We start from the raw sequence: 250,876 nt of genomic DNA, 5'->3' as shown, positions 1-250,876 counted from the left end.
GCATAATTAGTATTTTTGAACATTCTGTAACAATTTAGTTCATACAAAAGCTAGTTTGAATACTGTTATGATTAAGTGATAACTAAACAAGTCAGATACAAGTAATATGAAGTTAGCCTAGACAAGGCGAGCAGCATTAGAGTAAAAAGAACTGTTGGTAATTATGTGTATGCCCTGATTCTGAATGTTTTCTGTTAACAAAAGAATATTGTTATGCATATTTGCCCATGTAATAATGCCATAGGTGATATGACTGTTTATGAAAGCAGGACAACAATTAGGCATCAGGGAAGATAAATAAAGATTAAATGAGGTCTTGTACACCGAAGGCAGTTTTTTGATTAGCATAAGCAATAAGATGGGTAAACTTCACGTTAGGCTGAAGTTTTTGGCCTATAAAACACACTAAATCGCGAAAAATAAATTTTGATAGTCAATTAAAAGAGAGCGTTGTTTTAGAAACTGTATAAATTATGAACTTTTAATTGGGATTAAAATTAAGTTGTGTAAATAACACCGTGTAGAACATTGATCAGTTGGTTGTGCAGCTCAGCGATTGGGCTCTTAACAATTTATGGAGCATGAGTTGAAAAACCAATAGGGATAAAAGCTTTACCAGCTGCTATTGGTCTGAACAAAGCAAAAATTAGGGTTGATAGTAATGTTGTGTCTGAAAATTAAGAAAAAAAAGTTTTGGAAATAATGCTTACCTTTCATACCTTGAAGCCATGCTGGCATATGTGTGCCTAGTTTTTTTTTTTTTTTGCTCATCGACTTTTTCTTTTGTTGTGCCTTTTAGTTTTGGGTGCCAGTGATAAACTGCCGCTGTTTTTCCTGGTGAACAATCAAGTAAGTAGCTTTACAGTACCTTGATAATTAGGGCTAGTTGGTATTGGTTCATCTTTTAACTGAATAAAGGCACGCACAGACTCTTGAACACTGCTTATGTTGTGTGCATTTGCTTCTAGTGTCCGTGTCTGTGTGCATGCCCTTGTTCAGGTGAACAATGAAGTAGCTTTACTTTTTGTAAATTTATGTTTATTCTGTGCAATATTATCACTACTGGGTTGAATGCATAGTTATGCAACTTGCGTTGCACTTGCACTTCTGTGTATGTTTATGCTTAGTTTATTCAAATATTACGGATACTTTGTAAATTATGAACTGGTGACTTTAGAGATTAAGACGTTACTTCACAAATTACCAGTGCCATCTTCTCCATTACCCTTTTTTGGAATGTCACGGCATTCAGTACAAGCTTCATAAATATTTTTGTGACAAGTCCTAATGTCAGAAAGAAGGGAAATGAATTGAGGCTCTCTCTTTTTGATTCCTGAGTGCCTCCTATTATTGTACTTGACAAAAGAAATTTTCATCTGCAATATACAAGAGCACTTGTTGTCAGTGGCAGCTCTAAGTACCTTTTAGGGTGTCTGGTGGTCTCTTATGTTTTAGTAGAATATTATGGAATCAACATAACTAACAACTGTACCATAGCTGTAAGATATGTTACACAGTTGCTAATTTAACTTTCACACATGAGCCGCCGTGATAGCTCAGTCGTTAGAACATCGAAGGCGTTATTCTAACTTCCACACATATCTAGAGCACTCGAAATTGTAAATATGCTTATTTCCAAAATATCTTGCAGCTTCTCACAAACTGTTCAGGTGAGACATAAAGACAGCAATAATATATGTGATTTGCTTTTCATTGATCATTGGAAGAAATGCTTTTTTGTTTTGCTGGAGCCATATTAGTGTAAAATTAACAAATAAGGATTAAGTTGGTGTTTTTCTTACTTACTATTCCACCCCTATTTTTGCCCAGTCTTATATAACTAAAATACAACGATTCTCCTGGTGAGGGCTTGGGTAGTATTGCCAATATTGAGCACTATATGCACCTGTAGACTTACATTCTGTGAACTGTACTTGCTTTAGAAAAAGAATATTTGGATAAGTTTTAGTATGCAAATGTTATATAAGATAACATCCCGTTGCAGAAGTGAAGTGTAAGATTCATCAGAACTATTTCAATACATATGAGCAAAACTATACTCGCACGACCGAAGAGCGCAACTAACATCTTCAAGAACAAGATATGTCCTGAGTCTTTTATTATGATTCAACGTTTTTCTTGCGCAGATTCACCTAGCAAATGGCATATTCATGCAGCAGGAGAAGTGGGCATGGCTGCTTTTGCGTCCGAGAGACAGCTTGTTCTGCAAGGAGGCGACGAAGCTTCTGTGGGGTGTGAGTGCCCTCCACAACAGCAGCATCACGGGAGCCTCTTGTTGGGGCTACGTGCGTTCCGAAAACCAGGCACCATCCAGGAGGGCACTCACGCCTAAAAAATTGAAGGCAGTCGGAAATAAGTGATTCATGCTTAGTATATTTTGCTGAATTTAGGGACAATCAACTTTATCAACTATATGAACCAGTAAGTCCCTAATTGCTACACAATCCTGCTCATTTTTACAGATACTTTGAGCAAGTACATTGCTGCGAAACCAAATGAAGCGGCAGAAATTGACAGGCAAAGGAAGATGAACCGCTTCATTGGTGAAATGTTGAACGACATAAATAAATGAGTCGTCAAAGCATTACTCTAGCCTGACCGTGTTTATTTGATATCTTTACAGCATACCTACATCACAGTGTTTATTTTACTGTGTGCTTCATGAACTGGCATGCCTTTCTCAATACATTCTTTTGCTTCATGCCAATTTTGACTCAAATAGCTAATCCAACCCATATCACCTGCATTTCCTGTTATACCCATACATTCGTTACACTAATACCACCTATGTAAGCCGTACCACCGATATGAGCCATACCACCTGTATGAGCCGTGCCACCTCTATGACCCGTAGCACCTGTATGACCCGTAACACCTATACGAGCCATACCACATATATGCCCCGTATCCAATAACTCGTATGTGCAGGTCCTGTACATGTAGAAACTTTCAGTAGGGATGTCAAGGAGACCGCCGCAAGAGCAGCAAGACCATGAATTGCAAATCATGACATTCATGACATAGGTTTCATGATTTTCATGTTACGACTAGTCAAAAATGTTCTTCATTCAGTCATGTTATGCCATGCCAAGTTTGGTATCGATACCATTATCGAAACGGCCAGGAGAGCTTAAAGTCGTAGTCGGCTAGATAGATAGATACATAGATAGATAGATAGAAAGATAGACAGATAGACAGATAGACAGATAGATAGATAGATAGATAGATAGATAGATAGATAGATAGATAGATAGATAGATAGATAGATAGATAGATAGATAGATAGATACGCTGAAATTCACCGAAGTTCGCTAAGAAGTGCTTCGCATTTAAAAAAATAGCAGATCCCACGTATAGTGGGAACCGATGATATGAGAAACACGAATGAGGAAGGTTTATAGGTCACTTCAAAATCAGCACAACGTGACTAGACGAAGGTAAATTATGCCGTACATGACTTCCATGTCATGATTATGTGTTTCGACGTTTCATTTACTTTCATGATCCATTAACGTCAATTGATACCAACTTTGGTACATATGAAACTAGCGAAACGGCCGTGAGCATGCTATCAGCGTAGCGTGTATAATCGTGTTTCACATAACATACATTTCATGGTTATCATGTTTGGACTTCTCATTTACATTTGTCGTCCATTCACGTCACGTAAAACCAAACTTCGTATATGTGAAACTAGTGAAACGGCTGCGAGAACGCTATGAGCGTAGCATGTAGTCATGTTTTACATGAAACACTTTTTATGATTACCAGGTTTGGACGTGTCATTTACCTTCGTCGTCTATACACTTCCCGGGATACGAAATTTGGTATATGTGGAGCTAGTAAAACGGCGTCGAGCGCGTCATGGGGGGCCCAATAGACTCCGACGCAACATAGACGCACGCGCAGGCTGGGTGCAGCGACGCCACGTTAGCGAAACATGACCGGCGTGACCAGCGTTCGTCAGCGTGGCTCGCGGCAACCGGCGCGATATGCGACATGCTGCATTTCACGCCGATGACGTCCCTTACACGGCACAGCGTGTGCCTCTCAGTGACGAAGAGACACCGTGTTCGCTGAAACGCGCAAGCGTCAAAGCAATGCGGCACGCACCTGCGAGTGTATGGCAGGCAGATCCACAATGAAGGTCAGTGGGCAGATCCACACATCTCTACTAGAAGGATATCGGCGCCTCGCGTGGCATTGCCGGTGTGATATAATGAAACAAATGCAGGCGCGCTTGCGCACCGGGTCATGTTTAAGTGTATAGGCGCCTTGTGAGTGGCACGTAGTCATGTTCTTACATGACAAGCATCTCATGATTATCATGTTTGCGAGAGTCACATAGATTTGTCATCCATTCGTGTGATGTGATACCAAGTTTGGCATATGTGAAGGTAGCCAATCGGCCACAAACGCATTATGAGTGCGGCATGTAGTCGTGTTGTTACATCACACGCATTTCATGATTATCATGTTTGGATGTGTGATTGACCTATGTCGTCCGTTCGCGTCACGTAATACCGAATTTGGTACATGTGAAGCTAGCGAAATGGACGCGAGCGCATCATGAGCGTGACATATAGTCATGTTGTTACATGACACGCATTCCACAATTATCATGTTTGCACCACTCGCATAGCTTCGACATCCATTCACGTGCCATCATACCAAATTTGGTATAAGAAAAGCTAGCGAAACAGCCGCGAGCACATCATGACTGTGGCATGTAGTCATGTTGTTACACGACACGCAATCCATGATTTTCATATTAAGGTGTGCCACTTGTGTTCACGATGCAGTGAATGCAGTCATGCCATACCTTACTATTTTTGCAATATGTCATGTGAATAAAACCACCGCAAGAGCAGAGAGATCACAAAATGTAAATCACGACTATAATGACATACATGTCCTGATTTTCATGTTATGACTGGGCAGTTATGTTCGTCATTTAATCATGTTATGTCACACCAAGCTTGGTATTGATGCCATTATCCAAATGGCCAGGACAGCTAAAAGTCATAAGTGGCTAGATTAGACAGATAGATAGATAGATAGATAGATAGATAGATAGATAGATAGATAGATAGATAGATAGATAGATAGATAGATAGATAGATAGATACGCTCAAAGTCGCCGAAGTTCACCAAAAAATGCTTCGCATTTAAAAGCACAGCTTTGCTCCAAGGCGAATCAATGAACACGATAGCAACAATTCGGAAGTCCACTTGCAAAATTGCATGCTGGTCGAAACGTGCCCCGCGTTTCTCACGCACAAAGGACGTGAAAAAACGTCCTCACAGGTGCAGATTAACGTGAATAGGCATCTCAGTTGTTACTTCGCTGTGTCTGAAAACCATAACCTTTGTGCAAACGGAGGCTGTGCTACAATTGCTGTGACCTTTGCACTCCCGATGACTATAACAGCATCGTTCCGACGAAACCCAAAGGATAGCCAAGATGTACGATTCTCCCCACTGCAAAATAAGGGCGTGCGATCGAGCGTATACCCTCCCCCCCCCCCCCCCCAATTCTCTACGTGGGCCAAAGTGTGCGCGTGACAGATGAGAGCCGCCGTGCACTCAGTGTGCCATCTTGTTGATAATGCTGAAAACATGATATAGTTCCACCCCCACCCCCCCTGAAATGCCTGCCAATAGCAGTAAGTGGTAGATATGAGTAGCTTGCCGTTTGAAATTTGAAGGAGGTAGCTCTCGGTGGCTCGGTGGTTAACGCCTCGGATTGACGACGCGCCGGTCCTACATTCAGTTCCGTGCGCTGGAGTCTTTTTTTCCGGGATTTTTAGCTTTCTGGCGCTTTTGTATAAATAGATACGTATACATATCGGTCCATGACATCAACGCCGGCGGCGCAATCCAGCCGACAGTGTCCACATAATTGCTATCGCAATGAAAGTACTAGGTAACACTCCTTGTGCATGCTTCGCATTACATTGATCGGAATGTTGCTTCAGATTTGTCACTTAAGATGACGAAAATTCCCTCCTGTCTATGGGATCGGAACGTATGTTAATCTGTAGGGCTTCTTTGGAGAGGCCAAAATATTGCATTCCAGTAAACATATAATTTTGTGTTTTATCTCAGCCATGTGTTGTTGCGGTATCAACTGTATGAACACTATCGGTAGGTTATCGCCGAAGTCGTTAACATCGCCATCGTGTTCCACAAAAAGCCGCAATCGGCGTGATTGCCCCGTGTTTCGTATGATCCACGCGCGGGCAAAAGTGCGTGAATGAAGGGGACGAACATGGCGGATCAAACGTATCGGCCCATCTCCATCAATTAGAGATCGCATGTGCTAAGAATAATTCGTGGCTGAAGCATGCTGTCAAATGCTACTGAAGCAAGACGTAAACGCCCTGTTTTCTTTGAAGGCGCATGAAAAGACGCCAAAGGAAGGAAGGAAAATAGGAGGAAAACAACGGCAGAGAGGTTAACCAGCCTATAGACAGCCGGTTTGCTACCCTGCGCATGAGAGGGGGAGGGGGGAGGTGAAAGATAGAGAGCAGAGAGGGAAGAGAGATAAACACAGTACATTTGGTAGCACAAGCGCGCGCACTCAGTCATTGCCCAGGCTTGCCTTTCGCGGTGTGTGACATTGCTGTTACAGCCGCTTGTTCAAGTCCGTGTTGCGTAGGAGTTTCAACAGAGCTTTTGTCACCTTCTGTTGCAATGTCTTCTCTCGGGCACTTGACAGAATAGTGTCCACAGACATTTGGCTGTTGTCGATGCGCGCAAGAACGGATGCCAGTGACTGTCTCTTGATGTCATACAACGCACAGTCGCACAGGATGTAGTGTAGTGCCGCTTCGCAATGACAGGTATCGCAGAGAGCGTTGTCCGCCATTCCTATGACAAAGGAATAAGATTTTGTAAATGCCACTCCTAGCCATAAGCAATGAATAAGCGTGGCTTCTCTTCGGTCAAGCCCAGAGGGCATGCCGAGAGCTTTAAAGAGGACACGTGGCGTTGACGACTCATCTCGTCTTGGTGAAAACCAAAGGGAAAACGGGACTTTACTCGCAAGCAGTCGAAGATTACTGCCTGCATCGGTCCGCGAAAGTGGTATGGCTTCTTCTCGTGTTCTTTCAAGAGCTGCCCACACGGCAGTATCGGCATGTTCGTTCCCTATGACGCCACAGTGACGCGTAGGTGAAGGTGGGGACGGGGGAGGAGTGTTCGTGCAGCGACTGTGACCGTTGACAGTACGGACGTGGTGGCGAATGTTATATACACAAATATCATTGACGGCTTGTATACCCTTCTACGTTCTTCGCTCTCAACGAGAAGCGACTGTGTGGATTTTCCTTTTCTAGCGGGAGCGGCTTTGTTATATTGCAGCAGCGTTATGTTGAGTTACGCAACACCGGATGTAAAAATTTAGCTTTACTTAATTTGTCACTACCGCACTCATCACATCATCCTTGCGATGAAACGGGGTATTTTTAAAGATCTTTCTTGGGGATGTCCGACGCAAAAATTTTGGTCTGTCTGTACATTTGTCTGGTTGTCCACTCTTAACGGCACTGGGTACTTGAAACAGCCGACCCCATCAGCAGCGCCCATGAATTTCGCTCAAGGTTTAGCATTCATATTTATGCAATTTTCAAAAAAAAAGAAATAATTGCGCATGTCTGGGGCACCATGAAAACACGTATTCATTCTGCATGTGCGTCGTTTACCAGAAAAGGCATACATAAGTAACTTTAAGGAGCGTAGCACTTATCACGCTGCACTGACCATGCAACGCTTGCCCGAAAAGGCGAGTTTCCAACGCTTTGCCAAGACGAGACACCGGTGGCACCCACCCGTCGCCTTACGTTCTACACCTGCCCCGCCGCGGTGGTCTAGTGGCTAAGGTACTCGGGTGCAAACCCGCAGGTCGCGCGATCAAATCCCGTCTGTGGCGGCTGCATTTCTGATGGAGGTGGACATGTTGTAGGCCGGTGTACTCAGCTTTGGGTGCACGTTAGAGAACCCCAGGTGGTCAGAATTTTCGGAGCCCCCCACTACGGCGTCTCTCATAATCAAATGATGGTTTTGGGACGTTAAACCCCATACATAAATCAATCATGCGTTCTACACCTTATCACCTTTTAGACGGGCATGCACACCCATCTCAGAGCCACGCACTTTGTTTTCCATTAAAACTGTCAGATAGCGCTCATGTCTCACTAGTGACGTGACTTGATGCGCTGGGTCACTTCCGCTGCACGCTCGAGGCACTCTAACGTAGCGCCTCCAGGATATCCTTCACCAACTTTCTTGCGCAGAACATGAAATAAATGTTTTGTTCGTTCTCTCCACACGCAAGACCATCGTCTTTCAACGACATTTGCAGAATAATATGCAGATACCGGGCCAACTTGGTCATTTGTCATATATTAAGTGCTGCGTAAGCCAAAATCGACCAGCATACCTTCCTTCTTGACCATCATAAAGCTTTGTGCACTGCATCAAATAGGTATGAGTGATATGATGGGTGTAGATCAAATTTTTACAGAAAGTTTCGGGGACTGGTGCTGTCACTGAAAACAACAAACCGTCATCAATAGAACATATTTCAAGATCACGATTAGTCTCTTTTGTGGCTCTAAAGAGCAAGGCAACCTGCGCTCATGCTCTTTTATCAAGTTTCAAAATTTTTCAGGGATTTGTATGATTAGTTCTACAATTTTTGTACGTTTAATTTCTTCCATTCTTTCTTTTCTTTCTTGGTTAAAAGTGCCTATACATATATTTATGCTCGAAAGTAGAGGAAGTTTTTCTACGCTTTCTGCATTGAGATGGCTGATACTGCAGCCTGTGACCACTGTGACAAAGAAGAAACCAGTTCATGCATCTTCGGTGCCTGCTGACAGCATAATTAACAGCAACTGTGTCTTTGCAATGAGCTAAACAAATCTGCTAATGCACGTCTGTCGAAGGCAAAAAATTACAAAGTCACGACTGGGTGAAGGTTCAACTGATGAGAGCGGCTCCAACTCCGAGCTACCCGGTATTGAGGCACCCCCAAATAGAATAACGGCTTTTAGTGAATGAGAAAAGCTCTTATGAGAGCTACCAAAATATCGCTTTTAGGAGTGCATCTTTTCCTAATATAGGTTCTTTAATGTGCTTACTTCTTAAAATTAGCGTGGTGTTTTTGGTAGTTCAATATTACTTTTTCGGAGAAATTGAACATTTTATCGCAGTTTATATTTTACTAATCCGCAATTTGGCGAGAAATTGGCATCTGCTTTCGTCTGATTTTACGAGGTTCTCTTGACAACCTTGTAAAATCACCACCTGAAAAAGGTGCGTTTCCATCACAGCACTCCTTTTGAGTGGTCATTCCTGGTCTCTAAAGAAGGGGTGTATCAACATACCAAGTGATATTTTGCTGTCCCGCTGAACCACTTATCAGGATATCCTAGTGGTCCTACGCCTAGGGAGCTCCTCGTCACATATGGTTGCAAAAATTGTCACTGTCTGTCATCCGCGAAGGTTGGGCGACTTGTCGATGGTGACGAAAATGGCACAGTTTTTATAGGAGGCTCTGTCGATGCGATGCCTTTGGCATTATCTTCATATAGTTATTTATATATTGAGGAGAATGTACGAAGCGTAGACACGCTTGCACTAAAGAAATTAGTTGTGTTATAGCCTTGAGGAAGACACAATCCCTGTTCAAGTTTTGTTCATCGCAAACTTCAATCTTGCTTTTTTGCGCTTCTTTATATTTATGATATGGTTATTCCGTCACTTGGCCTCGTGCGTACCACTGGACACTTCTATTAAAAGAGTTACAAGAGATCCATCAGCCACATTATGTAAAATCACAACAAAACTAATGTGCAGTTTATATTAACCAAGCTGATCTACCCAAGGCGTAGCCAGGTCGTGGCAACACGCCAGGTCCATGCCCTCCCCCCCCCCCTTCCCTATTTTTTTCGCTTTGGCATACTTGACGAAAAAGGCCCATATTGAAGATGTATAACTCCCTCCCTCCCCAAAAAAATCTGCCTAGGCCCTTGCGGCTGACGTGTCAATGACGACTTAGATAATGCTAATTTGATAAAGGTGGAACAAAGTTTATATTGGTTGTTAAAAATTGGGGGACCCTGAAGCTCCACATTTAGAAGCTGAACGCGATAGCGAGCTTCTGTTTCTAGTGCGTGCTTCAAACACTTTTTACATGAAGCCTTTTTGAGCCAGCTATGCGCCTTTTACATAGCCTCAAGAAAACAGGCGCCATTGCGTGTGTGTGTGTTTTGTAGTGGGTTACCAGGTTTAAACCACGAAGTCATTGTGATAATCATATGTTGTGCCACCTTATTTCCATGGGCGCTTGTATCACACGTTATTACTGATAAATTTTATGTTACAATGTGAAGCATGCATACAGGACGCGTCTCTTTGTATAGCATGTGTCACTTTCACTGCATATCTAAGCAGAGGAAGTTATTTTCCATGTATTCACAAGCAGGCGCTTGGCTGTGTGGTATAACATCCGCTTGACACTGAAACGACGCGGGTTCCATTTCCGTTCGGAGTCAAATTACCCATGTTCTATCCGCACTCTGAATTAGGAGTTTTCGATAGTTATTATATTTACATCGTTATACATTATTGGTTACGCATATGCTGATTTTTCGCTCACATCCAATGACGTAAAAGCCGAGACCACTGCCGGAATTATTGCTAAACGAGTATTTACACGCTATCTTGTTAAAATGGGAGTTGATCAATAAAAAGAATGGTGAAATATTTCACAGGCGTGAGGCGTTTATTTATCCGAAAGCACGGAATCCTGCTTATAACATAGGACACATCGAGGACGAACGCTGTTGTCCTCGGTATTCTAGCCTCAATATGGACCGGTAAGAAAAAGTCACAATTTATATTCATAAATGTCTATGCCACGCTTCTGTGTTGTGCGACTGAATATGGTCTCACTGCAGTGTCAACATATCTTTTCACACCGTGGCAGAAGCGGGGTAAAAAACGTGCGCCATAAATGAATTACCAAAAATTCTTCGCCCTTGCGATCACTCTGGAAGAAGTTACACTAATAGTTTTATTTGCCTGTATCCACGCCTATGATGGAATTGAAAAAAAAAATACTTGCTGGTATAAAAGCAGAATTTCTGCAAAGTAGATCCTAGTTACAGACAATTCGTAAGAATAATGGATGTGAAGCAGGGTGTTCAGGATCACTGCGATACCCTCTGCCTCGGCAAACAGGCTTACTTCGCTTCAACCTTTCGTGTACTCAGCGAGGGAATCAAAAGAGGCAATTTTGTATGCGAGCGATGCACTGAAAACACATCATAACGTTAATAGAAAAAAACGAACAACCTACGGCGACTACGACTGTTAGAAAACGATGGCAGTAACGCTGTACTTACACGTAGAATTGCCATTTTGAGGCGTCTATAGATGGTGTGCTGCTGTGATGTACATCCTCACTAGCCAAAGTATACGTAGGCGGAGGAGGGGGTGTTTGCACTCCTTTCGAAATCTTAAAACTTTGTGTAGACACGCACATATACAAATGAACGCACGAGCGTAAATATGCACAAATACCCTCACCCTTTCCCACTCTGACTGGCGTACGTCAGCCTCGACGGCGGCGCGGACCGATGTGCGCGGAACAGTCGGCGAAACGGTATGCAAGAAGACGCGGAAACGCGACAAAGTGTGCCTGCGCGTAGTTGCCATAGTAACTAGAGAGATATATTACATCGGCTTCTTTGCTGCTGGATTGCGTTTCTTTCCTTCAATTTTCGGCGCTCGTCACTTCTATATAAAAGAATATACCGTTGATAACATACTTGCTATTCTCGAGTGCAAGTGTTGGAAGCACGGCGATAATACAATTTAGAGGCAGCAATATTTCAGGACTAATAGGGGCGACGCTCCTTAAAGCGGCCCCCGTTCATCCCTCGTAGTAGTGCGTAAGATGTCATATGCTTTGACCTACAAGGTGGTGCCAGTGGGTGACTTCTCCTATGCGTTCTTGAACAATATAAAATTTGCAGCGTGTGCGTTTACTAAAAGCCGAAGTATTCTGTCTCTCATTCCCCATTAGCAGCCATTGGCATGTACACTGAGCACTATCCGACAAGAAAGGGTTGCTACGTTATACTCGCTGGGTGTAACCTCCTTGATTTTAGAAAGATCTAGCGAGGGTTGGGCCACAGTGCCAGAATACAGTGAGCTAGTATATACCATGAACTCGAGGTGGTTAGAGGTGGAAAGTAGACATGAAGCATAAGCCGTAAGAAAGTGTGCGTTGATTGCTTGATTGAAAACTTTATTGGACTACTGACAATGTGATCTCGCTTGTTAGCTTCAGAACTATTTGTGCTGGTCTCGCAGCTCGCCTTTGACGGGTCAAAGCGTCCGCTATCCAGCCCGTTAACGGTCGAACACTCGTGAACATTTAAACAAAAGTAACTTTAATTAACAGGAATTGGGGTCACATTTCAACAAACATTCACAAGCACTCAGTAAGTCCCCCCTTAAAAAAGCGGTGCTGTTGCTCGGGCTGGTAGGGTGAGTCTGCCCGCCGCTTGACATTTCTTCTTCCGTCGACGACCGGTGTTTTCACTCTCTCCGTGAGCCGACAGAGAAGATGACAATTGACGCTCTGAAGGTCGTTTGCGGCGCCCGTTTAAAGTGGCCATAACAAAGGAAAAAGGATTTTCAAAACGTAGAAGTAGCCCCTATTAAGGGCTTAAGCGTCCCCCCGACTTCCTTTGGCGGCACTTGAAAGGCAAACACGGCTCCCGGCCGCTCTCTTCGAGAGGGGACGGCACACTCCCCGTCTGGTGTCTGCTTGTTAGACGCCACAGTTTTTTGATGGCGAAAACAAGGGCACCACTTCCGATATCGGTCGGCAGAGGTTCCTTATTGCACCATTCCTTGCAATCTTCACCTCCACCTTGCGCACCATTCCGTCCGCACTGGGCAGGCTTTGGGTGACAACGCCGATGGGCCAATCGTTGCGATTTGCTTCTTTGTCCCTGATGAGCACGACGTCGCCTTCTTTTATATCCTTTCATGAAGTGCACGAAGCGCTCTTTTGTCTCAGCGTTTTTTCGCAACGTGCGTCGCAGCGAATACAGGCGAGAGAGAGCCTGTTCTCGGTTATTCGGAAGTTGTCTCCTTGGTGAGCGGAAAGGTAGAGGGGCAACCCAGTTGTTTGACCTGTCTTTGTATATTTCCCTATCCATGATATTGAGGAAGGCTCTATCTTCTATAGACAGGGAACGCTCGTTTTCTCCTCGCGTTGTCTCGAACAGGTTAGGTGCCAAGGTGTTATCTGATGCTGTTATTGATGAGCAATCATTCTTGACCTGATGCATATCCGCAGTGTAGAGAACCGGCGCTTCCATCACCATGAAATTTTTTGTACATGGGGTGAAAAGGGATGGTCTTTCGTTGCCCAGAATGTGTGTTTTTAACACATTTATGGTGCCTGTTTTACCCGTACGACCCAGGCAGACGTTTCCGACAATGACCCATCCGAGATCGAGCCTCTGTGCATAAGGAGCGTCAAGCGGCCCGTTCATGGTCTGGCGAACTTTGTGGACTCTGAGAACGTCTCGACCGAGGAGGAGCAGTATTCTTGCCTCTTCGAGAGGTGGAATGTGAGCGGCAATGGCCTTCAAGTGCGGGTAGTTCCGTGCTACGTCTGGCGTTGGAATTTATTCCCTGTTGTCCGGAATCTCATCACACCCAAGAAGAGGCGGAAGGGAGAGCTTCATATTGCCCGATACGCTCCGCACAAGGAAGCCATTTGCGACCCTGCTAACAACCTCAGTACTGCCAGAACAAGTGCGTAATGTGTACTGGGTAGGTGTGCCCTCCACACTGAACTCTTCGAGAAGTTCTGGCCGAACCAACGAACGATTACTCTGTTCATCGAGTATCGCATATGCTCTCAATATCTTGTCAGGCTGAGATTGATGAGTCACATCCACGAGGCAGATTTTAGCGCACGATCTGTAGTTGTCGTTCACGTTTGCCACCTCGGTACGCGTAGATGTGACTCTTTCATCCAAATTCTGAGCAGAGTTGTTATCGCGTTCAATAGGCTTCGGTGATTCTGAGCACGTAGTTGATGGGTGAAGCGCTGTCGCATGATTACCGCTGCTGCATATGTAGCATTTTACGACCGCCTTGCATTGCCACTGCGTGTGATTTGAGGATAAACAACATCGTAGACATATTCCGTGCGCTTTAAGAAAGGTCATCCGCTCTTCCAGTGTTTTTTCACGGAAAACGCGACACCGTGCAAGAGGATGAGGCTTCTTGTGCTGCGGGCACCATTTTCGAAGCTCTTCGATTCAAGTAGCTGCTTTGGAGTGGTTTCTTGAACCTGCTCGAAGGCGTGATCTACGTTTGTTTTCCTTGCTGACACAGATGACTTGTGCAGCGGGGTCTTGGTGGTCGTTTCTTCTTTTCGCTGTGTGATCGAAGGTGAGACATATGGTGGTTGCAGGATGAAGCTAGGATCGTTCCTCATGCTTGCCTGGTCTTGAACGAACTTTGAAAAAACCACAAAGAGTGGGAACGCAGTGTTGTTCTGTTTTTTGTATTTAGTCCCCACTGACATCCAATTTTCTTGAAGTCCAGATGGTAACTTGGAAACAATTTTGTTTACTCCTCTTGCGCTATCCAAATAGTTAAGACCGGCGAGGTAGGGATCGGATTTGGCAGCTTCGAGTTCCAGCAGGAGGTCTCCAAGCTCTTGCAATTTGGCATTATCCCGGTACGATATTCTTGAGACTCACCCTACCTGCCCGAGCAACAGCACCGCTTTTTACTGTGCTGGTCTCGCAGCTCGCCTTTGACGGGTCAAAGCGTCCGCTATCCAGCCATGTAACGGTCGAACACTCGTGAACATTTAAACAAAAGTAACTTTAATTAACAGGAATTGGGGTCACACTTCAACAAACATTCACAAGCACTCAGTAAGTCCCTCCTTAAAAAAGCGGTGCTGTTGCTCGGGCTGGTAGAGTGAGTCTGCCCGCCGCTTGCCATTTCTTCTTCCGTTGACGACCGGTGTTTTCACTCTCTTCATGAGCCGACAGAGAAGATGACAAATGACGCTCTGAAGGTCGTTTGCGGCGCCCGTTTAAAGTGGCCATAACAAAGGAAAAAGGATTTTCAAAACGTAGAAGTAGCCCCTATTAAGGGCTTAAGCGTCCCCCCGACTTCCTTTGGCGGCACTTGAAAGGCAAACATGGCTCCCGGCCGCTCTCTTCGAGAGGGGACGGCACACTATGAATAAAAAACTCGTGTGACCTCAAACTGGTCAGCTTGTTGCTGCAGAGCAGGGAATGGCGATCGTGTGCAATGCAGCACACCACAGGTTCAGCCTGACTCTGACGAGTGTGTCTTCAAGTATCCAGTTGGTGGTCCCTTTTATGTCTTGCTGTAGCTGGGGCAAGGTATGTCGGGATTTTTTCATAAAAGCGGCAGGGCTTGACTCGTGAACGGGCCATTCCCAGAGAATATGCTTTGTCGTTGCTGGCTCGTGGCAGTAGTCACAGTTAGGGTCGCAGTAATTTGTCGGGTGTATCTTGTGAAGGACCGATATTGTCGTGAAACTTCGTGTTTGCAATCTTCCGAGTGTGACCTCGTAGAGGCGGGTGGATGTTGGGGGAGGGGCATATTGTTTTGCAGCTTCTTCTAACTTAGACCTTAATTGCCGCCAGCATTGAACTTTCGCTCGGTAGTTGCCTTCATGGATTTTATTTTGCGTCATTGTTGCAGCCTGCTTCGAGCTCGCATCCCCGAGTCATTCCTTGCTATGATGCCGCAGGGCTCGCTGATGAACTAGCTCGTGTCCGGGTTTATTTGTGTGTTCAGGAATCCATTGAACTTGTACCCGGACTGATCGTTCTTGAAGTTGGGTGGCAAAGTGCTGGATGTGCCAGGTTTACGCTGGTAGCATCGTCTAGTTTGGAGTGCTTGAAGCACTTGCTGGGAATCCGTGAAGATGTGAATAGCTTTTGGCGATGATCCTGTTTGATTGTAACGGGCTAAACGTCCAAAATAGCGTACCCTCCAGCTGCTTCTGGTAGTAAGCAGGGTTGAGTAATGAAATATTGAATGCTTCTCCTGTTGTCAGGTTGAAAAATGTCCCTGTGTTGGAGCCTTCTAGATTGCTTGAGGCATCCGTGTGGATCATATCTTCTTCGTTAGGTATACTTTTAAGATGTTGAATATGCCACAGAGCGTAGTATGCCCTTCGCTGATTGTCCGAGGCTTGACTCTTATGTTTTGGAAGCGGCTGATTTCCTGTCATCGTAATATCGTTCCATGGAACAGTGGTGGGTATAATTTATAGCAGGTCTTGGTTGCTTGGACCTAGCTCGTTTCTGATGGCTCTTCCAGAATGGGTTAACCCTAGGCGCTAATTTTGAGCTTGCAGTGCAGGCTCTACATAGTCACCTAATTGAAGAAGTAGACCTGTTTCGAACAGGTTTTCGACTTTGGTGTATTTCGGTAGCCCTGTGGTGATGCGAATGCATGCTTTGCTGATGCATTCAAGTTTTTCAAGCTGGATCGGCGTGATTGGCAGTAAGGGTGGTCCCTATAGGAGCCTTGAGTAGACGAGCGTTTGTGCGAGCCTTTTATTTTGACCATCGGATAGGCCCCAGGCGCAATTCGCCAGTTTTTGAAGCACTCTTGTTGTCTGTTTCGTAGTGCACAGCGCTTTTTCTACCCATTGAGTAGACTTGGCGTTTTGTTGGTATATAATGCCTAGTACTTTAATGTGCTCTTCGCGCTGTATGCTTGTGTTGCGTACAGTCAGTTGGATTTTATCTCGAATAAATCGCTCCTTGCTGTGGTTTGTAGGTTTCAGACAACTATCAATTTTGTCTTTTCCGGTAAAATTTGGAGACCTTGCTTGTCAAGGAAAGTGGTGATAACATCAGTTGCCTTCTGGAGTTGCTGCTGTTGTGTAGAGACGTCTCGCGTGTTCCACCAAATTGTAACGTCGTCGGCACAGATTCCCGTCGAGATGGACTGGACTTCATTTAGAACAAAGGCAAGTGGGCGCATTGTTATGCTAAAAAGTGATGAAAAGATAACGGCTCCCTGCGGAACTCCGATTTTGTTGAAGTGTGATTGACTGGTGAAAGAGCCTCTTTTTATAGAAAAGGTCCTGTCCTGGAGAAAACTCCGGACGTTTTTATACAGCCTTCTACCAACGGGCAGTTCTGACAGCTCTCGTAGTATAGTATCATGAGGCACTGAATCGAAAGCCTTCTTCACGTTAATATCTACAACAGTGCTCGGCCAATAAGGTGAGGGGTTCTTTAGTACGTCCTCGTATAGGCACCAGAGTGTGTCTTGAGTAGACAGGTGGGGTCTAAAGCCAGTTTGGGTTCAGTGATAGTGCTCCCCATTTTCTAGCATCCATGTGAGGCGCTTGTTTATCACTTCACTTCACTTCACTTTATTACCTGAAAGACCCCCTAGAGGGGGTCTTTCAGGTAATAAAGTGAAGTGGGAAACATAAGGAGTGGGAAACATACAACAAATGTAATACATATGCAGGATGGGTATATGTATGAACAGGGGTAACCAATACAGAAACAAAATTATTCATGTGCACGATGAGTATGCATATTAACAGGCGTAACACCTTGCAAAAAAAGAAGAAAAAATGAGAACCAGTGGCACAAAAAGGAACAATGTAAATTATTCAAATTGGAAAGAAATGAGTGACATTTTGTGTAAATGTTGAGTGGCACATTATTGTGGCGAGATCAGTGGAAAGGCCATTCCAGTCGGAAGCTGCACGAAAAAAGAAGGTGGCGGAAAATGTCGTGGTACGGGCACGTGGCCGGCCGACATGAAAGGAATGAGTGGTGCGGTGAGATGTGCGGGCCTAAGGTTTGAAAGATTAGGTTCTTGTTTAAGAGATGAAACACTCACGTTATACGAAAATGACAAATGAATGAATCTAGCTGCTCGATTCTGGAGTCATTCTAGTGCGTCGGTTAAGTACGCTTGATGAGGGCTCTAGATAGGCGACGCGTATTCAAGTTGGGTGCGAATTAACGATTTGTAAGCTTGCAGTTTTACAGGAGGGGGAGCCTGACGTAAGTGCCGCATTAAAATCCAAGCGATCTGTTAGCTGATGGTATGATATTTATTTATTTATTTATTATACCTCAAAAACCCCAGGGAGGGGTGTTACATGAGGGGTGGGCAATACAGGGTTTCTTCCATGTGCGCTTTGAAAAGAATGGGGCTGGAGTGGCGCACGACATGGGACGGAAGGTGATTCCAATCCTTCGCTGTCTGAACGAAGAATGACCGAAGGTGAGCAGGTGAGCAGTACGGGCATGCGCAGGGTAAACTGGGTTGTTGTGGTTAGTGCGGGAAGATATGCGAAGCGCGGGCATGATAACAGATGCGTCGGACAGTGAGTGAAAAAATTTATGAAAAAGAGCTAATCTAGCGACTTTGAGTCGCAGTTCAAGGTTGGGAAGATGGGCTTTAATCTTTAAGTTAGTAACGCTGGTGTGGCGCGAGTAATCGGAATATATAAACCTAGATGCTCTATTTTGGACAGATTCTAATGTTTTGGATAGATTAGGTTGGTGGGGATCCCAGACGGCGCAAGCGTATTCAAGCTTTGGACGGACTAGTGTTTGATATGCTAAAAGTTTAACAGAAGAGGGTGCAAGTCGTAAATTTCTTCTTAGGTAACCAAGGACTTTGTTTGCTTCATTAGAAATGTTTGTTATGTGGGAGGACCAAGTAAGATCTGGCGTAATGTTTATACCTAAATATCTGTAGGAATTCACCAGGTATATTTCGCAACCAGAAAAAAAGTATGAAGTAGCCGGGTGAGATTTCCTGCAATGAAAAGAGATGACGGAGGTTTTCCTAATGTTCAAAGTCATGAGCCATTTTTTGCACCAGGTTTCTATAGTTATTAGATCATTTTGAAGGATCTGGGAGTCATTAGGGCAGTTAATAGGGCGATAAATCACGCAATCGTCAGCGAATAGACAGATTTGGGACGAAATATGCGTGCATCTGTAGATATATGCGTGCATCTGATATATGCGTGCATCTGAGTGTATTGGTACACTCTAAGGCAAAACGGTGTTAAAGGGTGTGTGGTTCGTCCTTTTGGGGACTAATAGGACTGCCACAACCATTAATCCTTTTAGGAACTGAAGGCATCAGGTCTAACAGTTTGTCCCCACAGATGAGCTCAAGAGACTAACATTTAGTCCTCAAACTTACACCTTAGTGAGCAACCGTTAGCCTCACAATTCATCTCAAATGCCTAACATTTAGTCCTCACGTTCGCACCTTATAGAGCAACTGTTAATCTCTACATTTACACCTTACCGGGCTGCCGCCTCACAGTTTCACCTTGCCGGACGAACGGTTGATCCACTCAAATACTGCAATCAGATGAACTTTTTGTCCCCAGTTGAAACATTGTTTTTTGTTCATTTTCCGCCAGGCCTAATATTTGTTTGCCTGTTTTTCTGCGCAGTGAGCAACAAATTGCGCAGAAAAGAACACGCGAAAAAGTAGTTAGCAACCTATGTGTAGCTGCTTTTGCAGTCACGGCAACAACGAACGAAAAAAGTGAGACGTCTCAATCTTTTATTTTTTTACATACACATAAAGTTTCTCCATTCTTTTAAGTGAATTCATGGTGAAGTGTACAAACCCAGTCTCGTTGTCAAATCTTGTTCACTCCTTGGGGAGCTCCTTCGATGGAAGCGATAGATGACAGGCATTGCAGGCGCCAGCGCACGCAGCCTTCCGCCTGTTGTGTTCGCACGGCTGCACCTACAACATTACAGTAATATATTTAGACACACGTGAGAGCAGATGAAGATGCACGCATATGACAAGGACGTGCACGTTAATATAAAAACAAGCGTTAAAATACGACACACAAATACCTTTACCTACACATCTCGCACAGTCCTTCTGAAGCTGCTCTGACGAAAGAGATGGATGACGGGCATCGCAGACGCCAGCGCACACAGTCTTCAGCACGCTGTGTGCCCACGGTTGCACAATAAGTATTTAAAATAATGAGTCACACGTGGCAGAGGATGAATACAAATGCATATGAGAAATACGTGCAAGGTGAGATGAAAACATACGTGGTATATGACATGCTAATCATTTCACCGTGATGTCACACATCGTCAAAGAATAATTTCGATCCCCGTAGCGCAACAGCTTAGGAGCGGCGGCTGCAGCCACAACTACGCGAAACAAGTGGATTGTTAGCGCATGTTGGAACGCTGATTGTATGAGGGGGTATAGAAAACGAAAAGCGGCGTGGAAACAACTTATCCACAAGCAATGCCCAGAAAACTGGGGTGACTATATATACGTGGCAGCAGATTTTAAACGTACAGTACGCAAAGCGAAACATGACTTTGACACTAACAAATTTAGCTATCTCTCAAAGTCAAACGACAGAAAAGCACTTTTTAGATTTTTGCGTTCCAGAAAAATGATACCGCCATCAGACAACATTGATTCTTCAATTTTATCACCTCGCGAACTCACTTTATTATTAGAAAACGTTGCTAAAGGATTAGAAGAAAGATTCAGATCAATAATGCCAAAACACATAGTAAAGCCATTTGCAGGGGAGGAGTTCAGTGAGGTGACATTAGTGGAACTAGTGGATGTAGTGAGGCACTTACCTCCTACAGCACCTGGACCAGATGTCGTAAACTCAGCAATGATAAAAGTACTATACGACATTTCCCCGCATGAACACTGTAATATCGTTAATTACTTTGAAAAATTCTTGGATACCGGCAGATTGGAAACTTTCCAAAATAATTCCCATACCAAAACAACAGGGACTTGGCACTTGACAATTTGAGGCCAATTTCTCTTACATCTAATTTGATTAAACTAACTGAAAGAGTTTTAAATGCATGTGTAATAAAATACATTGAGGAGAAATTACTGCTGAACCCTAGTCAAATTGGCTTTAAATCAGGGTGTTCCATATGATGTGCGCACATGGGTTTGGAGAGTCGTATACAGTTGGCTAAGCGTAGAAGAGAGTATTGGGCATTAGTTACTCTGGATTTGGCCAAAGCGTATGACGAAGTGGAGCATAAAATATTAATAAAGCAGATGAAAATGTATCGCTTACCAAACTACATGACAGCATGGGTAGCAGAGGTTTTAAGGGAGATAGAGTTTTTTGCTTTCAAAGAAGTTGTGTTTGTAACAAATATCGACAATACCGTGGCGTACCACAGGGGGAAGTGCTCTCACCGGTGTTGTTTAACATCTTCCTCAGTTCGATTCCAACACAAAGCGATATTCATTTATAAGTGTATGCCGATGACATTGCTTTCTTTGCGACAAAAGTCATCTGCGATAACTTTATCAAACATTACAGAACTAGCTAAACATGATAGAGAAATGGCTTGAAAAAATTCGAATGTCTCTACACGTAAACAAAAGCACGCTTCTAGCGTTCTCGTTCAAAGATAGTGTCAACATCTCCTTGATGTATGGCACAGAGCAGATTCCCCCGATGGATTCACTTGAATACTTAGGCATCATATAGGACAGCTCGTTAAATTGGAAAAGTCAAATTGATCACATTGGGTCCAAAGCGACACAAGCCATGGGGTGGTTACGCAAGCTGAGCAACAGAAAAACGGGGTTGCGAAGAATTACATTGGTAATGGTCTATAAATTGTACATGCGTCGTATCATGGAAATCCGGCTGTGTCTTATTTTCGGGCAGAGCGACTTATAAAATGAGACCGCTAATACTAATAGAAAAGGAAGCTTTACGACTCTGCCTTGGATTGCTTAAGTTTGTTGCTAACAATGTGCTGTACATAGAAGCGCGTCTACCGTCATTGTTGAATAGATTAAAAATGCTTATATCCAAACACTTCTAAAACTATACACTTTGCCCCAGAGAGAATCCTTTTATGCTTTTATTGAAGAGCCAAGCTTACTTTTTGGAACTTGGTGGTCGTAATACCACTGCACACAGATCATGTTCGTTCAATCACTCCTAAAGCCACTGAATGTCAAAACCAAACATATTTTCTCAACAATAACGTTACTTTAGATCTTCAGATAGAATTTGAGAATATTTATCCCTCTAATGCAAAGCAAATGCCATTTCAATAATTAAATGATCGGATTCAGGATCAATTGGCACACGTGAACGAGAACAACAAAATTGCGACTGATGCATCCGTATCAAATGAAAAGGCTGGGGCAGGTATCTTTTCATGTTCCCTTGACTGGCCCTCTCTACTTAGACTTCCAGATTACACACCAATATTCATAGCATAATTATTTGCTATTGGACTGGCTCTACGGAAACTTCCTTTGGGCGAATCAGAAGCAGTCGTAATTACAGATTCTGTTTCACTATGTGCTGCTCTGTCTTCAGGAGTTAACTTAACTCTTATGCACGTGTTTCGACAACACATACCGACAAACTTGCGAAAACTGCAGCTCTTATGGGTACCAGGCCATCATGGCATATATCTCAATGAGATGATGGATGCACTAGCCAACGTATCTCTTAGCGGTCCCCTTATCTCGATTTCGCCTGATACGGCTTACGCGACAGCAATAAGGTTAGAAACCTCTGTTTGCATGAATCCTACTGCTACTAATTGGATAAATTTCGAGATTTCGCACATATTGGATACTGCTGGATTAGACAGTGGTGCGCAACACGTCAATCGGAAGTTACTTATACAAGATTGCGTTGCAGAATTCCGCAACTAAATTATTATTTGCATAAAGTTGGTATAAAGGCGTCACTTTATGTCTCATTTGCGAGGAAATGGAAACGATAGATAATTTATTTTAGTTCTGTCAACGATACTCTTACCAGCGGAAAAGATACCTGGTAGCTCCACTTGAAAAATTAGGATTAGAGTGAAATGTGGCAGTAATTTTATTGTTTGGCAGCATTAAGTTTGGTTTTAGCCACAGGGACGTCCGCTCTGTGGTATTTGACTACATAATTGAAACAAAGCGATTGCCATGTTAAACTGCCTATACATATATATATATATATATATATATATATATATATATATATATATATATATATATATATATATATATATATATATATATATATATATATATATACTATTCGTTTTAGACCCATCATTACCTCTGTCTCAACTCGCATCTGATAGCCTGCATCGATCCCTGCTCAGATATACTCCTTTTTCAATTTTTCGCTTTTCTTTTTAGATAATTTTTTTAGTCCAACATTACTTTGTGTTTAAAAAACCATAAGCCTTTTACTTAAGATCCTGCCACCTGGTTCTTGGCCGATCCCCCTTTGTGGGTGTGCGCCAGAGTAACAAGGACCATCATCATCATCTAATTCCATCCAGTGCCGCTCACGCTCCCGCTGACGGCGATGGCATCGGCGACGCAACCTCGCCACGGGAAGGTTGCCAAGTGCACGGGAGCTCACGAGCAGACCATCAGTTGCTCGTGCTGGACCAGGCAGCCCCACGCTGCGGCCGACGCAACAGCGAGGTCGCTCCTTCAATTGGCGGTTGTGCCGGACCGGTTCCGACTTGGCACCGTGGCCATGATCTTGGTGACTGGTTGTGCCGGACCCGCGTCTGGACCGGATAAGCCGCTCGTACTTGGCCGCACGCTCGCCCACCACAGGAATAGCGTATCAGGCCGGGCCTGGAATCGCCACTCCCCTCAGGAACACGCCACGCTCCTCCCGGTTAGGTTTGTGACAACAGCTCGTCCAATCGGTCCCCCGAGGCCAAACGCCTAGCGTTCTTGCTAGCTGGCCGCGTTCTTCCTCTGCTGTTGTTGTTGTTGTTGTTCACCTATTGACAGTGGCGCATACCCACTATGGGGGACTGGCCAAGAATCTAGTGGTCTTAAAAAGTAATGTTCAGACTTGAAATAATGGAGGTATAACAGAAAGATTACCGATATCCCAGGTAAATGTGGTGCCTAATGTAATGCACACCAATATATATACAAATGAATTTATTCTTAGAGCAATACTTTGATTTTTATACTTATAAAATTTTGTGGACATATTAGGATAATGAAACAGGTTGATTAATCAACCTATTAGTTTAATCAGTATAGTCCCGGACAGACGCGCATACTATCGCATTATTGTAGTTTTTAAAAAACAAGCTTAGCAAAGCTCCGGTGAGTACAATGCTTTTGGCATACAACGCAACTGTGCGCTCAAAACTTGAATATGCAGCGGTTGTATGGGATCCTCACACCAAAAAAGACATCATGAATTTGGAGCGTGTGCAGAGGAAGGCAGTTAAATTTCTTTTTGGAAAATACAAGAAAGAACATTCCCTTTACTTCTAATGCTTACTAATAAAATAAGTTCACTAGAACATCGCCGTAAACTTACTCGCCTACAGTTCTTGCACAACATAATAAATGGGATAACTGGCCTTCAGAAGCCTGCTTTTTAGTGCCCCTAAACACATGGTCGACTAGACACAGACACAGCTTTTCTCTCACGCCTATATTTGCCAAAACCAAATCTCACATGAACATTTTTTTCCGCGCACCTATAAAGAATGGAACTCTTTACCTGTTCACGTCATACAATTGGAGACACTTGCAAAAGAATCCTAAAACCACTTCTCTTAATATTTAGTGCATCTCTTGCAATTGCGTCGTGAATCCCATGCGTCTTGCACTGTAAGTTTTTTTTCTTGCAATTTTAGTCTTTTTGTGAATGCTTTGTCACTGTATTATTGTATTTGCTCCTCTTGCATGAGCCAGCATGTTGGCCTGCAGTATCGATAAATAAATAAATAAATGTATAAGAAATAAATAAATAAATAAATTAGAGAAACCAGAAATGGAAGCTCAAAAAGACCAAATGAAGGGCACAGATAAGTCCTTATCAATGCCACGTAAAAGTATTTCTAAAAGGGTTTTTCATAATGTGTTAAACCGCCTGCAGGTCAAAAGGAAATGATCTATTGTTTCCAGTTCATGAAAGAACGAGCACAGTGGCGAAGGTGCTTGAGCAGACTTGTGTTTACAGAAATTAGATTTGTTACGCGGCAACGCAGCCTTGTGATAGCTACTTCTTGTTTGCGAATGCTGCAAAAGCCTCTTCACCAGGGATAAAATAAATGGCAATATTCTGTAGAGTTTGTTAGTGCTGTACCTCTAAACACTTCCATAAGCGTACGTCTGCGGAATTGAGCAGCTGTCACATAACCGGATGATAGACAGTGCGGTAGAATCGGTTCGCTGATTGACGACTTAGCTAAGGAATCAGCTATTTCGTTTAGAAATAAGCTTTTATGTGCAATCACCCCAAGTAATCGGACATTTCTCAAATGCGCAGGCACTAGTGCACGGAACGCCTTTGTTACTTGATTATATGCACCAACAGTAAGTGCCACACAGAGAGATGGAGAATCTGTTATTATGACACCTGATGTAATTTCTGTATCTAATTTGCGTAAGGCGAGCACTACTGCCAGAAATTCAGCCACAAAAACGGGTATCAAATCAGGTAGTCGAAGGAAATAAATCTTATCTATATTCGGGCTGAAAATACCAACCCCTGACTTTTTGTCATAATGCTATGCGTCTGTAGCAATAATAGCGTTCGTTGTAATACTGCGCAGGTGATCTTGTAGTAAACCATCAAAACTATTACGGGGAAGTAATTTGGCGTCATCAGGAAAAATGTTGTCAAAGTGAATTTCCATAGGGTATGAATTATCACGACTCGGCATGATGTCGCATATACTTTCGTTTAGAGGCTCCAGTAAATTTTGCACAAATATAATTTGTGGGGTGTCAAATTGTGGCCATATAGCACCAAATAATATTTCCGGGGTGGAAATAAAGGCTGTTTCTTAATGTCGTAATGGTGATTCATAAATTCTTAAGAATGTCTGAACAGTCGGATGACGAATTTCACAAGAAAGCGGAGGGACCCTCGATTCAATATACAACACATTGTTAGCAACTGTTTTGGGAAGGCCAAAGCATAAGCGCGAAGCTTCTCTTTCTAGAAGAACTAGAGGCCCCAACTTGTAAGCTGGAACTCCAGAGAAAAGCACACAACCAAATTCCAAAATTGGACGAACGTACATGAGATATATCATTACCAATGTGTCTCTTCTCATACCTATGCGGTAGTTGCTTAGCCTACGTAATATGCCAATGGCCCGCACACCTTTTCCGGCGATATATTCGATATGAGGTCGCCAGTTAAGCGATGTGTGATAAATTACTCCAAGGTATTTAACAGACTCCACCTATGGTATATAATCATGATGGTAAGACAGAGAGATGTTCACAGGGTATTGCAGCGTGAAAACAAGGAGGGCACATTTACACGCATTTAGTAAAAAGCTGTTGCCATCGAGCCAGCTCGCCAATATATTAAGGTAAATCTGCAGCCGTTCATATAAGGTCAGAATGTTATGTGCCATTGCAAAAAACGTGATATTGTCTGCATAAACATAAGTTATTATACCCCGTTTGGTGCTTGTTAGTAAATAAATAGCACCGGGTAAAGCACAGAGCCTAACGGTACTCTTTTCGTTTGGGTATGAGTTGATGATGAAAACCCATCTTTGAAACAATAAAACTTCCTGTCTGCAAGAAAATTGTGAACCCACGCTACTATGTATGATGGAAAATCAAGGTATTATAGTCGATTTATCAAAATGCAGTGCTGCATGGTATCATATGCTTTAGTGATGTGTAAGGTTAACTAAAGCTGCATATTTTTGTTTAGCCGAGCTAATTGAAGCCGACGTTCTAAATCAACGTGGGCATCCCCTATTGAAAAACTAGCCCTGAACCCGATTTGACAGGGGCTTAGAAGTGACCTCATGGTAATAAGTTCATTAATTCGTATATTGATGGTTCTCTCAACCAATTTCACTAAGTTTGATGTCGGTGCAATCGGCCTTATGTTATCCAACATGTATGCTTCATTTTCATTTTTGAGCAACAATATGATTTGGCAAGTTTCCATTCTGGAGGTATCTATGCGTTTTATAACTAATAATTTACTAGTTCTAACAAAAAATTAGGCGATTCCTGGAGTAAACATTCTAACATAGAGTTCGTAATTTCATCTGGTCCGGGAGCTGTCCTCGGTAAGCATAATAATGTCTGACTCAATTCAGCTAAAGAAATTTCTGAAAATTCATGCAAATTTACCAGCATGGGCTGAATAGCCGAAAGATTAGCAGTGAAGCGGCGTTCTAAACTTTGCGCTATACCTTATAGAGAGGTGTTTATTTCTTGCGGCGTCAAGACACATGACTACAACGGTAAAAGTGGTGGCAGTACTTTTCTTGTCCGAATATAAGCGAAGAAACCACGCTTTTATTTTTTATTTAGAAAGATAATGAAAATGTCTACTATCGTATTCTTCTTTCGCGTGGTTCACTGTACGCTTAAATACGCCTGCAAGGAATTGATAGTCCTTCCAGTTTGTTCGGCTCTGATTAAGAAGAAGATTTTCCAAGCGGCTTTTCGTCTTCTATATTCGCGTGTACACTCATCGTTCCGCAAACGAGAGGAGGATCGTTTATTCGATAGAATAGAACATATGAAATTTTCTTAGATCCTTCAAGCATTGAACCAATCGTAAATCTAGTCTCTTTAGTACTTGAATTTGCAAGCTTGAAACTGGCACAACGGAGGCTGACTTGAAGTTTGCTATGGTTGATGTATGCGCGTTTTGGCTGATCTAAAGTTATTGTTGGACAAGTAATATCAAAATCTACAGGAAGATGGTTGCTGTTTGTTACAAGCTGCCACTCTAGCGTCACCAGCGCGAAGTTGGCGACGGGAATGACAGCAGGTTGGTTCGTTCTGTACGCAAGCAGAGACAGTGAAGAGATCAGAGACGTGAGAAAACAAAACAAACTTTACTCTAGCGATATTGCAGCACACGAGATCTAATACAACACTTCAATACAACTAATAAAATACATCAACACTTGATACAACTAAAAAATACATACAAAAACAATAAATCAGCTTACGCGAGAGGACTATTACAAACTACACAATCTAACAACAATAGAACTACGCAGGAGAAAGTTCGAAGCTATAAACAGGTGAAGGCATACGTGTGATGACCGGCAGCGTTGTGTCCCCGACGATCGGATGCGAGAAGTCGAAGAGAGTTCTGGCACGACTGCGATGTCGGCGGTGTTGCAACGCTGGTGGCTCCGGGAGGCTAGTGCTTGCAGGTGACTTCGAGCAGGTTGAGCTAACTCGAGGCGAAGTCCCGATGTCTACGTTGCAGACGTTAATATCGCGTCACAAGTAGACGAACGGCCAAGTTTAGGTGGCCAGTCGATACAGAGCCACACTGAAAATTTCTAGAAGAGATGCTTGTTGATCTGTTTCTACACCATGTTGGTCAGCGACTAGTCTGCCTAGTAGGGCAAAATCCTGCGCTTAAATCCCCCTCGTGCCTCCTTGCTCTCTTCCTTGGGGACAAGAGACCTCTACATGGGTCCAATCATGTGCGTTTAATTGATGGAAACTCCGCCCCAAAAATATTTTGACCCCACCCCTTTTTAATTGGGAGAGGGCCCGCAACTAGCGAGAGTGACAACCTGTCGGGTTGTTGTCATACGGCTTAGCCACCAGAGCGTTTCCCATGCTTTTCCCCTTGGGAACGGTCAAACGTTTGGCTCTCGGCCGATGCGTCTTGTAGTCTAATCCTTGTTCGGGGTATACCGCGGCCTTCTACGACCTTGCAGACGTCGCCACAGTTACAAAAGGATTAACCGTCGGCGGCGACGTTCTAAGAAGAGCACCCCATTCTGCCCTTCTCGGCTCCCTTTCATGCGCCGCCGTTCTCATGCATGGTCAGTCGGGGAGTACGGCGCCCGTTAATTGCCGTGACGCGGTGTCGCCAAAAATAGCCGTCCGTGACATTGCCCCCCACTTTCAGAATGTTATTCATAACATTTGTTCACACGGAGGGGAATTTTTTCGACAACAAGGAACAAAACACCACCCACAGGGGAGGCATGAGGACTGTCCCTCTCATACTCAACATAAATAGGCAGAGTGCATCAAAGTAAAAACAAAAGGGAAAAAAACAATTGTTAGAGTACCAGCTTCAGTTACACGCAACATTATCAATGCGCCATACAACCAAGAAGAGGAAATAGCCGTGTACGACATCCATCAATACAGAATACACTGCACGAATGTATACTACAAAACAAAACGGAACAGGTGCGCTCCTCTACTGTAGTGCAATCCTTCAATGTGCATTACAACAAGTAAAAACAACCAATGCACCAAGCAAAAAGAAAATAACTCAAAATACACTTCTTATAAAATGAAATACGCACATGCAAACAGAAAGCAACCGACGACAGGAAAAGAAATAACATGCTCGTAGACCTCAATTCTCAATGCGCGCAACGACAACTGTACCGGGTCATGCCAATCTTAATCAATTTACGGAATCTTTCGGTTTATGCTAACATCTTCCTCAAATGCTCATTCATGCCACATCCCCATGGCAGTGGAGGCATACGATGCCACACCAAACCTTTGAAAAAACTAGAAAAATGACACTTTTTCTCGGTTTTTACCTTCTGCGAATTTTCGCACTCCTGATTAAACTAATTCGATGCTAACTTTCCGCCTTTGGCTCGGCGGTTTCTCTTCTGAACAATTTACACCGCATCACGTAACTTGCGAAAATTATGACTGAAGTCTGCATCTGCAAAGCCACACTAAGTAACCATACTTAGCACACACGTGCAACAATTCTTCAAACTGACCACCCCCCCTTTTCTCAATTATATTTGCTTGAATCGCACACGATAAGTCGCGTTCCCGGCGGCTTTCGAGCATGCCAGAGGTTACAAAAAGCACGAACGCCAGGCTGTGTCCTGCTGTCACGCCTCATTCTGCATTTCGGCTGGCTCCCCTCAGGAATGTGCAAGGGACACCAGAAACAGGGGGGAAGCCTGGGTAATAGTGTCTTTGTGGTCGCCCCCACGCAGTACCTAGCCGTTGTGCCTTTTCGACTTTGAACCTTCGGGCAAGGCCACTTTCCCGAAGTCGTCGAAATCAACCGCGCGTTTCGTTCGGGTGACTCACCTCTCTTTCCCCCTCCACACATGGCTCGCCGCTTGTGCCTCCATGAACGCCACCATTGACGTTTCTTGAAACGGATTAACGGCCTAGCCTTTCGTCTCTGTCGGGACGGAGTGGGACCAGCCCTAGGCTCACGCAGTGTGGTACGCTTCCTCTTCTTTCTTTTTCGGCGATGTTTGCGTACCTCCTTTCCCTCGATGTCATCATTATGTCGCTTCGGGACCTCAAAAGTTGGGAAGCTCGTTGGAGCTGGTGCTAGGTCTTCCCTCCCGATGACGCTTTTTGAACTCTGCATCATGACGGACTGTCGGGCCACGTTTGCTTTGTCAACATTGATGAAGCCATTAACTGGGCCCTCTCCAACGGCATCGCTGCATTCCTGAACCGTCGCGTCCTCACTCTGATTCGCCACTGTGCTAATCATGCCTACATCTGACGATGTCGAATCGTACTCTTGAGGCACGAAGGAGGTTTCCAGCCTCTTACTGGGCCCATTAGGGCTGAAGTCACTCTCCTCGTCCACGCAAGGAGCGTCTTTCGACATCGTGTCTACCTCCAGGCCGGCCAAGGCCTCGTTCTCAGCATACTCTACCTTGATGCCTTCTAGAATACGCGGGCCCCTTTCTGGCGCGATCTCTGGTTCTAGCACTTCCTGCCGCACTTTAACGTCCATCGCTTTCCGACGCCCCTCACTTTCAAACTGTTGTCTTTCTGTTTCGCGCTTTCTTCCAGACTCTTGTCTGAGCTGCTCTTCCTTTGTCCAGACAGACGTTCCGAATATCTGGAGCATCTCTGCCTTAACTACCTCGTTGTTCGCGATCTGCTGACTGAGTCCCGCAACAGCTTCATTTGCCTCGCAAGGCAGAACCGTGAGTAGCCCTTGACACCATGTGTCTCGCTAAAATGACAGTTTCTCGCTGGCATCGCCGTGCTCACTGCTGGACCGGCTCACCCTGCTACCCTCACTGAGGCGAATCTTTAATTGCAGTAACTGCACTTCCCGTTCTCCGGCTTCCCTTGCCGCTTCCCTTGCCGCTTCTCGTTCTTTTGCCCTTTCTTTGCGTTCTCTCTTCCTTTCTTTTTCCTCCCGGGCCAGTGCCCGCACTTCTCTGGCTAACGCCTGTTCCTGCTGCTCCTTAACCCATTGTCTCAGTTCGGCGCCCTCGAGGCCTAACTGTTTACCGTGCGCGATCCACTTATCCAAATTCATACACTCCATACTGCAAACTGGCACTATAACGCCACTATAAAACCAGCGCAATATTATACAGGCTGCAACCGCTTCAACTGTTCGGCTCTATCACCACGCTGTCCGCACGGTTCTCGTTCACCCCTCACTGTCTTACTTTTGTACGGAACGTCCTGTCTCACGGACGCCTGTTTTGCTACAAGCCGCCAATCTAGCGTCGCCAGCGCGAAGTCGGCAACGGGAATGACAGCAGGTTGGTTCGTTCCGTGCGCAAGCAGAGACAGTGAAGAGATCAGAGACGTGAAAAAACAAAACAAACTTTACTCTAGTGTTATTGCAGCACACGGGATCTAATACAACACTTCAATACAACTAACAAAATACATCAACACTTGATACAACTAAAAAATACATACAAAAACAATAAATCAGCTTACGCGAGAGAACTATTACAAACTACACAATCTAACAACAATAGAACTACGCAGCAGAAAGTTCGAAAATATAAACAGGTGAAGGCATACGTGTGATGACCGGCAGCGTTGTGTCCCCGACGATCGGATGCGAGAAGTCGAAGAGAGTTCTGGCACGACTGCGATGTCGGCGGTGTTGCAACGCTGGTGGCTCCGGGAGGCTAGTGCTTGCAGGTCACTTCGAGCAGGTTGAGCTAACTCGAGGCGAAGTCCCGATGTCTACGTTGCAGACGTTAATATCGCGTCACAACTAGACGAACGGCCAAGTTTAGGTGGCCAGCCGATACAGAACCACACTAAAAACTTCTAGAAGAGATGCTTGTTGATCTGTTTCTACACCATGTTGGTCAGCGACTAGTCTGCCTAGCAGGGCAAAATCCTGCGCTTAAATCCCCCTCGTGTCTCCTCGCTCTCTTCCTTGGGGACAAGAGACCTCTACATGGGTCCAATCATGTGCGTTTAATTGATGGAAACTCTGCCCCAAAAATATTTTGACCCCACCCCTTTTTATTTGGGAGAGGGCCCGCAACTAGCGAGAGTGACAACCTGTCGAGTGGTTGTCATACGACTTGGCCACCAGAGCGTTTCCCATGCTTTTCCCCGTGGGAACGGTCAAACGTTTGACTCTCAGCCGGTGCGTCTTGTAGTCTAATCCTTGTTCGGGGTATACCGCGGCCTTCTACGACCTTGCAGACGTCGCCACAGTTACAAAAGGATTAACCGTCGGCGGCGACGTTCTAAGAAGAGCACCCCATTCTGCCCTTCTCGGCTCCCTTTCATGCGCCGCTGTTCTCATGCATGGTCAGTCGGGGAGTACGGCGCCCGTCAATTGCCGTGACGCGGTGTCGCCAAAAATAGCCGTCCGTGACACTGTTAGTTGCCGAATACAGAACAGCCCATGACAAAACCTCGATTGCATTGAAGCGAAACGTTAAATCCAATACTGGGCAAGTCCGACAACGGACAAATGTTACATGACCTTTATTCAGACATGAGAGGTTGTGATCAATAGTCCATTACCACAGACGCCTACCACAAGAATCTGTCCTTATACCCCAAGACAAACGATGTGAATTAAAATCTCGTGTAAGTACAATTTCATTTCTACATGCTACCAAAACACTGTTAAGATAACGCGTACTTTGCACACCAGAGGGGAAGTAACTATTTATAATTGAAAATGGGTGTTGTCCAAAGATACACAAGTCTAATGCTAGTACTTCACAATCCGAGTCTAACATTTTGAAAGAAATTTTCCCCATATGGCATAATTTACTTGATACAAGAATCATTACACCACCACCACTTGATGGGCGATCTAATTGAAAGGAACGAAAACCTGCAAGATGGAAACTTTTATGTGGGGTAAACCAAGATTCTCGAAGAATGATATTACCAAGAATAAAATTATTGCAAAAGTAATGTAAGTCAGTTTAGGCTGAAAATATAGAACGGCAGTTCCACTGTAGTACCCTCAATTGACCTATGGTGTTGGGCGCACCGCCGAGGCGCATGTCGCACCCTTGTTAGCATCCTCAAGCGAAATAGCTGATTCATTCCGTTTAGATTTGGACTTGAGATCGGTGAAGATAGGGGATCTGGTACGTTTATTAGTTCGTATATTGGGTTTCATATGTGTAGCAGCACTTGTGCTCAGCTGAGGCGTATGTCCGTCCAAGTGCACCTGTGTTCCTTACTGCTAAGCCCTGCCTGCAGATGCAGAAAGTTCGTCCAACACTGCATTGCGTAGCTGAGTGGCATCGCTGGTAATGTCCGCTACTGCAGGTTCTGTACTTCTCTGTACTCTTTGCCCAATCTGACTTGAAGAAATTTGCACCAAACAGTCGGAAAGGTTAGATGTGAGTTTATCTAATGCCTTCCTCACTGCCTTTTCTACAGCAGTTTCAATAGCCTGCGATAGATTTGAGTCCATACTGGAAGTGTAGCGCGCTGTAATGCCAGAGTATCCAAAAGCCCTGTCTCTAACTATGCCAATGGCTTCCCTTCGAGAACAGCGGCAGCGGTCAATAACTTCTAGGATTTGAACCTCCTAGGAACGAGCGGAACAGTCAGAGTTCTCGGTGCAGTGACTCCCCCCCCCCCCCCCCCGAGAAAACCCTGTTCCGCTGTTGCAGTACACTTGCTCGAAGGATGGCTCTCTCCACAGGTGCTACAACGAACGTTGGATTTACATCCTTTTTGCACTGAATCGGACGAGAAGCGAGGGGCTCTACTCGAAAGATCAATGGCCATAATTTTGTTTCTGACGGGCATTTTGTGCCCACAAATGTCGCGATGACAGATTCAGTTGGTACCCTCTCTTTGTCGACCAGGCGATTAAATCGGTAAATAGCAATTACGCCTGCGCCAGAGAGTCTGTCTAGGGTCTCAGCTGGACTCAGCTTGGAGTCGACTCCCCGTACAAGGCTTTTTGTACATGCAAGGTGAGGCGGAATTAAAACACTCACCAGGGTAGGAGCAAACGAGGTGCTTTTGAGAAGATTTTGCAGGCCGGTCTGATCCAGCGACCTACACACGATACCTCCTCGCCCAAATGGGCGCACATCTGTGATAGTCTGGAAATGGTTTGAAGTTGTTTTAAGTTCCTTCTGGACTGCCTGAGGGTTTGTAAGCGTGATGAAGCCTCTATTTGTATGTACCAGTTCCACGGGAATGCTGTCGATACCACTGCGGAAAAAAGGAGTCTGGCGGCAATTCATTAGATGGCATGGACGTTGACTAGGTGGATTGCGCCTGGCCAGGAGAAGTAGTCGACATGAGCACTAGAGATAGGGTTAGACCCGAAAAAAGATAAACTAGAGAATCGAACTATAAGACAGCAAAATTAAAACCACTGAATCCTCAGCCAAGAACACCCCAGCAGGTTTAGCACGGGCAAGCTTTAAGGCGAGACTAAAACGGTCTTGCGAAGGATCTTGCCTCTTCTTCTGTTTTTCTGCTAAAACGTAAGATTCGCCAACCTGATAACATGGCGCAGCTTATTGACATTCACTTCTTCAGCCAGCTCTACTAAGTGGCCACAACAGCGAATGGAAGCAGTATGTAACGATGAGGCGGCGTAACCTTCCTTCTTTTTCTCCTTACAATGCCCCCCTCTCTTTCTTGCTCCGTCTTTATATTTTCAAATTTATTTTCTCAGTCTCCATTTCTTCCACGCTTTGTCTATGTCTTTCTATTGTTTTCTTTTTGTTTATATATAATTTTCAATGCTCCTTTTCTATTTTTTGTTAATCCCTACTTTATTTTTTTCTTTCTTGGTGTTTTCCCATCTCCATTTGAGTCATCCTCTTTTTATCTTTTTATTTCTTTGTACTTTTTCCGCCTGTTGCTATCTTGTTTGAAGTCTTTTTGGGATACTTGAATGCAGAAATCTTGGAGTGTCTGTCTGCCGTAAGATTCAGGCCACGCGGCCAAAGATTTTTCACTTGCTGAGAGCCAAGCTGTCTTGAACTAGTACCTTATTTGATACATGTGAACATCATCGTTCAAAAATCAAGTATAACGCAAACTGGAGGTGCATCATCAATACGAAAGTATACCGTCGTGTTTTACTGTACTAGAAAAGACACAAATACGTAATTCTAAAGACCTTGGTGCTCTGCGCTGCGATTCTAACACGATGGAAGCGAAATCGCAGTATATCTACAGAGTGAATGGTGGTGAGGGGTTGAAGTTCTGGAAGATCTTTAACCCCCATACATTGTCAAATTCATCATGCAAAGATGTGGCCACATGTGTGTACAGTATATAAAAAGCTGTTTATTTATTTATCAATTATAATGCGGATATGTTGTTGAGACGTGGACAACGTTTTTTTTCATTATGGCCATTTTACGATCGGTGAAATGTAAAGCTAAGGGCTCTTGTATGGGTAGAGTCGAGTAGAATTTCGGACTGTAGCACACACCAACGCTGGAGCATTGGCCAAGTACCTTGTTGTTTTCAAAAAAAAGTTCCTAATTATGAGATTTAATGTCATCTAGTTGAAGATGAAACAAGTCGTAATGTAACTAAATTTAAAATACTACCAATAAATGAGTAAAAGCAAAGGCAGTTACGTTGAGCTGCGTAATTGAGAAAATAGTACATATGAATTAAAACGCAATTCATTAAATCGGAGTATGAGTTGGTTCTACAATCTAAATCTCTTTGAATGTTTAAGGAACTCCTCCGAGGCATCGGAAACCGTACCGTTACTGTGCCATAGGCACAAAGCCCGAAATGAAAGAACATTTGGTACATTTACGTCTGGTCTGAGTAGTAAGCAAACAGTACCTAAGTATATTCCGCAACACAAATTATCTGTTGCAGGGAGATAACTTTTTTTCTCTCATTCACTCCGCAAAAATAACAGTCAGTGACGCAGCCAGACCAGCGCTGTGAAAGTAAAACCGAAAATATAAGTATTAGGATATGGGATCCGAACTGAAATTTGAAAAGACGACGTTTCCCTGCGTTTAAGCTTTGTGAGCCCGCAAGTATGAATCTGCTTGTCTGCGCTACCATGCTGCAGCTTCTCTACGAGCCCAAAACTATAAACTGCGTTGCCACGCATCCACGCTGCGAGCCTTCATGTCTTGATGGATAACCAAGTGCACTCCATGACATTGAGAGAGAGGGAGAGAGCCAGCAGCGAGTGTGTTTGACGCCATAGCGTAAATAACGTGCTTCACATATATTGAGGTGTCGTCGGTGTCGTTGGTTGTTAGCGAGAACGTGTGACAGAAATATACATAACCAAAAAAACGAGAAAAAAATAAAATAAAAGTGAATGATAAAAATCCACACTCAGATTGGGAAACAAACGAGAATGTTCCAGGTCTCAGTGAGGATCGAACCCGTGTCGTCTGCGAGGCAAGCGGATGTTCTGTCACATAGCCACACGTCTGCTTGTCAATACAGCGACAAGAACTTCTTCTTGGAAATGCAGTGAAAGTAGCTTTCTTGCTTTACAAACACATGCATTCTGTATACACGCTTCACAATGTAACATGAAATATCGTAGTAATATTGTGTAGTACAAGCGCCCATTGTCTGCAGGCATCAAAACATGCGATTATTATGATGGCTCCGTAGTTGAAAGACCGTACCCTAGTACAAAAGGCACACACGCTACTGCGCCTATTTCTTTAAGGCCACCTAGTGTGTGTATACCAAGTTATAAAAGGTTTTATTCATAAAACATTTGAAGTACGCACTAGGCATAGAATATTAGGGAGTCTTAGGATAGCACACCGCGAGCTGTTGCGGGGTGGTCACTGCTAATTCGCATGCGTCTTAATGCTAGCTACAGGTCGTGTGCGCTGCCCATCCACAGAAAATTTGAAATAGCAGCCACGTGCGCTGCCCGAAAGCGCTGGTTTCGAGACTAAGGTTTCGCTGCGAATTTGTGTTGTGGTTTGCAGGAGAGCAAACGCTAATCTAAAACTCATATGGCGCCCGCAAGTCCAGCGATGCCCACAGGGCCAGTGAACGTCATTCTAAAACTCCATATTGATATCGTGTTCCACTCTTCAAGGCTAAGCCATAAAGTCCTCTACTTTTAGAGCTCTTGGGACAGCACAGCGAAAGAAACAGTATGCCAGCAGTGCACCTGCCATCATCGCTGCCATCTTCTACCGAAATTGGTGAACTCGCGGCTGACACTTTCAGCACGTGCAAGACAGGATTTGGGACATCGGAGAGACAAGACTCGATCCTAAGATGCTTCGCCCACAAAAGCGGGTGTTTTTGTCGTTGCGCTGAAAATGAAACACTGTGGACAAAAAAGCGCTCTGCTGACGATATTGTGCAGCCGCCTGACCATGCTGTCACCTGAGATCACCCTGAATTTTTCTGACGGCTTTATTAGATGACATCTATATTTCTCGCAGTACCTTCTGAAATTCTCCAATACCTAAGACTAGAAAAACAGAAATTACCCCCTCTCCTCTCCGGGCAAAACCTCTATAAAGAAGCACAGGTAGTAGCGGGGCCTCACCTACATACTCTGTTCTACCCCAATCCATGATTGTATTGTTAAAGATAGATTCCAACACAAGCACACCACAGTGCAGGCTCTGAACTAATTAAGAGCCACCCTGTACCGCATGGTGTGGTAATGTCCACACAATCCCCTTTTGCAACCCAGGTCGCACCACAACATGGAAGGGTGGGAGGCAGCTCTGTCAAGCTCGGATCCGAATACCCAATAGGCCCTCATCAAACGTGCGAGGACAGGTCTCGTTACAATGGGATACCAAGCTAAGGATTTTACTCGCAGATCTACTCCCACAGAAAACCTAATAAATGTTTTGTTTTGTTCTCGCTCCTATATTTTACCAATGCCAGCCAGATAGGGCTGATTCAGCATAAATAAGGAATTTTCTGATCAAACGAAGAACGGAAATGACCGCTTGGTGGGCAAAAGATTTACATTGTTTGACGATGTTTGCAAAAAGCCCGTAAATGTGAGGCATTTTTTTCCCTTTTAGACCTTTATTTCTCGCTAGTTCGGTCATTGCTGGTGCTGCTGTGTTTTTCTTTTATTCTATCTCCTTTCTTTGATTTTCTCTTTCGCTACCATTTTTCTCGCTCATTACTGTTATTGGAGTAGGCGCAGTGGAAGAGCGTACGCCGGGCGCACACCTGCATGTGAAGAACGAAGCAGAACATGAAAATGATGGCATAGCGGCCGCTTGCAGAATAATTGCGCTGCACGCACCAGAAGAGAACCAGAAGATCATTTATGATGATCGTGATGATGACAGCTTTTTGCGAATGCATTAACAGCAGAACAAAAATAACAACTGCTCTGCTGCAAAAAATAAGAAAAATAACAAAAAGCAGGCGTAAAAAACAAAAATTAAAAGAAAAACAAAGAAAAACAAAGAGAGAAAAGCAAACATTTTCCACCTACATTCTTGAAGCTCTGGGAAAGAAATGGAGTTTTCGTTCGAGAAGAGGATAAGGTACAGTACAGTGGTCCATAGTTCCAGTCTTACCCCAATCACAGTTGTTCTGCTCCCTTTTAAATGCGAAGCATTTCTTAGCAAACTTCAGCGACATTGAGGGTATCTATCTATCTATCTATCTATCTATCTATCTATCTATCTATCTATCTATCTATCTATCTATCTATCTATCTATCTATCTATCTATCTATCTATCTATCTATCTATCCATCTATCTATCTATCTATTTATATATCTATCTATCTATCTATTTATCTATCTATCTATCTATCTATCTATCTATCTGTCTATCTATCTAGCTGCCTACGACTTTTAGCTGTCCTGGCCATTTGGATAATGGTATGCGAACATGATAATCATGACACGAAAGTTATGTGCGGCATTATATACCTCTGTCTTGTAACGTTGTGGTGATTTGAAAGGGGCATATCAACCAGCTTCATTCGTGCTTTGCATATCATAGATTCCCACTGTACGTTGGATATGCCAATTTTATGTACTTCATGAAGAATGGCAAGACACTCAAGAAGACTGTGTAGGTCATCCAACAGCATTGTAGTCACGGAAAGAACATGACTCCAGTTCACTGCATGTCTTGTTAAGCGACGTTCAAGATAAAAAAAAGGCATATTTTCAAGTTCATCTATGGTCTAAGAAGTATAGAGCCCTTCGTATTGGTTGGTTGGATGGGATCAGCAAGCGCCTGAAGTTGCTGCTTCAGATTGGAGCTAAGAAACATAGAATCGGAACGTTCGTGAAGACAGTCGCTGATTGTGAATGTGTCACTGTTATTTTGTATTACGCTTCAAACGTTTTGCACGCTATGCTCTGAATTGGTTTTAAAGCCACTTTTGAATTTCTTTGAATGTGTCCCCACAGCCATAGTTCACCCAAATTTCACAGCTACATTTGTACTGCTCAAAATGGCATATTATTAGCCAGTTGGCAATTAATCTTAGGGTGGTGTTCCTCAAAACACTTTTAGAAGAAAAGGAGGGGCCGCGGCCATGGCGCAAATTGTTCCGAATTTGCAACGCAGCCAGTGAGCCCGTTTATTCCCGCGCATCTTGCATGTTTGAAAGGCATAGTCCGCGGTGTAGATACGAGCCTGACCCCTACAGAAATTCTTGAGTTATTTTCGGTAGCAGGTGCAGTGTCAGTATACAGGTGCACGCGTCTGGTTGACAATAAAATATCACCTACCAAATCGGTGATAGTAACCTTTGCGGGAACGATAAGACCATCTGAAATTAAATCTTGGCCTCTTATCTATAAGGTAGAGCCTCTATCCTCTAAGCCCCTGCAGTGATTGAATTGTTGGAGATATGGCCACAGCGCGAAAGGGTGCAGATGAACTGCCATATGTCGACTATGCGGAGAAAATCACGACAGTCGTAAGTGCAACTCGACGGAAGAGAAGTGCTGTTTATGTCATGAAGCGCATCCTGCAGACTCTTTAGATTGTGAGGCAAAAGAACGAGAAGATGAGCTGCTGAAAAATGTGGAATGTAGGCGTTGCTCACGGAGGTTAGCTGCGACTGAATTACAAGAACGCTCGAAAGGTTACGCAAGTGTAACAGCATGACATACCACTGCTACGGATGCATCGTTAGCAAAATATATAGCAGAGACTATAGAGAAGGCAACGGTAAAGGTGATGTAGTGTCTTGCCAGCAGTATTATTGGAGTCGTGGCTGAAGTGTTAACATCTCAGTTGACCCAAATCATTGCTTCAGTGCCTATGAAAAATCAGACTTCACAGGATTTGGAGGTTTCAAAGTGTGCAGGGACAGAAAGTCCGATAGTTCCTACACGATGCGCACCTCAAGCAGGACCCTCCAATAAGATACTGCGGGCAGATCCAGAACCTGTATCAGATCACTCTAATGAATTCACAGATATGGATGCGGAATCTCATAATTTCTTGAAGCGCGCCAGATCTCCCCTATCGAAAAAGTCTTCACAGAAATCAAAATCGAAAAAAGTACGAAAGAAAGAAATACTTTTTGGAGAACATCTCCAAAAAAGACTTTTTGAAGAAAGATCTTTTGGATAACGCAGTCTCTGCGGCGGGTTTATAGTGTCAAAATAGGCTCCTTAAAAGTATTACAGTAGAATTGTCGATCAATAGGGTCGGCTACCACAGATTTATCGTGTATTTCTTCGCAAATTTCCCGAAATATTATTAATTTACAAGAAACTTGGCTTACAAATGGACAAAAGTTTTACCTAAAAATTATCGTTTATTTCGTTTAGACAGACCTAGCAGAGGTTTTTGACTTGCCATTTTTATATCAAATAAATTTAGTCATAGAGCGAAGATTAACTACCTGCGCATGGATTCTAACTATGAAATTCTGGTATTAGACATCACTCTGCCAGGCTGTTCTTCTTTTTCTTTTGTTAACGCATACTTTCCGTTAGAAGTACAGGACACAAGATGCTTAGATGCAATGTTAGCTTCCTGCAGGAAGGATGTAATATTAACTGGTGACTTTAATTCACACCACGTGTCTTGGAGTTTCAAGACAGATGTAAATGGAAGGCGCTTGTGGGAATGGACTGTTGATAATAACTTATCTTGTGTAAATTTCTCCACTGTTGCGTTTATTAGGTAACAATCAACGTCGGCGATACATCTGACCTTTTCCAGCTCCTCACTAAAGATTGCGTCGTGGAAAACATTAGATTGCGCAACAAACAGTGACCACCTTCCTATTAGCTTCGATATTAACTTTCCCGGGATATTTCTAACTGATAATATTGGCTCGTTTGTAAATAATGAGCATTTACAAAAAGACTTATTGTCTACTTTGGTTCTTCGCAAGGACATGCAGGAAGACATTCGGGCTATGAGTATTTGTGCGGTATTGAGAAGAGCAATAAAAAAGTCAACTTTTTCAATCACTTCAGGCACAGGCGGGTCGTTTAGCCCATGGTGGAACGCTGATTGTATGAGGCGGTATAGAAAACGTAAAGCGGCGTGGAAACATTTTATCCGCAACTAATGCCCAAAAAACTGGTGTGACTATAAATACGTGGCAGCAGATTTTAAACTTACAGTACGCAAAGCAAAAGATGACTAGGACACTAACAAAAACAGCTTTCTTTCAACACCATACAACAGAAAAGCGCTACTTAGAATTTTGCGTTCCAGAAAAATGATACCACCATCAGAAAATATTGATTCGTCAATTCTATCGCCTAGCAAACTCACCTAAATATTAGAAAACGTTGCTAAAGGATTAGAAGAAATATTCAAATCAACAATGCCAAGACACATAGAAAAGTCAATTGCAGGGGAGGAGTTCAATCAGGTGACATTAACGGAACTAGCGGGTGTAGTTAGGCCCTTACCTCGTACAGCAAATGGTCCACATGGAGTAACCTCAGCAATGATAAAAGTACAATATGACATTTCCCCACATGATCTCTGCAATATGGTTAATTAATCTTTAAAAAATTCTTGGATACTGGTGGATTGAAAACTTTCCAAAATAATTCCGATACTTAAAAAACAGGGACTTGGGTATACACTTGACGATGTGAGGCCAATTTCTCTTAGATCTAATTTGGTTAAACAAACTGAAAGAGTTTTAAATGCACGTGTAATAAAATACATTGAGCAGAAATTTATACTAAACCCCAGTCAAGTTGCATTTTAATCGGGATGCTCCATATGGTGTGCGCACGCGGATTTGGAGAGTCATATACAGTTGGCTAGGCGTAGAAGACAGTACTGTGCATTAGTTGCTCTGGATTTGGCCAAGGCGTATGACAAAGTGGAGCATGAAATACTAATGGAGCAGATAGAAATGTCACACTTACCAAGCTACACGACAGCATGGGTACCAGAGTTTTTAAGGGAGAGAGAGTTTGATTGCTTTTAAAGGGGTTGTTTTTCTAGCAGATATCTACAATACCGTGGCGTACCACAGGGGGCAGTGCTCTCACCGGTGTTGTTTAACATCTTCCTCAATTCGATTCCAACACATAGCGATATTCATTTATATCTGTATGCAGATGACATTGCTTTCTTTGCGACAAAAGTCATCTGCAATAACTTTATCAGACATTACAGAATTACCTGAACATGATAGTGGAATGGCTTGAAAAAATTGGAATGTCTGTAAACGTAAACAAAAGCGCGCTTCTAGCGTTTTCGTTCAGGGATCCTGTCAACATCTCCTTGATGTATGGCACAGAGCAGATTCCCCAGGTGGATTCACTCAAATAGTAAGGCATCAAATATAACAGCTTGTTAAATTGGAAAAGCCACATCGATCACATTGCGTCCAACGCAACACGAGCCATGGGGTGCTAACGCAAGCTCAGCAACATATAAAGGGTGTTGCGAAGAAATACATTGGTATTGGACTATGAAATGTACATTCGTCTTATCATGGAATTCGGCTGTGTCTTATTTTCGGGCAGAGCGACTTATAAAATGAGACCGCTAATACTATTAGAAAGGGAAGCTTTACGACTCTGCCTTGGATTGCTTAAGTTTGTTGCTAACAATGTGCTGTACATGGAAGCGCGTCTACCGTCATTGCTGAATAGATTAAAAATGCATACTATTCAAACACTTTTAAAACTATACACTTTGCCCCAGAGAGAATCGTTTTATGCTTTTATTGAAGAGCCAAGCTTATTTTTTGAAACTTAGTGGTCGCAATACCACTGCCCACAGATCATGTTCGTTCAATCGCTGCTAGAACCACTGAATGACAAAATCAAACATACTTTCTCAACAATAACGTTACTTTAGATATTCAGATAGAATTTCACAATATTTATCCCTCTAATGCAAAGCAAATGCCATTTCAATATTTAAATGATTGGCTGCAGGATTATTTGGCACACGTGAACATGAACAACATAATTGCGACTGATGCATGCGTATAAAATAAAAAAGCTGGGGCAGGTATCTGCTCACGTTCCCATGACTGGTCCTTTTCGGTTAGACTCCCACATTACACACCAGTATTCATAGCAGAATTATTTACTATTGTACTGGCACTACGGAAACTTCTTTTGGGTGAATCGGAAGCAGTCGTAATTACAGATTCTTTTTCAGTATGTGCTGCTCTGTCTTCAGGAGCCAACTTAACACTTATGCACATGTTTCGACAACTCATACCGACAAAATTGAAAAAACTGCAGCGCTTATGGATACCAGGCCATCGTGGCATATATCTCAACGAGATGACGGATGCACTAGCCACAGTATCTTTTAGCGGTCCTTATCCCGATTTCGCCTGATACGGCTTACGCGACAGCAATAAGGTTTAGAAACCTCTGTTTGCATGCATACGACTGCTACTCATTGGATAAATATCGAGATTTCGCACATCTAAGATGTCGCTGGAATAGACAGTGGTGTGCAACACGGCACTTGGAAGTTACTTTTACAAGATTGCGTTGCAGAACTCCGCAACTGAATTATTATTTTCATAAAGTTGGTCTTTAGGCGTCACCTTTATGTCAGACTTGCGAAGAAATGGAAACAATAGATCATTTTTTTGTTCTGTCGCCGATATTCTCATCAGCGGTGAAGATACCTGGTAGGTCCACTTGAAAAATAGGGTTTAGAATTGAATGTGGCAGTAATTTTGTCGTTTGGCAGCATTAAATTCGGTTATAGCGACAGCGACGTCTGCTCTGTGGTGTTTGAATACATAATTGAAACAAAGTGATTGCCATGTTACTCTGCCTGTACACATATATATATATATATATATATATATATATATATATATATATATATATATATATATATATATATATATATTTATATATATATATATATATATATATCATGTTAGACCCACCATTACCCCTGTGTCAAATGGCATCTGATTGCCTGCATCGCTCCCTGCTCAGATATACTCCTTTTATGCTTTTGGGCTTTTCTTTCTATATATTTTTTTCAGCCCAAAATTACGTTATGGTTGAACAGCCATAAGCCTTTTAGTCAAGATCCTGCCACCCGGTTCTTGGCCGATCCCCCTTTGTGGGTGTGCGCCAGAGTATCCAGGATCATCATCATCATCATGTCTTTCCATGGGATGGAGACACTGCGAACAATTTTATGGGTGTTTGTACTTCGGATGCCTAGCCAACGCCAACTTTTTTTCGTTTATTTTTCTCACGCTTTCTGTCATAGCATTGTCTCGTTTTGAATGACAATTAGGCGGTGCGTGTATGGGCGTTGAAGAAAGATGTTACGGTGTGCTCATTTGTTACTCTTTTCAAAATGTGAACATTCTCCAGGGCTATCTTCACCTGAAGTAGTGGTCTAATAATGATCATCAATGGCTGCTGAGACAAAGGTAACGGGATTAAATTCTGTTAGCGGTGGTCACACTTCGAGGAAGGCGAAATACTAAAGGTTCATGTACTAACATTTACTTGCACGTCAAGGCACATCACATGCTTGAAATTTCAATAGCGCTCCTCAACAGTGGCTTTCATACACATATTGATGTTTTTAGCCGTCTAACTCACGCAATGAATAATAGGCTTATTCCCCTATTACCCCTTTTTACCAAGAAGAAATCATTGCCAGCACCATTATTATCAATATCATCGGTTCTCGAGCATAATTTCGGCATTTCGTAGCGAATCAAACCGGTTGTATTTAAACCATTTCCTGTCCTGCGGAAGCTTATCTGTGCGTTGAGCAGGTGAGTGCGTTACCTGTGTGGTATTTTAGATGTGAGTGGTGTATGGGATTGAAAAAGAGAGACGGACCGACCACTAGTGAGATATCTTCCATCGTTTAGCCTCTAGCGTTAACACATCGTCGATTTCCTTTTTTTTTTTCTCTAGTCAGACACAGCCTTCCGCTATAGTCAGAGAAACATGGCTAGTAGGGTTGTTTAGGCAAATCGACTCGATTTGAGAAAGCTAAAAACGTTTTGTTTAGATCTTGGCAAGCACTGCTGTTTTTCAAGCTAGTCGCCGAGTGGTCATAACTAAGCGTTTGCTTCCGCCACCGTCCACTGGAGCCTCTTTTAATGCTGTGACCACGAAGTATGTTTGCGTCGTTAGACTTTATGAGAACATGATAGACATTTTGCGTTTGCTGCTTCCTTTCCCTGCAATTTAAACGTTTGTTTTCCGATACCTTCGCATCACTATGCCCGGCATGAGCATGCGTTCGCGTAATGTCAGAGTTTGTCGGCGTCTTTAGCATTGTCGATTGCAGAGAGAGAGAGGAAACTTTATTAGAACTTGGCCGGCAGCCTGGTCTTGGTGTCCTCAGATGGCGGCGCTGAGTCCCTGAACTCGGGCGGCATCTTCGGCCTGCCGGACAGCCCAGAGCTGGTCGTTGAGCTCCGAGCTTCTGAGCGCCGCCTCCCAGCGGCGGCGTCGCCGACGGAGAAGGTGCCCCGCGGCTCCCGCAGACGGGACGGCGGCGGGAACGAGTGAGCTCGAGGCTTCCTGTTGCCTGGTATTGGCAGCCGCCATAGGCGCATCGCGAACGGCGGCCGTTTCTCGACCATTGTTACCGGCGCATTCCCAGAGCATGTGGCGCAGCGTTGCTCTGCGCCCGCATGCTTTACATAGATCGGTAATGTGTAAGTGCGGGTAGCAGTGGCGTAAGACGACCGGGCTGGGGTAAGAGTGGGTTTGTAGTAAGCGATAGCTTACGGCATCGTGTCTGTTTAATTTGTCATGCGGTGGCGGGAACTTTCGCCTTTCCAGTATGTAGTGTTGCGTAATATCTCGGAACGTGATGAGACGATCACCCCACGACCATTGTGGTCTGTGTTGTCGCTGCGTGTCTGTCGAAGTGTCTCGATCCGGCAGATCAGAAGCCCCGTTCTCGGGAGCGGAGGCGGCGGCCACGGAATGTGCCGCGGCTCGGCGAGTGTTGTCGATTGCACTGAAAGTTTTTGCTAACGCATATTCATTGAAATCTTCACTCAGTACAGACTGTCGCCTGAGTGGAGACTTCACTCAGTAGATATTGTCGTCTCTTACATTGAAATAGAATCACACTTGTCTAAAGCAGTAGAGTGTGTGGCTGTAGACGCTGTTGTTTACCGCGGCTTCTATACGTCATGTTAGTTACAAGCTCACGCTTAAGCCTAAATTATAGCACAAAAGCCTATAGCACGCAGTATTACTATGTTTGTTATCTCAACGGTGTCAGTCATTGGATATTTCGGCCGGAAACATTGGCTGGAGTTTCACGCTGCACACTCGTGCGATTTTATCTGTACAGGTCTCTTCATCAGTGCCACCACCATCATGTACCCCTATACATCGGACCAAACTCCAGAGATGTACACATCAGCGTACCTACCGGAAAACACCACCCAAATGATGCTTACGTCGGACGAGTCAACGAGTTTGGCTTCAGGTACAAAGCTGCCGCTACCGTTCACGGTTAACAGTTGCTCCTACTGAGATACAGGCAATAGTGCATGAATCTGGACCATATTTTTGTCTTCATCTTTTTTCATGATATGCTGAGCACACTCACAATAAAACTTGCACAATGGGACTACTAGCTCATGATCAGAAAATATGCGTATTTCTTGTTTTCTTCGTTCTTGTTTACCTTTACAGATGGAAGCAAAGACGATGTGATGTAAGTATTTCTTTGGAGTTGTAGTGTTAAGAAAGACCATGGTGCCTAATATCGCAGGACCTTGAATACTCCGAAAGACAGATCAATATTGAGGAAGCGTACTTTGGCATCAGATTACTCCGAAAGAAAAGGTACTAGTTAGGGCACGTAATTTAGAACACAGAAAAAAATGGCATAGGCCACTGCAAAGTGAGAATATTACATATTTTTGGTGGGAAAACATAGCACTTACTCACGCTAGCCTTCAAGAGTGGCGTGCGATTTATTCAGAACACTCAGCTTCATCATTTGCTTATTTCAGTTTATATTTAACACATCAAACGCTACTTTCATATATCTTGATGTTCAACTCAGTCAATATATCAACACCATCAGCACTTTGCTATTTTACAGACTATTTGTACGAACAAAAGAATAACGTATACTAATTTTGTGTTATGCTACTTTCATATATCTTAATGTTCAACTCAGTCAATATATCAACACCATCAGCACTTTGCTATTTTACGAAGTATTTGTAAAAACAAAGTAATAACGTATACTAATTTTGTGTTATTAATATGTGCTGTGTCGTTCAGTTGATGCCTCACATCACAATTTGTGCAGGAGAGATACTTCGAGGTTCACCGCAGTGGTGCTTGGTGTCATAATTGCCCTCGGAGTCCTCGTCCTCGCGATGACGGTGATCATGCTATCAAGCGGTAAGAACCACTTGACATTCTGAGAATCACTCGTTTAGTTTTGCGGAACTGCACTTTACTTTACGAGAGTAATATAAACTCTGGCAAAATTCTTTTTTGTTTCTGCCTCTCAATTTTTTTCATGTCATTGCACTAATACTTACGCGTAGCAGCCTGGCTGCTTTGGCACTTCTGACGTTACCGAACTATTCCAATTGTACGTCTGAAACATTCTGTCGAGCCCGCTCCTCCACATCGCCCAAAAAGATTCTATCATCTTCGTGAATTGGCATGCGGTTTCGTCGTGACAATCTTCAATCTTTTTTATTCTTTGGAGTCCACTCAGCAGATCGACTGCAATTACACTTTGTGCTACCTTGTGCAAGCTGCGCTATTGCTTACAGCCTGTGTTTGCATATATACACGCTCACACGTAAGCGCACCCGAACATACGTGAACGATACTTGACCTCCTCCCATCGCCCCCCATCTGCTACATGCTACGCCAATGCCCAAGGCTATCACACGCAGTAGCACTTTCAGTTCGTGAGTAAGACCTTTGCGTTGAGGTACTTGCGGGCTCCATGCGAAGATATTTCCTGCACACTTTTGGTACTTTTTCCAAGTTGTCATTTGGTTGGCAGACAAGTGCTAATTTTAAATTAAATAGCTAATCACTCGGCCTGCCTATCTACGCAAAAGAATCAAACACTTTGATCGCTATTGTTCTTCACACTTCTGGAAAAACTTTGACCCCTTTTTCTGTTCTACCTGCTTGGACGTTAAATAGGAACCACCGAGGCAGGGCTCTCGCTAAGGTTGTACGGTGTGCTTGTCGGTTATTCCTAGTATCTCAGGTATAGCACGTGTAGGAGGGCATAGAAGAGGATAATCAACATAGCGCCGTCTATCTAGCTGTTATGTGTCTCTTCTCTGTCTCTTTCTGGATGAACTGCACCTCCGGCTCTCGTCAAATTACATTTTTAAAGTTCAATTGGATACTTGTATTCTTAAGTTCAGCCTGAAGCCTAATTATGTTGAAGAAGCCATAACATATTTTTCTAAGACCTGGCGCATTCAGAAACGCTAGTTTCTTAGGTATTCATGGTGACTCAAGAGTGACTCAACTCATCGATTTTCATTCACAGGGTCAAAATTCCACGAGAAGACATTTGGTACAGAAACACAGCCTGGCATCACTGAGAATTGGAGGTATACCGCCATTGGCGCAACCGGGACGACTCCTCAGCCCTGGTTTAAAAGTACGGTGACATCCCTCACAAGCCAGTTGACAACAACTACGACAAAAGAGAGCTATGGGCATTTGACCAAGGAGCCATTTACGTCAACCGAGAAATCTATAATCACTGTATCTTTATCGACAGCCCGAACGCCCGAGCGTGAGTCCACCAAACTACAAGTGCATTTTTGCATTACCTCTGCGCTAACTGCGAGTTCGCGTAGTTGTAAAGAACACGAGCCAGTGAGCGATATTATCTTGCAATTACATGCCAGTCGCATAAAGAAATGCTCTTTTTGCAATGTTTTGAAATAAGCCTCATTCAGAAGAAGTTGTGGCACTATAAGCGTTGTAGGAAAGTATAACTCACAGAAAATACACCACAGAATTAAGGATTGCCCCCTCTCCCCCGAGGGGCATCGTGAGGAAATGCATAGGCATTTCTTGTGCCAAGAGAGAGTAGCGTTGTCATCAGACATTCGCCTTAACCAACTTTTGCCATCACCAGCGAACGATCGAAAGTGAGGAGCGAGCAGACGGCAAAGTGGGCACCAGCGTTCTCGGCTCAGCGTTGGCGTTTCATAGCAGCGTCTCGAGTACACATTTCCGGATGTTCGTGAGAACCGCACTCCCAGCGAACGGTCAAGAGTACTTTGCGAGCGAACTGGAAAATGGGGCGCAGGGAGGAGCGAAAGCCAGCGGCGGGGTGAAGGAGTGCCGAAGCACTGCACCTGCTCCCTCCTACGCTTTCTCGCACAACGTTTTCTGGTTGCAAGGGGTGAGGGTAAGCTCGTGCGCCCACTGCTGTTGCTATGAAAGAGGGAGTGAGAGTGGAGAGACAACAGATGCCATCACACGGACACCTCGGCGGGAAACGCCTGACGCTTGATATAGACCGACTAAAAAATGCATTCGCGTTTCAAAAAACGCTTCAGGCCGGCCTCCAGCACCCCAGGCAGTCATGGCTGCTCCTGGAGGGCGGTTTTTGATAAAAGCTCGTTGTAAACTCCCTTAAGCTTACCGAATTACATTCATTGCACTCTTTGAAAAAGGGAATATTTATCGAATGTTTTCTGATCCCAAAAATACGTTGCGAAGTACCCATTAAGCCATATTTCATCATGACTAAGCAAAGTACCAAATGGTTGTGTTTTAGGCAAGATGTGCACCTAAGGATCTGCAGGGTTTATTAATACTACTGGTTGTTTATGGCTGCTGCACAATGCGGGTGCTACATCAAGTGTTATGAAGCAGCAGTAAATATCAAATATTTGGTTCTTAACTAAACTCTAAACTATTGTGGTAAATTTATATAATGATTTGGTTAGCGTGATTGACAAAACCTAATGAAACAAAGTGACCATTAAGCCATTAAGACACACCATTGGCAATCAGCCCAATAATTCACATAAGCAGAAGTGCCAGCTAAAGAATATATATATATATATATATATATATATATATATATATATATATATATATATATATATTCAGCTACAATTTACAGGCCGAGCATTTCGACCGCCTGTGCGACCAGTCGACGCTCTTCTTCCCTTTCGGCGTCGATTCAGTCAAGCTAGGAGTTGATGGAAAGGGATGGGGGAAGGTATTAGCTGGATTGCTGAGCAGTCCGGCATTAAAACAGGCAGTGTGACAGGTCGGCATATAGGGAGGGGCAATTAGGATAGCAGGGGTTAAACCTGCAGTAACGAGAAAGGAAGCGATAAGGTTCAGGCCACGTTGCAAATGATCCTGAACGTGGCCGGGACATCCAGACGTACACCAGAGAGTGATGTCGTCTGCATAAAAAATATGGTGGAGGTCAGGTATTTGGGACAGTTGGGAAGCAAGGGGGCTATAGCCATATTAAATAATGTAGGAGATAGTACGACACCTTGAGGAGTGCCGCGGGTGAGGGAGTGTGGGTTAGACAAATGAGTATCGACTCCAAAGCGAGCAACTCAATAGGAAAGAAAAGATTGGATGTAAGAATACATGCGGGAGCGACATGGCAGAGAGGAGAACTCTAGTATGTGGTCATTACTGATGCCATCGAATACCCTCCGCATATCGACGGTTACAAGAGCATGGGTGCGACTACGAGAGGGTGAAAGAAAACTGTGCTGAACAAGGAACATGTCCTGCGCACATACATTGGTCGGAAGCCGAAAACAGACGAAGGGATAAACTCTTTCACCTCAATAAAATCAGACCGTCAAGTTAAGGCCATTCGCTCCAGAGTCTTGTCCACGCATGACGTCGAAGAGATATGACGAAGGTTAGAGAGAGATGGAGGCTTGTCCGGCTTCGGAATCATGCAAATTGGAGAGGATGTCCAAGAGCTTGGAAGAAAGCCGCTGTTCCATGCTTCGTTGAATGTGTGTAAGAAAAGTTCCTTCACGTTGTCGGGGAGATAACGTAGTGTAGTATACGTTATCTCAACCTCACCGGGAGCCGAGCGGGTAGATTGTCAAAAACCTCAGATGGAGTCCCTTGAGCGAGAGCTTTAGCTAGGGTGGAAGCATTGTCAGGCTTGGTACCTAAGAGAGACCTAAACAGAGACAATGTAGAGCTCTAGTGCAGTGCGGAGTCAAGGCCGTCACACAGCGTGTTCCAACGAGAGTGCTCGAGAGAAGTGCCGTAAGCCATAATTTCAGCCCGCAGAGCATCACTGCGGGAGGAAAGATGGACGTTGTGTGGCTGGGAGTGGAGGGAGCGTTTCAAACGTTGATGACGTCGACATAAACGGAGGAAGTGAGGATCAGGGTCAGAAATGAAAAATTGAAAACGAGCGCGGCGACTACAGGACGCCATTGTTGCGGAGACCCGGGACGTCCAGTTGTCGTAAGTTTTAAAGGAGTCAAACAACAGGTTATTGCGCAATGGTTCCCAGTTAATGTGACTAGTTGTTTCCGCCTGTTGTGGGATATATATATATATATATATATATAAATATATATATATATATATATATATATATATATATATATATATATATATATATATATATATATATATATATATATATATATTTGCTTGTTTAGTTATTTATTTTTGATATCTTGGCATTATTGTCTCTTAGATCTCACTAAATTTTGTCAAAACGCGGAAAAACGAGCCTTTAGGTACACACTTCTTTCCCTTATTCATTAACGAGGATCTCGCAGTGGCAGACTTGGTGCTGTTAGGTTGTATACGAGAGACTATTGGTCGGCTGCGAGCTCGTAATAAGTTCACGTGCTACGTGGCGCCATACACGCTCTTAAAAGTGTGTACCACACTCGCTGCCATCGCTACAGGTGGCGCTGACTGACAATCTCACGTTTAAATTCACATATAAACCCAATAAAGTGGCCGGTGGAATAGGCACCATGATAGCTCAGCGGTTAGAGCATCGAACGCGTTATTTGAAGGGCGTACGTTTGTTTCCTGCTTACGGCAAGTTATTTTTTCACACACTTTTCTTTCTGCCTATTTACTTTACATTGGTTCTAACAACACCCCCTATACATTCTTTGGTATTATTGTTTGTTAGAGCTGTTTAAAATGTCTCAGAACACGGAAAACGAGCCCTTAGGTATACACTTCATTCTCCTATATATGTATGTATATATATATATATATATATATATATATATATATATATATATATATATATATTCGTATAGAGAAGAAGACGCACGTACGAAGTGATTTCATTTACGTTTCGGCCGTGGGTCCGGCCTTCATCAGCTTCTGATGAAGGCCGGACCCACGGCCGAAACGTAAATAAAATCACTCCGTACGTGCGTCTTCTTCCCTATACGAATAATCTTTCCCGGACTCAGCTCACCATCACTTTTGTTTTCGGTATATATATATATATATATATATATATATATATATATATGAGATCTAGCAGACAATAATGCCAAGGAAAGTATAAGGGAAGATATAAGACTGAATTTTATTGAAAATATGAAGAAAAGTGGGTGAAAAGATACCTTGCCGTGGGCATCCAACGCGTCATTCGAAGGTTGCAGTTTCAGATCCTGCCCACGGCTAGTTATCTTTTCACCCACTTTTCTTCATATTTACAATAAAATTCGATCTAATATCTTCCCCTATACTTTCGTTGGCAATAATTTCTGTTAGATCTTATTAATATTGTGTAAAACACAGAAAAACGAGCCCTTAAGTATACACTTTTTTCTCGAATTCATTACCTAGGGTCTCGTACTGGCAGACTTAGTGCCTTTAGGTTGTATACAAGGTACTATTGGTCAGCTGCCCACTCGTATTGAGTTCACGTGCTACGTGACACCAAATAGGCTCAAAAGAGTGTGCTACACCCGCCGCCATGGCTACTGGTGGCGCTGACTGACACTCCAACGTTTAATTCACATATAAGCCCAATAAAGTGGCTGGGGGGATAGCTGTCGTGGTAGCTCAGTGGTAGAGCATCGAACGCGTCATTCGAAGGTCGCAGGTTCGGATCCTGCCCAAAGCCAGTTATCTTTTCACCCACTTTTCTTCACATTTACATTAAAATTCTGTCTAATATCTTCCCCTATACTTTCCTAAGCATTATTGTCTGTTAGATGTCATTAATATTGTGTAAAACACAGAAAAACGAGCCCTTAAGTATACACTTCTTTCCACATATATATATATATATATATATATATATATATATATATATATATATATATATATATATATATATATATATGTATTGTAAGAATTTATTGAACGTCATCTTCCTCATCTGTCAATAACCATCATCAGTCTTCGCCCCGTTCCTCTTCATCATCAGCGCCATCTTGCTGTTGCTTAAATAAAGCGTCAGCTGAACCATTGTAATTCAAGAGGTGGAAGGTGCTTTCCGATCTCTTCGACCTCCCTCCATCTAAAGCCTGCTCCTGGAACTCTATTCGGGACGTCGCTTACTCCTGCAGAGCACCATGGCACAAGATCATGCCTAACCGAACCACCCGCCAGCGCAACCACCAGCCGCCAACCCTAGCCTGGTCAACAACCACCCTAGGGAGCCTCAAATCTTCTACGGTCTGCCAGGCGAAGATGTCGAAGACTGGCTCGACAACTATAACTGGGTAGGTGTCGACAACAACTGGAACGAGGCATCGAAATTAGCACGTGTCCAGTTTTACGTTTCTCAGGTTGCCGAGATGTGGTTCCTGAATCATGAGAGCGACTTCCGCGATTGTTCTTCCTTGAAAGACCAGCTCCGACGCATTTTCGGCACACCGACCGTGCGTTCAGAAGTTGCTCGCAAGAAACTGGCAGAACGCGTTTAACATTCCGGTGAGTCCTACACTTCCTATATTGAGGATGTGCTTGCACTTTGCCGCCGTATCGGCGACACCATGCCAGAAGGTTATCGTGTCCGGCCCTTTCTGAAGGGTATCGGTCCTACCGCTTTCAACGCCCTCGTCGCGCACAGCCCTTCGACGATTTCCGAAGTCGTCTCTGTATGCCAGCGTCTTGATACCTTGCAGTTATTATGCCTGCGACCCGAATTGTTTGAGAATCCCCTGGCAAACAGTATGGAGCTCCGATCCATACTGTTTACCTCCTACAGTTTACCTCCTTCTAACAACTCTCCTGCTTAACCCGCCTCTAGCGATCTGCGTGCCATTATTAGAGAAGAAATGTCAGCGTTTCAAAGCACCCACCGTGCTCCACCATGCCCCCAACCCGCTTCGTATGCACAGATCGCTTCAATGCAGCCCTCGCCGTCTCAAGTACCACCACCTGTGCCTGATCATGAACATCTCGCAGCTCTAGTCGCCCGTTCACCAAACCCAACCTACCGTTTTTTCTGGCGGGCCCCACGGCCTATTTGCTTCTACTTTGGAATTTGAGGACACATTTTTCGGGTCTGTCGACGTCGGCAACAAGATGAACGTCGTGGTTATGCCGCTGTTGTACGAGACGATACATGTGCACGAGGTTACTACCGTTATGCCGACAGCCGTTCCAACCACCAATCACCGTCTCCTGTGCGCATTCCCAACACGACCAACAATACACGTGCATCCCGACCACGCTCCCCTTCGCCACTCCGACGCTCTGTCTCACCACTTCGGCCTGTCTCTGAACTGGCTGCCCAGCGATCGGAAAACTAAACAGGGCAGTTTTTGGAGGGAAAACTGCATCGCGGCGAAATGACCCAAGTCCTCCTAAACAACCGTCAAACATGTTATTGCTAACTGTGCAAGGTGTGCGGTTGTTGGCTTTGGTGGACACGGGAGCAACTATTTCAGTTATGCGTGCCGACTTGTGTTCTTTATTGCGGAAAGTGAAGACACCCTACCTTGGATCATCTTTGATTAGAGCCAATGGAGCAATAATTCGACCATCGGCCCAATGTACAGCGCGTGTCTTCATTGATGGTATTCATCATCACATCACCTTCGCTGTCTTAATTTCTTGTGCTCATCAACTAATTTTAGGTTGGGACTTTCTCTCATCAGCATCTGCATTAATTTCTTGCCGTCAACGTTTAGTCGAAATGACCGAGACCGATCACCGCAGCGAACGCGCCGACAAAAAACCATCGCGTTTTTCGCAGCTTCCGAATCCATGCTGCTCCCGGGTCAGGAGCAACTCGTCACCATCACTTCTCCGAATATTGCCAATGGTGACGTCTTTATCACACCTTCCAGCAGCTGTCTAGCTCACGGCGTTGTAGTCCCCTCCAGCCTGGTGCGGTTCATAGACAGTGCTGCGATAATCCTTGGCTTGAACACTACCCCAGAGCCCGTCCTCCTACCCCAAGTTTCTGCAGTGTCATATTATGTGGATACCCAACCGATATCTTTGGTCTCTCTTGACACCTTGACAGCTCAGCCACAACAGGCCCAGTCTGTTGCTTCCTCCTCTTTTGCTCCCGGGAAAAATCCTAACCTTTCTGCTTCTCAACGTGAGGCGTTGCTAAATTTGCTAACGAAACACCAGGCCTTCTTCGACGCCAATGCTTCGGCACTAGGACAGACCACAGTTGCGCATCATCGCATCGACACTGACAGTCAGACTGTTGTACGCCGTCGTCCCTACCGAGTCTCCTTGGCTGAGCGCAAAATCATCGAGGAGAACGTGACCGATATGCTAAAAAAACATCATACGACACTCTACCCATCTTGGTCATCACCCGTTGTGTTCGTATAAAAGAAGGATGGATCGGTACAATTTTATGTTGATTACCGTGCACTCAACAAGATTACCCGAAAGAATGTATATCCGATGCCCCGTATAGATGATGCACTTGACTCATTGCAAGGCGCCCAATACTTCTCCACCCTTGACCTTCGGTCCGGGTATTGGTAAATACTAATGCACGAAGCAGACAAAGAAAAGACCGCATTTTCTACGCCGGACGGTCTTTACGAGTTTAACGTAATGCCATTAGGCCTATGTAATGCGCCCGCCACATTTGAAAGGATGATCGACACTGTTCTTCGTGGCCTTCAGTGGAAAACTTGTCTATGCTACCTCGATGATATCGTCGTGTTTTCTTTCACTTTTGCTGATCATCTGCAACGCCTAAATCAAGGGCTCACATGTCTCTCGAATGCTGGACTTCAACTAAACACAAAGAAGTGCCATTTCGGCAACACAGCTGTAAAAGTTCTAGGACATCTCGTTAGTAAAGATGGCATCCAGCCCGATCCTGACAAAATTTCCGCTGTCCTCAACTTTCCGTGACCCTCTCGCTCCAAAGAACTACGCAGTTTCCTTGGACTCGCATCGTACCTTTGCCGCTTCATTCGCAACTTTGCCACTATTGCCGCTCCTCTCCACAAGCTCTTTGCCAGCACCGGTTCCTTCGATTGGAATGATCAATGCAAAGCCTCATTTCAAGAACTCAAGCAGGCACTGGCATCCCCACCGGTGCTTGGTTATTTCGATGACAGGGCACCTACGATATTACACACTGACACTAGCGGACAGAGAATTGGCACCGTACTCCTCCAGCGCGACCATGCCTTTCGCCAGAAAGTTGTCGAGTGTGCAAGCCGCACCCTGACCTCTGCAGAGAAGAGGTACTCGATAACCGAACAAGAGTGCTTGGCTGTTGTCTGGTCCATCCAAAAATTTTGTCCGTACCTACATGATCAACATTTTACTGTTGTGACAGACCCCCATGCTCTTTGCTGGTTGTCCACAATCAAAAACTTGTCGGGACGACTTGTCCGCTTGATTCTCCGTTTACAATCTTATGACTTTGACGTCATCTACAAGACTGGAAGACAACATCAAGATGCCGACGCTTTGTCACGATGCCCTTTGCCGCAGTTTTTGGCGCACGTCACATCCCCTTGTCAAATTGGCTAAACGGAGGACGCCTCGTCGATATAAGCCATTTCTTCTCTACCTTCACCCACCCGTCCGTCAGTACTTATTACTCACCAGCGAGCCGATTCTTATTGCACCGACATCATCGGTTGGCTTACCGGCGCTTGATCTTCCTCTAATGCCAGGCTCCGGAAACAACTCCGACTAATCAAGTTGGAGGACGATGTGCTATATTGATACATTTTTCACCCGGAAGGCCACCGATGGGTTCCCGTCGTTCCACGCGCACAACGCACTGAAGTTCTGCGCGCTTCCCACGACGACCTAACGTCAGGACACTTGGGTTGCTACAAAACATACGAGCGCATCCGCAGTCAATTCTTCTGGCCAGGTCCCTTCACGACGGTAGCTAAATATATTGCTTCCCACGACGACCTAACGTCAGGACACTTGGGTTGCTACAAAACATACGAGCGCATGCGCAGTCAATTCTTCTGGCCAGGTCCCTTCACGACGGTAGCTAAATATATTGCCTCTTGCACACTTTGGCAACACCGCAAGCGGCCCACAACTGCTCCAGTCGGCACCCTACAACCAATTCCTTGTCCATCAGAGCCGTTCTCTGTCGTCGGAATCGGCCTCTTTGGGCCCCTTCCAACTACATCAGATGGCAAGAGATGGATCATCACCACCGTTGATCACTTGACTCTGTACGCTGAGACGGCCTCGATCACTTCAGGAACTGCTTCGGAAGTAGCAACTTTCTTCTTGAATGCTATTTACCTAAGTCACGGAGCCCCTCGTGTTCTTTCGAGCGACCGGGGCAAGGCATTTCTTTCAAGCACGCTCAGTGAAGTTCTTCAAGCATCAAAAACAGTTCACAAAACAACATCTAGCTATCACCCACAAATCAATGGCTTAACGGAAAGATTTCATCGCACGATGTGTGACATGCTGTCCATGTATATCCTACCGGACCATCGCAATTGGGATGCCATACTTCCCTTTGTCTTGTATGCATATAATACGTCACTTCAACGAACCACATGCTATTCTTCAATTTTCCTAGTATACGGACGCCAACCGACATCACCACTGGACGTTTCATTCTTTTCTGGCCCCGTCAACTCTTCACCATTCGTTTACGACCAGTTTCTGTGCCGTGTTTCTCAATGCCGTCGTCTTGCCTGTGTAAACACCGAAGCTAGCCAAGATCACAAACATCGTTACGATGCCACTCACCGCGTCGTTCTCTACCGCCCTGGCGACAATGTAGTTCTGTGGACTCCTGCGCGAACGCCTGGCTTATGCGAGAAGCTTGGGTCACGCTATCTTGGCCCCTACAAAGTTGTCGAACAGACCTCACCAGTGAACTACCTTGTCACACCTGTTCATGTCCCCACTGACCAACGCTGCCGCGGGACAGAGATTGTGCACGTTTCGCGTCTCACGTCCTATCGTATGCGTTCCCCAGCGTAATTCGCGGCCAGGCTGGCCGCTTCCGTCCACGGGGAAAATTAGTGTAAGAATTCATTGGACGTCATCTTTCTCATCTGTCAATAACTATCATCAGTCTTCGCCCCGTTCTTCTTCATCATCGGCGCCATCTCGCTGTTGCTTGAATAAAGCGTCAGCTGAACCGTTGTTTTTCAATATATATATGTGTGAAAATGAAGCGTTTTAGAGCTGCACTCTTTTATAAAACAGGAGAGTGGTCACGACAAGTCAAGTTGTAATTGTGGAACCAGCCTGTGTACCCAGCCAACCAAACGGCGTCTTCTTTACAGATTGAGTGACCGAATTGAGTGACCCTGCCTATCTGGGTAGCACTCATCTTCTTCACTACATTTGCCTCCCTCCGGAAAGAGCCAACCTGGCGACTCAAAGGCAGGAGACAATAGAGGGATTGTATAACGGTTTTAAGCGGTCTATGTGGGTGGTCTCTCGTCCACGGCGTCGTTGATCATGGGGCTGCTCAAGCGGCTCCACAATGTAATTGACGGGTAAAGTTTGTTTAACCACAGGGTAAGGGCCGTTATACTTGTACACAAGTTTAGGTGAGAGACCAGGGCTCTTTGATGGGATGCGAAGCCAGACAAGGTCATCCGATGCATATGAAGCCGGAGGCGTCGGGCTATAGCGGTGCTGTTTTTGGCGTTGCTGTTGAGCACTTGTGAGGGAGTGGGCAAGCTGGCGACACTCTTCCGCGTATTCGACTCAGCATCATCCGGGCGGTAAGGAAGAAAGGTGTGTAGCGTACAAGAGGGCTCACGACAATAAAGGAGGAAGTATGAAGAGAAACCTGTGGTTGTCGTGACAGCAGTATTAAGCGCGTATCTCACAAAAGGGAGAATACTGTCCCAGTTGGAGCGATCGGTTGCGACGTACATTGACAGCATATCTCCTAATGTACGGTTGAATTGTCTGTAATGCCATCAGTTTGAGGATGATACGCTGAGGTGGTGCAATGAATGACTTGGCATTCCTTGAGAAGTGATTCGACGGCATCCGATAAAAACACACGCCCTCGGTCATTCAGGAGCACACGTGATGCCCCGTGACGTAAATGGATCTGATGAAATATGACCGACGTCACTCGCTGACGCAAAAGAGATTGGTGACGTTTCTGCGTAGCGCACAAGGTGATCAATAGCGACGAGAACCCAGCGATTTCCAGCCGGTGTAATCGGAAGAGGTCCGTACAGATCAATACTAACGCGGTCAAACGATCGGAAAGGACAAGATATGGGTTGTAGTGGAGCTGGAAAACTTGGAGTGGGATTCTTTCGGCGCTGGCAAGCGAAATAGGAACGTACGTAGCGATGAACGAAGCGATACATTCCACGCCAGAAGTAGCGGTGTGACGGACGGGTGTAGGTTTTAACACTCCAGCTTGGGTGCATTGTGGGTCGGCATGAAAGGAGGCGCATACGTCTGAGCGGAGACGTCTGGGAATAACTAGGAGCCATTGGCGTCCTTTCGACAGATAATTCCGTCTGTATAGCAAACCCTCTCTGATAACGAAGTGCTGTACTTGACGACACGTACCTCTAGGGTTATTTCGCGAGAGAGTTCGACTCCACAAGTTTATAAGGGAAGCAATCCAAGGATCTTTTTGTGGCTCCTGTAGCATGTCGCTGACACTAAGTGCAGATATGTCGAATGCAGGCGAAGGCGGCGACTTATCACTACATCGTAGAGGTGATCGAGACAAAGCGTCAGCGTCGGAATGTTTTCGCCCAGACCGGTAAACGGCGTGAATGTCGTACTCTTGTAGCCGAAGCGCCCAACGGGCGAGCCGGCTGGTGGGATCTTTTAAGGAGGAGAGCCAACATAATGCACGATGATCTGAAACCACCCTGACTGGGCGCCCGTAAAGATAAGGTCGATACTTTCCTATGGCCCATTGGATGGCTAGGCACTCTTTTTCGGTGACTGAATAGTTGGCTTTTCTGCTTTTGTGAGTGTACGACTGGCGTAGAAGACGACGTACTCATCCAATCTGGGTTCACGCTGGGCGAGCGCAGCACCGAGACCAACTCCGCTAGCATCTGTGTTTATTTCCGTTGGGGCAATACGATCAAAATGTCGCAGTATAGGAGATGACGTAAGAAGGTGGCGGTGTGTGGCAAATCACAAGCTGACGACCAACTAGAAAGGTCGCTGTTGCAGACAAGAAGGTCAGTCAAGGGCGATCTGATGGAGGCTAAGTTGCGAATAAAACGACGAAAATATGAACATAAAATAAGGAATCTGCGAAGTTCTTTTAAGGTGTTTGGCTTAGGATATTTGGCAACGGCACGGAGTTTCGTCGGATCTGGAAAAATGCCATCTCTAGGTACAACATGGCCCAAATAGGAGTTTTCGAGCACCGAAGCAGCACTTCTTCAAGTTGAGCTGTAGACCGGCGGAGGTGAGGCAAGTAAGCACTGTCTCGAGGCACCGAAGATGCGTTGAAATGTCGCTTGAAAATATCACGACATCGTCTAAATAACAGAGACATGTCTGCCATTTAGGGCCAAGGAGGATGTTGTCGATCATGCGCTCGAAAGTGGCGGGCGCACTGCAGAGCCTGAATGGCATGACGTTAAATTCGTATAACCCATCGGGGGTAACGAAATCCGTCTTGGGGCGATCAGCCCCAGCCATGGCTACCTGCTAATAATCTGAGCGCAAATCTAGTGACGAGAAGAACTCTGCGCGTTGTAAACAGTCAAGGGCATAATCTATGCGAGTTAGCGGGTAAACATATTTGCGCGTGATCTTATTCAATCCGTGGTAGTCGACGCATAATCTTAGTGAGCCATTCTTTTTCTTGACTAGAACAACTGGGGAGGCCCACGGTCTGTTAGAGGGCTCAATAACGCCGCGCTTCAACATGTCGTGAACTTGTTCCGCGATTATACGACGCTCAGATTCCGATACCCGATTCGGACGCTGACGTAAAGGAGTGTGAAGGATAGTGTGAATTTGGTGAGATACTGTGGAAGCATGGCCCACAGTCAGTTGCTGGTGATCGAAGCTGGCGCGGAAGCGCTTGAGGAGGGCGATGATGTCGGCGCGCTGCTCGGTCGTAAGGTTGGTGTCGATGCAGCGCGAAATTGCGTCGGTGAATGATGAGAAAGAGGGTGACGCGACGCAATCAACAGTGTCAATAGGTAGCGTAGTCGAGTGGCCAGAAACTAAAGGTGCACTCGAGGGGTCAATGTCATCGGCAAAGCCCAAGCACTCTCCATACAGTAACTTGGAAGGCGAGGGAAACGGATTTGAAACATAAATTGCACTTGATCCATTGTGAATATTCAGAACGGCGAAAAGAATCAGGCAGCACTTGCGGCAAACAGCGATTTCAGACGGCGTAAAAAGAACAGTTGAGCCACTGCAGACGTCACAGAAAAGCGGAGCTAGGGGGGATGAAATCGGGGGTATCGAAGTGTCGGCGGAAACAAAAACTTTTGCAGGTGAAAGGGATGAGTCGAGTGAAGCAGCGTCGCATAACGGCATGAACTCCACTTCGCCGCCAGCACAGTCGATGAGGCCATGATGAGTGCAGAGAAAATCTCAGCCTAATATAATGTCATGGCAACACTGCGGAAGCACTACAAACTCGAAGACAAATATTGTCAACAATAACGACACGTGCTCTGCATGCAGCAAAAGGGCGAATTCGTTGCTCGCTCGAAGTGCTCAGAACGAAGTCCTGAAGAGGCATTGTGACTTTTTTAGTCGACGTCAAAGTTTTTCAGTCATTAAAGACACAGCGGCGCCAGTACCGACCAATACAAAAACAGGTACACCTTCAACGGAGACAGCAACGACGTTGAATGACGAAAAACAAAGTCTTGTGGAGTTTGAAAGATCCGCAGTTCTTGCCCCCGAAACTGTGGCTTCTAGTTTTCTTCATGGGCAGGGCGAGGTCGACGTAGCATAGGGGAAAGGGAACGGCGTTGAGGTGAAGGTGAGCGGTGTCTGTTAAAGTTCCGGTGAGGTGACAATGTGTCCACGGTGGCAGGCTCGCCTTATATATATTTATATAAAGAGAGAGATATAGAAGTGTGCACTTAAGAGGCTGTTTTTCCGTGTTTTCACACAATAATATTGAGATCCAAAAAATAATGCCAACAATAGTATTAAGGAAGGTTATTAGACCGAATCGAAATGTAAATATTGTTGCGACTGGCCCTTGGGGCACCGGAGATCCGGGATGAAGACGCCGAGGCAGGAGAAAGGAACACTTGAAGAGAGTTTATTTACATGGCATACATATTGAGAGCCTCCTCGAAGGCGCTGGGGGGAGGGGGAGCTATTAGATGGAGTACTTTCTCCCCAGATCCCTAGATCGGGGAATGGGTCCGGACTGTGCTGTCCAATAACAGGTCTTAGAGCCCTTCCTAGCATCATCATGCCGGCACCGCCCTCAACATACATACATACAACACAAACACGCATATGAACCCGATGATACTGCCTCCTCCCGTGAAGCTTACTTCGAACGAGCGTGGTGCTTACTTCGAACGAGCGGTTGAGGGCTCGGCGTCTTTGAAGGTTATTGCCTAGACATCTGGTGTTGATTTGTGCGTCGTCCTATCAGTGAGAGACACACAGTGTGGTGGTCTAACTTCAGTTTTCGGTGGAAACGTGGTGTCATGGCCTTGCCTCTCAGTAGATGGAAAACCAGCACGGCGTCTTCGCGTTCTTTTTTAGCTTCACAAAGGAAAGCGACTGTTTTTCTTTGACCCAGGAGCCCGCGTAAAGGGGGTCGGCTCGTCGAACGCAACACGGTGAAGAAGAAAAAGTGGCTGAAAAGAAAGCTTTCCGTGGGTAGGAATAAAACCTCCGATTTTCGCATAATGCGTTCGATTCTCTACCACTGAAATACCACGGCGGCTATCCCCCAGCCACTTTATTGGGTATAAATATGTGGCATGTTATCGACAAAACATGTGAAGATTCGAAGATGGGATAGATGTGAAGAGGCTGCTGACCGAGAAACGTTTGTTATCAACGGGTAGCCCTGATTTTCGTCCGCACGAAAGCAGCAATATGACAGCACAGTCCAGGTAAGTCGGGAGAAAGTCGCTTGAAATTAGCAAAGTATGTGAGGCACACGCGAGTGGGGCTTGACTTGTCGGCGCCACCTAGCGGCTGCTCAACGAGTGGTGGGACATAGATGTTGGATTGTGGCCACATCTGGTTTAAGGTGCTGTTGCTTTCATTGCACCTACTGGAGTAAAGGAAAGCGTAAAGCCAAGCGAAAGCCCAGAAAAGACGCCCTTGGCTGAATTTCAAATGCGTGATCTAGTGGCCAGTGAACGTTTGTGCACCACGAGCAGTGGTTTTAGGGGCGAAGCTTCTAGTGGCACCCGTTCGTCTCTCATAGTCGTAGTGATAGCCGTAGTCGTAGTGTGTAACCAGTCTTACATTTTGACCAACAAGGTGGTGCCGGTGGGAGATTTCTTCTGTGCGTTGTTGAACAATAGAAAAAATCGGAGCGTGCGCATTAACTAAAAGCTGAATTCTCCTGTCCCTCATTCCCCATCAGCAACCGTTGACATGTACATTGAGCACTATCTGAAAAGAAAAGGTTGCACGTTATACTCGCTGGGCGGAACCTCCTTGGTTTTTAGAAAAATTTACCGAGCGTTGAGCCGAGGTGCCATGAATAGAATGAACTAATATGTACCATGAACTCGAGGTAGTTAAAGGTGGGAAATAGACCTGAAGCGCAAGCCTTAAAAAATATGCGTGTGTCACCTCTCGTTTAGTCCTTGGAATGTCCATTGGATGGCGGTGCTTCTATATGGAGAATATATGATGAAAAGATGCGATATGGTGGTACTTGGAGTGTTGAGTAGATGGACGAACAGACACACAGAGAGATGCATGGATGGATTAATGAACGGACGCAGGGGCGGATGCATGGATGAACACAGGGACGGACGCACGCACAGACGTACGAACGGACGGGCGGACGGACGCATGGACGGTCACACAGACGGACGCATGGACGGACGGAAGTAAGAATGAATGAACGGACGGATGCTTCGCCCCACTCTCCATCATTCACGCCGTCGATATTGTCACGAGGTTGTGAAACACGCAGCACTTGAGAGGAAGCACGCAGGAGTCAGGGCGGTGTCAGGCGAACTGTTTATTGGGCGAACTTGTGCCCAGCAAAACGGGGCCAAACACAACTCATAGCAACAGCGGCGTGAACAGTCGTCGGCCGACGGAAAAAAAAAAGAAAAGACCCCCAGTGGCGCACTGCGCCGGCTTTTTATACACGCGTCGTAACGCGTTCCAAAGTGGCATACAAGATAAACGCGGCCTGCGTTGCGCTTAACAGAAAGTGATAGCGTCTTCCTTCGCAAACGAAAAGAACCGCACGTGTCAGTTTTTTATACACGCGTCGTAACGCGTTCCAGAGTGGCATACAAGATAAACGCGGCCTGAGTTGCGCTTAACAGAAAGTGATAGCGTCTTCCTTCGTAAACCAAAAGAACCGCACGTGTCAATATGCTGCCATTTGTTTCTAGCAGACGCTGCCTACGAAGACATTGCGAGGCGAAAGAGGTAGGGGAGAGCACAGTTGGCACGGGACACGAGCATGCAACATGATGCGCGACATACGAGCATGCCCAGTGGGGACGTGGACGGTGCCGCCGACTCCAAATCCGCGACATTGTGCGACTAAAAATTGCTCTGCATTTGATAACTTGCAGCCAAGACATGCGAGGTGTGCCTTCTTTTCGGATGACTTCATTTGGGTCACAGGCTTTCTTCTGCGACATATATTTATATATATAGTGTGTCTATGGGGCCGTTTTTTTATTACACCAGTTTGCGAGACTCCTGGTGTGCTGGTACACTTCATAATCTGAAGCAAACAGAAGCAATGTCGAACCTAGGTTAATACAAAAAAATGTTTTCTCTAGAATTATCTTGTTTTAACATCAACATCTGCGATTTCTATGCGACAGCACACGAGTTACAAAGCCTGATGCTGATGAAATCTTCACGCGTGCAATTCGGATATTATCGATTGAGCACTTTCCGAACTGCATGGCAGAAAGGGCCACATGACTTGAGTGTTCTCTCAGTGATGAACGTCGGTGTAGCATTTTTAAAGATGCTATTCTTCCTTAGTATCCTGCGCCGCAACTATCTTGGTCTATCTGACTAGTTTGTTTGTCACCCGAAACAAATAAAATATAACTGCATCCGCAGCATCTTCCAAAATTGATCTGCTTTCAACGTTCATAATTGTGCGTATTTTCAATTAAAAGGAAATATAGTGTGCATGTTAGGCGCAACGCGAGCACATCTATGACGTGTTTCTTTTTACTATAAAAACATACACGCGTCCATCTAAGGAACGCAGTGCTTATTCCACTTTCCTGGCAATGCAACGTTATGCACCAAAATGAGGGTGTTTCGCGCGGTTTGACGATACGGTAATGGGACCTACCCGTCACCTTACAGTCGTCAAACCATGCCCTCCGGGTTTCAGCGCACGTGCCGGGTACTCGTTGTATTGAAAGTCATCGATCCGTTTTCCAGCATTACTGCCAGCTGGCGCTCATGTCTCACGTGGCCTTCCAAGAATCCCATTCATCGACTTTCTCGTGCAGAACAACAAATAAACGTTTTATTCACTCACTCCAGATCCAAGACTATATCCTCTTTATATGAGATTTGCAATAAAACATGCCGGTATGAGGCTAACGTTTTCGACTCCCCAACATGATTCGACTTGTCGAACTCGCAACAATAACTGTAACAGCTTTATTAGATAACGTGGTTGCTTGGCCGAGTTGGTACGACATGATTCACATAAAAAACAGCGCCAAAAACGAGAGACAAGAAAAAGAAGGAGACAGACAGCGGCACTGAACTTACAACAAGATTTATTTGCCAGAACCACACAATATATACTTGGGCAGCTTCTAACAAAAAAAGAAAATACAAAACAAACAATACAGAATCCACCTAACAACCACATAGTCATCTTCACAACGCACCATGAGCAGCACGTGTGCTAACGTGCCGAAGGAAATCTATTTCTTTTAATGATAGCGCAATCGAAGGCCTGCTGACACATGCACTGCCCAGCCTTTCTATTGCTTTGATACGTGAGCAAATAATATTGCTATTGCTGCGTGCTTCCTCTCAAGTGCTGCGTGTTTCACAACCTCGTGACATCTGGTGGAGGTGCTTCTCGGTCCATGTACCGTACGCCCCCTTCCAGCCATGAGCCAAGCCCAAGCCGGCAAGAGTACGACGCCGACCCGGTCGTTCGAGTGAGCCGAAGGCGACAGAAAAGGAATGCCTTGCCATCATCTGGGCTACATCAAAGTTCCGCCCCTACCTGTACGGCAGGCCTTTCAAAGTCGTGAGTGACCACCACGCCTTGTGTTGGCTAGCTAACTTGAAGGATCCATCAGGGCGCCTCGCACGGTGGAGTCTCAGACTACAAGAATTTGACATCACCGTCGTCTACAAGAGCGGACGAAAGCACTCCGACGCCGACTGCTTGTCTCGCGCCCCTGTCGATCCGCCGCCCCAAGATGACCAGGACGACGACTCTTTCCTGGGACCCATAAGTACCGACGACTACGCGGAACGCCAACGAGCTGACCCGGAGCTCAACATCCTCATGGACTACCTGCAAGGCGAGACCGCCGACGTGCCGAAAGTATTCCGCCGAGGACTGGCTTCGTTTTTCCTGCGAAACAACGTCCTCCTGAAGAAAAACTTCTCGCCGCTCCGCGCCGACCACCTCCTCGTGGTACCTTCAGCGTTACGTTCAGAGGTTCTGGAAGCATTACACGACGACCCGACAGCCGGACATCTTGGTGTTTCCCGCACACTGTCACGAATACAAGAGAAGTACTATTGGCCTCGCCTCGCTGCCGACGTCGCCCACTACGTAAAAACATGCAGAGACTGTCAGCGACGCAAGACGCCGACAACTAGGCCAGCCGGACTTCTGCAACCCGTCGAACCACCTACACGGCCATTCCAACAAATCGGCATGGACTTACTGGGGCCGTTCCCGACGTCAACTTCTGGCAACAAATGGATTGTCGTAGCGACTGACTACCTCACCCGCTATGCCGAAACAAGGGCCTTGCCCAAGGGCACTGCCGCCGAGGTCGCCATGTTCTTCATTGAGAACATCGTCCTCCGCCACGGAGCCCCCGAGGTCCTTATCACCGACAGAGGTACGGCCTTTACGGCTGACCTAACGCTAGCGACCTTGAGGTACTGTCAGACAAGCCACCGCCGAACCACCGCGTACCACCCACAGACGAATGGCCTCACCGAGCGTCTAAATAAGACCATCGCCGACATGCTGGCCATGTACGTGGACGTCGAGCACAAGACGTGGGACGCCATACTCCCGTATGTAACCGTCGCGTACAACACGGCCGTGCAGGAAACGACGCAGTTTGCTCCATACAAGCTCGTCTACGGACGGAGCCCAACAACGACGCTTGACGCCATGCTACCGGTCGGCACCGACGAAGAAGACCTCGACGTCGCCAGCTACCTGGATCGCGCTGAAGAAGCTCGACAGCTAGCCCGCCTGCGTATCAAGAGCCAACAGACGGTCGACAGGCGCCACTACAACCTTCGACGACACCACACCGAATACCAACCAGGTGACCTTGTCTGGGTCTGGACGCCGATACGACGACGGGGATTGTCTGAGAAGCTCCTGCGACGCTACTTTGGACCCTACAAGGTAGTCTGACGTCGTGGTGAACTGGACTATGAGGTCGTGCCCGATGGCTTAACGTCATCCCAACGACGCCGTGCACGACCCGAAGTCGTACACGTGGTGCGACTTAAACCTTATTACGCGCGCTGATTAGCTGTGACGCATTGTTAATGTAATTTATTGCATGTACTCTCTCTTATGTTCTGTCTTTAGCATCGGGACGATGCTTTTTCAGAGGGGGGTAGTGACACGTGCGGTTCTTTTGGTTTACGAAGGAAGACGCTATCACTTTCTGTTAAGCGCAACGCAGGCCGCGTTTATCTTGTATGCCACTCTGGAACGCGTTACGACGCGTGTATAAAAAACTGACACGTGCGGTTCTTTTCGTTTGCGAAGGAAGACGCTATCACTTTCTGTTAAGCGCAACGCAGGCCGCGTTTATCTTGTATGCCACTTTGAAACGCGTTACGACGCGTGTATAAAAAGCCGGCGCAGTGCGCCACTGGGGGTCTTTTCTTTTTTTTTTTCCGTCGGCCGACGACTGTTCACGCCGCTGTTGCTATGAGTTGTGTTTGGCCCCGTTTTGCTGGGCACAAGTTCGCCCAATAAACAGTTCGCCTGACACCGCCCTGACTCCTGCGTGCTTCCTCTCAAGTGCTGCGTGTTTCACAACCTCGTGACAATATCGACGGCGTGAATGATGGAGAGTGGGGCGAAGCATCCGTCCGTTCATTCATTCTTACTTCCGTCCGTCCATGCGTCCGTCTGTGTGACCGTCCATGCGTCCGTCCGCCCGTCCGTTCGTACGTCTGTGCGTGCGTCCGTCCCTGTGTTCATCCATGCATCCGCCCCTGCGTCCGTTCATTAATCCATCCATGCATCTCTCTGTGTGTCTGTTCGTCCATCTACTCAACACTCCAAGTACCACCATATCGCATCTTTTCATCATATATTCTCCGTATAGAAGCACCGCCATCCAATGGACATTCCAAGGACAAAACGAGAGGTGACACACGCATATTTTTTAAGGCTTGCGCTTCAGGTCTATTTCCCACCTTTAACTACCTCGAGTTCATGGTACATATTAGTTCATTCTATTCATGGCACCTCGGCTCAACGCTCGGTAAATTTTTCTAAAAACCAAGGAGGTTCCGCCCAGCGAGTATAACGTGCAACCTTTTCTTTTCAGATAGTGCTCAATGTACATGTCAACGGTTGCTGATGGGGAATGAGGGACAGGAGAATTCAGCTTTTAGTTAATGCGCACGCTCCGATTTTTTCTATTGTTCAACAACGCACAGAAGAAATCTCCCACCGGCACCACCTTGTTGGTCAAAATGTAAGACTGGTTACACACTACGACTACGGCTATGACTACGACTATGAGAGACGAACGGGTGCCACTAGAAGCTTCGCCCCTAAAACCACTGCTCGTGGTGCACAAACGTTCACTGGCCACTAGATCACGCATTTGAAATTCAGTCAAGGGCGTCTTTTCTGGGCTTTCGCTTGGCTTTACGCTTTCCTTTACTCCAGTAGGTGCAATGAAAGCAACAGCACCTTAAACCAGATGTGGCCACAATCCAACATCAATGTCCCACCACTCGTTGAGCAGCCGCTAGGTGGCGCCGACAAGTCAAGCCCCACTCGCGTGTGCCTCACATACTTTGCTAATTTCAAGCGACTTTCTCCCGACTTACCTGGACTGTGCTGTCATATTGCTGCTTTCGTGCGGACGAAAATCAGGGCTACCCGTTGATAACAAACGTTTCTCGGTCAGCAGCCTCTTCACATCTATCCCATCTTCGAATCTTCACTTGTTTTGTCGATAACATGCCACATATTTATACCCAATAAAGTGGCTGGGGGATAGCCGCCGTGGTATTTCAGTGGTAGAGAATCGAACGCATTATGCGAAAATCGGAGGTTTTATTCCCACCCACGGAAAGCTTTCTTTTCAGCCACTTTTTCTTCTTCACCGTGTTGCGTTCGACGAGCCGTCCCCCTTTACGCGGGATCCTGGGTCAAAGAAAAGCAGTCGCTTTCCTTTGTGAAGCTAAAAAAGAACGCGAAGACGCCGTGCTGGTTTTCCATCTACTGAGAGGCAAGGCCATGACACCACGTTTCCACCGAAAACTGAAGTTAGACCACCACACTGTGTGTCTCTCACTGATAGGACGACGCACAAATCAACACCAGATGTCTAGGCAATAACCTTCAAAGACGCCGAGCCCTCAACCGCTCGTTCGAAGTAAGCACCACGCTCGTTCGAAGTAAGCTTCACGGGAGGAGGCAGTATCATCGGGTTCATATGCGTGTTTGTGTTGTATGTATGTATGTTGAGGGCGGTGCCGGCATGATGATGCTAGGAAGGGCTCTAAGACCTGTTATTGGACAGCACAGTCCGGACCCATTCCCCGATCTAGGGATCTGGGGAGAAAGTACTCCATCTAATAGCTCCCCCTCCCCCCAGCGCCTTCGAGGAGGCTCTCAATATGTATGCCATGTAAATAAACTCTCTTGAAGTGTTCCTTTCTCCTGCCTCGGCGTCTTCATCCCGGATCTCCGGTGCCCCAAGGGCCAGTCGCAACAATATTTACATTTCGATTCGGTCTAATAACCTTCCTTAATACTATTGTTGGCATTATTTTTTGGATCTCAATATTATTGTGTGAAAACACGGAAAAACAGCCTCTTAAGTGCACACTTCTATATCTCTCTTTATATAAATATATATAAGGCGAGCCTGCCACCGTGGACACATTGTCACCTCACCGGAACTTTAACAGACACCGCTCACCTTCACCTCAACGCCGTTCCCTTTCCCCTATGCTACGTCGACCTCGCCCTGCCCATGAAGAAAACTAGAAGCCACAGTTTCGGGGGCAAGAACTGCGGATCTTTCAAACTCCACAAGACTTTGTTTTTCGTCATTCAACGTCGTTGCTGTCTCCGTTGAAGGTGTACCTGTTTTTGTATTGGTCGGTACTGGCGCCGCTGTGTCTTTAATGACTGAAAAACTTTGACGTCGACTAAAAAAGTCACAATGCCTCTTCAGGACTTCGTTCTGAGCACTTCGAGCGAGCAACGAATTCGCCCTTTTGCTGCATGCAGAGCACGTGTCGTTATTGTTGACAATATTTGTCTTCGAGTTTGTAGTGCTTCCGCAGTGTTGCCATGACATTATATTAGGCTGAGATTTTCTCTGCACTCATCATGGCCTCATCGACTGTGCTGGCGGCGAAGTGGAGTTCATGCCGTTATGCGACGCTGCTTCACTCGACTCATCCCTTTCACCTGCAAAAGTTTTTGTTTCCGCCGACACTTCGATACCCCCGTTTTCATCCCCCCTAGCTCCGCTTTTCTGTGACGTCTGCAGTGGCTCAACTGTTCTTTTTACGCCGTCTGAAATCGCTGTTTGCCGCAAGTGCTGCCTGATTCTTTTCGCCGTTCTGAATATTCACGATGGATCAAGTGCAATTTATGTTTCAAATCCGTTTCCCTCGCCTTCCAAGTTACTGTATGGAGAGTGCTTGGGCTTTGCCGATGACATTGACCCCTCGAGTGCACCTTTAGTTTCTGGCCACTCGACTACGCTACCTATTGACACTGTTGATTGCGTCGCGTCACCCTCTTTCTCATCATTCACCGACGCAATTTCGCGCTGCATCGACACCAACCTTACGACCGAGCAGCGCGCCGACATCATCGCCCTCCTCAAGCGCTTCCGCGCCAGCTTCGATCACCAGCAACTGACTGTGGGCCATGCTTCCACAGTATCTCACCAAATTCACACTATCCTTCACACTCCTTTACGTCAGCGTCCGAATCGGGTATCGGAATCTGAGCGTCGTATAATCGCGGAACAAGTTCACGACATGTTGAAGCGCGGCGTTATTGAGCCCTCTAACAGACCGTGGGCCTCCCCAGTTGTTCTAGTCAAGAAAAAGAATGGCTCACTAAGATTATGCGTCGACTACCACGGATTGAATAAGATCACGCGCAAATATGTTTACCCGCTAACTCGCATAGATTATGCCCTTGACTGTTTACAACGCGCAGAGTTCTTCTCGTCACTAGATTTGCGCTCAGATTATTAGCAGGTAGCCATGGCTGGGGCTGATCGCCCCAAGACGGATTTCGTTACCCCCGATGGGTTATACGAATTTAACGTCATGCCATTCAGGCTCTGCAGTGCGCCCGCCACTTTCGAGCGCATGATCGACAACATCCTCCTTGGCCCTAAATGGCAGACATGTCTCTGTTATTTAGACGATGTCGTGATATTTTCAAGCGACATTTCAACGCATCTTCGGTGCCTCGAGACAGTGCTTACTTGCCTCACCTCCGTCGGTCTACAGCTCAACTTGAAGAAGTGCTGCTTCGGTGCTCGAAAACTCCTAATTTGGGCCATGTTGTACCTAGAGATGGCATTTTTCCAGATCCGACGAAACTCCGTGCCGTTGCCAAATATCCTAAGCCAAACACCTTAAAAGAACTTCGCAGATTCCTTATTTTATGTTCATATTTTCGTCGTTTTATTCGCAACTTAGCCTCCATCAGATCGCCCTTGACTGACCTTCTTGTCTGCAACAGCGACCTTTCTAGTTGGTCGTCAGCTTGTGATTTGCCACACACCGCCACCTTCTTACGTCACCTCCTATACTGCGACATTTTGATCGTATTGCCCCAACGGAAATAAACACAGATGCTAGCGGAGTTGGTCTTGGTGCTGTGCTCGCCCAGCGTGAACCCAGATTGGATGAGTACGTCGTCTTCTACGCCAGTCGTGCACTCACAAAAGCAGAAAAGCCAACTATTCAGTCACCGAAAAAGAGTGCCTAGCCATCCAATGGGCCATAGGAAAGTATCGACCTTATCTTTACGGGCGCCCAGTCAGGGTGGTTTCAGATCATCGTGCATTATGTTGGCTCTCCTCCTTAAAAGATCCCACCGGCCGGCTCGCCCGTTGGGCGCTTCGGCTACAAGAGTACGACATTCACGCCGTTTACCGGTCTGGGCGAAAACATTCCGACGCTGACGCTTTGTCTCGATCACCTCTACGATGTAGTGATAAGTCGCCGCCTTCGCCTGCATTCGACATATCTGCACTTAGTGTCAGCGACATGCTACAGGAGCCACAAAAAGATGCTTGGATTGCTTCCCTTATAAACTTGTGGAGTCGAACTCTCTCGCGAAATAACCCTAGAGGTACGTGTCGTCAAGTACAGCACTTCGTTATCAAAGAGGGTTTGCTATACAGACGGAATTATCTGTCGAAAGGACGCCAATGGCTCCTAGTTATTTCCAGACGTCTCCGCTCAGACGTATGCGCCTCCTTGCATGCCGACCCACAATGCACCCAAGCTGGAGTGTTAAAACCTACACCCGTCCGTCACACCGCTACTTCTGGCGTGGAATGTATCGCTTCGTTCATCGCTACGTACGTTCCCATTTCGCTTGCCAGCGCCGAAAGAATCCCACTCCAAGTTTTCCAGCTCCACTACAACCCATATCTTGTCCTTTCCGATCGTTTGACCGCGTTAGTATTGATCTGTACGGACCTCTTCCAATTACACCGGCTGGAAATAGCTGGGTTCTCGTCGCTATTGATCACCTTGTGCGCTACGCAGAAACGTCACCAATCTCTTTTGCGTCAGCGAGTGACGTCGGTCATATTTCATCAGATCCATTTACGTCACGGTGCATCACGTGTGCTCCTGAGTGACCGAGGGCGTGTGTTTTTATCGGATGCCGTCGAATCACTTCTCAAGGAATGCCAAGTCATTCATTGCACCACCTCAGCGTATCATCCTAAACTGATGGCATTACAGACAATTCAACCGTACATTAGGAGATATGCTGTCAATGTACGTCGCAACCGATCACTCCAACTGGGACAGTATTCTCCCTTTTGTGAGATACGCGCTTAATACTGCTGTCACGACAACCACAGGTTTCTCTTCATACTTCCTCCTTTATTGTCGTGAGCCCTCTTGTAAGCTACACACCTTTCTTCCTTACCGCCCGGATGATGCTGAGTCGAATACGCGGAAGAGTGTCGCCAGCTTGCCCACTCCCTCACAAGTGCTCAACAGCAACGCCAAAAACAGCACCGCTATAGCCGGACGCCTCCGGCTTCATATGCATCGGATGACCTTGTCTGGCTTCGCATTCCTTCAAAGAGCCCTGGTCTCTCACCTAAACTTGTGTACAAGTATAACGGCCCTTACCCTGTGGTTAAACAAACTTTACCCGTCAATTACATTGTGGAGCCGCTTGAGCAGCCCCATGATCAACGACGCCGTGGACGAGAGACCACCCACATAGACCGCCTAAAACCGTTATACGATCCCTCTATTGTCTCCTGCCTTTGAGTCGCCAGGTTGGCTCTTTCCGGAGGGAGGCAAATGTAGTGAAGAAGATGAGTGCTACCCAGATAGGCAGGGTCACTCAATTCGGTCACTCAATCTGTAAAGAAGACGCCGTTTGGTTGGCTGGGTACACAGGCTGGTTCCACAATTACAACTTGACTTGTCGTGACCACTCTCCTGTTTTATAAAAGAGTGCAGCTCTAAAACGCTTCATTTTCACACATATATATATTGAAAAACAACGGTTCAGCTGACGCTTTATTCAAGCAACAGCGAGATGGCGCCGATGATGAAGAAGAACGGGGCGAAGACTGATGATAGTTATTGACAGATGAGAAAGATGACGTCCAATGAATTCTTACACTAATTTTCCCCGTGGACGGAAGCGGCCAGCCTGGCCGCGAATTACGCTGGGGAACGCATACGATAGGACGTGAGACGCGAAACGTGCACAATCTCTGTCCCGCGGCAGCGTTGGTCAGTGGGGACATGAACAGGTGTGACAAGGTAGTTCACTGGTGAGGTCTGTTCGACAACTTTGTAGGGGCCAAGATAGCGTGACCCAAGCTTCTCGCATAAGCCAGGCGTTCGCGCAGGAGTCCACAGAACTACATTGTCGCCAGGGCGGTAGAGAACGACGCGGTGAGTGGCATCGTAACGATGTTTGTGATCTTCTTGGCTAGCTTCGGTGTTTACACGGGCAAGACGACGGCATTGAGAAACACGGCACAGAAACTGGTCGTAAACGAATGGTGAAGAGTTGACGGGGCCAGAAAAGAATGAAACGTCCAGTGGTGATGTCGGTTGGCGTCCGTATACTAGGAAAATTGAAGAATAGCATGTGGTTCGTTGAACTGACGTATTATATGCATACAAGACAAAGGGAAGTATGGCATCCCAATTGCGATGGTCCGGTAGGATATACATGGACAGCATGTCACACATCGTGCGATGAAATCTTTCCGTTAAGCCATTGATTTGTGGGTGATAGCTAGATGTTGTTTTGTGAACTGTTTTTGATGCTTGAAGAACTTCACTGAGCGTGCTTGAAAGAAATGCCTTGCCCCGGTCGCTCGAAAGAACACGAGGGGCTCCGTGACTTAGGTAAATAGCATTCAAGAAGAAAGTTGCTACTTACGAAGCAGTTCCTGAAATGATCGAGGCCGTCTCAGCGTACAGAGTCAAGTGATCAACGGTGGTGATGATCCATCTCTTGCCATCTGATGTAGTTGGAAGGGGCCCAAAGAGGCCGATTCCGACGACAGAGAACGGCTCTGATGGACAAGGAAGTGGTAGTAGGGTGCCGACTGGAGCAGTTGTGGGCCGCTTGCGGTGTTGCCAAAGTGTGCAAGAGGCAATATATTTAGCTACCGTCGTGAAGGGACCTGGCCAGAAGAATTGACTGCGCATGCGCTCGTATGTTTTGTAGCAACCCAAGTGTCCTGACGTTAGGTCGTCGTGGGAAGCAATATATTTAGCTACCGTCGTGAAGGGACCTGGACAGAAGAATTGACTGCGGATGCGCTCGTATGTTTTGTAGCAACCCAAGTGTCTTGACGTTAGGTCGTCGTGGGAAGCGCGCAGAACTTCAGTGCGTTGTGCGCGTGGAACGACGGGAACCCATCGGTGGCCTTCCGGGTGAAAAATGTATCAATATAGCACATCGTCCTCCAACTTGATTAGTCGGAGTTGTTTCCGTAGCCTGGCATTAGAGGAAGATCAAGCGCCGGTAAGCCGACCGATGATGTCGGTGCAATAAGAATCGGCTCGCTGGTGAGTAATAAGTACTGACGGACGGGTGGGTGAAGGTAGAGAAGAAATGGCTGATATCGACGAGGCGTCCTCCGTTTAGCCAATTTGACAAGGGGATGTGACGTGCGCCAAAAACTGCGGCAAAGGGCATCGTGACAAAGCGTCGGCATCTTGATGTTGTCTTCCAGTCTTGTAGATGACGTCAAAGTCATAAGATTGTAAACGGAGAATCAAGCGGCCAAGTCGTCCCGACAAGTTTTTGATTGTGGACAACCAGCAAAGAGCATGGGGGTCTGTCACAACAGTAAAATGTTGATCATGTAGGTACGGACAAAATTTTTGGATGGACCAGACAACAGCCAAGCACTCTTGTTCGGTTATCGAGTACCTCTTCTCTGCAGAGGTCAGGGTGCGGCTTGCATACTCGACAACTTTCTGGCGAAAGGCATGGTCGCGCTGGAGGAGTACGGTGCCAATTCTCTGTCCGCTAGTGTCAGTGTGTAATATCGTAGGTGCCCTGTCATCGAAATAACCAAGCACCGGTGGGGATGCCAGTGCCTGCTTGAGTTCTTGAAATGAGGCTTTGCATTGATCATTCCAATCGAAGGAACCGGTGCTGGCAAAGAGCTTGTGGAGAGGAGCGGCAATAGTGGCAAAGTTGCGAATGAAGCGGCAAAGGTACGATGCGAGTCCAAGGAAACTGCGTAGTTCTTTGGAGCGAGAGGGTCACGGAAAGTTGAGGACAGCGGAAATTTTGTCAGGATCGGGCTGGATGCCATCTTTACTAACGAGATGTCCTAGAACTTTTAAAGCTGTGTTGCCGAAATGGCACTTCTTTGTGTTTAGTTGAAGTCCAGCATTCGAGAGACATGTGAGCCCTTGATTTAGGCGTTGCAGATGATCAGCAAAAGTGAAAGAAAACACGACGATATCATCGAGGTAGCATAGACAAGTTTTCCACTGAAGGCCACGAAGAACAGTGTCGATCATCCTTTCAAATGTGGCGGGCGCATTACATAGGCCTAATGGCATTACGTTAAACTCGTAAAGACCGTCCGGCGTAGAAAATGCGGTCTTTTCTTTGTCTGCTTCGTGCATTAGTATTTACCAATACCCGGACCGAAGGTCAAGGGTGGAGAAGTATTGGGCGCCTTGCAATGAGCCAAGTGCATCATCTATACGGGGCATCGGATATACATTCTTTCGGGTAATCTTGTTGAGTGCACGGTAATCAACATAAAATTGTACCGATCCATCCTTCTTTTATACGAACACAACGGGTGATGACCAAGATGGGTAGAGTGTCGTATGATGTTTTTTTAGCATATCGGTCACGTTCTCCTCGATGATTTCGCGCTCAGCCAAGGAGACTCGGTAGGGACGACGGCGTACAACAGTCTGACTGTCAGTGTCGATGCGATGATGCGCAACTGTGGTCTGTCCTAGTGCCGAAGCATTGGCGTCGAAGGAGGCCTGGTGTTTCGTTAGCAAATTTAGCAACGCCTCACGTTGAGAAGCAGAAAGGTTAGGATTTTTCCCGGGAGCAAAAGAGGAGGAAGCAACAGACTGGGCCTGTTGTGGCTGAGCTGTCAAGGTGTCAAGAGAGACCAAAGATATTGGTTGGGTATCCACATAATATGACACTGCAGAAACTTGGGGTAGGAGGACGGGCTCTGGGGTAGGGTTCAAGCCAAGGATTATCGCAGCACTGTCTATGAACCGCACCAGGCTGGAGGGGACTACAACGCCGTGAGCTAGACAGCTGCTGGAAGGTGTGATAAAGACGTCACCATTGGCAATATTCGGAGAAGTGATGGTGATGAGTTGCTCCTGACCCGGGAGCAGCATGGATTCGGAAGCTGCGAAAAACGCGATGGTTTTTTGTCGGCGCGTTCGCTGCGGTGATCGGTCTCGGTCATTTCGACTACACGTTGACGGCAAGAAATTAATGCAGATGCTGATGAGAGAAAGTCCCATCCTAAAATTAGTTGATGAGCACAAGAAATTAAGACAGCGAAGGTGATGTGATGATGAATACCATCAATGAAGACACGCGCTGTACATTGGGCCGATGGTCGAATTATTGCTCCATTGGCTCTAATCAAAGATGATCCAAGGTAGGGTGTCTTCACTTTCCGCAATAAAGAACACAAGTTGGCACGCATAACTGAAATAGTTGCTCCCGTGTCCACCAAAGCCAACAACCGCACACCTTGCACAGTTAGCAATAACATGTTTGACGGTTGTTTAGGAGGACTTGGGTCATTTCGCCGCGATGCAGTTTTCCCTCCAAAAACTGCCCTGTTTAGTTTTCCGATCGCTGGGCAGCCAGTTCAGAGACAGGCCGAAGTGGTGAGACAGAGCGTCGGAGTGGCGAAGGGGAGCGTGGTCGGTATGCACGTGTATTGTTGGTCGTGTTGGGAATGCGCACAGGAGACGGTGATTGGTGGTTGGAACGGCTGTCGGCATAACGGTAGTAACCTCGTGCACATGTATCGTCTCGTACAACAGCGGCATAACCACGACGTTCATCTTGTTGCCGACGTCGACAGACCCGAAAAATGTGTCCTCAAATTCCAAAGTAGAAGCAAATAGGCCGTGGGGCCCGCCAGAAAAAACGGTAGGTTGGGTTTGGTGAACGGGCGACTAGAGCTGCGAGATGTTCATGATCAGGCACAGGTGGTGGTACTTGAGACGGCGAGGGCTGCATTGAAGCGATCTGTGCATACGAAGCGGGTTGGGGGCATGGTGGAGCACGGTGGGTGCTTTGAAACGCTGACATTTCTTCTCTAATAATGGCATGCAGATCGCTAGAGGCGGGTTAAGCAGGAGAGTTGTTAAAAGGAGGTAAACTGTAGGAGGTAAACAGTATGGATCGGAGCTCCATACTGTTTGCCAGGGGATTCTCAAACAATTCGGGTCGCAGGCATAATAACTGCAAGGTATCAAGACGCTGGCATACAGAGACGACTTCGGAAATCGTCGAAGGGCTGTGCGCGACGAGGGCGTTGAAAGCGGTAGGACCGATACCCTTCAGAAAGGGCCGGACACGATCACCTTCTGGCATGGTGTCGCCGATACGGCGGCAAAGTGCAAGCACATCCTCAATATAGGAAGTGTAGGACTCACCGGAATGTTAAACGCGTTCTGCCAGTTTCTTGCGAGCAACTTCTGAACGCACGGTCGGTGTGCCGAAAATGCGTCGGAGCTGGTCTTTCAAGGAAGAACAATCGCGGAAGTCGCTCTCATGATTCAGGAACCACATCTCGGCAACCTGAGAAACGTAAAACTGGACACGTGCTAATTTCGATGCCTCGTTCCAGTTGTTGTCGACACCTACCCAGTTATAGTTGTCGAGCCAGTCTTCGACATCTTCGCCTGGCAGACCGTAGAAGATTGGAGGCTCCCTAGGGGGGTTGTTGACCAGGCTAGGGTTGGCGGCTGGTGGTTGCGCTGGCGGGTGGTTCGGTTAGGCTTGATCTTGTGCCATGGTGCTCTGCAGGAGTAAGCGACGTTCCGAATAGAGTTCCAGGAGCAGGCTTTAGATGGAGGGAGGTCGAAGAGATCGGAAAGCACCTTCCACCTCTTCAATTACAATGGTTCAGCTGACGCTTTATTTAAGCAACAGCAAGATGGCGCCGATGATGAAGAGGAACGGGGCGAAGACTGATGATGGTTATTGACAGATGAGGAAGATGACGTTCAATAAATTCTTACAATACATATATATATATATATATATATATATATATATATAAATATATATATATATATATATATATATATATATATATATATGGAAAGAAGTGTATATTTAAGGGCTCGTTTTTCTGTGTTTTACACAATATTAATGACATCTAACAGACAATAATGCTTAGGAAAGTATAGGGGAAGATATTAGACAGAATTTTAATGTAAATGTGAAGAAAAGTGGGTGAAAAGATAACTTGATTTGGGCAGGATCCGAACCTGCGACCTTCGAATGACGCGTTCGATGCTCTACCACTGAGCTACCACGACAGCTATCCTCCCAGCCACTTCATTGGGCTTATATGTGAATTAAACGTTGGAGTGTCAGTCAGCGCCACCAGTAGCCATGGCGGCGGGTGTAGCACACTCTTTTGAGCCTATTTGGTGTCACGTAGCACGTGAACTCATTACGAGTGGGCAGCTGACCAATAGTACCTTGTATACAACCTAAAGGCACTAAGTCTGCCAGTACGAGACCCTAGGTAATGAATTCGAGAAAAAAGTGTATACTTAAGGGCTCGTTTTTCTGTGTTTTACACAATATTAATAATATCTAACAGAAATTATTGCCAACGAAAGTATAGGGGAAGATATTAGATCGAATTTTATTGTAAATATGAAGAAAAGTGGGTGAAAAGATAACTAGCCGTGGGCAGGATCTGAAACTGCAACCTTCGAATGACGCGTTGGATGCCCACGGCAAGTTATCTTTTCACCCACTTTTCTTCATATTTTCAATAAAATTCAGTCTTATACCTTCCCTTATACTTTCCTTGGCATTATTGTCTGCTAGATCTCATATATATATATATATATATATATACCGAAAACAAAAGTGATGGTGAGCTGAGTCCGGGAAAGATTATTCGTATAGGGAAGAAGACGCACGTACGAAGTGATTTTATTTACGTTTCGGCCGTGGGTCCGGCCTTCATCAGAAGCTGATGAAGGCCGGACCCACGGCCGAAACGTAAATGAAATCACTTCGTACCTGCGTCTTCTTCTTTATACGAATATATATATATATATATATATATATATATATATATATATATATATATATATATATATATATATATATATATATATATACATATATAGGAGAATGAAGTGTATACCTAAGGGCTCGTTTTCCGTGTTCTGAGACATTTTAAACAGCTCTAACAAACAATAATACCAAAGAATGTATAGGGGGTGTTGTTAGAACCAATGTAAAGTAAATAGGCAGAAAGAAAAGTGTGTGAAAAAATAACTTGCCGTAAGCAGGAAACAAACGTACGCCCTTCAAATAACGCGTTCGATGCTCTAACCGCTGAGCTATCATGGTGCCTATTCCACCGGCCACTTTATTGGGTTTATATGTGAATTTAAACGTGAGATTGTCAGTCAGCGCCACCTGTAGCGATGGCAGCGAGTGTGGTACACACTTTTAAAAGCGTGTATGGCGCCACGTAGCACGTGAACTTATTACGAGCTCGCAGCCGACCAATAGTCTCTCGTATACAACCTAACAGCACCAAGTCTGCCACTGCGAGATCCTCGTTAATGAATAAGGAAAAGAAGTGTGTACCTAAAGGCTCGTTTTTCTGCGTTTTGACAAAATTTAGTGAGATCTAAGAGACAATAATGCCAAGATATCAAAAATAAATAACTAAACAAGCAAATATATATATATATATATATATATATTTATTTATATATATATATATATATCCCACAACAGGCGGAAACAACTAGTCACTCACATTAACTGGGAACCATTGCGCAATAACCTGTTGTTTGACTCCTTTAAAACTTACGACAACTGGACGTCCCGGGTCTCCGCAACAATGGCGTCCTGTAGTCGCCGCGCTCGTTTTCAATTTTTCATTTCTGACCCTGATCCTCACTTCCTCCGTTTATGTCGACGTCATCAACGTTTGAAACGCTCCCTCCACTCCCAGCCACACAACGTTCATCTTTCCTCCCGCAGTGATGCTCTGCGGGCTGAAATTATGGCTTACGGCACTTCTCTCGAGCACTCTCGTTGGAACACGCTGTGTGACGGCCTTGACTCCGCACTGCACTAGAGCTCTACATTGTCTCTGTTTAGGTCTCTCTTAGGTACCAAGCCTGACGTTGCTTCCACCCTAGCTAAAGCTCTCGCTCAAGGGACTCCATCTGAGGTTTTTGACAATCTACCCGCTTGGCTCCCGGTGAGGTTGAGATAACGTATACTACACTACGTTATCTCCCCGACAACGTGAAGGAACTTTTCTTACACACATTCAACGAAGCATGGAACAGCGGCTTTCTTCCAAGCTCTTGGACATCCTCTCCAATTTGCATGATTCCGAAGCCGGACAAGCCTCCATCTCTCTCTAACCTTCGTCATATCTCTTCGACGTCATGCGTGGACAAGACTCTGGAGCGAATGGCCTTAACTTGACGGTCTGATTTTATTGAGGTGAAAGAGTTTATCCCTTCGTCTGTTTTCGGCTTCCGACCAATGTATGTGCGTCAGGTGATTGCTCGTCTGGTGGGCAAAACACTGCGTCACCCCTCACATTATCACAACTTGCAGTTATCGACACGCCGGCTTCAAATCACTTCACCGAGTTTGTCACAAGCCAGCGTGACGATCCATATTGCAATAGCAATATTCAACGCCTAAATGGTATATTACCTACTCCTAATGCTAGTTTGGGCCGACAAATATGGCCATTTAAGCTCGATAACAATGTGCTTCATCGTTACGTTTACACTACTGATGGACACCGCTGGGTTCTAGTACTTCCGCGTTCTCTACGTCACCAAGTCCTCGAAGCCTTTCACGACGACCCATGTGCGGGGCCACTAGAGATTTCACAAAACACAAAGCCGCATCAGGAAACCTTCCTTTGGCCTGGTATCTCTACCTTTGTGGCAAAGTACGTTGCATCTTGCCATCTGTGTCAACACCGGAAGCGACCAACTTTGTCTCTTGCTGGCCTTCTGCAACCCATCCTGTGTCCCGAGACTCCTTTCGCCATCGTTGGCATAAACCTACTAGGACCACTACCCATTAAGCCAGCAGGTAATCGTTGGATTGTGACTGCTGTCGGTCACCTGACACGGTACACAGAGACTGCTGCACTACGCACAAGTTCTGCTCCAGACGTCGCAGACTTCTTTCTGAACGCCATTGTATTGCGTCACGGTGCACCTCGCGTCCTCCTGAGTGATCGCGGCAAAACGTTCCTGTCCACCATAATCGAAACCCTTCTCATAACCTGTGGTACCGTACATAACACGACGTCAGCCTACCACCCCCAACTAATGGGCTGACAGAGAGATTTCATCGGACACTAACAGACGTGCTATCGATGTACATCGCACCAAACCACGACAACTGGGATACGATTTTGCCTTTTGTGACGTTTGCCCATAACACCACTGTTCAAAGAACTACTGGCTATTCGCCTTTCTACCTCGTGTACGGCCGTTCACCGACATTCACCATCGACGCCTCTTTCCTAAGTGTTCCAACTGACGCTTCGGCAACCGTATCAAAGCCGTTCATCACAAGGCTCGAGGAATGTCGGCAACGGGCTCACCTAAATACAGAAGCTCATCAGCAAGATCGCAAGCAGCGATACGACAGCTTTCATCGCGACGTCTCCTTCAGTCTGGGGGAAGAAGTGTTGCTTTGGACGTCCATTCCGACACCAGGATTGTGCGATAAATTTCAGTCACACTTCATTGGACCCTATACAATTAATGAACAAACGTCACCAGTGAACTACCGTGTCACTCCCAGTGACCTTTCTTTGGATCGTCGCTGTCGTGGTTCGGAGATTGTCCACGTATCGCCTCTGAAGCCATTCATTTGACGTTCCGTTTCCGTCTAACACGCGTCTGGGCGGGCCGCTCACGCGTGGGGAGGAGAAATAAGTGTGGGCATTATTCATGCGCGTCATGTTATCATATGTACATACTCATCATCATCAGTTTGACCTGTGTTTTGGGGCAGAGGCTCGGCAAGTAAAAGAAGTGTCTTGCAGCCAAAACGTTGTCTTACATTATATATATATAATACAAGGACATAAACGGGTACTGAAGAAGCTAGTTATTGAGCTAGCGGCAAGCAATTCAGCGACACCAAACCATCAAAGCCTCAAATAGAACCAAATGAATCGAGCTAGTGGAGCTTTCGAAGTTAATTATTAGGTGTAAGGTAGCCACATTAGAAGATATAACTTGGGAAATTGAGCAGGCTGTAAAAAGCGACAGAAGCCTGGAAGCTGCTAAAACAAAGTTGTGCGTAGCGGATGTATGCATTAAGGAACAAGAAGGCAATGTCATAACCAATATAAACAGGATAGTTGAAGTGGTTGACGAGTTCTGCAGAGAGCTGTACAGAAGCCGAAACAGCGAGGCTGATTTCGCAAGAAGCAGTTAGAGTCCAAGAAACTCGAGATCCCACCAGTAATGACAGGGGAAGCGAGGAAATCTCTAGAAGAAATTCAAAGAGGAAAAGCCAATGCTGAGGATAAAGTGACATCTGACCTGGTGAAAGATGGTGAAAAAATTGTTTTAAAACAACTGGCCACCTTATGAACGATGTCTCTCTTGACGAGTGGGGGTAGCCAAACCTTGGAAGAATGCTTACATCACCCTAATGCATAAAAAAGCAGACGTCAATTACTGGAAAAAACAGGCCGAACCGTCATCTCCAAACTGTCTCTTATATAATACTATAAAGGAGATTTATTAAGCAGAAAGGTTTGTGCTTGGAAGGCTTGGAAGGCGATGCACCAGCCGCAATTTCCGAGCTCGAGCCGCTGCTGCACACTCGATGCTGCTGCCTCTGCGCCGGAGTACTTCCTCTTCTTTACAATGGCCCCACGGAAAAAAAAAGGAGCCATCCTGGCGACTTAGTCCTGGGCAGGCGGCGTTGAACCGTGGTATTGCTTGAGCCTCTGGACGTGTACAACCTCGCGGTTGCGACGTCGCAAGTCTGATGGTGGCGTAAGAGGCTCAATGAGGTAGTTTACTGGCGAAGTTTGTTCGACAATACGATATGGCCCATCGTACTTTGGCAGAAGTTTGGAAGAGAGCCCTGGTGTGCGATGCGGCACTGACAGCCATACAAGAGAACCCGGAAGAAAAACGGGAGTTGAGGTCTGGGCATCATGAATTGCTTTTTGCCTGTTTTGGTCATCGCAGGTAAAGCGACGAGCTAACTGGCGGCATTCTTCTGCGTGTCTGGCGGCGTCCAAGATCGGTAGGCACTCGGACGCGTCTGGTCGATAGGGCAAAATGGTGTCAATGGTGTGGGAGGGGTGACGGCCGTAGAGGAGGTAAAAAGGGGAGAAGCCTGTTGTCGCTTGCGTTGCTGTATTATAGGCGTATGTAATGAATGGGAGAACTAAGTCCCAGTTAGAGTGGTCAGGCGTCACATACATAGATAGCATGTCACCGAGAGAACGATTAAAGCGCTCGGTAGCCCCATTGGTTTGTGGGTGGTAAGCGGTACATGTGCGATGTACAATAGCACACTCAGCGAGCAATTTTTCAATGACCTCGGACAAGAAGGCGCGGCCGCGGTCACTGAGGAGTTCTTGAGGGCCTCCATGACGCAACACAAAATGACGCAGTAGGAAAGTGGCAACCTCCTGTGCTGTAGCCGTTTTAAGAGCAGCGGTCTCAGCATAGCGCGTTAGGTGGTCGATAGCAACTATTATCCACCTGTTGCCAGTCGGAGTCAATGGAAGTGGCCCATAAATATCTATTCCAACCCGTTCGAAGGGTCGGGAAGGGCATGGTAAAGGCTGCAGTTCACCGGCGGAGGCGTGTGGTGGAGATTTTCGGCGCTGACATTCGGCACAAGAGCGGACGAAGTTGCGAACGAAGGTATACATGCCACGCCAGTAGTAGCGATGTCGAAGCCTTTCGTAGGTCTTGAAGACTCCTGCGTGGCCACATTGTGGTTTAGCGTGAAAAGAGGAACAAATCTGCGACCTCAGGGTTCGTGGAACGACGAGCAGCCACTTGCGTCCCTCTGGTGCGTAGTTGCGTCGATAGAGAAGCGTGTCACGTATCGAGAAGTGTGGAACTTGGCGCCGAAGCGTTCGCGTCTTTGGGAGTTCAGAAGTGTCGGAGAGATGATTGAGGAGAGACGCAGTCCACGGGTCATTGCGTTGTTCGATAGCAATGGTGTCAAAGTCAAGCGATGACAATGTGGAATCGCAAGCGGAGTCAGCTGTGGCATTCTGGGGCAAGGGGGAACGGGAAAGGGCGTCGGCGTCAGCATGCTTCCGTCCTGACCGATAAACCACGCGTATGTCGTAATCTTGAATTTTCAACGCCCAGCGAGCGAGGCGGCCAGATGGGTCTTTTAACGTCGAAAGCCAGCACAGCGCGTGGTGGTCGGTCACGACGTCAAAAGAACGACCATATAGATATGGGCGAAACTTTCCAAGGGCCCACACAATGGCCAAGCACTCCTTTTCTGTGACGCTGTAGTTGCTCTCAGCCTTGGTAAGTGAGCGACTAGCGTATGCCACGACGTATTCCTGATGTTCCGGTTTACGCTGTGCGAGCACAGCACCCAGGCCTACACCACTGGCGTCGGTGTGGATTTCAGTTGGAGCTTCAGGATCGAAATGGCGTAGAATGGGTGGCGTCGTAAGAAGCCGTCGCAGGGTGGTGAAAGCCTCGTCGCAGGCAGGGGACCACGATAAGAGGTCTTTACAGCTGCTGAGAAGTTGCGTGAGAGGTGATATAATAGACGCGAAGTTTCGGACCAATCGCCGGAAATACGAACACAAGCCGATGAAACTTCGAAGTTCTTTGATGGTGGCAGGTTTAGGAAACGCCGTAACAGCTCGCAATTTCTCGGGATCCGGGAGGATGCCTTCCTTGGAAACAACGTGGCCCAAAATGTTTAGTTGACGCATGGCAAATCGACATTTTTTGAGGTTTAATTGCAAACCGGCGTTAGTTAAGCAAGTAAGGACGTGCTGAAGGCGACGTAAGTGTGTGTCAAAGTTAGGGGCGAAGACCACGATATCATCGAGGTAACACAAGCATATCTTCCATTTTAGTCCACGCAGGATGTTGTCCATCATTCGTTCGAGCGTTGCAGGTGCATTGCAAAGTCCGAAGGGCATGACGTTGAATTCATATAAGCCGTCTGGCGTGACAAAAGCGGTTTTGGGGCGATCGGCCTCCGCCATAGGCACCTGCCAGTAGCCCGACCGCAAGTCTAACGAGGAAAAGAACTCGGCACCCTGCAAACTGTCCAAAGCATCGTCAATGCGCGGTAGTGGGTAGACATCCTTCAGCGTGATCTTGTTCAATCGCCGGAAATCGACACAGAAACGAATAGAACCGTCTTTCTTTTTGACGAGAACCACCGGAGACGCCCATGGGCTCTGTGAAGGTCGAATGACGCCTCTGCGAAGCATGTCGTCTACTTGGTCAGCAATGACGCGGCGTTCTGTAGCGGACACGCGATATGGTCGTTGTCGCAGCGGTGAGTGGGACCCAGTGTCGATGTGGTGTTCTACTGCTAAGGCACGGCCGAGAGATGTTTGTTCAACGTCGAAAGAGTGGCGGTAGCTCTCAAGAATGGTGAGGAGTTGTGAACGCTGCGAAGATGTCAAATCTGCAGCGATGAATGGTTGAAATATGTTTGCCGACGTTGAGTCAGGCGCTGAGACGACAGCCAGTTCACAGACGGAGGTAGAAGGCACCTCATCGGGGACGGATATAATTCTGGAAGAACTGATTGTCTCGACGTGGCCAAGGCACTCGCGACAAAGTAGGGATAAAGACGACGACTCATGATTATAAATTGGCATTGTGGTTGACCCTTCTAGAAGATCGAGAGCAGCAAAAGGCAGGGGGAGAGCTCTTCGGGCGACGAATATTGGAGATGGTGTGAAGCAGACCGTGCCGTCGGATATGGCGCTGCATGAAACTGGCACGAACGCAAAAGAGCATGGAGGGATGTAGGTGTCATCGCTAACGACAAGTTTAGCGGCAAACTGGGTGTCGACGGACGCTTGGTCATCCAGTGAGCAAAATTCGACCTCAGCCCTAGCACAGTCGATTACGGCGTTATGACGCGACAAAAAGTCCCATCCCAAAATAATATTATGGGAGCATGATGAAAGAACCACGAACTCTATCGTATACAGAACGTCCTGAATTGTCACGCGGGCTGTACATACTGCCGTCGGTTGAACAGGTTGAGCACTGGCTGTGCGAAGCGATAATCCGGAGAAAGGCGTCGTAACCTTACGAATTGAGCGGCAAAACCCAGCATCTATAACCGAAACAGCTGCACCGGTATCTACAAGAGCGACAGGAGGGATATTTTCGACGAACACATCAATAACATTGGTAGGTGACAAATGAGGACTTGGGCAAACCGAAACTTTCGCAGTTCTTGCCTCAGGAACTGCGTCGTCTAGTTTTCCTCCTCGTTAGGTGCGGGTCGTCGACGCATAGGAGAAAGCGAGCGGCGGCGAGGAGAGGGCGAGCGAAGACGTCCCGGCCGAGGGCGGTGGTCGTCCTGGTAGCGGGCTGGCATTGGAGTGGAGGAACCGTATCGCGCGTTGGAGTCAAGCGGGAAGAAAGGCTCACGGCGGTTTTCATCGGTGATATGCGTCCGGCGGCGACAATACCTTGCGACGTGTCCGGGGTATCGACAAGCGTAACATATCGGGCGATTATCGAGGGTGCGCCACGGGTTGGCGGTGTTAGTGCTGGTCCAGTGAACTGGAGCTGGGGGATAGCTCGCGCGAGGCTGGAACGGAGGCGCAGGCGCCTTGCGAGTTGGCATGGCTGCAGCCGCGGCATAGGTGAGAGGAGCAGCCACAAGATTAGGCTCGCGAGCAGCTGGTAAGGCCTCGGCGACCTCTCCTTGAATGACGTCACGTAGAGACGATGGTAAAGTTGTGGTAGCTTCTGGTGTGAAAGGCACCAAGGAAAGCTGTCGTGCAACTTCTTCGCGGACAAATGCTTTTATTTCGGCTATTAGTGACGCGTGGTCATGACCACTGATCACACTAGACAGCGATGCCAAATCGTGCGCTGGAGGACGTCTTGTCAGAGCTCGCTGCTTCCGCAATTCATCGTAGCTTTGGCAGAGGCTAATTACGTCGTTAACAGTGGTGGGGCTTTTCGCCAAGAGCATTTGAAAAGCGTCGTCGTCAATCCCTTTGAGGATGTGCTTACATTTTTCAGCTTCCGTCATTTCGGCGTTCACGCGTCTGCACAAATCGACGACGTCCTCTATGTAACTTGTGAATGTTTCACCCGTTTCTTGTGCGCGTGTGCGTAAACGTTGCTCGGCACGAAGTTTTCGGACGGCAGGTCGATCGAAGACTGCTACAATCGACGTTTTAAATTGCGGCCACGTTCGGACGTCTGCCTGGTGGTTTCTAAGCCAAAGGCTGGCTACACCCGCGAGATAGAACGAAACGCGTGTCAACTTGTCCGCGTCCGTCCATCTGTTTAAAGCGCTCACCCGTTCGAAAGTCGAGAGCCACTCTTCAACGTCGTTGTCATCTGTTCCACTGAAGATTGGAGGCTCCCGCTGAGGAACACTGCCTGGACAGGTGGCCGGAAGAGATGGAAGCGTCTGGTGATCGGCGTCCGGCATAGCAGAAAGTAGCCGTCGAGAACGGAGTTCCAGGATGGTAGCGGGAAGGTGTAAGAAACGGTACCCGGCACGTCTCCACCAATTATAAAGGAGATTTATTAAGCAGAAAGGTTTGTGCTTGGAAGGCTTGGAAGGCGATGCACCAGCCGCAATTTCCGAGCTCGAGCCGCTGCTGCACACTCTATGCTGCTGCCTCTGCGCCGGAGTACTTCCTCTTCTTTACAATACTATTTACAAAGTTACAGCTTATAAAATCAAGGTGACATTCGAGTCAAATCAACGAAATAAACAAGCATTATTTTTTACAGGCTACCCTGTTGTAGACCATACGCATTCTATCAATCAGGTAATAGAGAAAATTTTGAACTGCAACTACTTGCTCTAAATGTTCTTCATGGATAACGAGAAGGCATTTGGCTCAGCCGAGACGTTAGCTCTGATGCAGGCACTGTGGAATCTGAGCATCGATGAACCCTTCATAAACTTACTAGAAGAAATCTATAGTGGATCTATATTTATCATAGATGGTTGGTTGTTTGCGAAACATTATTGTGGTCCTTCAAGGCGCACGTTAGCACACAGCAGGTGAATCCCACGTTGGAACCGTTTGGCCAAACCTTTCTGCCGCTTCGCAGCCCTGCTGGACGGCCCAAAGTTTGCCATATAGAAAGTGATGGAATGGTATTCTGTAACTAATCTCAAGTAGAAGGTATATAACAGCTGCCTCTTACCGGTGATTACCCAAGAGGAGATACGTGAAGAATTACAGAGACGTTTCAGCATTATTAGAGGATGATGCAGCGAGCTAGGTGGAGGAGAGTTATAGGCGTGGCCTTGGGATAAAAAAACAGAGCATCGTAGGTCAGAGAACCACCCGGATAAGGTTATCATAGCGTAAATCAACAAGAAGAAATGAACACGGGCCTGGAACGAAGCATACAGACAGGACAACCACTGATCGTCATGGGTAACCAAATATATTCGAAGAGGAAACAAATGCAAGAAGTCGAGACAAAAAGTTCGCTGGGGCCGACTAGAGTAAAAGTTCTCAGGCTTAACGTGGTGGCAGAAAGCGCAACATTAGGTTGATTCGCACATCGATAAGAGGCTTTTTCTCTTCATGCAGTGGGCATGGTCAGAAGATATAAATATATGACGTGTTGGTTGAGACAGCGCTTAATCATCCCCAGGGCTCAGCAGCGAATGGCCACCAGTCTAATCTCAGACAGAGTGCGAGCAAAGCCGATGATGTTGTGTTGATACCCAGTGAAGATGAGGACAGAGACACAGACGGATGATGATTATTAAGATAATGAATATAGTAGTATAATATACTTTTGTTCAGCCAATTTTACAGGCCGATCATTTCGACCACTTGTGCGATCAGTCGACGCTGTTCTTCTTCCATTTCGGCGCCAATCCCGTCGAGCCAAAAGGTGATGGAAAGGGATGAGAGAGGGTAATATCTGAATTGCTGAGAAGTTGGGCAGTAAAACAGGCAGTGTGACAGGTCAGCATATGGGGAGGGGCATTTAGGACAGCAGGGGTAAACCTATATTTATAAAGAAAAAGGTGAGAGGGCGTTATTAGGCAGTTCATTTGGATGTGCCGTAGAGTTCGAGCCTCGAGCGCAGTGAGTGATGGATGAGGGGGAAGGTAAAGACGCTTGTCGAGCCGGAGCTGGAGATATACCTCCTTGATAGTGTGACGCAAGGAGATCTGCCCATCGTTATTCACGGAGCTCTCACTGTCTTCCGAAGGTGTGGGCTAGGGAATGAACGGTGCCCAGTGCAATATATTGCGGGCAAGTTGATGAGCTAGCTCATTACCGATAATACCCGAATGTCCAGGAACCCAGCGGAGGAAGACAGTGGAGGGTTGAAGAGCAGAGGCCGCTCGCTCGACCTGCTGTTGAAGAGCAGGGGGCAACGTGTTGTTCTGTATGTGACAGATGGCGGCGTGAGAGTCGGAGGAAATCGTGTACTCGGGGAGAGAAGGGAGGGAGGAAAATGACTGCATGGCGTGGACCATGGAAAGGACCTCGAGCGAAAGTACATTTGGTGGGTGTAAGTATGGCCCGCTGGTGTGCGTGTCAGGTGGCGAAAGGTGTGGATGGTAGATAACGTAGCCACACGAGCCCTGAGGAGCCATGTATGAGGCATCCGTGTAGGCAACTCCCTGTGTAAAGAGAGGAGCAGAATGATGCGGTGCTGCCGCATGACGCCGGCCGGCGTGAAGAATGGGAGACATATTGGATGAGAGGGGAAGGATTCGAAGGTTAGAAGAAGTGGTGCTAGCGGCAGAAGGCAAGTTGGGAACGGAAACAGGATAGTGAGGGATACCGGCTTGGGCTAATACCATTGGTCTTGACGAGTGAGAGAAAGACGGGCAATCTGAGAGTCATGGTGCAGAGAAATAAGAGAATGTAATGGACGGAAGAGGTGTGTGCCAAGGAGCTTAGTGGTAGAGGTAGTGACAGAGAGGTTTAGAGCTGCCTTGTAGAGGCCTAAAAGAGTTCTTTCGAGTGTGTTGAGTTGCGTTTGGGTGATATAAACATATGGTACAAAGTACAAGAGCTTGTTAAGGTGCAAGCGAATGTGCAACCCGGCACGCTTGAGCCTCGTGGAGTCCCGACTGCCGAGTGACAACGCGTCGCAGGAGGTGGGTCACCGATTGGCAAGTCCTCACAGCGTGATGTAGGGCCTGCGCGTTCTTTGTCGCGTGCAAAGGGAAGCCAAGAACTTTGCATTGCTGAACAGTGGGGATGAGAGAGCTAGAAATATGTAGGGAGATGAGGGTGTTGTGGGAGCGCTGGTACGCAGACCGGTTTAGCAAAAGTAGTTCACATTTCTTCGGTGCAGGGTACAGGCCAGCAGTAGCGAGAAAGGAAGCGATAAGGTTCAGGCCACGTTGAAAGTATCCTGCACGTGGCCAGGACATCCAGACGTACACCAGAGAGTGATGTCGTCTGCATATAAAATATGGCGGAGGTCAGGTATTTTGGACTGTTGAGAGGCAAGGGGTCCACAGCCATATTAAATAGAGCAGGCGATAGTACGGCACCTTGAGGAGTGCCGCGGGTGAGAGAGTGTGGGTTAGACAAATGAGTATCGACTCTAAAGCGAGCAACTCGATTGGAAAGAAATGATCGGATGTAAGAATACATGCGGGAGGCACATGACAGGGAGGAAAGCTGAGCGAGTATGAGGTCATGACTCACGCCATCGAATGCTTTCCGTACATCGACGGTTACAAGCGCATGGATCTGACTACGAGAAGGTGAAAGAAAAGTATGCTGAAGAACAAGGAACATGTCCTGCGCACAAACGTGGCGTCGGAAGCCAATAAGAAAAGAAGAGAAAAACTCTTTCGCCTCAATTAAATCAGACAGTCGAGTCAAGGCCATTCGCTCAAGAGTCTTGCCAGCGCACGACGTAAAAACGTAAAAGAGATAGGGCAAAGGTTAAAGAGATAGAGATTTGCCCGGCTTCGGAATCATGCAAATTCCAAGAGCTTGGAAGACAGCCGCTGTTCCATGCTTCGTTGATTGTGTGTAAGAGAAATTCCTTCGCGTTGTCTGGGAGATTACGTAATGTAGTATATGTTATCTCATCCTCACCGGGTGCCGAGCGGGTAGATTGAGTGGCTAAGGCAGCTTCCAGCTCCCTGGGCGTGAATGGGCGGTCCAGGTCTGGGTTAATTTCGCCACAGTAATCTGGGTAGGAAGGTGTGAGGGGGGGTGGGAGATACAGAGATTTTAAATTTTCAAACACATCAGATGGAGTCCCTTGAGCGAGAGCTTCAGCTAGGGTGGGAGCAACGGCAGGCTTGGTACCTATGAGAGACCTAAACAGAGACCATGTAGAGCGCGAGTGCAGTGCGGAGTGAAGGCCATCACACAGCGTGTTCCAACGAGAGTGCTCGAGAGAAGTGCCGTAAGCGATAATTTCAGCCCGCAGAGCATCAATTCGAAAGGAAGTTGGACGTTGTGTGGCTGGGAGCGAAGAGCACGTTTGAAACGTTGATGACGTTGCCATAAGCGGAGGAAGTGACGATCAGGGTCAGAAATGGGGAGTCGAAAACGACAGCGGCGACTACAGGATGTCATTGCTGCGGAGATCCGCGATGTCCTGTCGTCGTAAGTTTTAAATGAGTCAGACAAAAGGTTATTACGGAATGCTTCCCAGTCAGTGTGAGTGACTCGTTGTTTCCGCCTATTGCGCGAAAGAGGGGTGGTGACATGTATGAGAAAGTGATCACTGAAAACATTTTCAGCGGACACCTGCCAGTGAAAAGGAAGGGAACTCCGAGAGAACGTGAGATCGGGTATAGTGGAACGCTGTGCAACAGTGCCCGCTTGAGTAGGGGTGTCAGGAGTATTAAGAAGGGTGAGATGGCGTTCCTGGGCAAAGCAGTGTAGAAGGCGACCTGGTTTGAGTGTTTGGGGGTAACCCCAGAGCCTATGAAGAGCATTAAAGTCACCCCCAAAGAGGATATGAGTGGTCGATGGAAGGGAGTGCAGGAATTTGCCAAGAGCACTAAACAACGAGGACGTGACAGGGGGGTTGTAAAAGGACATCAGAGCGAGAGAAATACGGGTAGATGGTTGGTAATAGACTACACCAACTGAATGTTTCAGGAGGGGGAGGGTACGTCTAGTGGTTCAACGAGAACGCCATTAAGTACATAAATGGACGCAAGTGGCTTTCCCGTCGTAGCGTGATATGCACGGTAGCCCGGGATGGCAAGGGCCGCCCGAGTCTCCTGTATAAGGAGAAAATGAGGTAATCTTTGGCAGGTGAGAAGATATTGGTGAAGAGGGGTCCTATTATTATTGCGGCAATACCACTGGAAAATTTCGGGGTCCTTTTCAGGCTCCATCTAGGTCTTTGAGGTAGAGGAAGTGCCTACGCGTGCGCGTTCCTTCTTTTCTGCCGGAGGAAGCGACTCTTGCAGGGAGTTAAGCATATAGGTGAAAGATTCCAGTTGCTTAGATTGGGTTTCGAGGGTCGTAAGAAACCGGACAATTGAACTTTCCAGCTAGACCAAACGAGTGTGATGCGCAGTGGTGGTGGTTTCGACCATGTCAACCAATTTGGTTACATGGGAGCTGGAGGTCGGGGCGGTCAGTGTGGTGAGTTGCTTATTTAGCTCCGTGAATTGAGAGGTAAGAGAGGATGTGGTAGTTGCGAGTGTCTGCGTCAGTGCGAGTATTTTCTGTTATAGCTCATCTGAGACGCGTTGTTATGACAAGAATTGCATGACGAATGCCCACCCTAATTCTCCCCACATCGAAGCGGCCAACCTGGCCTTAGCAAGTCAATGTGACAGAGAACGTCGCCAGAAATCTTGATGCGAGACGCGTGCAGGATTTCTGTTTACAGGAGTTTGACTTCAAAATCACTTACAAGTCATGTAGAAAACACCAAGACGCTGACTCCATTTCGCGCTGCCCGCTACCAACTACCCAACTCATCATCGGTAAGTTCGGCCATAAAGCTACTGCAGCGCCCACGCTCGCCTCATTAGGCCAGCTATTCTTGGACGACAAGTGCGCATTTCACTCCTGCCAGTTGTGTGATACGTGCTGTAGGCGTATTATGGACCAGCTCTCAGAAGCTTCCCATCCACCTAACACACGGCATCATTGTCCACTCTTGCGATTTAAGCTGGAGAATGGAGTTTGGTACCGTCAATCGCCACGTCGACTATGAAATAACAACCCCCTTGCGCGCCCACGTGTGGGCTCAGCGGCTGTGCCACGAGACAGTCGCCTAAACTGCTACTTTTCAACATGCAGGTCAGTCAGCCTTTGAATTTTTACACTGAAAAATTGAACGACTTGTTTTGGTGCTGCTGCCTAGTCCCCAGTGTCTATTATCGATCATTGGGGAGTGTATCGATGTCTTGCGTACCTTGGTCTTACAGTCGGGCGACATTGAAACTAACGCCGGCCCGGAATCTAACGCTATATTAGCTGAATTGAAAAAAAACTGTCAGCAGGGCAATCGCAGCTAATAGCCGAACTGTAGAGTCTAAAAAGTAAACTTGCCGAAACTAACAGTAAATTAGCTTAACATAGCAGAAAAATGAATATTGTTAAGAGCCACTGTCAACACATCGAACCACCGCAACAACAGGTCGCGACCATCACATCTACTGCCACTGAAAAAACCCATGTAATCTCAGACATAGAACCGTGGATCGGTATACCCGAAAGGCGCCTCAGAATCTGCCCCACCGATAGAAAGCATTTATTCACTTTTGCTCCAATCACCTTGGCTTACCCGTGGTTCTCGAGGTAATTGAGAGGGCGCATTGACTTGGCCGCCACTCTACTAATCATAACCGCCCCATAAGTGCTAAATTTGCTCGCTATAAAACCAAAAAAAATCGCAGTGGCTTAGCTCAGCTATGCTAACATATACGTAGCGTTTGCAAAAGTTCAGCTGATTATTCTTAGCTTTGCAGATATCATGCTTACAGCTGTTCCAATGAGACACACACGGTATACGTATTATGTGGCACATGTATATTTGTTTCGCCGGGCAACTACTTCGGAATCAGATGAGTTAAGCTCCTCTGCTTTACTGCCCCGTTGAGCAGCATTTGCACTCTCCTTCTCTATAGATATACCACAGTGGCAAACGCAAGTCAGAGGCGCTATCAAGCGGATCCAGCGCAGTGTAAGATGGCGACTTCACAGGAAAGGCGCGCGCATCGGCGTCTATATGTCTACCAAGGCTATGACGGCACTCCTCTGGAAAGCGCACACCGGCGGCGGCGAGTTGCGCGTGGCCGTGGCCGATTGCGAGGGAGGTGCCGGCTCCGGCGCGTGACACCACTGATCGTCTGCGCAGCGCATCGAATTGCGCGCACACCGTTTGCGAGCCACGCGCGGCAGCGGCGGAGTATCATTGCGCATGCGCAGACCAGTGCCACGCGAAATCGGCTCAGCGAGGCCAGTGTAGCAAATGCTACAAAAATTCTGTCTAATGGACACAAGCTCAAGGGTGGTAACTACAGAATTGGTCAGGACTACTCCCGCGCCGTACAAAATGCCAGGAAACACCTTCTCGCTTTTGCGAAGGAAAAAGCTGTCGCCTTTTCTCTACGTTATAAAACCTTGTTTATAGGGTGCACGAAGTACATGTACGACAACGCTGAGAAATGTGTTAAAGAAATCAGATATCAATTGCTACATCACCGCCAGACATCGCAGCGCTCGATAGCAATGCACTCAAGCACTACAATTTCAGCAATTTTTACTAATTTACGGAGTTTTCTTCCTCAACGAGACATCGTATATAATTTTGCTCTCTCATCTAGATGTAACTTGCTAATACTTACTGAAACTTATCTTACTGCTTGTGTATCTGACACTGAGGTCATGTCCTACCCGGCTTTCAGGTTTTCCGCAAAGACCACCAGAACTCTAGAGGTGGTAATGTGCTCCCGTCAGTAATACCTTGCCTTGCAGCATTGTTCATACGCCAAGGGACCTTGAAATAATATGGCTACTCTTTCACTTCCCTCCTTATACCATCTTACTTGGTGTATGCTACCACCCACCGCAAACAGATACAGGCTTTACTGAGAAGCTTAGCTGCGTCCTGGACAGGCTCACGACAAAATATACTTACGCTGACGTATCGTTCTTCAGGGATCTTTAATTCCCTCACATAAACTGGCCTGGATATCCGCCTTCGTCACTGAGCAAAAATGATAATGAGTTCCTCTATCTTTGCTTTACTTCAAGTCTGCTTGTGTTGCAACCAATACGCGTCCCGCAGGATTCGGCCAGCGTTTTAGATCTGATACTGACCAATAGCACAAATGGCCTCTCTTCGATGTGTTTCCTCTGTGAATATAGTGACCATAAAATAATTCACGCAGTCACCAGCTTTACCTTGCCAAGACAATACTCGTGGAATAAAACAATACGCTTATATGGTGAAGGTAACTACGATGCTATGAACAATGAGCTTATCGCTTATTACCAAACTTTTTGCACCAATTGTCATTGCCACGCACTACAAGAAAACTGGTTGATCTTCCAACAAAAGTTTACTGAGCTTGCTAATAACCATATTCCACTTATGTCGGTACAAGGCATCCACAACAAACCTTGGTTCACCAGAAAATAAAATCTTTAGAAAATGTGAGAAACGCCTTTTTCGATTGGCAAGAAAGAAAAATTGTGCTGTGGTCTGGATAAATTACTACGTAGTTGAGAAAGTTTGCTTATCAACTATGCGTATTGACAAGCACTGCTTCTTTTATGATACTTTACCTTGTGCACTGGAAAGCAATTTTATTATTCATTTATTTATTTATTTATTTGTACATACTGCAACCCGTAAGGGCTATGGCAGGAGTGGGTTACAGGCCGGTACAAAACAAACATGGTGTAAAACTTTGCGAAGGAAAGCAAAACACAAAGTGGCAATACATGGCATCACATGGTGGCATAATGAATACATGGTGGCAAGGAAGAGAACACAGTAAACACAGTAAACAGTGAAACGGAAAAAGACAAATTGTCAAAGGGTATTTATGAATAACAAGATTTCATTTAAAGGCAAAGAACGTATGTCACCGGATAAGTTATTCCAAAGTTCAATAGTTCGTGGAAAGAAGCTAAATTTAAACGTGTTAGTACGGGCGTAGAATGGTGTCATATTCAAAGGATGGTATTGGCGTGTTGAAGAAGGTCTGGAACATGTTAAGTAGAAATCTTTTGAAAGTTTGCACGTCGAATAAATTATAGAATGTAATAACTTGAGAGACTCAATGTTCCTTCGCGATGAAAGTAGAGATAGGTTCAAAGATGTTAATGCGGACATAGGTGAATGCGGACATAGGTGAAAAAGCAGAGTCATAACGCCTGAAGATGAATCTAATGGCCTTTTTCTGTACCGATTCTATTTGTTTTACTTCGCACTAGTTGTAGGGGTTCCATACAGGTGACGCGTATTCCAGCACGGGGCGGATAAGGGTCTTGTACACAGTTAGTTTTGTATCGCAAGGGGCCGCAGATAGTGTACGCCGGAGGTAACAAAGTTTTTTTAGCGCTTTAGAAGTAATATAATCAATATGGTGAGACCAGGAAAGGTTAGGAGTGAAAAGCACGCCAAGGTATCTATATTGGTAAACTCTCAGCAAAGACAGTCCATTAAATGAGTAGTTCAAATTTGAAAGAACTAATTTTTTAGTAAAGGACATGAACACAGTTTTTTTGTAGTTAATGTTCATTTGCCAGGAACGGCACCAGTTGCAGAAAGATGCAAATGAATCGTTGAGAAGGATGTGATCATTGGGCGAGTGGATTACATGATATAAAACACAATCATCAGCGTGCAAACGAATCTTACAATGAACAATATCAGGCAAGTCATTAACATAAAGTAAAAATGACAAAGGCCCGAGGATTGAGCCCTGCGGAACACCAGAAGTGATTTTGGCCGGGAAAGAACAGCGGAATCAAGCCTCGCAAATTGAGAATGGTTCGAAAGAAAGCAAGAAATCCAGTGAACTAATTGTGGGTTATTGAGGATCCTATTTAATTTGTGCAAGAGTTTTGAATGAATAACAGTGTCAAAGGCTTTAGAAAAATCGATAAAGATGGCATCAATCTGATATCCTGCGTGAAGGTTCATGGAAATGTCATGTGAAAAGGCAATAGGTTGCGTCACCGTGCTCAACCCGCGTCGAAACCCTTGTTGAAAATTGGACAGAAGGTTATTAGACTCAAGGAAGTTCATGATATGTTTAAAGATTACGTGTTCAAGCATTTTACAAGAGTATGAGGTTAATGAAATTGGTGTATAATTTGAAAAGAAGTGATTATCGCCGGATTTGAAAAGAGGAAGAATTTTACCTATTTTCCAGGACGAGGGAATGGTACCGGTGCGGATAGATGTGTTAAAAATAATTTCAAGGTACCGAGCACACCATTGGGAATACCGGAGTAGAAATGCATTGGGAATGCAATCAGGACCACTGCATTTTTTTACGTCCAGATTCAATATAAGGTTCAGAATGCCCTCTGCGGTAATTGTAATATTCCCAAGGGAGATATTAGAGAGACGATTTTGGAAGGGAGGAACAATGTTATTGTCAACAGAAGAATTGGAACTATAATAGTCATTGAAGGCATTTGATATATTAGCTGCGTCACCTAATGTTTCACCATCGGAGGTGAATGAAGACGGTAAAGTGAATTTAGGAACGATAAAACGCCAAAACGTTTTGGGATTACTTTTAAGCAGAGTTTGAAGCTGCACCCGATAATAAAAATCCCTAGCCGAGTTTGTCATCCGTCGAAGTTCTTCTTTAACGAGAATGAACTTGGTGATAGTGTCAGGGTTATTGTTACGTTTAGATCGCCTGAGGCGATTCACACGACGTGATAAGTGGAGAATGTCGCGATTCATCCATGGAACACTGGGATTAGTCTTTTTAGTTTTTAGTGGAATAAACTGCCGTATGCAGGAGTTAACAAGCCGCTAGAAGAAATCTACAAGGGCGTTAGTGTCAACACTGAGACTTAGCTCGTTGAACGCTTCAAAGCTATCGAACAATTCCTTGATAATAGAATTATCATCAGCGTTATTGAAGTCAGGGAAAGTTATGAAAAGCGAACCAGGTTTCGGCAATGAAGAAGGATTGTTAACAACTGCACTGTGGTCAGATATTCCTTTGATTATCTCATGAGTGAAGCCATTCTGCGCAGCACGAGCACTAAAAGAAACTGAATCCAATAGTGCGTTGGACCTTCTGGTGCCAGTAACGATCTGGAGAAGCCCAGCAGAGAGTGACAATTTGGGGAGTGCTTTGTAATAATGGCATCCCGACCCCTGTGGGTCTATGCCGACCAGTTAACCCCAGGTGCATTGAAATCACCCATCCAAACAAAATGTGCCGCAGAAAAGTTATGTTCAAGAATGAATTGGCTGAGGGAGTGAATGCTTTCAACCGAACACCCGGGAGGGCGATAAAATAAACCGATTACAATTGACTTTTTAGGAAGATGCAGCTTGCGCCATACTGATTCAGTAGCAGCTGGAGAAGGTAACACCGAAAACTTAAGGTTAGAACGCAGTAGGAAAGCAACACCACCACCTTTTGTATTAGAGCGGTCAGACCTAACTGCGATGAATCCTGGTGGGGTAAATTCGGAATCAAGTATGCCATCGTGTAACCATGTTTCGGTGATCCCGATCACATGGGGGGAATACGAGGAGACAAGAGAAAGAAGGTCTGGAAATTTATTAGTGATACTCCTGGCGTTTAGATTAAGGAGGGTGAGGTTATCTGGTAGCTTACGGGCAGTTCAGAAAGGCAACGAAGAACTAGATTGAACGGATGCAGGCACGGAAGGGGGCAGTTTACATTAACCCGACTTTTTACTAGCATGTTAAGGTTAGTGTCCCAGAAATGACGAGTGCCGTCAATGTAAACATGGTAGAAACGTATTTTAACTGTGGGACCATTGCTACGATGAGATGAGGTGGCCTCCCAAAGTTTCCTACGTAACGAACGTACTCTCGCAGAATAATCTTCAGCAATGCGGAAATCAGTACCTTTTAGCTTTGGAGCATTGCTCAGAATATCAATTTTATCTCTGAAATCCAACAGTTTGAGAATGACTGGACGTGGAAGGTCATTGTGCGCCGTACCGATTCGTTCCTTCGAGAGCGATTTTCTAGTTCGTTGTTTTTAGAAACAAGTTTTGATACTGTTTGTGATAAATGCGAAATCTCGGAACGTTCTGACTCAGACAAACTGTTCACAAGGGAAGATGCCGGCATTGATTCGAGTGCTGACACACGCGCTTCAAGAGACTCAAGACGGGCGTTGAAGGACTGCTTAATACCAGAGATATCGCGCGCGATTTGCTTTTGACCAGCCAGTATCTGCGAAAGAGTTTCCGCGAATGTATCAGGAACGCCCGGAAAAGAAGTGGCTACCGATACATCAGAAGCTGATTTGGCGTGATTCGATGGTCCTGTGGCAGAATCACTTGTGTTATTAGTAACCTTAGCACGGGTTTCCTTGAAAGGGCCCGGGTTCAGTTCAACGTCACCGCTTAGGATAAGACGGTGTAAGCAAAACACAATGTGTGAATAACATGAAACAACACTTTGTGGGTAGGCACAGAGCAGCAGAAAACTATCATCGCTTCTAAAGCCCGCAGCATCTGCGAGGTAACATATCTGCAAAAGCAAGCAGCGATCAGGCCGCTTGCTTTTGCAAGCGGCCTGATCGCCGCTCCTGCCTAGCCCACTGAAGAAGGTGCTGGGATGAAGTTCTTTTAAACGAGTCGAGTGTGACCTCACTGGGCAGGCGTTGGTCTGACATATGCTAAATCCCAAGCCACCTCCTGTTATTATCATTAGCGATCCCAAACACTTTACAATTCCCGAACAAGAATCTGCTGAGGTACTTATTCTTGATTTTTTTTCTGTATTCACCACTGTACCTGATGCTCCTCTACCTGTACCCCCACCCACTGTCCAGGATGCTATGTCAGCAATTGACTTCAGCTAGGAAGGAATAATGGCCATAAATGACAAGCTTGAACTTTCATCGGCATCTGGGGCAGATGATATCAATCCGACAGTGGTAAAAAACAGCAAGAACATCTGCACAGCCTATCACCGATTAATCTTCTCGCAGTCTCTTTCATCTGGTAGCATACCTCTCGCCTGAAATGAAGCGCAGATCGTTTCGATCTATAAATCAGGCATCAAAACATCTCCTAACTACCGACCGATTTCCCTGACCAGTGTACCCTAGAAAATAATGGAGCACGTCATCTACACACATATCATGCAGTTTCTTGACACCAACAACTTTTTTCGCACACCTAAACATACATTCCGCAAGAGCCTCTCATGTGAAACGCAACTTGCCATCTCCATCCATGACTTACATATCAACCTCGATACTAAAAAACAGGTTGACGCCTTTTTTCTTGATTATGCAAGAGCATTTAAAAGTTATCCCACCAACAGCTATTACTTAAACTCTCAATGTTGAATCTGCATCCCTACATTTTTCATTGCATTGATGAATTCCTTACTAGCCGATCGCAGTCAGTACAAGTAAATAATTCCAATTTCGGCCCCCTCCTAGTACCATCTGGCGCTCTGCAAGGTAGCATCTTGGGTCCACTTCTATTTTTATTATTATTATTGACATCCCTCTACATGTTGCCTCTCAAATTTGAATGTTCGCTGACAATTGTGTCATCTACGCACAATCACTAACAATGCCAATCACTCTCTTTTACAAAACGATCTTAACAATGTTCAAGACTGGTGCAACGAACAGTTGATGACCCTGAACCCCAACAAATGCAAGGTAGTAAGTTTCCCTCACCGCCTACAGCCAATATGCACACCGCACGTTATCGCTAACACTTCATTAGAAAGAATAGGTACATTTAGGTACCACGGTATTACCCTTTCACCTAACCTAAATTGGTAACCTCATATAACACGCGTTACGGCCTCGGACAACCAAACCCTTGGATTCCTAAAACACCACCTCCGCCACGCACCACGTCATGTAAAACTTTTAGCATATAAGTCACTCGTATTCCCGAAGCGAAAATACGCTTCTCCCTTCTAATCACCTCATCGAACATACCTTATCAAAGCCTTAGAAGCCATTCAGAACCGCGCAGTAAGGTTCATTCAATCATCATATTCCTATTATACCAGCGTATCACAACTAAAAATTCCGTCTGGCTTAAACACGCTCTCATCCCGGTGCCGCATCGATTTAAAAATTCTTGTTACAAGTTTTCTACAGCTCACTTCATGATGCCTCAAATTTTAGCCCGACCACAGCGCACACCTTTGCACACAGGGCACCGTTTACAAGTTACTCGTCCCCGTAGCCAAACTGCGACTTTTCCTGTATCTTTCTGTTGTCGATCATCAGCTGACTGAAACGGCCTGCCCAGCTATATCGTTGAAACCATCTGCTTATCCTCATTTACTGACAAAAAAAAGCTTGGTATGTCTCAATAAATGTATTGTAGCCACTATCCTGTACGCGCATCGTAGCCACTACCTTGTATATGTATGAAACCACTGTTTTGTATGTAGCCACAATTATGTTAACCGCACCCCTTATGTAGTACCTCCCTGCGAGGTCTTTAAGGAAAAAATAAAGTGAAAGTGAAGTGAAGTCACATTTACCGCCCAGATGGTCAACGCTGGATTCCCTTGCTACCACGCTCTCTTCGACTTGACGTGCCTAAGGCCTTCCACAATGACTTGACTGCCGGACATCTTCGTATTCAAAAAACTCACGACCGCATTCGAAGTCACTTCTACTTGCCTGGTATTTTTACTAGCATCATGCGTTACGTCGATTCTTGTGTCCCGTGTGAGCGTCGTAAAATGCAGACAACTGCACCAGCCGAGCCTCTGCAGCCAATTCTGTGCCCCACAACGCCATTTGAGGTTGTAGGTATCGACCTTTACGGCCATATTCAACTCACGTGTACTGGCAAACGATGGATAGCGACAGCCGTAAACCACTTGACAAGCTACGCGGAGACAACGCCTGTATCAACTGCCTCTGCTTTGGAAGTTGCACACTTCGCTCTGCACGCCATCATTCTGCGCCAGGGCATCTCTCGTATACTGCTGAGTGACCCTGGAAGGGTGTTCCTGTCAGACCTGTCAAATGAAGATTTGCGCGCCTCTTGAATATCACACAAGACAGCTTCAAGCTACCACCTTCAGACCAACAGTCTCACCGAGAGTTTTCACCGTAGTCTAGCCGATATGATAGCCGTCTACATCAGTCCAGACCGCGAAAACTGGGATACACTTCTACCAATCCTCACCTTTGCCTACAACACGGCCGTTCAGCGCACGACCAGATATTGGACGTGAGGCCACAACTATGGAGTGCATGCTTCGGAAGCGGTTGACGCAGTATGAGCGTCAGGCGGCCATGTCCACTGCGTACTCGCTTGTACCAGGAGGTGATAACAGGGAGGTCCTCACAGAACCCATACGGCAAGTTGTACGCGAAGAACTTCGAAAAGTTTCTGCAGCGTCCCCTCCCAGTAGCGCCGCTCTTACGGATGTCGTTCGCAAAGAAATCGGGCAGTTCGTTCACTCCTCACCACCATCATAAGTCTAACCTCTCACGCTTTCATACGCGGATGCCCTACGCGTCTCTACGCCATCGACGGCACATTATGCCCATCCACTTGCTAGGTCCCCCAGACGCTTTCCAAGTCCAGCCCATCGCCTGCCTTCTGAGGCCTATTTTCGTCCTGGCCTGCGGAAGTCCACCGTCTGGCGTGCACCCGACAATCGTCCTTTGTGCTACCATTGTGGCGAAGTTAGACACATGTACCGCGACTGTTACTACCGACAATTAGGCCTACGCGGATGCCACCCAGATGCACGTTGTCCACGCTATGGTGAGCGCCCACAGGAAATTGTGGATTACTTGGAATGTAGTCATCACGTTCCTGTCCCGCCGCGGCGACAGTCACGGTCATCATCACCCCGTCCGTCCGCATCAACGCACCGTGCCTGACTAGCTTTTGGGCCCCCGGTGTCAGTCGCGCAAGCCCACGCCGGGGAAACTGAAAACTGCGACCTCCGCAGGTGAGGCCGCTGTCATGCGAACCGACAAATACCCTCCGCCGCTGCCTTACGACGTGCCGTTAAAGCCAGTGTCTTAAATCGCCGACAGAAAGTCCCCTGCCATTACCGTTCCCGTCGACTGTTATCTGGTGACTGCGCCTATTGACACGGGAGCTGATTACTCGGTGATGAGTGCTTCATTGGTCACCCGTCTACACAAGGTGCTGATAACGTGGGACGACCCCAAGGTAATCACCGCTCGAGGACACCTCGTATCCCCTATAGGAAGGTGCAACACCAGGCTTGAGATTTGTGCGTCAGCTTTTGTAGGGTCATTTCTTGTACTGGCCAATTGTTCTCAGCCGATCGTTTTGGACATGGATTTTGTGCAAGAATGTTGAGCGATAATATTCTGCGTGATTTGTTCTTCAGCTTCTTTAACTGTGTTTCTGGAGGTTTCGAAATCGAGAACGATTATCGTGGCATGGCCTTACGCGTAGTCGATGATTGCGTCATGTTGCCACCTCGCTGTAGTATCTTCATGCTTGTTGAGTGTCCACGGGAGCAGTCGATTATGGGCATCACCGAAAGTAACCTGACGTTATTGCTTGATCGGGAAGTCGCCATTGCTCAAAGTCTCGTTCAGCTTCGAAATGGCCAGACTACGGTTTTAGTTACGAACTTCGGTGGCGAACACAGGCATTTTGAGAAACGCACAACCATAGCTTACTTGGAAGCATTTAATGATTTTGACGCCTTCCCTTTGATTACGACAATCTCGACTGAGATCAGCTGGGATACTGACGTAACTAGTCGCCTCAACGCCAATCGCCAGTTAGAAAACCTTAAGAGGGCAAGGCTCCTCAGTCTCCTCTCATTTTTAGTGACTGTTTTGCCACTACATCTAAAGTCCGACAGACTCCTCTAATGAAGCTCATAATTATTACTGAGCCCGACGTCCAACCCGTGCCCCTGCATACTTACCGCGTGTCGCAGAAGGAGCAAGACGCTATCTGTCATAAAGTGAAACAACTGCTCGACGACGAAGTATTTCAACTATCAACTAGTCCTTGGGCGTCACTAGTTGTTTTGGTTCAAAAGAAAGATTGTTCATTATGATTCAGCGTCGACTACCGCAAACTCAACAAGATGACGAAAAAAGACGTATATCCTATTCCTCGTATTGATCACTCCTTGGATCGCCTGCGACACGCCCGTTACTTCTCTTCCGTAGATCGTTGTAGCGGATATTGGCAGATTGAAGTAGAGGAACGGGACCGAGAAAAAAAACAACGTTTATTACAATTCACGGTCTCTGTGAGTTTAATGTTCTCTATTTTGGCCTGTGTTCCACTCTAGCCACATTCCAACAAATGTTAGACACAGTTTCATGTGACTTGAAGCAGTACTCTTGTTTATTGAATTTACATGACGTAGTCGTTTTTTACGACATTTCACAGCACATTGAGCGGCTTGAGGTGGTTGTTCTGGCTATTCGCACTGCCGGCCTCTTTCTCAAACCGGAAAAGTGTTATTTTGGATATGAGGAACTCCAATTTCCTGGCCACATTGTCAGAAGCAGTGGTGTTCACGCCAATCTTGAGAAGGCATGGCAGTTGCTTTGTTCCCGATATTGAGTACAAAGCTTCTAGACGCTGTTTTCTGGGACTACGTCCTTATTACTACCGCTTTGTGCCGAAAGTTTTGAAAAACGCCGATCATCTACCACACCTCCTCAAGGACGACGTCGCCTTTGTCTAGGGCACCCCAGCACCCCTTGATCAGCATGTCTAGGGCACCCCTTGATCAGCACCCCAGAATAACGGGGTGTCCTTCTTCAGGAGGTTTGTGAGTGGGCGTGCAATGATGGCAAAGTCCTTAACAAACCATCGAAAGTAGAAGCACAAGTCCACAAAACTGCAAACGTCCTTTGTTGACTTCGGAACAGAAAAGTCTTTGACGGCACAAATTTTCTCGGGATCCGGACGGACTCTTGCGGCATCGACGATGTGGCCAAGTACGGTTATTTGGTGATGGGCAAAGTGGCGTTTAGACTTGTTTAGTTGAAGTCCGGTTCGACGAAAAACTTCAAGAATCGCCGATAAACGTTGGGATGGGAGTCGAATGTGGGCGAGAAAAGGATAACGTCGTGTAAATAGCATAAGCAGGTTGACCATTTAAACCCTTGGAGCAATGAGTCCATCATTCTATCGAATGTGGCCGGCGCATTACAGAGACCAAAGGATATCATAACTTTGAAGTGATAAAGCCCGCCAGGAGTGACGAACGCGGTCTTCTCACGGTCCATCTCGTCCACAGCGATCTGCCAATAGCCAGATCGAAGGTCGATAGTGGTAAAATACGTAGCACCGTAAAGGCAGTCTAAGGCATCGTCAATTCTAGGCAACGGGTCAACATCTTCGTAATTTTGTTGAGATGCCTATAATCTACACAAAAGCGCCATGTTCCATCCTTCTTTCTGATCAGGACAACAGAAGAAGCCCAGGGCTACAAGAGGGCTCGATTATGTTTTTTGCAAGCATCTTTTCGACTTCCTATTGTATGACTGTGCGCTCGGACGTGGAAACACGGTATGGACGTCGGTGAATGGGACTCGCGTCACCAGTATTGATGCGATGAGGAACAACACTCGTTCGGCTCAAAGCCGTGCTGGCGAAGTCGAAAAGGTCACTATAGGACTCCAGGACGCGACGAAGGACTTCCGCTTGATCAGGAGCGAGATCTGATGGTACCATGTTGTAAACGTCAACGCCCGATGAGCGTGATAGAGTTGGTTCATGGTCTAAGGTGCAGCAATCATCTACCCTGAAGGATTCAACCGTATGGTCTTGTAGAGCAGTAATTTCGACTAGGGAGATACCTTGTAGAAGAATTTGGGCAGTGAGGGCAAAACTGACAATAGGAAGGCATGTGCGGTTTTCAACGATTGTCAAAATAGTGTGCGGAACAGCGACGCCATGCGTAAGCATCACGGCATGAATTGGTGCCACCATGTATTCGACGTCAGGTACAGGTGGTGTAGAAAAGAGGTCGATATAAGTGACACAGTTAGGCGGAAGGCGTGCGAAATCAATGCAGCAAAGGAAAATTTGGGGTGGGTTGGTCAGATCAGAAAGTAGAGGCATTTCAGGGTCAAGACAGCCGGCTGAACAATCAATAAGAGCCGAGTGAGCGGTTAGACTATACATGCCTAGAATTACTTCATGAGGGCAATTCTCTATAACGGTGAAAAGAACAGCAGTGCTTCTATCGGCGATAGTCACACGGGCAGAGCACATGCCAATAATCGCGGCAGTTTTGCCGTCCGCGACTCGAACGGCTCGGTTCAAGGCAGGTGTGATAACTTTCTTTAGGCAGCGACGAAGAGCAGCACTTATTATGGACACATGCGCGCCGGTATCCATCAACGCGCGCACAGGTGCATTGTCTAAAGTAACATTCAACAGATTCCGGGTTTTCGGTAATGTTACACGAGGATTTCTTGCAGAGGTCGTCGTCAATGCAGCTTCACCTCCAGAAGCTGCACTGCCTAGTTTTCCGATAGGGGGCGCTGCGAATAGGTCGGAGAGGAAGGACGGCGTTGTGAGGGCGAACGAGATTGACGGTGAGCAGGGGATGGTGAGCGGGCGTAGCGAGGTCTCGTCAGAGGTGCGGCAGAATCAGAGGATGTGGTCGGCATAAGGAATTAAAAATCAAATGTTGAGGACGACTGGTGGACAGAAGTGGCCTGGGTAGGAGGCCCATATTGTGCCGGCGGAGCCCAGTGATTGTGGCAGTGGCCAGCAATATGACGGACACGCCATCAGTTGAAGCATATGGGCTTGTCGTCCAGTGTACGCCATTTGGACAAATAGCGCTGTCGAGAGTAGTTGGACCCAAATCGAGGAGCGGAGGGATGACGATAAAAAGGCTTGGCAGAGTCGACTGGTTGAATGGGGTGCAGGCCGACGTTCGATAATTCTTGACGAACGACGGCTTGTATCAGTGAGATAGTGGACGGTGAAGGATCAGGCGTTGTAAATGAAGTAGCTACTGGTTGGGCTGCCTCGACCTCGCGACGAATGATGCGGGTGAGGTTGTCACATCGGGGAGTAAGACGAACGGCGTCATCACATGAGGAAGTAGTAGCTGTGTTCGGCAGGCGCGTGATGCCGTGGGTGACGCGGCGGGCTTTAGCCTGTTCTAGACGGCGGCATTCTGTCAAGAACGTGTCGATGCTCGTGACCTTAATAAAAACCAGCAGGTTGAAGGCATCGTCAGCAATCCCTTTCAGGACGTGATTAACTTTTTCTTCTGACATGCGCTGGTCGATCTTCCTACAAAGCACCAAGACGTTAAGAATGTATGAGACGTACGATTCAGTAGACGTCTGGGCGCGGGTGGCGAGAGTCTTCTTGGCAGCGAGCTGACGACCAGATGAATCACCGAAAATGTCATGGATCTTCAATTTGAAAAGATCCCAGCTTCTGCTTTCGGCTTCGTTGGTTTCGAACTATGCCCGCGGCGTGCCGTCGAGGTAAAACACAACATTGGCGAGCATGAGCGTGGGATCCAAGCGGTGGGTAGTGCTGACTCGCTCGTACCGGTGCAGCCAGGAGTCAACGTCGATGGTACCGTCTGCGGAGAAAGTTCCAGGATCCGGCAGGGGTGGCAGGGTGACGTAGGTTGTCGACTCGGATCGAGAGACCGGTGGGGATGAGGCACTGGCAGTTGAAGTAGCCGAAGAGTCCCCGGTGTTGCGACCGCTGCGCGTCTCCATCGAGGTTCGGGAGTCGTCCACCTGCACCAATAATGTTATAGGTAACTTAATAAATTAAATACGATGCACCGTGCTCGACGAACAAGATCGCGACAGTTCATAAACAACCAGCCACCAACGTCGTGTTTCTCTTTATTGCAGCTAGGCTGTGCCAGCTGTTGTGTATCAATATCGAGATGGCGTGGAACGCGTCATCGCCTACGCTAGCCGCACGTTGTCATCTTCAAAGAACTACTTGACGATTAGAAAAGAATGTCTGGCAGTTGTATGGGCCAAAACTAAATTCAAGCCCCACTGGTACTGGCACTACTTCCGAATCGTCAGTGACCACCCCTCTCTGTGCTGGCTAGCGAATCTGAAAGATCCTTGGAGCCGTCTCGCAAGATGGAGCATTCAGTTACAGGAATTCGATATCACGATGGTTTACAAGTCTGGCCAGAAACACACCGACGCTGACTGTCTTTCCCGAGCACCCGTTGAGGTCACTGCAGCATACAAGGATGAAGCCTTCAGCTGCCTTGCTATTCTGGCATCTTTAAACGTGGCTGAGCAGCAACGCGAAGACTTGTAATTACAACCACTGATCGAATACCTTGAGTAACGTCACCTACAACTTCCACGTCTGTTCTCGCGTGGTCTGTCATCTTTCCGTCTAGGCCATGACATCCTCTACAAGCGCAACTTTATTCTTACAAAAACTGTTTACCTCGTCGTCGTTCCTGCTGCTCCCAATGATATTTTGCGAGCTTGTCTTGACGAGCCATCATCAGGGCATCTTGGCTTCGCGCGTACTTTAGTGCGGATCGAGGACAAATACTACTGGGGGAAACAAATGAACACCACACGGTAGTACGTCAAGGCATGCACAGCCTGTCAGCACCGCGAAAGTTTAACGACAAAACCAGCTGGTCTGCTTCAGCCTTTGCGACCCCCTAACACACCTTTTGAAAAGGTCGGGTTGGATTTACTCGGGCCATCTCCAAAGTCTACGGCTTGTAACCAATGGATTGTGGTTGCCACTGACTATTTGACCAGATACTGCAAAACACAAGCCTCCCAGCAACCAACTGCTTCCCAAGTGGCTGACGTTGTCATGAAGAATATCAATCTCTGCCACGGTGCTTCCGCTATCGTCATCACAGATAATGTTACGGCTTTTACGGCACAGTTGCTTCGAGAGATCATGTTGCAGAGCGGCACGACGCGCCGAACAACAACTGCGTACGACCTGCAGACTTACGGGTTAACCAAACGCCTCAACAAAACAATTGCAGATATGCTTTCGAAGTATGCCGCCAAGGATCAGAAGAATTGGGATGAAATCATCCCTTATGTAACATTTGCGTACATTACTGCTTTGCAGGAAACCACCAGCTTTGCTTCTTTTTGCCTGGTTTACGGCCGCAACCTCACCACAATGCTTGACATCATGCTGCAACCAACTCTCCCGGACACGATTACCCCGGACGCAGATATATTTGTTCAGCGTGCCGAAGACGCCTAGCAGCTGGTACGATTTCGCATTTTATCGCGGCAAAATCAAGATGCTCGCCGGTACAACATCCACCACAGAGCAGTATTATAAGAGCCCGGTGACCTATGTGGGGCGACCTAGTCTGGGTAATCTGATCTAGACGTGGACGCTCAGAAAAATTGTTATGTCAGTATCTCGGACCCTACCGAGTTCTTCATTACCTCGGTGAAGTGAACTACGAAGTTGTTTCAGCAGACACGTCACACCGTTCTCGTAGACCACGCTCCTCGGAGGTGGTTCACGTCTCCAGGATGAAGCCTTACTGTTCGCGTTGACTGTAAGTCAATAACTTTGTGATGTGGCAATGGCCTTCAAGAAAATTGTACATTTTTTCTTTCATTATTTTTCATCTCGTCGTTTTTCTTTTCAGTTGACATTGACATTTTGACTACATTTTGTTGATTTTCAGAGCCGTGGCATTCATGCCATGCTTATTCTAATTTTTTGGGGGGGGGGGAGGGAGGGTAATGCCACGCTGTGTTGGTGGCAGAAGACGAGAGCGAAGAAGTGATGGGCAGCTGTTGTTAAGTAAACAGTCCTCCACTTCAAGTTGCTGCCTACCGTTTCCTCTCGAAACGATATATATATATATATATATATATATATATATATATATATATATATATATATATATATATATATATATATATATATATATATATATATATATATATATATATATATATATATATATATATATATATATATATTGTAATGAGAGCAGTGGACACGGAGCTCGAGTAGAAAAAGAAGAAGCGCTGCGATCGCAGGCTTACATTCAGTTAGCCCTTGCACTAAATAAATATCTCGTTCACCGAGTCAACTCATGCTTGTTGAACACCCCGTTTCAAATGGTGGAAGTGCTGGGATACATCTACTACTCACCCTGGAACGTCAAAGTCGTACAATTCAACGACCTTCTGCAATGACTGATCCGCGGCCGTCTCATGCCGCCACTCCAGATCTCGCACCCGTACCTCTCTTCTGTTCTGGCGCTCTCCAGCAGTGTGACCCCCACGCCTTAATTTGTGGCACAGAGGACGAATATGTGGACAACTAGATACCCGGGTATAAGCTGGTGAGCGTGTACAATAAGTGGAGCGCAGCCTATAAGCTCACAAATGTGAGTTTTTACCAGACAGAAGTGGTGAAACTATGGTACAGGAATTATCAAAGTGATTTCAGTCGCCGAGGTTATTCAGCTCTGCCAAAGCTATGATGAGCTCCGTAGTCAGTGCGCTTCTACACGTTGTGCTGCTCAAAACACCACGAACCTCTCATTCCTCGACTATGGCCACTACACCACTGATCACTCTGCGTTGATGCCACTTATAAAGCACTTCATACGGGAGGAGGTTGCCCGGCAGCTATGTATATTCACAAGAACTACGAAGCCGTTGGCAACATTGCCGCCTTCGCTTCGCAAGGTCATTGCATAGCAAAATGCCGAAACCTTGCTGCCAGCTCAGGCTCCACCATCTGTTACCGCACCACTAACTTATGCAGCTGCTGTTGCTTGGCCACGTGCTCCATCGTCTCCGGCTATCTACGAAGCAACTCGCCACGTTTATTTGTCGACGCCACTTGCCCGCCATTTCACCATCACGTCTCCGGCTGTATAGGAAACAACTCGGAACGTTTATATGACGCCGCCACCTGCACGACGTTTACAGTACCTTATTCAGCAATCAGTGCCCCTGTCGTCAGCCAATGGCACACTCCGGATAATCACCAAATGTTTTTCATGTAGCATCCCAGGCCACATAGCTCGTCACTGCCGTCGTCGCAGCTTCCCTTCTCATGACATTTCAGAAGCCCATCACTACATGCCCACTCAGCCGCGATATCTCGTTCCTGCCGATCCCTTACTAGACGTACGTCTCGGCGCCGACCATCCGGCTTCAGCCGTTGGCCCTTCCTCGTCCCCGATCTATTTTTCCAATGTTACAACGCAACAGCCCACTGAGAGGGCATAACTGACGGGCGCGTTTCCGGAGACAAAAACTGCAATGGCAGCGAAAATTTCGAGAGCCAACTGCAGTCCCCCGAACGAATTTGAACTCTATATTGATGACATTAGGGTGCATTGACTTGTTGAAACTGGAACTGCCGCATTTGTAATTAGCGAGGAACTGTGCCGAAACATGAAGAAAGTGACCACTCAACTTACCGACCTATCTTAGCAGACAGCTACGTCCCACCGTGTTCAGCCTAAAACTTTGTGCACTGCACAAATCGTCCTTCAATGTGCCATGTACGTCGTCGCATTAGTAGGTTTATTCCGTTCTTCGCATGACGTTATCTTTGGGTGGGACTTTACCGCAGGTCGCGGTATCAAACCCCGTGTGTGGCGGCTGCATTTCCGATGGAGGTGGAAACGTTGTAGGCCCGTGTGCTCAGACTTTCGTGCACGTTAAAGAACTCCAGGTGGACGAAATTTCCGAACCCTCCACTACAGCATCTCTGATAATCATATGGAGGTTTTGGGACGTTAAACACCACATGCCAATTATATTGGGTGGGACTTTCTTTCGTCAAATTCGGCTTTGGTCGACTTTGCGCGTTCTGAACTCGCATTATTTGTGCCGTGCTATGACCCCGACGACGGCACATCGAGTAGAGTGTTTGCTGCTTCAAGCCTTGACATTGCGCTTTTCTCAGCTGTTGTTGTCCCAGTGTCGTGCGCTTCTCCTAAATCGCCTCTGTTGTTTATGCCATCGGTCACAACTGCGTGCCATCGAATTTCATGCTTCCGTTTGCCGTCATCGTTTTTCGCAACGGTAATGCTGCGATTTATGTGTGCGATGCCTCGGACAGCCCGTCATTCTTACTACGTGGAGAATGCCTGGGAAGCTACTAAACTTACGGGTGCATTCTTCCAGCCACTATACCCGATTTACGGTTTCGCTCCCAATTTGTGCTGTCACTCCTACCAACGCGCCTAATGATGTTCTCGACGTCTCCTCAGATGCCATTGACCCTGAGCTCACACCAACTCAGTGCCAAGAGGTTATACTTTTTCTACTTTGTTTTTTCTCTTCATTCTATCGTAACCAGTCAGGCTGAGGCTGAACCTCTGCAGTCGTTCACCGTATTGACACCGGTCAACAAGCCCCACTAAGACAGCGTTCGTACCGTGTGTCACCTGCTGAACGCCGTGTCATCGACGTACAAGTGGACGCTATGTTGAAACGTGGCATCAACAAGCCCGCCAACAGTTTCTGGGCTTCACTGGTTGATCTCGTGAAGAAAAAATACGGATCCATCCGATTCTGCCTTGACTACCGCTGACTCAACAAGATAAAGAGCAAAGACGTATAACATCTGCCTCGCATCGATGATGCTTTGGACAGTGTTACGACCGTCATCATTATTGAAGTTTTTCGGCCTTTGTGAACGAGACGAAAATATTTCGACGCATTCCAAGCAAGAGTGTGCCGTCAAAACGGGTTGATTTCCTCTCCGCAAAACCTGAAGGAGAGGTTCGAGACTGGTTCGCGCAAAGAAAACGCACCAGCCAAGAGAGGCCATTGTGAGCTCGACTAAAGAAAGGCCATTGTGTTTGCTGAAAGCAAGGCTCTCGAGGTCAACAAGCAGGCAGCTTGGCCATTTTTAAGGTCACCGAGGATCTGGAAATCTCGGAAACAGCATGGTATTCGCAGTTCAAGCTGAAAGCTAAAGCCAAACTGGTTGTGGCTGCATCTTGTGAAGAGAAGTGGAACCCCGGTTATGCGCAGCTAAGCCAAAGCTTCTAGCAAACAACTAGGAATGGAATGTGGGGTTGAGGGAAAGGAAAGCGCACTATCTGCTGTAGCCCTTGCGGGAGCCCGCCTCCACGATAAGGGATTAGTCGACCACTCCTTCTTCCCCCTTTCTTCATAGGATCGGCTGAATGGGGTGGCATATTTTGACGATATGCTGGCACACCACTACGTTGTCCTACCCAAACAGTCAGGCAGGTTTGACACGTGTACTGGCAGCCGGTTATTTGAACCTCACCCAACTGCCAGAAGAATCTTGGAAACCAAGATCATCTGACGTGCTCGAAACTTGGTGACGTGTGCGAAAACGTCGGTGCAGTGCGTTTGTGACCATATTTGGGCATCGTGTAGACTGTGCCCTCTCCACAGGCATTGTATGGTGTCTCCCCTATTTTGTGGGTGGAGCACGTAGACCGTGGAGCGCCGTATTGGCTGAAACCGCGGACAATGCGCCCAGGGTTGGCAACGCGGCGCTATATAAGCGGAAGCCTTTTTGTGTATTTGAATTTCTACAGTCCAACAGCTCTCATGTACAGTTCTCGACTTCTACTTGATCACTTGATCATCTCATTTTGAATTCTCAGTTACTAACCATGTGAATAAATTGTTGTCGTTATTACGAGCGCCTCATCAGACTTGTTCGACGATGGGTCCTAGGACGGGGGCCCACTACGAAACTGAGACCCGCGGGACCCGGAGTCGCCACAACTGGTGGCAGCGTTGAGATTGCGTCAACCGAAGTCGCAACCACTGGACTCAGCGGAGAGATGGTGTCAACCCAGGTAGCAAGATCTCGACGACAGCAGTCAGATACTATGACCCCATTGACTTCGAGAGGCAATAGGACGACAATGTTCAGATTCTCTGAGCTCATCGACTTGAGAGGCAGCTGAACGGCACTTCTTGGATGACACGAGGTAATCGACTGTGAGAGGCAACCGGAAGGCACTACTGAGATGCACGACGCTGGAGGCATGACCGGAGCCGGGTGAGTGCCGAACTTCTCTGTTAAACTTTACTAGGCATTTACTAATGTGCGAGTAAAAGCTATTAGGAACATAGCGTATTTGGTCATTGTGTAACTGGTATCAGGCAGATTGTGAGATAGCTTGATTCGGCTACAGTCTGTGGGTGACGGCAAGGTTAACAGTGACAGAGCTATTTTAGTCATTAGGTTAACAAATAACTTGCGTCAGGCAGGCAATTGTAAGATAGCTAGTTTAAGCTATTATCTGTGGTTTCAGAAAGGTTAACGGTGACAGAGCTATTTTAGTCATCAGGTTAACAAATAACTTGCGTCCGGCAGATAATTGTCAAATAGCTTTTTAAGCTATAGTTTGTGGGTGACGGCAAGGTTAACGGTGACAGGGCTGTTTTAGCCATATGGTTAACAGATAACTTGCGTAGGGCAGATAATTGTGAGATAGCTTGTTTAAGCTATAGTCTATGAATGGTGGCATATTTAACAGTGACAGCACAGAATTCCGTGTAAGAGCTTAAGGAAGCTTTTGCAGACTAAGTTAACAGGTAACTTGAGGCAAGGCAGAAAACTAGTGCTGTCGTTGTTGTCAGGGTTAATGAGCTGCAAGACAGGAATCATTTGTGGAACAGAGAACGGTACCGGAAGCAGTCATGAATCTGGAAGCCCTGCGAAAACCTATGTTGCTAGAGATCGCAAGGGAGATAAACCTGAATGTGTCAGACTCCCCAACAAGAACAGGACTGATCGAGCGGATCATCGGGACAGGGTTGGACGATGAAAAAACCTCAGGCTATGTCATGGACATTGAGGAAGCAAACGCAGAAGCCCAGAAAAAAGAGAAAGCAGTCATGAGTCTTAAAGCACTGCAAAAACCTATGTCTCTAGCGATCGCAAGGGAGATGAACCTAGATGTGTCGGACTCCCCAACAAGAAAAGGACTGATCGAGCGGATCGTAGAGATAGGGTTGGACAATGGGGAACTCTCAGGGTGTGTCATAGACATTGAGGAAGAAAGGGCAGAGGCCTAGAGAAAATAGGCAAAGGCAGAATCTCGAAGAAAAGAGGCAGAAGCAAAGAGAAAAGAGGCAGAGGCAGAAGCCGAAAGGATACGTATACACGAGGCTACGATGCAGGCCTTGTCTTAGAGGATAGAATGGGCGAATAATCGCATACGGGAACTGCATCAGGATCATCGTCCGTCGTGTACATGTGAAGTATGTGTAGAGCCAAAAAAGTGCGATGTAGTGGCGAGTACGGTGCAGTGTGAAGTCACCGAGAAAGGCGCTGTTTGCAAGGTATCAACCAAGAAAGTTACGCGTCTCTATGAGTGCGACATGCAGAGTGATCCTTCGGCGGAGAGAAAAGAGCAACAGGTCGTTGTTAGAGAAATTGCGCCTTGGGAAGCTACGCAACTCTCTGAAATTGCGAAGGTAGTGAATGTAGAGAGCGGGACGGTGGCCGGTATTCAAACTGTAGCAAGTCCAAAAGGTATTCCATGTGAGACCGAGTCTGGTTCCAGTCGCCCTGATGGGGTCATTGAACAGATTGGTGAGCTGGAGACCATGCGTGAATCTCAGCAGGGGAATTACTTTTCGGACGTTGAAAGAGAAGACGACAAAGGTAGTCCTAAATGTAGCGAAGACAAAACGCTACTGATACCCGACAGTACTGCTAGCGAGGGTGAGCTACTGTTGAAAGCATTTCCTACAGATAAAGTGAGCAATGTTTCAGAGGGTGAGAAGGTACATTGCGAGATGGTCGTAGGTTTACAAACAGGAACAAGTTCAGTGGAGGATTATTTCGAGGAAAAGTCTCATTACAGCAGCATGAACAGAGATTGTGTGTTGTTAGAGACTTGCCTCGTGCAGTGGCACATAAACGATCGGCCGTATGATAAAAACTACCTGGAAATCGAGCAGGACACCAATTTCCAAGAGTTCAGTTCTGTGGGGAGCCCAGAGTCTGGTTTTGTGAGGGGTAGCGCAGATAAATTAGCCCGTCGGAGCAATGGAGCGGGAACACCGAAGGGCAAAGGCTGCAAAAAAGGGTGGTGTACAGGCACACTAGAACTGTAGGTTGCCGATGACGCAACCAGGGAAGTTTGTAACAATCAAAGAAAGGTTGCACGTAAGCGTCACCGCAAACGAAGGAAGCGGGGACGTGCGGCACCATAAAAGGTGGAGGCAGAGGGCACGCCGCAGCAAAAACGGAAAGGTTGGACATCAGACAATTCAATAAAAAGTGCTTTGACGCGTAGGGTCAGGCGAAATTGGCGAGAAAGGAGTAGCGGAAAGGGACACGCGTCACCAATAAGGAAGGCGCGGTTGAAAGGAAAAAGTTCGCATAGAGAACAATGTCGACAAGTTCTTAAAAGAAAGGCTTCTGGTCCTAAATTCAGGGTGGAACCAATTGCCAAAGAACAATGGCGAATCTTCCCCCCGCATTTCAGGAATCTTCGGTGTCCCGAAGAAAGCCGGCCAGAATCAGGAATGAGGCGAGATAGCACAGTTAAGCTAGGAGCTCGCGCTCGTTGTGGCCTCTGGCGGTCGCGAAAGCGGCAGAGAACACGACCGCCACGTGGAAGACTAAAGCATGAAGGTCAGCTGCAAGCTTTTCGCAGAATGCGACCCAGAATTTCTGGAAAGCAGCTTTTATGGAATATTCCTCTAGTTTTAAACCTTTGAAATAATGTTTTCTTTTACAACAAAAGGTTGAGCAGAAAACAAAGGCTGGTTTCAAAAGTTCATGCTGAACGCGGATTGTGTTACTTTTGCAATCAAACGCGCGTATAAATTTTTTTAGATGGTGCGGAAGCGTGCCTTTGGTCGTAAAATGTAACAGTACTCTGTAAGTGCGAATAGAGCTAACGCACCTGAAGGAACCCAGCTGGTTCTTTATCCATGGGCTGGCATTACAAGGTATCATTAACCAAACAAGACTATTACGCAAGGTATCTCTTATAATCATATGGTGGTTTTGGAACAATAAACACCACAAATCAATCAATCAATCAATCAATCGATGAACTCACATATCAAATAAAGCTTTAAATAGGCCAACCGCACTTGGGAAGAGAAGATAGACTACTTAGCGGTTGTCTTAGTATTATTTCCGACGATTTTGACCGGTGCACTGGTCTTCGTCAGGGTTTAGAATTTAATGCGATGCTGTGGGAACATGCCGCATGAACGTGGTAGTGCAAAAAAGAAACGAATTTCTAACACATTAGGAATGTTTTACAGTGGTGACATACGCTGCGCCAAACAGTTCTCGTCTGATTGGCTGCAGCTAGCAAAAGAGAGAAGGATGAGAGAGTTCCCATTTAGAGTGGGGCAAGTGTCGTACGTTTCGGCACAACATAACAGAGAGAGTAGAAGCCAAATCAACCGGCTGAAAACTAAAAAGAGCACCGAAAAAAAGAAAAGGAAGAAGACAGAATAAGAAAAAACGAAGAAAAAAAGGAGAAAATCCTTGAAAATAAAACTAAGACAACCACTAAGTTGGGTCTCCTCTCTTTCTATATATGTGTAGATATATAATAAAAATTCGCTGGCATAAAGTGGCAGCAGAAAGCACAATATTGGGCTGATCAGCATATGAAAGAGGCATTTTTCTTCGATTGGGCATGATCAGAACAAAAACTCGTAACAAGCTCACTCGTAACAAGTTCACGTGCTACGTGACGCCAAACAGGCTCAAAAGATCGTGCCGCACTCGTCGCCATGGCTGCTGGTGGCGCTGACTGACACTCCTACGTTTAATTCACATATAAACCCTATAAAGTGGCTGAGGGATGGCTGTCGTGGTAGTTCAGTGGTAGAGCATCAAACGCGTCATTCGCAGGTTGCAGGTTCGGATCCTGCCCAAGGCAAGTTATCTTTTCACCCACTTTTCTTCATATTCAAATCACATTTAGGTCTAATGTCTTCCCCTGTGCTTTTTGGCATTATTGTCGTGTTGGATCTCATTATTATTGTGTAAAAACACAGAAAAACGAGCCCTTGGGTATGCACTTCTTTTCTTCTTTCCTTGATATATATATATATATATATATATATATATATATATATATATATATATATATATATATATATATATATATATATATATATATATTTATATATATATATATAGTCATCATTGATGAACGAGCCACTCTGGCTCATACTCGTTTTTGGGCTGTGAAGATGAAGAGAACATTTTTGTGGCTCTGGTTTGGTGAACTCCTGGCTGTGTGTCTTGTTTTGCTCGCGACATTACTGGTGGAGGTGCTGGGTACGTATACTTCAGCTGTGTCGGTCATCTTGGAGACGGCTACATCTCCCATATCAAGAAGCAGCCGCCGCCTATGTGGGTAACCTTCTGAATTTGGTTTCTTGGTATCGACACCCAGAAAGATGGCAACTCCGATGACAAGCCAGGTAGTGCAAACGAGCGAAGTCCATGATTCTCTTCTCTCACATGTTTATCATGCGCCACAGACACCAAAGCCGTTCCATGGAGACATCTTCGAGGATGTCGATGGCTGGCTCGACCACTTTCATTTAGTTGCCAGTATTAACAAATGGGACGATGTTCGCAAACTGCGCCGAGTTTACTTCTACTTGGAGGATTCTGCGAAGACGTGGTACGAGAACCACGAGGGCTCCTTCGCCACCGGGCAAGAGTTTAGCTGTCAGCTCCGTGACGCCTACCGGAACATCGAGAGGAAGGAGAGGGCTGAACAAGCCATATCCTGCAGAAACCAGCGGCCGAAGGAACAAGTATCCATGTTTGTCGAGGACATGCTTCGCCTCTTCAAGCGCGCGGACCCTGCCATGCCCGAGGAAAAGAAGGTGCGGCATTTGATACGCGGAGTAAAAGAACAGCTTTTCGCTGTGCTCGTGCGCAATCCACCGACGACAGTGCCCAGTTCATCAGTGAGGCAACCACGATGGAACGTATGCTGCAGCAGCGGTCATCACAATACGAACGCCAGATCCCTGTCATGCAAAGTTGTCTTTGATGTTTAGTAAGAAGAGCTCTCTAAGGTTTAACCCTACGAGAGACTAACCGAAGGGACAAAGCCCTTTGTACAAAAACCTAAACAAGAAGCTTAATTGAAAAGTAAAAAGACAAACTCCCCCATAAAACGAAACAACTAATAAACAGTTAACTGGACACGGCGAAATACATCTATCAACACTCAACAAAGAAGTTCAAAGTGTTCAAATGAATCTAACGTCCGAATGGGGCTGAGCGGTAGAGTAGGGCAAGATATCTGTTTGGTCTCACCCAGACGCTGAATTCCGGCGACGATGAGCGAACCGGAACGCGGTGATTTCAGCTTCAGGACGCGGGCAGGACGGCGATGAAGGAACGCTGGCTGGTGATGACACGCCGAGAAATCAGGCTGGAACGTGGTGCCTCTGGAATTAGGAGTGTGGACCCGTCGGTGACGAGAGAACGCAGGCTGGCGGTGGCACGTCAGGAAACCATGTTTAACCTCGCCAAGCAGCTGGGCGCACAGCTCGGGTCCGTAGCCTGACGGCTGTTGCTCGCCTGTTGGAACCAAAGTCCGCAGGCACTGGTAGGAGTTCAGGACCAGATGGCCACGGTCCTCTCGAGTGGGAACACGACGGCAGGAGGCCCCGGCCAGTTGAAGTCCTGCAGGCTTCAATCCGATGCCCGGCGGTCCATCTTCAGCGCCTGGTCCGGTGACGACTTTCCGCTTGCCCCGTCTTCTTCGAACTCCCCTTGATCTGCTCTGCTCAGGCTTTTCCTTCCGCTCTGGCCCACTTGTCTAGTCCCGATTGGAGATTCTGTCCTTCGTGGTACGCAGCGATTGGGCCTTGAAATCTCCGTGGTCTATGATCATTGGTTACATTATTTTTTATTTTGTTCATGTGGTGCCACGCGTCCTCGTGCATGCGACGTCTTCAGTGCCGTCGTCATCGTCGTTGTATAGGCAGCACCACGCGTGCACTCTGTTCTCTTCTGTTTTTTTGTGAAGCGCATTTTCCAAAGGCGCGCACTTTGAACGCGCACTCCACTAATAACCATTCCGGCCACCGCATGCTCTATCGGCTCACACAGCGAGAGACGGGCCCTCGCAGACTTCATTCGAAGTATCGTTAGGGACAAATTGCGACAGCTTCAGGCAGTGGGATCCCATCCACTTGTGTCAGCCCTCGCGGATGCAATCAGACAAGATGTCCGGCAGGCTGTCACCCCCTCGGCCCCAATCGCACCACCGATTCATGAGGCCACAGTCCTGACAAACGCCGCGGCATTGCTATCCCCTGCACCACCGGCTACAGATCCTGCAATGCAACCAAGGTACAGGCTATGCTGCCATTTCACGACACTGCTTTGAGCCCAGCTCTCGGCTCAAGGTTTCCGAGCACACCCACCTATCTGCCGCCTCCCTCAAGACAAAGTGGTAGCAAGGCAAGCACGTGGTGCACCTCGGATAACCGACCGCTCTGCTATCACTGCGGCGAAGCGGGTCACGGATACCGTAACTGTTAATACTGGCCACTAGGTCCGCGGCTTCCACCCTGATGTTCGATGCCCGCGCTACGGTGAGCGCCCCCGCGAAATCGAAGCCTATCTCACGGGCCAGTGAACACCTCTGGCTGTTCAGCACCACCAGTCGTGATCACCATCGCCTCACCGGTCTACGTCACCCAGTTTGCCCTCAATATCTTCCGCTCCTTTCAGGAGCCGGTCACCAAGTCCCCGAAGGAAAAAAACTAGGAACGGCGACTTCTGGGGGTGAAGTCGCGGCCCGGCAAACTGTAAAAGACCCTCCTTCGACGACGCAACCGGACGAGTACTATTCCGGTTTTGCAGTGTTTTCGGACAACAGAAACACCGTTTCCACCGAAATTGCCGTCTTCGTCGACAATCATGCTGTCAACGCCCTCGTCGACACCGGTGCCGACTAATTTGTAATGAGCACCACACTGGCATCTGAACTTAGGAAGGTTACCACATCCTGGCAAGGACCCCAGTTGCGCACGGCAGGTGGCCTTCTGGTGATGCCTACTGGTAAGTGCACGGCACGCACTCCAATACGTACGTCGACATTTGCGGGCTCTTTTCTCGTATTGCACGTGTGCTCTCGGCCAGTTATTCTAGGAATGGACTTCCTTCGGGAATACGGCACCGTAATCGACCTCCGTGATTTACTTGTGTCGTTCGAGGAACCTTTTTGCGCTGTAACTGGCAGCACACAATTCCGGAAAAGAGCACTCAGTGTTACCGACGATTCTCTGAATCCCTCACCTCGAAGCAGCCTCTATGTCAAAGTAGAATTGGGACAGGACGTGTCTGACGCCGTAATTGCAGAGGCCAATTTGTCTCTTCTCATTTCCCGACAAATCTGTGTTGCCCGAGTAATCATTCAGCCTTGCAACAGGCATGTTCACCTATTGGTCACGAACTTCAGCGACGAATATCGCCACTTAACGAGACACACTGCCATTGCATATTGTGTAGAACTGGCCGATGCCGATGGTTCGTTCACGTTAGCTTAATTTAATTTGAATGGCCACCCTGACGAGGCTTTCAAGAGCACTCTCGACGTAAACAAGAGGCTATTTTCGGCTCAACGAGAAAGCCTTTTGCGTATACTCGGCTCATAACAAGACTCCTTTGCCACTACGTCAAAGGTTAAACAGACGCCACTTCCTCAGCATCGAGTCATCACGGAACCCACCGAAAGACCCATCCGACAACATGCCTATAGGGTGTCACCAGAAGAGGAAGACGCTATAAGTGACCAAGTCCAGCAGATGCTTCAGGACGACGTCATCCAGCCATCAACCAGTCCCTGGGCTTTGCCAGTTATGCTAGTAAAGAAGGACGGTACGTTGCGTTTTTGCGTTGATTACCGTAAAATGAACAAGCTCACCGAAACGGACGTTTATCCTCTACCGCGCATAGTAGACTGGTTGGACCGTATGCGCAACGCTAAATATTTTTCCTCCATGGATTTACGTAGCGGCTACTGGCAAATCGCAGTCGACAAGCGCGACCGCGAAAAGACGGCATTTATTACTCCCGACAGCCTGTACGAGTTTTTAAAGTGTTGCCTTTCGGTCTATGCTCAGCGCCAGCTACTTTCCAAAGAATGATGAATACGTTTCTCACGGGGATCAAATGGCAATCATGTCTTGTTTACCTTGATGACGTCGTGTTCTTTGCAGACACGTTTGAACAACACGTCCAACGCCTTCAGGCAGTTCTTCAAGCATTCAGAACAGCGGGGCTTTCTCTCAAACCCGAGAAATGTCATTTTGGATATGAAGAACTGAAGTTTCTTGGTCACGTTGTGAGCCATGCAAGCATCCGCCCAGATCCAGAGAAAACCCGCGCCGTTGCCGCCTTTCCCGTGCTCTGATTTTTTTTATTTACATTACATTTGTTCTAATAACTTCCCCTATACATTCCTTGGCATCACTGTCTGTTAGATCTCATTATTATTGTGCCAAAACACGGAAAAACGAGCCCTTAGGTACACACCTCTGACACTCCCTTGTTTGAATTCACATATAAACACAAGAAAGTGGGTTGGGGGAAGGCCGCTGTGATAGCTCAGTGGTTAGAGCATCGATCGCGTTATTCGAAGGTCGTAGGTTCAATTCCTGCTCATGGCTGGTTATTTTTTCACCCACTTTTTTTCTTCTTATTTACATTACATTTGTTCTAATAACTTCCCCTATACATTCCTCGGTATTCATGTCTGTTAGATCTCAATATATATATATATATATATATATATATATATATATATATATATATATATATATATATATATCATCAGCCTGACTACGCCCACTGCAGGACAAAGGCCTCTCCCATGTTCCGCCAGTTAACCCGGTCCTGTGCTTGCTGCTGCCAATTTATACCCGCAAACGTCTTAATCTCATCTGCCCACCTAACCATCTGTCTCCCCCTATATATATATATATATATATATATATATATATATATATATATATATATATATATATGTATATATATATAATCTCATATTCTCTGGCCTACCGGTACCGAAGAATATGCACCAAGAAGCGGGAATTTGAGAGACACGCGGAACACCTAAAGCATTCCCTATAGAAACAAAATTATCCGGAAGACATTATTGACGATGCCGTAATACGTGCTCGCTACGTGAACAGGAATGATATAATTAGGAGACCAAATGGAGTATCTAAAATGACTTCCCAAACGAACCTTGTACTAACTTCCTCCTCATCATCGCCACGAATCAACAGCGTACTTTCCCGCCATTTCAACATAATCAGGCAAAGCAAACGACTAACTTCAAGTTTTACGAAGCCACCTCACGTGGTTTACCGCAGGGATAAAAATCTGAAGGACATTCTTGTCAGAGCAAACGAAACCCCCCAAAAATTCAATCAGGGTGCCATTCCCGCAGAAAACCTCGATGCAAAGTATGCCCACAGATGGTCACAACACGTGATTCTAAAGCGAACTTCTCGGATTTCAAATTCTGCATAACTGAAAGCTTTATTTGTGACTCCAGTAACGTAATATACATGCTACATTGCAACATCTGCGGACAAGAATATATCGGCCAAACAGACACGCCATTTCGGCTGTGGTTCAATAATCACCGGTACCACGCCACTTCACTGCCGAAGCTACCTTTATCTAGATATCTGCGCCTGCCAAACCTCAGTTTAGAAACTAACAGCGTAACTCTTTTGCAGTCTGGTTTCTCAAACAGGCGCAAGCGCGAACAGCGTAAGGCATCTCTTATTTTCAAATTTAGAACATTAGTAGCAGGCATCAACGAGGACCCTGGAAGACTCTCCTGCCTCCAAAAAGTAAGCCAGGAGGAAATTAGTGACAAAGATTGATAGCTGGAGACCATGCTTGTTTTTTTCTGACTGACTCGTACGTCTACACTGTCCTTTCTTGTTTTGTTTTTTTTTTCTTTTTTTTCAACCGCACATGCAAAGTGTTTATGTTCGCCTACCACTTGATGACCATTGAAGGGAAACGGCGGAAGATGAAAGGCAAAGAGCCGACCGACCCATTAAGGGGAAACCCTTTCCTTACGCATGCCGTCACGGACCCCTCCAGCCACCGCGGCGACAATCTTGGGTGGCCCGACACACGTCGAGAACTGACCAGCACGGGACAAGAACGTATTGGGACGTACACCGACATTTAGTTTCGTGCGCAGTGTTCACAGTGGTTATTCTTTTCTTATTTTTCTCTTTTTTTCTGTCTTTTTTTAGCTCTCTCTCACTCTCGCAAACATCTTTTCAGGCGAGAGGGACGAGACTGAAACGAAGTTTGGAAGTTCCTGTTAGTATAACTCATCCCCTGATGAAGGGAGGACCCCTCCCGAAACTGTTGGGAAATAAATATATTTATTCTTGTTGACAATGCTCCCGATGTGCCATATCCTCTATATATGTATATATATATATATACCTACTTCTAAATTCACATATAAACCCCCCAAAAAAAGTGGATGGAGGGACGGCCGCTGTGATAGCTCAGTGGTTAAAGCATCGAACGCGTTATTCGAAGGTCGTAGGTTCGATTCCTGCTCACAGCTGGTAATTTTTTCATCCACTTTTCTTTCTTCTTTCTTTTTATTTACATTCCATTGGTTCTAATAGCTTCCCCTGTACATTCCTTCGCATTACTGTCTGTTATATCTCATTATTATTGTGTTAAAACACGGAAATACGAGCCCTTAAGTATACACTTCTCTCCCTTATATATATATATATATATATATATATATATATATATATATATATATCGTCCAGTAGATCTTCCGTGAGCGGTCACAACGTGGTTTATTTCGACGTTTCGGCCTAGAGTCCGGCCCTCATCAGGAATAAAGGTACAGTTTGTTGGTGCTCAGCTTTATACAATATCTAATCAGAGGGCAAGGAAAGAGGGAAAAAGACAGAAAAAAGAAAAAAAGAAAAAAAGAAAGAAAGAAGAAGAAAAGAAAAAAAGAAAAAAGAGAAAAACACTATACGGTGGACTCCCCTCGGGCGCCCCCCTTCCACTTCTCCTTCATCTTTCTCCCCTTTCTCCCCTTCACCTTTTTGATGTCAGTGGTCTGTGTATGCTTCCTTTCACTAACGCATTCCTCCCGACCAGACGGCGCCTCCTGGCACTGGCGGTTCGGTGTGGGGCAAAAAGAGCTTTTTTAGGAAGTTCTAAGTCTTTAACTACTCGCAAACCCGTCAACATTTCGTCGTAGAAAGATGGGTTCTGCGTATTGTGGCAGAGGCTGGTAAGCGAGCATTTTAGGAAGTTCTAAGCCTTTAACTACTCGGCGCCCCGTCAACATTTCGTCGTAAAAGGAGGGGTGCTCCGTATTGTGGCAGAGGCTGGTAAGCGGGCGCAATGCGAATTCCTTGCCCGCTTCTGGATTACGCGTGTAGCGAGGGCCTCCCGTCTGTGCACAGGGTCGCTGTTCGGCATGTCGTGCATGGCACAATTGATTGGGTATTAAAATAAAACAGAAAACAGACGACAGCTGCAATTAGGAAGAGTAGTTACACTTGGAATTGTTTTGGGTTGTCCAGTGCCCATCGCAGCTGCAACGCCATGAACTCAGTTACTATTTTCATTGTTGCCATTATTGTTTTCTATTGCTTTATTTGCTGCAAGTGTACCAGGATTCTCATTTATTCCTCTATCGAGGGTGTTAAATCAGTGGATAAGGTATGACTCTCGTTGTTCACGTTCTCGATTTGATTTAAAACCCGTCTCTAAGACCGTTACTGATAGTTTTTCCAATGCATGGTCGGGAAGATTGAGAGGAGTTGATAGAGGTAGGCTTGGAGCTGATTTCGCATGGGCTCTGTGATTATTGAAGTGAATCCTAAATGGTGTTTCTGTTCGTCCGATGTACTGCATACTACACACGTTGCATTCGAGTAGGTATACCACATTAGAAAAATCGCATGTTAGGTTTCCTCGTACGTTAATCGAAAACTTGGATTGTGTGCTGGTTGCTTTGTGTGTTTCTCGAATCGCCCTACATACAAGACATTGTGGCTTTAAACGAAGTCGGCATGAATTATTGGGGGGTGATGTGTTAATTTGAGAGTGGACAAGGGTGTCTTTGAGGTTACGTGGTCGTAGGTAAACGACGCCTGGAGCGGATGCGAATGCGCGTTTCAGAAGTTCACTTTGTTCCAGAATGTTGTAATGTCGTTTAAGGATTTTGTATACATTGGGGAAGTTTTTGCTGTAAGTCAAGCAGACTTTGGTTCGTTGTGGGTCCTCTTGTGGTGGTCGTTTCATAAGTAAGTCTTCAAGCTTTAGTTTTCTCGCTTTTTGAGCAGCGTCATTATTTACATGTGGGGGGTGTTTTTGTTTCTTGAGCATAAGTTTTAGCCTTTGTGAGCTCGTGTCAAAGTCAACGTCTCTAGAGCAGATTCGCTTAAACCGGTGAGCCTGGCTGTATGGAATACTGGTATTACAGTGGCGTGGTTGATCGCTTTGGTGATGGAGGTATTGTCGATCCGTTGGTTTGCGATATAGGGTTGTAGAGAGCTTCTCTTCTTCTATCGTTATGGTAACATCAAGAAAATTTACGGTTACTTGCGAGTATGTGTGTGTGAAGTGTATGTTCGGATGTACAGCATTGTAAGTGTCGATAAAGCTGAGAAGTTCGTCCTTTTTGGTCCAAATAAGAAAGATGTCGTATATGTATCTTCTGTATAACAATGGTTTCAAGGAACTTTGTGCAAGAAATTCAGATTCTAGCTTTCCCATAAATTTGTTGGCCTAATTAGGTGCCATTTTGGTGCCCATAGTGGTCCCGCTGATTTGTCGAAAATACTCTTGGTTAAACTCGAATCTATTCAATTCGAGGACCATCCTCCTCAAAATTTCAATGGCAGAGAAAGCTCGGGTGTTAGATTGTCTATGGTTTGTGTACATGTTTTGTGATGCAGCTATGCCGTCATCGTGAGGAATATTTGTATATAATGAAGAGACATCAAGAGTAACCAAGTACGAGTTTTTCGGCACACACAGACCTGCAATGTCTCGAAGAAATGTGTGGTGTCTTTTATGTACGACGCCATTGTGCATTGAATGTGGCTTATTTGTTTGTCCACGTAGCCTGATATGGGTTCAGTTATTGTACCGATGCCTGATATGAGTGGTCGACCTGGGTACCAGGTTTATAAATTTTGGGGATAATGTTGAAGCGACCTGGACGAGGGTATGCTGCTCGCATCAGTTTGTGGTCAGTTTTGGTTATCTTTGTGTCGTCTTCTCATGCGGGTTGAAATGTCGATGTAAATACCTTGTTTGCGAGTTTCCGATGATGGCTGATGTTGGTGCATGTTTAGGGAACTTCCGTGAGACCTGCTCGACTGGAGGTGCGCCTGTGGCCGGTCTTGTGTAGGCAGGCATGGGGGTTGAGTGGCCGTAGCGTTGCATATAGTCCAGTAGATCCTCCATGAGTGGTCACAACGTGGTTTATTTCGATGTTTTCGCCTAAAGTCTGCTGAACAGCCAACACGCGTCCCTCCATTGCGGATGTCGAGACCAAAAGCACTATACGACAGCACCACTACACCACTCCTCAAAGGGAAGCCTGCCGAACTGCGAAGCCGCGTCCCCCTAATGCGGACCCCGGAACTGCCTACGAACACGTTCGCCAGGAGCCCAACGCCGAAATCCTCCCTACAATGACGAAGGCCTGCTGGACATAACTACAGCCTGCGCACTTCATCAGTGCCATCCCCGCACCCTAAAGAAGATTGACTTCTGAATTGTAAGTCCAGCTCATCGCTTCCCAGTTGCAGTGCCACTTTCCTTAAAGTACGAAAACTTGCTGACAAACGAATTAGACATGAAATGCATAAATCAACATTGCAAGTGCAATTTTGTGCTAGAATAGCCCCCAAAGGGACCACTAATGCCCCCAAGGGGACCACTAATCACCCAGAAAACCACTAATGGTACAAAGGAGCACCCAACTAGGAACACACCCTGTGACACTGTGGTTGTAAACTTATCGGACACGAGCTTCCCACCTGACGAAGAAAAACTGCTATCTAAGGGACTAAGCTTCTGCCCGACCACAAAATTTTTCGATGAATTCTACTTGCTCCGAGATCTCACAACTTCGCACGAAGCTTAAGGTTGCGCAAATATTTCTTGGACAGGTCTTTTAACCAAGAAACAATTCACCGTCGTAAATCAAATGATTGGACACCGAACAGTATTCGAGACAAGTACTTGGACCTTTATATCACCGCAGTACAGAAAGATATAGTACACGAATACTACAGACTGAAAGGAAACCGAGAAAACTTGACAAAATCTGAAAAAATAAGTATGAAAAATTTGGCATCTAGGACAGAAATAACATTAAAACCCGCTGACAAAAGAGGAGCAATTGTAGTCCTTAATACAACCAACTACTTACAAGAAGCATACCGCCAACTAGACGACTCAAAATTTTACGAACGCCTCCCAGGTGATCCGACAGACGAATACAAACGTATCGTATCAACAGAACTAAAAAAACTGTTGGATGCAGAAAAGATAACCAACACTGACCACAAACTGATGCGAGCAGCATACCCTCGTACAGGTCGCTTCTACATCCTCCCCAAAATTCATAAACCTGGTAACCCAGGTCGACCAATCGTATCAGGCATCGGTACAATAACTGAACCCATGTCAGGGAACGTGGAAAAACTAATAAGCCACATTCCATGCACCCTTGCGTCGTATATAAAAGACACCACACATTTTCCTCAAGACCTTGCAGGTCTGTGTGTGCCGAAAAACTCGTACTTGGTTACTCTTGATGTCTCTTCATTATATACAAATATTCCTCACGATGACGGCATAGCTGCATTACAAATCATGTACGCAAACCATAGACAATCGAACACCCCAGATTTCTCTGCCATTGAAATTTTGAGGAGGATGGTCCTCGAATTGAATTGATTCGAGTTTAACCAAGAGTATTTTCGACAAATCAGCGGGACCACTATGGGCACCAAAATGGCACCTAATTATGCCAACAAATTTATGGGAAAGCTAAAATCTGAATTTATTGCACAAAGTTCCTTGAAACCAATGTTATACAGAAGATACATATACGACATCTTTCTTATTTGGACCAAAAAGGACGAACTTCTCAGCTTTATCGACACTTACAATGCTGTACATCCGAACATACACTTTACACACACATACTCGCAAGTAACCGTAAATTTTCTTGATGTTACTATAACGATAGAAGAAGAGAAGCTCTCTACAACCCTATATCGCAAACCAACGGATCGACAACACTACCTCCATTACCAAAGCGATCACCCACGCCACTCAAAAACCAGTATTCCATACAGCCAGGCTCACCGGTTTAAGCGAATCTGCTCTAGAGACGCTGACTTTGACAGGAGCTCACAGAGGCTAAACGTTATGCTCAAGAATCAAAAATACTCCCCACATGTAATTAATGACGCTGTTCAAAAAGCGAGAAAACCAAAGCGTGAAGACTTACTTATGAAGCGACCACCACATGAAGACCCACCACGAACAAACCTCTGCTTGACTTACAGCACAAACTTCCCCAATGTAAACAAAATCTTTAAACGACATTGCCACATTCTGGAACAAAGTGAACTTCTGAAACGCGCATTCGCATCCACTCCAGGCGTCGTTTACCTACGACCACGTAACCTCAAAGACACCCTTGTCCACTCTCAAATTAACACATCACCCCCCAATAATTCATGCCGACTTCGTTTAAAGCCACAATGTCTTGTATGTAAGGCGATTCGAGAAACACACAAAGCAACCAGCACACAATCCAAGTTTTCGATTAACGTACGAGGAAACCTAACATGCGATTTCTCTACTGTGGTATACCTACTCGAATGCAACGTGTGTAGTATGCAGTACATCGGACGAACAGAAACACCATTTAGGATTCACTTCAATAATCACAGAGCCCATGCGAAATCAGCTCCAAGTCTACCTCTATCAACTCCTCTCAATCTTCCCGACCATGCATTGGAAAAACTATCAATAACGCTCTTAGAGACGGGATTTAAATCAAATAGAGAACGTGAACAACGAGAGTCATACCTTATCCACCGATTTAACATCCTCAATAAAGGAATAAATGAGAATCCTAGTACACTTGCAGCAAATAAAGCAATAGAAAACAATAATGGCAACAATGAAAATAGTAACTGAGTTCATGGCGTTGCAGCTGCGATGGGCACTGGACAACCCAAAACAATTCCAAGTGTAACTACTCTTCCTAATTGCAGCTGTCGTCTGTTTTCTGTTCTATTTTACTACCCAATCAATTGTGTCATGCATGGCATGCCCAACAGCAACCCCGTGCAAAGCCAGGAGGCCCCCACTACACGCGTAATCCAGAAGCTGGCAAGGAATTCGCATTGCGCCCGCTTACCAGCCTCTGCCGCAATACGGGGCCCCCCTCTTTTAGCAACGAAATGTTTACGGGGCGCCGAGTAGTTAAAGGCGTAGAACTTCCTAAAAAAGCTCTTTTTTGCCCCACACCGAACCACCACTGTCATGAGGCGCCGTCTGGTCGGGAGGAATGCATTAGTGAAAGGAAGCATACACAGACCACTGACATCAGAAAGGTGAAGGGTAGAAAGGGGAGAGAGATGAAGGGGAAGTGGAAGGAAGAGTGGAAGGGGGGCGCCCGAGGGGAGTCCATCGTATATTATTTTTCTCTTCTTTTTCTCTTTTTTCTTCTTTTTCTTTTCTTTTTCTTTCTTTCTTTTTTCTTTTTTTTCTGTCTTTTTCCCTCTTTGCTCTCCCTCTGATTTGAGATTGTATAAAGCTGAGCACCAACAAACTGCACCTTTAATCCTGATGAAGGCCAGACTCTAGGCCGAAACGTCGAAATAAACCACGGTGTGACCGCTCACGGAGGATCTCCTTGACTATATGCAACGCTACGGCCCCTCAACCACCATGCTTGCCATTATATATATATATATATATATATATATATATATATATATATATATATATATATATATATATATATATTTATTTATTTATATATATATATATATATTTACTTCACACTATATATGTAATTTGCATTACAAAAAACGAAGCCTTGGTGCACTTGCATATTGCATTCATTTATTACGCGAATTAAAACTCATTTAGTAGTTGGTGCTATTCCTGCATGTATACTTTTTTCTGCCACACAACTTTGCCAGCAGACGTGTAACATGTTGACGTGCACGTATCACACGACCCGAACACCTGAAACGGAATGGCATGCTCCCATTGGCACAACGCATATATATATATATATATATATATATATATATATATATATATATATATATATATACATATATTGTTACGAGGAAAACAGACCTAGCAGGCATATCTTTGAGGCCATATATTTATCTACAATAGGTCAGTTGAGCTGAGCTTCCAGACAAAGAACTCGCGCCAGTCTGTCTGCTGGCGTCCTCCTCTTCGTCAGGTGGATCGCTATGCCACTGGTATGTAGCATGACCCCCGGCAGTGCAAGAATCATCCCGGAGTTTTCTAGGTCAACCTCAGAAGCGGAGTTGTAGTTCTTAAGCCATGACACGTAAATAACATTGTGCCACTTGACTGATGATGACATAGAGACGGGGCCAACAAAAAAATACCAGGTGTTACCTGCCGCAATACACGATAATGTCCCCTGTAACGACACAAAAGTTCATTTTCAGATAGGCGCACCCTATGATGAAGGAACCCGAGTAACACAAGCGTACCTGGAGTGATGCCAAGCATCATTGCGACGTTGCTAGTTGATCTGCAATGCTGTGAGACGAGTTCAGACAAGTTGACAGTCATGATTGGCTTGTGCAAAAGCGTTACGAGCATACTATCTGGGGGACGAGCTGCTGGAAAAGATGGTGTTCAAGGCTAAAGCTGGCTACCTTCAATACAGTAGGTGGAAAGGTGAAAAAGCTGCTGTGTCGTATCGGGACGAGTTGTACGCGAATGTAGCGTAAAGTACGGCATAATGCCAGTCTTGATGAACCGGTGATACAGACTTTAGAAGCATATTGGTAAGAGTACGATTAAAGCGTTTCGTGAGATCACTGATTTGCGGGTGGTAAACTGTGGTCACTTTGCGCTGCGTGAAACAAAAACGCAGCATTTTGGCGATGACTTGAAAGAAAAATATACGGTCTGGTGGTCTGTGAGCAGCTGTTTTGGCGCACCGCTTATCAATATAACGTCCAGTAACCAGAAGTCAGCAATGTTGGTAACACAAATCACCGGTAGAGCTCAAATATTACGTTATCACGTGGCGTAATCACTAGCAATGGCTATCCACATGATGCTATTGTTGATTCGGAAAAAGGACCAAACAGCTCTATCCCAACATAGTAAGATAGTTGCGTGGGTAGCCAATTGGCTGGAGATGGCCAGCGGGCAGCAGCGTAGGTATTTTGCAACGTTGACCTAGCTCACACATGGTGACGTATAGTTGTACCGAGTGAGCAAAGCCTGGCTAGTAGCCACGGTGCCATGCTGCAAGATACGCTGAGAGGTCCTGCTCTTCGTGTTTTGTGAAGTACAGCAACGACGCTGCTCGGTAAACGCTGATATACTAAAATAAGAAGGCAAGGCAAATCAGGTTTATTTACGGTGGTATAGGATGCCCTCTTGAAATACAAAGTGACGGATGGATATGTGTGTTAGGGAAGACTATAAGCAGCTGATGAAGTCGAGCAAGGGTGGATCTTTTCTTTGTTCTTCCTCAATGTGAATGAAGTTGGACGCTGAAAAGATGGAGTGCCCCATGTTCGTGTTGAGGGAAAAGAAGATGGTCCATGGGATACCGGGAGAGCAATCAGCATCCTGGTGCAGGCAGGAAGATTTGTACCCGACCGAGTATGAAAATTCTTGCAAGCGCAAAGCCCAGCGGCCAAGTCAGCCCGAGGAAGCTGTAAGAAATTGAAAGTTCAGCCAGCAGATTGCGTGGTGATCAGTAACTACCAAAAATGGGCGTCCGTATAGGTATGGCCAGAATACTGCGACCGTCCAGACGAGAGCCAAACGCTCGCGTGCTGTGATAGAATAATTGCGTTCGGGCCGGATACGAGAGACTGGTGTATAACGTAGTCAAGGTCGCGTTTTTGTTAGGCTAGCACTGCGCTGCGGCCGTGGCCATCTGCGTCAGTAGGAATATAATAAGAGCAGTAGGGTTAAAGCTGGCCAAAGTCGGAGAAGTAGTAAGGTGGGTGATTATAGATTTGAGAATGCAGATGCCTCTTCGGAGCCCCATGAAAAGGGGACGTCTTGCTTTAGGAGCTGTGTATGAGGCCTCGCTATGAGCGCAAAATTATTCATGAAGCGACGGAAGTAGGAGCACAGTCCGAGGAAGCTGCGTATATATCCTTTAAAGATTAGGTACAGCAAAAATTTTGTCTACGCTGATTTTGCTGGGTCGGGTTGTATGCCGTTAGCGTACACTAAATAGCCAATCACTGTAATTTGGTGGCGCCCAAATTGACACTTAGATGTGTTTCGCTGGAGGCCAGCTCGACGGAAAATATTTAGGATAACTGGTAGGCGCTGCGTAAGACTTTAAAATGTAGGTGAAAAAACAAAAACATCACCCATTTGCACTAGCAGGTGAACCATATAAGCCTCTAAGCAGCGAATCCATCATCCGTTCAAACGTGGCTGGAGTTTTACAGAGGCCGGAGGGCATGATGTTGTAGTAAAATAGGCCGTTGGGTGTAATAAATGCCGTGTTTTACCGAACGAAGGCATCCAGCTCAATGTGCCACTACTTGTAAAGTAGGTATATGCACGAGAAATAGCGGGCACTATAGAGGCAATCAAGAGCGTCATCTATTCGTGGCAGTGGATACACGTCTTTTTTTGTAAATTTTTTTAAACGGCAATAATTGACACAGAAGCGGCATGTGCCATCCTTCTTGCGGACCCGCACGAGAGGGCATGCCAAGGACTTCAAGATGGTTCAATGATATACTTGGCAAATATTTTCTCGACATTAGTTTGGATAATATGACGCTCCATCCACGACACGCGATACGGACGCCTATGAATAGGAGGCTCAATACCAGTGTTATGCCGTGGTTCACACTGGTAGCTTTTCTTAATGAATGGCTGCCGAGGTCGAAAGCGAAGATGTAAGACAGCAAAACGCGGTGGAGCTTGTCAGTCTGCTGCTCTGTTAGATTAGGAGCAATAATCTACCTAGTTGCACTATCGGAGCAATTAGGTAAGGAAAGCGGGCTGGGCAGAGGGGTCGGAAGGAGCGGCCAGGGTGAAAATACCCGCTGCATTGTCTTCTAAAATGAAAAGCAGTGCCAAAGCAATACCTTGCGGCAGCACCTGAGATATATTACTGAAATGGACAACTGGGAGGCACATGGGGTTTCCTGCTATAGATAGGATGGCGTGCGGTAACGTAAGACCACGCGGCTGATGAGGACATTGACGACGGGAGTCAGTCGCTGTCGGAAACTGGTGCGTTGGATATGAACTCGACGTAGGTCAGTGTTTAAGGTCGAAGACGAGCCGGTCCGGCTGTAGAGAGGTGAATCGGTCATTGTTAGACGGGGTCTATGAGGGGCAATTTGAGATGGAGCGTACTGGCCGAGCAGTCAATGAAGGCAGAACACGCCGACAGGAAGTCGAGGCCTAGGACAACGTCGTGTGGGCAATTTACGAGGACGGTGAACAGAACAACTGTGTACATGTGGCGATCAGCGGTGCTTACATGAGCGGCGCACATTCCAACGACAAATGCAGTTCCACCGTCGGCAACGCGGACGAACTTAGTCGTTGCAGGATTGAGGACGTTTTTGAGCTTACGGCGGAAATGAGTATATTAACAGAAGGTTTAGCCCCAGTGTCCACCAGAGCAGTCATAGGCACACCGTCAATTTGCAAGTTTATAAGGTTCCGTTTTGTCTGTATGGTGCATAGAGAACTTTGCGTCCGCCCAATCGTTGTAGCAACACCTCAAAGGTCTCGAACATTTATTTTTTGGTCGGGGAACGCCGAGGGTAGGCGGGGGAAGGTGAGTGGCGGGGTTGTGAATAACGAGACTGCCGACGTTGCGGAGATGAAGAGCGGAATCGGCGGTGACCAGTCACAGGTTCCTGATGCGCAAAATTGTCGTTCTGGTCTCCTAACGATAAGAAGGTCGGGCATAGAAGGAGCCTTGGAACGGTTGTGCAGGACCCCAACGGCTTCTGCAATGACAAGAAATGTGCCCAATGCGGTGAGAAGAGAAGCATATGAGGTTCTAATCAGGTGTTTGCCAGGTGCAAGGATTGCGGCACGTCGATGCAGACAGATAGTGATGGACGTGCAGGCGTGAATAGTTTCCGGCAGTCAGTACAAGAAGGCTTCAATCAAACTAGACAATTGACTCATGCTGGCGATTACTTGTACAAGATATATATATATATATATATATATATATATACATATATATATATATATATATATATATATATATATATATATATATATATATTTATATATATATATATATATATATATATATATATATATATGGCACAATGGGAGCGTTGTCAACAAGGATAAATATATTTATTTCTCAACAGTTTCGGTAGGGGTCCTCCTTTCATCATGGGATGAGTTATACTGACATGAACTTCTAAACATCGTTGCTGCGGCATCCCTCTCGCCTTGAAACATGTTTGCGAGAGTGAGAGAGAACTAAAAAAAGAAAAAACAAAAAAAGGGGGAGAAAAAACGAAAAAGAAAAAAGAAAGAAAAGAAAGTAAAAAAGAGGAAGAACCACTGTCAACACTGAGAACGAAACCAACTGTCCGTGTACGTCCACATATGGTTCTTATCACATGCTGTTCAGTTCTCGAGGTGTGTCGGGCCACCCAAAATTGTCGCCGCGGTGCCGGGAGGGTCCGCGACGGCGTGCGTCACGGACCCTCCCGGCACCTATATATATATTTAGTGTGGGCATTTATTACTTGCATCGTCCTCATCCCTGCATGATCACAATCACCATCATCCACTTGTCTCTTTGTCCTCATTGCCACTCTGGATCATCATCATCGTCATCATCTGTGTACTGGCTCTGCCCGTTCGTTTTGCGAGGTCTTTTCTCAATTAAACGCTGTCGCAACCAAGACTACCAAGACTTCATACGTGGTGGAGGTGGATTTTCGGTCCTCTTACCTCTCGCAGCCCGCTCTACCCGCTGGAGCTTCGTTCAGGCCGCCGATTACGCCCACTGTCAGGCAGCATGTCCCAGACCGAGCCTACCAGCGCTGATGTCATCAACCACGCACCGACGCAAGCTGCCCCTTCTATTTACATACACGGACACCAGCCGGAACCCCCGCTCTTTGCTGGTCGTCGTGGAGAAGACGTAGAAGACTGGCTCGACGACTACGACCGCGTAAGTGTCGCTAATCGGTGGGACGAGGCCGCCAAACTGCGTTACGTTCCTTTTTATCTGACCGGAGTCGCAAAGACATAGTATTTTAACCACGTCATTGACTTACTCGACTGGGCTACCTTCCATCAGCAGCTGCGACACGTTTTTGGGACCCCGGACATTCGATCTGCCGTCGCGAAGAGGGCACTTGATACTCGCCGACAACATCCCGGTGAATCGTACACTTCATACATCGAGGATGTCCTCGCACTGTGCCGGCGTGTCAATCAATCCATGCCGGAATCGGACAAAGTGCGCCACATATTGAAAGGCATTGGGCCTGTTGCCTTTAATGCACTTGCTGTGCAAAACCCAGCTACCATCGCTGATGTCGTGACGACATGCCAGCGCCTTGATGCGCTGGACTCCGTTTGCCTTCAACCGCACATTGGCGACCACCACTCCACGTCAGATGGCCATCTGCGTGACCTCATCCGGGACATTATACGCGAAGAATTGCGGTCCATGGGCTTCACACCTCCTACACCACGACCTACACATCCCTCGGGAAAGCCCTTACGTGACATCATCCGGGAGGAACTTACATCCCTGACTGGCTCTGCACCCGTACAGCCACCTGCTTCTCACCCTGTATCCACGTACCCTCAAGTTGCTGCCGTGCCTCCCAGCGACGCCCACGCGACATTGCCGCGTCCATCCTACGCGTCAGTTGCTGCCGCTCCCCCGGTGAACTACCATTCCGTACCCCCTGACCCTCCGGCCCACCTGACCGCGCTATCTACAAGTGCCCCGAATGCCTTCTATTCCCCACCGTGGCACTCGTCTCGCCCTGTCTGCTACTACTGTGGCTATCGCGGCCACATATCTCGTTTCTGCCGAAAGCGCCAGCAAGATCAGCGTCAGAACGACGTGCGTGAACGGGATTTGTACGCCAGGGCGTCTTATCAAGGTCGGCGTTATTCTCTCCCCCGCACCGTTCTCCATCTCCTCCTGCATCGACTGCACCACGAAACAGCCGAAACACGAGACGCCGCTCGCCTTCGCCCTTCCGCCGTTCCACTTCTCCACTTCGGCCCGCCTCATTCAGCTCTGAAATTCATTCGGAAAACTAAGTGATGCAGTTTGTGGAGGAAAAACTGCATTCGGAATTAGAACTGAAATTCCTCCATCGGGCCCGTGTAACATGGTTTCTGTGGAAGTGGAAGGAGTGCGAGTCAATGCTTTGGTGGACACAGGTGCGACATTGTCTGTGATACGTGCTGATTAGTGTGAACATTTAAGGAAAGTAATGACGCCTTACGATGGCCCCACGTTAGTTGCTGCCCAGGGGAACGTCATTCGCCCTTCCGCGTTTTGTACTGTGCGTGTTTTCCTCAACGGCATCCGCCATCATGTCCAGTTTGCTGTCCTGTCCCGCTGCTCTCACCAACTAACTTTAGGGTGGGATTTTCTATCATCTGCTTCCGCGGCGATTTGTTGTGGACAACGCATCGTTCACCTCGCTGACACCGACTACATGCTCGACGACGACAATCAGAAGCCACTTCGTCTGGTCGCTGCGAAAGACATCGAACTGCCGCCACTACAAGAGAAAATTGTCAGCATTACTTCCAACGAGATCTATCACGGGGATGTATTGGTCTCACCGTCACCACTTTGCGTTCGCAAAGGTATAGTTCTTCCGTCCAGTGTCGTTCGTTTTTGCAATGCCTCGGCACTTGTCACCGCTGTCAACTCTACACTGGAGAAGATCTTACTGCCACAGGGCACTACTGTGGGCCGTGTTGCTGACTTCAAGTCTGTGTTTGTCACGCCACTTCAGGCCATCTCATCCAAAGAACCTTGCCTCGGTTAGCATGTTTCTTCCTCCGCCTTTACCACCGCTATGAGCAGCGAATTGACATATTCACAGAGGCAGCAGCTGCTCGCATTGTTGCAGAAACATGCAAATTTTTTCGATATTTGCTCGTCTAAGCTGGGCAGCACTAATACTACAGCACATCGAATTCAAACTGTTGTAACAAGACTTCATAATATATATAAGGGAAAGAAGTGTATACCTAAGGGCTCGTCTTTCCGTGTTTTGACACAATAATAATGAGATCTAACAGACAATAAGGCATTTACATATATCTCTGAGGAAGACTGTTTTCACAAAAAGAAGAAGCGTAGCTTGAAAACGGTGGTGCATTTTTGTTACTCTCTCTTTCCCCCGGCGTTCAACCACCGCCGTTGGTGTCTGGGTAGCGCGTTTCGCATGCGTGGCACCCGAGAGGTAATGTGCCCCTTTTTTATGTGGTATTTAAATGTTCTGCCGAAAATCAAAATATTGGATGAAAACACGTTGACAGGCTTCCACGGTGCTGTGCTTGGCTGTGGCTACAAATATCGAAAGCACAAAGAAAAAAGCCGTCCGCATCTTCCGATTGGGGAAAATAAAGTAAATGCTTCGCAGGGTGGGGTAGAAAGTATCGCATGAGTATTGCGTAGTTGAATATGATTTCATCATCATCATCATCATCATTGTCGTCGTCATCATCATCATCATCATCACCACCATCAACCTGACGATGCCTACTACAGGGCAAATGCTTCATTGTTATTTCGTCTTTATTATTTTTTGTTTATTGAATACAGGAGAAGAGTTGCCTTCTATGAGTGGTAGGATGATGATGATGCAACATTTGCAGTTGCGAAAGAAAACTAAAAGGGGGTGGGGGAGAATGTCAAGAGTGCTTTCCTCATTCCAAGACACCAGTGGTCGCTGCAGCTCACCCGGCTTGATCCAGGCAGGGAGGCCTGGATCAAGCCGATCTGTAACCATCTTTTGAGTTGACTGATGAAAAAACTATCACCATCCATCCTTCAGGTCTTCAGGTCCGGTAGGGTGAGGACGGCGCCTCAAGGCTCCCCCAGTAGTGCGAGTATTAAAGCCAACTGAACCTCCGTAGGCTTGTTCCGGCAGTCCAATGTGACGTGTTGCAACGTCGGTCTCGACTCGCACCAGGGCCATTGGTTTACATATGCAGTGGGGTTTATGTGATGCCACCTTTCTGAATGTGGATAGGTATCAACCTGAATTTGTCTTAGCTGGCGACCTTCGTCAAATTTAGGCGATTCGTGTGGTGGGGCATACCGCTCTCTTGACTTCCGCTGATGCTCGAGTATATCACGTTCAGTGCAAGGTTCGTATTGGTTATCGGCGTCGTTCTTCACTCGGTTGCTCAAATCAAGAGCGAAACTGTGTTACGACGCATTACCCGAGATACCCTTGTTGCCTGGCTACCAAATTATTGCATGGTTTTGCATCAGTCTGTTACTTAGTATTTTCAAGGCGGCCTTTGGTAGTGCAACACGGAGAAACTTTTTGCAGGCTTTCTAGTAATCAGAAAAGAATAATATAGAGGCATTTTCTGCCTCTTTATTTAGAATAGCTAGAGCGATCGCCACCGCTTCCGACGTTGCTGTACAGGTTGTTTTATTTGGCGTTGCGAGTAATTTAGCGGTAAGCAGCACTGGTCGAACTGCTACTGCTCCTCTCGTTTGATTTAGCGCCATTGATGTATACTATTTCGTGGATTTTGGCAAACTGTTTTTGAATCTGGCTGGCTGCAGCTTGTCTTCTCACCCCATGGCACAATTTCCTCATGTTTCGCGGAATATGACAAACGGTTATGTGTTGGCGTGTTTCCCTAACCGTGGTAGTGATGTTCTCCTGGCAGTATTGTTGTCCAGTAGTGTATGCCAAGCGAGTGAGGGTTTGTCTGCCTACCTTTGTGGCGCATGGTCGTTCCTTCTGCGAGAGAAGTGTTGCTACCACAAGCTCTTCGAAAGTGTTGTACACACAAAGCGCTTCCACTTTGTCATTGGGTTCATCAAGTGGTGTACCTAAGGCAGCTTTGTATGCTCCCCATAATATCAAGTCAATCTCTTCAATTTCTGTTGGCGTGAGCTCCTTATACGGTAGTCCACATGTGACTCTACTAAGAATGAAGGCTTGTACCAAGCGTAAAATTCTTTCTATTTTGTCCCTTTGCCCCTTCTTATTCTATGAATCATTCGAGCTACATTTTTCGATATACATTTCAGACTTTTGGTTTTATAGTTTGCTCTTCTGTTGCTTAGAAAGACATCAAACTAAGAACACATTGTTTTTCCTCCGGTAGCACTTGATCTCCCAGGCTTAGTTTTATGGTTGGTTTTTTTCTATATATCTGCCATGAACGCGGATAAATTATCATTTGTCTCGTACACTTTTCATGCCATTATCTTCAGCAACCTCCTAGACGGCGTTGTTCTTTTCTTGCGAAATTTCCTATTTCTTTTTCAGTGAGCTTTTTTTTTTATCCAGAGAGTGGTATTATCAGCGCAGAACCAAAATAGGTCAGAGATACGCTCCAGCTGCTCTTCTGCTCGATTCATTGCTTTGGTGAAGAAGAGTGGACAAAGGACTACGCCTTGCGGTGTGCTTCTGTTTGGCATTGGAAAAATTTCGAGCCCATGTTTTCCTTGCCAAGGGTTGCTGTGTGATTGGAAGGAAATAATTTGACATAGCAAAACGTTCGAGCACGGCAATTCAGTTACTGAAGTTCTTTCCGTACAAGTCTATGAGAGATTGCATCGAATGCCTGCATGAAATATTGCACTGCGACTACGTTCTTGCCTCCAGTGGTTACATTCTGAATATCTTTATGTTTCATTCACAGAAATACATCATGCGTCAATAAATGCTGTGTGAATTCATCAATTTATACACGATGTTAGACGGATAATTCTCTTTTTATATATAATCAAAAAGCAGGGGTGGGCACAACCATCTCAAAACGCTTGCCTATAGGCATGACGTCAACGATTTGAGTCGAAGGTTTTGGAGTATTTTATACTTTCTAGTTTTTCGAATAAGCAATAAGTTGGCCTCGTTCCAATGGCTTGAGATTTCTCCCCTTTCCAGACTTTTCGTTGAAGTATTTGGTAATTTTCTAAGTAGCTTACCACTCATATTTCTTATCATCGCGTTAGTTGTTCAATCATCTCCCGGAGCCGAACGCCTTTCACGCGACATTGCAGCCACGAAAACTTTTTTCTTACTTATCGGGTAATCCGGGTACGGACATTCTAAACTTTTATAATGGACATTCTTTATTGTTTCCTCACCACTGCCAATGTATTTAGCCTGAAGGATTTGCAACAAACCGTCTTCATCCCCTTTTAATTCTCCTACCACAGTTCGCAATGTTCTAGTTTCAGTTGTTTTCGTGTTCATGATGTGCAGCATATACTTTTTAATGTTGCCTGCGTTTTAGTTGTTGAGAGCGTTCTCCTCAGGGAATCACAGACTGTGACCAAAATACTAGCCTGAAGATTTCGGGCATAATCAATCGCCTTTACGGACAACTCTGCAATTCTGGCTTTCATCTTTCTATACAACCTCTGCTTTTTCAAAGCTTTGATGATGCTTCACCGGCCTTTTCAGAAGTACATGAGGTGAGAGCCACTGCTAGAGTTCTTTCATTTATTCCTATGTGCTTGGTTTGTAAGCTGTACGTCTTCCTCGTATCGTCCACCCAATCGCTTAGCCTCGCTAGCGGCTGCTGTGCCCCGGATAGTCCCTGTACATCTTCCATTTGTTTGTTTAACAGTTCCATACAACCTTTTTAGCTTTGGAAGGAAAGTATAAAAACTGTTTATGAAGTGAACATTCCGAATATTCTCATCAAGTTTGTTCCACGATCGACTTTTATTATGGTATGCGAATGTTAAATCTGGATATGCGTCCATGCAAACACTGCTGCGGGAAACTTTGCTGGAGACTTTTTATTTATTTATTTATTTATTTAATTATTTATTTACAACAGAAAAGATGTGCGGATTCTCCAGACAAAAAAGCTGTTAAAAACAGCTTGCGAAACCTTGACCGTACTGGCAGTAGTGAATGGATATTCGCACAGAAAAAGAAACAATATAACTTATACAACTTGCTATTTTAACAACAGAGGCACGAAAGGAAAACTAATAAAAAGATACAACATAATGCACTGATACCTCTAAATGGATGTTACAGAAAAACGCACGATAACGTTCAACACACCAATATAAATGAAAGTGAATAAGATAGGCACATGGACGACAGTCAATGATAGAGAAAATTTCGGCGTTGTTTGTGTGACGTGCGCACAACATCAGTAATGGCTAAGATTTTGGCGTCGGCTTGCCATTCAGTGTAATGCCGTGGGTCAACAGAGTGTCGAGGTAAGCTGTCCGCATTGCTGTGCACATTGCAAGACTTGTTCAGTACCAGAAACGTGTACTCCTACAACCGTAATGTCTATCACCCGAGTCTTTCTTGTAAGTTCTTTAAGAGTTGACAGCCAGCAGAGCACATATTAGTCTGTGATGACTGCTGAAGAGCGTTCATATAGGTGCGGACGGAACTCGCAGATACATGCAGGAAATGAGAACACTTGAAACACATAATAATATTGGATAATGCAAAAAAATGTTATGGTGACATATATGAGCCTATGCTGTAATGGCTGTGTGCTCATTTATTAGGAATAGTCTTAATTGTTTTTCAAATTGATAGAGTAGAACATCAAAGTTTATTCGTGAAGACACGCGTTTTATTAGGGCGGGTATCTGATAAGTAAAAACTGATCTTCCGTAATTTGTACGTGGTCATGGTATTAGTGTCTGCTAATAGCGTAGAAGATACCATTGTGGCAATACATGTGCGATGTATAGCAGATGATGTTTATGCATGTACATGAGGAGTTTATAGTCATATAAAATGCTTGCTTTAAGGAAATTATGCATAATAATTAATGAATTGGTTGGTAAGTTTTGGCTCACCACATTATTTCTCAAACAGCCTGAGCACTTTCTTTTGCATTGTTTCCAGTTTTCGTAATTAGAACTGGTTGTGGTACTTCATGCAATTGTGCAATATGATAACCGGGAGTAAAAATGCGCATATTGTATCACGTTTTTTAGATGTAAAAGCATTAAATCTGAAAGTGTAAATATAACACTGACAGCTTTGCTCAGATTTTAGGCGTGTTTATTGATGTGTGTATTCCACGACATGCTTTATTTTCAAACCGCACGTCTGAACATTTCTGACAATATACGCGCTCTAAAACAGTGCCCTGAAAGGTTAGAGTAATCTGGATGTCGCATGGTTTATTAAGGGGCCTAAAGAGGACATAATAAAATTTCCTTATATTCAGGGCTAATCCATCCATCTGAACAAGATATTCGGTTATCATTTTGTCAATGTGAATAAGTGTGGACGCTGAAAAAAGACGTTGGTGTCATCAGCGTACATTAATAGTCTTGGGGAGTTCGGAATGCCAAATAGGTCGTTAACATACAATAAAAATAACAAGGGTCTTAAGATCGACCCCTGTGGCACTGCTTGTTTTATGGTGGTAGTAGGGTAGGTAAAATTTTTAATTTTAATACACTGTTTTCTACAAGAAAGCAACTCCTAAAATATTTAAAGCGATGCTATTAGTGTCATAATAATTGAGTTTCAATTGCAAAATGCTGTGATTTACGCATTGAAATGCTTTCCTTAGGTCAATGAAATACCTGCACTGTAAAGTTTGTTTTGAAAGTCCTGCAATATTTTATACTTGACATTTATTAAAGCTAGCTCAGTGGTTTTATTTTTCTGGAAGCCTTACTGTGCGGTATTTATTATGTCGTACTTATTTATGAAATTGAAGAGACGCAAGTTTAAGACATTTTCAAATACCTTAAATAACACGGGTCGCACAGAAATTGGCCTGCAATTACATATATCATTAACAGCGCCACTCTTATATACTGGGCAAATGCGAGCAAGTTTTAGATCTGAGTGGAAGATGTCAGTTTCAAGCAACCTATTATTATTATGTGTTTATAGCAAAGATAAAAGAGCTGATACATATTTATAGGGTAAGGCAAATAATTAATCAATTCCTGGAGAAACATTGGTTCTAATTTTACCTACCAATTTTTCTAGCTGTCGCTGACTTGACGGCAAAAAGCTTATTGAGTGCAGCAAGCTCGTGCGTTTATGTATGACGTGACAGGCCTTAGTACTGAGATTCGTTTGAAAGTACTCATTTCATTCGGTGAGTGCTTTCAATTTTGTTTTACCATGGGCGAAATCTGTAATTCTGATACGGCGTTTCCCATTCGAGTTGTAAGATATGTTGTTTACTTCGTTCAACAGCTTTCTAGGTTCGTTAAGTAGGGTAGAAAAAAAGGGTACCATAGTAGCAGGCCCTAGCTTTTTCAAGTTGGCATTCAACTTATTACGGTATTTTTTATACTCGCTGAGTAGATCGACGTCACCTTTCTGCACAAATGCATAGTACATTATGTTTTTATGTTTCATTGTTTTGTACAAATACCCACTAATTCAAGGCTTGCAAAGTTTTTTCTTCCTACGGAATGAAGCAAGTGAGAAATTTTGGCCATAGATAACCCTAAGTGCTTCATAAAAATATGGCATGCTTTATCGGGGTATTTTTTTGCGTAAAGGAAGTTCCAGTTTGTAGTTTCGAGCGCATGACAGAATTTGTTAAGCTGACCGGAGTTCATTTTACGATAACATGATTTTTCATTACAGTCCCGCCTTACATTGTCAAGTTGAAAAAATATGAGGATAGGCAGGTGATCGCTGAAGTCGAATGATAATATACCGCTGGTACAAGTATTACTGGGAATGTTTGTGATACTAATATTGAGCAAAGTTGCGCTGTAGTTAGTAAAACATGTAGGTTGTATGATGACCTTGGAACAAGCATACGAGCTTAGAATAATTTTGAGATTCTCACAAGATGCGTCCCCACTGAGTATGTCAACGTTTACAATGCCCATGATAAAGAACTGACAGTGCATCGAATGAAGTTCACGCTATAGCTTTTCTCTAAAATGAAAAATTCAGACTTACACCCAGTGGGAGGTCAGTAAACAGTCGCCACTATTACATTTTGCTCACACATTGTAAGACACTCTATATGCAGCGTGATACAAGTCAAGTTGTCGATAGCGTCATCAGAGGGGGTATCTTTACATACTGGTGCCACCACACAGAATTGAATAATAAACAATTCCATTATGAACATAATTCGCGAACTGTGCTCGGCTATCTTTCCGAGTTAGCCGAGATTCCATAATACACAAAACATGAAATCTGCAATCAAAATCATTCACGTAAAGGTTAAAAGTCATATGTTCTATTTCTAATGCTATGGGCATTATTATGTAATGCAGTGATTTGTTTAGACAGCCCTTTGAAAACGTGCAAAAGTTTATCTTGATCATAATATTGGCAATCTGAAGCATTGTTCATTTTGGGGTAATTGAAAATCCCGAATTCTAAGTTAACTATTAATGCGTCTTGTCTATATCTCCCCGACAGCAGGTTGCAAGTCTAGTGGCAGTCTGGGGCATGGTCTCTAGTTGCAGCTCTTTCCCTACTGCCTGCAATTATTCTGCACCTTTCCTGTTGTTTTTCCGGTATCTCCAACAAGTATGGCGAGCAACGAGGTTGTCTGCGAAGACAAATCAGTCTTTTTTCCATGCACTGAAAAGTCCATCCTAGCATCTCGAGAAAGGTGACGTGGCGCTCCCTTGGTGGAATATAAATATGAGGAATAAACGTTTTGGCTTTACCCCTTTTAGTGGTATAGAGTTCGATCAGGTGGTGCGTGGTTGAGCACTCAGATTCTCGATATACACTGCTCACGGTATCTTTATGCACCACTGTAGCGATCCTAAAATATTTTATATTCTGGATGATGTAATAATCTCTTATTTTAATACGCCCTTGCCAATTTCCTGCGAAAATACCTTTGCAGTTGATACGTGAAATTTATGAGGCTTCAGAAATAGAAAGGCTAGGCAGTGCATGTGTCAGCAGGCCTTCGATTGCGCTATCATTAAAAGAAATAGATTTCCTTCGGCACGTTAGCACACGTGCTGCTCATGGTGCGTTGTGAAGATGACTATGTGGTTGTTAGGTGGATTCTGTATTGTTTGTTTTGTATTTTCTTTTTTTGTTAGAAGCTGCCCAAGTATATATTGTGCGGTTCTGGCAAATAAATCTTGTTGTAAGTTCAGTGCCGCTGTCTGTCTCCTTCTTTTTCTTGTCTCTCGTTTTTGGCGCTGTTTTTTACGTGAAGCTTTATTAGAACCGCACTTTATTTTAGCGCCAGCCTGAGTGTTGTGTATAATATACCCGCAGTCATTCAAACTAGGTTGTTATTGAACCTGCTGCTCTCGTCATGATGCTTCCTCTGGGCGTCTGTGATTCTGTCTGTCTGTCTGTCTGTCTGTCCGTCTGTCCGTTCGTTCGTCAACCGAAAATTACTAACGCCATCTAGCGACATCATTCCAATGGACGTATACACACAACGCCATCTATTAAGCAATTTTCTTCACAAACTAGAGCTGGCTACATACATTATACAGAAAACAACAACAATGCAATCAAAAACGAGCTCCCTTTCGACGTATCGCCAGTGGTAGCTGTTTACGCCGAAGTAAAGTTACGCCAGACACCGTGCTTCCACATGTGCAAGACATTTATTTTTCATTTTTTTGTGTTGCTTGTACGTGTAAGTTCAAGCTCATAAGTCCAACATTGATTTAATTATCCTGACCCGCCATATTCTTTTGAATACGGCGATTATATTAATAAACACGGGCACCGGTGGGCGCTTTTTTCAATGCAATAACTTTGTATTGCAGCGTCATGAGCTGAAGCAGATGATCAGATAGCGTTTGCAGAGTTATGTAAAATTAAAACAGTCACAGAAAAGAACCCGACCGTCAATTTGAACACTAATGCACGCACCTAAAGGTCACCTGTTACAACAAAATAGTTCTAGAAAAAACATTTTCGGCATTAAACGTTATATTCGACATTGCTTCTGTTTGCTTCAGAATATCAAGTGTACTAACACACCACGAGTCTCAGAAACTGCTGTAAGGACGAAACGGTCCCAAAGACAAACACCACATATAAAAAATTATATGTCGCAGAAGAAAGCTTCTAACCCAAGAAGTCATTCAAAAAGAACACACACCTCACATGTCTTGGCTGCAAGCATTTCTTAGTCGCACACTGTTGCGGATTTGGTGTCGGTGGCACCTCCCCATCCCCACTGCGCATGCTCGCATGTCACGTATTTTGTCGCATGCTCGCGTCTCGTGCCAACTGCGCTTTATCCTACTTTCCTCGCCTCACAAGGTCGACGCAGGCAGCCTCTGCTCGTAAAAACAGCTCAATGGCTCGCAGTGCACAAACGTTCAATGGCCACAAGATTAAGCGTCTGAAATTGTCAGAGGCGTCTTTGCTTGGCTTTGGCTGGACTTCACGCTTTGCTTTACTCAAGTAAATGCAATGAAAGCAGCAGTACCCTAAGCCAAATGTGGGGACAAAACAACATCTGCATCTCACCACTCGTTGGACATCCGCTAGGTGGCGCCGACGACTGAAGCGCTGCTCGCATGTGCCCCACGAGGTTTGCTAATTTTATGCGACTTTCTCGTGACTTATCTGGACTGTGCTGTAACATTGTGCTCAAGAACATCAGGGCTACCCGTGAATAAGAAACGTTTCTCTGTGAGCAGCCTCTTCACATCTATATTCAGTCAATGACATGCCGGCTATGAGCGCGCGAGCAACGCAGTGGTGGTGAGACGCCTACAGCTGAGACGCAAGAAGCATTCATGGCGCGTTAGCATCCGATGGCGAAAACTTTGTTGGCTCATTAGAGCACCTGCGGCGTCTCCTGCCCGGTTGAAAACGACGAAGAAACTGCTTAAAAAGACAATACAACCCAATAGAGTCCAGAGGGCAGAGGCTGATACCTCGGCCTAGGACCAAGCTGAAATGGAATGCCAAGACGTCGTTGCTAGAGATGGCACCACCCACCAAGACAACAAAGGAACCGACGGAGCATCTGAAGGCAAAGAACGCGACGGTGATGGATTATGGCAGACAGTCCTTGCCGATCATCAAAACAAAAAAGCTCTCACGAAAGAGGGAAATAAACTCATGACAACAGAGAGAGACTATGGCTCCATGAGTCCTACACGCAACCTACATCGAAAAGGAGACCGCAGAAGCGAAAGCTACTCACACTCCCCAAAGAATAGTTCGAAATCATCGTGAGACTATCCGAATTACTACCTATAGGAGAACTAACGGCACCACAAATTCGAGAAACAGTTGCGAACGCGTGTCAAGATAAAATGACCGGCAGCCAATTTTCGCCCCGGCTGAAGCCAGGATTAAACATATTCATCGTCTCTTTCCCAACCAGGACATGGCTGATATCACGAAAAAAATCGCAAGCCGCACTCTCCACAGAAGATTGCATGGGGTCAATGCCTATGCAGCAGTCGGAGACGGCACAATAAAGGAGTCATACATGGTCTGACTCCCTGCACAAGCCCAGAAACTTTGATAGAAAATCTACGCATATGGACACAAGGAGTCTATATTCTAAGAGCCAGAATGCTTGGAGAGACAAAGACAACGGTGATCGTGTTTTTGGCACCATAACACCCAGATTTGTGTACCATATGGGCGGCGAGGTACCCTGCTTCTAATTCAAAAATACTATAACATTCTGCTATGCCTGCAAGCAAACAGGACACAGAAAGACGTTTGCCCGACACCCCGCATCACTGTTTGTCACAACTGTGGTATGAAGGAGCCTCAACCGTATCCCCCTTGGAACCCTGTATGTTCCCCGTGTGAAGAGAGACACTTGGTGGGGACCAAGGATTCTAAAAAAACACTTCAAGCAGCCAGTAAGGCAACAACATCTTCAGCTGCCACACCAGACGACCGACAAAAAGGCAACAAGCTGAGGCTTATATTATTCGCCAAATCTAAAGTGGTATGCATCGGAAGACACTGATGATAACGAAGAATGACCACAGCTTGGAAACCAGGTGGACAGAGCAAAGGAAAAGACACAAGGTACAAGAACGGGAGAAAAGGAAGAAAACATTACGAACAAGGAGCCCCAAAGTTGCAACCTACCTCCTGTCCTCAATCTCGATTTCCTGCTCATACCAGGACGTCTGGAGTGGCCGGGAGCTCGACCGAGCAGCAAGTGAGCAAGGCGGCGTGGACGGCGCGAGGGGCGACTTCAATAACATCTCACCCTGAGTATCAGAGAATGCTTTCGGAAAACTGATATTTAAAGCAGGCGTTGGGTGAACTCAAACTGGAAGTAGCAGCTCTGAAGATGCTATCAGAAAACTACATGGGCACAGCAGTCAAAACTATTTACGCAGATAAACCATCCACTCAGCCCGTTACGTTAGAAAGTATTGGAAAAACGATGATCCAAGTGGTTTAACTGATGCACGGCTTGGAAACTTTTCAGCATCAATGGTATGCGGAGCTTCAAAGCCAAAAGGCTATGTGCATGCGCAAATGAATGAGCAAAAAAGCTTGCGTAAAAGATCTTGTAGTGGTCCGGATGCTCCCATGGCAAGTTAATTTCAAAATATGGCAGTGTCTCGCTCTACAGATCTCTCGAGTGAGATTAGCCATGGACAGTATTACAAGTCACACCACTGACACCTTCGAGATATGGCATTGGAACTGCCACTCGTTTCACGAGCGAGTGGTGGGGCTGTAATTACATGGACGCTGCATTTACGCATCTTTATGTGGTATTTTCGCAGGAAATTGGCAAGGGCGTATTAAAATAAGAGATTATTACATCATCCAGAATATAAAATATTGTAGGATCGCTACAGTGGTGCATAAAGATACCGTGAGCAGTGTATATCGAGAATCTGAGTGCTCAACCAAGCACCACCTGATCGAACTCTATACCACTAAAAGGGGTAAAGCCAAAACGTTTATTCCTCATATTTATATTCCACCAAGGGAGCGCCACGTCACCTTTCCTGAGATGCTAGGATGGACTTTTCAGTGCATGGGATAAAGACTGATTTGTCTTCGCAGACAACCTCGTTGCTCGCCATACTTGTTGGAGATACCGGAAAAACAACAGGAAAGGTGCAGAATAATTGCAGGCAGTAGGGAAAGAGCTGCAACTAGAGACCATGCCCCAGACTGCCACTAGACTTGCAACCTGCTGTCGGGGAGATATAGACAAGACGCATTAATAGTTAACTTAGAATTCGGTATTTTCAATTACCCCAAAATGAACAATGCTTCAGATTGCCAATATTATGATCAAGATAAACTTTTGCACGTTTTCAAAGGGCTGTCTAAACAAATCACTGCATTACATAATAATGCCCATAGCATAGAAATAGAACATATGACTTTTAACCTTTACGTGAATGATTTTGATTGCAGATTTCATGTTTTGTGTATTATGGAATCTCGGCTAACTCGGAAAGATAGCTGAGCACAGTTCGCGAATTATGTTCATAATGGAATTGTTTATTATTCAATTCTGTGTGGTGGCACCAGTATGTAAAGATACCCCCTCTGATGACGCTATCGACAACTTGACTTGTATCACGCTGCATATAGAGTGTCTTACAATGTGTGAGCAAAATGTAATAGTGGCGACTGTTTACTGACCTCCCATTGGGTGTAAGTCTGAATTTTTCATTTTAGAGAAAAGCTATAGCGTGAACTTCATTCGATGCACTGTCAGTTCTTTATCATGGGCATTGTAAACGTTGACATACTCAGTGGGGACGCATCTTGTGAGAATCTCAAAATTATTCTAAGCTCGTATGCTTGTTCCAAGGTCATCATACAACCTACATGTTTTACTAACTACAGCGCAACTTTGCTCAATATTAGTATCACAAACATTCCCAGTAATACTTGTACCAGCGGTATATTATCATTCGACTTCAGCGATCACCTGCCTATCCTCATATTTTTTCAACTTGACAATGTAAGGCGGGACTGTAATGAAAAATCATGTTATCGTAAAATGAACTCCGGTCAGCTTAACAAATTCTGTCATGCGCTCGAAACTACAAACTGGAACTTCCTTTACGCAAAAAAATACCCCGATAAAGCATGCCATATTTTTATGAAGCACTTAGGGTTATCTATGGCCAAAATTTCTCACTTGCTTCATTCCATAGGAAGAAAAAACTTTGCAAGCCTTGAATTAGTGGGTATTTGTACAAAACAATGAAACATAAAAACATAATGTACTATGCATTTGTGCAGAAAGGTGACGTCGATCTACTCAGCGAGTATAAAAAATACCGTAATAAGTTGAATGCCAACTTGAAAAAGCTAGGGCCTGCTACTATGGTACCCTTTTTTTTCTACCCTACTTAACGAACCTAGAAAGCTGTTGAACGAAGTAAACAACATATCTTACAACTCGAATGGGAAACGCCGTATCAGAATTACAGATTTCGCCCATGGTAAAACAAAATTGAAAGCACTCACCGAATGAAATGAGTACTTTCAAACGAATCTCAGTACTAAGGCCTGTCACGTCATACATAAACGCACGAGCTTGCTGCACTCAATAAGCTTTTTGCCGTCAAGTCAGCGACAGCTAGAAAAATTGGTAGGTAAAATTAGAACCAATGTTTCTCCAGGAATTGATTAATTATTTGCCTTACCCTATAAATATGTATCAGCTCTTTTATCTTTGCTATAAACACATAATAATAATAGGTTGCTTGAAACTGACATCTTCCACTCAGATCTAAAACTTGCTCGCATTTGCCCAGTATATAAGAGTGGCGCTGTTAATGATATATGTAATTGCAGGCCAATTTCTGTGCGACCCGTGTTATTTAAGGTATTTGAAAATGTCTTAAACTTGCGTCTCTTCAATTTCATAAATAAGTACGACATAATAAATACCGCACAGTAAGGCTTCCAGAAAAATAAAACCACTGAGCTAGCTTTAATAAATGTCAAGTATAAAATATTGCAGGACTTTCAAAACAAACTTTACAGTGCAGGTATTTCATTGACCTAAGGAAAGCATTTCAATGCGTAAATCACAGCATTTTGCAATTGAAACTCAATTATTATGACACTAATAGCATCGCTTTAAATATTTTAGGAGTTGCTTTCTTGTAGAAAACAGTGCATTAAAATTAATAATTTTACCTACCCTACTACCACCATAAAACAAGCAGTGCCACAGGGGCCGATCTTAAGACCCTTGTTATTTTTATTGTATGTTAACGACCTATTTGGCATTCCGAACTCCCCAAGACTATTAATGTACGCTGATGACACCAACGTCTTTTTTCAGCGTCCACACTTATTCAGATTGACAAAATGATAACCGAATATCTTGTTCAGATAAATGGATTAGCCCTGAATATAAGGAAATTTTATTATGTCCTCTTTAGGCCCCTTAATAAACCATGCGACATCCAGATTACTCTACCGTTTCAGGGCACTGTTTTAGAGCGCGTAAATTGTCAGAAATGTTTAGACGTGCGGTTTGAAAATAAAGCATGTCGTGGAATACACACATCAATAAACACACCTAAAATCTGAGCAAAGCTGTCAGTGTTATATTTACACTTTCAGATTTAATGCTTTTACATCTAAAAAACGTGATACAATATGCGCATTTTTACTCCCGGTTATCATATTACACAATTGCATGAAGTACCACAACCAGTTCTAATTACAAAAACTGGAAACAATGCAAAAGAAAGTGCTCAGGCTGTTTGAGAAATAATGTGGTGAGCCAAAACTTACCAACCAATTCATTATTTATTATGCATAATTTCCTTAAAGCAAGCATTTTATATGACTATAAACTCCTCATGTACATACATAAACATCATCTGCTATACCTCGCACATGTATTGCCACAATGGTATCTTCTACGCTATTAGCAGACACTAATACCATGACCACGTACAAATTACGGAAGATCAGTTTTTACTTATCAGATACCCGCCCTAATAAAACGCGTGTCTTCACGAATAAACTTTGATGTTCTACTCTATCAATTTGAAAAACAATTAAGACTATTCCTAATAAATGAGCACACAGCCATTACAGCATAGGCTCATATATGTCACCATAACATTTTTTTGCATTATCCAATATTATTATGTGTTTCAAGTGTTCTCATTTCCTGCATGTATCTGCGAGTTCCGTCCGCACCTATATGAACGCTCTTCAGCAGTCATCACAGACTAATATGTGCTCTGCTGGCTGTCAACTCTTAAAGAACTTACAAGAAAGACTCGGGTGATAGACATTACGGTTGTAGGAGTACACGTTTCTGGTACTGAACAAGTCTTGCAATGTGCACAGCAATGCGGACAGCTTACCTCGACACTCTGTTGACCCACGGCATTACACTGAATGGCAAGCCGACGCCAAAATCTTAGCCATTACTGATGTTGTGCGCACGTCACACGAACAACGCCGAAATTTTCTCTATCATTGACTGTCGTCCATGTGCCTATCTTATTCACTTTCATTTATATTGGTGTGTTGAACGTTATCGTGCGTTTTTCTGTAACATCCATTTAGAGGTATCAGTGCATTATGTTGTATCTTTTTATTAGTTTTCCTTTCGTGCCTCTGTTGCTAAAATAGCAAGTTGTATAAGTTATATTGTTTCTTTTTCTGTGCGAATATCCATTCACTACTGCCAGTACGGTCAAGGTTTCGCAAGCTGTTTTTAACAGCTTTTTTGTCTGGAGAATCCGCACATCTTTTCTGTTGTAAATAAATAATTAAATAAATAAATAAATAAAAAGTCTCCAGCAAAGTTTCCCGCAACAGTGTTTTCATGGACGCATATCCAGATTTAACATTCGCATACAATAATAAAAGTCGATCGTGGAACAAACTTGATGAGAATATTCGGAATGTTCACTTCATAAACAGTTTTTATACTTTCCTTCCAAAGCTAAAAAGGTTGTATGGAACTGTTAAACAAACAAATGGAAGATGTACAGGGACTATCCGGGGCACAGCAGCCGCTAGCGAGGCTAAGCGACTGGGTGGACGATACGAGGAAGACGTACAGCTTACAAACCAAGCACATAGGAATAAATGAAAGAACTCTAGCAGTGGCTCTCACCTCATGTACTTCTGAAAAGGCCGGTGAAGCATCATCAAAGCGTAGAAAAAGCAGCGGTTGTATAGAAAGATGAAAGCCAGAATTGCAGAGTTGTCCGTAAAGGCGATTGATTATGCCCGAAATCTTCAGGCTAGTATTTTGGTCACAGTCTGTGATTCCCTGAGGAGAACGCTCTCAACAACGAAAACGTAGGCAACATTAAAAAGTATATGCTGCACATCATGAACACGAAAACAACTGAAACTAGAACATTGCGAACTGTGGTAGGAGAATTAAAAGGGGATGAAGACGCTTTGTTGCAAATCCTTCAGGCTAAATACATTGGCAGTGGTGAGGAAACAATAAAGAATGTCCATTATAAAAGTTTAGAATGTCCGTACCCGGATTACCCGATAAGTAAGAAAAAAGTTTTCGTGGCTGCAATGTCGCCTGAAAGGCGTTCGGCTCCGGGAGATGATTGAACAACTAACGCGATGATAAGAAATATGAGTGGTAAGCTACTTAGAAAATTACCAAATACTTCAACGAAAAGTCTGGAAAGGGGAGAAATCTCAAGCCATTGGAACGAGGCCAACTTATTGCTTATTCGAAAAACTAGAAAGTGTAAAATACTCCAAAACCTTCGACTCGAATCGTTGACGTCATGCCTATAGGCATGCGTTTTGAGATGGTTGTGCCCACCCCTGCTTTTTGATTATATATAAAAAGAGAGTTATCCGTCTAACATCGTGTATGAATTGATGAACTCACACAGCATTTATTGACGCATGATGTATTTCTGTGAATGAAACATGAAGATATTCAGAATGTAACCACTGGAGGCGAGAACGTAGTCGCAGTGCAATATTTCATGCAGGCATTCGATGCGATCTCTCATAGACTTGTACGGAAAGAACTTCAGTAACTGAATTGCCGTGCTCGAACGTTTTGCTATGTCAAATTATTTCCTTCCAATCACACAGCAACCCTTGGCAAGGAAAACATGGGCTCGAAATTTTTCCAATGCCAAACAGAAGCACACCGCAAGGCGTAGTCCTTTGTCCACTCTTCTTCACCAAAGCAATGAATCGAGCAGAAGAGCAGCTGGAGCGTATCTCTGACCTATTTTGGTTCTGCGCTGATAATACCACTCTCTGGATAAAAAAAAAGCTCACTGAAAAAGAAATAGGAAATTTCTCAAGAAAAGAACAACGCCGTCTAGGAGGTTGCTGAAGATAATGGCATGACAAGTGTACGAGACAAATGATAATTTATCCGCGTTCATGGCAGATATATAGAAAAAAACCAACCATAAAACTAAGCCTGGGAGATCAAGTGCTACCGGAGGAAAAACAATGTGTTCTTAGTTTGATGTCTTTCTAAGCAACAGAAGAGCAAACTATAAAACCAAAAGTCTGAAATGTACATCGAAAAATGTAGCTCGAATGATTCATAGAATAAGAAGGGGCAAAGGGACAAAATAGAAAGAATTTTACGCTTGGTACAAGCCTTCATTCTTAGTAGAGTCACATGTGGACTACCGTATAAGGAGCTCACGCCAACAGAAATTGAAGAGATTGACTTGATATTATGGGGAGCATACAAAGCTGCCTTAGGTACACCACTTGATGAACCCAATGACAAAGTGGAAGCGCTTTGTGTGTACAACACTTTCGAAGAGCTTGTGGTAGCAACACTTCTCTCGCAGAAGGAACGACCATGCGCCACAAAGGTAGGCAGACAAACCCTCACTCGCTTGGCATACACTACTGGACAACAATACTGCCAGGAGAACACCACTACCATGGTTAGGGAAACACGCCAACACATAACCGTTTGTCATATTCCGCGAAACATGAGGAAATTGTGCCATGGGGTGAGAAGACAAGCTGCAGCCAGCCAGATTCAAAAACAGTTTGCCAAAATCCACGAAATAGTATACATCAATGGCGCTAAATCAAACGAGAGGAGCAGTAGCAGTTCGACCAGTGCTGCTTACCGCTAAATTACTCGCAACGCCAAATAAAACAACCTGTACAGCAACGTCGGAAGCGGTGGCGATCGCTCTAGCTATTCTAAATAAAGAGGCAGAAAATGCCTCTATATTATTCTTTTCTGATTACTAGAAAGCCTGCAAAAAGTTTCTCCGTGTTGCACTACCAAAGGCCGCCTTGAAAATACTAAGTAACAGACTGATGCAAAACCATGCAATAATTTGGTAGCCAGGCAACAAGGGTATCTCGGGTAAAGCGTCGTAACACAGTTTCGCTCTTGATTTGAGCAACCGAGTGAAGAACGACGCCGATAACCAATACGAACCTTGCACTGAACGTGATATACTCGAGCATCAGCGGAAGTCAAGAGAGCGGTATGCCCCACCACACGAATCGCCTAAATTTGACGAAGGTCGCCAGCTAAGACAAATTCAGGTTGATACCTATCCACATTCAGAAAGGTGGCATCACATAAACCCCACTGCATATGTAAACCAATGGCCCTGGTGCGAGTCGAGACCGACGTTGCAACACGTCACATTGGACTGCCGGAACAAGCCTACGGAGGTTCAGTTGGCTTTAATACTCGCACTACTGGGGGAGCCTTGAGGCGCCGTCCTCACCCTACCGGACCTGAAGACCTGAAGGATGGATGGTGATAGTTTTTTCATCAGTCAACTCAAAAGATGGTTACAGATCGGCTTGATCCAGGCCTCCCTGCCTGGATCAAGCCGGGTGAGCTGCAGCGACCACTGGTGTCTTGGAATGAGGAAAGCACTCTTGACATTCTCCCCCACCCCCTTTTAGTTTTCTTTCGCAACTGCAAATGTTGCATCATCATCATCCTACCACTCATAGAAGGCAACTCTTCTCCTGTATTCAATAAACAAAAAATAATAAAGACGAAATAACAATGAAGCATTTGCCCTGTAGTAGGCATCGTCAGGTTGATGGTGGTGATGATGATGATGATGATGACGACGACAATGATGATGATGATGATGATGATGAAATCATATTCAACTACGCAATACTCATGCGATACTTTCTACCCCACCCTGCGAAGCATTTACTTTATTTTCCCCAATCGGAAGATGCGGACGGCTTTTTTCTTTGTGCTTTCGATATTTGTAGCCACAGCCAAGCACAGCACCGTGGAAGCCTGTCAACGTGTTTTCATCCAATATTTTGATTTTCGGCAGAACATTTAAATACCACATAAAAAAGGGGCACATTACCTCTCGGGTGCCACGCATGCGAAACGCGCTACCCAGACACCAACGGCGGTGGTTGAACGCCGGGGGAAAGAGAGAGTAACAAAAATGCACCACCGTTTTCAAGCTACGCTTCTTCTTTTTGTGAAAACAGTCTTCCTCAGAGATATATGTAAATGCCTTATTGTCTGTTAGATCTCATTATTATTGTGTCAAAACACGGAAAGACGAGCCCTTAGGTATACACTTCTTTCCCTTATATATATTATGAAGTCTTGGTACAACAGTTTGAATTCGATGTGCTGTAGTATTAGTGCTGCCCAGCTTAGACGAGCAAATATCGAAAAAATTTGCATGTTTCTGTAACAATGCGAGCAGCTGCTGCCTCTGTGAATATGTCAATTCGCTGCTCATAGCGGTGGTAAAGGCGGAGGAAGAAACATGCTCACCGAGGCAAGGTTCTTTGGATGAGATGGCCTGAAGTGACGTGACAAATACAGACTTGAAGTCAGCAACACGGCCCACAGTAGTGCCCTGTGGCAGTAAGATCTTCTCCAGTGTAGAGTTGACCGCGGTGACAAGTGCCGAGGCATTGCAAAAACGAACGACACTGGACGGAAGAACTATACCTTTGCGAACGCAAAGTGGTGACGGTGAGACCAATACATCCCCGTGATAGATTCGTTGGAAGTAATGCTGACAATTTTCTCTTGTAGTGGTGGCAGTTCGATGTCTTTCGCAGCGACCAGACGAAGTGGCTTCTGATTGTCGTCGTCGAGCATGTAGTCGGTGTCAGCGAGGTGAACGATGCGTTGTCCACAACAAATCGCCGCGGAAGCAGATGATAGAAAATCCCACCCTAAAGTTAGTTGGTGAGAACAGCGGGACAGGACAGCAAACTGGACATGATGGCGGATGCCGTTGAGGAAAACACGCACAGTACAAAACGCGGAAGGGCGAATGACGTTCCCCTGGGCAGCAACTAACGTGGGGCCATCGTAAGGCGTCATTACTTTCCTTAAATGTTCACACTAATCAGCACGTATCACAGACAATGTCGCACCTGTGTCCACCAAAGCATTGACTCGCACTCCTTCCACTTCCACAGAAACCATGTTACACGGGCCCGATGGAGGAATTTCAGTTCTAATTCCGAATGCAGTTTTTCCTCCACAAACTGCATCACTTAGTTTTCCGAATGAATTTCAGAGCTGAATGAGGCGGGCCGAAGTGGAGAAGTGGAACGGCGGAAGGGCGAAGGCGAGCGGCGTCTCGTGTTTCGGCTGTTTCGTGGTGCAGTCGATGCAGGAGGAGATGGAGAACGGTGCGGGGGAGAGAATAACGCCGACCTTGATAAGACGCCCCGGCGTACAAATCCCGTTCACGCACGTCGTTCTGACGCTGATCTTGCTGGCGCTTTCGGCAGAAACGAGATATGTGGCCGCGATAGCCACAGTAGTAGCAGACAGGGCGAGACGAGTGCCACGGTGGGGAATAGAAGGCATTCGGGGCACTTGTAGATAGCGCGGTCAGGTGGGCCGGAGGGTCAGGGGGTACGGAATGGTAGTTCACCGGGGGAGCGGCAGCAACTGACGCGTAGGATGGACGCGGCAATGTCGCGTGGGCGTCGCTGGGAGGCACGGCAGCAACTTGAGGGTACGTGGATACAGGGTGAGAAGCAGGTGGCTGTACGGGTGCAGAGCCAGTCAGGGATGTAAGTTCCTCCCGGATGATGTCACGTAAGGGCTTTCCCGAGGGATGTGTAGGTCGTGGTGTAGGAGGTGTGAAGCCCATGGACCGCAATTCTTCGCGTATAATGTCCCGGATGAGGTCACGCAGATGGCCATCTGACGTGGAGTGGTGGTCGCCAATGTGCGGTTGAAGGCAAACGGAGTCCAGCGCATCAAGGCGCTGGCATGTCGTCACGACATCAGCGATGGTAGCTGGGTTTTGCACAGCAAGTGCATTAAAGGCAACAGGCCCAATGCCTTTCAATATGTGGCGCACTTTGTCCGATTCCGGCATGGATTGATTGACACGCCGGCACAGTGCGAGGACATCCTCGATGTATGAAGTGTACGATTCACCGGGATGTTGTCGGCGAGTATCAAGTGCCCTCTTCGCGACGGCAGATCGAATGTCCGGGGTCCCAAAAACGTGTCGCAGCTGCTGATGGAAGGTAGCCCAGTCGGGTAAGTCAATGACGTGGTTAAAATACTATGTCTTTGCGACTCCGGTCAGATAAAAAGGAACGTAACGCAGTTTGGCGGCCTCGTCCCACCGATTAGCGACACTTACGCGGTCGTAGTCGTCGAGCCAGTCTTCTACGTCTTCTCCACGACGACCAGCAAAGAGCGGGGGTTCCGGCTGGTGTCCGTGTATGTAAATAGAAGGGGCAGCTTGCGTCGGTGCGTGGTTGATGACATCAGCGCTGGTAGGCTCGGTCTGGGACATGCTGCCTGACAGTGGGCGTAATCGGCGGCCTGAACGAAGCTCCAGCGGGTAGAGGGGGCTGCGAGAGGTAAGAGGACCGAAAATCCACCTCCACCACGTATGAAGTCTTGGTAGTCTTGGTTGCGACAGCGTTTAATTGAGAAAAGACCTCGCAAAACGAACGGGCAGAGCCAGTACACAGATGATGACGATGATGATGATCCAGAGTGGCAATGAGGACAAAGAGACAAGTGGATGATGGTGATTGTGATCATGCAGGGATGAGGACGATGCAAGTAATAAATGCCCACACTAAATATATATATAGGTGCCGGGAGGGTCCGTGACGCACGCCGTCGCGGACCCTCCCGGCACCGCGGCGACAATTTTGGGTGGCCCGACACACCTCGAGAACTGAACAGCATGTGATAAGAACCATATGTGGACGTACACGGACAGTTGGTTTCGTTCTCAGTGTTGACAGTGGTTCTTCCTCTTTTTTACTTTCTTTTCTTTCTTTTTTCTTTTTCGTTTTTTCTCCCCCTTTTTTGTTTTTTTTCTTTTTTTAGTTCTCTCTCACTCTCGCAAACATGTTTCAAGGCGAGAGGGATGCCGCAGCAACGATGTTTAGAAGTTCATGTCAGTATAACTCATCCCATGATGAAAGGAGGACCCCTCCCGAAACTGTTGAGAAATAAATATATTTATCCTTGTTGACAACGCTCCCATTGTGCCATATATATATATATATATATATATATATATATATATATATATATATATATATATATATATATATATATATATATATATATATATTTATAGATATATATATATCTTGTACAAGTAATCGCCAGCATGAGTCAATTGTCTAGTTTGAAGCCTTCTTGTACTGACTGCCGGAAACTATTCGCGTCTGCACGTCCATCACTATCTGTCTGCATCGACGTGCCGCAATCCTTGCACCTGGCAAACACCTGATTAGAACCTCATATGCTTCTCTTCTCACCGCATTGGGCACATTTCTTGTCATTGCAGAAGCCGTTGGGGTCCTGCACAACCGTTCCAAGGCTCCTTCTATGCCCGACCTTCTTATCGTTAGGAGACCAGAACGACCATTTTGCGCATCAGGAACCTGTGACTGGTCACCGCCGATTCCGCTCTTCATCTCCGCAACGTCGGCAGTCTCGTTATTCACAACCCCGCCACTCACCTTCCCCCGCCTACCCTCGGCGTTCCCCGACCAAAAAATAAACGTTCGAGACCTTTGAGGTGTTGCTACAACGATTGGGCGGACGCAAAGTTCTCTATGCACCATACAGACAAAACGGAACCTTATAAACTTGCAAATTGACGGTGTGCCTATGACTGCTCTGGTGGACACTGCGGCTAAACCTTCTGTTAATATACTCATTTCCGCCGTAAGCTCAAAAACGTCCTCAATCCTGCAACGACTAAGTTCGTCCGCGTTGCCGACGGTGGAACTGCATTTGTCGTTGGAATGTGCGCCGCTCATGTAAGCACCGCTGATCGCCACATGTACACAGTTGTTCTGTTCACCGTCCTCGTAAATTGCCCACACGACGTTGTCCTAGGCCTCGACTTCCTGTCGGCGTGTTCTGCCTTCATTGACTGCTCGGCCAGTACGCTCCATCTCAAATTGCCCCTCATAGACCCCGTCTAACAATGACCGATTCACCTCTCTACAGCCGGACCGGCTCGTCTTCGACCTTAAACACTGACCTACGTCGAGTTCGTATCCAACGCACCAGTTTCCGACAGCGACTGACTACCGTCGTCAATGTCCTCATCAGCCGCGTGGTCTTACGTTACCGCACGCCATCCTATCTATAGCAGGAAACCCCATGTGCCTCCCAGTTGTCCATTTCAGTAATATATCTCAGGTGCTGCCGCAAGGTATTGCTTTGGCACTGCTTTTCATTTTAGAAGACAATGCAGCGGGTATTTTCACCCTGGCCGCTCCTTCCGACCCCTCTGCCCAGCCCGCTTTCCTTACCTAATTGCTCCGATAGTGCAACTAGGTAGATTATTGCTCCTAATCTAACAGAGCAGCAGACTGACAAGCTCCACCGCGTTTTGCTGTCTTACATCTTCGCTTTCGATCTCGGCAGCCATTCATTAAGAAAAGCTACCAGTGTGAACCACGGCATAACACTGGTATTGAGCCTCCTATTCATAGGCGTCCGTATCGCGTGTCGTGGATGGAGCGTCATATTATCCAAACTAATGTCGAGAAAATATTTGCCAAGTATATCATTGAACCATCTTGAAGTCCTTGGCATGCCCTCTCGTGCGGGTCCGCAAGAAGGATGGCACATGCCGCTTCTGTGTCAATTATTGCCGTTTAAAAAAATTTACAAAAAAAGACGTGTATCCACTGCCACGAATAGATGACGCTCTTGATTGCCTCTATAGTGCCCGCTATTTCTCGTGCATATACCTACTTTACAAGTAGTGGCACATTGAGCTGGATGCCTTCGTTCGGTAAAACACGGCATTTATTACACCCAACGGCCTATTTTACTACAACATCATGCCCTCCGGCCTCTGTAAAACTCCAGCCACGTTTGAACGGATGATGGATTTGCTGCTTAGAGGCTTTATATGGTTCACCTGCTAGTGCAATTGGGGGATGTTTTTGTTTTTTCACCTACATTTTAAAGTCTTATGCAGCGCCTACCAGTTATCCTAAATATTTTCCGTCGAGCTGGCCTCCAGCGAAACACATCTAAGTGTCAATTTGGGCGCCACCAAATTACAGTGATTGGCTATTTAGTGTACGCTAACGGCATACAACCCGACCCAGCAAAATCAGCGTAGACAAAATTTTTGCTGTACCTAATCTTTAAAGGATATATACGCAGCTTCCTCGGACTGTGCTCCTACTTCCGTCGCTTCATGAATAATTTTGCGCTCATAGCGAGGCCTCATACACAGCTCCTAAAGCAAGACGTCCCCTTTTCATGGGGCTCCGAAGAGGCATCTGCATTCTTAAATCTATAATCACCCACCTTACTACTTCTCCGACTTTGGCCAGCTTTAACCCTACTGCTCTTATTATATTCCTACTGACGCAGATGGCCACGGCCGCAGCGCAGTGCTAGCCTAACAAAAACGCGACCTTGACTACGTTATACACCAGTCCGCTCGTATCCGGCCCGAACGCAATTATTCTATCACAGCACGCGAGCGTTTGGCTCTCGTCTGGATGGTCGCAGTATTCTGGCCATACCTATACGGACGCCCATTTTTGGTAGTTACTGATCACCACGCAATCTGCTGGCTGAACTTTCAATTTCTTACAGCTTCCTCGGGCTGACTTGGCCGCTGGGCTTTGCGCTTGCAAGAATTTTCATACTCGGTCGGGTACAAATCTTCCTGCCTGCACCAGGATGCTGATTGCTCTCCCGGTATCCCATGGACCATCTTCTTTTCCCTCAACACGAACATGGGGCACTCCATCTTTTCAGCGTCCAACTTCATTCACATTGAGGAAGAACAAAGAAAAGATCCACCCTTGCTCGACTTCATCAGCTGCTTATAGTCTTCCCTAACACACATATCCATCCGTCACTTTGTATTTCAAGAGGGCATCCTATACCACCGTAAATAAACCTGATTTGCCTGGCCTTCTTATTTTAGTATATCAGCGTTTACCGAGCAGCGTCGTTGCTGTACTTCACAAAACACGAAGAGCAGGACCTCTCGGCGTATCTTCCAGCATGGCACCGTGGCTACTAGCCAGGCTTTGCTCACTCGGTACAACTATACGTCACCATGTGTGAGCTAGGTCAACGTTGCAAAATACCTACGCTGCTGCCCGCTGGCCATCTCCAGCCAATTGGCTACCCACGCAACTATCTTACTATGTTGGGATAGAGCTGTTTGGTCCTTTTTCCGAATCAACAATAGCATCAAGTGGATAGCCGTTGCTAGTGATTACGCCACGTGATAACGTAATATTTGAGCTCTACCGGTGATTTGTGTTACCAGCATTGCTGACTTCTGGTTACTGGACGTTATATTGATAAGCGGTGCGCCAAAACAGCTGCTAACAGACCACCAGACCGTATATTTTTCTTTCAAGTCATCGCCAAAATGCTGCGTTTTTGTTTTACGCAGCGCAAAGTGACCACAGTTTACCACCCGCAAATCAGTGATCTCACGAAACGCTTTAATCGTACTCTTACCAATATGCTTCTAAAGTCTGTATCACCGGTTCATCAAGACTGGCATTATGCCGTACTTTACGCAACATTCGCGTACAACTCGTCCCGATACGACACAGCAGCTTTTTCACCTTTCCACCTACTGTATTGAAGGTAGCCAGCTTTAGCCTTGAACACCATCTTTTCCAGCAGCTCGTCCCCCAGATAGTATGCTCGTAACGCTTTTGCACAAGCCAATCATGACTGTCAACTTGTCTGAACTCGTCTCACAGCATTGCAGATCAACTAGCAACGTCGCAATGATGCTTGGCATCACTCCAGGTACGCTTGTATTACTCGGGTTCCTTCATCATAGGGTGCGCCTATCTGAAAATGAACTTTTGTGTCGTTACAGGGGACATTATCGTGTATTGCGGCAGGTAACACCTGGTATTTTTTTGTTGGCCCCGTCTCTATGTCATCATCAGTCAAGTGGCACAATGTTATTTACGTGTCATGGCTTAAGAACTACAACTCCGCTTCTGAGGTTGACCTAGTAAACTCCGGGATGATTCTTGCACTGCCGGGGGTCATGCTACATACCAGTGGCATAGCGATCCACCTGACGAAGAGGAGGACGCCAGCAGACAGACTGGCGCGAGTTCTTTGTCTGGAAGCTCAGCTCAACTGACCTATTGTAGATAAATATATGGCCTCAAAGATATGCCTGCTAGGTCTGTTTTCCTCGTAACAATATATATATATATATATATATATATATATATATATATATATATATATATATATATATATATATGCGTTGTGCCAATGGGAGCATGCCATTCCGTTTCAGGTGTTCGGGTCGTGTGATACGTGCACGTCAACATGTTACACGTCTGCTGGCAAAGTTGTGTGGCAGAAAAAAGTATACATGCAGGAATAGCACCAACTACTAAATGAGTTTTAATTCGCGTAATAAATGAATGCAATATGCAAGTGCACCAAGGCTTCGTTTTTTGTAATGCAAATATAGTGTGAAGTAAATATATATATATATATATAAATAAATATATATATATATATATAATGGCGAGCATGGTGGTTGAGGGGCCGTAGCGTTGCATATAGTCAAGGAGATCCTCCGTGAGCGGTCACACCGTGGTTTATTTCGACGTTTCGGCCTAGAGTCTGGCCTTCATCAGGATTAAAGGTGCAGTTTGTTGGTGCTCAGCTTTATACAATCTCAAGTCAGAGGGAGAGCAAAGAGGGAAAAAGACAGAAAAAAAGAAAAAAGAAAGAGAAAAAAAAGAAAAAGAAGAAAAAAGAGAAAAAGAAGAGAAAAATAATATACGATGGACTCCCCTCGGGCGCCCCCCTTCCACTCTTCCTTCCACTTCCCCTTCATCTCTCTCCCCTTTCTACCCTTCACCTTTCTGATGTCAGTGGTCTGTGTATGCTTCCTTTCACTAACGCATTCCTCCCGACCAGACGGCGCCTCCTGACAGTGGTGGTTCGGTGTGGGGCAAAAAAGAGCTTTTTTAGGAAGTTCTACGCCTTTAACTACTCGGCGCCCCGTAAACATTTCGTTGCTAAAAGAGGGGGGCCCCGTATTGCGGCAGAGGCTGGTAAGCGGGCGCAATGCGAATTCCTTGCCTGCTTCTGGATTACGCGTGTAGTGGGGGCCTCCTGGCTTTGCACGGGGTTGCTTTTGGGCATGCCATGCATGACACAATTGATTGGGTAGTAAAATAGAACAGAAAACAGACGACAGCTGCACTTAGGAAGAGTAGTTACACTTGGAATTGTTTTGGGTTGTCCAGTGCCCATCGCAGCTGCAACGCCATGAACTCAGTTACTATTTTCATTGTTGCCATTATTGTTTTCTATTGCTTTATTTGCTGCAAGTGTACTAGGATTCTCATTTATTCCTTTATCGAGGATGTTGAATCGGTGGATAAGGTATGACTCTCGTTGTTCACGTTCTCTATTTGATTTAAATCCCGTCTTTAAGAGCGTTATTGATAGTTTTTCCAATGCATGGTCGGGAAGATTGAGAGGAGTTGATAGAGGTAGACTTGGAGCTGATTTCGCATGGGCTCTGTGATTATTGAAGTGAATCCTAAATGGTGTTTCTGTTCGTCCGATGTACTGCATACTACACACGTTGCATTCGAGTAGGTATACCACATTAGAGATATCGCATGTTAGGTTTCCTCGTACGTTAATCGAAAACTTGGATTGCGTGCTGGTTGCTTTGTGTGTTTCTCGAATCGCCTTACATACAAGACATTGTGGCTTTAAACGAAGTCGGCATGAATTATTGGGGGGTGATGTGTTAATTTGAGAGTGGACAAGGGTGTCTTTGAGGTTACGTGGTCGTAGGTAAACGACGCCTGGAGTGGATGCGAATGCGCGTTTCAGAATTTCACTTTGTTCCAGAATGTGGCAATGTCGTTTAAAGTTTTTTGTTTACATTGGGGAAGTTTGTGCTGTAAGTCAAGCAGAGGTTTGTTCGTGGTGGGTCTTCATGTGGTGGTCGCTTCATAAGTAAGTCTTCACGCTTTGGTTTTCTCGCTTTTTGAACAGCGTCATTAATTACATGTGGGGAGTATTTTTGTTTCTTGAGCATAACTTCTAGCCTCTGTGAGCTCCTGTCAAAGTCAGCGTCTCTAGAGCAGATTCGCTTAAACCGGTGAGCCTGGCTGTATGGAATACTGGTTTTTGAGTGGCGTGGGTGATCGCTTTGGTAATGGAGGTAGTGTTGTCGATCCGTTGGTGTGCGATATAGGGTTGTAGAGAGCTTCTCTTCTTCTATCGTTATAGTAACATCAAGAAAATTTACGGTTACTTGCGAGTATGTGTGTGTGAAGTGTATGTTCGGATGTACAGCATTGTAAGTGTCGATAAAGCTGAGAAGTTCGTCCTTTTTGGTCCAAATAAGAAAGATGTCGTATATGTATCTTCTGTATAACATTGGTTTCAAGGAACTTTGTGCAGGAAATTCAGATGCTAGCTTTCCCATAAATTTGTTGGCATAATTAGGTGCCATTTTGGTGCCCATAGTGGTCCCGCTGATTTGTCGAAAATACTCTCGGTTAAACTCGAATCAATTCAATTCGAGGACCATCCTCCTCAAAATTTCAATGGCAGAAAAATCTGGGGTGTTCGATTGTCTATGGTTTGCGTACATGATTTGTAATGCAGCTATGCCGTCATCGTGAGGAATATTTGTATATAATGAAGAGACATCAAGAGTAACCAAGTACGAGTTTTTCGGCACACACAGACCTGCAAGGTCTTGAGGAAAATGTGTGGTGTCTTTTATATACGACGCGAGGGTGCATGGAATGTGGCTTATTAGTTTTTCCACGTACCCTGACATGGGTTCAGTTATTGTACCAATGCCTGATACGATTGGTCGACCTGGGTTACCAGGTTTATGAATTTTGGGGAGGATGTAGAAGCGACCTGTACGAGGGTATGCTGCTCGCATCAGTTTGTGGTCAGTGTTGGTTATCTTTTCTGCATCCAACAGTTTTTTTAGTTCTGTTGATACGATACGTTTGTATTCGTCTGTCGGATCACCTGGGAGGCGTTCGTAAAATCTTGAGTCGTCTAGTTGGCGGTATGCTTCTTGTAAGTAGTTGGTTGTATTAAGGACTACAATTGCTCCTCTTTTGTCAGCGGGTTTTAATGTTATTTCTGTCCTAGATGCCAAATTTTTCATACTTATTTTTTCAGATTTTGTCAAGTTTTCTCGGTTTCCTTTCAGTCTGTAGTATTCGTGTACTATATCTTTCTGTACTGCGGTGATATAAAGGTCCAAGTACTTGTCTCGAATACTGTTCGGTGTCCAATCATTTGATTTACGACGGTGAATTGTTTCTTGGTTAGAAGACCTGTCCAAGAAATATTTGCGCAACCTTAAGCTTCGTGCGAAGTTGTGAGATCTCGGAGCAAGTAGAATTCATCGAAAAATTTTGTGGTCGGGCAGAAGCTTAGTCCCTTAGATAGCAGTTTTTCTTCGTCAGGTGGGAAGCTCGTGTCCGATAAGTTTACAACCACAGTGTCACAGGGTGTGTTCCTAGTTGGGTGCTCCTTTGTACCATTAGTGGTTTTCTGGGTGATTAGTGGTCCCCTTGGGGGCATTAGTGGTCCCTTTGGGGGCTATTCTAGCACAAAATTGCACTTGCAATGTTGATTTATGCATTTCATGTCTAATTCGTTTGTCAGCAAGTTTTCGTACTTTAAGGAAAGTGGCACTGCAACTGGGAAGCGATGAGCTGGACTTACAATTCAGAAGTCAATCTTCTTTAGGGTGCGGGGATGGCACTGATGAAGTGCGCAGGCTGTAGTTATGTCCAGCAGGCCTTCGTCATTGTAGGGAGGATTTCGGCGTTGGGCTCCTGGCGAACGTGTTCGTAGGCAGTTCCGGGGTCCGCATTAGGGGGACGCGGCTTCGCAGTTCGGCAGGCTTCCCTTTGAGGAGTGGTGTAGTGGTGCTGTCGTATAGTGCTTTTGGTCTCGACATCCGCAATGGAGGGACGCGTGTTGGCTGTTCAGCAGACTTTAGGCGAAAACATCGAAATAAACCACGTTGTGACCACTCATGGAGGATCTACTGGACTATATGCAACGCTACGGCCACTCAACCCCCATGCCTGCCTACACAAGACCGGCCACAGGCGCACCTCCAGTCGAGCAGGTCTCACGGAAGTTCCCTAAACATGCACCAACATCAGCCATCATCGGAAACTCGCAAACAAGGTATTTACATCGACATTTCAACCCGCATGAGAAGACGACACAAAGATAACCAAAACTGACCACAAACTGATGCGAGCAGCATACCCTCGTCCAGGTCGCTTCAACATTATCCCCAAAATTTATAAACCTGGTACCCAGGTCGACCACTCATATCAGGCATCGGTACAATAACTGAACCCATATCAGGCTACGTGGACAAACAAATAAGCCACATTCAATGCACAATGGCGTCGTACATAAAAGACACCACACATTTCTTCGAGACATTGCAGGTCTGTGTGTGCCGAAAAACTCGTACTTGGTTACTCTTGATGTCTCTTCATTATATACAAATATTCCTCACGATGACGGCATAGCTGCATCACAAAACATGTACACAAACCATAGATAATCTAACACCCGAGCTTTCTCTGCCATTGAAATTTTGAGGAGGATGGTCCTCGAATTGAATAGATTCGAGTTTAACCAAGAGTATTTTCGACAAATCAGCGGGACCACTATGGGCACCAAAATGGCACCTAATTAGGCCAACAAATTTATGGGAAAGCTAGAATCTGAATTTCTTGCACAAAGTTCCTTGAAACCATTGTTATACAGAAGATACATATACGACATCTTTCTTATTTGGACCAAAAAGGACGAACTTCTCAGCTTTATCGACACTTACAATGCTGTACATCCGAACATACACTTCACACACACATACTCGCAAGTAACCGTAAATTTTCTTGATGTTACCATAACGATAGAAGAAGAGAAGCTCTCTACAACCCTATATCGCAAACCAACGGATCGACAATACCTCCATCACCAAAGCGATCAACCACGCCACTGTAATACCAGTATTCCATACAGCCAGGCTCACCGGTTTAAGCGAATCTGCTCTAGAGACGTTGACTTTGACACGAGCTCACAAAGGCTAAAACTTATGCTCAAGAAACAAAAACACCCCCCACATGTAAATAATGACGCTGCTCAAAAAGCGAGAAAACTAAAGCTTGAAGACTTACTTATGAAACGACCACCACAAGAGGACCCACAACGAACCAAAGTCTGCTTGACTTACAGCAAAAACTTCCCCAATGTATACAAAATCCTTAAACGACATTACAACATTCTGGAACAAAGTGAACTTCTGAAACGCGCATTCGCATCCGCTCCAGGCGTCGTTTACCTACGACCACGTAACCTCAAAGACACCCTTGTCCACTCTCAAATTAACACATCACCCCCCAATAATTCATGCCGACTTCGTTTAAAGCCACAATGTCTTGTATGTAGGGCGATTCGAGAAACACACAAAGCAACCAGCACACAATCCAAGTTTTCGATTAACGTACGAGGAAACCTAACATGCGATTTTTCTAATGTGGTATACCTACTCGAATGCAACGTGTGTAGTATGCAGTACATCGGACGAACAGAAACACCATTTAGGATTCACTTCAATAATCACAGAGCCCATGCGAAATCAGCTCCAAGTCTACCTCTATCAACTCCTCTCAATCTTCCCGACCATGCATTGGAAAAACTATCAGTAACGGTCTTAGAGACGGGTTTTAAATCAAATCGAGAACGTGAACAACGAGAGTCATACCTTATCCACTGATTTAACACCCTCGATAGAGGAATAAATGAGAATCCTGGTACACTTGCAGCAAATAAAGCAATAGAAAACAATAATGGCAACAATGAAAATAGTAACTGAGTTCATGGCGTTGCAGCTGCGATGGGCACTGGACAACCCAAAACAATTCCAAGTGTAACTACTCTTCCTAATTGCAGCTGTCGTCTGTTTTCTGTTTTATTTTAATACCCAATCAATTGTGCCATGCACGACATGCCGAACAGCGACCCTGTGCACAGACGGGAGGCCCTCGCTACACGCGTAATCCAGAAGCGGGCAAGGAATTCGCATTGCGCCCGCTTACCAGCCTCTGCCACAATACGGAGCACCCCTCCTTTTACGACGAAATGTTGACGGGGCGCCGAGTAGTTAAAGGCTTAGAACTTCCTAAAATGCTCGCTTACCAGCCTCTGCCACAATACGCAGAACCCATCTTTCTACGACGAAATGTTGACGAGTTTGCGAGTAGTTAAAGACTTAGAACTTCCTAAAAAAGCTCTTTTTGCCCCACACCGAACCGCCAGTGCCAGGAGGCGCCGTCTGGTCGGGAGGAATGCGTTAGTGAAAGGAAGCATACACAGACCACTGACATCAAAAAGGTGAAGGGGAGAAAGGGGAGAAAGATGAAGGAGAAGTGGAAGGGGGGCGCCCGAGGGGAGTCCACCGTATAGTGTTTTTCTCTTTTTTCTTTTTTTCTTTTCTTCATCTTTCTTTCTTTTTTTCTTTTTTTCTTTTTTCTGTCTTTTTCCCTCTTTCCTTGCCCTCTGATTAGATATTGTATAAAGCTGAGCACCAACAAACTGTACCTTTATTCCTGATGAGGGCCGGACTCTAGGCCGAAACGTCGAAATAAACCACGTTGTGACCGCTCACGGAAGATCTACTGGACGATATATATATATATATATATATATATATATATATATATATATATATATAAGGGAGAGAAGTGTATACTTAAGGGCTCGTATTTCCGTGTTTTAACACAATAATAATGAGATATAACAGACAGTAATGCGAAGGAATGTACAGGGGAAGCTATTAGAACCAATGGAATGTAAATAAAAAGAAAGAAGAAAGAAAAGTGGATGAAAAAATTACCAGCTGTGAGCAGGAATCGAACCTACGACCTTCGAATAACGCGTTCGATGCTTTAACCACTGAGCTATCACAGCGGCCGTCCCTCCATCCACTTTTTTTGGGGGGTTTATATGTGAATTTAGAAGTAGGTATATATATATATATATACATATATAGAGGATATGGCACATCGGGAGCATTGTCAACAAGAATAAATATATTTATTTCCCAACAGTTTCGGGAGGGGTCCTCCCTTCATCAGGGGATGAGTTATACTAACAGGAACTTCCAAACTTCGTTTCAGTCTCGTCCCTCTCGCCTGAAAAGATGTTTGCGAGAGTGAGAGAGAGCTAAAAAAGACAGAAAAAAAGAGAAAAATAAGAAAAGAATAACCACTGTGAACACTGCGCACGAAACTAAATGTCGGTGTACGTCCCAATACGTTCTTATCCCGTGCTGGTCAGTTCTCGACGTGTGTCGGGCCACCCAAGATTGTCGCCGCGGTGGCTGGAGGGGTCCGTGACGGCATGCGTAAGGAAAGGGTTTCCCCTTAATGGGTCGGTCGGCTCTTTGCCTTTCATCTTCCGCCGTTTCCCTTCAATGGTCATCAAGTGGTAGGCGAACATAAACACTTTGCATGTGCGGTTGAAAAAAAAGAAAAAAAAACAAAACAAGAAAGGACAGTGTAGACGTACGAGTCAGTCAGAAAAAAACAAGCATGGTCTCCAGCTATCAATCTTTGTCACTAATTTCCTCCTGGCTTACTTTTTGGAGGCAGGAGAGTCTTCCAGGGTCCTCGTTGATGCCTGCTACTAATGTTCTAAATTTGAAAATAAGAGATGCCTTACGCTGTTCGCGCTTGCGCCTGTTTGAGAAACCAGACTGCAAAAGAGTTACGCTGTTAGTTTCTAAACTGTGGTTTGGCAGGCGCAGATGTCTAGATAAAGGTAGCTTCGGCAGTGAAGTGGCGTGGTACCGGTGATTATTGAACCACAGCAGAAATGGCGTGTCTGTTTGGCCGATATATTCTTGTCCGCAGATGTTGCAATGTAGCATGTATATTACGTTACTGGAGTCACAAATAAAGCTTTCAGTTATGCAGAATTTGAAATCCGAGAAGTTCGCTTTAGAATCACGTGTTGTGACCATCTGTGGGCATACTTTGCATCGAGGTTTTCTGCGGGAATGGCACCCTGATTGAATTTTTGGGGGGTTTCATTTGCTCTGACAAGAATGTCCTTCAGATTTTTATCCCTGCGGTAAACCACGTGAGGTGGCTTCGTAAAACTTGAAGTTAGTCGTTTGCTTTGCCTGATTATATTGAAATGGCGGGAAAGTACGCTGTTGATTCGTGGCGATGATGAGGAGGAAGTTAGTACAAGGTTCGTTTGGGAAGTCATTTTAGATACTCCATTTGGTCTCCTAATTATATCATTCCTGTTCACGTAGCGAGCACGTATTACGGCATCGTCAATAATGTCTTCCGGATAATTTTGTTTCTATAGGGAATGCTTTAGGTGTTCCGCGTGTCTCTCAAATTCCCGCATCTTGGTGCATATTCTTCGGTACCGGTAGGCCAGAGAATATGAGATTATATATATATATATATATATATATATATATATATATATATATATATATAGGGGGAGACAGATGGTTAGGTGGGCAGAAAAGATTAAGACGTTTGCGGGTATAAATTGGCAGCAGCAAGCACAGGACCGGGTTAACTGGCGGAACATGGGAGAGGCCTTTGTCCTGCAGTGGGCGTAGTCAGGCTGATGATATATATATATATATATATATATATATATATATATATATATATATATATATATATATATTGAGATCTAACAGACATGAATACCGAGGAATGTATAGGGGAAGTTATTAGAACAAATGTAATGTAAATAAGAAGAAAAAAAGTGGGTGAAAAAATAACCAGCCATGAGCAGGAATTGAACCTACGACCTTCGAATAACGCGATCGATGCTCTAACCACTGAGCTATCACAGCGGCCTTCCCCCAACCCACTTTCTTGTGTTTATATGTGAATTCAAACAAGGGAGTGTCAGAGGTGTGTACCTAAGGGCTCGTTTTTCCGTGTTTTGGCACAATAATAATGAGATCTAACAGACAGTAATGCCAAGGAATGTATAGGGGAAGTTATTAGAACAAATGTAATGTAAATAAAAAAAATCAGAGCACGGGAAAGGCGGCAACGGCGCGGGTTTTCTCTGGATCTGGGCGAATGCTTGCATGGCTCACAACGTGACCAAGAAACTTCAGTTCTTCATATCCAAAATGACATTTCTCGGGTTTGAGAGAAAGCCCCGCTGTTCTGAATGCTTGAAGAACTGCCTGAAGGCGTTGGACGTGTTGTTCAAAGGCGTCTGCAAAGAACACGACGTCATCAAGGTAAACAAGACATGATTGCCATTTGATCCCCGTGAGAACCGTATTCATCATTCTTTGGAAAGTAGCTGGCGCTGAGCATAGACCGAAAGGCAACACTTTAAACTCGTACAGGCTGTCGGGAGTAATAAATGCCGTCTTTTCGCGGTCGCGCTTGTCGACTGCGATTTGCCAGTAGCCGCTACGTAAATCCATGGAGGAAAAATATTTAGCGTTGCGCATACGGTCCAACCAGTCTTCTATGCGCGGTAGAGGATAAACGTCCGTTTCGGTGAGCTTGTTCATTTTACGGTAATCAACGCAAAAACGCAACGTACCGTCCTTCTTCTTTACTAGCATAACTGGCAAAGCCCAGGGACTGGTTGATGGCTGGATGACGTCGTCCTGAAGCATCTGCTGGACTTGGTCACTTATAGCGTCTTCCTCTTCTGGTGACACCCTATAGGCATGTTGTCGGATGGGTCTTTCGGTGGGTTCCGTGATGACTCGATGCTGAGGAAGTGGCGTCTGTTTAACCTTTGACGTAGTGGCAAAGGAGTCTTGATATAAGCCGAGTATACGCAAAAGGCTTTCTCGTTGAGCCGAAAATAGCCTCTTGTTTACGTCGAGAGTGCTCTTGAAAGCCTCGTCAGGGTGGCCATTCAAATTAAATTAAGCTAACGTGAACGAACCATCGGCATCGGCCAGTTCTACACAATATGCAATGGCAGTGTGTCTCGTTAAGTGGCGATATTCGTCGCTGAAGTTCGTGACCAATAGGTGAACATGCCTGTTGCAAGGCTGAATGATTCCTCGGGCAACACAGATTTGTCGTGAAATGAGAAGAGACAAATTGGCCTCTGCAATTACGGCGTCAGACACGTCCTGTCCCAATTCTACTTTGACATAGAGGCTGCTTCGAGGTGAGGGATTCAGAGAATCGTCGGTAACACTGAGTGCTCTTTTCCGGAATTGTGTGCTGCCAGTTACAGCGCAAAAAGGTTCCTCGAACGACACAAGTAAATCACGGAGGTCGATTACGGTGCCGTATTCGCGAAGGAAGTCCATTCCTAGAATAACTGGCCGAGAGCACACGTGCAATACGAGAAAAGAGCCCGCAAATGTCGACGTACGTATTGGAGTGCGTGCCGTGCACTTACCAGTAGGCATCACCAGAAGGCCACCTGCCGTGCGCAACTGGGGTCCTTGCCAGGATGTGGTAACCTTCCTAAGTTCAGATGCCAGTGTGGTGCTCATTACAAATTAGTCGGCACCGGTGTCGACGAGGGCGTTGACAGCATGATTGTCGACGAAGACGGCAATTTCGGTGGAAACGGTGTTTCTGTTGTCCGAAAACACTGCAAAACCGGAATAGTACTCGTCCGGTTGCGTCGTCGAAGGAGGGTCTTTTACAGTTTGCCGGGCTGCGACTTCACCCCCAGAAGTCGCCGTTCCTAGTTTTTTTCCTTCGGGGACTTGGTGACCGGCTCCTGAAAGGAGCGGAAGATATTGAGGACAAACTGGGTGACGTAGACCGGTGAGGCGATGGTGATCACGACTGGTGGTGCTGAACAGCCAGAGGTGTTCACTGGCCCGTGAGATAGGCTTCGATTTCGCGGGGGCGCTCACCGTAGCGCGGGCATCGAACATCAGGGTGGAAGCCGCGGACCTAGTGGCCAGTATTAACAGTTACGGTATCCGTGACCCGCTTCGCCGCAGTGATAGCAGAGCGGTCGGTTATCCGAGGTGCACCACGTGCTTTCCTTGCTACCACTTTGTCTTGAGGGAGGCGGCAGATAGGTGGGTGTGCTCGGAAACCTTGAGCCGAAAGCTGGGCTCAAAGCAGTGTCGTGAAATGGCAGCATAGCCTGTACCTTGGTTGCATTGCAGGATCTGTAGCCGGTGGTGCAGGGGATAGCAATGCCGCGGCGTATGTCAGGACTGTGGCCTCATGAATCGGTGGTGCGATTGGGGCCAGGGGGACGACAGCCTGCCGGACATCTTGTCTGATTGCATCCGCGAGGGCTGACACAAGTGGATGGGATCCCACTGCCTGAAGCTATCGCAATTTGTCCCTAACGATACTTCGAATGAAGTCTGCGAGGGCCCGTCTCTCGCTGTCTGAGCCGATAGAGCATGCGGTGGCCGGAATTGTTATTAGTGGAGTGCGCGTTCAAAGTGCGCGCCTTTGGAAAATGCGCTTCACAAAAAAACAGAAGAGAACAGAGTGCACGCGTGGTGCTGCCTATACAACGACGATGACGACGGCACTGAAGACGTCGCATGCACGAGGACGCGTGGCACCACATGAACAAAATAAAAAATAATGTAACCAATGATCATAGACCACGGAGATTTCAAGGCCCAATCGCTGCGTACCACGAAGGACAGAATCTCCAATCGGGACTAGACAAGTGGGCCAGAGCGGAAGGAAAAGCCTGAGCAGAGCAGATCAAGGGGAGTTCGAAGAAGACGGGGCAAGCGGAAAGTCGTCACCGGACCAGGCGCTGAAGATGGACCGTCGGGCATCGGATTCAAGCCTGCAGGACTTCAACTGGCCGGGGCCTCCTGCCGTCGTGTTCCCACTCGAGAGGACCGTGGCCATCTGGTCCTGAACTCCTACCAGTGCCTGCGGACTTTGGTTCCAACAGGCGAGCAACAGCCGTCAGGCTACGGACCCGAGCTGTGCGCCCAGCTGCTTGGCCAGGTTGAACATGGTTTCCTGACGTGCCACCACCAGCCTGCGTTCTCTCGTCACCGACGGGTCCACACTCCTAATTCCAGAGGCACCACGTTCCAGCCTGATTTCTCGGCGTGTCATCAGCAGCCAGCGTTCCTTCATCGCCGTCCTGCCCGCGTCCTGAAGCTGAAATCACCGCGTTCCGGTTCGCTCATCGTCGCCGGAATTCAGCGTCTGGGTGAGACCAAACAGATATCTTGCCCTACTCTACCGCTCAGCCCCATTCGGACGTTAGATTCATTTGAACACTTTGAACTTCTTTGTTGAGTGTTGATAGATGTATTTGGCCGTGTCCAGTTAACTGTTTATTAGTTGTTTCGTTTTATGGGGGAGTTTGTCTTTTTACTTTTCAATTAAGCTTCTTGTTTAGGTTTTGGTACAAAGGGCTTTGTCCCTTCGGTTAGTCTCTCGTAGGGTTAAACCTTAGAGAGCTCTTCTTACTAAACATCAAAAACAACTTTGCATGACAGGGATCTGGCGTTCGTATTGTGATGACCACTGCTGCAGCATACGTTCCATCGTGGTTGCCTCACTTATGAACTGGGCACTGTCGTCGGTGGATTGCGCACGAGCACAGCGAAAAGCTGTTCTTTTACTCCGCGTATCAAATGCCGCACCTTCTTTTCCTCGGGCATGGCAGGGTCCGCGCGCTTGAAGAGGCGAAGCATGTCCTCGACAAACATGGATACTTGTTCCTTCGGCCGCTGGTTTCTGCAGGATATGGCTTGTTCAGCCCTCTCCTTCCTCTCGATGTTCCGGTAGGCGTCACGGAGCTGACAGCTAAACTCTTGCCCGGTGGCGAAGGAGCCCTCGTGGTTCTCGTACCACGTCTTCGCAGAATCCTCCAAGTAGAAGTAAACTCGGCGCAGTTTGCGAACATCGTCCCATTTGTTAATACTGGCAACTAAATGAAAGTGGTCGAGCCAGTCATCGACATCCTCGAAGATGTCTCCATGGAACGGCTTTGGTGTCTGTGGCGCATGATAAACATGTGAGAGAAGAGAATCATGGACTTCGCTCGTTTGCACTACCTGGCTTGTCATCGGAGTTGCCATCTTTCTGGGTGTCGATACCAAGAAACCAAATTCAGAAGGTTACCCACATAGGTGGCGGCTGCTTCTTGATATGGGAGATGTAGCCGTCTCCAAGATGACCGACACAGCTGAAGTATACGTACCCAGCACCTCCACCAGTAATGTCGCGAGCAAAACAAGACACACAGCCAGGAGTTCACCAAACCAGAGCCACAAAAATGTTCTCTTCATCTTCACAGCCCAAAAACGAGTATGAGCCAGAGTGGCTCGTTCATCAATGATGACTATATATATATATAAATATATATATATATATAAATATACATATATATATATATATATATATATATCAAGGAAAGAAGAAAAGAAGTGCATACCCAAGGGCTCGTTTTTCTGTGTTTTTACACAATAATAATGAGATCCAACACGACAATAATGCCAAAAAGCACAGGGGAAGACATTAGACCTAAATGTGATTTGAATATGAAGAAAAGTGGGTGAAAAGATAACTTGCCTTGGGCAGGATCCGAACCTGCAACCTGCGAATGACGCGTTTGATGCTCTACCACTGAACTACCACGACAGCCATCCCTCAGCCACTTTATAGGGTTTATATGTGAATTAAACGTAGGAGTGTCAGTCAGCGCCACCAGTAGCCATGGCGACGAGTGCGGCACGATCTTTTGAGCCTGTTTGGCGTCACGTAGCACGTGAACTTGTTACGAGTGGGCTTGTTACGAGTTTTTGTTCTGATCATGCCCAATCGAAGAAAAATGCCTCTTTCATATGCTGATCAGCCCAATATTGTGCTTTCTGCTGCCACTTTATGCCAGGGAATTTTTATTATATATCTACACATATATAGAAAGAGAGGAGACCCAACTTAGTGGTTGTCTTAGTTTTATTTTCAAGGATTTTCTCCTTTTTTTCGTTTTTTCTTATTTTGTCTTCTTCCTTTTCTTTTTTTCGGTGCTCTTTTTAGTTTTCAGCCGGTTGATTTGGCTTCTACTCTCTCTGTTATGTTGTGCCGAAACGTACGACACATGCCCCACTCTAAATGGGAACTCTCTCATCCTTCTCTCTTTTGCTAGCTGCAGCCAATCAGACGAGAACTGTTTGGCGCAGCGTATGTCACCACTGTAAAACATTCCTAATGTGTTAGAAATTCGTTTCTTTTTTGCACTACCACGTTCATGCGGCATGTTCCCACAGCATCGCATTAAATTCTAAACCCTGACGAAGACCAGTGCACCGGTCAAAATCGTCGGAAATAATACTAAGACAACCGCTAAGTAGTCTATCTTCTCTTCCCAAGTGCGGTTGGCCTATTTAAAGCTTTATTTGATATGTGAGTTCATCGATTGATTGATTGATTGATTTGTGGTGTTTATCGTTCCAAAACCACCATATGATTATAAGAGATACCTTGCGTAATAGTCTTGTTTGGTTAATGATACCTTGTAATGCCAGCCCATGGATAAAGAACCAGCTGGGTTCCTTCAGGTGCGTTAGCTCTATTCGCACTTACAGAGTACTGTTACATTTTACGACCAAAGGCACGCTTCCGCACCATCTAAAAAAATTTATACGCGCGTTTGATTGCAAAAGTAACACAATCCGCGTTCAGCATGAACTTTCGAAACCAGCCTTTGTTTTCTGCTCAACCTTTTGTTGTAAAAGAAAACATTATTTCAAAGGTTTAAAACTAGAGGAATATTCCATAAAAGCTGCTTTCCAGAAATTCTGGGTCGCATTCTGCGAAAAGCTTGCAGCTGACCTTCATGCTTTAGTCTTCCACGTGGCGGTCGTGTTCTCTGCCGCTTTCGCGACCGCCAGAGGCCATAACGAGCGCGAGCTCCTAGCTTAACTGTGCTATCTCGCCTCATTCCTGATTCTGGCCGGCTTTCTTCGGGACACCGAAGATTCCTGAAATGCGGGGGGAAGATTCGCCATTGTTCTTTGGCAATTGGTTCCACCCTGAATTTAGGACCAGAAGCCTTTCTTTTAAGAACTTGTCGACATTGTTCTCTATGCGAACTTTTTCCTTTCAACCGCGCCTTCCTTATTGGTGACGCGTGTCCCTTTCCGCTACTCCTTTCTCGCCAATTTCGCCTGACCCTACGCGTCAAAGCACTTTTTATTGAATTGTCTGATGTCCAACCTTTCCGTTTTTGCTGCGGCGTGCCCTCTGCCTCCACCTTTTATGGTGCCGCACGTCCCCGCTTCCTTCGTTTGCGGTGACGCTTACGTGCAACCTTTCTTTGATTGTTACAAACTTCCCTGGTTGCGTCATCGGCAACCTACAGTTCTAGTGTGCCTGTACACCACCCTTTTTTGCAGCCTTTGCCCTTCGGTGTTCCCGCTCCATTGCTCCGACGGGCTAATTTATCTGCGCTACCCCTCACAAAACCAGACTCTGGGCTCCCCACAGAACTGAACTCTTGGAAATTGGTGTCCTGCTCGATTTCCAGGTAGTTTTTATCATACGGCCGATCGTTTATGTGCCACTGCACGAGGCAAGTCTCTAACAACACACAATCTCTGTTCATGCTGCTGTAATGAGACTTTTCCTCGAAATAATCCTCCACTGAACTTGTTCCTGTTTGTAAACCTACGACCATCTCGCAATGTACCTTCTCACCCTCTGAAACATTGCTCACTTTATCTGTAGGAAATGCTTTCAACAGTAGCTCACCCTCGCTAGCAGTACTGTCGGGTATCAGTAGCGTTTTGTCTTCGCTACATTTAGGACTACCTTTGTCGTCTTCTCTTTCAACGTCCGAAAAGTAATTCCCCTGCTGAGATTCGAGCATGGTCTCCAGCTCACCAATCTGTTCAATGACCCCATCAGGGCGACTGGAACCAGACTCGGTCTCACATGGAATACCTTTTGGACTTGCTACAGTTTGAATACCGGCCACCGTCCCGCTCTCTACATTCACTACCTTCGCAATTTCGGAGAGTTGCGTAGCTTCCCAAGGCGCAATTTCTCTAACAACGACCTGTTGCTCTTTTCTCTCCGCCGAAGGATCACTCTGCATGTCGCACTCATAGAGACGCGTAACTTTCTTGGTTGATACCTTGCAAACAGCGCCTTTCTCGGTGACTTCACACTGCACCGTACTCGCCACTACATCGCACTTTTTTGGCTCTACACATACTTCATATATACACGACGGACGATGATCCTGATGCAGTTCCCGTATGCGATTATTCGCCCATTCTATCCTCTAAGACAAGGCCTGCATCGTAGCCTCGTGTATACGTATCCTTTCGGCTTCTGCCTCTGCCTCTTTTCTCTTTGCTTCTGCCTCTTTTCTTCGAGATTCTGCCTTTGCCTATTTTCTCTAGGCCTCTGCCCTTTCTTCCTCAATGTCTATGACACACCCTGAGAGTTCCTCATTGTCCAACTCTATCTCTACGATCCGCTCGATCAGTCCTTTTCTTGTTGGGGAGTCCGACACATCTAGGTTCATCTCCCTTGCGATCGCTAGAGACATAGGTTTTTGCAGTGCTTTAAGACTCATGACTGCTTTCTCTTTTTTCTGGGCTTCTGCGTTTGCTTCCTCAATGTCCATGACATAGCCTGAGGTTTTTTCATCGTCCAACCCTGTGCCTATGATCCGCTCGATCAGTCCTGTTCTTGTTGGGGAGTCTGACACATTCAGGTTTATCTCCCTTGCGATCGCTAGCAACATAGGTTTTCGCAGGGCTTCCAGATTCATGACTGCTTCCGGTACCGTTCTCTGTTCCACAAATGATTCCTGTCTTGCAGCTCATTACCCTGACAACAACGACAGCACTAGTTTTCTGCCTTGCCTCAAGTTACCTGTTAACTTAGTCTGCAAAAGCTTCCTTAAGCTCTTACACGGAATTCTGTGCTGTCACTGTTAACTTTGCCACCATTCATAGACTATAGCTTAAACAAGCTATCTCACAATTATCTGCCCTACGCAAGTTATCTGTTAACCATATGGCTAAAACAGCCCTGTCACCGTTAACCTTGCCGTCACCCACAAACTATAGCTTAAAAAGCTATTTGACAATTATCTGCCGGACGCAAGTTATTTGTTAACCTGATGACTAAAATAGCTCTGTCACCGTTAACCTTTCTGAAACCACAGATAATAGCTTAAACTAGCTATCTTACAATTGCCTGCCTGACGCAAGTTATTTGTTAACCTAATGACTAAAATAGCTCTGTCACTGTTAACCTTGCCGTCACCCACAGACTGTAGCCGAATCAAGCTATCTCACAATCTGCCTGATACCAGTTACACAATGACCAAATACGCTATGTTCCTAATAGCTTTTACTCGCACATTAGTAAATGCCTGGTAAAGTTTAACAGAGAAGTTCGGCACTCACCCGGCTCTGGTCATGCCTCCAGCGTCGTGCATCTCAGTAGTGCCTTCCGGTTGCCTCTCGCAGTCGATGACCTCGTGTCATCCTAGAAGTGCCGTTCAGCTGCCTCTCAAGTCGATGAGCTCAGAGAATCTGAACATTGTCGTCCTATTGCCTCTCGAAGTCAATGGGGTCATAGTATCTGACTGCTGTCGTCGAGATCTTGCTACCTGGGTTGACACCGTCTCTCCGCTGAGTCCAGTGGTTGCGACTTCGGTTGACGCGATCTCAACGCTGCCACCAGTTGTGGCGACTCCGGGTCCCGCGGGTCTCAGTTTCGTAGTGGACCCCCGTCCTAGGACCCATCGTCGAACAAGTCTGATGAGGCGCTCGTAATAACGACAACAGTTTATTCACATGGTTAGTAACTGAGAATTCAAAATGAGATGATCAAGTGATCAAGTAGAAGTCGAGAACCGTACATGAAAGCTGTTGGACTGTAGAAATTCAAATACACAAAAAGGCTTCCGCTTATATAGCGCCGCGTTGCCAACCCTGGGCGCATTGTCCGCGGTTTCAGCCAATACGGCGCTCCACGGTCTACGTGCTCCACCCACAAAATAGGGGAGACACCATACAATGCCTGTGGAGAGGGCACAGTCTACACGATGCCCAAATATGGTCACAAACGCACTGCACCGACGTTTTCGCACACGTCACCAAGTTTCGAGCACGTCAGATGATCTTGGTTTCCAAGATTCTTCTGGCAGTTGGGTGAGGTTCAAATAACCGGCTGCCAGTACACGTGTCAAACCTGCCTGACAGTTTGGGTAGGACAACGTAGTAGTGTGCCAGCATATCGTCAAAATATGCCACCCCATTCAGCCGATCCTATGAAGAAAGGGGGAAGAAGGAGTGGTCGAATAATCCCTTGTCGTGGAGGCGGGCTCCCGCAAGGGCTACAGCAGATAGTGCGCTTTCCTTTCCCTCAACCCCACATTCCATTCCTAGTTGTTTGCTAGAAGCTTTGGCTTAGCTGCGCATAACCGGGGTTCCACTTCTCTTCACAAGATGCAGCCACAACCAGTTTGGCTTTAGCTTTCAGCTTGAACTGCGAATACCATGCTGTTTCCGAGATTTCCAGATCCTCAGTGACCTTAAAAATGGCCAAGCTGCCTGCTTGTTGACCTCGAGAGCCTTGCTTTCAGCAAACACAATGGCCTTTCTTTAGTCGAGCTCACAATGGCCTCTCTTGGCTGGTGCGTTTTCTTTGCGCGAACCAGTCTCGAACCTCTCGTTCAGGTTTTGCGGAGAGGAAATCAACCCGTTTTGACGGCACACTCTTGCTTGGAATGCGTCGAAATATTTTCGTCTCGTTCACAAAGGCCGAAAAACTTCAATAATGATGACGGTCGTAACACTGTCCAAAGCATCATCGATGCGAGGCAGATGTTATACGTCTTTGCTCTTTATCTTGTTGAGTCAGCGGTAGTCAAGGCAGAATCGGATGGATCCGTATTTTTTCTTCACGAGATCAACCAGTGAAGCCCAGAAACTGTTGGCGGGCTTGTTGATGCCACGTTTCAACATAGCGTCCACTTGTACGTCGATGACACGGCGTTCAGCAGGTGACACGCGGTACGAACGCTGTCTTAGTGGGGCTTGTTGACCGGTGTCAATACGGTGAACGACTGCAGAGGTTCAGCCTCAGCCTGACTGGTCACGATAGAATGAAGAGAAAAAACAAAGTAGAAAAAGTATAACCTCTTGGCACTGAGTTGGTGTGAGCTCAGGGTCAATGGCATCTGAGGAGACGTCGAGAACATCATTAGGCGCGTTGGTAGGAGTGACAGCACAAATTGGGAGCGAAACCGTAAATCGGGTATAGTGGCTGGAAGAATGCACCCGTAAGGTTAGTAGCTTACCAGGCATTCTCCACGTAGTAAGAATGACGGGCTGTCCGAGGCATCGCACACATAAATCGCAGCATTACCGTTGCGAAAAACGATGACGGCAAACGGAAGCAGGAAATTCGATGGCACGCAGTTGTGACCGATGGCATAAACAACAGAGGCGATTTAGGAGAAGCGCACGACACTGGGACAACAACAGCTGAGAAAAGCGCAATGTCAAGGCTTGAAGCAGCAAACACTCTACTCGATGTGCCGTCGTCGGGGTCATAGCACGGCACAAATAATGCGAGTTCAGAACGCGCAAAGTCGACCAAAGCCGAATTTGACGAAAGAAAGTCCCACCCAATATAATTGGCATGTGGTGTTTAACGTCCCAAAACCTCCATATGATTATCAGAGTTGCTGTAGTGGAGGGTTCGGAAATTTCGTTCACCTGGAGTTCTTTAACGTGCACGAAAGTCTGAGCACACGGGCCTACAACGTTTCCACCTCCATAGGAAATGCAGCCGCCACACACGGGGTTTGATACCGCGACCTGCGGTAAAGTCCCACCCAAAGATAACGTCATGCGAAGAACGGAATAAACCTACTAATTCGACGACGTACATGGCACATTGAAGGACGATTTGTGCAGTGAACAAAGTTTTAGGCTGAACACGGTGGGACGTAGCTGTCTGCTAAGATAGGTCGGTAAGTTGAGTGGTCACTTTCTTCATGTTTCGGCACAGTTCCTCGCTAATTACAAATGCGGCAGTTCCAGTTTCAACTAGTCAATGCACCCTAATGTCATCAATATAGAGTTCAAATTCGTTCGGGGGACTGCAGTTGGGTCTTAAAATTTTCGCTGCCATTGCAGTTTTTGTCTCCGGAAACGCGCCCGTCAGTTATGCCCTCGCAGTGGGCTGTTGCGTTGTAACATTGGAAAAATAGATCGGGGACGAGGAAGGGCGAACGTCTGAAGCCGGATGGTCGGCGCCGAGACGTACGTCTAGTAAGGGATCGGCAGGAACGAGATATCGCGGCTGAGTGGGCATGTAGTGATGGGCTTCTGAAATGTCATGAGAAGGGAAGCTGCGACGACGGCAGTGACGAGCTATGTGGCCTGGGATGCTACATGAAAAACATTTGGTGATTATCCGGAGTGTGCCATTGGCTGACGACAGGGGCACTGATTGCTGAATAAGGTACTGTAAACGTCGTGCAGGTGGCGGCGTCATATAAACGTTCCGAGTTGTTTCCTACACAGCCGGAGACGTGATGGTGAAATGGCGGGCAAGTGGCGTCGACAAATAAACGTGGCGAGTTGCTTCGTAGATAGCCGGAGACGATGGAGCACGTGGCCAAGCAACAGCAGCTGCATATGTTAGTGGTGCGGTAACAGATGGTGGAGCCTGAGCTGGCAGCAAGGTTTCGGCATTTTCCTATGCAATGACCTTGCGAATCGAAGGCGGCAATGTTGCCAACGGCTTCGTAGTTCTTGTGAATATACATAGCTGCCGGGCAACCTCCTCCCGTATGAAGTGCTTTATACGTGGCATCAACGCAGAGTGATCAGTAGTGTAGTGGCCATAGTCGAGGAATGAGGGGTTCGTGGTGTTTTGAGCAGCACAACGTGTAGAAGCGCACTGACTACGGAGCTCATCATAGCTTTGGCAGAGCTGAATAACCTCGGCGACTGAAATCACTTTGATAATTCCTGTACCATAGTTTCACCACTTCTGTCTGGTAAAAACTCACATTTGTGAGCTTATAGGCTGCGCTCCACTTATTGTACACGCTCACCAGCTTATACCCGGGTATCCAGTTGTCCACATATTCGTCCTCTGTGCCACAAATTAAGGCGTGGGGGTCACACTGCTGGAGAGCGCCAGAACAGAAGAGAGGTACGGGTGCGAGATCTGGAGTGGCGGCATGAGACGGCCGCGGATCAGTCATTGCAGAAGGTCGTTGAATTGTACGACTTTGACGTTCCAGGGTGAGTAGTAGATGTATCCCAGCACTTCCACCATTTGAAACGGGGTGTTCAACAAGCGTGAGTTGACTCGGTGAACGAGATATTTATTTAGTGCAAGGGCTAACTGAATGTAAGCCTGCGATCGCAGCGCTTCTTCTTTTTCTACTCGAGCTCCGTGTCCACTGCTCTCATTACAATATATATATATATATATATATATATATATATATATATATATATATATATATATATATATATATATATATATATATATATATATATCGTCTCGAGAGGAAACGGTAGGCAGCAACTTGAAGTGGAGGACTATTTACTTAACAACAGCTGCCCATCACTTCTTCGCTCTCGTCTTCTGCCACCAACACAGCGTGGCATTACCCTCCCCCCCCCCCCAAAAAAAAATAAGAATAAGCATGGCATGAATGCCACGGCTCTGAAAATCAACAAAATGTAGTCAAAATGTCTATGTCAACTGAAAAGAAAAACGACGAGATGAAAAATAATGAAAGAAAAAATGTACAATTTTCCTGAAGGCCATTGCCACATCACAAAGTTATTGACTTAGAGTCAACGCGAACAGTAAGGCTTCATCCTGGAGACGTGAACCACCTCCGAGGAGCGTGGTCTACGAGAACGGCGTGACGTGTCTGCTGAAACAACTTCGTAGTTCACTTCACCGAGGTGATGAAGAACTCGGTAGGGTCCGAGATACTGACATAACAATTTTTCTGAGCGTCCACGTCTAGATCAGATTACCCAGACTAGGTCGCCCCACATAGGTTACCGGGCTCTTATAATACTGCTCTGTGGTGGATGTTGTACCGGCGAGCATCTTGATTTTGCCGCGATAAAATGCGAAATCGTACCAGCTGCTAGGCGTCTTCGGCACGCTGAACAAATATATCTGCGTCCGGGGTAATCGTGTCCGGGAGAGTTGGTTGCAGCATGATGTCAAGCATTGTGGTGAGGTTGCGGCCGTAAACCAGGCAAAAAGAAGCAAAGCTGGTGGTTTCCTGCAAAGCAGTAATGTACGCAAATGTTACATAAGGGATGATTTCATCCCAATTCTTCTGATCCTTGGCGGCATACTTCGAAAGCATATCTGCAATTGTTTTGTTGAGGCGTTTGGTTAACCCGTAAGTCTGCAGGTCGTACGCAGTTGTTGTTCGGCGCGTCGTGCCGCTCTGCAACATGATCTCTCGAAGCAACTGTGCCGTAAAAGCCGTAACATTATCTGTGATGACGATAGCGGAAGCACCGTGGCAGAGATTGATATTCTTCATGAGAACGTCAGCCACTTGGGAAGCAGTTGGTTGCTGGAAGGCTTGTGTTTTGCAGTATCTGGTCAAGTAGTCAGTGGCAACCACAATCCAGTGGTTACAAGCCGTAGACTTTGGAGATGGCCCGAGTAAATCCAACCCGACCTTTTCAAAAGGTGTGTTAGGGGGTCGCAAAGGCTGAAGCAGACCAGCTGGTTTTGTCGTTAAATTTTCGCGGTGCTGACAGGCTGTGCATGCCTTGACGTACTGCCGTGTGGTGTTCATTTGTTTCCCCCAGTAGTATTTGTCCTCGATCCGCACTAAAGTACGCGCGAAGCCAAGATGCCCTGATGATGGCTCGTCAAGACAAGCTCGCAAAATATCATTGGGAGCAGCAGGAACGACGACGAGGTAAAGTTTTTGTAAGAATAAAGTTGCGCTTGTAGAGGATGTCATGGCCTAGACGGAAAGATGACAGACCACACGAGAACAGACGTGGAAGTTGTAGGTGACGTTACTCAAGGTATTCGATCAGTGGTTGTAATTACAAGTCTTCGCGTTGCTGCTCAGCCACGTTTAAAGATGCCAGAATAGCAAGGCAGCTGAAGGCTTCATCCTTGTATGCTGCAGTGACCTCAACGGGTGCTCGGGAAAGACAGTCAGCGTCGGTGTGTTTCTGGCCAGACTTGTAAACCATCGTGATATCGAATTCCTGTAACTGAATGCTCCATCTTGCGAGACGGCTCCAAGGATCTTTCAGATTCGCTAGCCAGCACAGAGAGGGGTGGTCACTGACGATTCGGAAGTAGTGCCAGTACCAGTGGGGCTTGAATTTAGTTTTGGCCCATACAACTGCCAGACATTCTTTTCTAATCGTCAAGTAGTTCTTTGAAGATGACAACGCGCGGCTAGCGTAGGCGATGACGCGTTCCACGCCATCTCGATATTGATACACAACAGCTGGCACAGCCTAGCTGCAATAAAGAGAAACGCGACGTTGGTGGCTGGTTGTTTATGAACTGTCGCGATCTTGTTCGCCGAGCACGGTGCATCGTATTTAATTTATTAAGTTACCCATAACATTATTGGTGGAGGTGGACGACTCCCGAACCTCGATGGAGACGCGCAGCGGTCGCAACACCGGGGACTCTTCGGCTACTTCAACTGCCAGTGCCTCATCCCCACCGGTCTCTCGATCCGAGTCGACAACCTACGTCACCCTGCCACCCCTGCCGGATCCTGGAACTTTCTCCGCTGACGGTACCATCGACGTTGACTCCTGGCTGCACCGGTACGAGCGAGTCAGCACTACCCACCGCTTGGATCCCACGCTCATGCTCGCCAATGTTGTGTTTTACCTCGACGGCACGCCGCGGGCATAGTTCGAAACCAACGAAGCCGAAAGCAGAAGCTGGGATCTTTTCAAATTGAAGATCCATGACATTTTCGGTGATTCATCTGGTCGTCAGCTCGCTGCCAAGAAGACTCTCGCCACCCGCGCCCAGACGTCTACTGAATCGTACGTCTCATACATTCTTAACGTCTTGGTGCTTTGTAGGAAGATCGACCAGCGCATGTCAGAAGAAAAAGTTAATCACGTCCTGAAAGGGATTGCTGACGATGCCTTCAACCTGCTGGTTTTTATTAAGGTCACGAGCATCGACACGTTCTTGACAGAATGCCGCCGTCTAGAACAGGCTAAAGCCCGCCGCGTCACCCACGGCATCACGCGCCTGCCGAACACAGCTACTACTTCCTCGTGTGATGACGCCGTTCGTCTTACTCCCCGATGTGACAACCTCACCCGCATCATTCGTCGCGAGGTCGAGGCAGCCCAACCAGTAGCTACTTCATTTACAACGCCTGATCCTTCACCGTCCACTATCTCACTGATACAAGCCGTCGTTCGTCAAGAATTATCGAACGTCGGCCTGCACCCCATTCAACCAGTCGACTCTGCCAAGCCTTTTTATCGTCATCCCTCCGCTCCTCGATTTGGGTCCAACTACTCTCGACAGCGCTATTTGTCCAAATGGCGTACACTGGACGACAAGCCCATATGCTTCAACTAACGGCGTGTCCGTCATATTGCTCGCCACTGCCACAATCACTGGGCTCCGCCGGCACAATATGGGCCTCCTACCCAGGCCACTTCTGTCCACCAGTCGTCCTCAACATTTGATTTTTAATTCCTTATGCCGACCACATCCTCTGATTCTGCCGCACCTCTGACGAGACCTCGCTACGCCCGCTCACCATCCCCTGCTCGCCGTCAATCTCGTTCGCCCTCACAACGCCGCCCTTCCTCTCCGACCTATTCGCAGCGCCCCCTATCGGAAAACTAGGCAGTGCAGCTTCTGGAGGTGAAGCTGCATTGACGACGACCTCTGCAAGAAATCCTCGTGTAACATTACCGAAAACCCGGAATCTGTTGAATGTTACTTTAGACAATGCACCTGTGCGCGCGTTGATGGATACCGGCAAGCATGTGTCCATTATAAGTGCTGCTCTTCGTCGCTGCCTAAAGAAAGTTATCACACCTGCCTTGAACCGAGCCGTTCGAGTCGCCGACGGCAAAACTGCCGCGATAATTGGCATGTGCTCTGCCCGTGTGACTATCGCCGATAGAAGCACTGCTGTTCTTTTCACCGTTATAGAGAATTGCCCTCAAGAAGTAATTCTAGGCATGGATAGTCTAACCGCTCACTCGGCTCTTATTGATTGTTCAGCCGGCTGTCTTGACCCTGAAATGCCTCTACTTTCTGATCTGACCAACCCACCCCAAATTTTCCTTTGCTGCATTGATTTCGCACGCCTTCCGCCTAACTGTGTCACTTATATCGACCTCTTTTCTACACCACCTGTACCTGACGGCGAATACATGGTGGCACCAATTCATGCCGTGATGCTTACGCATGGCGTCGCTGTTCCGCACACTATTTTGACAATCGTTGAAAACCGCACATGCCTTCCTATTGTCAATTTTGCCCTCACTGCCCAAATTCTTCTACAAGGTATCTCCCTAGTCGAAGTTACTGCTCTACAAGACCATACGGTTGAATCCTTCAGGGTAGATGATTGCTGCAGCTTAGACCATGAACCAACTCTATCACGCTCATCGGGCGTTGACGTTTACCACATGGTACCATCAGATCTCGCTCCTGATCAAGCGGAAGTCCTTCGTCGCGTCCTGGAGTCCTATAGTGACATTTTCGACTTCGCCAGGACGGCTTTGAGCCGAACGAGTGTTGTTCCTCATCGCATCAATACTGGTGACGCGAGTCCCATTCACTGACGTCCATAGCGTGTTTCCACGTCCGAGCGCACAGTCATACAATAGGAAGTCGAAAAGATGCTTGCAAAAAACATAATCGAGCCCTCTTGTAGCCCTGGGCTTCTTCTGTTGTCCTGATCAGAAAGAAGGATGGAACATGGCGCTTTTGTGTAGATTATAGGCATCTCAACAAAATTACGAAGATGTTGACCCGTTGCCTAGAATCGACGATGCCTTAGACTGCCTTTACGGTGCTAAGTATTTTACCACTATCGACCTTCGATCTGGCTATTGGCAGATCGCTGTGGACGAGATGGACCGTGAGAAGACCACGTTCGTCACTCCTGGCGGGCTTTATCACTTCAAAGTTATGATATCCTTTGGTCTCTGTAATGCGCCGGCCACATTCGATAGAATGATGGACTCATTGCTCCAAGGGTTTAAATGGTCAACCTGCTTATGCTATTTACACGACGTTATCCTTTTCTCGCCCACATTCGACTCCCATCCCAACGTTTATCGGCGATTCTTGAAGTTTTTCGTCGAGCCGGACTTCAACTAAACTAGTCTAAACGCCACTTTGCCCATCACCAAATAACCGTACTTGGCCACATCGTCGATGCCGCAAGAGTCCGCCCGGATCCCGAGAAAATTTGTGCCGTCAAAGACTTTTCTGTTCCGAAGTCAACAAAGGACGTTTGCAGTTTTGTGGACTTGTGCTTCTACTTTCGATGGTTTGTTAAGGACTTTGCCATCATTGCACGCCCACTCACAAACCTCCTGATGAAGGACACCCCGTTATTCTGGGGTGCTGATCAAGCCTCAACTTTTTCCCAGCTCACGACGCTCCTTACAACACCGCCGATTTTAGCTCATTTCGATCCATCAGCTCCAACCGAGGTTCGCACTGACGCTAGTGGGCACGGCATCGGGGCAGTGCTATTGCAACAGCAACGCGGACATGAACGTGTTATAGCATATGCAAGCCGACTGCTATCTGCAGCCGAGCGCAACTATTCAATCACAGAGCGTGAGTGTCTCGCTCTTGTGTGGGCAGTCACCAAGTTTCGCCCGGGTGTCAATTCCGGGTACGGGCGTCCATTCCGTGTGGTCACTGACCACCACGCGCTCTGCTGGCTGGCCTCGCTCAAGGATTTCGCAGGAAGCCTCGCTCGTTAGTCCGTACGATTACAAGAATACACGTTCACCGTATCGTACAAAACAGGGCGGTCACATCAAGATGCGGATTGTTTATCACGCTACCCTTTGCAAGAGGCTGCCCTTACTGACACCTTTCCAGACTTTCTGTCTGTGACGCAGCTACTCAACCTTTGCCACGAACAACGCCGGGATGCTTCCCTGCGAACCACCGTTGACAAGATTGAGTCAATGCCTCGCGACGCATCTCTACAAATGTTCCTAGTAAAATACGGCATCCTGTATCGCCACAAGCTCGATCCATAAGGCCATGACTTGCTCCCCGTCATACCAGCACAACTTCGTGCGACTGTTCTTAACCAACTTCATGACGCTCCTTTGGCGGCCCACTTGGGCGTCTCCCGCACATACGACCATGTACGTCATCCTTTCTTTTGGCCTGGCCTTGCCCGCTCTGCTCGACGCTACGACGCCACTTGTGAGCTTTGCCAGCGCCGCAGAAAGCCATCTTCTCTACCAGCTGGATTACTTCAGCCGATCGACATTCCCATTGAACCTTTTTTTTTCGAGTTGGCCTCGACCTGCTTGGCCCATTCCCGATCTCCAGCTCAGGCAACAAGTGGATCACTGTCGCCACTGAGTATACGACACGTACGCTATCACACGAGCACTTCCGACGAGTTGCGCAACCGATGTGGCGGACTTTCTGGTATATGATATTATTTTAGTACACGGAGCTCCACGCCAACTTCTCACTGACTGAGGCCGGACCTTCCTATCAGCAGTCTTTGATGAAATCCTGCGCTCTTGCTCTGCCAAGCACAAGTTTGCCACTTCGTACCGTCCGCAAACGAACGGTCTTACGGAGCGCCTCAACAGCACCATAACCGACATGCTTTCTAAATACGTAGCGACCGACCGCCAGGACTGGGACGTTCATTAGCCATTTGTGACGTTCGCATTTAATTCGCTACGCCACGACACTGCCGGCTATTCACCATTCTATCTTCTATACGGCTGACAACCCGCCCTACCATTTGACACCTTGCTGCCCTCGGTCACTGAGTATGCCGGCGAAGTCATCGCGCGAGCCGACCACGCACGCCAACTCGCCCGCAGCCGCCTGCAGGCCTCACAGGAGCACCAAAGACAGCTCTACGATTCCCATAATCGAAAAGTGCACTTTTCACTGGGTTCCCTTGTCCTCCTCTGGTCCCCCACTCGGAGTGTAGGGCTTTCTGAAAAACTGCTGTCACGCCACACTGGACCATACCGCGTCGTTCGCCAGGTGACTGACGTTACATATGAGATTGTTCCAGCCGATTCAACGTCATCATCGTCACCTTCGAGTGACATCGTGCACTTAGCTCGACTCAAGCCTTATCACCCTCCTTCTATTGCATCCGAGTTGCTCAAGCACCGAGACGGTGCTTCTACCAGCGGGGGGTTATGATACACAACAGCCGGCACAGCCTGGCTGCAAGAAAGAGAAAGACGACGTTGGGGGCTGGTTGTTTATGAACGGTCGCCATCTTGTTTGCCGAGCACGGTGCATCGTATTTAATTTAATAATTAAGTTACCCGTAACATTATTACTCGAGAATAGCTCCGAGGCTAAGGTTGCTCGCGTCAGTGTGGACTTCTGTGTCTGCTTAAGTGTCGAAGTGACCAAGGATCGGTGGCGTTTGTAGGCGTTGTTGAAGGTCGCGGAAAGCCTCGGATTGTTTGGGGCCCTAGACAAAGGCGACGTCGTCCTTGAGGAGGTGTGGTAGAGGATCGGCGTTTTTCAAAACTTTCGGCAGAAAGCGGTAGTAATAAGGACGTAGTCCCAGAAAACAGCGTCTAGAAGCTTTGTACTCAATATCGGGAACAAAGCAACTGCCATGCCTTCTCAAGATTGGCGTGAACACCACTGCTTCTGACAATGTGGCCAAGAAATTGGAGTTCCTCATATCCTAAATAACACTTTTCCGGTTTGAGAAAGAGGCCGGCAGTGCGAATAGCCAGAAGAACCACCTCAAGCCGCTCAATGTGCTGTGAAATGTCGTAAAAAACGACTACGTCATGTAAATTCAATAAACAAGAGTACTGCTTCAAGTCACATGAAACTGTGTCTAACATTTGTTGGAATGTGGCTAGAGTGGAACACAGGCCAAAATAGAGAACATTAAACTCACAGAGACCGTGAAATGTAATAAACGTTGTTTTTTTTCTCGGTCCCGTTCCTCTACTTCAATCTACCATTATCCGCTACAACGATCTACGGAAGAGAAGTAACGGGCGTGTCGCAGGCGATCCAAGGAGTGATCAATACGAGGAATAGGATATACGTTTTTTTTCGTCATCTTGTTGAGTTTGCGGTAGTCGACGCAGAATCATAATGAACAATCTTTCTTTTGAACCAAAACAACTAGTGACGCCCAAGGACTAGTTGATAGTTGAAATACTTCGTCGTTGAGCAGTTCTTTCACTTTATGACGGATAGCGTCTTGCTCCTTCTGCGACACGCGGTAAGTATGCAGGGGCACGGGTTGGACGTTGGGCTCAGTAATAATTATGAGCTTCATTAGAGGAGTCTGTCGGACTTTAGATGTAGTGGCAAAACAGTCACTAAAAATGAGAGGAGACTGAGGAGCCTTGCCCTCTTAAGGTTTTCTAACTGGCGATTGGCGTTGAGGCGACTAGTTACGTCAGTATCCCAGCTGATCTCAGTCGAGATTGTCGTAATCAAAGGGAAGGCGTCAAAATCATTAAATGCTTCCAAGTAAGCTATGGTTGTGCGTTTCTCAAAACGCCTGTGTTCGCCACCGAAGTTCGTAACTAAAACCGTAGTCTGGCCATTTCGAAGCTGAACGAGACTTTGAGCAATGGCGACTTCCCGATCAAGCAATAACGTCAGGTTACTTTCGGTGATGCCCATAATCGACTGCTCCCGTGGACACTCAACAAGCATGAAGATACTACAGCGAGGTGGCAACATGACGTAATCATCGACTACGCGTAAGGCCACGCCACGATAATCGTTCTCGATTTCGAAATCTCCAGAAACACAGTTAAAGAAGCTGAAGAACAAATCACGCAGAATATTATCGCTCAACATTCTTGCACAAAATCCATGTCCAAAACGATCGGCTGAGAACAATTGGCCAGTACAAAAAATGACCCTACAAAAGCTGACGCACAAATCTCAAGCCTGGTGTTGCACCTTCCTATAGGAGATACGAGGTGTCCTCGAGCGGTGATTACCTTGGGGTCGTCCCACGTTATCAGCACCTTGTGTAGACGGGTGACCAATGAAGCACTCATCACCGAGTAATCAGCTCCCGTGTCAATAGGCGCAGTCACCAGATAACAGTCGACGGGAACGGTAATGGCAGGGGACTTTCTGTCGGCGATTTAAGACACTGGCTTTAACGGCACGTCGTAAGGCAGCGGCGGAGGGTATTTGTCGGTTCGCATGACAGCGGCCTCACCTGCGGAGGTCGCAGTTTTCAGTTTCCCCGGCGTGGGCTTGCGCGACTGACACCGGGGGCCCAAAAGCTAGTCAGGCACGGTGCGTTGATGCGGACGGACGGGGTGATGATGACCGTGACTGTCGCCGCGGCGGGACAGGAACGTGATGACTACATTCCAAGTAATCCACAATTTCCTGTGGGCGCTCACCTTAGCGTGGACAACGTGCATCTGGGTGGCATCCGTGTAGGCCTAATTGTCGGTAGTAACAGTCGCGGTACATGTGTCTAACTTCGCCACAATGGTAGCACAAAGGACGATTGTCGGGTGCACGCCAGACGGTGGACTTCCGCAGGCCAGGACGAAAATAGGCCTCAGAAGGCAGGCGATGGGCTGGACTTGGAAAGCGTCTGGGGGACCTAGCAAGTGGATGAGCATAATGTGCCGTCGATGGCGTAGAGACGCGTAGGGCATCCGCGTATGAAAGCGTGAGAGGTTAGACTTATGATGGTGGTGAGGAGTGAACGAACTGCCCGATTTCGTTGCGAACGACATCCGTAAGAGCGGCGCTACTGGGAGGGGACGCTGCAGAAACTTTTCGAAGTTCTTCGCGTACAACTTGCCGTATGGGTTCTGTGAGGACCTCCCTGTTATCACCTCCTGGTACAAGCGAGTACGCAGTGGACATGGCCGTCTGACGCTCATACTGCGTCAACCGCTTCCGAAGCATGCACTCCATAATTGTGGCCTCACGTCCAATATCTGGTCGTGCGCTGAACGGCCGTGTTGTAGGCAAAGGTGAGGATTGGTAGAAGTGTATCCCAGTTTTCGCGGTCTGGACTGATGTAGACGGCTATCATATCGGCTAGACTACGGTGAAAACTCTCGGTGAGACTGTTGGTCTGAAGGTGGTAGCTTGAAGCTGTCTTGTGTGATATTCAAGAGGCGCGCAAATCTTCATTTGACAGGTCTGACAGGAACACCCTTCCAGGGTCACTCAGCAGTATACGAGAGATGCCCTGGCGCAGAATGATGGCGTGCAGAGCGAAGTGTGCAACTTCCAAAGCAGAGGCAGTTGATACAGGCATTGTCTCCGCGTAGCTTGTCAAGTGGTTTACGGCTGTCGCTATCCATCGTTTGCCAGTACACGTGAGTTGAATATGGCCGTAAAGGTCGATACCTACAACCTCAAATGGCGTTGTGGGGCACAGAATTGGCTGCAGAGGCTCGGCTGGTGCAGTTGTCTGCATTTTACGACGCTCACACGGGACACAAGAATCGACGTAACGCATGATGCTTGTAAAAATACCAGGCAAGTAGAAGTGACTTCGAATGCGGTCGTGAGTTTTTTGAATACGAAGATGTCCGGCAGTCAAGTCATTGTGGAAGGCCTTAGGCACGTCAAGTCGAAGAGAGCGTGGTAGCAAGGGAATCCAGCGTTGACCATCTGGGCGGTAAATGTGACTTCACTTCACTTTCACTTTATTTTTTCCTTAAAACCTCGCAGGGAGGTACTACATAAGGGGTGCGGTTAACATAATTGTGGCTACATACAAAACAGTGGTTTCATACATATACAAGGTAGTGGCTACGATGCGCGTACAGGATAGTGGCTACAATACATTTATTGAGACATACCAAGCTTTATTTTGTCAGTAAATGAGGATAAGCAGATGGTTTCAACGATATAGCTGGGCAGGCCGTTTCAGTCAGCTGATGATCGACAACAGAAAGATACAGGAAAAGTCGCAGTTTCGCTACGGGGACGAGTAACTTGTAAACGGTGCCCTGTGTGCAAAGGTGTGCGCTGTGGTCGGGCTAAAATTTGAGGCATCATGAAGTGAGCTGTAGAAAACTTGTAACAAGAATTTTTAAATCGATGCGGCACCGGGATGAGAGCGTGTTTAAGCCAGACGGAATTTTTAGTTGTGATACGCTGGTATAATAGGAATATGATGATTGAATGAACCTTACTGCGCGGTTCTGAATGGCTTCTAAGGCTTTGATAAGGTATGTTCGATGAGGTGACCAGAAGGGAGAAGCGTATTTTCGCTTCGGGAATACGAGTGACTTATATGCTAAAAGTTTTACATGACGTGGTGCGTGGCGGAGGTGGTGTTTTAGGAATCCAAGGGTTTGGTTGTCCGAGGCCGTAACGCGTGTTATATGAGGTTACCAATTTAGGTTAGGTGAAAGGGTAATACCGTGGTACCTAAATGTACCTATTCTTTCTAATGAAGTGTTAGCGATAACGTGCGGTGTGCATATTGGCTGTAGGCGGTGAGGGAAACTTACTACCTTGCATTTGTTGGGGTTCAGGGTCATCAACTGTTCGTTGCACCAGTCTTGAACATTGTTAAGATCGTTTTGTAAAAGAGAGTGATTGGCATTGTTAGTGATTGTGCGTAGATGACACAATTGTCAGCGAACATTCAAATTTGAGAGGCAACAAGTAGAGGGATGTCAATAATATTAATAAAAATAGAAGTGGACCCAAGATGCTACCTTGCAGAGCGCCAGATGGTACTAGGAGGGGGCCGAAAATGAAATTATTTACTTGTACTGACTGCGATCGGCTAGTAAGGAATTCATCAATGCAATGAAAAATGTAGGGATGCAGATTCAACATTGAGAGTTTAAGTAATAGCTGTTGGTGGGATAACTTTTAAATGCTCTTGCATAATCAAGAAAAAAGGCGTCAACCTGTTTTTTAGTATCGAGGTTGATATGTAAGTCATAGGTGGAGATGGCAAGTTGCGTTTAACATGAGAGGCTCTTGCGGAATGTATGTTGAGGTGTGCGAAAAAAATTGTTGGTGTCAAGAAACTGCATGATATGTGTGTAGATGACGTGCTCCATTATTTTCTAGGGTACACTGGTCAGGGAAATCGGTCGGTAGTTAGGAGATGTTTTGATGCCTCATTTATAGATCGAAACGATCTGCGCTTCATTTCAGGCGAGAGGTATGCTACCAGATGAAAGAGACTGCGAGAAGATTAATCGGTGATAAGCTGTGCAGATGTTCTTGCTGTTTTTTACCACTGTCGGATTGATATCACCTGCCCCAGATGCCGATGAAAGTTCAAGCTTGTCATTTATGGCCATTATTCCTTCTTAGCTGAAGTCAATTGCTGACATAGCATCCTGGACAGTGGGTGGGGGTACAGGTAGAGGAGCATCAGGTACAGTGGTGAATACAGAAAAAAAATCAAGAATAAGTACCTCAGCAGATTCTTGTTCGGGAATTGTAAAGTGTTTGGGATTGCTAATGATAATAACAGGAGGTGGCTTGGGATTTAGCATATGTCAGACCAACGCCTGCCCAGTGACGTCACACTCGACTCGTTTAAAAGAACTTCATCCCAGCACCTTCTTCAGTGGGCTAGGCAGGAGCGGCGATCAGGCCGCTTGCAAAAGCAAGCGGCCTGATCGCTGCTTGCTTTTGCAGATATGTTACCTCGCAGATGCTGCGGGCTTTAGAAGCGATGATCGTTTTCTGCTGCTCTGTGCCTACCCACAAAGTGTTGTTTCATGTTATTCACACATTGTGTTTTGCTTACACCGTCTTATCCTAAGCGGTGACGTTGAACTGAACCCGGGCCCTTTCAAGGAAACCCGTGCTAAGGTTACTAATAACACAAGTGATTCTGCCACAGGACCATCGAATCACGCCAAATCAGCTTCTGATGTATCGGTAGCCACTTCTTTTCTGGGCGTTCCTGATACATTCGCGGAAACTCTTTCGCAGATACTGGCTGGTCAAAAGCAAATCGCGCGCGATATCTCTGATATTAAGCAGTCCTTCAACGCCCGTCTTGAGTCTCTTGAAGCGCGTGTGTCAGCACTCGAATCAATGCCGGCATCTTCCCTTGTGAACAGTTTGTCTGAGTCAGAACGTTCCGAGATTTCGCATTTATCACAAACAGTATCAAAACTTGTTTCTAAAAACAACGAACTAGAAAATCGCTCTCGAAGGAACGAATCGGTACGGCGCACAATGACCTTCCACGTCCAGTCATTCTCAAACTGTTGGATTTCAGAGATAAAATTGATATTCTGAGCAATGCTTCAAAGCTAAAAGGTACTGATTTCCGCATTGCTGAAGATTATTCTGCGCGAGTACGTTCGTTACGTAGGAAACTTTGGGAGGCCACCTCATCTCATCGTAGCAATGGTCCCACAGTTAAAATACGTTTCTACCATGTTTACATTGACGGCACTCGTCATTTCTGGGACACTAACCTTAACATGCTAGTAAAAAGTCGGGTTAATGTAAACTGCCCCCTTCCGTGCCTGCATCCGTTCAATCTAGTTCTTCGTCGCCTTTCTGAACTGCCCGTAAGCTACCAGATAACCTCACCCTCCTTAATCTAAACGCCAGGAGTATCACTAATAAATTTCCAGACCTTCTTTCTCTTGTCTCCTCGTATTCCCCCCATGTGATCGGGATCACCGAAACATGGTTACACGATGGCATACTTGATTCCGAATTTACCCCACCAGGATTCATCGCAGTTAGGTCTGACCGCTCTAATACAAAAGGTGGTGGTGTTGCTTTCCCACTGCGTTCTAACCTTAAGTTTTCGGTGTTACCTTCTCCAGCTGCTACTGAATCAGTATGGCGCAAGCTGCATCTTCCTAAAAAGTCAATTGTAATCGGTGTATTTTATCGCCCTCCCGGGTGTTCGGTTGAAAGCATTCACTCCCTCAGCCAATTCATTCTTGAACATAACTTTTCTGCGGCACATTTTGTTTGGATGGGGGATTTCAATGCACCTGGGGTTAACTGGTCGGCATAGACCCACAGGGGTCGGGATGCCATTATTACAAAGCACTCCCCAAATTGTCACTCTCTGCTGGGCTTCTCCAGATCGTTACTGGCACCAGAAGGTCCAACGCACTATTGGATTCAGTTTCTTTTAGTGCTCGTGCTGCGCAGAATGGCTTCACTCATGAGATAATCAAAGAAATATCTGACCACAGTGCAGTTGTTAACAATCCTTCTTCATTGCCGAAACCTGGTTCGCTTTTCATAACTTTCCCTGACTTCAATAACGCTGATGATAATTCTATTATCAAGGAATTGTTCGATAGCTTTGAAGCGTTCAACGAGCTAAGTCTCAGTGTTGACACTAACGCCCTTGTAGTTTTCTTCTAGCGGCTTGTTAACTCCTGCATACGGCAGTTTATTCCACTAAAAACGAAAAAGACTAATCCCAGTGTTCCATGGATGAATCGCGACATTCTCCACTTATCACGTCGTGTGAATCGCCTCAGGCGATCTAAACGTAACAATAACCCTGACACTATCACCAAGTTCATTCTCGTTAAAGAAGAACTTCGACGGATGACAAACTCGGCTAGGGATTTTTATTATCGGGTGCAGCTTCAAACTCTGCTTAAAAGTAATCCCAAAACGTTTTGGCGTTCTATCGTTCCTAAATTCACTTTACCGTCTTCATTCACCTCCGATGGTGAAACATTAGATGACGCAGCTAATATATCAAATGCCTTCAATGACTATTATAGTTCCAATTCTTCTGTTGACAATAACATTGTTCCTCCCTTCCAAAATCGTCTCTCTAATATCTCCCTTGGGAATATTACAATTACCGCAGAGGGCATTCTGAACCTTATATTGAATCTGGACGTAAAAAAATGCAGTGGTCCTGATTGCATTCCCAATGCATTTCTACTCCGGTATTCCCAATGGTGTGCTCGGTACCTTGAAATTATTTTTAACACATCTATCCGCACCGGTACCGTTCCCTCGTCCTGGAAAATAGGTAAAATTCTTCCTCTTTTCAAATCCGGCGATAATCACTTCTTTTCAAATTATACACCAATTTCATTAACCTCATACTCTTGTAAAATGCTTGAACACGTAATCTTTAAACATATCATGAACTTCCTTGAGTCTAATAACCTTCTGTCCAATTTTCAACAAGGGTTTCGACGCGGGTTTAGCACGGTGACGCAACCTATTGCCTTTTAACATGACATTTCCATGAACCTTCACGCAGGATATCAGATTGATGCCATCTTTATCGATTTTTCTAAAGCCTTTGACACTGTTATTCATTCAAAACTCTTGCACAAATTAAATAGGATCCTCAATAACCCACAATTAGTTCACTGGATTTCTTGCTTTCTTTCGAACCATTCTCAATTTGCGAGGCTTGATTCCGCTGTTCTTTCCCGGCCAAAATCACTTCTGGTGTTCCGCAGGGCTCAATCCTCGGGCCTTTGTCATTTTTGCTTTATGTTAATGACTTGCCTGATATTGTTCATTGTAAGAATCGTTTGCACGCTGATGGTTGTGTTTTATATCATGTAATCCACTCGCCCAATGATCACATCCTTCTCAACGATTCATTTGCATCTTTCTGCAACTGGTGCCGTTCCTGGCAAATGAACATTAACTACAAAAAAACTGTGTTCATGTCCTTTACTAAAAAATTAGTTCTTTCAAATTTGAACTACTCATTTAATGGACTGTCTTTGCTGAGAGTTTACCAATATAGATACCTTGGCGTGCTTTTCACTCCTAACCTTTCCTGGTCTCACCATATTGATTATATTACTTCTAAAGCGCTAAAAAAACTTTGTTACCTCCGGCGTACACTATCTGCGGCCCCTTGCGATACAAAACTAATTGTGTACAAGACCCTTATCCGCCCCGTGCTGGAATACGCGTCACCTGTATGGAACCCCTACAACCAGTGCGAAGTAAAACAAATAGAATCGGTACAGAAAAAGGCCATTAGATTCATCTTCAGGCGTTATGACTCTGCTTTTTCACCTATGTCCGCATTAACATCTTTGAACCTATCTCTACTTTCATCGCGAAGGAACATTGAGTCTCTCAAGTTATTACATTCTATAATTTATTCGACGTGCAAACTTTCAAAAGATTTCTACTTAACATGTTCCAGACCTTCTTCAACACGCCAATACCATCCTTTGAATATGACACCATTCTACGCCCGTACTAACACGTTTAAATTTATCTTCTTTCCACGAACTATTGAACTTTGGAATAACTTATCCGGTGACATACGTTCTTTGCCTTTAAATGAAATCTTGTTATTCATAAATACCCTTTGACAATTTGTCTTTTTCCGTTTCACTGTTTACTGTGTTTACTGTGTTCTCTTCCTTGCCACCATGTATTCATTATGCCACCATGTGATGCCATGTATTGCCACTTTGTGTTTTGCTTTCCTTCGCAAAGTTTTACACCATGTTTGTTTTGTACCGGCCTGTTACCCACTCCTGCCATAGCCCTTACGGGTTGCAGTATGTTAAAATAAATAAATAAATAAATGAATAATAAAATTGCTTTCCAGTGCACAAGGTAAAGTATCATAAAAGAAGCAGTGCTTGTCAATACGCATAGTTGATAAGCAAACTTTCTCAACTACGTAGTAATTTATCCAGACCACAGCACAATTTTTCTTTCTTGCCAATCGAAAAAGGCGTTTCTCACATTTTCTAAAGATTTTATTTTCTGGTGAACCAAGGTTTGTTGTGGATGCCTTGTACCGACATAAGTGGAATATCGTTATTAGCAAGCTCAGTAAACTTTTGTTGGAAGATCAACCAGTTTTCTTGTAGTGCGTGGCAATGACAATTGGTGCAAAAAGTTTGGTAATAAGCGATAAGCTCATTGTTCATAGCATCGTAGTTACCTTCACCATATAAGCGTATTGTTTTATTCCACGAGTATTGTCTTGGCATGGTAAAGCTGGTGACTGCGTGAATTATTTTATGGTCACTATATTCACAGAGGAAACACATCGAAGAGAGGCCATTTGTGCTATTGGTCAGTATCAGATCTAAAACGCTGGCCGAATCCTGTGGGACGCGTATTGGTTGCAACACAAGCAGATTTGAAGTAAAGCAAAGATAGAGGAACTCATTATCATTTTTGCTCAGTGACGAAGGCGGATATCCAGGCCAGTTTATGTGAGGGAATTAAAGATCCCTGAAGAACGATACGTCAGCGTAAGTATATTTTGTCGTGAGCCTGTCCAGGACGCAGCTAAGCTTCTCAGTAAAGCCTGTATCTGTTTGCGGTGGGTGGTAGCATACACCAAGTAAGATGGTATAAGGAGGGAAGTGAAAGAGTAGCCATATTATTTCAAGGTCCCTTGGCGTATGAACAATGATCGACGTATGTAACTGCGCGGTAGTAAACACGGACGACACGAAGATACAAGGAAGATACTTGTCCTTGTATCTTCGTGTCGTCCGTGTTTACTACCGCGCAGTTACATACGTCGATCATGAATCACCAACTCGCCCAATCGTCCACCTTGTATGAACAATGCTGCAAGGCAAGGTATTACTGACGGGAGCACATTACCACCTCTAGAGTTCTGGTGGTCTTTGCGGAAAACCTGAAAGCCGGGTAGGACATGACCTCAGTGTCAGATACACAAGCAGTAAGATACGTTTCAGTAAGTATTAGCAATTTACATCTAGATGAGAGAGCAAAATTATATACGATGTCTCGTTGAGGAAGAAAACTCCGTAAATTAGTAAAAATTGCTGAAATTGTAGTGCTTGAGTGCATTGCTATCGAGCGCTGCGATGTCTGGCGGTGATGTAGCAATTGATATCTGATTTCTTTAACACATTTCTCAGCGTTGTCGTACATGTACTTCGTGCACCCTATAAACAAGGTTTTATAACGTAGAGAAAAGGCGACAGCTTTTTCCTTCGCAAAATCGAGAAGGTGTTTCCTGGCATTTTGTACGGCGCGGGAGTAGTCCTGACCAATTCTGTAGTTACCACCCTTGAGCTTGTGTCCATTAGACAGAATTTCTGTAGCATTTGCTACACTGGCCTCGCTGAGCCGATTTCGCGTGGCACTGGTCTGCGCATGCGCAATGATACTCCGCCGCTGCCGCGCGTGGCTCGCAAACGGTGTGCGCGCAATTCGATGCGCTGCGCAGACGATCAGTGGTGTCACGCGCCGGAGCCGGCATCTCCCTCGCAATCGGCCACGGCCACGCGCAACTCGCCGCCGCCGGTGTGCGCTTTCCAGAGGAGTGCCGTCATAGCCTTGGTAGACATATAGACGCCGATGCGCGCGCCTTTCCTGTGAAGTCGCCATCTTACACTGCGCTGGATCCGCTTGATAGCGCCTCTGACTTGCGTTTGCCACTGTGGTATATCTATAGAGAAGGAGAGTGCAAATGCTGCTCAACGGGGCAGAAAAGCAGAGGAGCTTAACTCATCTGATTCCGAAGTAGTTGCCCGGCGAAACAAATATACATGTGCCACATAATACGTATACCGTGTGTGTCTCATTGGAACAGCTGTAAGCATGATATCTGCAAAGCTAAGAATAATCAGCTGAACTTTTGCTAACGCTACGTATATGTTAGCATAGCTGAGCTAAGCCACTGCGATTTTTTTTGGTTTTATAGCGAGCAAATTTAGCACTTATGGGGCGGTTATGATTAGTAGAGTGGCGGCCAAGTCAATGCGCCCTCTCAATATCCTCGAGAACCACGGGTAAGCAAAGGTGATTGGAGCAAAAGTGAATAAATGCTTTCTATCGGTGGGGCAGATTCTGAGGCGCCTTTCGGGTATACCAATCCACGGTTCTATGCCTGAGATTACATGGGTTTTTTCAGTGGCAGTAGATGTGATGGTCACGACCTGTTGTTGCGGTGGTTCGATGTGTTGACAGTGGCTCTTAACAATATTCATTTTTCTGCTATGTTAAGCTAATTTACTGTTAGTTTCGGCAAGTTTACTTTTTAGACTCTACAGTTCGGCTATTAGCTGCGATTGCCCTGCTGACAGTTTTTTTTTCAATTCAGCTAATATAGCGTTAGATTCCGGGCCGGCGTTAGTTTCAATGTCGCCCGACTGTAAGACCAAGGTACGCAAGACATCGATACACTCCCCAATGATCGATAATAGACACTGGGGACTAGGCAGCAGCCCCAAAACAAGTCGTTCAATTTTTCAGTGTAAAAATTCAAAGGCTGACTGACCTGCATGTTGAAAAGTAGCAGTTTAGGCGACTGTCTCGTGGCACAGCCGCTGAGCCCACAGGTGGGCGCGCAAGGGGGTTGTTATTTCATAGTCGACGTGGCGATTGACGGTACCAAACTCCATTCTCCAGCTTAAATCGCAAGAGTGGACAATGATGCCGTGTGTTAGGTGGATGGGAAGCTTCTGAGAGCTGGTCCATAATACGCCTACAGCACGTATCACACAACTGGCAGGAGTGAAATGCGCATTTGTCGTCCAAGAATAGCTGGCCTAATGAAGCGAGCGTGGGCGCTGCAGTAGCTTTATGGCCGAACTTACCGATGATGAGTTGGGTAGTTGGTAGCGGGCAGCGCGAAATGGAGTCAGCGTCTTGGTGTTTTCTACATGACTTGTAAGTGATTTTGAAGTCAAACTCCTGTAAACAGAAATCCTGCACGCGTCTCGCATCAAGATTTCTGGCGACGTTCTCTGTCACATTGACTTGCTAAGGCCAGGTTGGCCGCTTCGATGTGGGGAGAATTAGGGTGGGCATTCGTCATGCAATTCTTGTCATAACAATGCGTCTCAGATGAGCTATAACAGAAAATACTCGCACTGACGCAGACACTCGCAACTACCACATCCTCTCTTACCTCTCAATTCACGGAGCTAAATAAGCAACTCACCACACTGACCGCCCCGACCTCCAGCTCCCATGTAACCAAAATGGTTGACATGGTCGAAACCACCACCACTGCGCATCACACTCGTTTGGTCTAGCTGGAAAGTTCAATTGTCCGGTTTCTTACGACCCTCGAAACCCAATCTAAGCAACTGGAATCTTTCACCTATATGCTTAACTCCCTGCAAGAGTCGCTTCCTCCGGCAGAAAAGAAGGAACGCGCACGCGTAGGCACTTCCTCTACCTCAAAGACCTAGATGGAGCCTGAAAAGGACCCCGAAATTTTCCAGTGGTATTGCCGCAATAATAATAGGACCCCTCTTCACCAATATCTTCTCACCTGCCAAAGATTACCTCATTTTCTCCTTATACAGGAGACTCGGGCGGCCCTTGCCATCCCGGGCTACCGTGCATATCACGCTACGACGGGAAAGCCACTTGCGTCCATTTATGTACTTAATGGCGTTCTCGTTGAACCACTAGACGTACCCTCCCCCTCCTGAAACATTCAGTTGGTGTAGTCTATTACCAACCATCTACCCGTATTTCTCTCGCTCTGATGTCCTTTTACAACCCCCCTGTCACGTCCTCGTTGTTTAGTGCTCTTGGCAAATTCCTGCACTCCCTTCCATCGACCACTCATATCCTCTTTGGGGGTGACTTTAATGCTCTTCATAGGCTCTGGGGTTACCCCCAAACACTCAAACCAGGTCGCCTTCTACACTGCTTTGCCCAGGAACGCCATCTCACCCTTCTTAATACTCCTGACACCCCTACTCGAGCGGGCACTGTTGCACAGCGTTCCACTATACCCGATCTCACGTTCTCTCGGAGTTCCCTTCCTTTCCACTGGCAGGTGTCCGCTGAAAATGTTTTCAGTGATCACTTTCTCATACATGTCACCACCCCTCTTTCGCGCAATAGGCGGAAACAACGAGTCACTCACACTGACTGGGAAGCATTCCGTAATAACCTTTTGTCTGACTCATTTAAAACTTACGACGACAGGACATCGCGGATCTCCGCAGCAACGACATCCTGTAGTCGCCGCTGTCGTTTTCGACTCCCCATTTCTGACCCTGATCGTCACTTCCTCCGCTTATGGCAACGTCATCAACGTTTCAAACGTGCTCTTCGCTCCCAGCCACACAACGTCCAACTTCCTTTCGAATTGATGCTCTGCGGGCTGAAATTATCGCTTACGGCACTTCTCTCGAGCACTCTCGTTGGTACACGCTGTGTGATGGCCTTCACTCCGCACTGCACTCGCGCTCTACATGGTCTCTGTTTAGGTCTCTCATAGGTACCAAGCCTGCCGTTGCTCCCACCCTAGCTGAAGCTCTCGCTCAAGGGACTCCATCTGATGTGTTTGAAAATTTAAAATCTCTGTATCTCCCACCCCCCCCTCACACCTTCCTACCCAGATTACTGTGGCGAAATTAACCCAGACCTGGACCGCCCATTCACGCCCAGGGAGCTGGAAGCTGCCTTAGCCACTCAATCTACCCGCTCGGCACCCGGTGAGGATGAGATAACATATACTACATTACGTAATCTCCCAGACAACGCGAAGGAATTTCTCTTACACACAATCAACGAAGCGTGGAACAGCGGCTGTCTTCCAAGCTCTTGGAATTTGCATGATTCCGAAGCCGGGCAAATCTCTATCTCTTTAACCTTTGCCCTATCTCTTTTACGTCGTGCGCTGGCAAGACTCTTGAGCGAATGGCCTTGACTCGACTGTCTGATTTAATTGAGGCGAAAGAGTTTTTCTCTTCTTTTCTTATTGGCTTCCGACGCCACGTTTGTGCGCAGGACATGTTCCTTGTTCTTCAGCATACTTTTCTTTCACCTTCTCGTAGTCAGATCCATGCGCTTGTAACCGTCGATGTACGGAAAGCATTCGATGGCGTGAGTCATGACCTCATACTCGCTCAGCTTTCCTCCCTGTCATGTGCCTCCCGCATGTATTCTTACATCCGATCATTTCTTTCCAATCGAGTTGCTCGCTTTAGAGTCGATACTCATTTGTCTAACCCACACTCTCTCACCCGCGGCACTCCTCAAGGTGCCGTACTATCGCCTGCTCTATTTAATATGGCTGTGGACCCCTTGCCTCTCAACAGTCCAAAATACCTGACCTCCACCATATTTTATATGCAGACGACATCACTCTCTGGTGTACGTCTGGATGTCCCGGCCGCGTGCAGGATACTTTCAACGTGGCCTGAACCTTATCGCTTCTTTTCTCGCTACTGCTGGCCTGTACCCTGCACCGAAGAAATGTGAACTACTTTTGCTAAACCGGTCTGCGTACCAGCGCTCCCACAACACCCTCATCTCCCTACATATTTCTAGCTCTCTCATCCCCACTGTTCAGCAATGCAAAGTTCTTGGCTTCCCTTTGCACGCGACAAAGAACGCGCAGGCCCTACATCACGCTGTGAGGACTTGCCAATCGGTGACCCACCTCCTGCGACGCGTTGTCACTCGGCAGTCGGGACTCCACGAGGCTCATGCGTGCCGGGTTGCACATTCGCTTGCACCTTAACAAGTTCTTGTACTTTGTACCATATGTTTATATCACCCAAACGCAACTCAACACACTCGAAAGAACTCTTTTAGGCCTCTACAAGGCAGCTCTAAACCTCTCTGTCACTACCTCTACCACTAAGCTCCTTGCCACACACCTCTTCCGTCCATTACATTCCCTTATTTCTCTGCACCACGACTCTCAGATTGCCCGTCTTTCTCTCACTCGTCAAGACCAATGGTATTAGCCCAAGCCGGTATCCCTCACTATCCTGTTTCCGTTCCCAACTTGCCTTCTGCCGCTAGCACCACTTCTTCTAACCTTCGAATCCTTCCCCTCTCATCCAATATGTCTCCCATTCTTCACGCCGGCCGGCGTCATGCGGCAGCACCGCATCATTCTGCTCCTCTCTTTACACAGGGAGTTGCCTACACGGATGCCTCATACATGGCTCCTCGGGGCTCGTGTGGCTACGTTATCTACCATCCACACCTTTCGCCACCTGACACGCACACCAGCGGGCCATACTTACACCCACCAAATGTACTTTCGCTCGAGGTCCTTTCCATGGTCCACGCCATGCAGTCATTTTCCTCCCTCCCTTCTCTCCCCGAGTACACGATTTCCTCTGACTCTCACGCCGCCATCTGTCACATACAGAACAACACGTTGCCCCCTGCTCTTCAACAGCAGGTCGAGCGAGCGGCCTCTGCTCTTCAACCCTCCACTGTCTTCCTCCGCTGGGTTCCTGGACATTCGGGTATTATCGGTAATGAGCTAGCTCATCAACTTGCCCGCAATATATTGCACTGGGCACCGTTCATTCCCTAGCCCACACCTTCGGAAGACAGTGAGAGCTCCGTGAATAACGATGGGCAGATCTCCTTGCGTCACACTATCAAGGAGGTATATCTCCAGCTCCGGCTCGACAAGCGTCTTTACCCTCCCCCTCATCCATCACTCACTGCGCTCGAGGCTCGAACTCTACGGCACATCCAAATGAACTGCCTAATAACGCCCTCTCACCTTTTTCTTTATAAATATAGGTTTACCCCTGCTTTCCTAAATGCCCCTCCCCATATGCTGACCTGTCACACTGCCTGTTTTACTGCCCAACTTCTCAGCAATTCACCTATTACCCTCTCTCATCCCTTTCCATCACCTTTTGGCTCGACGGGATTGGCGCCGAAAGGGAAGAAGAACAGCGTCGACTGATCGCACAAGTGGTCGAAATGATCGGCCTGTAAAATTGGCTGAACAAAAGTATATTATACTACTATATTCATTATCTTAATAATCATCATCCGTCTGTGTCTCTGTCCTCATCTTCACTGGGTATCAACACAACATCATCGGGTGTGCTCGCACTCTGTCTGAGATTAGACTGGTGGCCATTCGCTGCTGAGCCCTGGGGATGATTAAGCGCTGTCTCAACCAACACGTCATATATTTATATATTCTGACCATGCCCACTGCATGAAGAGAAAAAGCCTCTTATCGATGTGCGAATCAACCTAATGTTGCGCTTTCTGCCACCACGTTAAGCCTGAGAACTTTTACTCTAGTCGGCCCCAGCGAACTTTTTGTCTCGACTTCTTGCATTTGTTTCCTCTTCGAATATATTTGGTTACCCATGACGATCAGTGGTTGTCCTGTCTGTATGCTTCGTTCCAGGCCCGTGTTCATTTCTTCTTGTTGATTTACGCTATGATAACCTTATCCGGGTGGTTCTGTGACCTACGATGCTCTGTTTTTTTATCCCAAGGCCACGCCTACAACTCTCCTCCACCTAGCTCGCTGCATCATCCTCTAATAATGCTGAAACGTCTCTGTAATTCTTCACGTATCTCCTCTTGGGTAATCACCGGTAAGAGGCAGCTGTTATATACCTTCTACTTGAGATTAGTTACAGAATACCATTCCATCACTTTCTAAATGGCAAACTTTGGGCCGTCCAGCAGGGCTGCGAAGCGGCAGAAAGGTTTGGCCTAACGGTTCCAACGTGGGATTCACCTGCTGTGTGCTAACGTGCGCCTTGAAGGACCACAATAATGTTTCGCAAACAACCAACCATCTATGATAAATATAAATCCACTATAGATTTCTTCTAGTAAGTTTATGAAGGGTTCATCGATGCTCAGATTCCACAGTGCGTGCATCAGAGCTAACGTCTCGGCTGAGCCAAATGCCTTCTCGTTATCCATGAAGAACATTTAGAGCAAGTAGTTGCAGTTCAAAATTTTCTCTATTACCTGATTGATTGAATGCGTATGGTCTACAACAGGGTAGCCTGTAAAAAATAATGCTTGTTTATTTCGTTGATTTGACTCGAATGTCACCTTGATTTTATAAGCTGTAACTTTTGTAAATAGTGTTATATGAGAGACAGTTTGGAGATGACGGTTCGGCCTGTTTTTTCCAGTAATTGACGTCTGCTTTTTTATGCATTAGGGTGATGTAAGCATTCTTCCAAGGTTTGGCTACCCCCACTCGTCAAGAGAGACATCGTTCATAAGGTGGCCAGTTGTTTTAAAACAATTTTTTCACCATCTTTCACCAGGTCAGATGTCACTTTAACCTCAGCATTGGCTTTTCCTCTTTGAATTTCTTCTAGAGATTTCCTCGCTTCCCCTGTCATTACTGGTGGGATCTCGAATTTCTTGGACTCTAACTGCTTCTTGCGAAATCAGCCTCGCTGTTTCGGCTTCTGTACAGCTCTCTGCAGAACTCGTCAACCACTTCAACTATCCTGTTTATATTGGTTATGACATTGCCTTCTTGTTCTTTAATGCATACATCCGCTACGCACAACTTTGTTTTAGCAGCTTCCAGGCTTCTGTCGCTTTTTACAGCCTGCTCAATTTCCCAAGTTATATCTTCTAATGTGGCTACCTTACACCTAATAATTAACTTCGAAAGCTCCACTAGCTCGATTCATTTGGTTCTATTTGAGGCTTTGATGGTTTGGTGTCGCTGAATTGCTTGCCGCTAGCTCAATAACTAGCTTCTTCAGTACCCGTTTATGTCCTTGTATTATATATATATAATGTAAGACAACGTTTTGGCTGCAAGACACTTCTTTTACTTGCCGAGCCTCGGCCCCAAAACACAGGTCAAACTGATGATGATGAGTATGTACATATGATAACATGACGCGCATGAATAATGCCCACACTTATTTCTCCTCCCCACGCGTGAGCGGCCCGCCCAGACGCGTGTTAGACGGAAACGGAACGTCAAATGAATGGCTTCAGAGGCGATACGTGGACAATCTCCGAACCACGACAGCGACGATCCAAAGAAAGGTCACTGGGAGTGACACGGTAGTTCACTGGTGACGTTTGTTCATTAATTGTATAGGGTCCAATGAAGTGTGACTGAAATTTATCGCACAATCCTGGTGTCGGAATGGACGTCCAAAGCAACACTTCTTCCCCCAGACTGAAGGAGACGTCGCGATGAAAGCTGTCGTATCGCTGCTTGCGATCTTGCTGATGAGCTTCTGTATTTAGGTGAGCCCGTTGCCGACATTCCTCGAGCCTTGTGATGAACGGCTTTGATACGGTTGCCGAAGCGTCAGTTGGAACACTTAGGAAAGAGGCGTCGATGGTGAATGTCGGTGAACGGCCGTACACGAGGTAGAAAGGCGAATAGCCAGTAGTTCTTTGAACAGTGGTGTTATGGGCAAACGTCACAAAAGGCAAAATCGTATCCCAGTTGTCGTGGTTTGGTGCGATGTACATCGATAGCACGTCTGTTAGTGTCCGATGAAATCTCTCTGTCAGCCCATTAGTTGGGGGTGGTAGGCTGACGTCGTGTTATGTACTGTACCACAGGTTATGGGAAGGGTTTCGATTATGGTGGACAGGAACGTTTTGCCGCGATCACTCAGGAGGACGCGAGGTGCACCGTGACGCAATACAATGGCATTCATAAAGAAGTCTGCGACGTCTGGAGCAGAACTTGTGCGTAGTGCAGCAGTCCCTGTGTACCGTGTCAGGTGACCGACAGCAGTCACAATCCAACGATTACCTGCTGGCTTAATGGGGAGTGGTCCTAGTAGGTTTATGCCAACGATGGCGAAAGGAGTCTCGGGACACAGGATGGGTTGCAGAAGGCCAGCAAGAGACAAAGTTGGTCGCTTCCGGTGTTGACACAGATGGCAAGATGCAACGTACTTTGCCACAAAGGTAGAGATACCAGGCCAAAGGAACGTTTCCTGATGCGGCTTTGTGTTTTGTGAAATCCCTAGTGGCCCCGCACATGGGTCGTCGTGAAAGGCTTCGAGGACTTGGTGACGTAGAGAACGCGGAAGTACTAGAACCCAGCGGTGTCCATCAGTAGTGTAAACGTAACGATGAAGCACATTGTTATCGAGCTTAAATGGCCATATTTGTCGGCCCAAACTAGCATTAGGAGTAGGTAATATACCATTTAGGCGTTGAATATTGCTATTGCAATATGGATCGTCACGCTGGCTTGTGACAAACTCGGTGAAGTGATTTGAAGCCGGCGTGTCGATAACTGCAAGTTGTGATAATGTGAGGGGTGACGCAGTGTTTTGCCCACCAGACGAGCAATCACCTGACTTACTTGATGATGACAGTGGAAGGGAGAAACAAGAGCGAGCATCTGCATCTTGGTGTCTTTTGCCAGACTTATAGGTGACGTCAAAATTGTACTCTTGTAGGCGGAGCACCAAACTACCGAGGCGACCAGACAAGTTTTTTCAGTGACGATAGCCAGCACAAGATGTGATGGCCTGTAATAACTGTAAAGTGGCGTCCGTAAAGATACGGTCGAAATGTTTGTACGGCCCAAACGACAGCAAGGCACTTCTGCTCAGTTATGGAGTAGTTCTGTTCAGCAGCCGTAAGAGCACGACTAGCATACGCAAGAACTCTTTCCCGTGAAGTGGCATCCCGCTGTAGAAGAACTGCGCCAATGCCATTGCCACTAGCGTCGGTGTGGAGACATGTAGGTGCGTTCTCGTCGAAATGGCACAGAACAGGGTCGGATGTTAAAGCATGCTTGAGGGCTTGGAAGGCACGCTCACAGTCGTCGTTCCAAGCGGAAGATGAACCCCGCCGCGGTGGTCTAGTGGCTAAGGTACTCGGCTGCTGACCCGCAGGTCGCGGGTTCGATTCCCGGCTGCGGCGGCTGCATTTCCGATGGAGGCGGAAATGTTGTAGGTCCGTGTGCTCAGATTTGGGTGCACGTTAAAGAACCCCAGGTGGTCGAAATTTCCGGAGCCCTCCACTACGGCGTCTCTCATAATCATATGGTGGTTTTGGGACGTTAAACCCCACAAAATCAATCAAAAAAAAGCGAAAGTTGATCTGGATGTCAGCAGCTTATTCAGTGGCAACGCGATGGCAGCAAAATGACTGATGAAGCGGCGGAAGTAGGATGCCAGGCCCAGGAAACTTCGTAGGTGTTTCTGATTTTCTGGTCGAGGGAAGCGTATCACGGCAGCAAGCTTGTCAGGATCCGGGCGAACGCCAGTTTCGCTGACAAGGTGGCCCAATACCTTAATTTTCTTGTTGGCGAAATGGCATTTCTTGTATTTAGCTGAAGTCCAGCAATAGAAATACACGTCAAAACTTCGTCTAAACGATCAAGGTGCTGACGAAAAGAAGTGAAGAAAATGACGACGTCATATAGATAACAAAGACATATGTCCCATTTTAGGCCGCGTAGAACTGTGTCAATCATGCGTTCAAACATAGCAGGAGCATCACATAAACTGAATGACATCACGTTGAATTCATACAGCCTGTCTGGTGTTGCAAAGACAGTTTTTTCTTTGTCCGCTTTGTGCATAGGTATTTGCCAATAACCAGACCGTAAATCCAGGCTGGAGAAAAATTCAGCGCCTTGCAGAGAGTTCTTCTTTCGGACTAGCACTACTGGTGATGACCGCGAGCTCGACGAAGGCCGGATAACATCTTTTTTGAGCATATCAGCAACGTTGTTCTCGATGATTTTGCGCTCTGCAAATGACACTCAATATGAGCGGCGGCGTATAATTCTATTGTCTTCCGTTTCAATTCGATGTGCGGTGACGGAAGTGCGACCCAAAAGCTTGGAATTTACTTCAAATGAAGCACTGTGTTTTTGAAGGATACCCAAAAGTTCTTGCTTTTGCGCTGACGTGAGATCGGGATTTATTGTGGCTGTTAAAGCAGCCGTCGTAGCATCGTCATCAGTACTCGTAGAGAAACATGATGCGTCTGCGTGAAGGGACACCAGAGAAAGTGGTTCGGTATCTGTGAAGCAATTCACACTGGTGCCCTGGGGCAGTGCAACAGGCAAAGAAGTAAAGTTAACTGTCGTAACTAATGCTCTGCCATTATGAAAGCACACCAGGCTAGGAGCGATGGTAAGTCCACCAAAGATGTAGTGCCCACACGGTGCTAGGAACACATCACCAGTGCTGATCTTATCTGATGTCAGGGTCAGAATATGCTCACTGCCTGGAGGAATAAAACAGTCATCAGCGGTGACGAAGCGCTGTATATGAACATCTTTATCAGACGAAAGCGTAGTATCTGACATACCAATGACCCTCTGACGGCAAGATATTACGGCTGAAGCTGGAGACAGAAAGTCCTCCCCTAAAATGAGCGCATTAGTACACGATGACAGAACGAGGAACTGTTGGGGAATTGGAGCCGGCACGCTTGCCGACATGAAGCTCAAAACACTTCTGCTCTTGCAGGTTTTTGCGGTCTTTTGGACGGAAACTGCGCATCAGCCGTTCGGCGGGCATGCGGTACACGTGTGTTCTGCCATCCCATCTGCGGATACATCACGCAAAGCGTCATTGCACTGGAGTTAATGCACTGGAGTTAATGGGAAGCGTTTTCGCTTTATTGTGAACCGAGTGCTATATGTTGCTCTTCTTCTACTACTTTCTGGAGACATTGAGCTCAATCCTGGGCCTTTCGATAAAGGTGAAATGGATTATTTGAAGAAGTTGCAGGATACTATTATGAGTAAGTTAGAGAATATTGATACTAGGATAACTAACAGTGATACTAACATAGCTGAAATAAAGAGCAAGCTAGAGATGACCGAGGGCCATATAGAAAGCGTCATGAAATTGGTACATGAGCAAGCCACTGTAATAAAGAATCTAACTCATCAGATGCGAATTCTTCAAAAGAAAAATATCGACCTCGAAAACAGAAGCCGTAGAATGAACCTTGTGTTTTACGGGATAGACGATAATGACCAGCATGAAACTTGGGAACAGTCTGAGGCCCTCGTTAAGGGCATCTGCACTGCCCAACTCGGATACGAACTGACATCAGTTCAAAGGGCACATCGCGTAGGTCGTTTTAATGAACGGAAAAAAAGGCCAATTATTGTGAACTTTTCATCTGATAAGGAAAAAGAGGTCGTCCTTAAAAAAGCCAAGAATTTGAAAGGTACACAGTACAGCATTGAGCAGGACTATTCATTCGAAACGCGCACTGTACGAAAGAAGCTTTGGGAATATGGTAAAGCGAAAAGGGCGGATAAGAAAAACCTGGTTAAGCTAAAAGCCGATAAACTGATTATAAACGGCAGAGCATTTACGTGGGATGATGAAAAGGAAGAAGTCGTTGCCTTGTCTAAACGATGACAGGAAAATTGTACCATCTGCGTTCATCGTGATTTAATTATTGCAGTAGTGAATTGCCGAAGTGTAATAAACAAAATAGATGAATTCGCTGGCTTGCTTGATACCGTGAAGGCCGATGTCGTGTTCGGTACAGAATCTTGGCTCAACCCATCCATCTCTGATCATGAAGTGTTTCCTAACAATTATACTGCCTACCGTAAAGATAGGCCGAATCATGGGGGTGGTGTTTTCTTGTTAGTTCACTCGTCCCTTTCATCCGCTAATCTTGATATCGGTAATGACGCTGTCGAATCTGTCTGGAGTACTGTTACAGTCAGTAACAATTTTTCTTTTGTAGCTGGGACGTTTTATCGACCGCCCGCCGCGAACTCCAGTATTTTGCAATTATTAGGTGACATCGTTTCACAGGCGTCTGACCGTACGATATTATTAGCGGGTGATTTTAATTTACCCGATCTAAAATGGCGAAGTCACTCATGCGAGGTGCTGCATGCCAGCCGTAATAACCTAGAAATGAAGAACATTGTTGACACTTTTGGGTTGATACAGTACGTTTTAGAACCCACAAGACTTAAGCATACCCTTGATCTTCTCTTTTGTAACTCCCCTAATTTAGTAAGTAACGTTGATATCATTCCAGGCATTAGTGACCATCAGGTTGTAGTAGCAGGCGTTAAAACAAAAATTCAAAAAATCACGAAGAGTATCAGAAGAAAGTTGTTCTTTTTTGACAAAGGCGACTATCCGTCAATTTCCGCAAGGCTTCTTGATTATTTGCCTGTATTTGAATGCTTGGTAGAGGAACACAGTGTAGAGTATTTGTGGAACACATTTAAAAATAAGATACTCGAACTCTCAGAGCAGTACATACCAAGTATGGATTCGGCTAAGCTTAAGAAACGTAAAAAACCGTGGGTGACTTACAGTATCCTGAAACTAATTAAGAAACGAAGACGGGTATTCAAAAAATACAAAAAAATGAAAGGTAAAGATCATTATAAGAAGCTACAGGAGCTAACACGTGAATATAAAGAAGAATCAGTAAATGCAAAGCACCATTTTTTTAAACGATTGAATGAAAATATGAGTACAAATCCTAAACCTTTCTGGCAATATCTAAAGGGATGTGGGTCTGATCCGGTTGGAATAAATGAACTTATTTTCGATGGACGCACTCTTTCCAATGATACGGATAAAGCCACGTGCCTAAATAATTACTTCCAATCCGTTTTTCTTCCTAAATCTGCATTGAGCTCACCCTTGCCAAGTAGCAGTGTTCCTCTCATGGAACCTCTTGTAATTAGTGTCAGCGGTATTGAGGCCTTGCTCAGGAATCTCGACGACAGTAAAGCTATCGGCCCTGACGGTGTCTCTCCAAGAGTTTTAAAACAGTGCGTTAACCCCATTTCGCTCTACCTTTACCTGATCTTTGAAAAATCACTAAGCACTGGCCAGTTGCCACAAGACTGGAAAGTGGCAAATGTAGTCCCGATCCACAAAGGAGGTCCTAAAAAAGATGTCACGAATTATAGACCTATTTCGCTTACCTCGATATCATGTAAAATCATTGAACATGTAATATATAAGGCTCTAATGAAGCATTTATTAGATTACGATTTGTTAACAGAGACTCAACACGGTTTTCGTAAGGGCTTTTCCTGTACGACCCAACTTCTCGAGTTCTACAACGATCTAGTATCCGAAATTGATCTAGGTGGGCAAACAGACTGCATCTTTTTAGATTTCAGTAAAGCTTTTGACACTGTTTCGCATCCTCTGCTCCTCGAAAAATTACGAATATTTAATATAGATGAGAGAATTTTTAATTGGATAGAGAATTACCTGTCACAACGCCGCCAATGTGTTGTCCTGAATGGTACTAAGTCGGAATTTCTAGAGGTCACTTCGGGCGTCCCCCAGGGATCTGTATTGGGGCCTCTGCTATTCATAATTTTTATAAATGACATTAACAAAGATGTAAGCTCAAGTATACGGCTCTTTGCTGATGATTGCGTAGTCTACAGAAAAATTCAGAAAGAACATGATGTCCTTGAATTGCAGGCTGATCTTGCACGTATTCATCAATGGTGCCTTAAGTGGCAAATGAAGTTAAACACAAATAAGTGCGTTCATGTGTGTTTTACAAAGAAGAAAAAAATATTTGATGCAAATTTTTGTCTAGGAGGAAATAAATTAGATAAAAAATACTCGTACAAATATTTGGGTGTATTGCTGTCGCATGATTGTTCCTGGAATGCACATGTGGATTATGTGGTTTCCAAAGCCGCGATAGCGTTGAATTATATTCAAAGGAATTTGAGATGTGCAGATCCTAACCTTAGAAGCACGGCCTACCTCACTTGCATTCGTCCAATCTTGGAGTATGCCTGTACTCTTTGGGACCCAACACAAACAGGTTTGATAAATAAATTAGAAAAAATACAAAACAGAGCAGCCAGGTTTGTTTTGGGTCGGTACGGACAAAAGCAGAGTTGTACCGAAATGAAAAAGGTGTTAAACTGGGAGTTACTGTCGTCCCGTCGCAAAAAATTGCGTTTGAAGCTTTTATACCAGATATTTCATAAAAAAACGGGACTAGACAGCGACACTTACTTAAAAAGACCAGATTACATATCTCAACGTACAGACCACATACACAAAATAAAGCCGTGCCGGGCCAGGACGAACCTGTATTCAAACTCGTTTTTTGTTAAAACTATTAATGAATGGAATTGTTTGACATCTAAGCAAGTGTGCAGTGTTAATGAAGATGTATTTTTTTCAACTTTGTAACCCCCCTGCTGTAACGCCTCTGGCAAAGCGGGGATATGTATGAATAAAGAATAAAGAAAAAAAATATGGTGAAGGATGCCCACAATAAAAACTCGTGGTGTGCAAACACCAGAAGGCTGAACAAAAACCGCATTAGCACAGTGAAGGGGAGGGCCATCATACGGTGTCTTCACTTTGCGTAAACGGGAACACAAGTCCACACTAGTAACTGAGAGCGATGCACCTGTGTCCACCAAGGCTTCAGTCCATATACCCTCAACACACACTGAAAGTACATTGGAAGGGCGTTCCGGAGGAGTTCGATGCAGTCCGCCAAATGCACCTTTCCCTCCTGAAGCTGCACTGTTTAGTTTTCCGGGCGGTGATCAGACGCCGTGGTAGCCGGACGAAGTGGTGACGAGGAACGGCGCATAGGTGACGGGTAACGACGGCGCGAGGAGCGGAAGGTACTGGCTGCGTCGAAGTGCTGTGGAGATGGTGAGTGGCGTTGATACAGTTGGTATGGTTGGCGATGTTGTGGAGCAGGGGCAAACTCATCCTTCTCGAAGTTACCATAGCCCTGCCTTTTGTCTTGTTGACGTCGACGACACAACCGTGAGATGTGGCCACGTATTCCGCAATAATAGCAAATCGGTCGAGTTGGACGCCAGACATTGAAAGAAGCAGGCGGTGCCCTTGGGGCGAGTGCATTCAGTGGGGGTTGCGTAGTTGACACATACTGCGATGATTGCTGAGAAGGTGACGCTGCAACCACCTGAGCGTATGTCGGCTTTGGAGGGGTCAGCGTGCTCGGGACTTGCTCACACGTCATGAATACGAGTTCCTCCCTGACGATGTTGCGGAGGCTTCCTGCAGAAGGCGTCAAGCGGAGCTCATAAGATGACGAGATGGCCTGGAGTTGCAGCTCTTCGCGGATCATGGACCGTATCAACGCACGGAGCTCATTGTCATGCGTTGGCCTGAGATCTCATGTGTCAGGTTGTAAACGTATCAGTTGAAAGTCATAGAGTCGCTGACACGTACTGATGATATCCGCGATCGTAGTGGGGTTCTTTGCCGCTAAAGCTTTAAATGTGACGGCGCCTATTCCCTTGAGCAGGTGGCGAACGCGGTCATGTCCCACCTTCGAGCTGTCGACGTGACGGCATAGGGCGAGGACATCTTCAATGTACAAAGTATAAGACTCACCGGAGTGCTGAACATGTTCAGCAAGCTTCCGTTTAGCTATGTCAGCACGGACAGAAGGGTTGGCAAATATCTGACGGAGCTCCTGCTCAAAGGTAGGCCAGTCCGGTAAATCCACTTGATGGTTGAGAAACCATGTCTCAGCAACCCCCGTCAGATAGAACGGTACGCGGGACAGCTTCACAGAATCATGTCAATAGTTTAGCGCACTAACACGGTCGTACTCATCCAACCAGTCTTCAACGTCTTCACCGCGAAGGCCGGCGAACATCAGGGGATCTTTTTGAGGGGCGGTGACAGTCCATGAAGGCATGCCCAGAGGTGTAGGCGGGGTGGATAGAGCCGTGTTGTGCTCGCCTTGAGACATGACCGTTGGCTGACTGCGCAGACGGCGACCCGACCGGAGCTCAAGGGATGGTTAGTAGTCGAAAATAACAAAAACGCGCTGCAAAGAGAGGACCAGGCGCCCAGAAAGCACTCTCCACCACTTGTAAGGCAACCTTTTTTGCTGCAAGACACTTCTTTTATTTGCCGAGCCTCTGCCCCACAACACAGGTCAGACTAATGATCATGAGTATGTACATGTAAGATTACGCGCATGAATAATGCTCACAATATATATATATATAGGTTGAAAAGAGGTGTCTACATATGGACTCGTTTTTTTTCCGTGTTTTGACACAATAACAATGAGATCTAACAGAGAGTAATGCCAAAGAATGTATACGGGAAGTTATTAGAACCAATGAAATGTAAATAAGAAGAAAGAAAGCTGGGTGAAAATTTACCCAGCCGTGAGCAGGCTGGTTAATTTTTCACCCACCTTTCTTTCTACTTATTTACATTCAATTGGTTCTATTAACTTCCCCTATACATTCTTTGGCATTACACTCTGTTAAATCTCATTAATATATATTGTTAAGCGGTTTATTGACGGACACTCAGCGATGATTCACGACAGCGACAGTCAATGCGGGGATCGACTCTCTGCACGAGCTGCTCTTCTTCTTAAGAAAAAGGGCGACCCACTAGAAGGCGCTGAAGAGGATGACCCACTGTTCAAAGGCTTTACCACAACTACCCCGGGTACGAAAAGGGAGCCGCGTGGCGACCTAACAGCTGGTTACAATGAGCGGGTCATGTTAGGCCTTGAGGCGCTCCACGTTAACAATGTCGCGTCCTCGACGACGCATGTCCGAAGATTGTTAGATGGGTTCAATCAAGTTGTTGACTGGGGAAGTGCATTTGACGACACGGTAGGGGCCTTCGTATTTAGGCAATAGTTTTGAAGATAGGCCAGTTGCAGTAGTAGGGATCGAGAGCCAGACGAGCGCTCCAGGGAGGAATGTGGGTGCAGTAGTACTGGCGTCAGCGCGAATGCTTTTTTGCCGCTCTTGATCATGCCCAGTAAAGGTCTTTGCAAGCTCTCGACATTCTTCAGCAAGCTTGGCTGTAGCAGAAATAGGTGCCCACTCAGACGGATCTGGCCTGTACGGAAGTATCGTGTCGATGGTGTGTGACGGGTGCCTTCCATATAATAAAAAGAAAGGTGAAAAGCCAGTAGTGCTCTGAGGGGCGGTATTATATGCGTAGGTGACGAAGGGTAGAATGGAATCCCAATTTGTGTGATCGGCGGCGACGTATTTGGAGAGCATGTCGCCTAGCGTACGGTTGAAGCGTTCTGTGAAGCCATTCGTCTGCGGGTGGTAAGCAGCAGTTTTGCGGTGAACAACGTTGCACTCTTTGAGAATGGCTTGAACGACTTCAGACAGGAAGACACGGCCTCGGTCACTGAAAAGTTCCTGGGGTGGGCCGTGTCGTAGAATGAATTGTTGGAGCAGAAAGGAAGCCACATCGCTCGCTGTAGCCGCGGGAAGAGTGGCCGTTTCGGCGTATCGCGTGAGGTGGTCCACAGCAACAATGGCCCAGCGGTTACCAGCCGACGTTAGTGGAAGTGGCCCATACAAATTGATGCCAACGCGCCCAAATGGCCTGGCAGGGCAAGGTAGAGGTTGCAGACCTACCGGCGACAGGTGCGTTGAAGTTTTGCGGCGCTGACATTCTATGCAGGAGCGAACGAATTTCTGCACGTAGCGGTACATGCCGCGCCAAAAGTACCGTTGGCGAATGCGGTGGTAAGTCTTCGATACCCCGGAGTGCGCACACTGCGGATCAGAATGAAATAATTCGCATATGTCAGAGCGTAGACTGCGAGGTATGACTAGTAGCCACTGGCGGCCGTCACCGTTGTAATTGCGTCGATGGAGGAGGTCGTCGCGAACGGCGAAATGGTGGGCTTGATGACGCAACACGCGAGTGGATGGAGTGGATGGATCAGTCAGCAAGTCTATCAGTGAGGCAATCCATTTATCCTTGCGCTGTTCAGTAGCAATAGCATGAATGCTAGTCGAAGAAATGGCAAGGTGAGACACTGAGTTGTTGGCATTGTCGTCAGGCAAGGGAGAGCGCGACAGGGCGTCGGCGTCAGCATGTTGCCTTCCATTGCGGTGCAGCACGCGGATGTCATAGTCTTGCAGGCGAAGTGCCCACCGGGCGAGACGGCCTGAGGGATCTTTCAATGACGACAACCAGCATAGTGCGTGGTGGTTGGTGACGACATCAAATGGGCGACCATACAAATAAGGTCGGAACTTTGCAAGGGCCCAGACGATTGCCAAACATTCTTTCTCGGTGACTGTGTAATTATTCTCTGCTTTAGTAAGCGTACGGCTCGCGTACGCCACGACATATTCCGGGAACCCTGGTTTGCGCTGCGCAAGGACAGCGCCGAGGCCGACACCACTGGCATCCGTGTGTACCTCTGTAGGGGCCGTAGGGTCGTAGTGGCGGAGTATGGGAGGCGACGTCAACAAACGACGAAGTGTTCTGAAAGCGTCGTCGCACTGTGATGACCACGAATTGAAAGGCCCGTTACTTCCGAGAAGCTTCGTCAGCGGCGATATGATAGTCGCGAAGTTTCGAATGAAGCGCCGAAAGTAGGAACAAGGTCCTACGAAACTGCGCAGTTCCTTCACGGATGTCGGCTTGGGGAACTTGGTCACGGCCCGAAGCTAGGTTGGATCAGGGAGAATTCCGTCCTTGGACACGACGTAGCCGAGTATTGTCAGCTGCCGAGCTGCAAATTGGCACTTCTTTAGGTTCAGTTGCAGACTGGCGTTTCTCAGACGCGTTAAAACATGCCGAAGGCGTTGAAGGTGCGTCGAGAAGTCAGGAGCAAAAACGACGACGTCATCGAGGTAGCACAGGCACGTGTGCCATTTCAGGTCACGCAGAACTGTATCCATCATGTGCTCAAAGGTGGCGGGCGCATTGAACAGCCCAAACGGCATAACGTTAAACTCGTACAAGCCGTCGGGGGTGACAAAAGCGGTCTTTGGTCGAGCGTCCTCAGCCATAGGTACTTGCCAGTACCCTGAGCGCAAATCGAGGGATGAAAAGAATTCTGCTCCTTGCAGGCTGTCAATCGCGTCATCTACCCGCGGTAGTGGATACACGTCCTTACGAGTGATCTTGTTGAGGCGTCGGTAGTCCACACAGAACCGCACAGAACCGTCCTTCTTCATGACGAGAACGACAGGAGATGCCCAGGGGCTGCTAGAGGGGCGAATAACATCGCGGCGAAGCATGTCGTCGACTTGCTCGTTGATTACACGGCGTTCTGTGGGAGATACGCGATATGGACGTTGCCGCAGCGGTGGCTGTGCGCCTGTGTCGATGCGATGCGTAACGGTGGATGTGCGGCCGAGAGAAGGTTGAGCGACATCGAAAGCAGAGCGGAATTCTTCCAACAGGCCCAAAAGCTGGGAACGCTGGCCCTGCGTAAGGTCGTCGGGTATGCAGGGACCGAATATATCATCGGATGATGAAGCAGATGTCGAAACAGCACCAAGCGTACAGGAACTTGGGTAGTGCAGGTCATCGGGTTGATCCATAACTTGCGCGTCTTCGATGGGTTCCACGCTGCCGAGACATTCTCCTCGCACCAACGTAACGCTGTACGGAGATGAGTTCACAACAAAAATAGTGGTGCTGCAGTGAGTGAGTTGCACGGTCGCGAAAGGAACGAGCAAGCTTTTTCTTATGAAAACACGATGAGATGGCGAGAGGAGTGCAGCGGTGTCAGAAAGGCTTGCGCAGTAGAGCGACACCACAACGGACGAGTTTGCAGGCACTTGAGTGTCGTTTCTGACGAGTAACTTGCTTGCAGCGGGTGGACTGTCGGCCGGCGTCAAAGAAGAGAATGGCGCGAGTTCTATTTCTGCTGGTGCGCAATGAATGACGGCGTCGTGGCGGGAGAGAAAATCCCATCCTAGGATGACGTTGTGAGAGCATGAAGAAATTATGATAAATTCGACCGCATACATCACGTCCTGAATCATAAGGCGGGCTGTACACATCGCTGTAGGGTGAATGCTTTGGGCGCTGGCTGTACGGAGGGAGAGCCCGCAAAGCGGCGTGGTCACTTTGCGCAGTAATCGGCAAAGTTTTTCGTCCATCACGGATACGGCGGCTCCAGTATCTACAAGGGCAGATGCACGAACGCCATCCACAAGCACGTCTATCACGTTCGACGGGCTTTCCTGAGGGCTTCCGCAGTTCGACAGCGTCGCAGCCCTTGCCTCGTGGACTGCGACGACTAGTTTTCCTGGTCGCCCTCGAGTGGACGTGGCTGCATCGGTGACAGTGAGCGACGTCGTGGAGATGGTGAACGGCGGGTAGACGGAACGGGGCGGGACGACGGTGACATAGGCGGCGGTTGGTCTTAAGAGCGGCTTGATGGGCTGGGAAAGTTGGAGGCGACCTGCGGTTGCTGCACACGATTGCAATATCGTGCCACATGACCGACGCAACCGCAAGCAAAACAGATGGGGCGATTATCAGCAGTGCGCCATTGGTTTGCTGGTCGCATCCATGTCGCAGAACGCAATTGGCGAGCCGGTTGCTGATATGAGTGCATAGTAGGCGGCACTCGGGGCACGTGGGTGACGCCGGCGTATGTAGGCGAGACAGGTTCTCCAAAGGCCTGGGGCCTCGCGACGGTTTCGGTGTAATTTAGCGGAACAGTGACAGAAATCGGTGGGGGCGGCCTGGCAACAACTTGGGCGTAGCTGAGTGGCACAGATGCAGGAGGTGGCTGGTGGTATTCAGGGACGACCTCCGCGATTTCCTGCTGAATGGCTCGGCGGAGCGGAGGTAGAAGTGTACTTGATGGCTGTTGAGCTTGTTGTGGGGAAGCAAAAGCCAGTAGAGAGACCTGGCGGGCAACTTCCTCACGCACGAACGACTTGATTTCGGCGAGCAAGGTTGCGTGGTCTGGAACTGCTGACAAGGCCAAGAGATCAGCATCACGTGGTGGCGGACGACGGGTCATCAAGCGCTGCCGCCGCAGCTCATCGTAACTTTGGCATAACATGATGACTTCTGCCACAGTGCGGGGGTTCTTCGCCAGGAGCATGGTGAAGGCATCGTCGGCGATGCCTTTTAGAACATGCGTGATTTTGTCAGCCTCTGACATGTTCAGGTCGACTTTCTTGCACAAGTCAAGGATGTCCTCGATATAACTTGTGGAGGACTCACCGGTCTGCTGGGCTCGTTCACGTAAACGCTGTTCAGCTTGCAGCTTACGAACAGCAGGGCGGCCGAACACGTCGACGACAGCGGTTTTAAAAGCGGACCAAGTCGGGAACTCAGATACGTGGTTATTGTACCACATTCCGGCCACACCCGCAAGGTAGAAGAACAGGTTACCGAGTTTAGCTGCCTCATCCCAATGATTGGGGACGCTCACACGTTCGTACATGGCAAGCCAGTCCTCGACGTCGGTGCCATCCGCGCCGGTGAAGACAGGAGGGTCGCGGATGCGGGGGACACCGGGACATGGCGGCGACGTAGGAGGAAGCGTTTGCTGGGCGGTGTCTTGGTACATGGTTGGAGGCACGGTACGGGATCGAAGCTCCAAGGGCATCGAATGCTGACCGAAGGTGTTTGAAGGGCACAGCACTCTCAGCACTCTCCACCAAATTGTTAAGCGGTTTATTGACGGACACTCAGCGATGATTCACGACAGCGACAGTCAATGCGGGGATCGACTCTCTGCACGAGCTGCTCTTCTTCTTAAGAAAAAGGGCGACCCAGTAGAAGGCGCTGAAGAGGATGACCCACTGTTCAAAGGCTTTACCACAATATATATATATATATATATAGTGAGAGAGAGGGATAAAGCTTTATAGATAGATATAAGAGTACAGGAGGATAGGAATGCGCATCCTGTTGTCTGCCTTCTTTCAGCTATGTGGGTTGCACCCTTAACATTTCTTCGGACAAGTTTTGCTTCAGTTTCTACTGAACACGTTTGCAACACTGAATACTTACACATGTTGCATAAGATTTCATAATCCCTGTGCTTTGTCTGTTCTGGATGTTTTAGCATTAGTTCAGGAATAATCTCTTTTGTGGCTACGCTATGTCTGCAATATGTGGTCTGTTTACATGTTAGCACTCTTTTCACGTTGTATATTCACATCATTTGTACTATTTCTACGAATACTTCACATTTCAATTTCAACCTATTTCTTTCATAAACTTTCACAGAAGGCAGATTGGTAAGCCTGCTGTGCACGATGGGTGACAAGCTCGGCGCGCCACACATGCTCCCTGAAGATGGTCCGTGCGATTACCTGTTCTACGATTCACTTTTCAAGAAAGGCTTCGTGCTCAACGGCACATTGGATTCTTCTATGGGCTTATTTATAAACCATCACTGGTGGGTTAAGAAGGCTGTTACCGGCACCGGTTTGGCATACAAGTGAGCATAGTTTTTCTCTTCTTTCTGCACTCGTTCAGTTCAGTAACATGCCAAATGTGCTAAACACGCTTTATATCTTCCAACCTTTGTTGAACCGAAAAGCAAATGGACGCAAACTTCATTGTTTGCCACCGTCTAAAGAGGTCAACAATCTTGATTGATTGATTTGTGGGGTTTAACGTCCCAAAACCACCATATTATTATAAGAGACGCCGTAGTGGAGGGCTCCGGAAATTTCGACCACCTGGGGTTCTTTAACGTCCACCCAAATTTGAGCACACGGGCCTACAACATTTCCGCCTCCATCGGAAATGCAGCTGCCGCAGCCGGGATTCAATCCCGCGACCTGCGGGTTAGCAGCCGAGTACCTTAGCCACTAGACCACCGCGTCGGGGTGAGATCAACAATCTTTGAGTTCAAAAAACGTAAAGGCAAGGTTGCTTTTGTAGGGAAGCTGGTCTCGGGCTCAGTGTGATGAAACATCAATGTTCACGCCACAGTTTATGCTCCAATAAGCAATAAGGAACATCTGTACACATGGCAGCTGCGTCAAGTCACGGGTGAAGTGCTAGCCACACAACAAATCGGAGAAGAAGAGCTTTTGTGCGAATGAGGTCTAAAGTCTTCCCGCTAAATCCGGTCCTGCTATAAGGAGCCTAGAGCTATCAAGATAGAAATAAAAACAAACAGAGATAAAAAAGAAAGAGGGATGCCAAACTTAGTCATGCATAGTCAAGATGCGAATGGGGGGAAATAAAGTAGGAGGAAAAAAGCCTAGTGCCATCAGGATTAGCCAGGTACCACGAGCTCTGCTGAAACCCAGCATTGCACGAATTATTTAGAGTGACGCTAAGCTTTATATCAACAAATAGATAGATAGATAGATAGATAGATAGATAGATAGATAGATAGATAGATAGAAGGATAGGTAGATAGATAGATAGATAGATAGATAGATAGATAGATAGATAGATAGATAGATAGATAGATTATCAGAAAGACTGGGTGGCTCAGTTCCAGATGATATCATTGCTAATGCTGAATGGTGCATTATGGTGTAAATGGAGGTGACCAGATTGCTCACTGTACTTTCACAAAATTTATAGAAAAATACAACCAAGTTTTTTTCTAGGGGTGTTTTAAACTCTAGAAAGGAACTCTGATTTCACGCAGGTACACAAAGGAGCTGTTCAACTGGCTTGATGAGGATTCGACCGCACTACCTTACTTGCTGAATATTTTTTTGAAATTTAGGATTCGCAACTATGGCTGCCTGGACACTGCCTCGAATGGTTACGATGGATTGGTCATGAAACAAATGCTGTTGATTCTAAAGGTGAGAACACTGCGACAGAAACTTTGTTATTCATTTACACACTTGAACTGTATACGACAGTTTATATAGAAAAAATATACTTATTACGAGGGCGCATGCTTGCCCAAAACTTCTTATTTGTCTGCGTTGTGATAGGAGACTGATCTTCATTAAGACTGAATTTACCAGATGTTAATGCGCTTCTTTATTTTCGTGCTCTGAGCCGAGCCAGAGGAAGAGAAGAAAGAGGCAAAAAGAAAAAGATATATTAAAAGTGAGGAATATGGAAAATTTATTCTGACTCATGCAGCTCCCCGCTCCTTATTGGCTCGTGCTTCAAGGTGAGGGGACGAAGCTTTACAACATGTGGTGAGTGCTGTAAAAAGCTTACCAGTATGTAATTTCAGTACGGTGCCGAAAATCGGTAAAGAACTGGTTTGTTCTGTGAAGAGCTGTAAGTTAAAATTTCGGACCAGTGGCTTAACTATAGTGCTGAGGAGAATTGAGATCCTTTACCACTTAGTGCTTGCCTTTATACAGGGAGTCACCTCTTAGTCGCCCGACGAGTGTGCAGGAATACTCGAAAGATGCCTCCTTGCTGCGATTGCGAGCGCAGATCTTGCCGATAATCATAGGTAAAAATGTGCAGCGAACTATATCATAAGAAAATAAAAAATAAAAGACAGATGGTGATAAGAAAAAGCTTTGTAGCTCTACAAAGACGCATCCGGAGTTCATTGTCACGTCTCAATCGTTCGGCTCTTCTTTTATGTTTTTCTAAACTAGAAAAGTTAGGAGATCGAGCTTACAAAGAAGTTGTAAGTTATTGAAAAAAGTCAACAGGCTAGAACTTGAGTACTGCACACTATGAGGTTGGTGGCGTCATCAAGTAAGTGCGATAGGCCGTGGAGAATAGGGCTGTGCAAGTGCGTTGCGAAACTTCTCGGCGTTGGCCTCGAAGTCTTCGGGGCGGGAACGAATTCTTCTGAATCGATGGGTGACGTGGGTGGCAACTGCCGAAGTAAACGTAATGCTGCCCATTTGTAGGGATTTAAATGCGAATGCATTTCTCAATCGGGCTATGTCAGGCATGCAGCAGCGGCAGCCGCGTGCCGGCAGGTATTATTATTTCCTCTCACTCCCTTCCTATGCCAGCAGGTGCGAGCACTTATCCTCACACCTAGCAAGCGAAGCATGTGGTGCATGAGACTACACGAGAGGAGAGGTGCAGTGCTTCGCCACTCTTTTCTCGCCGTTCGCTTTTTATTCTCCCTGCTCCAACTATCCCGTTCACTCGCTCCTCACTCTCGACCGTTCGCTGGCTCGGCGCCTCTCAAAAACATCCGAAAATGTGTGTTCAAGACGCCACTGTGAAACGCCAACGTAGATTTGAGAACGCTGGCGCCTGACTCTCCCGTCCACTCGGTTCTCACTCTCGACCAATCGCTGGCTGGGCCCCTCTCAATGCGGTGGCTGAATTGGGGGAAGGCGAATGTTTGACGGCAAGGTCACCTCTCTGGGCGCAAGAAATCTATTTCGGTTTCTCACGACTCACTTTGGTGAGGCAGGGGCATTTTGTAAACCTTTGTACTTATTGATACATCTTCAAGCTGTCATGAACATCAAGGAAATTCATTTCAGATGTTGTGTAGGCATAAGTGATTGTTATGTCTTAATGAACTTTGTTGAAATATTCTATAAATTTAATTAGGTCAAGTAGTATATTCCTCCAGATTATAAAAACATCATAGGTGAAGCGTTTGCAAAAAAGAGGCTTAATTTTCTGGATTGCGAATACTCAATTTTGCATACCTAGGTGCAATTAGTGTCGCCATAGCAGCGCCACTTATTGGTAAATAGCATTAGTTATAAACCTTTCAAGTATAAAGTTGAAGAACGAGACTCATAACGGTGTCATTGAGTGTTGCACTAGGCGAGTCATCGAATTGTTGTGCACGAAATGACTCTACAAATAGTTTGATGCCATCACCTTGAGGACTATCGGCGTAAAGGGAAGTTACATCAATAGGTACAAAGAAAGCACCATCACATATTTTCGCATGTTTCATCGTCCATAGGAAGTGGCTGCTATTGCGTAGGTAAAAAGAGTTTGTAAGTGGTATCTTCATAACTGGGCAGTCTACGTAACTTGATAATGGTTTGGTGACGTAATTTTTCTGAAATTATTGGTCAGCCGGGGTTTATTTTGTTGTGTATTTCTCTAGGCATTGGGAAACCTTCTGGTGAGGCACCTGCTACAGTAAGTGCCTACAGTTTCGGATCTAACACTCCGATCTTAATAGAAGATCATTAGGTGCGGTGTTCATTGTTGCTTGTTGTTCTAGCGTTCGGCCTTTAAATAGTGGTTTGCGGAAATAGCTTTCAGGTAATTCGTGGATGCCCTTTAGGATATGTATGTTTTACTTATTAAAATGACACTCCCTTCCTCTCTATTCGCTGCATTTATAATGATATCTGTTAGATTACCGAGTGTTTTAGGTACATTATACTCTTTCCTTCATAGGTATTGAGCGACTGCTTGTCTCTGTGTGTTCTAATTTCAAAAGATGTCTGTCTCGACGGCTTCGATAAAAGTATCAAATGCTTGTCTCGCTGGCAGATCGGTATACTCTGTTGACCCAAATTCAGAGGCATTATAGTAGTGGTTTTTCAGTGGTTTTTGTGCAATAAGTATGACTGAAGGCGTAGACTGCGCGCAAAGTTATCAAGGTCTTGCAGTAAGGTAGATGGATGATATCAGCCAGTAGTGGGTAAAAAACGAGTCCCCGGAAGTTTAATTCTTATTCATAAATGGCCCGGTGCACGTTGAAGAGGTAATTCATGTTTTCTTTTTGTTTTTTTGTGATCTTTATTTCTCTCGTACAGTCTTTCAAGGTTTTATATATGGGTTCAGGTTGTGACCCAACACCTTGTTGAAGGCCCCCTGGAGTCCCTATGTGGTGCTCGGACAATCCGTTTCCCTTGTATTCATCCAATTTCAATAATTGTAGCTTAATTGTGGAGCTAACTCAGCCATTCGTGTGTGGCAAACAAAGTCCCGAAGCCACAAGGCGAGTGTGCATGCGCGCGTGTATGTAAGAAGTATGACGCACACTGTGATACTGTAGAAAGGGAGCACTGCCATTTTATCAACAAAAGAACTCTTCGAAATGCTTGAGCAATGGCGTGCATGTGTGTGACTATTTCATATTTGGCTTTGTTTTCGCACTCCTCTGTGATTTCCTGAAAAAAAGTAACCACCGAAAGTTCAGCTCAAAGATAATGCTTAATATTAGAAGTATTTTTTTCTTTTGCTTTGCCTCCAAGGTAAATTTATTATGCCGCTGATTAAAAAAATCAGAAAGATTGCAAATAAATTAAAGTGATATATATTGCGTAGGCATTACAAAAAACAAAGCTTTATTCACACGCTACTTCTGCTACTATACAGGCTGTGAGGTTTAAAAAATCTTGATCGGAGTTTCGGTGTTGCCTCGAACCTTAGGTTGGAAATGAATGCAAAGCACACTCTTACTCCTTATAAATTATTTCATGTTGATCGGAGTTTCGGAGTTGCCTCGAACCTTAGGTTGGAAATGAATGCGAAGCACACCCATACTCCTTATAAATTACTTCATGGTGTCTAACAACCTAAAAAATCTGTAAGACTCAGGGAACTGAGAACCTTTTGTAAAAGTCAGGGAATATCTGTAATACCTAGCCAGATCTTAGAAACTGATGGTAGTCTGTGCCACCATAACGCAAATAACCCTTCCCATTGCTCAATTATTAGGATGTCACTCCATCAGCTCAACCACAGTGAAAAGCTAAAAGAGGCATGAAGAAAAATGGCAGCATATCTAGGGGCTGAATGATGGAGAGTGAGGCGAAGCATCCGTCCGTTCATTTGTTCTTGATTCCGTCCGCCCATGCGTTCGTCTGTGTGACCGTTCATGCGTCCATCCGCCCATCCTTGAACGCGCCTGTTCGTGCATCCACACGTCAATCCGCGCCTCCATCCCTGCGTTCGTCCATGCATCGCCCCTGCGTCCATCCAAGCGTCCATCCTTCTGTGCAGATATCCGGGCGTGTGTCCATGCAACTGTCTGTGTGTCCGTTCGTTCATATAGTCAACACTCCAAGTACCACCATCTCGCATCTTTTCATCATATATGCGTCCATCTGTGTGACCGTCCGTGCGTCCACACATCCATCTGTGTGTCCGTCGCTGCGTTTGTTGATGCTTGCGCCTCTGCGTCCATCTATGCGTCCATCCGTCCGTGCAGCCAGCCATGCGTCCGCCCATGCATCTGTCTCCGTGTCTTTTCGTCCATCTAGTCAACAATCCAAGTACCACCATATCGCTTCTTTTCACCATATATCCCGCTTATAGAAGCACCGCCATCCAGCGGACTTTCCAAGGACTACACGAGAGATGGCACACGCACACTTCATTTTGGCTTGCGCTTCTTGTCTACTTCCCACCTTAAACCAATTCAAGTTCATGGTATATACTGGTTCACTGTATTCATGGCACTGCGGCCCAACCATAATTGCCCAGTCAGCGCTGGGCACTGCGGCCCAGCGCTGACTAACAATCCCACGTTTATTTCACACATAAACCCTATAAAGTGGCTGGGAGGATGGCTCTCGTGGTAGCTCAGTGGTAGAGCATCAAACGCGCCATTCGAAGGTCGATGGTTCGGATCCTGCCCACGGCGAGTTATCTTTTCAACAATTTTTCTTCATATTTACATTACAATTAGGTCTAATGGCTTCCCCCATGCTTTCCTTGGCATTATTGTCTGTCGGATCTGCTATTATTGTGTAAAAACAAAAAAACAAGCCCTTGGGTATGCACTTCTTTCCTTAATTCATTAACGAGGGTCTCGTACTGGCAGACTTGGTGCCTTTGGGTTGTATGCGGGGAACTATTTGTCAGCTGCCCACTCGTAACAAGTTCACGTGCTACGTGACGCCAAACAGGCTCAAAAGAGTGTGCCGCACTCGCCGCCATGGCTACTGGTGGCGCTGGCTGACACTCCTACGTTTAATTCACATATAAACTCTATAAAGTGGCTGCGGGGATGGCTGTCATTGTAGCTCAGTGGTAGAGCATCGAACGCGTCCTCCGCATGTCGCAGGTTCGGATCCTGCCGAAGGCGAGTTATCTTTTCACCCACTTTCCTTCATATTTACATTACACTAAGGTCTAATGTCTTCTCCTAGGCTTTTCTTGGCATTATGGTCTGTTGGATCTCATTATTATTGTGTAAAAACACCGAAAAACGAGCCTTTGGAGATGCACTTCTTTTCTTCTTTCCTTGATATATATATATATATAAATATATATATATATATATATATATATATATATATATATATATATATATATATATATATATATATATATATATATTGTGAGCGCAAGCTTATAGAAGAACAAGTCAACGACATGCTCGCGCGCAACGTCATCAGGCCTTCGACAAGCGCATGGTCTTCTCCTGTCGTACTAGTGAAAAAAAAGGATGGCTCGGTACGGTTTTGCATTGATTACAGATCACTTAACAAAATCACTCGTAAGGACGTCTACCCAATGCCTCGCATTGACGACGCTCTTGATACTTTACAAGGTGCCGAGTACTTTTCAAGTCTTGACTTGCGCTCCGGTTATTGGCAGATTCCAATGCACGAGTCTGATAAAGAGAAGACTGCGTTTGCTACCCCAGATGGGCTCTTTGAATTCAATGTAATGCCTTTCGGCCTGTGCAATGCCCCAGCCACATTCGAACGGATGATAGACACGGTACTGCGGGGATTAAAATGGAAGACCTGCCTTTGCTACCTGGACGACATTGTCATTTTTTCGTCGAGCTTCTCACAGCACCTGGAACGGCTAGACGAAGTCCTCACGTGTTTAGCTAAGGCCGGTCTCCAGCTCAACACTAAGAAGTGTCGGTTTGCCAGTCACAGCATCAAGGTATTAGGTCACGTCGTCAGTAAACATGGCGTTAAGCCCGATCCTGACAAGGTTGCCGCGGTGCTGCACTTTCCTACACCAACCACACAAAAAGACCTCCGCAGCTTCCTTGGCTTAGCGTCGTATTTCCGCCGCTTTGTACGTGATTTCGCTACTATTGCGGCTCCTCTACACAAACTTCTGACCACGAGCGCACCCTTTGTCTGGTCGGATGACTGCGAAGCTGCTTTTCACACCCTCAAGCGATGCCTCACATCACGGCCAGTGCTTCGCCATTTCGACCCTGCAGCACCTACTGTGCTACACACTGACGCAAGTGGACTTGGCATCGGTGCTGTCCTTCTTCAGCGGAACCACGCTTCCGAAGAACAAGTCGTGGCCTACGCGAGCCGTACTCTATCACATGCTGAGCGAAACTACAGCATCACTGAGCAAGAATGTCTCGCCATCGTGTGGTCCATACAAAAGTTTCGTCCTTACTTATACGGCCGGCATTTCACAATAGTGACTGACCATCATGCTCTGTGTTGGTTATCGTCTCTCAAAAATTTGTCGGGACGCCTTGGCCGTTGGGTACTACGATTGCAAGAGTATGACTACAGCGTCACATATAGGTCGGGCCGAGAACACCAAGATGCCGACGCTTTGTCCCGTTGCCCGCTCTCGCAGAGCGCCGAAGTGTCACCTTCCATCTGTTCGTCACCGCCCGCCAAAGTGACCAAACAGACGGCTGCTCCTTCGAAACAGTTAATTGCCTCGGCGGACCTTCTTTCGTCCACAGATCTCGCCTCGCTCCAACATGCCGATACCTACTGCCGCACAATCATCGATCGGCTGACTGGCTTATCGCGTGCTCCAAACAGCCGCCTAAGACGGCAACTTGCCCGTTTCAAGCTTCAAGAGGGAACATTATGTCGGCAAATTTACCATCCTCTCGGTAACCAATGGGTTCCCGTCATTCCTCGCTCACTTCGTCTGGAAGTTCTACAAGCGTTTCATGACGATGCGACAGCTGGCCACTTAGGGTTCCACAAGACCTACGACCGCCTCAGGACTCGCTGCTTTTGGCCTGGCCTCTCCACTTCTGTCGCCAAGTACGTCGCTTCCTGCGCGTCATGCCAGCACCGAAAACGTACCACGTCTCTTCCCGCAGGGCCACTGCAACCACTGCCGTGCCCGTCCACTCCCTTTGAATTTGTGGGCATAGACTTATACGGACCTCTTCCGCTTACGTCAGCCGGTCACCGCTGGATTGTTACTGCCGTAGACCACCTTACTCGCTACGCGGAGACGGCAGCTCTTTCATCTGGCGCTACCTCTGAAGTAGCCGATTTTTTCCTTCGCGCCATTATTTTACGACATGGCGCACCGCGTGTGCTCCTTAGTGACCGTGGCAAGACATTTCTTTCACATGTCCTTGCTGAAGTCTTAAAGGCCTCTAACACTATTCACAAGACCACATCAGCGTATCACCCGGAAACTAATGGTCTGACTGAGCGTTTTCACCGAACTTTGTCCGACATGATCTCTATGTACGTGCAACCAGATCACAAAAACTGGGACACAATACTTCCTTTTGTCACGTTCGCATATAACACTGCCATACAGCGTACAACGAATTTCAGCCCTTTTTTTCTCGTGTATGGCCGTGTACCGACTTTTGTTCTGGACACCACCTTTTTGTCCACATCCTCCAATCCATCTTCAGCTCTCCCGGAAGAGTTCGCCGCTCGCGTCGCCCGCTGCCGTAAAATCGCCCGTGCCAACACTGCTGCCATTCAGGACAAGAGGAAAATCGACATTGATGCGAAGCGTCGAGTTGTTGTGTTCCGCCCAGGCGACGAAGTCCTTTTGTGGACACCTGTTCGTGTACCTGGGCTCTGCGAAAAATTCCTTCACCGGTATCTCGGTCCATACACCGTCCTGGAACGAACATCTGAAGTCAACTATCGCGTTGCTCCTGTCAACGCGGCTTCTGATCGTCGTCGCCGCCACACCGAGATCGCCCACGTCTCTCGACTGAAACGATATATTCGGCGTCCCAACTCTTTCTAACTTGCTGCCCTCTTTCGCGAAGGGGGGAAAATAGTGTGAGCGCTGACTATGTACTTCATCTTCATCTGTATGACCAAACCATTGTAGTGATCATCATCGTATGTCACGCGGGCTGGCTCGCTGGCTCGTGCGTCTGGATTAAAAAAGGATAACCTGGTTGCTGCCGTACCGGACGTGGTCACATAATATATATATATATATATATATATATCACGGTCCACTGGTCGAGACCAGTGGACCGGTCTTCGTCAGGGTTTTCGAACAAGTGTTATATGTATATATATATATATATATATATATATATATATATATAAATATATATATATATATATATATATATATATATATATATATATATATTGCCACCATTGATGAACGAGCCGTTGTGGCTCATACTCGTTTTGGTCGGCGAAGAGGAAGAGAACACTTTCTTTGCTCGGGTTCAGGTGAACTCCTGGCTGGAGGTCTTGTTTTGCTTGTGACATTACTGGTGGAGACGCTCGGTACGTGTACTTCGGCTGTGTCGGCCATCGTGGAGACAGCTGCATCTCCCAGAGCAAGAAGCAGCTGCCGCCTGCGTAGGTTACCCCCCGAAGTTGGTCCCTTTGCATCGACACCCAGAAAGACGGCAACTCTGATGACAAGCCAGGTGGTCCAAACCAGCGATGCCCATGTTTTTTATGCGCCACAGACACCAAAGCAGTTCCATGGTGACATCTTCGAAGATGTTGACGACTGGCTCGACCACTATGATCGGGTTTCCAGTATGAACGAATGGGACGAAGTTTGCAAGCTGCGCCGAGTTTACTTCTACTTGGAGGATTCTGCGAAGACGTGGCACGAGAACCACGAGGGCTCCTTTGTAACCTGGCAATAGTTTAGCCGTCAGCTCCGCGACGCCTATCGGAACACCGGGAAGAAGGAGAGGGCTGAACAAGCCATATCCTGCAGAAACCGGTGGCTGAAGGAACAAGTATCCATGTTTGTCTGGGACATCCTTCGGCTCTTCAAGCGCGCGGACTCTGCCATGCCCGAGAAAAATAATGTGCGGCATTTAATGCGTGGAGTAAAAGAACAGCTTTACGCGGGGCTCGTGCCAATCCACCGACGACAATCGCCCAGTTCATCAGTGATGCGACCACTATGGAACGTACGCTGCAGCAGCGGTCGTCACAATACGTACGCGAGATCCTGACCACCGCAAGCTCTATTGGCTCTGACAGCAAGAGACAGGCCCTCGCAGACTTCATTCGAAGTATGGTTCGGAACGAACTGCGTCAGCTTCAGGCAGTGTGATCTTATCAACCTGTGTCAGCCCTCGCGGATGTAATCAGAGAAAAAGTCCGGCAGGCCGTCACACCCCTGGCCCCTATCGCACCACCGATTCCCGAGGCCCCAGTCCTGACATACGCAGCGGCATTGCGATCCCCTGCGCCATCGCAACAGATCCTGCTATGCGGCCAAGGTACCAGGCTATGCAGTCATTCCACGTCACTGTTTCAAGCCCGCCTCTCGGCTCAAGGTTTGCGAGCAGACCCACCAATACGCCGTCTACCTCAAGACAAAGCAGTAGCAAGGCAAGCACGTGGCGCACCTCGGATAACCGTCCGCTCTGATATCACTACGGCGAAGTGGGTTACGTATACAGGAACTGTCAATACCGGCAATTAGGTCTGCGTGGCTTCCATCCTGATGCTCGATGCCCACGCTATGGTGAGCGCCCCCGCGAAATCGAAGCCTATCTCACGGGCCAGCGAACTCCTTCGTCTATTCAGCACCCCCAGTCAAGATCACCGTCGCCTCGCCGGTCTACGTCACCTAGTTTGCCCTCACCGTCTTCCACTCCTTTCATGAGCCGGTCACCAAGTCCCCGAAGGGAAAAGAAGAAAGGGCGACTTCTGCGGGTGAAGTCGCGGCCCGGCGAACTGTAAAAGACCCTCTTTCGACGCAACGACCAGACGAGGACCATTCGCGGCCATTTGCGGGCTCTTTCCTCGGATTGCGCGTGTGCTCTTGGCCAGTCATTCTAGGAATGGAATTCCTTCGTGGATATGGCGCCGTCATCGACCTACGTGAATTACTTGTGTCGTTCGAGGATCCTTTTGCGCTGCAACTGACAGTACCCAATTACCGACGATTTGTTACCGACGATTCACTGACTCTCCCACCTCGAAGCAGCCTCTTTTTCTAAGTAAAATTGGGACAGGACGTGTCTGACGCGGTAATTGCAGAGGCCGATTCGTCTCTCCTTATTTCACGACAAATCTGTGTTGCCCGAGGAATCATTCAGCCTTGCAATAGGCATGTTCACCTGCTGGTCCCAAACTTCAGCGACGAATATCCGCACCTAACTAGACGAACTGCCATTTCAAGTTGTGAAGAACATACCGATGCCGATGATTCGTCCACGTTAGCTTCATTTTCATCGAAATGCAACACTGACGAGGCCTTCAAGAGCACTCTCGACATAAACCAGAGACTACCATCGGCTCAACTAGATAGCCTTTTGCGTTTACTCGGCTCATTTTAAGACTGCTTTGCCACTACGTCAAAGTTAAACAGACACCACTTGCTCAGCATCGTATCATCACAGAACCCACCGAGAGAACCATCCAACAACACGCCTATAGGGTGTCGCAAAAATAGCAAGACGCTCTACGTGACCAAGTCCAGCAAATTCTTCAGGACGACGTCATCCAGCCATCGACCAGTCTCTGGGCTTCGCCAGTTGTGCTGGTAAAGAACAAGAACGGTAGGTTGCGTTTTTGCGTTGATTACCGTAAACTGAACAAGGTCACCAAAAAGGACGTTTATCTTCTACCCCGGATAAATGACTCGTTGGACCGTGTACGCAGCGCTAAATATTTTTCCTTTATAGATTTGCGTAGCGGCTACTGGCAAATCGCAGTGGATGTGCGTGACCGCGAAAAGACGGCGTTTATTACTCCCGACGGCCTGTACGAGTTTAAAGTGTTGCCTTTCGGTCTATGCTCAGCCCCAGCTACTTTCCAAAGAATGATAGATACGGTTCTCATGGGGCTCAAGTGGCAATCATGTCTTGCTTACCTTGATGACGTCATGATTTTTGCAGACACGTTTGAACAACACGTCCAACGCCTTCATGCAGTAGTTCAGACAATCAGGACAGCGGGGCTTTCTCTCGAACTCGGGAAATGTCGTTTTGGATATGAACAACTGAAGCGTTTTGGTCACGTTGTGAGCCCTCCCGGCATCCTCCCAGATCCGGAGAAAACCCGCGCTGTGGCCGCCTTTTCCGTGCCCACAAATAAGCGCGCCTTACGCCGATTTCCGGAGCTCTGTGCGTACTACAGGCGCTTTGTCAAAAAACTATTCGAAGATTGCTGAACCTCTCAACAAGCTTACAACAGACGGTGTCTCGTTTGTTTGAGGTCCAGATTAGTGTCATGCGTTCAACACACTCCGAAACATTCTCCAGGCTCCGCCTGTACTGGGTCTTTTTGACGAAAGCGCTGACACAGAATTACACACTGACGCCAGCAACGTTGGAAGAGGAGTGGTATCAGTTCAGTTACATAATGGCGTATAGCGCGTGATTGCTTATGCGAGAAGAACGTTATCCCTAGCGGAGATAAACTATTCTGCAACCGAAAAGGAATGCATCGCCGTTGTCTGGGCCATAATAAAGTTCAGCCCATACTTGTATGGCCTTCATTCAGGGTAGTTAGCGACCACCATTCCCTTTGTTTGCTCGCAAATCTCATTGATCCCTCAGGTCGTCTAGCACGATGGAGCTTGCTCGAGTACAAGATTTTGATAACACCATAGTCCACAAATCTGGGCGGAAGCACACCGACGCCGACTGTCTCTCACGTCACCGGTCGAAAATGCCAACACTGACCTTGAAGACGACGACACTTTTCTTTCTGCTGTATCAGCAACCCGCTTGGCTGACCAACAGCGTCCCGACTCAGAGCTCATTCCGCTCATTGACTACCTGGAAGGACGCAATTCCTACCCTCCTAGAAGCTTTACATGCTCACTATCCTCCTTTTGTTTCCACAATAAAGTGCTTTACAAAAATAACTTTCATCCTACACAAGCTTTGTATCTGCTTGTCGCGCCAACTACGCTTCGTGGTGACTTTTTACGTGCGTGTAATGATGAGCCATCGTCCGGACAACTCGGCTATACGCGCACGCTGCAACGGATTCAACGCTCCTACTACTGGCCACGTCTCGCAAAGATGTGAAGCACTACGTTCGCACATGTCGCGACTGTCAGCTACGAAAGTTTCCACCTTTACGACCAGCGGGACTACTGCAACCAATAGGTCCACCAAAGGCGCCCTTTCATTAGAGTGGGGACTTGCTGGGATCATTCCCCACGTCTTCGGCTGGAAACCAGTGGATTGTGGTCGCTACCGAATACTTAACACGTTACTGTTTAACCAAGGCACTTCCAAAAGCAACCGCAGCAAATGTCGCCCAATTTTTCGTTAACAACATCGTTTTACTAACGGTACTCCAGCTGTCATGATAACTGATCGTGGGACAGCTTTCACCGCAGAGATGCTGCAGAAAGTCGTGCGATTAAGTGGCACAGAACATCGTAAAACAACGACCCGCAAGCAAACAGGCTGACAGAACGACTCAATGAGACAATTGCAGACATGCTGTCAACGTATGTTGACATCAATCACAAGAACTGGGACGTCATACTTCCCTACGTAACTTTTGCGTATAATACAGCTGTTCAAGAAAGTACCGGTTTCACACCTTTTTGCTTAGTCCACGGTCGCGAGGTCACGACGACGCTCGACGCCATGCTCCTGCCCGACAACTTAGGAATATACCACACCGATGCTGCCAAATTCGCGCACTGTGCAGAAGAGGCCCGTCAACTTGCTCGTGACCGTATTCAACATCACCAAACCGCAGACGCGCGCCGCTACAATCTTCGTCACCGTGAAGTTATTTTCAAGCCCGGTAATGAGTCTGGTTGTGGACCCCTATTCGACAACGTGGCCATTCAGAAAAGCTTCTTCGCTGCTACTTCGGCCCTTACAAGGTCGTATGACGTCTCAGCGACGTCACATACGAGGTTCTCTCAGAAGGCACTTCGAGACATTTTCGTTTCACCCCGCAAACTGAAGCCGTTCACGTTTCACGGCTCAAACCATACTTTTCGCGCTGTGAATCGCCAGTGAGTGAATGACTTTATTGGTAACTTTGCATCTTTCTTTTTGTTTTGTCTTTCCCTTACATTATTTCCTATTGTTCTTATTTTTAGTTTAACTCTTGGCTGCACAACCAACTGTGTTATTCCGCCTTATGTCATTCTTTTTGCTTGCATGGTAATTTTCATCTCATTTTCTTTTTTTTGCCTTCATGCACAGCATCGAGACGATGCTTCTGGGGAGGGAGTAATGCCACCATTGATGAACGAGCCGCTGTGGCTCATACTCGTTTTGGGCAGAAAAGAGAAAGAGAACAATTTTGTTGCTCGGGTTCAGGTAAAATCCTGGCTGGAGGTATTGTTTTGCTCGTAACAATATATATATATATATTATGAAGTCTTGGTAGTCTGGGTTGCGACAGCGTTTAATTTAGGAAAGACCTCGCAAAACGAAAGGGCAGAGCCAGTACACAGACGATGACGATGATGATGAACCAGAGTGGCAATGAGGACAAAGAGACAAGCGGATGATGGTGATTGCGATCATGCAGGGATGAGGACAATGCAAGTAACAAATGCCCACACTAATTCCCCCCACTTGGAAGCGGACGTCCTGGCCGCCGTAAGTCAAAGTGACGGGGAACGTCGCGTGAAAGGTTTCATGCGACAAACGTGGACAATCTCTGTGCTGCGGTAGCGGCGGTCTGTTGGGGCGACGAGTGGTGTCACACGATAATTAACTGGAGAAGTCTGTTCTAAAACAATGTATGGGCCGATGAAGCGTGGTTGAAATTTGTCACAGAGACCAGGAGTGCGAATAGGTGTCAAAAGCAGCACCTCGTCACCAGGTTGGAAAGACACAACGCGGTGGGATTCGTCATAGGTGATCTTTCGCTCGTGCTGTCTCGTTTCAGTATTGATGCGAGCCTGATGGCGAGACTGAGCCAGGCGGGAAATGTATTCTTCGCTAGAAGACTGACACGAATTCCCATGGCTGCTAAAGAAGGAGACGTCGAGAAAGGTAGTCGGGGTGCGTCCGTACACGAGGTAAAACGGTGAGTAGCAAGTTGTTCGCTGAACGGCGGTGTTGTAAGCGAATGTCAGGAATGGTAAAAGAGTATCCCAGTTTTTGTGGTCGGGTTGGACGTAAACGGCTATCATGTCTGCAAGGGCTCGGTGAAATCTTTCTGTGAGACCATTTGTCTGAGGGTGGTAGCTTGAAGCTGTCTGGTGAGTAGTTCCAGAAGCGCGGAGTACTTCATTTACCATTTGTGACAGGAACACTTTGCCGCGATCGCTAAGCAGTACACGAGGAGCCCCATGACGCAGTATTATTGCGTGAAGAATAAAGTCTGCAACTTCCACAGATGATCCTGTAATAACAGAAAAAGTCTCAGCGTATCGTGTCAGGTGGTCCACGGCGGTCACTATCCATCGTTTGCCAGCAGATGTGACGGGGAGAGGCCCGTAAAGGTCAACACCTACAACCTCGAAAGGCATTGACGGGCAAGGAAGTGGCTGTACAGGTCCAGCAGGTGCAGACGTGGGGAGTTTACGACGCTGGCATGGGTAGCAGGAACCGACGTACCGCGCTACACTAGAAGAAAGGCCAGGCCAGTAATAACGACATCGAATGCGGTCAAGAGTTTTTTTAAAACCAAGATGACCAGCAGTCAAGTCGTCGTGGAAGGCTTCGAGCACCTGAAGTCGAAGAGAGCGTGGCAGTACAGGAACCCAGCGCTGACCGTCAGGGTGGTAGACGTGGCGGTAGAGAACCCCATTGTCCAGCTTAAAGTGCAGGAGTTGACGACGGAGTCGCGCGTTTGGTGGATGAGAAACTCCCGAAAGGTGGTCTATCATGCGTCTGCAGTAAGAATCGGACCGCTGGTGGGAGATAAATGTTGCCTGGTCGTCCGAAAAGGGTTGCGTTATTGATGCGAGCGTATGAACTTTGACAGATGTGGCGTTTGAGTTCTCACCAACGCTGATATGGGTAGTTGGAAGCGGGCAACGAGATAAAGCATCGGCGTCTCGATGTTTTCTGCCTGACTTGTAAGTTATGTCAAAGTCGTACTCCTGCAAGAGTAGTATCCACCGACCCAAGCGTCCGGACAAGTTTATCAGTGTAGAAAGCCAGCATAAGGCATGATGGTCCGTAACGATTGTGAAGTGACGGCCGTGGAGATAGGGACGGAACTTCTGGACCGACCAAACCACAGCCAGACACTCTTGCTCAGTTATAGTGTAGTTCTTTTCAGCAGGGATGAGTACGCGACTGGCATATGCAACAACTTTCTCTAGGGAAGACTTGTCACGTTGTAGAAGAACGGCTCCTATACCAAGGCCACTAGCGTCGGTATGAAGTATAGTCGGTGCGGCTTCGTCAAAGTGGCAGAGCAGAGGTTCAAACGTGAGTGACCGCTTCAACAGCTCGAATGCCGTTTCACATTCTTGAGACCACAGAAAGGGGACGTTCGAAGCGAGTAGTTGGTGTAATGGAGCAGCAATAGAAGCGAAGTTCTCGATAAACCGGCGAAAATAGGAGGCGAGGCCAAGGAAACTGCGAAGCTCCTTTGGTTTTTCGGGACGCGGAAAGTGAAGGACTGCAGAAATCTTGTCAGGGTCGGGCCGGATGCCATCTTTGTTAACGACATGTCCTAAGACCTTGATAGATTTGCTAGCGAACAAGCATTTCTTAGTGTTTATTTGAAGCCCGGCGCCGGCAAGGCACGTCAGAACTTGATCCAGTCGTTCTAGGTGCTCAGGAAACGTTGACGAAAAGATAATAATGTCGTCCAGGTAGCACAGGCAACTTTTCCATTTCAGACCGCGCAGCACGGTATCTATCATGCGCTCAAAAGTCGCGGGTGCGTTGCAGAGCCCGAAAGGCATCACGTTGAATTCATATAGCCCGTCGGGGGTTGCAAACGCCGTTTTATGCTTATCGTCTTCATGCATGGGAATCTGCCAGTACCCAGAACGCAAGTCGATGCTTGAAAAGAATTCCGCGCCTTGTAGGGAATCAAGGGCGTCGTCAATGCATGGCATAGGGTACACGTCCTTGCGTGTGATCTTATTGAGCGCCCGGTAGTCCACGCAAAAACGCACAGAGCCATCCTTTTTGCGGACCAAAACAATGGGAGACGACCAAGGGCTAGATGAAGGACGGATGACTTCCCGTTCAAGCATGTCCGCAACGTTTTCTTCTATAATTTTTCTTTCAGTCAGAGACACGCGGTAGGGTCGGCGGTGTACGATAGATGTCCCAACAGTTTGAATTCGATGTGCTGTAGTATTAGTGCGGCCCAGCTTAGACGAGCAAATGTCGAAAAAATTTGCATGTTTCTGTAACAATGCGAGCAGCTGCTGCCTCTGTGAATATGTCAATTCGCTGCTGATAGTGGTGGTAAAGGCGGAGGAAGAAACATGCTCACCGAGGCAAGGCTCTTTGGATGCGATGGCCTGAAGTGGCGTGACAAATACAGGCTCGAAGTCAGCAACATGGGCCACAGTAGTGCCCTGTGGCAGTAAGATCTTCTCCGGTGTAGAGTTGACAGCGGTGACAAGTGCCGAGCCATTGCAAAAACGAGCGACACCGGACGGAAGAACTATACCTTTGCGAACGCAAAGGGGTGACGGTGAGACCAATACATCCCCGTGATAGATGTCGTTGGACGTAATGCTGACAATTTGCTCTTGTAGTGGCGGCAGTTCGATGTCTTTCGCAGCGACCAGACGAAGTGGCTTCTGATTGTCGTCGTCAAGCATGTAGTCCGTGTCAGCGAGGTGAACGACGCGTTGTCCACAACAAATCGCCGCGGAAGCAGATGATAGAAAATCCCACCCTAAAATTAGTTGGTGAGAGCAGCGGGACAGGACAGCAAACTGGACATGATGGCGGATGCCGTCGATGAAAACACGCACAGTAGAAAACGCGGAAGGGCGAATGACGTTCCCCTGGGCAGCAACTAATGTGGGGCCATCGTAAGGCGTCATTACTTTCCTTAAATGTTCACACAAATCAGCACGTATCACAGACAATGTCGCACCTGTGTCCACCAAAGCATCGACTCGCACTCCTTCCACTTCCACAGAAACCATGTTACACGGGCCCGATGGAGGAATTTCAGTTCTGATTCCGAATGCTGTTTTTCCTCCACAAACTGCATCACTTAGTTTTCCGAATGAATTTCAGAGGTGAATGAGGCGGGCCGAAGTGGAGAAGTGGAACGGCGGAAGGGCGAAGGCGAGCGGCGTCTCGTGTTTCGGCTGTTTCGTGGTGCAGTCGATGCAGGAGGAGATGGAGAACGGTGTGGGGGAGACGAATAACGCCGACCTTGATAAGACGCCCCGGCGTACAAATCCCGTTCACGCACGTCGTTCCGACGCTCATCTTGCTGGCGCTTTCGGCAGAAACGAGATATGTGGCCGCGATAGCCACAGTAGTAGCAAACAGGGCGAGACGAGCGCCACGGTGGGGAATAGAAGACATTCGGGGCACCTGTAGATAACGCGGTCAGGTGGGCCGGAGGGTCAGGGGGTACGGAATGGTAGTTGACCGGGGGAGCGGCAGCAACTGACGCGTAGGATGGACGCGGCAATGTCGCGTGGGCGTCGCTGGGAGGCACGGCAGCAACTTCAGGGTACGTGGGTATGGGGCGTAAAGCATGTGGCTGTACGGGCGCAGAGCCAGTCAGGGATGTAAGTTCCTCCCTGATGATGTCACGTAAGGGCATTCCCGAAGGCTGTGTAGGTCGTGGTGTAGGAGGTGTGAAGCCCATGGACCGCAATTCTTCGCGTATAATGTCCCGGATGAGGTCGCGCAGGTGGCCATCTGACGTGGAGTGGTGGTCGCCAATGTCTGGTTGGAGGCGAACGGAGTCCAGCGCATCAAGGCGCTGGCATGTCGTCACGACATCAGCGATGGTAGCTGGGTTTTGCACAGCGAGTGCATTAAAGGCAACAGGCCCAATGCCTTTCAATACGTGGCGCACTTTGTCCGATTCCGGCATGGATTGATTGACACGCCGGCACAGTGCGAGGACATCCTCGATGCATGATGTGTACGATTCACCGGGATGTTGTCGGCGAGTATCAAGTGTCATCTTCGCGACGGCGGATCGAATGTCCGGGGTGCCAAAAACGTGTCGCAGCTGCTGCTGGAAGGTAGCCCAGTCGGGTAAGTCAATGACGTGGTTAAAATACCATGTCTTTGTGACTCCGGTCAGATAAAATGGGACGTAACGCAGTTTGGCGGCCTCGTCCCACCGATTAGCGACACTTACGCGGTCGTAGTCGTCGAGCCAGTCTTCTACGTCTTCTCCACGACGACCAGCGAAGAGCGGGGGTTCCCGCTGATGTCCGTGTATGTAAATAGGAGGGGCAGCTTGCGTCGGTGCATGGTTGATGACATGAGCGCCGGTAGGCTCGGTCTGGGACATGCTGCCTGACAGTGGGCGCAATCGGCGGCCTGAACGAAGCTCCAGCGGGTAGAGCGGGCTGCGGGAGGTAAGAGGACCGAAAATCCACTTCCACCACGTATGAAGTCTTGGTAGTCTGGGTTGCGACAGCGTTTAATTGAGGAAAGACCTCGCAAAACGAACGGGCAGAGCCAGTACACAGACGATGACGATGATGATGAACCAGAGTGGCAATGAGGGCAAAGAGACAAGCGGATGATGGTGATTGCGATCATGCAGGGATGAGGACAATGCAAGTAACAAATGCCCACAATATATATATATATATATATATATATATATATATATATATATATATATATATATTCGCGAGAGAAAACGACAGACAGGAACTCGAAATGGAGGACTATTTACTCAGCCACAGCGGCCATTCACTTCTTCGCTCTCGTTTTCTGCTACCAACACAGCGTGGCATTATCCTCTACCCAAAGTAAAAAAAAAAAGAAGCATCGCATGAATGCAACGGCTCCGAAAAAGTACGAAAGGTGGTCAGAAACGTCTGTGTCCATTGAAAAAGAAAAGGACGAGATGAAAAATAAAGAAGCAAGAAAGTAATATACGATTGTCTTGAAGTCTATTGGCACATCATAAATTTCTAACTTGTAGTCAACGCGAATAGTACGGCTTCATCCTGGAGACGTGAACCACATCCGAGGAGCGGGGTCTGCGAGAACAGTGTGACGTGTCTCCTGGGACAACTTCGTAGTTCACTTCGCCGAGGCGATGAAGAACTCGGTAGGGTTTGAAGTACCGAAATAACAATTTTTATGAGCGTCCACGTTGACGTATAGGAGTCCCTACCCAGACTAGGTCACCGGGTTCGTATGTTACTGCTCTGTGGTGAGATATGTACCGGCGAGCATCTTA

At 46.4% G+C, this 250,876-nt stretch overlaps 1 protein-coding gene across 1 annotated transcript; it reads left to right on the top strand.

Moving 5' to 3' along the window:
- Positions 1-45,432: 45,432 nt before the first annotated feature.
- LOC142786329 (uncharacterized) lies at positions 45,433-231,358 on the top strand (the record flags this gene model as incomplete). Its single annotated transcript, XM_075883963.1, has 7 exons — positions 45,433-45,520; positions 47,068-47,205; positions 47,415-47,436; positions 48,043-48,137; positions 49,264-49,515; positions 229,809-230,022; positions 231,196-231,358. Coding segments are annotated over exons 2-7 (858 nt in total), but the record flags the coding sequence as incomplete, so codon positions are not given.
- Between the last annotated feature and the right edge of the window lie 19,518 nt (positions 231,359-250,876).

Source organism: Rhipicephalus microplus, unplaced genomic scaffold (genome assembly GCF_043290135.1).
Source record: "Rhipicephalus microplus isolate Deutch F79 unplaced genomic scaffold, USDA_Rmic scaffold_22, whole genome shotgun sequence".
In the NCBI taxonomy this organism is placed as follows: Eukaryota; Metazoa; Arthropoda; class Arachnida; order Ixodida; family Ixodidae; genus Rhipicephalus; species Rhipicephalus microplus.
Note: the sequence above shows the minus strand (reverse complement) of the source record. Positions and strands in the feature narration are given on the sequence as shown.